The sequence below is a fragment of the Mobula hypostoma genome, chromosome 20, assembly GCF_963921235.1.
Source record: "Mobula hypostoma chromosome 20, sMobHyp1.1, whole genome shotgun sequence".
Lineage (NCBI taxonomy): Eukaryota > Metazoa > Chordata > Chondrichthyes > Myliobatiformes > Myliobatidae > Mobula > Mobula hypostoma.
The window spans coordinates 30,509,284-30,788,513 of record NC_086116.1 but is presented as its reverse complement, the minus strand read 5'-3'; the positions used below and the strand labels follow the sequence as shown (position 1 = coordinate 30,788,513).

Below are 279,230 nucleotides of genomic sequence, written 5' to 3'. Positions count from 1 at the left end.
TCTGTTCTATGTGTTCCTCCTAACGTTTTAGGAGCAACCACTGAGCACATCTGCATGAAATGCGGTCATAGGAAAGCAGCTTCCCCATTATCAGAGATCCTCGCCACCTTGACCATGCTCTTTCCTCACTACTGCCACCAAGTACAAGGTACAAAAGCCTCAGTACTTGATATCAATCACCAGGTTCAAGAACAGTTACTACCCCTCAATCATCAGGCTCTTGAACAAAGAGGTTAACTACACTCACTTGCCCATCCATTGAGATATTCCTAGAACAAATGACCTCACTTTAAGGACTCTTTGTCTCATTATCTCATGTTCCCATTATTTATTGCTATTTACTTATATTTGCATTTGCGCAGTTCATTGTCTTCTGCACTCTGGTTGATCCTTCATTGATCCTGTTATAGTTACTATTCTATAGATTTGCTGAGTATGCCCAAAGGAAAATCAATCTTAGGGTTGTATATGGTGACATGTATGTATTTTGAGAATAAAATCTACTTTGAACTTTAATGTTTCATAAACTTTTTTTCAGGTTTACCCTAACCTCCAATGTCCAGAGAAAACATTCTAAGTTATCCAACCTCTCCTGATAGCTAATACCGGCTAATCTGGGCAGCATCCTGGTAAACCTCTTCTGCATCCGTGCCAAAGCCTTCATGTCCTGCCTATGTAATAGAGCAAGCAGAACATTTGAGTGAACGTCTGGGTTTCAAAGAAGCTACCGTAAAAATATGAGTTGTCATTCTGCCTGATTGTGGGAGATAAAATCTGCTGCATCGCCAATTTTTATTACACTGCGCAGACCCAGCTTAACTTAGTGTTGCAATACGACAACCGGTGTTGAGCTGACTTTGCCATCATGGAATGTTGAAGTATCAACCCACATTTCCCGCACTCTAACCTTCTAAATTTGCACAGCTGCCGCATTTAATGATTTCAGCCTGACAGTTAACAAATTGAAAGACCAAAGGAGTATAACTATTTCTTGAAGAAGGGTCTTGGCCCAAAACGTCGACTGTTGGTATTTATAACTATTTCTTGTTGCTATGGATACCAACTTTTCATCAGGAGGAAAAACTGAACTTAAATAATGCTAATATATGACTAAGAAGGATTAGTTTCTCTGGGAAATTTCCACACTTGGTGAGAGGCACAGAGGCCAATGAGATAAATCGATTTACCTCTATTTGCACAGGATCTCAAAGGATTGGTAATGACCATTTGAGGCAGGAATATAACTGCACAGACAAATTGCTTACATTTTCTGTGCATCCTCTTAAATCCTTGCCGCCTTGCTTAAAGTGCAAGCTAAATTAAATAATTGCTTGGAAAAATTAAAAATGACAGAGAAGACCTCGAACTGGTGAAAATTGTAAGGTCTTCATCTTCATCATGGGCACTAGTCTCCCAAGCATCAAGGACACCTTCAAAATGCCAATGTCTCAAAAAGGCAGCGTCCATCATTAAGGACTCCCATCGTCTAGGACATGCCCCCTTCTCATTGTTAACATCAAAGAGGAGGTGCAGGAGCCTAAAAACACACACTCAACGTTTCAGGGACTGCTTTTTCCCCACCACCATCAGATTTCTGAATGAATATGTGAACACTACTTCACTATTTTTCCCCTCTCTTTTTGCACTGCTTACTTAATTTATTTTTTAATATATACTTCTTATTCTAATATATAGATTGTATTTTTATGGATTGCAGTGTACTGCTGCTGCAAAACAACAAATTTCACGACATATGCTAGTGATATTAAACCTTATTTCGAATTCTAAGGAGATCAAGTACTTACAGACTGAAAGCAACGATAGTTCTAATGAGAACTTTCAAGGGCAACACAGTAGTTTAGACTGCAAAGCTTCTATCTTACAGTGCCAGAGACCTGAGATCATTCATGACCCCTGGGAGCTGTCCTATGTGGAGTTTTCAGGTTTCTACATGTGACGGCATGTGTTTACGCTGGGTGCACCAGTTTTCTCCTGAGCAAAATTTTGACTGAATTGAAGCAGCAGGGCCCAGGTCCAAGAGTGAGGTATGAGCCAATGTTTGTCCGATTTAAGCACCGGACCAGATTGAAAAGGTCGGGGTGTCAGGGCCAGCGGCTGTTCACCTTGCTGCTCCGTGAGGTTTACTCGTCTCTACACAGAACTGAGGCTGTGGCCTGCAACTAGTGGGCTCCTAGACTGGCTGTAGCAATGAACTGGCTTCGAGGTTGTGGACTCACTTTCGTGAACTTTAGTTCAGAGTGTTACTTGTTTACTTTTTATTGTTTGCACGGTTTGTTCTTTGTTCACACATTAGGCGTTTGTCTTTGTTTAATGGGTTCTGTTGGGCTTTTTTTGTTTTTGTGGTTGCCTGTAAGAAGACAAACTTCGAGGTTGCAAATTGCATACATACATTGATAATTCATGTACTTGGAACATTAAACTTTGAGCCCAGATATCTGCAGGTTAGTAGGTTAGTTGGCCATTGTAAATGTGTAAGTGAATGGTGGACTCTGGGTGTAATTAATAAGAAAGTGAAGGGAATAAATTGGATGAAAGTAGGAATGGTGCAAGTGCTTGGTGGACATGGATGGGTTGCAATGAAGGGCCTATTTTCATGCTCTCCCTCTTAATGACTCTAAAACTCAAGTCAACTTCCCTATCAACAAGTTTAATGTCAAAGAACAAAACATCCCAATTGTTAGCTTTGCACGGAACTGTATTTGTCAACATGGAGTAGAGAGCGAGTTTGTAAATCTGGCGGGAGCAAAGAATATTGGGAATAGCGAGGGTGGAGTGCAGAGGGAGGGGTGTGGGACAGGTGGCAGAGAAGAGAGCAGGTGGCAGGGAGGGGCCCAGATGCAAACACACTCAGTCCTGAGACACCAGACAAGGTCATTTGATTCCAAACAATTGGTTTATTGTACATTACAAAATATCTCTCTGGTGCTTCCTGCTCCCTCTCCTCTCCCTTCCCCTTTTCCCAACCATGATTCCCCTCTCCCTGCTGCATTCCTCAATTTAGTCCACAATAGAGACCCATATCAGAATCAGGTTTATCATCTCTCACATATGTCATGATTTTTTTTGTGGCAGCAGTACGGTGTAATATATAAAATTACTACAGTGCTGTGCAAAAGTCTTAGGCGCCCTAGTTATATACACAGTATGTGCCTAAGACTTTTGTATATCTACTGTTTTCTTGGTAAATAGTGCATTAGCTAAGAGACTGCAAGTTCTACTCCTGCCAAACCTGGAGTGAAATCCTCATAAACACTGAAGAAATCTAATGAATTTTATAACAAGACCTTTCTAAAAGCCCATGAAAGTAATCCAATTGTTAATGATCAAGATGATATTATAGCAGTTTGAAATGGCATAAAAGACCCAAGGGATTTAATGCCCAAAGAGAATTTGAAGCAATGAATTATTTGATATTGTTTGACATTTTGCAATTCAAGCCCCAAGCCACATCAGGAAACAGAAATTCAACTGCAAAAACGATCGTGATTAGCAGATTCTCTGTATAAAATGGACGCTACAGTAGTGTAGTGGGTAGCGTGACACGATTAAAGCTTAGGGCATCAGAGTTCGGAGTTCAATTCCAACATCCTCTGTAAGGAGATTCTGTACGTCCTCCTTGTGGAATACATGGGTTTTCCCCGAGTGCTCCGGTTTCCTCACGCAGTCCAAAGAAGTACCAGGTTGGTTAATTAGTTATTGTAAATTGTCCCATGATTAGGTTTAGGTTAAATCAGGGTTGTCGGGTGTTGCTAGGGTAATAGGGCCTGAAGGTCCATAAGAGCCTACTCCACATTGTACGGCTAAATAAGTAAATATATGTGCAAAGAGAATAACATGTAAAAAATGATTGATATACAGAGGTTATCCACTTCAAAAGGCACAATAATATCCCAAGATAACTTACAGATAAAATAGATACATCATCATTATATGCTGTGTCATATGACGCACGCAATCATGGTCTTATTACCATGATTGTTCTGAGCAAATTTTTCTACAGAAGAGATTTGCCATTGCCTTCTTCTAATAAATAAATACGGCCCATTCATTAGACCAATCAGAACATCACAGTTAGTGTTGATGCCTCACAGCTGAATGGGCCAATGGGCCTGCTCCTGACCTCAGGTGCTGTCTTTATGTAGTTTACACATTTCTGCATGACTTGGTGGGCTTCTCCCAGATCCTCTGGCTTCCTCCCAATTCTTTCTTGTGGAATAATTGGATACTGTAAATTGTCAATTAATGTAGGTTAATGGAAAAAAAGTCAAGGGAGAGTTTAGGGGCATGTGTGAGAGCAAATAAGTTGCAGGAGTACATGGAGATAGGGGTGAATGTGATTAATGGGAGTGCTTACATGGAAGCGACTTTAATGCAATGGTTTGAGTAGCCTCCTTCTTGTATTATACATAATAAATAAGACGATCATGATCCATTCCTGAAAAGAGAATTTGTGATACAAATTATTTTTTGCACTACGTATTTAATTTAACTATTATATACCCTGTACTTACTGTAATTCATAGTTTTCTCTCTCTATTATTATATATTGTAATGTACTTTTGCCGCAGAGTTAACAAATTTCACAACATATGCCTATGATATTAAGCCAGATTCTGATTCTGGCAGGGAAGTTAGATTAGTTAAATAAGTATTAGAAGTAACAAATGCAAATTTAAAAATAGTGATTGACATATTATCTACAATAATTAATTAATAATTAGTATTATTACTATTTCTCTTATGTATTTGCAGAGTTTGTTGTTTTTTGAACGTTGGTTGTTTGTCCATCCTGTCGGGTGCCGTGTTTCATTCATTCTATCGTGTTTCTTAGATTTGCTGTGAATGCCCACAAGAAAATGAATCACAGGACTGTAAATGATGACATATATGTATTTTGATAATAAATTTACTTTGAACTTTGAAAACAACTGATTGCAATGAGCTTAGACACTTCAAATATCTGCTCTTCCACATGGCTGAAGTTTGGATATCAACGCTGATTTATTTATGATTCACTCAAGCAAGAATGTTTGTTGTGTTGGAAAATAATAATCTAGTGAAGTTAATTATAAGCCAAAACAAAGTTAAGCCATTACAGTCTTTGCAAAGTATGCCTTCCTTTAGAATCATGCAAGTAAATGCCAAGATTTACTTCAAAGCACAAATGGAGTTGAAAGAATGGCCTATTTTTGAAGTTACCTTTAGATAAGTGACCATTCTATAGGTAATATCATGTGCAAATTAATGCAATGACCATGGAGCACCACTGAGGATTACTATATCAAACCTAGCATAACCAATATTCCAAAACATGGCTGGAAAGATGTGAGATTTGTACTTTAAAATACTGGATATACACTCAGTAGCCACTTTATAAATGATCTTCTTTACTTAGTAAATTGGCTTTTGAATGTATGTTCATGGTCTTCTGCTGCTGTAGCCCATCCTCTTCAAGATTCAATGTGTTGTCCATTCAGTGATTCTCATCTGCATACCACAGTTGTAACATGTGTTTATTTGAGTTACTTTCCTGTCAGCTTGAACCAGTCTGGCCATTCTCCTCTAACTTCTCTCATGAACAAAGCATTTTCACCCACAGAACTGCCACCCAACTGAAGCTCTTGACCAGTAACATCATGAAGGGTCACACACACTCTGCTCGTGGACGGTTTGTTCCACTCCCATCAGGGAGAAGGCTACATATATCCACTGCAGGACCACCAGGGTCAAAAATAGTTACTTTCCCCAAGCAGTAAGGCTGATTGACACCTCCATCCACTAACCCACCCCTCCACACCCCCAACTACCTCTACTTTATCAACTCCTATCAGTCACCTTCTGTATAGACGCTCCTGTGCCAACATCACTTCATGTACATACAATCAATCTATGTGTATAACCTTTCTTATGTATTTATATTTATTGCATGCTTTTTTAAAAAATGTTATGGTATTCATTACCTTTTGCTTTTTTTGTGCTGCATCGGATTTGGAGTAACAATTATTTTGTTCCCCTTACACATATTCTGAAAATGACATTAAGCATTCTTGGATCAAGCGGTGGTAGATACATTGTTGGATATGCCTGCATCTTCTCCCCTTTCCACTAAATTGTAACCAATAAAAGGTCACACTTTGAAGTACACTGATGCACAAACTTTCAAAACTTTCTGAATGTTTTTTTTGGGGGGATACTGAATCAGATCTGGAGTAACAATTATTTGGTTCTCCTTTACACTTGTGTACAGAAAATGTCATTAAACAATCTTGAATCTTGAGCAAGTTTCCTTTCAAATCACTCGTTACCCCATCTTTGAAAAGACCATAAGACAAGACAAAGGAGCAGAAGCCGGCCATTCGGCCCATCGAGTCTGCTCCGCCATTTTATCATGAGCTGATCCATTCTCCCATTTAGTCCCACTCCCCCGCCTTCTCACCATAACCTTTGATGCGCTGGCTACTCAGATACCTATCAATCTCTGCCTTAAATGCACCCAATGACTTGGCCTCCACTGCCGCCCGTGGCAACAAATTCCACAGATTCACCACCCTCTGGCTAAAAAAATTTCTTCGCATCTCTGTTCTGAATGGGCATCCTTCAATCCTTAAGTCATGCCCTCTCGTACTAGACTCCCCCACCATGGGAAACAATTTTGCCACATCCACTCTGTCCATACCTTTCAATATTCGAAATATTTCTATGAGGTCCCCCCTCATTCTTCTAAACTCCAAGGAGTACAGTCCAAGAGAGGACAAACGTTCTACCTGTCATTCCCAGAATCATTCTAGTGAATCTTCTCTGAACCCTCTCCAACGTCAGCACATCCTTTCTTAAAATTAAGTAAGGAGCCCAAAACTGCCCATAGTACTCCAAGTGAAGACTTACCAGTGCCAGAAAGAACCTCAACATCACATCCCTGCTCCTATACTCTATTCCTCTAGAAATGAATGCCGACATTGCATTCACCTTCTTCACCACCGACTCAACCTGGAGGTTAACCTTAAGGGTATCCTGCACAAGGACTCCCAAGTTCTGTTGCAACTCAGAACTTTGAATTCTCTCCCCATTTAAATAATAGTCTGCCCATTTATTTCTTCAACCAAAGTGCATAACCATACACTTTCCAACATTGTATTTCATTTGCCACTCCTTTGCCCATTCTCCCAATCTATCCAAGTCTCTCTGCAGACTCTTTGTTTCCTCAGCCCCACTGGCCCATCCACCTATCTTTGTATCATCAGAAAACTTAGCCACAAAGCCATCTATTCCATAATCCACATCGTTGATATACAATGTAAATAGAAGCGGCCCCAACACAGACCCCTGTGGAACACCACTGGTAACCGGCAGCCATCCAGAATAGGATCCCTTCATTCCCACTCTCTGTTCCCTGTCAATCAACCAACGCTTTATCCACGTATGTAACTTTCCCGTAATTCCATGGGCTCTCATCTTGTTTAGCAGCCTCATGTGTGGCAGCTTGTCAAAGGCCTTTTGACAATCCAAATATACAACATCCACTGCATCTCCCTTGTCTAGCCTACTGGTAATTTCCTCAAAAAATTGCAATAAGTTTGTCAGGCAGGATTTTCCTTTAAGGAAACCATGCTGAGTTCTGCCTATCTTGTCATATGTCTCCAGGTACTCTGTAACCTCACCCTTGACAATCGACTCCAACAACTTCCCAACCACTGATGTCAAGCTAACAGGTCTATAATTTCCTTTTTGCTTTCTTGCCCCCTTCTTAAATAGCGGAGTGACATTTGCAACCTTCCAGTCCTCCAGAACCTATTGACTTTTGAAGGGTCATGGCTAGTGCCTCTGCAATCTCCACAGCCACTTCCTTCAGAACACAAGGGTGCATTCCATCTGATCCGGGAGATTTATCTACCCTTAGACTATTCAGCTTCCTGAGTACTTTCTCTGTTGTAATTGTGACTGCACACACTTCTCTTCCCTGACACCCTTGAGTGTCCCATATACTGCTGATGTCTTCCTCAGTGAAGACAGATGTAAAATACTCGTCCAGTTCCTCCACCATTTCCTTATCTCCCATTACAATTTCTCCAGCATCACTTTCTATCGGTCCTATATCTATTCCCACCTGTCTTTTACCCTTTATATACTTGAAAAAGCTTTTAGTATCCTATTTGATATTATTTGCTAGCTTCCTTTCATAGTTCATCTTTTTCCTCTCAATGACTTTCTTACTTTCCTTTTGTAAGCTTTTAAAAACTTCCCAATCCTCTGTCTTCCCACTAATTTTTGCTTCCTTGTATGCCCTCTCCTTAGCTTTAACTTTGGATTTGACTTCTCTTGCCAGCCACGGTTGCATCCTCTTTCCATTCGAAAATTTCTTCTTTTTTGGAATATATCTGTCTTGCACCTTCCTCACTTCTCGTATAAAATCCAGCCACTGCTGCTCTGCTGTCCTTCCCGCTAGTGTCCTTTTCCAGTCAACTTTGGCCAGATCCTCTCTCATGCCACTGTAATTTCCTTTACTCCATTGAAATACCGATACATCAGATTTCGGCTTCTCTTTTTCAAATTTCACAGTGAACTCAATCATGTTATGATCACTGTCTCCAAAGGGTTCCTTAACCTCAACCTCTCCAATCACCTCCGGTTCATCACACAATACCCAATCCAGTACAGCCGATCCCCTAGTGGTCTTAACAACAAGCTGTTTTAAAAAGCCATCTCGCAGACATTCTAAAAATTCTATCTCGAGATCCAGTGCTGACCTGATTTTCCCAGTGCACTCACATGTTAAAATCCCCCACAATTATCATAACACTGCCCTTCTGACAAGCCTTTTCTATTTCCTGTTGTAAATTGTAGTCCACATCACTGCAGCTGTTAGGAGACCTGTATATAACTGCCATCAGGGTCCTTTTACCCCTGCGATTTCTTAGCTCAACCCATAAAGATTCTGCACCTTCCTATCCTATGTCACCTCTTTCTAATAATTTAATATCATTTCTTACCAATAAAGCCACGCCTCCCCCTCTGCCTACCTTCCTATCCTTCCGATACACCGTGTATCCTTGGACATTCAACTCCCAGAGACATGCATCCTTTAGCCACGTCTCAGTGATGACCACAATATCATACCTGCCAATCTGTAGCTGTACAACAAGATCATCCACCTTATTCCTTATGCTGCATGCATTTAAATATAACACCTTAAGTCCAGTATTTGGTACTTTTTGCTTTGATTGCACTGTAACTGTATTGCACTGCAACTCATCCCAAAAGCTGCAAATTTGCCCCATCACCTGCCTGTCCTTCCTAACATCTTTACTGCTCACTATCATTGATTTATTTCTGTTTTCCCTCTCCTCTGCTCTATCATTCCGATTCCCATCCCCCTGTCAAATTAGTTTAAACCCTCCCTAACAGCTCTATTAAACCTTCCCGCTAGGATATTGGTCCCCTTCGGGTTCAGGTGTAACCCATCCTTTTTGAACAGGTCATACTTCCCTAAGAAGAGATCCCAATGATCCAAGAATCTGAAGCCCTGCCCCCTGCACCAGTCTCTCAGCCAGGCATTCATCTGCCTGATCCTACTATTCTTGCCCTCGCTAGCATGTGGCACAGGTAGCAATCCCGAGATTACTACCCTGGAGGTCCTGCTTCTCAGCTTCCTTCCTAACTCCCGGAAATCTCTCTTCAGGACCTCCTCCCTTTTCCTATCTATGTCATTGGTACCAACATGTACCAAGACAGCTGGCTGCTCGCCCTCTCCCTTCAGAATATTCTGGACCTGATCAGAGACATCCCGTACCCTGGCACCTGGGAGGCAACACACCATACGGGTATCTCTATCAGGCTCACAGAATCTCCTGTCTGTTCCCCTGACTATGGAATCCCCTATGACTACTGCATTCCTCTTCTCCCTCCTTCCCTCCTGCACAACAGTGCTAGGCTCAGTGCCAGAGACCTAGTCGCCGTGGCCGTCCCCTATCAGGTCATCCCCCTCAACAGCATCCAAAACGAGATACCTGTTGGTGAGGGGGGCAGCCACAGGGGTGTTCTCCGCTATCCAGGTATTTCCCTTCCCTCTCCTGACAGTCACCTAGTTTTCTGACTCCTGTAGCCTAGGGATGACTACCTCCCTGTAGCTCCTGTCTATCACCTCTTCACTTTCTCTAATAAGCAGTAGGCCATCAAGCTGCAGCTCCAGATCCCTAACACGGTCTCTGAGGAGCTGCATCTCGGTGCACCTGGCGCAGATGTGGTTGTCCCCATCATCATCGCATCAGAATCCTGGAACTTCCAGCTCATGCGTCATAAAAGAACCGGTGTTGTATGAACTTCTTAAAAGACAGTCAATGCTGGCCTTGCTCATATTCAAGGAATGACTAAAAGAGGATAGTTTATTAGTTCATTAATGGCTAAGTGGATCATAATCACTGCAAAGCTTTCCAAGCACTCATTAGTCAAAGGTTATCCCACCATAAGCTAATGCAACAAAATGTCTTCTATTCCTTCCTTGATTGCACCATATGTTCTTTTTTTAATGTGCTGTCTGTTATTCTAATAGTGGGGGGGAAATGATTACAACACAATTAAAAACTTGAGGAAAACAATTGATTTAGGAATAAAGCTGCAGCACCCAAACATGGCTTAAATACCAAATGATTATATCTAAGTAAATGAGTTGTAATGCAGTAGATTTTAAAAAAGTCTTTACCTTTAATGGAAACCAACTTTCATTTGTTTATTTGAGTATACAAGTTTACTCTTCATGAAACACTGCTGCAGGAAAGCAATGTCCATCACCCGGGATCCCCACCAGCCAGACCATGCCCTCTTCTCGCATCTGCCATCAGGTAGAGGGTACGGGAGCCTCAGGACTCGTGCCGTCAGGTTCAGGAACAGCTATCACCCCTCGACCATCAGGTTCTCGAACCAAAGGGGATAGCTTCACTCAACTTCACTCACCCCATCATTGAAATGTTCCCTCAACCATTGAACTCATTTTCAAGGAGTCTTCATCTCATGTTCTCGTTATTTATTGCCATTTATTGATATTTGCATTTACACAGATTTCTGTCTTCTGCACTCTGGTTGAACACCCCAGCTGGGTGCTCTTTTACTGATCTTGTTTTAGCTATTATTATGTAGTTAACCACACATTGCTCTGCTACGACACCGGTGCCAAGCTGTATCGGCCCTAGTGCCCTTCCCTTGGACAACATCGGTAGCGTTGAGAGGGGAGACTTGCAACATGGGCAACTGCTGGTCTTCCATACAACCTTGCCCAGGCCTACGCCCTGGAAACCTTCCAAGGCGCAAATCCATGGTCTCACAAGACTAATGGATGCCTATATTATATAGTAGAGTATGCCCACAAGAAAATGAATCTCAGGGTTGTATATGGTGATATATATATGTACTTTGATAATAAACTTACTTTGAACTTTGATCTTTCTAAGTTTAAATTACCTGATAATTCAAATAATAATCATGCAAAGCAATATTCTGAATCCAAATTAGGCTTATTATCACTATCCTGTATGATGTGAAATTTGTTGTTTTGTGACAGCAGTACAATTGTCCGTTTATTATGTGCCATGTCCTATGGTATGTGTCATCATGGTCTTTCCACGACCATGATCGTTCCAGGCAGATTTTTTTACAGACATAGTTTGCCATTGCCTTCTTCTGGGCAGTGTCTTTCCAAGATGGACGATCCCAGCTATTATCAATACTTATCAGAGTTTGTCTGCCTGGTGTCAGTGGTCACAATACCTAGACTCATGATATGCACCAGCTGCTCATACGACCATCTACCACCTGTTGCTACAGCTTTGCGTGACCCGAGTCGGAGGACTGAGCAGGTACTACGCCTTGTCCAAGGTGAGAGGAGGGAAGGAACAGCTTACACCTCAATGCCAGACAGAAAAATCACTAAATTACAAAATAAATAAATACATAATGAAATAAAGAGGTAATGTGTTCATGAACTGTTCAGAAATCTGATGGCAGAGGGGAAGATGCTGTTCCTAAATTGTGGAGTACGGGTCCACAAGCTCCTTACCTCTTCCCTTGCTAGTGACGAGAAGAGAGCATGTCTTGGATAGAGGGAGTCTTTAATGATGAATGCTGCCTTGCTGAGGTACCTCAGTGGTGGAGAGAGTTGTGCCCATAATGGAGCTGAGTGAATGTACAACCCTCTGCTGTCTCTCTCTATCCTGTGCATTGGAAACTCCCCATCAGGCGAAGATGGAACCAGTCAGAATGCTCTCCATCGTACATCTGTTGAAATTTGCAAGATTCTTTGGTGACCTACAACTAACTCCCCTGAGACAGGAATCACAGTGTCACTGGAGGTTGTGGGGATTTGCATAGGTGTTGTGTATTCTCCCTTTTGAAGCATGCTTAAAAAGCATTGAGTTCATCTGGGAGAGAGGCATCACTGCCATTTATACTGTTAGGTTTTTTTTCCATAAAGCAAGTATAGGCATGCAAACCCTGCCACAGCTGTCATACATCTGATTGTGCCTCTAATTTCACACAAAGTTGCTTTTACTCCCTCACTTTGGCCTTCTTGAGGTCGTACCTGGACCTTTAGTGGGATTCTGCATTGTTCACCTTGGACACCACAGATCTATCCCTTAGCATAGTAAGCGGACAGATCTCAGCCTCTCCTGGTTTATCCAGGGTTTCTGGTTTGGGAAAACTCCGTATGTTCTCAAAAGCTCAAACTCATTAACATGGGTATTGATGAAGTTTGTGAGTCATGGAATATTCATTCAGATGCAAGGAGGAATTCCACAGAGAATGCTGGGGGAACTCATCAGGTCAGGCAGCGTCTAGGGAAATGAATGAACAAATGACGTTTTGGGCCGAGACCCATCCCCAGGACCAGAAATGAAGGAGAAGGACACCAGGATGAAGGTGATTTGCGAAGCCGGGCGGGTAGGAAAAGTAAAGGGTTAACGAGACAGGAATCTGACAGGAGAGAAGAGTGGACCATAGGAGAAAGGGAAGATGGAAGGGACCCGGGGGAGGTGATCAGCAGGTGAGAAGAGGTAAGATGCCAGAATGGGGAATAGAAGAAGAGGCAAACGAGAGGGGCTTTTTTATATATAGGAAAGAGAAATCAATATTCACACCATCAGGTTGAGGCTACCCAGACGGAATATAAGGTGTTGCTCCTCCACCCTGAGGGTGGCTTCATCATGGCCATGAACTAACATGTGGGAACAGGAATGGAAATGGGAATTAAAATGTTTGGCCATTGGGAAGTTCCTCTTTAGATAGGTGGCATGGAGCTGCTCAAATTCCTGAATATGGTCCAGTCTGCCACTCCAAAGCACTCTTAGAAATGGTTCTCTCCTCCAGTACTGCTGTCTTCTGTCTCTGAATCAGTGCTACAGCCAGGTGATCAGACTTGCCAAAGTGTGGGCACAGGATGGCACAGTAAGCATTCTTGATGATACTGCAGCGGTGATTGAATGTGTTGGCTCTTCCGATACTATGTCGACATGTTGGTGCTAGTTTGTCAGAGACTTCTTCAAGCTAGTCTAGTTGAACTCCCCCACAATGAACGGGAAGGCATCAGGATGCAACGTCCTGTGACTGTTGATCATAGTGCTCAGCTCCTCATCTACCAAGAATGGCCTGTGTTCCAAAACTAGGATGATGGCAGGGAACCCCCTTGGCAGATCGAATGGATGACACTTGACTACCTGATGTTCTGTGCTGAGGGAACAGGACTGCAACAGAACCACTACGTCTATTCACCATGATGAGTTAATCGTGAAGTTATCACTACTCCCTCGCCTTTCCCCAGTGCTGTGATCCACTCCACACAGTGGATACTTGGGTTAATTGAACCCTTGAGGAATTCACTAGGTCAGGCAGCTACTATAAAGAGAAATGAACAGTCACCATTTTGGGCCAAGACCCTTTATCTCAGCTTGAAACTGGGACTGTTCACTTCCCTCCATAGATGCTGGCTGACCTGCTGAGTTCCTTCAGCATTTTGTGTGTGATTTCCAGTATCTGCAGAATCTCTTGTGTTTTCAGTTAATTGCACTGCCAGGTATAGTAATTCAAATTTTTCAAAGAATAACAACTCCCAACTAACTGAACCTGTATTTTTTAAAATTTTAAAAACCAGTGTTCCACTTATTGTTTTAAATTGGTAAAGCTTCAAGCCTTTTGTCAATAATACTGCTGTTGATGTCTTAAGTGTACTTCCTGCTTCTATTGAAATAAGGAAAATATAATACAAATGCCCAAAGTATTCATGTGGTAAGTGGTCTGTGTAGAGGCGGATCTGGTTTAGCAAATCAGGATGTTATCTGACCACTGGGCTTGAAAGACAGGATCTTAGAATCAGAAAAATGTTAGCATGTTAACTGCTCTCCATTGACTTCAAAGCACTCTGAGACATTCTGAGAAAGGAGGTGGGTGGTGGGAATGCAGCGGGAAAAACTAGATAACTATTTTTCGATCCTTCAACAAGAAGGCAGTGTTTTGGAATGGAGTCCATAATGATCAGTTACGGAAACAAACTGAAACCAGAATCAATTATCCATTGCAATAGGCAAGAACAAAAGAAAAGAGAACGTGGAGTTAGCACTAATGAATGGGATGAATACCTATTATTACACTGAATTGTGAGGAAATATAAAGGGCTTCCTGTACAGGGGAAAAGGCAAAGGACAAATTGCTGATGGCAACACCTGCAATCCTCTACTGTTTTCAAATATACAGGGGGGATGGGGGCGGTGTGAAGAAAATTCATAATTACTACTAGCAGTGAATTTACAGTTTAGCCACAACTGGGTTTTATGCTCTGTTTTCAAACCCAGGGTTAACAAAATTCAGTAATTATAAAATCATTAAGCACCCCCATCACTCAGGACATGCCCCTTTTTTTTACTACCATCAGGGAGGAGGTACAGAAGCCTGAAGGCACACACTCAGCGATTCAGGATTAGCTCCTTCCTCTCCACCATCAGATTTCTGAATGGACATTGAACCATGAACACTACGTCGCTACTTTTTTGCATTATGTATAGAGATAGATAGATATATACAGTTTTTTTTTCTATTATTATGTATTTCATTGTTCTGCTGCCACAAAAACAACTAATTTCACGACATATGCCAGTGATATTAAACCTGATTCTGATTCTGATTATTTAAGTTTTAATTGTTTCTTACTATTCTGGCTTGAGTTTAATTTATAAATAAAATATGATGAAATTAAACAGTGAGAATTCTGACTCCATCAACAACCTTACTTAAACCTCCCAAATGTTTAGCAGGAAAATGAATTCAAAAAAGAGCTGCAACCAACACATCATCATTGCTATCTTTAAGAAGGGTTCATTTCTTCAATTTGGATTGTAGAGATGACCCGTAACAAGTGTCAATCCATCCCAGGTATGAACTACTAACTCTCATGTCTGGAATCTTTTCTTTTCATCTATATGCAGACAATTACATCAGTTTTCACTATATTTGAAAATTTATTCCTATTGTTTTAATTTCTAAATATTAAATATTATTTGCTGTATAATATAATGTATTCAGCAACTATTGCTGATTTTTTTTTATCAAGCGCCTTCATCTTTCTGGTATGGAAAACAAAGGTCAGTGCTATTGCTTCAAATGTAGTACATTGCACGATTTAATAGAGACATACAAAATTATGAGTTGTGTAGGCAGGGCAAATGCAAGCAGGCTTTTTCCACTAAGATTGAGTGGGACTACAACCAGAACTCATGGGTTCAGGATGAAAAGTGAAATGTTTAAGGGGAACACGAGGGGAAATTTCTTCACTCAGAGGGTCGTTGGAGTGTCGAATGAGCTTTCAGCACAAGTGGTGCATGCGAACTCAATTTCAGTGTTCAAAAGAAGTTTGGATAGTCACATGGATGGTAGGGGTATGGAGGGCCATGGTCTAGGTGCAGGTCAGTGGGAGTAGGCTTTTACATTGCTTCCGCACAGACAAGATGGGCTGAAGGGCCTATTTTAGAGTTGTACTTTTCTATGATTTCATGACTAACATTAGATTTGTTAAGACAAACAACAAGAGGCATTTCTTCACCATTTATCATAAATTCCAGAGCACTACGTATTCCTTTTCTGAAAAAAATGCACAAAATGATTATACAGTTTGCTGCTAATTAACTCAAAATTTCAATACCTGTATCATAAGGATTCGATCACTATCAAGGATTCTTCATCTCATGCTCTCAATGCTGATTTCTCATTTATTTAGTTATTATTAATTTATTATTATTTCTTTTTCCCCTTTCTTTTTGCATTTCCAAAATTTGTTGTCATTTGCACACTGGTTGTTTGTCCCCACTATTGGTGTGGTTTTTCAATGACTCTGTTATGATTTTTGGATTTACTGAGGATCATCAGCATCATCACCATTATGTGCCATGGGCAATCATGGACTTTCCATGACTACAATCGTTCTTGGCAAATTTTTCTACAGAAGTGGCTGGCCATTGACTTCTTCAGGGCAGTGTCTTTACAAAACGGGTGACCACTTTTCAGATATTATCAATACTGTTCAGAGATTGTCTGCCTGGCATCAGTTGTTGCATAACCAGGACTTGAGATATGCTCCAGCTGCTCATACAACCATCCACTAGAGGTACCTGGTCCCATGGCTTCGTGTGTCCGTGATCTGGGGTGGGGGTACGGGGTGCAGCTAAGCAGGTGCTACACCTTGCCCAAAGGTGACCTTCAGACTAGCAGAGGAAAGGAGTGCCTTACACCTCCTTTGGTAGAGACTTAGCTCCACCTGGTCTCCCAATTACTGAATATGCCTGTAAAAAAAGGAATCTCAGGTTAGTATATGGTGCCATATATGTAGTTTGATAATAAATTTACTTTAAACTTTGAACTTTGATAAATACTGACTCTAAAACTACTTTAACGATCTACCCATCTACCCACTGAGTACACATTCTATCTATTGCTACGGGACTATTTTGCTGGAATCGTCATTATCATTAAAAATGAATTCTTATGAAGGGCAGCTCTATTCTCAGCAATAGTGCCTTCCAGAAAATATCTCCAGTTTAGTTTGGTGACTTGAGAGCAACAAACCCTCCTGTTTGCTCGGTCATAATTTGTAATGTTTCAAAGCAAACAGAGAACGCTGCTTGTATCAACCTGTGTAAAGAGAACCTATTAACTTTGGCTGGTCTGATAACAGAAAATGAACAACAATATATACATTGTTGGAATGTAATTCAAAAGCCAGTTTATGACTAGTTTCCAGAGAATCTTTTTTTTATTAAAGTTAATTGCAGAGTAACATAATCCTGGAGGGCAGGTGATGCACATAAGGATTACTCATACAGGGATAGTGCCAGAGGGCTTAACCTGTTGCTCACCTGTGCATGAACAGTGAAGAGAACCCCTTACAAGTGATGTGTGATATGATATCCATGTGCACTGCTGTCCTCCAGAAAGCATACATATGTTTTTTTAAGTAAATTGCTGATATTTTCTTAATTCAGAATTAAGAAGCCATACCTCTGCTATTGTTTTTACATCTCCCAGACGATATGAAGATTAAAACAGTGAATTCACTAAGCTGCCACCTGTGTGTATGTTTGTGGTCTCCTGCTACCAGAGCCCATCGTTTCAAGGTTCAACATGTTGAGTGCTCTGAGACGCTATCTGCACACGACTGTTGTAACGCGTGGTTATTTGAGTTACTGTCGCCTTGCTGTCAGTTTGAGCAAATCTGGCCACTCTCCTCTGACCTCTCTCATTAACAAGGCATTTTTACCCACAGAACTGCTGCTCACTAGATGTTTTTTTTTTACTTATACTATTCTCTGCTATTTTTAGAGACTGTTGTTTGTGAAAAACCCAGTTTCTGAAGTACTCAAGCTACCCCATCTGGCACTGACAGACATTCCACTGTCATAATCACCGATATACGTTTGAACAACAACTGTCCATCTTGACCAAGTTGGCATGCTTTTTATGCAATGCATTGCTGCCTCATGATTGGCTGATTAGATATTTGCCATAACAAGCGGGTGAACAGGTGTGCCTAATAAAGTGGACACTGAGTGTAATTTGCAGTTTTTGTCTGTAACCTTCAAATCAGAAGTTAGTTCATACTCAGAGATTTGAGTATTAAAATAAATCTAGGGTGACGTCCCAGTCAGCACCAAAAGAGAACTGTGTAGTCTGAGATGCAATTAAGCAAGATTCTGTATCTTCTCAGGTGGATATAAAAAATACCACCCTTCTTTTCAGAGTGTTATCCAGTCTGCCCAAGCCAAAAGATTATCCCTCAGTCAACATCACCACAAATTATCTGGTCATTATCGCATTACATTTGTTGCCTGTTTTCTATGATCTGGAGTGGCCCTTCTCATCATGGGATGAGGAGTCGGAGGTTTAGAGATAATTTATTACACAGCTGCTTTGGCTGAAACATGTTGCTTTGATGTCACACAATAGGAAAGAGCAAATTGGCTGTCTCTATTTCACTTGACACCTGAAGTATTTCACTAGCGTGAGTTACCTAGGAAATATGGAAAGAGACTTAAAAGATTCTGTAGAAGAGCAAGAGTTACAGGGCTGTGCAAATGTTTTCAGCACATACAGTGAATATAGTTAGGGTGCTTAAAGCTTTTGCGCAATACTGTCTTTGTCAACATGAAGTGAAGAGTAAGGTTGTAAACCTGGCAGGAGCAAAGGATGCTGGGAATAGCGAGGGTGGAGTGCCACGGGAGGTGCGCTGGCAGAGACGGAGTGTTGGGGTGGAGGTGCCGCGAGTGCATACACATCCAGTCCTGAGACACCAGGGAAGGTCATTTGATTCCAAACAATTTGTGTATTGATCACTATGGAATGACTCTCTGGTGCTTCCTGCTCCCTCCCCTCTCCCTTCCCCTTTTCCTAACCATGACTTCCCTCTCCCTGCCCCCTTCCCACTCTCAGTCCACAATAGAGACCCATATCAGAATCAGGTTTATCATCACTCACATATATCATGAAATTTGTTTGTTTTTTGTGGTAGTATTACATTACAGCGCAATACATAAAATTACGACTGTACTGTGCAAAAGTCAGGCACCTTTTAATAATTGAGACCCTTCATTGGTTGGGGTCGACCATAGATGTTCCATCCCAGTTGTTTACATGATATGCGAGCTAGGGCAGTACGATATGGAGTGCAAGCTATTGCCTATGTAGCAGGCTACCCCCCCCTCCACATAACTAATGAATCCAAAAGAACGGCAGAGACCGATACAGTTCAGCGCCAGTCGCATTGCAGGAGTTGTGTTGCCAGTCAGCATTGAACTCAGCGTAGGACTGTCTTAGGACTCCAGTGCCAGATTTTTCCCTCTGGGTTTACTCCTGAAGCCTTCTCCATGAGTGGATATAGCCACAAGGCATTAGAGATTTGAAATCAGAGTTTTCCTTCTCCTGGATGAGTTGCCAACTACAGCTGACAAGCCCCATCTACCTGAAGCAACTGGTTTTAAAGTGTCAGCTAATCATCCTTTGCCCCTTCTCCTACCATTAGAAAGAGTTCCTCCAAGTTTAATGTCTAAGCCACATGTGAAGACCAGAAGCTGCATTTTGTTGTCAGAAGCTATCTGGGGTGTGTGCCATTGGGAGTTCATCCCCACTACCACACCTGGCTATAACAACCTTAAGGAATCAGTTTTAATAATTATTCTTAAAGATTCTGCTGTGATATTATCTCATTTCAAACATAAGAATGAAAATTTTATAGTCCCCTAAAATGTATTACATCTGGATTAAACTGATCCATTTTAAGCACTTTTACATGAAAGCCCTACTTTGCTATATACAGATGGAAACAATGCAGTAGATTACAGTTTCTTATTGCAATTCCCTGATTTTCACAATTGCATCTTTTTGCATTCTTACAAATAAATAATTGCATCCAAACAGCCCATTGGGGACTTTGGTAGGGCCAGCCTAGCAGATTTTCTGCTGTTTTAAATATTACTTCTATTAACAACCAAACACACTTTTATTTCATTTATTTACGTGTTATACAGTGGTGCAATAAATTTCCCAGTTAAACTAGTGAGTTTAAAAGGAATGGGAAATATCCATGCACTCTGGATGCCAGGTGGAAATCTATAATTGCTCATGATCACTGATCTTCCTAACCCCAGGTATACTCAGTTCTGCCCCCTAAACACTCTCGAATTTCTGGCATACTGCTAATACCCTCCACAGTGAAGACTAAAGCAAAATATTTATTAAATTCGACTGCTATTTCTTTGTTCCCCATTACTACCCTTCCAGCATCCTTTTCCAGTGATATGATATCCACTCTCCCCTCTCTTTTACTCTTTATATATGTGAAGGAACTTTTGGTGTTTCCTTTTACGTTATTGGCTAGATTTCCTTCATATTTCATCTTTCTTTATGGCTTTTTAGTTGCCTTCTGTTGGTTCTTACAAGTTCCCTAATCCTCTAACTTCCCATTAATGTGCCATCTCTTTTGCTTTTATGCTGTCTTTGACTTCCTTTGGCAGCCACGGTTGCCTCTTCCTCCTTTTACAATACTTCCTCATCTTTGGGATGTATCTATCTTGTGCTTTCTGAATTGCCCCCAGAAGCTCCAACCATTGCTGTTCTGCTGTCATCCTCACTAGAGTTCCGTTCCAATCAACTTTAGCCAGCTCCTCTCTCATGCCTCTATAATTCCCTTTACTACACTGTGATATTGATGCATCTGACTTTAGCTTTTTCTTCTCAAACTGCAGGGTGAATTCTAAGATATTGTGATCACTGTCTCCTAAGGATTCCTTTACCTTGAGCTCCGTAATCAAATCTGGTTCATTACACAATATCCAATCCAAAATTGCTTTTCCCCTGTTGGACTTAACCACAAACTGCTGTAAAAAACCATCTCATGGATATCCTAAAAATTCTCTTGGGATCCAGCACCAACCTGATTTTCCCAATCTACCTGTATAATCACAATATTCTTGTATGGTTCCAGAGTACTAGAAATTTGCAAATGTCACTCCACTCTCTAAGAAGGGAGGGAGATAGAAGAAAGGAAATTGACGCCAGTTAGCTTGACTTCAGTGGTTGGGAAGATACTAGTCCATTATTAAAAGTGAGGTTTCAGGGTACTTTGAGGCACATGCCCAAAGTCAACATGGTTTCCTTAAGTGGAAATCTTGCCTGAAAAATCTGTTGAAATTTTTGAGGAAATAAAAGTCAGGATAGACAAAGGAGAGTCAGTGGATATTGTTTACTTAAATTTTCAGAAGGCCTTTAACAAAGTGCCACACATGAGACTGATTAACAACATTAGTGTCCATGGTATTACAGAAAAGATACTAGCATGGATAGAAGATTGACTGACTGGCAATAGCCAAAGAGTGGGAATAAAGGAGGCCTATCCTGGTCGGCTACCAGTGACTGGTGTTCTGCAAGGATTGGTATCGGGTCCACTTCTTTTCACAATTTCATCAATGATTTGGATAATGAAGTTGGTGGCCAAGTTTGTGGATGCTATGAATATGAGTGGAGGGGGCAGGTAGTGATGAGGAAGCAGAGACTACAGAAAGACTTACACAGACTATGAGAACAGGCAAGGAAATGGCAGATGGAATATAGGGTAGGGAAGTATATAGTGATGCACTTTGGTCAGAGAAATAAGGGTGCAGACTACATTCTAAATGTGGAGAAATTTTTTAAAATCTGATATACAAAGGGACTTGAGAGTCCTGGTGCAGGATTCCCAAAAGGCTAACTTGCAGGTTGAGTCGGTGGTAAGGAAGGCAAATGCTATGTTAGCATTCATTTCAAGAGAACTAGAGTACACAAGTAAGGTTGTATGGCATTGCGCAGACCTCACTTGGAGTATTGAAAGCAGATTTGGGCCCCTTATCTAAGAAAAGATATGCTGGCATTGGAGAGAGTCCAGAGGAGGTTCACAGGAATGATTCTGGAATAGAAAGAGTTAACATATGAGGAAAGTTTGATGACTCTGGGCCTATTCTTGCTGGAGTTTAGAAGAGTGAATCTAATTGAGTATTGAAAGACCTAGATAGAGTGGATGTGGGGGAGGATGTTTCCTCAAAGTTGTTGTGCAAGTTGATACTGTGGTTAAGAAGACTTTTGCTGTGTCAGCCTTCATTAGTTAGGGGACTGAGTTCAAGACAAGAGCCACAAAGTAATGTTACAACATGATAGAACTTTGCTTAGACCACACTTGGAGTACTGTGTTCAGTTCTGGTCGACCCATCATGGGAAGGATGTAGAAGCTGCAGAGATTGTGCAGAGAAGATTTACCAGATTGCCGTCTGGATTAGAGAACATGTCTTATGTAGAAAATTTGAGTGAGTTGGAGCTTTTCTCTTCAGAGTGACTTGATAGCATGTATAAGATAATGAAAGACATAAAGAAAGTGAACAGCTGGCACCATTTTCCTCAGGTGGCAATGGCCAACACCAGAGGATTTTTGTTTCAGGTGAATAGAGGAAAGTTTAGGACAGATTTTGTTTCAAAAAGAGAGGAATAGGAAAATTATATTTGAAGTTGGCATGGTATCAAAAGTTTTGAAAATGACCACAGTTGAACACTTGAGCTGAAGTGGGGGGGGGGGGAACGGATGGAAAGAGAGGACAAGCTAGAATTGATCATGCTTCAGGAAGGCGGGAAAAGGAAGAGAACAGAAGGTTCTCTTTACTTCTAAATCCACTGATGTCCCATATCTCATATAAAATGTTAGAATCAGAAGAAGCAGGTTTAATATCACTGGCATACTGTATGTTGTGAAACATGTTGTTTTGCGGCAGCATTACATTATGATACATGATGAAAAACTGAAAATTAAAGTAAGTTTATACAAAAAAGAAAATTAAATTAAGTAAGTAGTGCACAAAGAGAGGGGGATAATGAGTTAGTGCTCATGGATTCATTGTCTATTCAGAAATCTGATGGTGGAGGGAAAGAAGCTGTTCCTCAGTCATTGAGTGTGTGTCTTCAGGCTCCTGTCCCACCACCTTGATGGTAGCAATTAGAAGAGGGCATGTCCTGAATGATGGGGCTCCTTAATGATTGATACTGCCTTTTTGAGGCACCACCTTTTGAAGGTGTTCCGGATGCTGGGCTGGCTAGTGCCCATGACAGAGCCATAAAGTTTCTATTAGGTCACTTTTACCTCTTTCTGCTTTATCAACCAATCCTGTCTAAAATTCAAACATTTATATCCAAAAGAAAAGCTGATACAATTGATGACTTTTCTCCTCCAAAGTGTCACTACTGTAAATATTCAGTGGATGATTTTTCAGGACATCTCCACCTCTTTCTAAGCACTGATCCTACAATCATTCTAAGTATAATACTTACCACATTAACTTGAATCAACTAGATTTCAGAGTCAGAGGACAAAATATTTAATACAGCAGTCAAGATTGAATTTTAATTTAACTTAGTTTAGAGATACAGCACGGTAATAGGTCCTTCCGACCCAACGAGCCCTCACCACCCAAATGCACTCATGTGACCAATTAACCTTCTATCCGATATGTATTTCAAATGTGAGAGGAAACCAGAGCACATGGAGGAAACCCATACAGTCACGGGAAGAATGTGTATACTCCTTAAAGAACAGCAGTGGGAATTCCTCCGAGAGGACCTCAATTTTGTTGTGATTTGGAGGCTTGCATTCCTCAATGACCCAGAGACCTATGATGGCTGGAGTCACTGCTCTATGCTTTAGCTGTTGGTGGGTCAACCATGCCAAACTGGTAGAGGCCAGACTAAGAGTGGTCCACCGGTTCTCCAGTTATGGGGGTTCAGCTCCAGGCTAACAACACTGTTATGGAAACAACAATGAAAAATCCTTTATATCTAACTGCAATAGTATTCCTGAGAGTCTCCACCCGGAACTTGCATGACTGACAGCAGCGAAAACCGGAGGAAGCCATTGACACGATGAAGGAAGCTCTGAGCATCAATAGGAATGGAGAACCTTCATTGCTGCCCTAAATGCCAGCCGTGTAAAGGGCCGTCAGCAAGTAAGACAACAGTGGGAATTGAACCGGGGTCGCCAGCACTGTAATAGCATTACACTAACAGCCACGCTTCTCTGCCACCCATTTCTAGCCCATATTATCTAGCACATACAGTAGCAACGTTTTCCTTTCATAGCAACTAGCCTGCCCAATATAACAGAGGGACAATTGCATTAAAGTCATGTATGGCCATTATAGCAAATTGGCACCCATTGTTTGGCTGCTGTGGATTCAGGCTGTATAACTTAAAAAAAGGAAATGAACAAGTAAGAAATTAATTTCTGCAATAAAGAGTCAATTCTGGGCATACTGACAATGAGGCCTTGAATAACCTTCACTTATACAGAAATGAGGATGTAAAAGATTATTCCCTTCTTCAGGCATACTGAATAGAAAGGGAGAAGTACTTCATTCACCGTTTCTAAGAAACTGCTATTCTAAAAAAGTATAATTTCATTCACATTAATAGCCATGAGACAAAAATATAAAATTTATCTTGAACAGTAGGGAACTGACAGTCCCTTTTGTACTTCATTTGATTTTTCTTTTCATTACTTTCAAGGTGAATTTATGTTCAAGATTATCTTTGTTATTCTAAATTAATTTATTCTGCCTTGACTGACTCAGGAGTTTCATGTATTAAGAGCTAATTTATTAGTTAATTGACACCAAGTGGATCAATGCATTTGACTCCAATTATCATAACAGCTAATCTAAAACAGTGCACTTTAAAGCAAGCTAAAACTACGTTCTTTGTCTGGTGTGTATTTTTGTCTGAAGTGTATAAGGTGACTGGAAATAGGTATTTGAAATTATGAACAATATTACAATCAGAAAAAGATAATGTGAAAGATAGCAGAAATCTTTGAACTGATATTTGCAATATTTGCAGGGACTGGGACAAAAATATTACTTGGAGTCATAGAAAAGTTCAGCATAGAAACAGCCCCTTCATCCTATCAAGTCCTTACTGAACCATTTAAACTGCCTACTGCAGTGGTCCCCAACCTCCGGGCCGCAGACCGATACCAGGCCGTGAAGAATGCAGTGGTGCAGTGGTAGCCAGGACGCACCCAGCACATCTTTAAGAAAAAAGCCGAAATAAACAAGCTAATTAATTAGGTGCTGCCCAGCACATAAATGTCGGCCCAGGTCAGAGGCAATTGCCGATTTCACTTGCAGCAATCGCCTCTGATCTGGGCCGACATTTATATGCTGGGTGGCACCTAATTAATTAGCTTGTTTATTTCGGCTTTTTTCTGAAAGATGTGCTGGGTGCGTCCCGGTTACCCCTGCACTCCTGTCATGTTTCAAGGCCTGGAGGTTAGGGACCACTGACTTACTACCATCAACCTGCACTGGGACCATAGCCCTCCACATATGTATCCAAACTTCTCTTAAACGTTGAAATCGAGCTCACATGCACCACTTGTGTTGGCTGCTCATTCCACACTCTCACCACCCTCTGAGAGAAAAAGTTTCTCCTTATGTTCCCCTTAAACTTTTAACCTTTCATGAGCTCTGGTTGTAGTCCCACCTCAACCTCAGTGGAAAAAACTGGCTTGTTTTTTACCCTATCTATACCTCTCATAATTTTGTACACCTCTATCGAATCTTCTTTTTAAAACTGTGACCTAATAGGTTGCTTAAAATTTAAGCAGATGAACACTTACATATTCAGATGGGTCTTTTTTACGCCATCCTTAATTAACCATTTGAAGGAAAGTGATCTATTCAAAGTCAGGTAAAATTAATCGGTGCCCTTGAGAATCATCAGAGAAGTATGAAGATATTGAGAAGACTTTCAATGTTTGAAGGAGATTATGAGGTTGGTCCTAGGACATGCCCTCTTTTAATTGTTACCATTGGGAAGGAGATACAGAAGACTGAAGGAACATACTCAGCAATTCAAGAACAGCTTCTTCCTCTCTATTATCCGATCTCTAAATGGACATTGAACCCATGAACACCAACTCACATTTTTTTTTATTTCTGGTATTTTTTTGCCATACTTATTTTAACTTAACTATTTAACACATATATATACTGCAATTCTGTTTTTTTCTCTATATTTATTTATCATGTACTTCATTTTACTGCTGCCGTAAAGTTAACAAATTTCACAACATATGCCGGTGACATTAAACCTGATTCTGATTCTGAAGTTCAAATCTTGATCTTGGTTGAGGAGCTGAATTTCAATCAAGGACATCATATTCCTGGCCTCCTTAGACACGATTGTGGAGGAGACAGATGGGCCGAGGGTTTCAGGTACTTGTGTAATTGATCGCTCCATGTTAGAGGGTGCTCATGTGTAGATGTCGAGTAAGGGTAGAATCAAGCTTGTTATGAAGCTCATTTCCAGTGGTATGGCACTGCAGATGATCATGTGCAAAAGAGTATTTGGGAGGACTAGTGCTGAGCAATTAACTTAGATGAGGGGTTCCCAACCGTTTTTATGCCATGAACCAATACCAAAAAGCAAGGAGTCCATGGACCCCAGTTTGAGAACTCCTGAATGAAACTACACTCCAGAGGAGTTAAAGCTTTCTGGGCAAGATGTGAAACGAAAATAGCGAGAAATCAGAAAACAAATCTGCCATCAGTGTAACTCTTTTTCCTTGTTAATTTTACCACTGAAATTTGTTACTTTAAGATTTTGCTTATACAATGATAAAGACATATGATTCATCTTATTTTGCATTCAGCAATTACCAACAGCAATGCCCTAAATTAATTACAGTAAATTATAGACCTTTGGTTCAGACTTCCTGCTCAAACAGAATTTTTCAGTAAGCTCCTCATGGGTCATAAATGGGAAAAGTTTTGTGTAAATGCAAGACCTTCCAGATTATCATCAGCTATGGCCTCAGATATACTCCCCCACTTCATTTGCTATGGCCTTGGAAATACTCCCCCACTTCACTTGCCATGGCCTTGGATATAATCACCCACTGCATTTAATCTTCCTTGCAGACTCACTTCATGCCAATAGTACTTGGGTCAAACTTTTGCTGTAAACTCACATCCACTAATTTGTCTGACTCAAGGTAATTGCCACATTGAATTCTTATAAATTTGGTAGCAAGAAGATTCCTTCATCCATAAATGTGAGCTGAACTGAATCCCAGGTGAAGGTAGAGCATTTAAACCCATCTTGGATAAATAAAATTTACGTTGAATTTTAATATAGCCTCTGACTCACACTTCCAATGGCCAATGTTCACTTCTAACATGGGACACACGATCTCCCAGAGGCAGGATGATGAGCTTCTGTTGTAAATAACAAATACTGGGGGCGGGGGGGGGGGGTGTTGATATGAATGTGGGGGGAATAACAAGTGGGGTTAGTTAAATTGAGCCCTTGGTCAGCACAAGCACAAGAGGTCAAAGCATTGCTTCCCATCTGCTACTAATGCAAGTTCGAGCCAAAAAAGGTTGGTGCAGAGAGAAGCATGGGACAGAATTCACAAACTTTTGAGCTTCAAGATAACAAATCATAATTTTAACAAATGGTATAGCAGTCCAAGGGGTATAGTTATGTCTTTAGGTTCCTTGAGGTTGTCATAGCCAGGGGGGGTAGTGGGGATAAGCTCCCATTATGTATTAAATGTTCCCAATGGCATCCATCTCAAAAGCCTCAGACAACCTAGTTCAGTTCCTGCCCTTCATGTGTGGCTTCACTACTAAACTTGGCAGAATAGTTTCTACTGACAGAAGAAGGGGAAAATGTGGGCTTCTGGTGCCTTAAGACTAGTTATTTTGGGCAAATGAGGCTCATTAGCCATGGTTGGCAGCTCACCCAGGAGAAGGAAATCTCTGATCTCAAACCTCTGCTGGCTTGCTGCCATACCCACGCACAGAGAAGGCTTCGGGAGTAAACCGCAAGAAAAAATCCACATCTGAAGTCCCTAAGGCAGTCTTATGTTGATATCAATGCTGACTGGCAACTTCTGCAATGTCTCTCGTGCCAAACTGTATCGGTGTCTGCCGTTCCTTTGGATTCATCAGCTGTATGGAGAGGGGGAACCTGCTGCATGGGCAACACTTTGCTCTCCATATCGTACTGCCCTGGCTTATGATGCGATATCCATGATTGACCTCTTCCAACAGAGGGCCTTCCCACAGTTCCTTTAGTACACTGTATACATGAAGCCACTTGCAATTTCAAAAATCTTGCACTCAGGTTTTTGGGATCAATACCACAATTACTTCAAGTTTCAGACTCAGAAGTTATTGGACTGTGATACAACGGTGGGGGTGCCACAGTAGCTTCGCGCTTTGTACAATGCTATTGCAGTTCAGGGCATCAGACTTCAGAGTTCAATTCTGGCGTCCTCTGTAAGCAAGTTTGAATGTTCCTCCCCCTGTGAACATGGATTTCCTCCTGGTGCTATGGTTTCCTCCCATAATCCTAAAACAAGTGGTTAGTGGGTTAATTGGTCATTGAAATTTGTCCTGTGATTATGCGAGAGTTATATTGATGGGTTGCTGGGCAGCACAGCTCGAAGGGCCAGAAGGGCCTATTCCGTGCTGTATCTTTCTCAAAAATAGTCAAACTACCCAACTAGTTTGACTTGCTGGACTGCAGGAACATCTGGATCTTTCCACACAAGGGTCACCTTCAGGTGAGAATTCAGCCGCCCTTTCCCTCACCACTTCCTGCCTTTTCTGAAAACTTTGTCTTCAAAAATTTAACAGCGCCAGTCTTGGAAATTTAAACTCCAGCTCACTACTCCTGAACACAGCCTACATAATCCACCACAATCTTTAAAGGCTCAAAAGAAATCTTTAGTGGATAAACCCAAATTTATTCAATCTTGGTGTACATAGTTGCCCATTTACTGGAAGCAGAACCACAGATAAACTGATCAATCAAGTAATTAACCTGTTACTGAGAGACATCAGCTCAAAGCTAACTTATCTCAAATGTTTCAAATTGGTTCTGGCACAGAGCAGTTAAATTAAGCAAATTAAAAGAAAAATTGGCATAGAATGAACAAATCTTCCCTGATACTTGAAGCACTTGCAAATTGGAGAGATTTTTAAGGAAGTTTTACATTCATATAGTATCTTTCTTGGCCCTGAGGAATTTCAAATATTTTACAGTCACTTTTTCAAGTGTTTTTGAAATATAGACATTGTTGTAATAGATGGTCAATAATTGGTGTATGAACCACCCCCTCACACAAAGAGCTCAAATGTTTTTTTAAAAACTTTGCAGTGTCACAAAACAGCACAGGTTTTTAACCAGTGCTCTACCATCCAGGATGAAATATGTGACCCTGCTTTGAGTGCAGTAATTCAAATACTGGATTTGTAAATTCAGATGCCTAGATGATCCAAGTCCTGAGTTTAAAGCTGTTGTTCAAAGTTCAAGGTAAATTTATTATTGATGTATATATATGTCACCATATACAACACTGAGATTCATTTTTTGCAGGCGTGCTCAATAATTCCATAACAGAATCCATGAAAGACTGCACCAACTTGGATGTTCAATCAGTGTGCAAAAGGCAAAAAACTGTGCAAATACAAAAATAAAGAAATAATAATAATAAATAAATAAGCAATAAATATCGAGAACGTGAGCTGAAGTCCTTGAAAGTGAGTCTACTGGTTGTGGGGACGTTTCAATGATAGATCAAGTGAAGTTGAGTGAAGTTGAGTGAAGTTATTTCTTTGGTTCAAGAGGTTGATGGTTGAGGGGTAGTAACTGTTCCTGAACCTGGTGGTGTGAGTCCTGAGACTCCTGTACTGAGAAGAGAGCATATCCTGGGTGGTGGAGGTCTCTGGTAATAAATGCTGTTTTCCTTCGACAGCATTTTGTGTAGATGGGCTCAATGGTTCAGAGGGCTTAGCCCATGATATATTGGGCCACATCCAGTATTTTTTTTTGTTGGATTTTCTGTTCAAGCGCATTGGTGTTTCCATACCAGGCTACGATGCAGCCAGTCAATATACTCTCCACTAAAAGTTTTAGTTGTCATGCGGAATCTTCGCAAACTTCTAAGGAAGTAGAGGCTCTGTCATGCTTTCTTTGGAACTGCACTTTCATGCTGGGTCTTAAAAAGTTAGTATTCTGGATTGCTTATTGAAATCTAATTATCAGTTAATCATAATTGCGAAAATGACCAGATTGTCCCTTGAAGCTCATTTGCTTTCCTAAGTGAGGAAATCCCACAATCTCAGTCGGGTCTGTTTGCGTCTCCAGAATGCTACAATGTGGTTCATTCTGAAATGACGCAGAAAACCCCAAGCAGTATCACAACCACTAAAGAATAAAAACAGACAAATCAGGGATTCTACTGCCTGTAATGCCACTGGCGTTTAGAGCAGCAAAGAAGGTCCTCTATCTCTGGCAGTGTTCAGGGCCTCTTTGTGTCTGTAGCTCGGTTTTCACTATGGTCAATCATGCAAGTCCTGGGTGGAGACTCAGGAATACCATCGCACACAGATGTGGAAGGATTCTCCATTGTTGCTTTTGGTAACAATTTTGTTTTACCAGTCAGGGTTGTTAGCCCTGAGCTGACCCCTGAACCTTGAGGACCTGTGGACCACCCTTAGACTAGCCTCTACCCTTTGACTTGTTTAGCATGGGTGACCCTACCAAGAACCAAAACTCAAAGCCCTGACTCCAGCCAACATAGCTCTCTGGGCATTGATGCACACAAGCCTCCAAACCAGTTATGGTCTTCTTGGAGGAAATTAGGCTCTGGATTACAGCTTTTTTCCTCCTAGCTCTGTCAATTTTGTATGTTCCTACTCATTAGTGTTGGGGAAACAGGTAGTAAATAGTGAACACTGCCTCACAGCATGGTTGAGCTTTCAGAATAATTTAACCCAATGGGTTTGACTTCTCCATCACACTGCCCCAATACACTGTATCCCACTACCAGTCAGTGTGGAAGTAAACAACATTCCAAGGTTATTTTATTCCCATTCGCGTTCCAACATGTCAGTCCATGGCCTCTTCTTGTGCCATGACGAGGCCATCTTCAGGGTGGAGGAGCAACAGCTTATGTTCCATCTGGGTAGCCTGCAACCTAATGGCATGAACATTGATTTCTCCTTTTGAGGAAAAAAATTCTCTACTCCTCCACTCATCTTCTATTCCCCACTCTGGCCTCCTAGCTCCGCTCACCTGCCTATGACTTTCCCTTGGTGCCTCTGCTCTTTCCCTTTCTCCCATGGTCCTCTCTCCCCTTTTATCAGATTCCTTCCTCTCCAGCCCTTTACCTTTCCCACCCAGCTGGCTTCACCTATCACCTTCCAGCTCATCCTCCTTCCCCCTGCCTATCTTTTTAATCTGACATCCTCCCTCTTCCTCTCCAGTCCAAAAGAAGGGTCTCAGCCCGAAACGTTGACTGTTTATTCATTTCCATGGGTGCTGCCTGATCTGCTGAGTTCCTCCAGCATTTTGTGAGTGTTACTGTTGGCAAATGAAAGTTTGTCTTTAATAGGGTTAGTAACAGCAGAAATGTTCTTCTGGGTCTCTCATTAAGTGCCAGGTATCTACTGTTTCAGGCCTTCTGCACTGTCTCCTCCATTGCACCACAGTACAGCTGGAGGTCTTTAGAAATATTAACCCCTGACTTGCCTTTCCTTTCTCTTGTTGCTGACTCCCTGATCTGCACGGGCCACACGCAGCAGAGCTGCCACGTTTTCCCAACATTGATGTCAAATCTGCTAGACCTCAAATGTATACTTCTGTGAGAGGATGATGGCTGCCCCTGATATGAGATAAAGTCATCCGTTAAGTATGATCTGTTGACACTGTTACAGGATGTGAAGTCTAATTCTTGACAGGGGAAGAAACAATTCTAGATCTAATCCAAAATCTGATTTGCTGGAGAGAATTGTGGTAAAATATTAAATGTTAAGCAGTGGATATATCTCCAGAATAAATTATTTATACTAGAGGATTAAGTCAACGAATAACACTTTCAATACATTTTAACTGTAGCTCTAATTTTACTGGTCCTGGCAAGTTGCACTTCCATCTGGTATGGGGGCAGCCGAGCATTGGACCAGAAGTCCCTACGATGGACTATGAGAACAGCTGAGAGGTTCATAGGGGTCTCCCTACCATCCTTCAGGAGCGCTGCATATGGAGGGCTCTTGGTATAACAAGGATCCAACCAAATCATCCAGCATCCTCTTTGACTTTCTACCACCAGGCAAGAATCTCTGATGCATGAAAACAAGGATAGTTAAGATGGGAAAAACGTTTCATCCCTCGGACCATATGCTTCTGAGCTCCCTGCCACATCACATTCAAAGTGTCGGTTAATCTGTTCTGTACCTTACAATATATAATTTGTGCACTTAAGTTTGTTTATTTATGTGTAATCCATCTGTAGGTTTTATCCTTACTTTCATAACTTATTATGTGTTACAGGTACTATGTGTACTATAGTGCTTTACACTCTGGTTCAGAAAAACATTGTCTCATTTGACAGTATGCATGTATATAGTCAAATGATATTAAACTTGATTTGACTTACACTAGACAACAATTTTTTTCAAAAATGTTGCTTCTTCTGAATTTTTTTGGTCTGTTTATGATAGACCGCTTGAAGCTGAACACAAATATAATGTCAGACTATTTGTATCATGTAGGAAGTTGGAGAAACAGGAAATTAACTTTCATTGAATATAATGTATTTAATTGTGTAACAGTGCTAAACTTTGCAACATTTCAACTAAACTGGAAATGTTTTGTTGATGATTTTCATTTGTACTCAGTGTCTGAGGCTTCTCACTTGAGTGTCCAACAATAATCAGCCAGCATTGATGGATTCCAGTTACCCTGATACCATTTCTCCATGACCCCCCTGTCTTGGTGAAAACTTTCACCATGCTCATCACTAACAGCACCAAGATTTGCAGGGAAGAAGTCTAAATGGGAATGCAGAAAATGAATCTTTAGTGACATATTTTGGGGATGATGGTGGTAAAATGAACTGTCCACCAGGTATCCCCAGATTAAAGTCATTTCTTTCAATGATTAAGCCAGAGAAAAAATGTTTCCAAATACTGAATCATCATCATCATTATGTGCCGTGTCATATGATATAGCCAATTATGGTCTTGATCATGATTGTTCTGGCAAATTTTTCCACGGAAGTAGTTTACCATTACCTTATTCTGGGCAGTCTCTTTACAAGACAGGTGACCCCAAAAGTTATCAATACTCTTCAGAGATTGTCTGCCTGGCGTCAGTGGGCACATAACCAGGACTTGTGATATGCACCATCCATCACTTGCTCCCATGGCTTCACATGACCCTGATCGGGAAGGCTAAGCAAGTGCTACACCTTACCCAAGGGTGACCTGCAGGCTAGCGCCTTACACCTCCTTTGGTAGAGGCGTTTCTCCACCCCACCAACCAAATACTGAATACTTGCCAGCAATTAAACTGCTGCAAGAACTCAGTGAGTCAAGCAGTATCTGCGTAGGCAAAAGGAATGTGTTGATGTTTTAGACTGAGGTGTTGCATCAATACTGGAAACTCTTTGGTTTAGAACATTGAACAAATCTCTGTTGTTCAAGGAAGATGAGAAAAGAAAACAGAAGCTGTTTATTCTCATGCACTTGGTCAGGTTATTACTGGAATTGATGGGGAAATATAGGCTGGTTATTATAGTGAACATCTTCATGTAATCATAGGAAAATGACATAGAGTGTAAGGAGCAGGTCTTATGTAATCAAATACTATTTGAAAGTTTGACTTGCATAGTGGATATGGGGGATATCTGTGGATGTTATTTATATTGTCCTTGATAGGCAGGAGGGTTGGAGGAGGGGGTGAGGTATAGAGGGCAGTGGAGGAGAAGGACGTGGAGGGGATGGAGGGGGATGGAGAGACGCTGAGGGACAGGGGATGAGGAGAATGAAGAGATGGTGAAGGAGGTGATAGGATGGAAGGGGAGGGGGGAGATGGGGGGAAGATGGAGAGAAGGAGTGGAAGGTCAAAGAGGAAGAGAAAGGGAATGGAGAGGGGGGAGAGAGGGAGAGAACAGGGAGGGGAGGGGCAGAACAGTGGAAGGGAGTGGGGTGAGCAGGTTGGGCACACCATCAAAATGATGAGGCAGAAGGGAAAGATCTAACTTGTTCAGTTCTGTAACTCCAAAACATAAAAACTAATTGAAAGGAATACAAAAAGCAGGGGGTCTAACATTGTTTTAAGCAAGCTGCGCACATATCACCCAGACCTAGGCATGATAACGTATGCCATTTATACACTTTTACATATAACTTCCAAAGCATTCTGTAAACAACAAAGAATGCTTAATCAAATAATATATTTACAATACTACTCAAATATTACCGAAATATTAAACAACACTGCTCCCTGTTTAGCTATAAACTCAAAGTCAGTATAGAATGTATGTCAACTATATACACAGTCATTCACAGCACAGAAGAATTTAAATTATCCCATTCAGGCCTCAAGATTTAATTGCTGTGAAGGATTTCTTACTCTTGTGGGATAACATCTTTCCTGACAAGAGGGGTTACTCTGCCTGGCAGGAGAGACTTGTGGCTGTGAAACAATTTCAGGTATATGGGCCTACTCCATGGTGGTTGAAGGAAATGGCTCTGTGACTGCAGGAAGTAGTTCTGACAGCTCCGGACAACTTTCTCTCCAACATTTGACTCTGTTCTCCTCAACTGATCGATGTGTCATCTCCAGATGATATCAGATGCAATCTCCACTGTGTAGGAATGTGAGTCTAACTTCACTTTTCACTTCAAAAAATGAGGCCCACATGTATCATGTGGTGGCATGATGATATATGCCATTTACGTACTCTTACATAGAAACAGCAATGCATTATGTAAACAGCAAAGAATTCTTAATTAAACAATATATTCACAATATTGGTCAATTTTTTTAGATTAAATTATGAGAACACTCAGTCCTCTTTTATTGTCATTTAGAAATGCATACATGCATTAAGAAATGATACAATGTTCCTCCAGAGTGATACCACAGAAAACAGGACAAACCAAAGACTAACACTGACAGAACCACATAATTATAACATATAGTTACAGCAGTGCAAAACAATACCATAATTTGATAAAGAACAGACCATGGGCACGGTAAAAAAAAGTCTCAAGTCACAATCGACTCCCGAGTCCCCGATAGCAGGAGGCAAAAGGGAGAAACTCCCTGCCATAAACCTCCAGGCACCATCAACTGCCGATGCCTTGGAAGCAGCTGACCACAGCAGACACCGAGCCCGTCCATCCAAAAACTTCCAGTCTCCGACCAGCTCCTCCAATACAGCCTCTTGAGTGCCATCCTCTGCCGAGCGCCTACGACCTAGCCCCAGCCGCCGAAACAAGCAAAGCCGAGGATTCAGCCCCTCTGCTCCGGAGATTCTGGATCACACAGTAGCAGCAGCAGCGAAGCGGGCAATTCAGAAGTTTCTCCAGATGTTCCTCCGTACTCTCACGTCTGTCTCCATCAAATCTGAATTATTCACGGTACCCTACTTGACAGATTACAGATATCATTCACCGGAGCGGCAGCTGCAAGCTGCGTCACGCCGCCATCTTCTCCTCCTCCTTTCAATTATTATTGAAATATTAAATACACAACACAAGTACCTCCACTTACCCTTCGGAGGATGCCAAGAGAGGGTAGCAGTAAGCCTGGAGGGAGTAGTATTGAAGGACTAGGAAAAACATTTGAAGAAGTAGAGGATATGAGAGGAAGCATTTTATTGTGAGAAAGTAATCGGGGTAAGGTAAAGTGAAAAGAATCGTAAAATATGAAAGACCTATTGACTTATCTCACTTTGGATATATGGTATTAGCACTTATTTTAGTCTTACTGACTTCAGATGAATTTAAATTTTGACTGACTGAATTTTACTGTTGAAGTGTTCGTATTTTCCTTGTTCAGACTGCACTCTGAATTAATCCATGTGCAAATAGGTATTATCTGATTCATTTAGTTTATATCAATATTAGCACTCTGTTCCCTGTGATATTATGCAGAATATATTAATCCTGTTCCACCACAAGAATATCCATTGAATAATTCTTACCTTGCAGACTTCAAATGAAGACCATATTCGCAGCAGCCGTGCACTTGTTTTCTGCCTGTATTGTATTCTGTGTGGTTCATTGATTAAAAGTTCAAAGTTCAAACTTCAAAATACATTTACTATCAAAGTACGTTCATATTATACAACTTTGAGATTTGTCCCCCAACAGGCAGCCACGAAACAAAGTAACCCAAAAGAACCCATAAAAAAAGACCATCAAACACCTAGAGTGCAGAGACAAAAAAAACAAATAATGCAAACAATAACTGCAAACAAATAGTCATCTGAGATTCTCTTTGGTAACGAGGTGAGTGGGAGCATGGTAAAAGCAAGGGGAATAAGTAATGTATTTGTGCTTTGTTCTGGGCAGTTTAGTTTTATTTTGGGAACCGCCATGTGTCAATCTTTTATTGATCGCTTAGTTATGCTTAATTATGCTTAAGTTTCATCGGTTCAAGATTGTATGTTTTGCTAGTTGCTAATAAAAGATCGAATTCAGTTCTTCAACTTTTGGAACATCATTACTGGAGTGATTGGAGGGCATGTCAACCAAGGGTAACAACCTGTGCTAGATCGCCAGCAGCGGTATTGGTTTATTAGAATTATTTTTAGGCATCCGTTAGTCTCATGAGACCATGGACTTGCACCTTGGAAAGTTTCCAGGGCGCAGGCAAGGGCAAGGTTGTACGGAAGACTGGCAGTTGCCCATGCTGCAAGTCTCCCCCTCCACGCCACCGATGTTGTCCAAGGGCCCATACAGCTTGGCACCGGTGTCATCGCAGAGCAATGTGTGGTTAAGTGCCTTGCTCAAGGACACACATGCTGACTCAGCCAAGGCTCGAACTAACGACCTTCAGATCACTAGACGAACACCTTAACCACTTAGCCATGCACCAACACACCTGCTACAAGTATGTTTCCCTGTACTGAGTTAGTTTAAGACTAGTAATACATTTTCCTACAGACTTTGAAATACATTTTACTCATGTGGCTGTGACCCAGGGTCAGCACTTTCTCCTGCCTAAACTCATCACTGTCTTACCAGTTACTGTGCAGACCATTTCCAGTTCACCTACCACTCATACTGGTCCATTAATGATGCCATAGCCTCAGCCCTCCAGTCCATCCTGTCTCTCCTAGAAGATGATGCCTCGTATACCAGGATATTGATCATTGACTTGAGCTTGGCCTTCAACATGATCATCACTCAGAGGTTGATTGCTAAATTGTCCACATTGGGACTCAACACCCCTCTCTGTAAATGGATCTTGGACTTCTTGACGAAAAGACCCTTTGGTCTAAGTTGGCAGCAATATCTCAAGCTCCATCATGCTGAGCATTGATTCCCATCATCCCCTCCCCCAGGGGTTGTGTGCTCAGTTTGCTGCTGACTCACGACTGCACTGCCAGATCCAGCTCAAACCGCATCATCAGGTTCGCTGATGATCCTACAGCAGTTGGATCTCATCAGCAACAATGATGAGTTGGCATACAGAGAAGAGATAGGGAGGCCTGTCAAATGGTGTGAGAACAATAGCCTGAGTTTCAACACGCACAAGACAAAAGAGATGATTGTTGACTTCAGGAAGGCAGAGGTTGACCATTCTCCATTGCACATCAATGGATCTGCTGTGGAGAGAGTGAAGAGCACAAAATTCCTTGGTGTGCACATAACTGATGATCTAACATGGGACCACAACGCCTGCTCACTAGTGAAGAAGGCACAACATCCTCTACACCTTCTGTGGAGACTGAGACGTGTAAGGATCCCTGCCACCATTCTAACAGCTTTCTTCAAGAGCACCATCAAGAATGTCCTGTCAGCCTGCACCATTGTGTGGTACGGAAGCAGCAGAGCATCAGACTGCAAGATCCTACAGAGGACAGTTAAAAACCACCAAGAGAATCATTGTGTCTCCCTCTCCCCTATTTGTGGCATTTACGGGGAGTGTTGCAGACAAACGGCCTGAATTATTGTTGATGATTCCCTATCGCCCATCACAACAATCTCTTTGACCTACTACCATCAGGAAGAAGGTAAAGAAACGTCTGGTCTAGGACGGCCAGACTGGGTCACAGCTTCTTTCAAGCTGTGAGACGAATGAATACCCTGCCACCATCAAGGTCGCCTCACTATAGGAAGAATGTGGAAGCATTGGAAAGGGTACAGAGGAGATTTACCAGGATGCTGCCTGGTTTAGAAAGTATGCATTATGATCAGAGATTAAGGGAGCTAGGGCTTTACTCTTTGGAGAGAAGGAGGATGAGAGGAGACATGATAGAGGTGTACAAGATAATAAGAGGAATAGATAGAGTGGATAGCCAGTGCCTCTTCCCCAGGGCACCACTGCTCAATACAAGCGGACATGGCTTCAAGGTAAGGGGTGGGCAGTTCAAGGGGGATATTAGAGGAAGGTTTTTTACTCAGAGAGTGGTTGGTGCGTGGAATGCACTGCCTGGGAGGCAGATACACTAGTGAAATTTAAGAGACTACTAGACAGGTATATGGAGGAATTTAAGGTGGGGGCTTATATGGGAGGCAGGGTTTGAAGGTCAGCACAACATTGTGGGCCGAAGGGCCTGTACTGTGCTGTACTATTCTATGTTCTATGTTCTATGTACATCACTAGGACAGCGAGCTGATTACTGTTTACCTGTGCTGTGTTTTACTACATGCAACTTGAATTATATTTTATTAACTTATTTATAGTATAATATTTTGGTTTATGTGCTGTGTGTGATATAAGGTGTACTGTGGTCCGGAGGAACAGTTATTATCTAAGTGAGTATGCAGTATACAACCCTGACATTTGTCTTCCCCCGAGTCACGAAACAAGGAACAACTATGGAACCAACCCGTTCAAAAAACAGCAAGTAGTAAACACCCCTCCGCCCATGCACAAAAAAGTCACACAAACAACAACAAAAAAATAGCAAAAACACAGGATATAAAGCATAATATCAATAGGCATATTTCAGTTCAGCTCAGTGTTCATTATCTGCAGGCCACCCTAATTCAAAGGTCACCCAAAAGCAGTAACAAAAAAACAACCACAAACAGAAGAAAATCTGCAGATGCTGAAAATCTGCAGTCAACACACACAAAATGGTGGAGGAATTCAGCAGGCCAGGCAGCATCCGCGGAAAGGAGTTCCCGATGAAGCGTCTCGGCCCAAAATGTCGACTGTTAACTCTTTTCCATAGATGGCTGCCTGGACTGCTGAATTCCTCCAGCAGTTTGTGTGTGTGTGTTGCAACAAAAAAGAGCGACCATAACTAGAAGAATTAGAACACATCATAAACTTGATTTAGAGTCCAAATCTATAGTCTGGGTTGATTAAAGCTTGCTCCAGCACCACCCACCGACAGCACCAAGGGAGAGGATAACAGGAAACCTTCAGACTCATTATGAAATTAGAGACATTGTCCGGAGATGCAAGTAACTAGAATAAGACTGCTCATACAGGAAATGGATTTTAAATCTATATCTGTAATTGGCCTTTTACTGATTGCTCTTCCAAAACATTTCAAGTTTGCTTTTCCTAAGCTTTTGAGTAGCTCTATTAGCACAGGCCACATGAAATGCTATTTCCACTCACTACAGCCACAAGAAAACACAGAATGTGGGTGTGAAACAGACCAAAATAGAAGTAGGCTCCAGTTGTAAATTCAGTTTGTTTTCATTGGGAAATGATAGTTGTACGTTACATTTTTAGCATAGCTGTGGGAGACAGATGTTTTTGTTACACAAATTCAATATTACATATAATTAAATAGACCTTTAAAGCATAAAACTGGGCTGTTCAATGTAATTGATCTGTAGACCATTTTCTCCCCTTCTCTCTATTAATATCCCTCCACTCTTATCTTGCTCAACTTGCTCATATGTTTAGTAGACTTTGCTTAATGCTTAAATACTGCTTACCTCAATGACTCCCAAATGTAGAAAATTTCCACATTTTCACCAATCTTTGAACAAAAAAATTTCTCAATGTCTGAAGGGTCCTGCTGAAAGGTCTCAGCCCAAAATGTCGACTGTACTCTTTTCCATAGATGCTGCCTAGCCTGCTGAGTTCCTCCAGCATTTAGTGTGTGTTGTCACAATGTCAGAGTTGGAATGCTAAGTACGTCACTATTTCCTCAGTATCGACAAAGTAAGGAAAGAAGTAAATGGTTAGATCTCAATTTTTACGGGTTAGTTTAGTGGTTCTCCTGACACAACTTAGTCATTGGAAACCCATAGCAACACAATCGATGTTACCGGCTGAGACAATTCTTCAGGACTGAGACTGAAGGGGTAAGATGCTAGAATAAAAAGATGGGGGGAGGGAAAGGAGGATAGCTGGAAGGTAATAGGTGAAGCCATGTGGGTGGGAAAGGTAAAGGGCTGGAGAGAAAGGAATCTGATAGGACAGGAATCCAGGAGGAAGTGATAAGCAGGTGAGAAGGGTTAAAAGGTCAGAGTGGGGTATAGAGGAAAAGGGAGGGAAATATTTTTTTTCCTGGAATGAGAAATTGATATTCATGCAATCAAGTTGGAGGCTACCCAGATGGAATATAATGTGTTGGCCTTATCTTGGCACAAGAGGACTCCATGGACCAACATGTTGGAATGGAAATGGAAATGAGAATAAAAACATTGGGCCATCAGGAAGTTCTGCTTGTGGAGGATGGAGCAGAGAGGCTGGATGAAGTGGTCCCCCAATTTATGACCCTGTTTTCTTTCATTAATGGCTTTCCACAGATGGAGTTGGGTTTGAGTCATCTTATATTGTCTAATATAGAGTCTTCATAAGTCTTCAGAATGTGGGAATAATGCAGAGGACTCAGAGGAAAGGTACACTTCATAGACAACATGCATACTCCACATAAACAGTACTTTTGGTTAGTATTGAATCCTTTAGTTGTGAGGCAGCAGTTCTACTAAAGCAGGAGAAGATGGCACCAGCTAACAACATGACCAAGGGTGACATCCTGCAGATGGATCATGAAACTACCTATATCACTTCTGTTACATCTTCTTTTTCTCTCAAATTTGTTTCCGCTGCTGTTGGAGCCTGTGATTTACATTTTTGGTCATGTGTTTTCAGGCCAATTGAGCAATATGGCACTTTGCTGCCTGTGAGGATGTTCTGGAAAGTGTGTGGCCTCAAGGTCAAGAACCCTGGAGATGAAGCATGAGTCCATGATGGATTAAAGCTCTGAGAAGGATTGAAGTCATCGAGACGAAAGCAGAAGGCAAGGGAGTTTAGGTGCCATCTACCAGCCTCTCACTTGCTGCTGCTGAAAGAAGGTCCCTACATTCAGATGGTCTCTTTCTCCCTCGGTGCTGCCAGAGGATGGTGCCAGAGTTGTGTGTCCAAGGTTTAATCAATACAGTGTGTGGATTGGAATCTGTAGTTCACGTTATGGTGTGTTTCTGGTTTCTGGTCACTCCTTTTTTGCTGCTATTTTGTGTAATTTTGAGCAGCAGATAGTGAATGACAGAACACTAAATTGAATTGAGCTGCACTGAATATGCTGAACTCTTTTGATTTTGTGTTTAATATTCTGTGTTTTTTTCACTCGTGCTTTTTGCCATTTGTATGATTTGTTTTTTTTTGGATCTGGGGGGTATATTTCTTTGAACAAGTTCCATGGTGTTGCTTTGTTTCATGGCTGTCTGTGAGGAAGATGAATCTCAGGGTTGTATACTAGATACATACTTTGATAATAAATCTTTTAATCTTTGAATCAACACTAGCCATCCTTGGCCTGTACTCTATCTGTGATATATTTTGCTATCTTCCTTACCTTAGAGTTAGCTGGTGCTACAATAATTACCTTTCACAAGTGCATGTTTGATCACTGAAGGATAGTCTAATAACCTCGGCCTAGATATTTTCATCCTTTTCTATTTTAACACAGTAGTAATTGTAACCAGGCAGTGGAATTATTTTTCATAGACAGCAGTGATCAGAAGGGTAAAAGATTTCCATGTTTACATTCATTAGATTCAAGATTCCAGACGCAATACTCAAGTTAATTTATCCCAGTGTAAAGAAATGTGCAAAAATCTGAGGCACATGTAAAACAATTCTGTAAAGCAAAGATGCTTTCAAAAATAATGAAATAAAAAGTTTCTAAATGTCAAAAAAAATTACCATAAAGAGCAGTAAACAGTATAAAACAAAATCTAATTGACATTTAGTGTGACCACCCTTTGCCTTTAAAATTGCATCAGTTCTCTAAGGTACACTGTCATGCAGTTTTATAAGAAAAACAGCTGGTAGGATGTTCCAAGCATCTTGGCAAACTTGCCGCAGTTCTTCTTCAAACTTTGGCTGTCTCATTTGCTTCGGTCTCTCCAGGTAATCCCAGACAGCCTCAATGCTGTTAAGATCAGGGCTCTGTAGAGCCCATACCATCTAAAACAATATTAAAAAAATCGAGGGTCACTAAGACTTTTGCACAGTGCTATAAATTGAAACATACAATGAAATGTGTCATTTACATTGCTAACCAACACACCCAAAGGTGTGCTGGGGAGAAGCCTGCAAGAATCGTCACACATTCCTGTATCAACATAACCTACCCACAATGCTCAGCAGAACAACGCGGAACACAACAAAACTCAACAAGCAACAAAGCAACAACAGCAAAACAATACAGTTCCTATTTCATACCATTCTTGGTTAAAACGGTTTTTAAATATATAAGAACATAGAACATAGAGCATAGAATAGTACAGCACAGTACAGGCCCTTCGGCCCACAATATTGTGCCGACCCTCAAACACTGCCTCCCATATAAGCCCCCACCTTAAATTCCTCCATATACCTGTCTAGTAGTCTCTCAAACTTCACTAGTGTATCTGCCTCCACCACTGACTCAGGCAGTGTATTCCACGCACCAACCACTCTCTGAGTAAAAAAACTTCCTCTAATATCCCCCTTGAACTGCCCACCCCTTACCTTAGAGCCATGTCCTCTTGTACTGAGCAGTGGTGCCCTGGGGAAGAGGCGCTGGCTATCCACTCTATCTATTCCTTTTATTATCTTGTACACCTCTATCATGTCTCTTCTCATCCTCCTTCTCTCCAAAGAGTAAAGCCCTAGCTCCCTTAATCTCTGATCATAATGCATACTTTCTAAACCAGGCAGCATCCTGGTAAATCTCCTCTGTACCCTTTCCAATGTTTCCACATCCTTCCTATAGTGAGGTGACCAGAACTGGACACAGTACTCCAAGTGTGGCCTAACCAGAGTTTTATAGAGCTGCATCATTACGTCGCTACTCTCAAACTCTATCCCTCGACTTATGAAAACTAACACCCTTTAAGCTTTCTTAACTGCCCTATCCACCTGTGAGGCAACTTTCAGGGATCTGTGGACATGTACCCAGAGATCCCTCTGCTCCTCCATACTACCAAGTATCCTGCCATTTACTTTGTACTCTGTCTCGGAGTTTGTCCTTCCAAAGTGTACCACCTCACACTTCTCCAGGTTGAACTCCATCTGCCACTTCTCAGCCCACTTCTGCATCCTATCAACGTCTCTCTGCAATCTTTGACAATCCTCTACACTATCTACAACATCACCAACCTTTGTGTTGTCTGCAAACTTGCCAACCCACCCTTCTACCCCCACATCCAGGTCATTAATAAAAATCATGAAAAGTAGAGGTCCCAGAACAGATCCTTGTGGGACACCACTAGTCACAATCCTCCAATCTGAATGTACTCCCTCCACCACCACCCTCTGCCTTCTGCAGGCAAGCCAATTTTGAATCCACCTAGCCAAACTTCCCTGGATCCCATGCCTTCTAACTTTTTGAATAAGCCTACCGTGTGGAACCTTGTCAAATGCCTTACTAAAATCCATATAGATCACATCCACAGCACTACCCTCATCTATATGCCTGGCCACCTCCTCAAAGAACTCTATCAGGCTTGTTAGACACGATCTGCCCTTCATAAAGCCATGCTGACTGTCCTTGATCAGCCCATGATTCTCTAAATGCCTATAGATCCTATCTCTAAGAATCTTTTCCAACAGCTTTCCCACCACAGACGTAAGGCTCACTGGTCTATAATTACCCGGACTATCCCTGCTATCTTTTTTGAACAAGGGGACAACATTCGCCTCCCTCCAATCCTCCAGTACCATTCCCGTGGACAACGAGGACATAAAGATCCTGGCCAGAGGCTCAGCAAATCTCTTCTCTCACTTCGTGGAGCAGCCTGGGGAATATTCCATCAGGCCCCGGGGACTTATCTGTCCTAATGTATTTTAACAACTCCAACACCTCCTCTCTCTTAATATCAACATGCTCTAGAACATCAACCTCACTCATATTGTCCTCACCATCATCAAGTTCCCTCTCATCGGTGAATACCGAAGAGAAGTATTCGTTGAGGACCTCGCTCACTTCCACAGCCTCCAGGCACATCTTCCCACCTTTATCTCTAATCGGTCCTACCTTCACTCCTGTCATCCTTTTTTGCTTCACATAATTGAATACCTTGGGGTTTTCCTTTACCCTACTCGCCAAGGCCTTCTCATGCCCCCTTCTTGCTCTTCTCAGCCCCTTCTTAAGCTCCTTTCTTGCTTCCCTATATTCCTCAATAGACCCATCTGATCCTTGCTTCCTAAACCTCATGTATGCTGCCTTCTTCCACCTGACTAGATTTTCCACCTCACTTGTCACCCATGGTTCCATCACCCTACCATTCTTTATCTTCCTCACCGGGATAAATTTATCCCTAACATCCCGCAAGAGATCTCTAAACATCGACCACATGTCCATAGTACATTTCCCTGCAAAAACATCAACCCAATTCACACCCACAAGTTCTAGCCTTATAGGCTCATAATTTGCCTTTCCGCAATTAAAAATTTTCCTGTCCTCTCTGATTCTATCCTTTTCCATGATAATGCTAAAGGCCAGGGAGCAGTGGTCACTATCCCCCAGATGCTCACTCACTGAGAGATCTGTGACCTGACCCAGTTCATTACTAGTACTAGATCTAGTATGGCATTCCCCCTGGTCGGCCTGTCCACATACTGTGACAGGAATCCGTCCTGGACACACTTAACAAACTCTGCCCCGTCCAAACCCTTGGAACTAATCAGGTGCCAATCAATATTAGGGAAGTTAAAGTCACCCATGATAACAACCCTGTTATTTTTGCACCTTTCCAAAATCTGCCTCCCAATCTGCTCCTCTGTATCTCTGCTGCTACCAGGGGGCCTATGGAATACCCCCAGTAGAGTAACTGCTCCCTTCCTGTTCCTGACTTCCACCCATATTGACTCAAAAAAGGATCCTGCTACATTACCCACCCTTTCTGTAGCTGTAATAGTATCCCTGACTAGTAATGCCACCCCTCCTCCCCTTTTTCCGCCCTCTCTATCCCTTTTAAAGCACTGAAATCCAGGAATATTGAGAATCCATCCCTGCCCTTGTGCCAGCCAAGTCTCTGTAATGGCCACTACATCATAATTCCATGTATGTATCCAAGCTCTCAGTTCATTACCTTTGTTCCTGATGCTTCTTGCATTGAAGTACACACATTTCAGCCCTTCTACCTTACTGTCTTTACACCGTTTATTCTGCTTCTCTTTCCTCAAAGCCTCTCTGTATGTTAGATCTGGTTTTACTCCATGCACTTCTTTCACTGCTCTGGGTCCCATCCCCCTTGCAAATTAGTTTAAACCTTCCCGAACCATGCTAGCAAACCTACCTGCAAGGATATTGCTCCCCCTCGAGTTCAGGTGCAACCCATCCAATCTGTACAGGTCCCACCTTCCCCAGAAAAAATCCCAATGATCCAAAAATCTAAAACCCTGCTCCCTGCACCAACTCCTCAGCCATGCATTCAACTGACATCTCCTCCAATTCTTACCATCACTGTCACGTAGCACTGGCAGCAATCCTGAGAACGTCACCCTTGAGGTCCTGTTCTTCAGCCTTCTGCCTAGTTCCCGAAACTCACACTTCAGAACCTCATCCCTCTTCCTGCCTATATCGTTGGTCCCAACATGTATCACGACTTCTGGTTGCTTTCCCTCTCGTACCAGGATGTCGTGCACCCGGTCAGAGACATCCCGGACCCTGGCACCCGGGAGGAAACAAACCATGCGGGTGTCTTTCCCACGTCCACAAAATCTCCTGTCTGCTCCCCTGACTATAGAGTCTCCAATGACAACAGCTCTCCTCTTCTCCGTCCCACCCTTCTGCACCACAGGGTCAGACTCAGTGCCAGAAGCCCTGCCACCGTGGCTCACACCTGGTCGGTCGTCCCCACCAACAGTATCCAGGACGGTAAACTTATTATTCAGGGGAATGGCTACAGGGGTGCTCTGCACTACCTGTCTGCTCACCTTCGCTTTCCCCCCTCTGACTGTCACCCAGCGACCTGCTTCTGGCAGCCTAGGTGTGACTACCTCCCTGTAGCTCTCCTATGACTGCCTCATTCTCCCTTATGAGTCGAAGGTTATCCAGCTGCTGCTCCAGATTCCTTACACGGTCTTCTAGATTGCCCAGCCATATGCACTTCTGGCAGATGTGACTCTGCGGGAGAGGGGAGTTCCCCCAAGACTGCCACATCACACATGAGAGGCACATCACCATCTCAGGAGACATTGTAAAAACTAATTGCGAGCTAACTTTTCCTCCACCTCTTCTTGTCGAAGCCTCTCGAGTCAAAGCCTCAAAGCTCCACTCCTTCACTGGCCCATTCAGTATGAGGAAGAAAGAATCAGCAATGTCTACTCCTTCTCCTGATCTACTTTCCTGCTTGAAGTACACATTCAACTGTACTTCCACCAAACCAGAAAGCTCATAGCCTTTGTCAAAACTGGAGACCAACCACTGCCTCAGCCCAGATCACCAGCACACTTGCTCGTTAACGGTGTTTCACCGACAACTGACAGTCAATCTTGGCAAGCAATTACAGTTCCCTGACTTCATTGCATCATCACCACTGAGGCCTGATATGGTCATTCTGTCAGAAACCTCGAAGCAGGTGGTCAATGCAGGACTAACAATTCCTTGGGAAGATCGAATTGAGGAGGCATTTGAGCATAAGGAAGACAAGTAGCAGGAGATGGTAGAGCAGTACCAGAGACAGGGATGGAGGGTCATCAGGATCGTCACAGAGGCTCCTGAGCAAGCCTCCAGCTAGCTATGGATCAAGAGGTCTGACCCATGGACCAGTGCTGCAGGGACACAAGCCAGGGTCTGATCAACCCCGGCTGGGTCAAAAGACCTGAAGCACCGATGACCCCAGTTTACATCACTGATGATGTGCCCCAGTGCATCCTAGGATGTATCTCAACATCATAACATTCAAATATGCATTCCAATAACATTTTATTCTGCTGCTTATCATTAGCACAAAAGCAAGTGGTAATTTACCACTTCGACTAATAGCATTTAATTCCAGCACAATGTTTGCAACAGATGTGAAAGGCTTCACAACCATTTCTTTCTTTCTTCTTTTTAAATCTTTTTATTAATTTTCCAAAATTGTAAACAGAATAACAATATTGATACAGAGAGATTGGAATAATCTTATTGTTGATAAATATGTACAAAAAAATTTCAAATAATACAGGTGTAATAGACTTCCAAACTCTTAATACAGTTAATCATAAAGAAAAAAGAAATAAAAAGAAAAAAATACAAAGACCGCCCCCAAAAAAAACTAAATACTAAACCCAAAAAAAAAGCAAATGGAACAAAACAAGGCTGGACCAATATCTTAAATCGAATACGTTCAATAATGTCATCAACTCCGCTTCTCTATTCATATATTTTAAGTTAATAAGAAGGATTCGGAAAGGTCAAATTACATCATATGAAAATGTTGAATAAATGGTTTCCAAGTCTCTTCAACAATATCACTTCTGATTTTTTCTAAATTTAAACATGATATAGTTTGGAAAAACCATTGAAATGTGGTAGGAGGGTTGGTCTCCTTCCAGTTCAATAAAATGGATCTTCTGGCCATTAAAGTAACAAATGCAATCATCCGACAGGCTGAAGAGGATAAAAATCTATGTTCTGTCATTGGCAAACCAAACATTGCCATAATAGGATGGGGTTGTAAGTCAAAACGCAAAACTGTTGAGATAATAACAAAAATATCTTTCCATAATTTTTCCAAAAGAGGGCAAGACCAAAACATATGAGTTAAGGAAGCCACCTCAGAGTGACATCTGTCACAAATAGGGTTTATATGGGAATAAAAACGGGCTAATTTATCTTTAGACATATAACCATTTCTGTTCCTTGTCTTCTCTGTCTCATTCATGCTTCTGTTGCAGGCTAATGAATACATTTTATTTCCTCTGTAGGCTGAAGGATAGTGTGGGAAATTGTAATAGATCTGTTGTTCAGGCTGGCAAGCTTGGTAGAAACTAGAACTCAGACTTGATGCTTTCTTATTCTCCAGGCATTATTCTAACAGTGGATAATCTATTTTCTCCAAAAATTGTTATGGAGCTCTCCAAATTCCAGTTTTTCAATTGGACAATCCTTCAGAGAGTTAACCTTGAAAATTAAACGGGCAAACAGCTCGGGGCATTGGAGTTCAGAATTCACTCCTGGCGTCCTCTGTAAGGACTCTCTGTCACGCTACTACAGCTCAGGCTTCAGAGTTCAGAGGTCAATCCCACCGTCTGCATGTCCTCCCCGTATAGGGAGTGGGTTTCCCCTGGGTGCTCCAGTTTCCCCCCACAGTCCAAAGACAAGGGTAGGTTAATTGTTCAGAGTAAGTTGTCCCATGATTAGGTTAGGATTAATCAGGGTTATCAGGGGTTGTTGTGGCCCACAGGGCCAGAGGGCCAACTCTGCGCTGTGTCTCTAAATAAGTTTATAAATCATAATCCTGCAACTCTTCTGTTAAAATAGAAGCCAAGCATTTTCATCTTGTTCCTATATCTTGTGTTCTGAAGAATATACATAATAACATGATAGATTTTCATTCTTGAAAGCAAACATCAGAAGCTGGGAGAGGATTCCATCATTGCCCTTGTCTATCCTGCCTCTAGTCTATGCACCACTGATTTAAGTGAACTGATCAAAACTATCATTACCTTATGCGTTTGAAAAGAATGAGTTATTAAGTACATTTCGGTCGTGAATTCAATTTGAAAAAAATGAGATGGAACACGATCTCATGCATAAGTCATTATATATAAATCTATGCATGTGCACATTTAATTCAAATCTTAGAGCAGTTCGCAGGTTTCCACATCAGTGTAATACTACCTCCCCTGGCCTCAAGGAATAACAGGTGATTTTTAATGGTGACCACAAATGACTGCCTTCTTCAAATGGTTTAACTTGAACTCTCGCTGAGTGACAAATTTATGTGAAATTATACGGTGCAGTTTTTTTTCAGTGCAATGTTTAGTACAAATTTGCCCAGTATGAAAGATCATAAAAAGGGATCCTGAAGCACATCAAGAATGATTTGCTATTATTGCATGTAATTCTTTCCAGTCATTAACCATTGTCTTTTAAGCCTGGGAATTTATTCAGAAAGCCTTTATTACTGTTGGTTTAACGAAGAAGAATTTTGGGCTCAAAGAACATCTTATTAGCCACAGTGAAATGTATTACATTCATGATACCAAGATACATCCTAATATGCACTGGGACACATCAACAGTGATGTAACTTGGGGTCCATGGGTGTTTCGGGTCTTTCAACACCAGACACTCTCGCCTAGGCGACCCAGCCAGGGATTGATCAGGCCCTGGCTTGTGTCCCAGCAGAATTAATCCACGGGTCACAGCTCTTGATCCATAGCCATCTGGAGGCTCGCTCAGTAGCCTCTGCGATGGCCCTGATGGTTCTTTTCTTTGCAGCCTCTGTAGTGTCAAGGAGAGAGTAGGTTTTACACAGCAAGCAGCCAGCAAAACCTCTACACTCCATCTACGAAGGCTCCTATTGTGCCCTCCACCCATGTCTCTGGCACTGCTGTACCAGCTCCTGATATTTGGCTTTCTTACAATCAAATGCTTCCTCAATCTAGTCTTCCCAAGGAACTGTCAATGTTACCACAACCAGCTCCTTCAAGGTTTCTGACAGAATGACCATGTCAGGCCTCAGGGATGATGATGCGATGAAGTCAGGGAACTTTGGTTGGTTGCTAAGATCGATTTTCGGTTGCCAATCAGACACTTTAGTGAGCAAGCCTACTGGTGACCTGGGCTGAGTCTGTGGTTGGACTCTAGCTTTGACGAAAGTTGTGGACTGTCTGGATTGGTGGAGCTGCCATGATCACAGTGAAAAGGATGATTATTTAGACCTCAACACGAAGTAGACCCATCCAGCCCTTCAAACCACTCCACCCCAGCAACCCCCAACAACCCTATTTAACTCTAACCCAATTTACCATGACCAATTAGCCTACCCGGTACATCTTTGGACTATGGGAGGAAACTAGAGCCCCTGGGGAAAGCCCACATATTCCATAGGGAGGGCGTACAGACTCCTTTCAGAGGACACTGGGTTTGAACTCTGAACTCTGAAACCTCGAGCTGCAATTGTGTCGCTCTAACTGTTACATTACTGTGGCAGATGATTCTTTTAATTCCATCTTAAATGTGTGATTGATTTGGTTTCAATAACCTCTGACTGAAAACAATCCATATTCTGATATATCTTTGCATGAACATTTTCTCAGTGCTTCTGCTACTAATTGCAAATATACACTCACTGGCCACTTTATTAGTTACCTTCTAGACCTGATAAAGTGGCCAATGAGTGTATGTTCAGGGCCTTCTACTGCTGTAGCCTATCTACTTCAAGGTTCAATATGTTGTGCATTCAGAGATGCTCTTCTGCACACCACTTATAATCTTATAATGCATGGTTACTTGAGTCACCATCACTTTCCCATCAGCTTGAACCATTCTGGCCATTCTCCTCTGACCTCTCTCTTTAACAAGGCACTTTCACCCACCGAATTGCTACCTACTGATTGCTTTTCATTTTTCTCACCATTCCTTGTAAACCCTAGAGACTGTTGTGCATGAAAGTCCCAGGAATTCAGCAGTTTCTGAGATACTCAAACCACCCCGTCTGGCACCAACAATCATTTCATGGTCAATGACACCAAGTCACATTTCTTCTCCATTCTGATGTTTAGTCTGAACAACAACTGAACCTCTTGACCGTGTCTGCATGCTTTTATGCATTATGTTGCTGCTACATGATTGGCTGATTAGACATTTGCATTACAAGCAGGTGTGCAGGTGTATCTAATAAAATGCCTGCTGAGTGTATATGGGGTGGGGATCAGGTGGCGTAGACTAGGGATTGGTTACACAACAGAATTAAAGATGATGTGAAGCACATTTTGCCTTATGCTGTTACCAAACCTGAATAGATCAAATCAAATTAAGATCCAAAGTGAGAGGAGAATGACTTGCCATTTTACAGAAATCTCCAAAGTGGAGCCTGGCTATGTCATTTACACAATAACTACATGGTCTATGTGAAGTTAAGCCACTAAATGCTTATTGCTACAACTATATCTAACCTATTGCAGCGTCCCAAATGTTATTGAATATTGTAGCTCTAACAGAGCTGAAATTGTTTCCCACCAAAGTTGTGCACACCCTTTTTCTTTTGTACCCAATGCCCCGTATAATTTTAATTAATTCACAATTGGTGGGTGTTGATGCCAAGGCTAGCAGTTAAAATCCTGAAGCCTATCGGATCATATTATAGAATAGAATGGTATTCATAAAGCTCTGTACACTATATCCTGAGACTTTTTCCTCCACTGTAGTGAGAATTTCACCGTCCAGGTTATGTTTTCATTGTTGAATCTATTACTCAAAAATGTAAGGTATCAGCGGTGGATAGTGTGGTTGTTCAAAGTTCCTTATTGGCCTAGTAGCATGAACAGGGAGAACTCGTTCCAGGGTCGAGCCTATACGTTTTAGGAAGTTAAGCACGTATGTGCCAAAAATTGTGACTACCGTGTTGTTTCTGCATATTTTGTTTTATTTATTTTCATAGTGCATACATAACTAGTTGATACACACTAAACTGAGATTATAACAGCAGGAACTGTGCTTTTTTATATTGATTTTGTTGTTTTTATTTTGATACCCTCTTTCTGCTTTAAAACATCTAAAAAAGATAAAGGGATTAAAGACCCAAAGAAGTACTTGTTGTCCTGAGTGTGTATTTTTCCCAGGCTACAAAATTTATTATCAAAGTATGTATGCAGTTTCTAATCTCGAGATTCGTCTTCCCACAGACAACCACGAGACAAAGAAATCCGGGGAACCGTTCAAAGAAGCACCCACACCCCACCCCCCCACCCCCCCGCCACCATGCGCAAAAAAAATCACACAAGCAGCAAAAAAAAACCATGAGCAAAAAATACAGAATATAAAACACAAAACCGAAAGAGTCCAGGCATATTCAGTTCAATTCACTTCAGTTCAATCTAGCACTATTTCGTTCGTTATCTGCTGGCTGCCCCGATCAAAGTCACACAAAACAGCAACAAAAATAGGAGCAATCAGAAACCAGAAACACATCATAATGTGAACTACAGAGTCCAATTCACAAACCTTGCCCAAGAGCCAGGACTCTGGTACCATCCTCTGACAACATCAAGGAAGAGGGAGAGAGAGACCATTCGAACGTAGGAACATTTCTCCTGGAGCAGTGAGTGAAAGGGAGACAGCTACATGCACGCACCTTCCTCCGGCAGCTGTGAGTGAGAGGCTGGTAGATGGCACTGAAGACCTGCTCACTTGTCGACACACCACGATATTACTCTTCTATCCAGATCATGTGCAAGAACGTAGAATGAGATTTTCCCCTCAAATTCCTGAATCTCTACCCTGTTGTGTAAGGGCAGGCAAGTATGGAATCACAAATGGTCTAGGGGGTTAGAACACATGAGATCCAGGGCCAATTGGATCAAAGTTGGTTCGGTGGCAGGAGGCAGGGGAAGGTAGTGGAGATTTGCATCTCAGGTTGAAGGCCTGTGAGCAGAAGTGAGCCACAGGAGTCAGTACTGGATCCTCTACGGTTTGTCATACATATTAATGAGTTTGATGATAAAGCAGGTAGCAAGATGAGTATGCTTACATAATTAGACCATAAGATATAGGAGCAGAATTAGGCCATCTCATTATGGCTGATCTATTATTCTTCTCCACCCCAGTCTTCAGCATTCTTCCCCGTATCCCTTCATGTCCTGACCAATCAAGAATCTAGTGATCTCTGCCTTAAATATACGTAAAGAATTGGGCTCCACAGCTGCCTGTGGCTCCATATTTCAACAGTCGAAGGAAGGGTAAAAGGCATTGATCTCATCTGGGAGCAAAAAGCTTTCGAGCATCTTTCAGTGACTCAGACTTGGTCTGGAATTGCCACCTTGCACATAAGATGGCTTTCTGGAGACCGTACCTGGTCCTCTGGTATTTTACTCGGTCACCAGTCCTGAACGCCACTCATATCATGGTTCATTGAGGGCTTCTGGTTGGGGAAGACTATGATTTTGTGAGGACACTCATCTATGACTGTTTTCATAAAGTCTGTGACAACCTCTGTGTATTCAGTCAGATCCTCTGATGAATCCTCGAATATGGCTCAGTCCACTGACTCAAAGCAATCCTGTAGCCATTCTTCTGCCTCCTGCGACCACCTCTTTGTTATCCTTATCTCTGGAGCTTTAGCCTCTGCCTGTACGCAGGTGTGAGAAGGTCAGCACAAGTCATCAGATTTCCTGAAACACTGCCTAGTCAAGGAACTGTAAGCTTTCCTAAACGTGAGGTAACAGTGGTCAAGTGTGTGACCCCTGGTGCTGCAGGTGATACGTTAATGATCATTGGGCAAAGGTTTCTTCAAACAAGCCTGAGTGAAGTCCCTGACTATGATTTGTTACAGAACCAGTCATTTTTTATTTTATCATTTTCTGATGAGCAATGTAAAGTCTTAAACAGATCTTAAAAAGCCAGGTTTAAGTAATAAGAATGGAGACAGTTGCTGGTTTCTGTTCAGAGTAAGGCTGCCCTAGACTGCAAATTATCACCACACTTAAGACAATAATTTCAAGGACATCCAAAAGGACCCAGCTGAAGCATGCTCCCGAATACATCAAATGGTTTTTAAATGAAGAAATAGAAAGTTTGATGCTTATCAGCAGATAGGCAATGGCACTCCATCTCTGGGGGTTACAAGGAAATACATCAAGGGCTTGAGCAGATGCCATAAACCGTGAGTGTGAGGCTAGAGTATTCATTACTGCCTCTTTTCAGGATGCCTACTTTAAAGTGATCTTTCCATACAAAGTGAAAAAAATCTGACAATTATAATTTAGAGCCATCATTTTTTTTATCTGATTCCCCTGGATTGGCAAGGTTGGAAGAGGGGTGGGCTGGATGGTTAGGGCATGTATTTAAAGAAATACTTAGAGAGCACGATCATCAGAACTCATGCTGCATTGTCTTTAGTGATATTCTTAATAAAATTATGAATCACTGAATCACAAAAACAAAGAAACTTTTACAATCCAAGAAGCCATTAAGACTAGTGTGCCTGTGCCAGTCAGGAAAGAGTTAACCAAGCTCATCCATCTTTCTTGTTCTTAGTCTATAGTCCGGCAGCCCAATGCTCTCTAAGTGCATATTCAAGCACTATTTAAATATGGTGAGGATTTTTGCCTCTAACACTTCGGGAAGTGAACTGAACACTCCTAACAATGCTTGAAAACATTTTTTCCAGATCTTTCCTCTCATCATTTCCCCAATTTATTTAAATACACGCCCCTGATTTCTGACCTAATAGTTGAGGGAAACAGATCCTTCCTATTTACTCATTGGAGTTTTGTAGAATTTTGTGCACCTACATTAAATCTCAAATCATCTTCCTCTGCTTCAACAACAGTTTATCCAGTTCTTCCTCATAACTGGCATTTGTCAGTCTTGTTAAACTCTGTATAAATCTTCCTCGTGATCTCTCCAGTGGAATCTTCTGTACAGCACCTAATAAATTACCTCGCATTTCTGTTCATTGGATTCCAGTTGTCATTTGTCTACCCAAAAGATCAGCTAATTTTTACCTCATAGACCTATAAATATCATTTACCTCACCATCAGCCATACAATATTCCTTCTTCCTTGGACCTCATTCAAACAATAATACAACATTTGTAATCCTCCATTCCTTTGCCACCACTTCTGTTATCAAAGGGTCTGCCATTTCTTCTCAGAATCTGTTCTTGTGACGTATTTCCATTTACAAAAATGATAAACTCCTTTTTACTCTTCAAAATTTATCCCATCCAATATATCACATATATATGTCTCAACTGCAACATCGGCATCATCGCTGTCTTTCATGAAGCCAGACACAATGTCATGAGTACTGCGAACCTCTGTGGCTTACTGTAGAGTGTTGGGCTCCAGGGTTTCTCGAGCACCTGTATTTACTAATTGTTAGAGCCGTTATGCCCTGGTGTTTACTGTTTAATCTTCTGAAGGTAATTGTGGGCAGCATGTGTGTCCTGCATCCTATGGGACTCTGCGTTTTCAGAGTTGCTTGGTTGTGCCTCTGGTGTTCTGTTGGTATTCCTATGTGTAATCTCTTGGTTCCATCTCTTCATGGGGAGCCTGACATTCCGACACTCCTAGGTCAAGACATTGCCAGCATCCACCTTGACTGAGTCCGAGTCTCCGCGCCTGAGCTGAATCATTGCCAACGTTCTCCGTGACAGAGTCTGCCATTCCTGTCAGCAGCCACCATGACACACAAATATCATAAATAGTCTTCAAGCAAAATTCAAGAGTTTTTTTAATGTCATTTCCAGTACTCAAGTGTAAAGGAGATTGTTACTCTCTATCCAATGCAGCACAAAAAACATAAGATATTAAGGACAAGAGTAATAAAAAAACACAATAAATATAAATACATAGATTGATTGTATGTCCATAAGGTGATACTAGGCAGAGCACTGTCTGTACATAAGTTGATTTTGACAGCTAATGATAAAGTAGAGGTGTTTGAGGGTTTGGAGGGGCGGGTTAGTGAATGTAGGTGTTAATCCGCCATACTACTTGGAGAAGGTAACTGTTTTTGAGTCTGTTGGCCCTGGTCTAGATGCTATGTAGCCTCCTCCCTGATGGGAGTGGGACAATTAGTATATGAGCAGGGTGTGTGAGATCCTTCATGATGCTACTGACCCTTTTCTGGCACCTTTCTGTATACATGTCCTTGATGGTGGGTAGGCTGGTGCCAGTGCTATATTGATAGCGCTAGTCACATCCTTTCACTATCTATTGTGGAGCCTTCCTGTCTACTGCTGTGCAGTTTCTATATCAAGCACTTGTTCGGATGCTCTCTACAGCACAACAGTTGAATGATGTGAATATAGACATGCATAGTCCAATTCTCTTCAGACTCCTCAGAAAGTAGAGATGTCCTTGAGCTTTCCTGATAGGGTATAATATGGTCTGGGACCATGAGAGGATCTGTGAGATATGCATTCTCAGGTGAGCTGCTGAAATAAAGAGGGGTATGATTGGTACGAGTTGTCCTGCAGTCAAGAACCATCTCCTCTGTCTTGGTGACACTGAGAAAAGGTTATTTTCCTGTCATATCATTTGTGCACCTTCCCTTCCCAGAACTCTAGATGTGCCAGTTCTACCAGCTATCACTGAACCTCTTATGTCTTCCTCTACAACAACTCCTCTTGCTTTATGACTGACTTACTTTCGAATAGCTCTTTCCAGTCCACTTTTACAAAATCATTTTCAATCTAGCAAGAGAGGATTTACCACAATTTAAGACCTTTCACCCTATATTTTTCTTTGTCCTCTTCTGTAGGTTGTCCATTAATTTCGACAACAATGATGGAACCTGTACAAGACAGCTTTTAAACCTTCGCTCTCTGCAGAATGTGGCAAAGCTGTCTTCCTGGCCATTAGATCTCGCTGTTGATCTCATTTGTCTAGACCACCAGAATTGATAGGATAAGCATATCCCTACCTCACCGACGAACCCTCAGCTGGTTCAGTCTGCCCGTCGAAGTGCCGTACTGGGGTGTGTCCTCTGTTGCATGCAAATAACTACTTGGAGCCACAGGTGAGAAGTGAATGTCCTCTGGTGACCAAAGAAGGATGAGCTGTTCTGAGGGGCGACAAGCTCTTTACCCAGAAGCTCTACCCCTTCCTGGACTCCCAATTCACCCCATCCTCTTCTATATCCAAGCTAGGTCACCCTCTAATGCTCCTATTATCGTCCTGCTCAGCTCCCTAAAATGAAATGCAGAGTTGCCCACCCCAATCTCACCTCTACATACTGGCAACAAAGAATATATGTCCTGAGTACAATTGAGAATTTTGTGCCCTCTATACCTGACTGCTACTGACTGTCTCCCAGATAAATTAAAGCCATTGAAATATCTTTTACTTCCCTAATGTTCTTGCATTTGTCTTTAGTCTACTGATAGTACTGCCTTGGACTTTTGCACAATACTGTATTTGTCAATGTGGAGCGGAGAGCGAGTTTGTAAATCTGGCAGAGCAAAGGATGATGTTGGGAATGGTGAGGGTGGAGTGCCATGGAAGGGATGTGAGTCAGGTAGCAGAGAAGACGTGTCAGGGATGGGGTGGTGGCGCAGTTGCGGACACACCCAGCCCTGAGACACCAGGCAAGGTCATTTGATTCCAAACAATTGGTTTATTGATCATTACAGAATGTCTCTCCGGTGTTTTCCGCTCCCTTCCCCTCTTCCCAAACATTATTGTGTTGATTGTTTAAATTAATTGAAAAAAAATACACTGAAGCTTGAAATAAGTGTAATTGATAAATAATTTTTAAGAATTGTGAAAATTTGCGGAGTATCGTATTACTGGAATAGTTGTATCTTTATTTTTTGGGCATTAGGTGTTTTCTGGTAGTTGAATCAAAAGGAAAATGTGGCAGTTAACTTCACACAACTGACCCATTTTGCTTTTATTGAAGATAAATGGATAGCAGGCCCATTGGTTCAGCCAAGTTTATATGATCCCTTATACCTTTCTGTGGGAAAAGTTGTGCCCCCTTCTCTGCACTATCACAAAACTGGAAACAAATTTATAAAAAACAGATCCAATATTTTACAGTTTATTTCATTTACCAACTGAAGCTTTGATTTTGAAATTATTCCAATTCCAGCATAATATCTTTAATGTCATCACTATGGTAACATCAAAGGGCCATGCTGTTCCAAGATGGTACCATGATTGCATTTTTTTAAGATCAGATTGTGCCTCTGTTTTCAATAAGAAATCATCCAAATAAGTATGAATTAACTCATTATCACTGAATTCCATGGCAATTTATTATCAGCATTTTGAAGTGCTACAGGGTTGTCAGGAAAGAAGTAACCTTTCACAGAATATCCAAAATCCAGAGGCTTGTTCTTTCAAACTAACGTTTTAAATGTTGCTGATGTATGGTTGTATTTAAGACACTTAAAATTGCTTTAAGTATTTAAAAACAAAAGCAATCAATTTATTAATATAAAACATTCCAAATCACTGATAAATAATTTGAAACATTTAAAAAAAAGAAAAATTAGTAAAACTCAAGTAATATTTGTTTTCTTTCTAATCTCCATGTTGGGAATACATACATGGGTAAATGGTTCTAATTGACATGAGTTCAGAGAGGTGGTTTTCCCAGCTTATTAAAGGATATCCCAGGGAATCGTGTTTCTGAGCACCTGTCATGTAATTTACCTGGACTACCAATGGAGCTGTGTATACTGTGTATCCTGGACATACTTAGATCTTGTAACATCAAACCTTTGTCAGTTCCATGGTCAATTCATTACACCCCAAGGTCAATATGCATCATCATTTAACCTGATAGAAATTAAATCTAGAATAGAATATAAAATAATCTGATAATTCTTGTAACACATCATTAATCAGCTAGTATATCCAACTGAGTGCCATGCAAATCTATGAGTATATGACTGGGGCAGCAATAGAAGTCAGCATTATTATTAAGGAGGCAAATGCTCTGCAAATATTGAGAGGAATTTTCATGATTAGGGTGGGAGCTTAAAAATAAATGCCTGGAAATTGTATCATCTTCACATAAATATATTATTACGTCAATAGATTTGGTACACTGCTGTATTCATCTATAACATATAAAGACTCTACAAAGAGATCTACAGTATTATGCAAAGTCTTAGACATATACATGTCGTTAGGGTGTCCAAAACCTTTGCACAGTATTGTAGTAGCTTTATGTATTGCGCTGTATTGCTGTCACAAAAAAAAACAAATTTGTAACATATGTGAGTGCGACAAACTTGATTCTGGTATAGGTCTCTATTGTGGACTGAGAGTGGGAAGGGGGCAGGGAGAGGGGAATCATGGATAAGAAAAGGGGAAGGGAGAGGGGAGTGAGCAGAAAGCACCAGAGGGATATCCTATGATGATCAAGATGTAAATAAAATAACCAATTACTGTTTTTGGAATCAAATGTTCTTGCCTGGTGTCTCAGGGCTGTGTGTGTCTGTACCCACACCACCTGCCACTTCCGGCACTCCTTCTCTGCGACCTGTCCCACACCCCTTCAGTAGCACTCCACCCTCACCATTCCCAATAACCATCGCTTCTGCCAGATTTACCAACTCGCTCTCCGTTCCATGTTGCGATATATAGTACTGAGCATTGATTTTTTAAAATTTCAAAAATAGACTTTATTCATGATAAAATACTGTACTGTGCAAAAGCCTCCATTATACAGTATGATGTACTCAAGATTTCTGCACAGTACTGCAGATTGATGAAAAGATCTGGTAAATGTGTAAAGGAGTGTGAAAGATGAAAGTTGCCCTTAGGATACAAGTTACTCTCCTGCACCTGTGTGCAGTAAGATACTGATCTTCTTATTCCTGGAAGGATGTAAATGTGATATAAGCAGTTCAGAGAAAATTTACTGGTACAATCAGATGGGAAATTGGCTTATGGTTGTATCGCCTAAAGTTTAGAAGAGCAAGAGGTAACTTTGATGAAACGTATAAAGTCCAGAGTGGAAACGCAAGAAACTGCCAAAAGCTAGAATCTGGAATCCCAATGTTGGGAATGAATCTGAAAATTCAACTACAGGTATCCTGTGCATCCAAATGTGTTGCTTGACTTGCTGAGAAGCTTACTTTTTGTTGAAGATCCTGAGTGGTTTTGATAGTGTGGATGTGAAGAGTCTGTTTCAAGATGTGGCAGTATCTGGAACCATGGTGATAAAACTCAGAGTTTTAAACACTACTTGTTTAAAATAGAGTTGAGGCAGAATTTCTGTCTTAGAGTTGAGAGCCTTGGAACTCATCCTCTAAGGTCAGCAGATTCAGAGCCTTTGAATATTTTTAAAGTAGAAATAGATGGTTTTGTAATAAGCAGGGGAGTGGGAAAAGACCACAGACAGATAGGAATATGGAGTTCAAAGGTCAAAGTTCAAGTTACATTTATCATCAAAATATGTAACTTGATACAAGCTTGAGATTCATCTCCTTACAGGCAGCCACAAAACAAAGAAAGCAAATAGAACCCATTAAAATAAGAAGACCGTCAAACACCCAATGTGCAGAGAGCGAAAAAAAAACAAATTGTGCAAACAATAAAAGTAAGCAAATAGAATTCAGAATTGGAGTTCATGAAAGCGAGTCACAGACATCAAGCCGGGCATCACTGAAGCCAATTCGGGAGGCCGTTAGTTGCAGGCCACAGCCTCATCTCAGCACAGAGGTGAGTAAATCTCACGGAGCAACAAGCTGAACCAGCCCATCACTTGCCTCTCGCCCTGACACCCTGACCTTTTAACATTACACTCAAGTCTGTCATGATCTTTGAGAGAGCAAATTTGAAAGGATGAGCATCCTAATTTATACTGTATGTTTGTATATATAAATGTTCATGTGTAGTTGATACAAGCAAAAATATTTGTGGGTGCTGTGCTGGTGGTGAGTGGGGGAAGAGGGCGACAAGAAGACATCAGGAATACAACACCATTATTCTGCCTCAACATTTACTGAGAGTGCTTCATTGAGTAAAAACAATACTTTTTTTTAACAAGAGTATGATAGTTTATACTTAGATATAGATGTGGTAGGGGTTAGAGTTGAAAGCACCTGTTCAACAATCTTGGAAGGAATATTTGTGGGAGCTCGAGTGGACCAAGGTCTGGTGGATGGGGTCAACTACTCAGATTCACCACTGCATAATCCGTATAATTCTTTGTGATGTCATGGCTTGGTTGCTTGATCTGAATTTAGCATCTTTGATAGAAATTGGATGGAAAGTGGCAACAACAGGGAACCCTGAGGTGCTTCCTGAACCTTAGATGCCACTGTCCATCGACCATTCATTTCTGGGTTTCACAAAGAGGAAATGTTAGACTGAGACTCCGTGAATAGCCAATCAAACAGACCATTATGGGATATTTCAAAAGGTTACAATATCTCACCATACCGTAAATATTATTCAAGTAAGACCCCCACAGCATGCACTGTTCCTCCAGTGCAGAGTCCAAGGGATCTCAAGGTCCTTAAACCATCCTGAAACATTTTCCCTCACTACATTTAGTCCAAGTGTGTCTCTGAAGGCTACATACATTATAACGCAGCATGAAAATTACTCCTAAACAATATCTGAGTATTAAATCTATAGGTGTCAGCTCCAGCTTCTCCAAGCAATCTGAAAATACTTCTTCAATGATTATGAACAAATCTGTGCACAAGATCCATATTGTCAAAGAGACTGTTCTTATTGGGTTACTTATCCACTCGGTTCCTGTTCTTACTCTTAAGATAAATCCCTGTGCATCCTTGCTGAGTAATGTCAAAGTTATTGGGATGTTGAGAGAGAGAGGAAGATTATAAAAGCTGTCCACAACAGATTAAGGGGTGGCATTAAAAATAAAATCATTTAATTTTCCTGCCATCACCTGCCATGAGTCATTCTAAGGTTAGTTGGATGATGTTTTGTGTCCTGTTCTCAAAGACTAGAACAATTTGTTGTAATACATCAGGCTCCTGTGGTACAGTTCAAATTTACATTAGGACTGGTTTGACTGGTTCGCCAAGTATGTGAATGGAGACTGATCCTACTTTATTGAGCTGTGTTATAATGTCAGGTATACAGTACTTTGCAAAATATACATAGCTAGGGTGCCTAAGACTTTTACACAGTATTTGTATTTGTCATCGTGGAGTGGAGAGCAAGTTTGTATTTCTGGTGGGTGTATTGGGAATGGATGCTGGGAATGGCGAGGGTGGGAGGAATGTGGGACAGGTGGCAGAGAAGAAGTGCCAGGGGCGTGTGGTGGTGTACGTGCTGGCACACCCAGCCCTGAGACACCAGGCAAGGTCATTTGATCCCAGACAACTGCAGAATGTCTCTCGGGTGTTTCCCAGTTCTTCCCCTCTCCTTTCGCCTTTTCCCAACCATGATTCCCCTCTCCCTGCTCCCTTCCCACTCTCAGTCCACAATAGAGACCCATATCAGAACAGGTTTATCATCACTCACATATATCATGAAGTTCATTTTTCTTTACAGAAGCAGTACAGTGCAATACATAAAAAGACTACAGTACTGTACAAAAGTCTTAGGCCCCCAAGCTATATGTATGTGCCTAACACTTTTGCACAGAACTGTACTTCTCGCCATTTCCTCAAAGAAATCTTCAGGTCTGATAGATAAAACACCCATACCTCCCTGCCTCCCTGTCTCCTGACCCCCACTTCCACCTCAAATTATTACCATTAGTTCAATATTTGATGATCTCAGCCGGCAGCCTTCTTCTGCTGGCTTGCCTTCAACTATCACAGGTGGAAAATAGAAAAAAAGTGAAAATAACTGGAATAAATGGAGCAGAAACTCCAGATTCCCTGTATTTGACAGTCCTCCTGCCCAACACCACTTCTATTTCTCCTAATTCAAGCCACTTAAAACATAATGTTCTGTTCGTTGTTCTTCCTTCACTTAATAACGAATATAGCCTCAGGGATGCGTTTTTCACTGGAGGCCAATAATGATGACAAAATTCTCTTCCACTGGCACATCTTTTGGCCAATTGAGGAAAAGAGTATTCAACGGCAAGGAAATTAATCCCAAAAATAAGCTGCTGGTCTATTATCAGCAGTGTACCCCAAAATTCCTTCAAAATGCTGGAGGAACTCAGCAGGCCTGGCAGATTCTATGGAAAAGAGTAAATGTCAACTGTTTACTCTTTTCCATAGACACTGCCTGGCCTGCAGAGTTCCTCTTGCACTTTGTTTGTGTTGCTTAGATTTCCAGAATCTGCAGATTTTCTTGTCTTTGCTCAAACCCTCCTGTATGTTTCAAAATCAAGGACAGCCTAAAGTTCAAGTTCAGTTGTCATTCAACTGTATATAAATACCCATGAATACAGCCAAATGAAACAGTGTTCTTCCAAGGTCAAAGTGCAAAACACAGAACCCGTAGTCGTACACAGCACAAGGCACATTCGGCACATATAAAACAGCAGTAAAGCACAGTCACACACAAAAAAGTATGTAGTCCAATCCCTGAGTCCATGAATTTTGCAGCAGTCTGCAATCAGACAGAAAACATCTTGTCTTTTGCTGAGCAAACACTGCGGCACCAACTCCACCATGGATGCAGTGCCACATCGCCTCTGACACTCTGGTGGAGCGCCCGACACTGATACCACCCCCTGGGTGGCTTCAAACAAGCAACACCGTGGCCTGAGGCCTAGTTCTTGATATGACTGAGGACATGCAGCTTCCCCTCCATTGGCCAATAAACCAATAAATTGGAACGTTTCACACCGCCAATGTCCAACAGGGTCTTACGATCACAAGAAAAGTGACTAAGATGAGCACTCACTGTTAGACTGCACAGCAACTTTGCACACCAATGCCTCTCTCAGGCAACAGCATGATCCAATTCCAGCTCCTTCAGTATCTCCGCCAATGAACAACTCACTGATGGGGTAGACCTGCAGTACTTTAAGTTCTTAATGTCCAGCAGGGTCTTGCAATTGTCTCAATATGTTTTAAAAGCACAATAATACCCTAGCAGCCCCTGTGTCCGAGCACGCTGCTACTTTACAGGAACCATTGTACCCACCACTGGAAAGAACTACAAACACACTCTCTGCTAGATCCTCCAAACAAACTGGCAGCATTTGTGTTTGACCGTGAGTGATGTCTCCCAGGCCAGCATCCCCAGCACCAAAGCTCTAATGTTACACTAACCCCACTCAGCATCATTCACATATCTAATCTCAGAACCCTGAAACAGCTCTACTCCAATCTATGTTGGGACAAGGGATTACTAGAAAGATAGAGGAAATATTTCACTGACATGCTTAAAGCATCCTCTAGAAAGTGCAACACCTCCACTGACCTGTGAGAATCAATGCTAGGATGTTTCACAATGGAAACGGAATTTTAAGGAAGATACTGAGAACATTAAGCGACTTCATCAGGAGCATACACATGAAGCCTCGTGAGAATCATACATTTGCTAAACTGCCTTCTAATCAGCTTTAGCAAGTTCCTCGACACCAGGGCTTTCCAACCTGAGGTTCATGGACCCCTCAGTTAATGGTAGCGGTCCTTGGCATAAAAAAAGTTGGAACTCCTGCTCTAGACTTACCCGTGGAATATCTGAGGATTGCCAATTTGCTTCATACACCACCTTAGAACCACAGAAATGGAATGGAAACAATAGACTATAGGTGCAGGAGTAGGCCATTCAGCCCTTCGAGCCAGCACCACCATTCACTGTGATCATGGCTGATCATCCACAATCAGTACCCTTTTCCTGCCTTCTCCCCATATCCCTTCACTCTGCTATCTTTAAGAGCTCTATCTAACTCTTTCTTGAAAGAATCCAGAGAATTGGCCTCCACTGCCTTCTGAGGCAGAGCATTCCACAGATCTACAACTCTCTGTGTGAAGAAGTTTTTCCTCAACTCCGTTCTAAATTGTCTACCCCTTATTCTTAAACTGTGGCCTCTGGTTCTGGACTCCCCCAACATCGGGAACATGTTTCCCGCTTCTAGCGTGCCCAATTCCTTAATAATCTTATATGTTTCAATCAGATCCACTCTCATCCTTCTAAATTCCAGTGTATACAACCCCAGTTGCTCCAATCTTTCAACATATGACAGTCCCGCCATCCTGGGAATTAACCTTGTGAATCTACACTGCACTCCGTCAATAGCTAGAATGTCCTTCCTCAAATTTGGAGACCAAAACTGTACACAATATTCCAGGTGTGGTCTCACCAGGGCCCTGTACAACTATAGAAGGACCTCTTTGCTGCTATATTCAATTCCCTTTGTTATGAAGGCCAGCATGCCATTAGCTTTCTTCACTGCCTGCTGTACCTGCATGCTTACTTTCAGTGACTGATGAACAAGGACACCTAAATCTCGTTGTACTTCCCCTTTTCCTAACTTGACACCATTCAGATAGTAATCTGCCTTCCTGTTCTTGCCACCAAAGTGAATAACCTCACATTTATCCATATTAAACTGCATCTGCCATGCATCTGCCCACTCACCCAATCTGTCCAAGTCACCCTGCATTCTCATAACATCCTCCTCACATTTCACACTGCCACCCAACTTTGTGTCATCTGCAAATTTGCTAATATTACTTTTAATCCCTTCATCGAAATCATAAATGTATTTTGTAAATAGCTGCGGTCCCAGCACCGAGCCTTGCGGTACCCCACTAGTCACTGCCTGCCATTCTGAAAAGGGCCCATTAATCCCTACTCTTTGTTTCCTGTCTGCCAACCAGTTTTCTATCCATGTCAGTACCCTACCCCCAATACCATTTGCTCTAATTTTGCACACTAACCTCCTATGTGGGACCTCATTAAAGGCTTTTTGAAAGTCCAGGTACACTACATCCACTGGCTTTCCCATGTCCATTTTCATAGTCACATTCTCAAAAAATTCCAGAAGGTTAGTCAAGCATGACTTCCCCTGCGTAAATCCATGCTGACTCGGACCGATCCTGTTACTGCTATCCAAATATGCCGCTATTCCATCTTTTATAATTGATTCTAGCATCTTCCCCACCACTGATGTCAGACTAACTAGTCTATAATTGCCTGTTTTCTCTCTCCCTCCTTTCTTAAATAGTGGGATAACATTAGCTACCCTCCAATCCTCAGGAACTGATCCTGAATCTATAGAACATGGGAAAATGATTACCAATACATCCACGATTTCTAGAGCCACCTCCGTAAGTACCCTGGGATGCAGACCATCAGGCCCTGGGGATTGATCAACCTTCAGTCCCATCAGTTTACCCAACACCATTTTATGCCTGATGCGAATTTCCTTCAGTTCCACTGTTCCCCTAGGTCCTCTGGCCACTATTACATCTGGGATATTGTTTGTGTCTTCCCTAGTGAAGACAGATCCAAAGTACCTGTTCAGCTTGTCTGCCATTTCCTTGTTCCCCATAATAATTTCACCCTTTTCTGTCTTCATGGGCCCAAATTTGGTCTTAACTAACTTTTTCCTCTTCATATACCTGAAGAAGCTTTTACTATCTTCCTTTATATTTTTGGCTAGCTTACCTTCGTACCTCATCTTTTCCCTCTGTATTGCCTTTTTAATTATCTTCTGTTGCTCCTTAAAAGTCTCCCAATCCTCTGGCTTCCCACAGATCCTTGCTATTTTATACTTCCTCTCTTTTATTTTTATACTGTCCTTAACTTCCCTTGTCATCCACAGTCACGCCTTACTCCCCTTAGAACCTTTCTTCCTCTTTGGAATGAACTGATCCTGCGCCTTCTGTATTATTCCCAGAAATACCTGCCATTGTTGTTCCACTGTCATCCCTGCTAGGGTATCTTTCTAATCAACTTTTGCCAGCTTCTCCCTCATGGGTCCATAGTCCCCTTTGTTCAACTGTAATATTGACACTTCCAATCTTCCCTTCTCCCTCTCAAATTGTAGATTAAAACTTATCATATTATGGTTACTACCTCCTAATGGCTCCTTTACCTCGAGTTCCCTTATCAAATCTGGCTCATTACACAACACTAAATCCAGAATTGCCTTCTCCCTGGTAGGCTCCAGTACAAGCTGCTCTAAGAATCCATCTCTGAGGCATTCCACAAACTCCCTTTCTTGGGGTCCAGTACCAACCTGATTTTCCCATTCCACCTGCATGTTAAAATCCCCCATAACAACCGTAGAATTACCTTTGTGACATGCCAATTTTAACTCTTGATTTAACATGCACCCTATATCTAGGCTACTGTTTGGGGGCCTGTAGATAACTCCCAGCAGGGTCTTTTTGCCCTTGCAGTTTCTCAGTTCTATCCATACTGACTCTACATCTCCTGATTCTATGCCCCCCCTCGCAAGTGACTGAATTTCATTCCTCACCAACAGAGCCACCCCACCCCCTCTGCCAACCTGTCTGTCCTTTCGATAGGATGTATACCCTGAATATTCATTTCCCAGCCCTGGTCCTCTTGCAGCCATATCTTTGTTATTCCCACAACATCATACTTGCCAATTTCCAAATGAGCCTCAAACTCATCCACTTTATTTCTTATACTCCATGTATTCATATATAATACTTTTAATCCTTTGAAAGTAACACCTTTACTCCCCTCACCTTTCACATCGATTCTTATTGCACTTGCCCATACTCTCCGATCCCTTCCTGATGTTTCTGCCCCTTTAATTCTGTTGTCTTTCTTAACTTTTCTTATTCCCTTTAACTCCATTCTTATATTTCCAGTTCGTTTCCTCCCCCCCACTACTTAGTTTAAACACACCCGTGTAGCAGTGGACAAACCAGCCTGCCAGAACGCTGGTCCCCCATCTGTTAAGGTGCAACCCGTCCCTTCTGTACAATTAATCCTTACCCCAAAACAATTCCCAGTGGTCCAAGAATCTAAATCCCTGCTCCCCGCACCAGCTCCTCAGCCACACATTCAGATCCCTTATCTCCCTGCTCATGTCCTCTCCAGCACAAGGAACTGGAAGCAAACCCGAGATAACCACCCTTGAGGTCCTGCTTTTCAGCCTTCTTCCGAGTTCTCTGAAATCACTCTGCAAAATGTCTCTCATCTTCTTCCCGACGTCATTTGTGCCGACATGCATCACCACCTCCGGCTGATCACCTTCTCCCTTGAGGATGCCCTGCATCCTGGCACCAGGGAGACAACACACCGTCCTTAAATCTCGCCTGTTGCCGCAGAAACCCTTATCTGTACCTCTCACTATGGAGTCCCCTACCACCACGGCTCTGCCTGACGTCTGTCTCCTCGGCTTTGCTTCTGCGCCAATTTTCGACTCGCAGACCCGTCCGCCTCTCAGACTGGCATTGTCTTCTGTCCCAACAGCTTCCAAGAGGGTGAACCTGTTTTCGAGAGGCACATCTCCCGTGGTCTCCTGTACTCCAAGCATCCATCCCTTCCTCATTGTCACCCCCCTTCTCGTTTCCGGTATCTTCGATGTAACGATCTCCGTTTCCTGGAAGAACCTGAGGTCATCCAGTTGCCTCTCCAGTGCCTCAACACAGGCCTTCAGGAGCTGAACCTGGACACACTTTCCACAGTTGTTGCAGCCAGAGGCACTATCAATGTCCCTGACCTCCCACATCATGCAAGCAGCACACTGAATCAGTTGAAACAAGTCTTCTGTAACTCTGAGTGACTCCCTGTGTTAACTAGAGACTGTATAATGAACTTTTAATTCCAAGAGTCACTAGTGGGAGTTCCTCGAAAGTATTAATATGCACATTTAAAATTCACTGTATTAAGAACAGGGCTTTCCTAAAATGTTGATATACCCTTGGTTTAATTGCTGAATATGTCTATTTCAAAATAAATGATGTCTTCATTCAACATTATTACTTCCAGATAATGCCTTGCCGATAACTTGAAGCTATTGGGAAAGAATATTTTTGACTTTTAATAAATGAAAATGAGACCTACATTAATCAAATCTGAAATTAGCTGCTTGCTAGAATGGAAAATCCTGAAACTATACTGAGAGTGCCCTTGACGTTCATGAATTTTAGCCAGCTCCTGATCAACATTTTTCCACTTTAAGTTAATGGACTGGAGATATCTTTCTTGATCTCCATTATTTATTTAGTTCACCATTTAGGCTTATTGAAACATAAAGGTGCCAGGGTGGAGATGCGCCTCTTCCAAAGAAGATGTAACATGCTCTTTCCCTCCGCTAGCCTGCAGGTCATCCTTGAACAATTCTAGCACCCTCAATCAAGGTCACATGAAGCCATGGAAGCAGGTGATGGATGGTCGTATGAACAGCTGGTGCACAAGTCCTGGTTATGTGACCACTGACATCAGGCAGACGATCTCTGAAGAGTATTGATAATGGCTGGGGTCACCCATCTTGTAAGGACACTTCCCAGAAGAAAACAATGGCAAACCACTTTTGTAGAGAAATTTGCCAAGAGCAATCATGCTCAAGACCATGATCGTTCATGTCATACAAAATGGCACATAATGTTGTTGAAGATGGAACATGAGAAATGGAAATTAACACGTTTGACCTCCGAACACATCCCACTAATTTCAGAAACTGATTTGGAAATGGTCACAAACGCCTTGTTTCAAAATTAAAAATTTGTCTGCATTAATTTTGGACACCACAGGCAGACATTTCAGACTGCCTACTTAGTGAGACTCATCATAAAAAGTAGAGACTGAACAAAGTGGCACTCTGAAGCAGACAATTGCAGTTAAATTTATCATCGGCAAGGCATTATCTGGAAGTAATGATGTTGAATGTAGACATAATTTCTTTTGGAACAGACATATACTTCAATTACATCAAGGATACATCAACATTTTAGGAGAGTTCTGTTCATAATACAGTGAGTTCTTTGTTATACCCTCATTTTAGATTATTGTCAACCAACCAAATTTGGTCAAAACGAGGTTCTTCCTGTCCTAAACAATAATATAATTTAGTATTCCTTAATAGTCTATTTCCCAAAGCAACTACATCAACGCAGCATGTAATCGCCTCCGAAGTTTCCATTATAATGATTGCAAGCCCCAGTTGCAGATTGTGGCATCACGTTGGATGAGACACAAATTTCATATCTTAATGTTGCTAAATTTTCAGCTAAAAGCTCTGCCATCTCGTACTTTTATTCACTGACAATCACAGTTAGCTAACCTGTAATCGTGGCTAATATCAGACTCAATGGCTCAATGAGAATCTGTTCTCTCAGCAGGATTAAGATTAATTTCATTGACTCCCTTTGTCTGTCTCCCTGGCTTCCTGTCTTTGGCATGTTATCTCCAGATAACTGATCCTGTCAATTCCCATTTACTTTCCAGTCATTTATGTTCTCCACATATTCCTGAATTTTTAATAATAGGATGTTCGGTGAGTATGCCATTTTAAACTACAAAAATAGGAGGGTTGATAAAGAGGGTTTCATAAAGCAACACTCACCTTCCTTCTCAACTTCACAATGAAAGGAAATGCTGCTTTCTCACTCCACGTGAGTGTCACGGTATTAATGAAGGGCCTGTTCTAAAAAAAAAATTAAATTAAAAATAAAAATAATTATTCATTCATTCATTATGTGCCTTGCTATATGACATGAGCGATCTTGGTCTTTCCATGACCATGATTGTTCTTGGCAAATTTTTCTATGGAAGTGGCTTGCCATTGCCTTCTTCTGGGCATCATCTTTACAAGATGGGTGACCCCAGCCATTATCAATACTCTTAAATTCATCAGTTGCTTGATTTCTTTGTTAGTACCTCCAGTGGAACTCTGTCTTTTTGTGTGTTTCCCCCTAGCTGTCAGTCTGTGGTTTTGTATTGCCATGTGCTCCCGTCCCCGCTCCTGCTCTACTCCGGCCCCTGTATTACTGAGCACCCCAACTCTCATCTACTTCTCATTATTACCTGTATTGCTGCCCCCTGTGTCTCATTGTGCTCCACCTCTCTGTTTATTGCTCAGTGTATTTCAGTCCTGTGTTTTCACCTGTTTGTTGCCAGATTGTGCCAGTGAATTTTCCTGAGGGGTGCATGTATGTATGTATGTATGTATGTATGTATGTATGTATGTATGTATGTATGTGTCTCTATCAACTCTACCTGTTTCCCAATTCTGGTTTTTGGAATTCTCTGGATGTTTTCATCTCTGCTTGCACTTTGACGCAGACTTTGTTTGCACCTTGGGATTTGTTACTCAATTAATATCATTGTGTGCATAGTACTGGGTCTGTGATCGGATCCCTGCTCCAGCATCCTGACATACTTCTCTTGTTTGTGGTATCATTCAGTCATTCTGTGCTGTGCTGTCTGATGTAGGTGATCATGGCCTTTCTCTGACCATGACTATTCCTGGCAAATTTTGCAGAGATTATCTGCCTGGTGTCAGTGGTTGCCTAGCCAGGATTTGTGATGCGCATCCGCTGCTGATATGATCATCTTCCTTCTGCTCCCATGGCTTCATGTGACCCTGACTGTAGGAGGGGGGAGCTAAGCAGGTACTACACCTTGCCCAAGGAAGAGTTGCAAGCTAAAGGAGGGAATGAGCACCTTGAATCTCCCGTGTCTCCACCCAGCCACCCTGTATAAATAAAAATAAAACCTTCTCATTGGTTATTATACTATGACATTGTTCACTCATATGGAGCCATAAATATATCAACCCATTACAGGCTCCTGTTCATCTAATTTATTTTCCCTTACATGCTGTGGACTTGGTTTTAATGAAAGCAGTTTGATATAAGCATTTACCCCTTAGTAATAATGATCAGAGAGAATCTGTATTTACCAGGTACTTTTATTGGCTCAGTTCAGAAACATGTGAATTTACACAACCAAGACTCTGACTCTCCATGAACAGCCGAAGAATAGAAAAGGTAATACCCGGGAAAGGAGTTTATGTCAGTCAGGAGTTCTTCAGGGTCCTGATCTAACTTCCACGTGTCCATGGAGGAACTCCACATCCACGATGCTTGACCTCTGGAGAGATATTGCTGCCTTGTATTCAAAGCTCCTTACAGTTCAAATCAACTCCATCTCATTGGCTCAAGGTCGCCTGACCCATCTTGGTCACCTTTTGATTGGCTTTAGTCCAGGGCTACCACCTGTGTTGTTCTATGACCTTTGCTCTCGGCCTCATACCTTTTGTTCCTTTCAACCCTGACTGGTTCAAACCAGGTGACCCAGACATGAGCCTCCTCCTGCACCTTCTGCAAGCCGACCACTTTACAAAATAAAGAAGAACTTGTCTGATAATAGACTCAGCTTTAGCAGGCCATAAACAGAAAACTCCTTGGGTCCACATTGATTAAATTATCCCCAGAGCAAGAAATCAGTTCAAACAGATCACAAAATGGGGGCTTCAAGGACAGTCTCACAAAATGGCTGCATCCATTCCTGTTTACTGATTGTCATTCTTTCCGGCCAACAAGTTGCTTTAAGGTTCCACAGGTAAAATACTTGCATTAACCTCTTCAAGTCCTTTTAATATAAAATAAATCTGAATTCATGAAGTAATAGTAGTGCATTTTGCAACTATCTATGTTCATGAGCAAGTTTCTTGTCACAGGTAAACATTGCCATGTATAAATGCCATGAATATCATTTGCGCCAGAGGTTAGTGGACCTGGGCAACTTCTTTGAGTTCATTCATGAAACAGTTAAATCTCCTGTTCTCATATCTGGTCTTTCTCTTTCAGAGTGGCTGGGGTGGGGTCCTGTCAGAGTCTATGACCTGCAGGTGCACTCAAACTGCATTCTTCACAGGTGGTGGATTCTAGTTCTTTGGAACTCGCCGAGTAGACTGAGTTTCCGGATCTCTAGGAGCTGCTTGTAAGACATGCGGTGCGGACCTGTGGACAACACGATTCCTCACAGGTGTTGCCACCTGAAGAGTGGTGGGAGATCAGAACATCGAGACAGCAGTATATACACTGCTGCCAAAATAAGCGGTGCTGAAGATTCTAACATCAAAACAGCGAGCTGTTGACCTCCCTCTCACGGTGGCTGGAGCAATACCTCTCTCTCACTTGCTAGTGATAGAGAGAGCCTGTGGAATGTCGAAGTGTTGGAGTGGATAGTGTTTTCTTTAGACCAAGGTCTCTTTGGGGGCTTTGTTAATGCTTGCATGGTGGGTGGTTGGTGGGGGGCAGAGTGGCTGATGTTTTTGCTAAGGCAGCTGTGGGGAGAGGGCTTTGGGGTTCTAAAGTTATTCCATTCTTTGTTTTTTTTTCTTCTGTTTCGTGGATGCCTGCAAACAGTAAGGATTACAGATTGCACTCCAAATACATTCTCTGATATTACTTTAAAACATTGAACCATTGATTATATGGAGGCCATGCAAAAGGAGGTCATAACCCGACATGGAGCAAGGTGAAAGTTAACCTTTCTACAGAAGGGTCATTGAACTGAATGATTAACTCTTGTTTCTCTTTTCACAGTTGTTTCCTGGCCTGCTAAGTATTTCCAAGCAACACACAAAAATGCTGGAGGAACTCAGCAAGCCAGGCAGCATCTATGGAAAAGAGTACAGTCAACATTTCAGGCCGAGACCCTTCATCGAGAGTATCTCCATGGCAACCACTGATGCCAGGCAGACGATCTCTGAAGAATATTGTTAATGGCTGGGGTCACCCGTCTTGGAAAAGACACTGCCCAGATGAAGGCAATGGCTAATCAATTCTTTAGATCTTTATTTTGATTTCAGATCCCACACAGATGGAGTGGAAGGAGGTCATCTTCAACCTTGAGAGAGGCACCATGATGATGTCAATGCATACACTAATTCTTTTAGAACTTGGCTACTTCAAATGAGAGCAAGCAGTCATTCCAAATATTCAATTCTAATTGGATGGTGGGGTGGAGATACGTCTCTCTCAAAGGAGGTGTAAAGCACTCCTTCCCTCCACTAACCTGCAGGCCACCCTTGGGCAAGGTGTAGCACCTGCTTAGCCCCCCCCCCCACCTCCCCCCACCCCTGATCAGGGTCACGTGAAGCCATGGGAGCAGGTGGTGAATGGTATTATAAACAAATGATGCATGTCACGCATCCTGGTTATTCAACCTCTGATGCCAGGCAGACGATCTCTGAAGAATATTGATAATGGCTGGGATCACCGGTCTTGGAAAGACACTGCACAATGGCAAACCACTTCTGTAGAAAAACTTGCTCAAGAATAATCACGGTCATGGAATGGAAGACCATGATCACCATATAATATATATAACATATAACCATATAAGAACTACAGCATGGAAACAGGCCATCTCGGCCCTTCTAGTCCGTGCCGAACTCTTACTCATTTGATATGACATGGCGCATAATGATGGTAATGAATCTAGATGAAGGGTCTCAACCCAAACACCAACTGTCTATTCCCATTCATAGATGCTGCCTGACCTGCTGAGTTCCTGCAGTATCTTTTGTGTGACTCCAGATTCCAGTATCTGCATTGACTAATCGTGTTTGGGAAGGTACCATAAAAGTTTATTGATGAAATTGGGAATATGTGGAAGGAGGAGCAAAAAGCATGTTGCCCAGTTTCAGAAAATAAAAAACCAAATTAAAAAATGGAATGTAAAGGACATGGCAGTGCAACCATTAGTACTGCTAGCTCATAGCTCCAGTGACCTGCACTCCATCCTGACCTTGCTTGCCACCTGTGTGGTCTCTCATCCTCTCTGTAGAAGTTACCTCTGGGTGCTCTGGTTTCTTCACATATCTCTAAGATGTGTCAGTAGGTGAACCAGCTACTGTAAAGTGTAGGTTAATGAGGGAAGAAGTCAAAAGGAGGTTAAAGCATCACACACAAAATGCTGGAGGAACTCTGCAGGTCAGGCAGCATCTATGGAAATGAATGAACAGTTGTCGTTTCAGGCCAAGATCCTTCTTCAGGACTGGGAAAGAAGGTGGAAGACACCAGAATAAAGATGTAGGTGGAGAGGAAGGAGGCTGGCTGGAAGGTGATAGGTGAAGTAGAAAAGGCCAAGGTGGGTAGGGAAGGTCATGGACTGGAGAAGAAGGAAGCTGGTAGGAGAGGAGAGTGGACATGGCTGCTGTAGCAGGTCTGGGTGAGTACATGCTCAAGGAGTCAGGGACAACAGAGATGACAGGGGGTAAGCAGCAAGAGAGGGTCTCATTGAACTCCCGTCGAAGAGAAGATTTAAACTTCAGGGGAGACATCCCTTGCAGAGACTTTGCAGTGGAGCAGCAAATCATAAACATGAAAAAGTCAATGTGTCTGTGAAGAGAAGAAATTGAGGGGTTACTGGGAAATTAAAGGGGAGGGGGAATGAGAATAATACAATTGTTCTGCTGTGAAATTGGCTGAATCATCTTCTTCCTTATCATAATGAGTAAGTTAAGACACAGAAGAAACTGCCCTTTCCCCCTGCCTCCTTCAGTAACCATCATTTCTGTTACGACAAGATTTTTTTTTCTGTCTGTTGATACACTGACAGAATAACTATTTAAGTGGTTTTGGTAAAGAAACCTCACGGAAGTAAATTTTTTTTAATTAGACTAGGTTATTTTGCCAAAGATTATTTTCAGACAAATGGCTGTCATATTTGACCTCCGTGCAGTCTGTGTCACCAACAGCAGCTTGGCTGCACATTCTCTCCTTTTCACCTTGATCTTTATCATAATTGTTATTTCTGTCACTCTACGATTCAGCAACTTCTATTACAAGACAAATGCTTTGCACGAGTCTGATTTATCAGAAGTCACCATTAGCCCTTTTCATCAACCAAATAAAATTCTTCTTATTAAAGCTGGACATAACACTTTAAGGTGTAAGTATGTCACTTCTTTAAACAGAATTATTTTTAAACTGCTCTATTACTAGATTTAAATTATCATGATTACTAATTTCAAATCCATTTAATTATTTATTGCCTCCTGCCTAGAGGTTACAGCATTTCATTCTATTGCCCTGCCTGTCATTTGCACATATTTAAAAACTCATCCCACCAGCTCCCTGATCTTTTGATTGCACAATTAGGTTCTTCTTTGAAGTAGCTATTCTTGCTCTGAGTAGAGTTGCAAGCCATTTAAATGCATCATGGCTAATGAAATATTCAAAGTGCTGGAGTTGGATTTGTACACTGTCCTTTAATCTCTGGGACAGCAGTTCAAATTCAGTGCATGTTCTGGGATGAAAGTCTTTGACTCTTAAGAGCTTTATGTGAAATACAAGTACTCACATTCTGTTCCTGTTATAAAGTTAGGTCAGATCAGTCATGGTCTCGATTAACGGTGTAAGTAGACTCAAGGGGATCATTTCCCTACTCCTGTTTCTATGTTCCTGAAGCTGAGCTCAAACTGGACCCTAATTGAGCACTAATTTAGCACTAAATTAGCAATTTCACTCAGAGGCCACGAGGATAGCAAGCAGGGAAATGAAACCATCTGCTTCTTTGGAGCCTGAACCTCAGACTAATAAAGTTTACATTCAATCTGCCTTTCTGGGAGGGGGGGTGGGTGTAAATTATATAGTGGCATATGATGCATTCCAGCAACTGATGTGTGGAATAAGATGTCTCTGGAACAATCACTTGTCTCGCTCTAATCTGGCCTGCTATTAGGAAGAAAGAAACTACACTCTGATTCATAGGAGTCTGCTAACAAGGTGGCTGGTAACTCGAAACAATAACCTGTTCAGCTTTAAATAAAACAAATCCCACGATCTCCATGTGTTGCCAACCCTCATGACCCCTGGCCTGAAATTCTGCCAAGCTCAGGAAATGTCAATACCTCATTATTACTCAATCTCAGGATCTCTGCAACTCTGCAAAATCCCTGCACTCCTTCCCCATGCTGTGTCACTATGCCCTATTTTGCAAACTTGAAAGGACCCACTTTCCAACAAAGCAACACACACACACACACCATAAAATGGAAGAACTCAGCAGATCAGGCAGCATCTATGGAGCTGAATAAAACAGTCGACATTTCAGGCCAAGAACCCTTCTTCAGGATTGGGAAGGAAGCGGGAAGATGCCAGAATAAAAAGGTTGTGAAGTGGAAGGAGGTTAACTAGGAAGTGATAGGCCAAGCCAGGTGAGTGGGAAAGGTAAAGGGCTGGAGAAGAAGGAATGTGATAGGAAAGGAGAGTGGACCTTAGGAAAAAGGGAAGGAGGAGAGGACCCTAGGGGAGGTGATAGGCATTATATCCACTAGTTCTCACAAACTCCGGCACAACTTCTGGTACTAAACCCCAGAAAATATCATAAAAATCATTTACTACAATAAAGGCACTTCCGCCCACTCTCTATACTAGCTGTCAAGTACACATCTGTGAGTACTGAAGAAGGGTCTCGACCCGAAGCATCGGCTATTTATTTACTTCCGTGGATGCTGCCCGACGTACTGAGTTCCTCCAGCATTTGTGTGTGTTGCTCCGGATTTCCAGCACCTGCCGAGTCTTTTGTGTTTAAGTACCCATCTATACCACTCTCATCTCCAAGCCTTAGTCCATAATATTCAGTGCCTTGATGATTTAAGTGCTCATACAGATACTTCTGAAATGTTGTGAGTCTCTCCAATGCCTTCTCAGGCATGTATTCCAGACTCCAGTTTCAATGCACCACCTGAGAGGGCAATGCAGAGAAAAAAAATGTTAAAAGTAAGCTTTTACTCCATAGCTTTAACAAACAGTATGTCCACTGGCTGGACACCACTACCAGGAGGACACCTTTATTACTGTTTACTATATTAGATTATAAAGACATGTAGTCCTCTTTTATTGTCATTTAGTAATGCATGCATTAAGAAATGATACAATATTTCCTCCAGTGTGATATCACAAAATACAGGACAGACCAAGACTGAAAAAAACTGACAAAACCACATAATTATAACATATAGTTACAACAGTGCAACAATACCATAACTTGATGAAGAAGTCCATGAGCACAGTAAAGTTCAAAGTCTCTCAAATGTCCCACATCTCACGCAGACGGGAGAAGGAAGAAAAACTCTCCCTGCCATGCCGACCACAATCCGACTCTGAGTCGTCCGAAAACTTCGAGCTCCGATCAGCTCTCCGACACCGAGTACTGAGCGCCATCTCTGTCCGAACGATTTGACCTCCTTCTCAGTCGCCAAAAGCAGGCAAGGCCGGGGATTTTGAGGCCTACCTTCCGAAAGATTCCCTATCACGCAGTAACGACAGCAGCGAACGAGCGTTTCAGAAATTTCTCCAGATGTTCCTCTGTGCTTTCACATCCATTCTCCATCAAATCAGAATTGTCCACGGCCCCTATTTAACAGATACAATATCATTTTTCACCAGAGGGCTGCGCATGCGCAGGCACGCCGCCATCTTCTCCTCCTGCCGTCTACAATATGCCCTACATAAATGTATATTCCTCAATCAAATACTCCTCAGTCTTCTCAGTTCTATGAAAACAACCTACTCTATCTAGTCTTCTCATAATGCAGACAATGGAGTAAGGGAAAATCTTACAAAAAGAAGTGGAGTCAGCCCAGTCCATCATGGGTAAAGCCCTCCCCACCAGTGAGCACATCTAAATGGTGCACTTTCGCAGGAAAGCTGCATTATTATCAACAAGGACCGCCACCACTCAGGCCATGCCCTCTTTTCACAGCTGCCATCAGGAAGATGATACGGGAGCCTCAGGACTCACACCAGCAGGTTCAGGAACAGTTATTACCCCTCAACTATCAGGCTTCTGAAACAGAGGGGATAATTTCACTCAACTTCATTTGCCCCACCACTGAACTGTTCCCACAGCCTTCTCAACTTCCTTCCTGACTCCCCGTAACAGCCTTTCAATGACTCTTCATCTCATATTCCTATATTTATTGTTTATTTATTTATTATTATTATTTTTCTCTTTTGTATTTGCAGTTTGTTAGCTTCTGTACATTGGTTGTTTGTTCGTCCTGTTGGGTGCAGTCTTTCATTAGTTCTGTTCTGTTTCTTGGATTTACTGTGTATGCCCACAAGGAAACAAATCTCTCGGTTGTGTATAGTGACATATATGCACTTTAATAAATTTATTTGAAGTTTGAACTTTGATAAAAAAAAGAATATATACACAAAGGAAGAAACAATACAAATCAAAACCTTAAATTTCATGGTTCTTACAGTCAGTAGTGTAAACTTAAAACACAAACACATGGCTCCATTTAATTATTTGAGGGGTTTCCCCACACAATTCTGTCCCTCCAGGCACAGTACCAGAAGGAGCCAATACTGTGATCCTTCCCTGCCATTCTTCAGTACATCCTTAGCATGTACACCTGCAGCCTGCACTTTGCCTGTCTGTAGCATTCCCATACAGACATCTAACTGTCCGGGAAGAGCAATAAGTTTCGGGCAGACCAAAGGGTGTCCGTCACCGAGTTGGTGACCTTCCAGCAGCCCTTGATGTTTGTCTCGGCGTGTGACCCTGACAACAGCCTGGAGATCAGAGAGTCCTGAGTTATGCAGCTGCTGGGGACGAACCAGGACACAGACACTTTCATCTATTTCCACACCATATTCTGCAAAGAGGTGGGTATCCATATCTTCCCCGACTTGAGGGCAGCGTGCAGTGCTTTCAGAATGGTTTGTTGGCTGTACAGGAAGACTTTCACTGGCCTGCACCTCGCACCACCAGCCAAGCGAGGTCTTACTGTTTGTTAGTCAAATCTTTCAATGAGACGTTAAGGCATTCTACCGTACTGTTAGCTCAGGGAACAAACATACAGAATCTATAGTTTCTCTATCCCACAGTGTCTGCAGTACAATCCACGCTGACCACTGACAGATGGACTTGTGGTCAAGCTGTATTGTGCTCGACTGCAAATTTCAGTGGCATTCATGGGCTCGTGGTCTGGACTATATACAGTATTGTTTTTACGTGGCTGAATTTCAGAATCAGGTTTAAAGGGGGAGGAGAAGATGGTAATGTGATGCAGCGCGCGCAGCCACTCTGAAATGATATCGTATGTGTTAACTAGGGTCCGAGCACAATCCTGATTTGATGGAGACAGACATGAGAAGCACGGAGGAACACCTGGAGAAACTTCTGAAATGCCTGCTTAGCTGCCACTGCTACTGTGCGATCGAGAATCTCCGGAGGGGAAGGCCACAAATCCTCGGCTTTGTCTATTGCCTGTTGCTGAGGCCAGGGTCGAAGCGCTTGGCAGAGATGGTGCTCGGTGCTTGGTGTTGGAGGGCTGGTCGGAGGCTCAAAGTTTTTGGATGGACTCAAGAGTCGGCTGTGGTCGGGTGCTTCCAGGATGCTGCATCAGCAAGTTTGCGGCGCTGAAAGCTCATGGCATGGAGAGTTTTTTTTCTTCCTTCTACCATCTGCGTGAGATGATGGGACATTCGAGAGACTTTGAGACTTTTTTTTAACCGTGCCCATGGTCTGTTCTTCATCAAATTACGGTATTGCTTTGCACTGTTGTAACTATATTTTATAATTATGTGGTTTTTGTCAGTTTTTCAGTCGGTTTGTCTTGTGTTTCTGTGATACCATTCTGGAGAAATATTGTATCATTTCTTAATGCATGCATTACTAAATGACAATAAAAGAGGACTGCATGTCCTCATAATCTAATCTAAAATATCACCAGCATGTGTCATGAAATTTGTTAACTTTACGGCAGCAGTACAATGCAATACATAATAGAGAAAAATACTGAGTTACAGTAAATATATATATATATTTAAATTAAGTAAGTAGTTCAAAAAATAGGAATAAGAAAGTAGTGAGGTAGTATCACGGATTCAATGTCCATTCAGAAATTGGATGGCAGAGGGGAAGAAGCTGTCCCTGAATCATTGAGCGCGTACCTTTAGGCTTCTGTACCTCCCCCCTGATGGCAGCAATGTGAAGAGGGTGATGGGAGCCCTTATTGACAGATACCTCCTTCTTGAGGCACTACTCCTTGAAGGTGTATGTCCAAGATATTCCACAGGCTAGTGCTCATGGTGGAGCTGACTAACTTTACTGATATCTTGCATGTGCTTGCTATCTTGTATGTGCTACTTGTGCTTTGTGCTGTGTATGACTGTTGCTTTTGCACCATGGCTCCAGAGTAACGCTGTCTCATTTGTCTGTATTCATGTCTGGCTGAATGACAATTAAACTTGAACTGAAAGGTGTTTACAAAGATATCCACAGAGGGCAGGTAGTGCAGCAACTTTGAGTTGGTAGGGACATTGCACAGTAATGGAGCCTGGCCTATCTTCCAAGACACCAGGGACAGTTAGAACTTCAGACACAGTAGCTCGCCATTGTGCAAGGATGCTGAGAAAGCTCTGAAATAAAAGAGAGATGCTGCCTAGCGAGCGGTCTTCGAAGGAACGGTCATCAGAGTCGTGTAAGTCAGAGTAGTAGGGCTTCGGTGAGGACGGGCCTAGGCGAGGTAGGTTACTTTTCTCCCCCACCTCTAACAAGCATAGGGTATATGACTGAGAGGCCAGTTTTCTGTTCTGGGTGTCAGATGTGAGATGTGCAGGAGACTTCTAGCCTCCCTGACAGCCACATCTGTGCCAAGTGCATTAAGGTGCAGCTTCTTAGAGACCGAGTTAGGGAACTGGAGCTACAGCTCGATGACTTTCAGCTTGTTAGGGAAAGTGAGGAGGTGATAGACAGGAGCTACATTCAGGTAGTCGCCACGGGGTCACAGGAGACGGATAAGTGGGTGACCGTCCGGAGAGGGAAGGGATGGTGTCAGGTAGTGGAGAGCACCCCAGTGGCTGTCCCCCTGAACAATAAGTACTCCATTTTGAGTGCCGTTGGAGGGGGGATGACTTACCTGGGGGAAGCAACGGTGGACATACCTCTGGCACTGTGTCTGGACCTGTGGCTCAGAAGGGTAGGGAACGGAAGGGGATGGCAGCAGTAATAGAGGAGTCTATAGAAAGGGGGACAGATAGATGAGTCTGTGGGCGTGAAAAAGAAACAAGGATGGTAGTTTGTGTCCCAGGTACCAGAGTTCATTATGTTTCTGAGCGCGTCCACAATATCCTGAAATAGGAGGATGAGCAGCCAGAGGTCCGGTACATATTGGTACCAATGGCATAGATAGAAAAAGGGTGGAAGTCCTGAAAGCAGAACACGGGGAGTTAGGAAGGAAGTTGAGAAGCAGGATCTCAAAGGTAGTAATCTCAGAATTGTTGCCTGTGCCACGCGACGGTGAGTATAGGAATGGAATGAGGTGGAGGATAAATAAGTGGCTGAAGGATTGGAGCAGGAGGCAGGGATTCAGATTTCTGGATCATTAGGACCTCTTCTAGGACAGATGTGACTTGTACAAAAAGGATGGGTTGCACTTGAATCTGAGGGAGAACAATATCCTAGCAGAGAGGTTTGCTAATGCCATTGGGGAGGGTTTAAACTACATTTGAAGTAGGGTGGGAACCAAAGTGAAGAGGCAGAGGATGGGGAGGTTCAAGCACAAATAGAGACAGCTTGTAGGGAGTTTGTGAGAAAGGATAAGCAGATGATGGAGCAAAGATGCACTTAGCCTGTTGGTTTGAGATGCGTCTATTTTAATGCAAGGAATAACATAAACAAGGTGGATGAACTTAGAGCATGGATCAATGGGGGGAACTATGACATTGTGGCCATTACAGAGTGAAGTATGATGGCAGGGACCTGGGAGCATAAATTGGGAGAAGATGTTCTCAGGGAAATGCACAGCAGAAATGTGGCAAAAGTTCAGGGAACATTTGCATGGAGTTCTTTATAGGTATGTTCCATTGAGGAAGGGAACAGATGGTAGGATTAAATAATCATGGAGTACAAAGGATGTAGAAAGTCTGGTTAAGAAGAAAAGAAAAGCTTGCGAAAGGTTCAAGAAACTAGGTAATGATAGAGATCTAGAAAATTATAAGGCTAGCAGGAAGGAGTTTAAGAATGGAATTAGGAGAGCCAGAAGGAGCCATGTGAAGGGCGTGGTGAGCAGGATTATGGAAAACCCCAAGGCATTCTACAAACATGTGAAGAACAAGAGGATGAGTTGTGTGAGAATAGGACCAATCAGGTGCAATAGTGGAAACGTGTGCATGGAGTCAGAGGAGGTCGCAGAGGTACTTAATGAATTCTTTGCTTCAGTATTCACCAGGGAAAGAAGACCTCGGCAATTGTGGGGATGACTTACAGCAGACTGAAACTCTTCAGCATATAGACATTAAGAAAGAGGATGTTCTGGAGCTTTGGAAAACCATTCAGTTGGATAAGTCACCGGGAGCAGATGAGATATATCCCAGGCTACTGTGGAAAGCAAGGGAGGAGATTGCTAAGCCTCTTGCGATGATCTTTGCGTCATCAATAGGGATGGAAGAAGTACTGGAGGATTGGGGTCGCAAACATTGTTCCCTTATTCAAGAAAGGGTGTAGAGATAACCCTGGAAATTATAGACCAGTGAGTTTGACTTCAGTGGTGGGCAAGTTGTTGGAGAAAATCCTGAGAGGCAGGATGCATGAGCATTTGGAGAGACATAATCTGATTGGGGATAGTCAGCATGGCTTTGTCAAGGTCAGGTCATGTCTTACGATCCTGATTGAATTCTTTGAGGAAGTAACAAAACACATTGATGAAGGTAGAGCAGTGGATGTCGTGAATGTGGATTACAGTAAGATATTTGATAAGGTTCCCCATGCAAGGCTCCTTCAGAAGGTAAAGAGACATGGGATCCAAGGAGACCTTGCTTTGTGGATCCAGAATTAGCTTGCCCACAGAAGGCAAAGGGTGGTTGTTGATGGTTCGGATTCTGCATGGAGGTCGATGACCAGTTGTGTTCCACAGGGATCTACTCTGGGACCCCACCCCTTTGTGATTTTTATAAATGACCTAGATGAAGAAGTAGAGATGTTTGTTAGTAAGTTTGCTGATGACACAAAGGTTGGGGGTGTTGTGGATAGTCTGGAGGGTTGTCAGAGATTACAACGGGACATGGGAACTAGGCATTCTGAAAATTCTAGGCAGTTTTTACAGTAGGTTAAATGGTCGGCACAACATTGTGGGCCGAAGGGCCTGTAATGTGCTGTAGATTTCTATGTCTATGTCTATATCATCTCATGTCCCTTGGTGCCCACGTACTTTGGATCCACACATCAACTTATACAGCCACACATAAAATTAGTCATTCAGATGAGAGCAGCAATTGGCACAATTGCAATTGGCCCCAATCTTAAGGGACCTGTACATCGTGATCTGTTGGACTTCCACCATTATGAACTTCTAGATAAACTGGAAGACATCCCAGGTGATTATCAAGGCAGAGAAATTATGAACAGCCCACACCTGTGTCAAGTGTAGGTGCCCTGAGATCACATCATACCTGATGACTAAGTTCTTCCCAGTCACTGACAACCAGTTTTGCTCTACATTCCTAATCTGGTCCAGCCAATTTTTGTTACACACCTCAGCCCCTCTGAACTGGATTCCCAGCACCTTTAGGTGGTCAGGTCTGACGGTGAAGTGGTTATTGAATCAGTCGGGCCAGTAACCGAAGAGCATTGCCTCATTTTTACTGCAATTGACACTGGCCAAGGATGCCAACTCAGATTGGTTAAATCTTTCACAGGAAATTCCTGGTAAATCTCCTCTTGAACCTTTCCACAGCAATCATGATGATATTCCGTAGGAGGTATGATAAATTTCTTATCTCAAGCTCTGCCGCTCCCAAACATAGTCGAACATTAACTACAGAAGGACCAATAGGAGAACTATAATGATTGATAACCCATCTCCACTGCTTTCCCTTTCGCTTTCAAATTCCAACAAAAAGGAGTGGATACCGCAGAGTCCATCACATGTAAAGCCCTCCGCACTACTAAGCACAACTACATGAAATCGCTGTCACAGGAGAGTAGCATCCATCATCAGGGACCCCCCACCGCCCAGGACATGATTTCTTCTTGGTGCTGCCATTAGGAAGCAAATACAAGAGCTCCAGGACACACTCCACCAGATTTAGGAACAGTTGCCGCCCCCCAACCATTAAATTCTTGAACCAAAGGGGATAACTTCACTCAACTTCATGAACCCCATCAATGCCATGTTCCCACAACCTTTGGACTCATTTTCAAGGACTCTTCATCTCATGTTCTCGATATTTATTGCTCATTCATTGATTATTTATTTATTTTTGTATTTGTACAGCTTGTTATCTTCTTCACACATGTTGATATGGTCTTTCACTGATTCCATTATGGTTATTATTCTACAGGTTTATTGAATATGTCCACAGGCCAGTGATTCTCAGGGTTTTATATGGTAACATATTTGTACTTTGATAATAAATTTACTTTGAACTTCTGTCTGCTTATTGAATTCACTTCTCTGCCAGGTACATTAATCACTGACACTTCCCTCTAAAATGATAAAAGTCAAAGCATTGGTAAAAGGTCCTGAATAAGAACAGGGGGAGAAAGGAAAAGAGACTTGGCAAACCAAACATAGCAAAGCAGAAAAAAAGCATTAAAAGTAGAAACAGGTAAACATCACAATAATCATAAAAGCTCTTTATCACATATACACTATACAAGCGAAAGTATACTTTACCAATTGCATGGTATTAATTTTGATACATTGTTTTATGAAACACCACCGGTAGCTGAGAGTTTCATCATCATTATATGCCATGTCATATGATGCTGGCAATCATGGTCTTCTACCTATACAGTACCGTGATTGTTCTAAGCAAATCTTTCTGCAGATGTGGCTTGCCATTGCGGCCTTCTAGGCAGTGTCTTTACAAGACGGGTGACACTAGTCAGTATCAATACACTTCAGGGATTGTTTGCCAGGCGTCAGTGGTCGCATAGCCAGGACCTGTGACATGCACCAACTGCTCATACGACCATCCACCACGTGACCCTGATCGGGGGCGGGGGGGCTAAGCAGGTGCTACACCTTTCCTAAGGATGGCCCGCAGGCTAGTGGAGGGAAGGAGCTGCTGACACTTCCTTTGGTAGAGACGTATCTCCACCCTACCACTCAGCTAACAGCTTACCGCGGTGAATACCCTCCAGCCCTGTCAATTTCAATAGTAAACAGCAGATATAAGACTGAAACACAAAAGGCACAAAGAGACAGAGACAGAGAAGGAGAGAGATACTGAGAGCGAGAGAAAGACAGAGAGAATGAAATATGAGTTGCAGGTAATTTTAACTTAGTTGAGGAAATGTCAATGTCAATGCAACCGTCCATTGCATCTCTCCAGCTTTCTTTTTCTGTTAATTTCAACATGCAGGTGAACTCTTATTCCCCATTTTATGTGATTGGCTAATATCAAAATTACCCTAATGAGTGATAGGCAAAGATGCAGAAAGTAGGAAAGAATATCAAGCAATTAAATAGAGTCCAAATGTCTCTTTGTGTTTAGCCAGAGGCAATATGCAAGACATTAAACATATTACATAATAATACTTTACTAATTATCTCTATTTTCATTAAACAGGCTATTGGTATAATCTCAAAATATTTAATAATTTTAAGATAATTATTTTTAAATACACAAAACTGACTGGAAATGTATTGGCTTTCAGAAAGAGCTGATATCCTAAGCACTGAACTGACATTCAAGGTAGTTTTTTGCAAAGCGAGAGATAGAATACCTAAGAGGGAAGCTCAGATTTCTGTGGCTCAGGGCCAAACCTACACCTCTTTTTTCATCTGGAGTTCTTAGAAGTGCATTGGACTTCAGTAAATGGCTTGCAATAAACAATTCCGAGTAGCAAGTCATAAATACAACAGGCTCTGAAGATGTTGGAGTTTTTGAGCAACGCCCACAAAATGCTGGAGGAACTCAACAATTCAGCAGCATCTGTGGGGTGGAGGAATAAGCAGTCAACATTTCAGGTCAAAGCAATTCATTTGGGGCAATTTGGAGTGGTGCTTTATATCCAAGTGAAGACCTCAGTATATTTTGTATACAGTCTCAAAGGGGTTACTAAATACTCATTGCTACCATCAGGGAGGAGGTACAAGAGCCTGAATGCGCACACTCAATGATTCAGGGACAGCTTCTTCCCGTCTGCCATCAGATTTCTGAATGGACATTAAACCCATGAACACTACCTGCGTTGTAGTGTATTAAAGTTTGTAAAATATCTGAACAATTCCAAGTGATACTTTAGCTTTTTGTGAGCTCATAGCATGTAAGGTATCTAGACAAGTTAAACACTGTAGGTATGTGAAATGTTTATAATAGCAGCTGTATTCTCACACTATAAATTCGCAAAATATTTGCTAATTGCCTCTGGCAACAAACATCAAAGTTGCTGGTGAACGCAGCAGGCCAGGCAGCGTCTCTGGGAAGAGGTACAGTCGACGTTTCAGGCCGAGACCCTTCGTCAAGCCTCATCAGTCCTGACGAAGGGTCTCGGCCTGAAACGTCGACTGTACCTCTTCCCAGAGATGCTGCCTGGCCTGCTGCATTCACCAGCAACTTTGATGTGTGTTGCTTGAATTTATAGCGTCTGCAGAATTTCTCGTAATTGCCTCCGGATTCTTTCTTAACCTCAGGCACTAGTGGCATGAGAACAAAAGATCAGAGAATGTTTTGGATTGAACCTCTGTTTATTGACCCACTTTTCACTCAGTTCTTGAGGTTTCACCTCGACCAAGGGTTAAAATCGATCGGTGCCTTGGATGAACTCAGGGTGAGTCCATGAGTTGGAATTTGGAGTACTCCCAACAGCAGCGACAATCAAGTGGTGTCTAAGAATCATGAGTCCTGAAATCTTTGTGGAAATCTTGCTATTTAGCATTTAGTATGATTTATTTGTGTATTCTGTTTTATGATAATAAATTATGCTTAAGTTACTTTGCTGAGCATTTACGCTTATTACATTTCCTAGACACTCAAATTGGTTTGAGTCTTTGAGGTCTGATCAACTCAGCCCGTTACACAACATCAGTGCTTTCCCCCTTTCTTTCTGCACTACTTAACTTAATTTTATGTATATATAATTGTAATTTATTGTCTTTATTATTATTATGTGTCGCATTGTACTGCTGCCACAAACACCAAATTTCATGACATATACCAATGATATTAAATCTGATTCTGAATACTAAGCATTTTATCTGGCTTTGTGTCAGCTTTTACATTATTTATGTGATTTATACCACTGTGTCATTACAAGTGAATGTAAGAACATATTTTATGTTAAAGAGAGTAAATGATGACGAGGCATCTGCCCTTTAGTGACTTCTGTGCTACAAAATGTTACAGAATTAAATACTTGTGGAAAAATGTGATGAGTAAGCTACTGGTTCACAAAGTTCTTGTGTGGTACAAATCTGTATTCACAATGTTTCTGTGAAGGTATTTGCTCCCAAATTGTGTCCAATCCAAACTAGGCTTTGCTGAAGCACATGGAGTTTAATTTATCATCTTCTGTGCATCCAGGACTCAGTTTGGCAGACTGAAACATTCAGTTCAATGAGCGGCTCCAGTAGCAAGTTATTTTGGTTTGGGGAAGGTGCCACTGCCTTGTTAGATGCACAGTTATAATATTTATATCTTTTTCCTGACTTACTGCTTCTATATTTTGATGTCAGTGACTAGCTAATCTTTATTTTAACAATTTTGGACCCTACCTGAAAGTATTGTGCTCAAGGCTTAGATTACATCAATAAGAGCCTGGTGGAATTCCATCACGTGTACTCATGCCTGAAGAATGACATAAGGAAGCAAAGATTTCACCTTTTCCCCCCAGACAAAATCTGAAACCCATTCAAATGTCAGCCTGCTTCATTCCAGTCTGGATCCAACTGTACAAACGAAACCATATCTCAAAAAAAGTTCACGTTGACCCAGAGATGGTGACTGATTTACACAGTTCGTTCTGACTCCAACGTCACTTTAACCTGACTGATTTTCTCTTTCAAAGTAAAAATAAAGAAAGACAAGAGAAGATCTGCAGATGCTGGAAATCCTAGCAACACACACACACATAATGCTGGAGGAAGTCAATCGGCCAGGCAGCATCTATGGAAAAAAGTACAGTCAACATTTCAGGCTACACCCCTTTATCAGGACTCCTAATAAAGAAAGACATAACAGTTTGCATTATTTGTCACATGTACATTGAAAAATGTACATGAAATGTGGTCTGTCGATGACCAACACAGTCTGATGATGTGCTGGGGACAAGCCACAAGTGCTGCCAGGATTTCAGCATATTTATGTTGATTTCTACTCTTGGCTCCTGGCAAGCAGGTCTCAGCATGACTGAATACAAAGCAGAGTAGATCTTTTCACACACTGCCTGGTCGCATTCCTGAAGTCACATTGTCACTAGCAGTGATCTTATGATGCAGCATGTGGAGCTTAAACCATCTAATGTCAACGTTTGCCTGCAATGTTTTCATTTTCTATCGAATGTGACCGGCAGATAATTTCAGAGTTCACAAACGAACTCTGCCTCTTAAAGCTGGATCTCAATTCAAAATTAGTTACTTTTAATCTATTTAAAAACTTAACAGGGATATTTTTAAGAAACCACAAATGCAAAATGAACCTTATCTCTTTTTAAGAAAGTTACACAGAAATAAAGCTTGCTTCTAAAAGAAACCTCATTTGTGGAGATCTACACTTCCAGAACTGGCATTGAAATTTCTTCTATAAAGACTGCTGCTTTGAGTAGGACACAGTTGTGGCTTCATTATTAAAGCAAAAAATGAAGTGTCTGAAGTTAGAGCAATTGCTCATTAATGGCTTTCCTTCAAAACAAGGAAGCCTCATGGAATGTTCACATATGAATGTGTTATGTTCCTGTAACAGGTGGTGGGGTGGAGATACTTCTCTACCAAAGGAGGTGTAAGGCCCTCCTACCCTGCAGGTCACCCTTAGGCAAGGAGTAGCACCTGCTTAACCCCTCAATCGGGGTCACGTGAAGCCATGGGAGCAGGTGGTGGATGCTCATATGAGCAGCTGGTTCTGCAACCATGGATGCCAGGCAGACAAACTTTAATCAAAGTTGATAATGGCTGAGGTCACCCATCTTGTAATGACACTATCCAGAAGAAGTCAATAAGCAAAACACTTCTACAAAAAAAAGCCAAGAACTATCATGGTCATTGAATGACCACGATCACCCATGTCATAAGACACGGCACATCACGAACAAATTCTGTAACACGTTGATTGTAATTGCTCCTACCTCAGTAAAATAAAACATTTCACTGTTTTAGCAATACAAGGACGGCAGAGCAGAGTAAAGGGCACAGTAATGATTCTGAATATAGAGGGAGACTTACACATGCACGCAACAAGATATATGTTTGCTCTTTTTTTTTGCACAATTGAAAGATGAATCTTGAAGTAATTTTGAACCCTGTTCCACAATTCAAAACACAATACACAACATAAAGAAACAAGGAACCATGAAGCCAAGAAACAACGTGAAACATAATCTTAATTTGTCTGGTGAAAGCTGATTTTATATTGTATGTGTGGATGACTCTGAAGGTTTATTACCAATTATCTTTGGGATGAGAATGGATATTTGCCTTCTTGAACCAGGTTAGAACAAATAAAGAAGGTGGAGACATAGTACTGTTAAGGAGATCTGGATTCTTACCCAATCACAAAACCAGAACGGTGAGGTATATATATATTTTTTGTTCCATGTATCTACTCATCATCATCATCACTGGATACGCAGTCCATCATGTGCAAAGCCCTCCCACCGTTGAACACACCTACATGAAATGCTATGGCAGGAAAACAGTGTTCATCATTAAGAGCTCCACCACCAAGGCCACACTCTCTTCTCACTGCTGCCATCAGGAAGGTATAGGACCCTCAGGATCTGCACCACCTGGTTCAGGAACATTTATTACCCCTGAGCCATCAGGCTGCTGAACCAGAAGGGATAACTTCACTCAATTTCACTTGCCCCTTCACTGAACTGCTCCCACAACCTATAAACTCACTTTCAAGGACTCTTCTCTCATGTTCTCGATATTCATTGTTTATTCATTTATTATTATTATTATTATTATTTCTTTTTTCTCTCTTTCTTTTTATACATGCATAGTTTGTTTGTTTTTTTGCACATTAGTTGTTATCTGTCCTGCTGGGTATGGTCTCTCATTGATTCTATTATGTTTCTTTATTTACTCTGTATGCCTGCAAGGAAATGAATCTCAGGGTTGTATATGGTGATGTATATGTCCTTCGATAAAAATTTACTTTGAACTTTAAACTTATCCACATGCTTGTTCTCTCATTCAGCTTCACAAATGTATCCTTCAGGATGCTATTAGCTCAGAGTTTTGGCAGAGTTACTCAGTCACTCTTGTTGACATTGAAGACCCTCATACAGAGTAAATTTTGGTCTATTTCTCTCAGTGGTTCTTCCATGTGCTGTCCATCCTTTCGTGGGCGGCCATTCAGTGATTCTATAGCATTTCTTGTATTTACTGTGTATGCCCACAAGAAAATGAATTTCAGGGTTGTATATGGTGACATATATGTACTTTGTGTGGGCATGTGGCCAGGTGGTTAAGGCACCTGAAGGTCGTGAGTTTGAGCCCCAGCCGAGGCAACATATTGTGTCCTTGAGCAAGGCACTTAATTGCACATTGCTCTGCAATGACACTGGTGCCAAGCTGTATGGGTCCTAATGCCCTTCCCTTGGACAACATTGGTGTCATGGAGAGGGGAGACTTGCAGCATGGGCAATTGCTGGTGAAGAATTTCCAGGCGCAGATCCATGGTCTCACAAGACTAACGGATGCCTTTTTTTAAATATGTACTTTGATAATACATTTACTTTGAACTTTGAACATAGCTGAACCATTAGTCAGCAGCTGAGACAGGTGGTATGTGGCAATAAGCAGGGGGGTCATTACCAATGTTGGCTTGATGTGGCAATATATCATGAAGTCTTAAACAAGAGAAAATCTGCAGATGCTGGAAATCCAAAGCAAATACAAATTGCGGGAGGAACTCAGCAGGTCAGTCAGCATCTATGGAAATGAATAAACAGTCGACATTATGGGCCAAGACCTTTCATCAGGACTCAGTCTGAAGTGAATGTTGAGGACCTTCGTGGAAATCCCTTGTTTCATAATGTTCCTCTACCTCTCAGGGGATTGTTTTACAGGTTGGATAGGATTTATCTATGGGTTTAGAGTGAAAGGAGCAATATTTAGGGGGGATCTGAGGGGGACCTACTTCAGTCAGAAGGTTGTACAAGTGTGAAATGAGGTGCCAACAGAAGTGGGAGATGTGTGTTCAGTGGTAAGACTTAAAAGAAGTTTAGATAGGTACATGGATGAGAGAGGTATGGAGGGCTATGGTCCAGGTCCAGCTAGGAGGGACTAGGCGGAAAATCATGGATTAGACGAGCTGAAGGACCTGTTCCTGTGCTCTTTGTTTTGGAAGTACTTGGGGCAACCTTATGTTGTTACATCAGTCCATGTTTGACCACCCCTTTGGACCCCAGGCATAGTTCCAGAAATTAATACTGAGTATTTTGATGGGTAGATCTGGAAGAAGATTGCACCAGCGAAGTACGTTAGCACGGGGACACCCTCAAGATGATCCATGAAACATCTTCTTTCACTTGTTTTACGTCTTCTTTTTTCTTTCAAATGTGCTTCTGGTACTGTCGGAGCCCGTGATCTACAGTCTAATGGTGCTTTCGGGCCGATTGAGTGATCTGCTGCTTTGCTGTCTTTGAGGGGGTTCTGGAAGCCAAGCAGCCATGATCGACTCCATGTCTCACCAATCTTACTGATTAAAGCATTGAAGAAGATTGAAATCATCCAGGTGAACGCGAAGGCGAGTGAGTGTTCAGCGCTGTCGACCAGCCTCTGGCTGGCTACTGCCAGGAAAGGTGTCTGTGTATGATGATCTCTCTCGCTCTCTCTCTCCCCTTCTCTTTCTTTGTTTCTTGGCTGTCTGTGAGGAGGCAGATCTCAGGGTTGTATACTGCATACATACTTTGATAAAAATATACTTTGAATCCTTTAGATTCAATCTTGCATCTATGTGACTCGTTTTGCCTCTATAGCAATCCTAAATGTTTTCCAGGATTTACTGCTAAGAGGGTGTATTACCAGAGGTTAGATAAATCCAGAATTGATCATACTCATGATGCACCACATGGTTCATTAGTTAATTGATGCTTTATGTCACACCAAGACAATAAGTATGGACCTTTGACATTTAGAACTATTATGAGTACGATTAATGCTCAATTTGACTCAAAACCTTAATTAATGTTAATTCAAATGGCTATCGAATAAAACAATTAAAGACAATTATTTAACAATCAATCACAGAATTTATACAGTGAAAGTAGGATCTGCGTAATTTGAATATCAGCGATCTGCGTAAGTAAAACGGGCAATAAGATGCTGCTGTGGGAACTTTCAGCTGCGGCACTGTTTAACCAACGATCTAATTAAAGTTCAGCAGATACACAAATGTCAAAGCAGCAAAAGAATCTGAATCAGGTTTAATATCACTGGCATATGTCATGAAACTTGTTAACTTTGTGGCAGCAGCACAATGCAATACATAATAATATAGAAAAAAACTGTATTACAGTAAATATATATATATATGTATATCAAACACAGAAATAACAAAGTAGTGAGGCAGTGCTCATGGGTTCAATGTCCGTTCAGAAATTGTATGGCAGAGGGGAAGAATTGCTGACTGAATCGCTGACTGTGTGCCTCCTTCCGGATTATAACAGTGACAAGAGGGCATGTCCTGGGGGATCCTAAATGATGTATGCTGCTTTTTGAGGCACTGCTCCTTCAAGATGTCTTGGAGACTATGGAGGCTAGTACTCATGATGGTACTAACTCATTTTACCACTCTCTGCAGCTTAATTTGATCCTGTGCAGTAGCACCCCTATACCAGACAGTCATGCAACAGGTTCTGATCCCAGAGACAAAAGAGGTTTTGATGAGCTTCGTCTGTCTTGTATTGAATGCACTTGTAAATTGAAATTGCCTGATAAAAATCAGAATGTGCAATTAAAGGTAACTAATTGTATTTACACAAACAGCAGAACACAGCAGAGGGATGGGGCTATTAGAATTGTTACAGCTGGTTTACTTGATCAAATGAATGTTTTTAATGGAGGGTGTTTCTTTCCTGTGTAAATCAAACCTCAATTATTATTGAGCTCACAGAAGAAAGCTGCAAGAAAGCAGACTGGCAATCAATGGAAAGGCTCTGACCTTCTCCTGTCAAATTAACGTACATTTCAGTAACATTATCTGCAAAGGTTGGTGCAGGAGGAAAATTGTTCCAGGGAGTTCATTGAGTGTAAGGTACTTAGCCCTTGAAGGGTTCCATCTGTTTATTTTTAAATACCATTTGTACTTAAATGGAGGTTTTCAGGATCATCTGTTCATGCACCCCTATACTTAAATGAGTCTTTTACCTGAAGCTATCTAAACTTTCTTCCTAGCTTTGACATTAAGGCCATTTTCTTCATGTTGGTTAATGTTTTTTTTAAATACTCAACAACTCCTGACTTTTCTTCTGATTGATCAAAATGTTAGATATTATCCAAAGAATGAGCCATTGTTTGCCCAATCCCTTGGTCTCCAGAACCAATATCTTCGGTGCAGAACCAGCAGGCGAGGTAGCCTTGTTGTGTGAAACCAAGTAACAGAGTTGTTGACAGGGTGGATGAGAAAAGCTAATAGTAGATACTCTACGTATCTAAACAATGTGAAGATGATCTTCTGTTTCTCAAGCTAAATTTGATAAGACAATGAACAATGATGGTAGGATATTCTGACCCTGGAAGTTCATCCCTTTCTGGTAACAATGGAAGTGTAATATATTCACATTAGTTTATATATTCTGCTCCCAAGATTCACACCATTGATCTCAATGAAATTTCACATTTGTGCAGTATGCCGACTTGAATATAGGTCACATTTAATTCTACTACCATGGAATAAATTTCTCCCCAAGTTTCTGTTTTCAGGAGGTTGCTACGTTGCTGACCCCAGACTAAAACTAGTGACAGCCCAAGTTAGACTCTCACTGTTCAAACAAGTTTACTGACTGAATCTCTACATACATTTCATTTTTTGAATATATCAAAGTCTGAGGATCTTGTAATCTTCCACACATCATTCCGTGACCATGGAATAGCTACAAAATGCTGGAGAAACTCAGCAGTTCAGGAAGAATCTGTGGAAATGAAGAAAGAGTTGACGTTTCAGGCTGAGACCCTATTTCAGGACTGAAGAAGGGTCTCGGCAAGAAGCGTCAACTTGTTTATTTATTTCCATAGATGCTGCCTGAGCTGCTGAGTTCCTCCAGCATTTTATGTGTGTTGTTTTGATTTTCTAGCATCTTCAGACTTCCTTGTGTTTATAGAATATCTATCAGCATTTAAACTGACTTTATTACTTATATCCTTCATATACATGAGGAGTCAAAATCTTTATGTCATGTCCCCGTCTAAATGTGCAATGTGCAACTTATAGTAATTTATAACAAATAGCCTGTACAACAGGACAGTCAATATAACATAGAAATACAATTGTATCAGCATGAATTAATCAGTCTAATGACCTGGTGGAAGAAGCTGTCCCGGAGCCTATTAGTCCTGGCTTTTATGCTGTGGTACTGTTTCCCTGATGGTAGCAGCTGAAACAATTTGTGGATGGGGTGACTCTGGTCACCAGTGATCAGGGCCGGATTTAGTGGGGCCTGGGCCTCTGGGCTGGAGGCCCTGATGGGCCCCTGCCGACACCGTAAAATGCTGCTGTACCAAGAAAAAAAAGGCAAGAACAAGAGCAAAGGTCGTACTGGTCTAAATATCAAAGCTGTGGACCAAGACATTGGTTTAGTACAATACGTAGGCTATAAACTTACAGGCCTTAAGAGGGAGGACAAAAAGTAATGCAGATTCTTAGTTTGAAGGACAGCATCTAAAGCACTCAGGAACTGACCTAGGCTTAGTTGGCTTAGTAAAGTTATGAGGGAGATGAAGTATGATGTACCCAATCTTAAATCTTTATTTAGCTGTTGCTGCACCTACCATAGGCCTTATTTTCTCAAACAATGCCAAAGTATTTTTATCTCGGTATTTTTCTCAACCGTGTGTTCTGAGAAAGTAAAATAGAAATGACAGACAAAAAGGCCAAGAGAGATGGCACTGTGGCAAACTAGGAAACTTGACAATACTCCAACAATCTTTTTGAAAAATGAGATCTGGCACATACTAACCTATTGCTGTACTGTGTGGCCTGCAGGGTAAGGACCACTTATTACTTACTAGGTTTGTAAACAATCAACTATTAGCCCATTGCCACAAAAACAGGAACAGCACTGACACACAAGCCTGGATATTTACAAATTCAGATGCTTGTTTTTCAAAATTAAAGCCTAGTTCTTCTGGATTTCTTTGCAGCAAAGTCCTTGATCAGATCGCTAAAATCCAGTTTCCGAACAAGATCACTTTCAAGTGACATCAGAGTAAGATGACTCAGCCTGTCCTGTCCCATTGTGGATCTGAGCTTATGTAGTTGCCGTTATCAGGCCTGCCAAATATGTCACTGGAGCCTCGGATAGCCAGTCCCCTCTCGACCAACAACCTCACAACCACCAACGCTCTTCTCAATACATTGGTCCAGTTGACACACTCTGATTCGAACTGTTTTTGCAGTTCTGTATCTATTCTTCCGCTGTCAGACACTAGTGTAACGTAAGTCAGTATTATTTTCCTGTGGTGTTCGCTATTTTCATGCTCTCCTATGTGCTCAGCGGCATGTTTCCAGTCGCTAAAGCCTGTTTCGAAGATGGACTGACAGTTACCATCACTAAAGATGCGGCATGCAAAGCAAAACACACAACTGTTGGAAGGGGTCTATAAGAGCCATTGCCTTGATATGTACTCACCATTTACGAGCTTGCATTTGAAGTGAAATTTGGAGAAAAAATGTCTCTGCTGTTTGTATACTCATTCCGAAGCTTTGATATCCACATCCTTATTCTGGCAGGACTCCGGCCCTTTCTTAGCCCAGTACACTCAGACTGAATCATCTAACGTTTCCTTTCCCCAGTGAGCAGGATCAGTGCTGTAAGGATCCTCAGCAGTGGTAACGTTAACATTAATGGCGGCCCGACTTGGTTGTTCGGAGGCCTCTGTGGTCGGGAATTCCAAAGTCATGCTCTCTGCCTCTTCAACGTTAGCTGCTGACTGTGGCAAGGACGGTGGTCCTGTTCTAATGCTGTTGCTAGCACTAGCTGTTGAACAAATCTCCATTTGTCCATCGGTCTCAGACTGTGACAACTTAGTGATGGTACTGCGGCATCATTGAGAACAGGTTTAAAAAATTCTGTCAATTTCAATGTCTTTTTCAATGCTCCTTTCTCACGATCCTCTTTTTCTTGTTTCTTTTTTCTTTCCTGTGCTCCACTCTCGTATTTTTTTGGTCCGCCATGATGATAGCTACCTATTTTGGGCCCCTCTGCAGCTCGAGCCCCTGGGCTGCAGCCCAGCCTAGCCCTGCCTAAAGTCCGGCCCTGCCAATGATCCTTCAGGCCCTTTTTACACACCTGTTTTTGTAAATGCCCTGAATAGTGGGGAGTTCGCTTCTACAGATGCACTGGGCTGTCAGCACCACCCTCCGCAGAGTCCCATGATTGAGGGAAGTACAGTTCCCATACCAGGCAGTGATGCAGCCAGTCAGTATGCTCTCAATTGTGCCCCTGTGGAAAGTTCTTAAGATTTGGGGGCCCATATCAAACTTCTTCAACCATCTGAGGTGAAAGCGACGCTCTTGTACCCTTTGCACCACACAGCTGGTATGCACAAACCATGTGAGATCTTTGGTGATGTTTATGCTGAGGAAATTAAAGCTGTTCACCCTCTCAACCCCAGATGTCATTAGGGGTTAGCCTGTCTCTATTCCTCCTGTAATTCACAACCAGCTCCTTTGTTTCTGCAACATTGAGGGACAGGTTGTTTTCTTGACACCACTGTGTTAGAGAGATGACTTTTTCTCTACGGGCTACCTCATTATTATTTCAGATTGGGCCAATCAGTGTAGTGTTGTCAGCAAATTTAATTAGCAGCTTGGAGCTGTGGGTGGCGACGTAGTCATGGGTATACAGAGAGTAAAGGAGGGGGCTTAGAACATAGCCCTGAGGGGCATCTGTATTGAGGGTTAGAGGGGCAGAGGTGAGGGAGCCCACTCTTACCACCTGCCGGCGATCTGACAGGAAGTCCAGAATCTTGCTACACAAGGCAGGGTGAAGGCCGAGGGCTGGAGGGAATTCTGGTGTTGAATGTTGAACTGTCGTCCAAGAACAGCATTCTCACGTAAGCATCCTTCTTCTCTCATCTAGGGAGTTGAATATAGAATTCAGAGGTTCATGAGTCAGTGCTCATTAGAGTATCAGAGGTGGAGAGGGTTAACAACTTTCCTAAGTGTTATTATTTTGGAGGATCAATCGTGGGCCAAGCATATAAATGCAATTACAAAGAGAGCACAGCAGTGCCTCTGCTTCCTTGAGAGTTTGAGGAGATTCAGCATGACCTCCAAAACCTTGATAAACTTCTATGGATGTGTAGTGGAGAGTATATTGACTGGCTGCATCACGGCCTGATATGGAAACAACAAAGCCCTCGAACAAAATATCCTACAAAAAGTTGGTGATACAACTCAGTCCATCATGGGTGAAGCCCTCCCATCCATTCACCACATCTACATGAAACGTTATTTCAAGAAAGCGGCATCCATCATCAGGGATCCCCACCACCCAGGATACGCTCTCTTCTCACTGTTGCCATCAGAAAGAAAGTACAGGAACCTCAGGACTCACACCACGATTCGGGAACAGTTACCACCCCTCAACCATCAGGCCCTTGAAACAAAGGGGATAACTTCACTCACCTTCACTTGCTCCATCAGTGAAATGTTCCTACTACCAATGGACTTACTGCCAAGGACTCATTTTCTGATGTTCTCAATATTTATTACTTATTTATTATTATTATTCCTTCTTTTTGCACTTGCACAATCTGTTGTCTTCTGCACTCTTGTTGAATGACTTGTTAGACAGTCTTTCAATGATTCCATTATGGTTATTATTCTATCGGTTTATTGAGTATGCCCACAAGAAATTGAATCTTAGGACTGTGTATGATGACACATATAATATGTACTTTGATAATAAATTTACTATAAACTTTAGCAACTCTGCTGGTCTCACACAACCTTATCTTGCCAGCCAGTTCTGTGCCAAAGATCTTGGTTTTGGCGACAAAGAGACTTGACATACAATGACTCATTCTTTGAATAATATCTAACATTTTGATCAATCAGTGAATATTGAGGAATTTTAAGTGCAGTAAAAATAACTTTAAAAATACTATTGGCATTATTCTTTAAGGTTTATCACAGGTAATAATTTTACGTAAACCAGCAAACACTGCCAAAGTATTTGGTTTAAGATTTTTTAGCCTGAATTGTGAGTGCTAGCAACTGTGGAAGGCAGTAGCTGAATCTAATTTTATTTTCAACCAATACACAACCACATACATTTCCAACATAGAGCACGTGACACTGGTCTTGAACAGTAATTAATTATTATTTTTTTTAATTCATTGAGATACCACGTGCAACAGCCCTTTCCGGGCCTTCGAGGCATGCCGCCCAGCAATCCCATATTTAACCTGAGTGCAGTCATGGGACAATTTGCAATGATCAGTTAACCTATCAACTTTGCCTTTTGGACTATGGGAGAAACCAGAGTACCAGGAGGAAACCCACGCAGTCACGGGGAGAATGTAAAGACTTCTTCCAGGCAGTATCAGGAATTGAACCCGGGGCACCTGTATGGTAAAGCATTGTGCTAACCACTACACTAGCCTTAAGGCAGGTTCTTTTACATAGAACAGTACAGCACAGGAACAGGCCCTGTTGTCGTTGTTCGTACATCGTACGTCGATGAGGACCTTGACACCATTACTGATGGTGTCGAGGCTAGCGCGTGACTTGGATTTAAGTGAGGGAGAGTTGCTCAGCGTCAGTCTCACTCTCTGTTCCCAATTCCCATCTGGATCCAGTGGCAAGACAGAGTCGAGACGGCTGGAGATGGGACTAGGCGCAGTGGATGACCAGGACGTCTTCTGTGTCTTGTCCTGCTCTACACGTTCCACGACGCTTGCAAGAGACCGCCTTCTTGACCGTTGGACCTTCCATTGGTCTCGTCCGCTCAATCCACCGGAGTCTGTCTTCACATGCTGGGATAGACAACTCCCTATCTCACCCAGGGTTTGAGACCCGTCAGCTACCCTCACCTGGTTTAGCCGGCTTGTCGAAGCCGTTGCCCGGGGTGTGGCCGCTGTCACGTGCAAACAGCTACGGGGAGCCACAGGTGAGAGCTGAGTGCCAGGTGGGGACCAAAGGTGGACTAACCACCTTGAAAAGGAAGCGACATGTTCCCCCACCAGAGGTGCTACCCCTCCCTGACATCCCCCAAGCCCACAATGTTGTGCTGAACCAGCGAAGAAGTAAATCAAAACTCCCCCCAAAATCTGATCCCTCTTACGTAGATAATGTTTGTATCCCTCCAAATTCTCTCTGGAGTCTGGGACTTTAGATTTAATGTACTCATTACTGAAGCCAAGAATGCAATCAACGGCTTCAACACAAACCAACATCAAACGTGGTCCTAATGCAATGCACATAGTGGTGAATCGTCAGCCATCTTGTCAGTCATTTCCTCAGTTCATTTTCTATCACATTATCCTTTTGTTCTGATTTATGAAAGTTAACATAATAGAAGCCCTCAACACATCCGAAAGTCTTGAGAGAGTAACAACAATAGTGTTCCAGATCAATAATCTTTTAAATGAAATTATTCTTAATATAACACAAATTTCTCATGTTTATGTTTCAATTTATTATTGCAGTGAAAAGAACTACTCTTTCCTGGATGTCTGTTGCTGTCAGCCATCAGTTGGATGGGATTCCTTGTGTCCACGAGCTAACAACAACCGAATAGCTATCAGGTACGGACGAGCTACCGCACAGGATCGAAATAAGTTGCAGCAAGTTGTAAACATAGTCAGCTCCATCATGTGCACTAGCCTCCATAGTATCCAGGACATCTTCAAGGAACGATGCCTCAAATAGGCAGCGTCCCTCATTCAGGATCCTACCATCCAGGACATCCCCACTTCTCATTGCTACCATGAGGGAGGAGGTACAGGAACCTGAAGGTACATGTTCAACGATTCAGGAACAGCTTCTTCCCCTGCCATCAGATTTCTGAATGGATATTGAACCCATGAACACTACCTCATTACATTGTTAATTTTCATTTTTGCACTATGTATTTAATTTAACAATTATATATACTTACTGTAATTTAATTTTTTTTCTTATTATGAATTGCATTGTACTGCTGCCGCATATCAGCAAATTTCACGTCATATGCTGGTGATATTAAACCTGATTCTGATTCTGAACCATTGTCACAGATAAACAAACTAGGAACAAAAAAAAATACAATTTTTAATCATCTTTTTAAATTCATTTGTAAGGCACAGAAACAAGCCCTTTGGCTCAACTCTTCCATGCTCAGAAAAATCAATTCTTGTTGATTTGATTTGATGCAAATAACTTATTGCACTGTATGTTTCAATATTTCAATGTTGGTATAACAAATAAAGTTCATCTAATCGAATATAATGTCCATCAAAGATAGTCCTATTTGCCTCCATTTGGCCAAAATCCCTCTAAACACGTTCTATTGTTTAAACGTTGTAATTGTTCCTACCTGTACCATTTCCTCTGGCAGTTTGCTCCACATACCCACCAATTTCTGTGTTCAAAACTTGCTCTTCTCCTTTAAATCTTTCAAAGTCCAAAGTATATATCAAACTACATACACATAATACAACTTTGAGATTTATCTCCTTACAGGCAGCCACAAAGCAAGAAATCCAAAAGAACTTAAAAAAAACAAACACCCAATGGGCAGAGAGAGAGCGAGAGAGAGAGATAGGGGAAAAAAGACCATCAAACACCCAATGTGCAGAGAGAAATAATAAATCAAATCGTACAAACAATAAAAGTAAGCAAAAAGCATTCAGCTGGAGCAGAACACAGCCCTATTTCAGCGCAGAACCGAGTAAATATCACAGAGCAGCGAGCGGAACTGGCCTATCCTTGCATCTGGATCTGATGCCCTGACTTTTCAATCAGGTCCAGCACTTAAATTGTCCAAACATCGGGTTGGGTCTCGCTTTAGGACCCAGGCTCTGTCACTCAGCTACGCTCTGGGCCTGAACACCGCCAACACAGTTTGGCCTGTGTCTGACCTTTGCCTGGTGCTAACATCAATCAAACCTCAGGTCGTTCCTCGCTCTCAGTTTGGTGGATGGGTGTTGCACCTGCTCGCCTTGACTCTCCACTCTACCTCACCTCTGCTCACCTCTCCATGGTCTGCAGTGATCGTTTACCAGAAAAAGTGTTATCAATGAAATATTTAGTTGTATTCTTTGTTTGTTTGCCACCAATGTGTAGTCGCTGGGCTTCACCAGCATCATATTTACCCGGAATGTTAAAATAACTCAAAACCGTTCACGTTGCATCCATGTCATCAGTCCGATATTTTTTCAATGACTTGACAATGAACAATAGGTGCAGGAGTAGGCCAATCAGCCCTTCGAGCCAGCACCAACATTCACTGTGATCATGGCTGATCATCCACAGTCAGAACCCTTTTCCTGCCTTCTCCCCATATCCCTTGACTCCGCTATCTTTAAGAGCTCTATCTAACTCTTTCTTGAAAGAATCCAGAGAATTGGCCTTCACTGCCTTCTGAGGCAGAGCATTTCACAGAACCACAACCCTCTGTGTGAAAAAGGTTTTTCCTCAACTGCATTCTAAATTGTCTACCCCTTATTCTTAAACTGTGGCCTCTGGTTCTGGACTCCCCCAACATCGGGGAACATATTTCCTGCCTCTCACGTGTCCAATCCCTTAATAATCTTATATGTTTCAATCAGATCCCCTCTCATCCTTCTAAATTCCAGTGTATACAAGCCCAGTCGCTCCAATCTTTCAAGTTATGACAGTCCTGCCATCCCAGGAATTAACATCGTGAACTTATGCTGCGCTCCCTCAATAGTTAGAATGCCCTTCCTCAAATTTGGAGACCAAAACTGTACACAATACTCCAGGTCTGGTCTCACCAGGGCCTTGTACAACTGCAGAAGGACCTCTTTGCTCCTATACTCAACTCCCCTTGTTATGAAGGCCAACATGCCATTAGCTTTCTTCACTGCATGCTTACTTTCAGTGACTGATGAACAAGGACACCTAGATCTAGTTGTACTTCCCCTTTTCCAAACTTGACACCATTCAGATAGTAATCCAAATATCCAAATATTGACCTGTGAACATTGTGAGCACCTGCTGATAATTAAAATTTTATACTAATTAAGTGTTACACAACATCAGCTGCACTACTATGATCCCACTTACAATAAGGCTCTTGAAGTGTTCAATAATTTTTCCAAGAATTAAGTCTATGCTGAATATAACATAAATAATTCACTGCATTCCAAAACAACTAGTATCTTCTGTAAAATATTGCTTTATCATAATAATAGGTACATCTGTTTCGAAAACTTTTAATGGAATCTTACAAGATTTCTACAGATCAAAAACAAATATCAGCTGATTTTAACTTCAGATTAATAGCAATTTTTGGCTGAATCTGTTTATGACCTCGAACTTCACCACCTTGAATGACTAAACAAGAGAGTGCATTCAGCTGCCAAGGAGCTGTGCAGGAGGGATTGGATTCAGAAGTTTCTCTTTGATCATTTTAACAATTGCTCGGCTACTTCAATTATTACCTTATTCTGAAATTTTCTCTTTAACTTTACATCACTAATACGGCATTCTTCTTTTCCAGCTCGTCATTTGATCACTAGCAATAATTAATACCGCCTCTTAATGGCTGCCAATGCTTTCTCTGCTTTGAGCAGCTATAAGCATCTGAAACATGATCTGAAATAGAAGTAATAATGATCATTTGGAAGACTGATGTTAAGACTCTCCCCTTTTAATCTTTGCACATGTTCCCATTAATTATAGGGTAGGTTTTCAGGATTTTTTTTAATATACTTGCATTCCGGCACTGTTAGCTGTGCTTTTTCAGGAAACAATCCCATGGAAATACAACTCTCCTTCCTTAATAATCTTCTTACAAGATATTTACCCCAATGATATGAATGTTTAAAATTGCATGTTCAGAATCAGAATCAGGTTTAATATTACTGGCAATTTTGAAATTTGTTGACTTTACAGCAGCAGTAAATACATTGCATAATAATTGACAGAAAACTGAATTTCAGTATGCATATCTATACATATATAAAATGTAGAATTTTATATTACTTAACTATTTTATATATATATGTGTGTATATATATATATATATATATATACAGTTGAATTAAATAAGTTGTCAAAAATAGAAATTTTAAAAAAGTAGTGAGGTAGTGTTCATGGGTTCAATGTCCGTTCAGAAATCTGATAGCAGAGGGGAGGAAGCTGTTCCTGAAACATTGAGAGTGTGCCTTTATGCTTCTCTACCTTCTCCCTGAGCGTAGCAACGAGAACAAGGCAAGACCTGGGTGATGGGAGTCCGTAATGTTGGATCCCGCCTTTTTGAGGCACCGCGCCTTGAAGATGACCTGGGCACTACAGAGGACTAGTGCCCACGATGGAGCTGACTAAGTTTACTGCTTTCTGCAGCTTATTTCGATCCTCTGCAGTGGCACCTCCATACCAAATGGTGATGCGGCTGGTTAAAATATCCTTCATGGCACACCTGTAGAAATTTTTGAGTCTTTTTGGAGACATACTGAATCTTCTCAAACTCCTTTCTGTTGCTTTCTGTCTTCTGAACTTTTGTTCAGCCGTAAAAAAATTTGCTGCCTTGACATTGTTAAGTTCTGTATAGGGGCAGCGCAGTAGCGTAGTGGTTAGCACACGGTTTTACAGTACATGCAACCCAAGCTCAAAACCCGCCACTGTATTGTATGCTCTCCCCATGACAGTGTGGATTTCCTCCGCGTGCTCTGGCTTCCCCCCAGAGTCCAACAACGTTCCAGTTGGTAGGTTAATTGGTCATTGTAAATTGTCCTGTGATTAGACTAGTGTTAAATGGGTGGATGCTGGGCAGCATAGCTCGAAGGGCCAGAAGAGCCTACTCTGCACTGTATCTCAATAAATAAATAAATATATAAATAAATAAAATTAACAACTAGCAAATGAAGATGATGGGTTGTGAGATGAACAAATACAAGGATAAGAAAAAGGAGGATGAAGGTGAGGAACATGGTCTGGTTTGAGTGACGGGGCGGAGATGCGACCTTACCAAAGGAGGTGTAAGGTGCTCCTTCCCTCTGCTAGTCTGCAGGCCACCCTTTGGCAAGGTGTAGTACCTGCTTATTCCCTCGATAAGGGTCACATGAAGCCATGGGAGTGGGTGATGAATGGACGTATGAGTAACTGCTGCATATCACATCCTGATTATGAGACCACTGATGCCAGGCAGACAATCTCTGAAGAATATTGATAATGGCTGGGGCCACCCATCCTGTAAAGACACTGCCCAAAAGAAGCCAATGGCAAACCATTTCTGCAGAAAAATTTGCCAAGAGCGATCATGGTCATGGAAAGACCATGATCACCTACGTCATATAACATGACACATGATGATGATGATAAAGATTCCATTGATTATATAATGATACCTATCATTGTTTTCAAATTTTGCCTAGCATTAGAGGTTCGTGTGCTTAATTACACAAAAAAAATCAATTGCTTGAAAGGCAGAACAAGCATGAATTACCAATATACACAAATCATCTTTCTATTTGCTGCATATTGAAAGTGAAGACAGTCATCGCCAAACAATGAGGAAACACAACTATGTAGATAATTGAGTTCTATCCCAGAAGAAGATCAATGTAAGTATTTCTTGGAAACACAAAACATCCAGGAAATTGTGAATGAAAAAATAATTTTTTGAGCTATTGATTTCCTTGAACTGTACAATAAATAAGTGATACTTCAGGGAAGAACTAATCACAGTTGTAAATGTGCATTTCACACACATGAAAAATAATATTGCCCCATATGTTCTTGTTAAGGAGCAACACATAATATTTTGGCCTGGAAAAGCAATAAACCTGAAGACTGGAAATGGTTTTGAACTCAGGAAAGGAGGATAGAGGGTCAATTTAAAGGGGGGGGGGGGAATACAATATTAGTGTACAATTACAGGGAACTTTGACTGTAAAGGCTTCTGTTATTATGTGAAGAGATAAAGATGAAGAGAAAGCAAATATAGGCAGCTTATACTCAAAGGATTTTTAATGGGGTTATTAGATACATGGGTCATGATCAAGAAAAATGGCTGGAGTCGCTAAGCACTTTAGTGCAGGGGTGTTCATTAGATGCAACAAAATTCAAACTAACAACAATTAACAAAACAAGTTAAAAGAAAACTGCCAATACTTATAATAAATATTTAACAGAAAACACAATAACAGCTCCGTACTTTGCCCATTGTGAACGCCTGGCAACCCCTATCCTTCCCTCACTGATGGCAAAGAGCTCCTTTTTATTCAACACTAGGACATACCATCTTCACCAACAAAGTTCACTTAAAACTACTCCTGAGTTGGAATATGATGCACATCTCAACGTAGTTATAATCGTATTATCAAAATAAACAGAAGTATCTATCTTTAATAAAGTATACAAACAATATATACCTATTTACATATCCCCATTACTGAAGAAATGGAATATTCCACCATGTTTGCCTGGAAAAGCACGATAAAGCCAACCCAAGCACATCATCTCAGTTCAAGACATTATGAAAATATACAGAGGGGAAGACAATGAAGCACATACACTCAGCGCAACGACAACAGAATGGCAAGGCAATGTTTGTGTGTGAGTAAACGCTGTGTGTAAGAAGTGCATTTACTGAGTGCTCTCTGTCACAGGTTTACAAAGAAAAGAGAGAACAACTGATTAAGTCTCAAATATAGTTTTGTCGCTACAGTCTATTGAGAGTGACGGACAGAAGGATGTCAATATTAGTATCAGTATTAAATGGAGTTCCAAAAATTGATGAGATTGAAGTCTAATAAGACCCCAGAGCCAAAAACCATCCCGGAGCCCTTAAAGAAGAGGCTCTAGAAATAGTCTATATTGGTGGTCACTTTCCAACATTGTTTGGACGCTAGGTCAGTTCCTCAGGATTGGAAGGTAAATTAGATTAGCGTACTACTTAAATAAGAAATGAAATAGTGTGAAGAAAGTTGATGAGATTGAAAACTGATAAATCTCCAGGCCCATAGTCTGCATCTATGCAGAAACACTGTAAGAATGTTCAGAGCTTACCCAGGTGTGGAGAAACAGAGACACTGAAGCCGGTCGACAGATCACTGACTTTAACGAGAACTGTTGCAGAATTTAAAGGAAAAGAAAAACAATAAACACTAGACAACAGGGCTATTAACTAAGACTCTCAAACTGAAAGTTAAGGCCAACACTGAAGCTGGAAACAATAACTAATACTAAATGAGTACTGGCCTTAACAGTAGCTGTTGAAACATTAGTCCTCTTTCTTCGTCAAGGATGAGGGTAAGCAGGGAGTGTAAATGTTGCTGTGCTTTTGGTCAAGTCTTGACAATGAAAAGTAGGAAGTTAAATACCACCATAATGAAAGAGTAATTAGCTGGAACGTGCACACTCATGAACGAGCTTGTTGAATCTGCTGCAAAGCCTTCCTGCGTAGACGCGTAAACCCTGTAGCAATGTTTCTGATTGTGACACACTGACCTTGAGGAATATGCCTCATCTGTCACCAGTTACATCTGTACATGTGAAGACAATGTTGATACCTCAAAACAGTCATCTCACGACCCAACCTGAAGCCTTGGTTGAATGAACAGTTGAGTTCCCTATTAAAAGCCAAGGATACTGCCTTCAAATTTGGAGACAGAACAGCTCTCAGGACAGGCAGGAGAAACCTCATCTCAGGCATCAAGTTGGCAAAGACCATCTATGCACAAAAAATTGAGGAACACCTGACTGATAACAATCTCCAGCATATGTATATGACCTCAAGGGCATTACTAACTACATAAGGAAAAACAATATCGACTGTATCAGTGACACCTCACTCCTTGATGCTCTAAACCTTTATGCACGTTTCGAGGCATGGAATACAACATCAGCCATGAAAGCTACTCCCCCATCCCAGGGGAGAAGCCTCTGTCTGTAACAGCAGCAAACATGAGAAGGACTCTGTAGAGAGCTGACCTCATAGGGCAGTTAGGCCAGGCCAAGTACTCAGAGAGTATGCACACTAGCTCTCTGACATCTTTACGGATGTCTTCAACACCACTCATCCAGGCTGCCGTCCCCACATGCTTCACATCAACCGTCAACATCCCTGTACCTAAGAACTCTATACCATCAGAACTGAATGACGACCGCACATTAGCACTGACGCCAATCATCATGAAGTGATATGAATGGCTATAATGGCACATATCAAAACTCCATTCCTGCCACACTGGACACTCACTGGTATACTTACGGACAGCAGAACAGCTCCACAGTAGATCCATAACACCTGTCATGCACCTGGCCTTGACACACCTAGACAACAAGGACTCTTATGTCAGAATGCTATTTCTGGATTTCAGTTCAGTATTCATACCATTATCCCACAGACCCTAGGGAACAAACTCCCACTTCTCGGTTGAAATACATCGCTGCGCAACTGGGTGTTAGTCTCCCTAACTAACAGACCTCAGATAGTCAGGGTGCACAACCGTTCCTCCATCCCCATCATTCTCAATATGGCTGCCCTCCAGGGCTATGCGCTGAGCCACTGCTGTACATTCTTTTCACAAGCGATTGGTTGGCCAAATACCTGAGTAATCACGGTTGTCAATTTCGCTGGTGACACGACAGCGGTGGGGCTCATCACTGGTGATGACATGACGGTCTGCAGACAGGATGCAGAAGAGCTCGAGGCCTGGTGCAAGGAAAATATCCTCTTCATCAATGTCAACAAGTCAAAGGAGATGGTTATTGACTTCAGGAGAACTCGCACCACTTACACCCCTCTTTACATTGGAAACAGAGCAGCAGAAACTGCGAGCAGTTTTAAATTCCTGGGAGTACACATTTCACACATACACTCATGGTCCCAGAACACATTCTATAGAATTAAGAAAGCTCGCAATGCATCTACTTCCTGAGGAGGCTGAAGGGAGCTGGACTTTGCAATCTTTGCTCATGTCCTCCTCCTACAGATGTGAAGTAGACAGCATCCTAACAAGCTGCGTCACTACATTGAACAGAAACTGCACTGCATCACCAGCACCAGCCTACCTGGTATCAAGGACATAGATATAGAAACCTGCTGGAAAAAGGCCAGTAACATCAGAAACAATCCCACCTACCCTGCTGATAGCCTACATGTCCCAGTCCCATCAGGAAGAAGGCTCCATAGCATCCATGCCAGGACCACCAGCCTCAAAATCAGTGACTTTCCCAAAGAAGTAAGGCTGATCAACACCTCTACCCACAAACCCACCCCTCCACAACCCCAACCACCACTACTTGATCATTTCCTGTCTGAGCCTCCTTGCCAGAGACATGACAAAGGACCTGGCCTGAAATGTGGACTGTTTATTCATTTCCATAAATCCGGCTTGACCTGCTGAGTTCCTGTAGCACTTGTGTATGTTTCTCTGAAGCTCCAGCACCTGTAGGTTCCCTTGTGTTTAAGAGTCACCTTGGGGCTTGTCAGCCTTGGTTGGCAGCTCATCTAGGAGAAGGAAAACTCTGATCTCAAACCTCTGCTTCCTTGTGGTTATACCTACTCAAGGGAAAGGCTTCAGGTGTAGGCCCTGAGGGAAAATCAGCATCTGGACACCCCAAGGCGGTCTTACATTGAGATCAACAATGACTGGCAACTCCTGTGATGCGGCTGGTGCCAAACTGTATTGGTCTCTGCTGTTCCTTTGGATTCATCAACTGTGTGGAGAGGGGGAGCATGTTGCACGGGGAACAGCCTGCTCTCCATATTGTACAGCTCCAGCCTACGTATTGGCTTATGGATCAAAACATGGACAGCTCGGATGTAACATCCATGGTCGACCTGAGCAGTGGAGGGCCTCCGATGTTCTTTATCTTATTGTGTTTCTTTTTGTGCTGCATCAAATCGGGAGTAACAACTATTTCATTCTCCTTTACTCAAGTGTACTGGAAATGACGTTAAAACATCCTGAATCTTAAAAGGAGAAATAAAAGTAGCTTCCTCTCCGTTTTCACTACTGTCAGTCATGCAAGTCCCGGGTGGAGACTCAGGAATATCGTCGTACTCAGATGTAGGAGGATTCTTCATTGCTGTTTCCATAACAATTTTGTTCTGTCCTCTATCCTTTGACCTGTTTGGCATGGGGACCCTAGCAAGAACCAAAGCATAAAGCTCTGACTTCAACCAGCGTAATTCTCTGGGTTGTTGAGGCACGCCAGCCTGCAGACCACAACAAGGTTGTGGTCCTCTTGGAGGACATTCAGTAAAGAGTAAAATGTAATTCTAAACGCCAAAGGTATCATGGGCTATGAGGAGAAAGCAGAACCAGGTCCATGATTGACATCAGATGATCAACAATGATCATATTGTGTGGTGCAGCAGAGAAGGAGCTGGGTGGCCTATTCTTACTTCTATCATTTACATTTCTAAGTCTAATGCAAAACTTCACTGGAAATTGTCAATTATTTGTTCTTTCCCAGAGTGAAGTATCTGCCATGCCTGATGAAGTACTGGAGAATGCAGTTACATAGTTTTCGTCTCGTGCATTCAGCTTGCTGCCGATTTCTGCCTGGCTTGTCTCCGTTTTAAACTCTGTGACTTTTCTTTTCAAAGCTTTAATAGACATTCCACTGTTCAACATTTCTCACATTTCCCGTGCTTCATACACTCGCAGCCTGGGAACGTAATAACATTTACCAGTTACCATGGCAAGATAAATGCATACTATAATTTACAGGGGCTAAAGGTGATAATCTGTCACAGCAAGCTGAACTAACCCTGAGGACTCTGATAGACATTAGACTAGATATTCAACATGCTGAGGCCTATAACAATGGAGTGGTGGGGAAGGACTGACTGGAAAGGTAATGCTCTTTCTGTTTCCTATTCTCCACTCATTCAAGATGTAACATGTCATGACGTGGGTGATCATGGTCCCGTGACCATGATCGTTCTTGGCAAATTTTTCTACAGAAGTGGTTCGCCATTGCCTTCTTCTGCGCAGTGTCTTTACAAGACGTGTGACCCCAGCCATCATCAATACTCTTCTGAGATTGTCTGCCTGGCGTCAGTGGTCGCATAACCAGGACCTGTGACATTCACCAGCTGCTCATATGACCACCCACCACCTGCTCCCGTGGCTTCACGTGACCCTGATCAGGGTGGCGGGTGGGGATAAGCAGGTGCTACACTTTGCCCAAGGGAGACCTGCAGGCTAGCGGAGGGAAGGAGCGCCTTACACCTTCTTATCTAGGGACAGATCTCCATCCCCATATTCTCCACTAAGTGTCCCAGTTACCTATCTCAGATATCTGAATGCTGATCTGGCATTCCTACATAGCAATAAGGACAAGAGTGCAGGAAATGTGTCTTTTGGCTAAGAAATGCAGACTATTTGTCTTATATTGTTGTATATAATAATAAATGGTCAGCAATAATTGTGCAACATCCTTTCAAGTCTGCAAGATTTCTGTAACACTCACATAGCTATTGCATTGCTAACTATGATGAGATAGTCTCTTTCAGGGGTTTCTCAGTTAATGGTAAGGGTCCATGGCATAAAAAACGATTGGGAACCACTAATCTATTTGAAGAATATCAATATTAAGAAATTAATAAGCCAATGAGTTGGACACAATAATAATAATTTTATTAATCTCTTCAAATACACACGATGCAGCTTAAAGTGCTTTACAATGAAGTAAAAGTACAAACACGAAATAAAAATAAAAATACTAACCATGAAAATAAAAGACAAAACAATGTTAGTTAAATGCAACATTCAATAAATTGGTTTTGAGCTGACATTCAGAAGTGTCAACTGAGCCTGCATCCCTCATAGTTTTAGATATTGAATTCCACAGTTCAGGAGCGTCATTCAAAAATGCTGACCTGCCGATTGTCTTCTGAGGGAGATTGTTTAAATTTAAGAGACTACTGGAAGGAAACCCAAAAATGATTCTGGTAGTGTACTTTGGTCCCTGACTATTAAGAGCTTTAAAAACAAGTAAGAGAACTTTGCATAACACAAAGGATGAAATCTTGCATTATTAAATTAAATCAGAATCTACTATTTTGAAATTATATCACAAATATGGTGATAATTATACCCATTATTGGAGGATAGCTTCCACTTAAAGCTGTAATTATGGCTTTCACTTAGTGATCGGCATTTTCCCAGTAAACAGGTCTTTTATTCAAACCACTGTTGGAGAATACGGTGGCACCATCATATTAAGAGCATAAGACCATAAGATATAGGAGCAGAATTAGGCCATTTGGCCCATTGAGTCGGCTCTGTCATTTCATCATGGCTCATCTATTTTTCCTCTTATTCCCAATTTCCTGCCTTCTATCCTTATCCCTTAATCCCCTGACTAATCAAGAATTTATCATCCTCTGCCTTAAATATTCCCGATGACTTGACCTCCAATGCTGCCTGTGGCAACGAATTCCACAGATTCATCACTGTCTGGTTGAAGAAATTCTTGCTCATCTCCATTCTAAAAGGATGCCCCACTATTCTGAGGCTGCGTCCTCTGGTCCTAGACTCTCCCACCATAGGAAACAACCTCTCCGCACCTATTCTATCAAGGCCTATCACCATTTGATAGTTTTCAACTAGGTTAACCCTCATTCTTCTGAATTCCAGTGAATACTGGCCCAGAGCCATCAATCACTCTTCATAGACACCTTTGTCTATGAGAACCCTACATCATGCTGTAATATTGCTGTAGCAATTAAGTTGAGTTACAATGTCTTATATAGTCAAATCTGAGTTTATTGTCATATGTACAAGTACATGTACGTACAGATAGTATGAAAAAGTTACTTGTGTCAGAATCAGATGCACATATATCATAAGCGGCATTCACATGAAAAACATAAATATATAGTACTGTGCAAAAGTCTCATGCACATATATATAGCAAGGGTGTCTAAAAGTTTTGCATGGTACTGTAGTAATTTTATGCATTGCATTGTACTGCAGCCGCAAAAAAAAACAAAATTTCATGACATATGTGAGCGATGACAAACCTGATTCTGATATGGGTCTCTTTTGTGGACTGAGAGTGGGAAGGGGGCAGGGACAGGGGAATCATGGTTGGGAAAAGGGGAAGGGAGAGGGGATGGAGTAGGAAGCACCAGAGAGACATTCTGTAGTGATCAATACACCAATTATTTAGAATCAAATGACCTTGCCTGGTGTCTCAGGACTAGTTGTGTCTGCACCTGTGCCACCACACCCCTTGCCCCTGGCATTTCTTCGCAGCCACCTGTCCCACAACCCTCAGCTGGTACTCCACCCTTGCCACTCCCCAGCATCATTCGTTCCTGCCAAGTTTACAAACTCACTCACTGCACCACATTGACAAATAGTCTTGGGCATACTACCCAGATGTACGTGCCTAAGGCTTAAACACAATACTGTAAATTATAAGCAATTTTTACCAGAAACAAATCATCATCATCATTATTATGTGCCGTGTCACTATAAACACAAGTGGAGTTATAAAAAGGTCAATTTTAATGCAAGTTGGTCAATGTGGTTATAGCATTGTTGAACTGTGCTGATTAGGGTTTTGTCCGTTGCTTCAGGAGCCAAATAGTTGAAAGGAAATAGTTGTTCTTGAACTTGCTGACGTGGGATTTCAGGCTTCTGTTTCTCCTGGTCAATGAGTAATTGCAAAGAGCACTTGAGCAATGTCAAATGACTGCTACAAGTTTAGTAAGGTTTGAAAATGACAGGCAAACCACCTTCAATCACCCCTACAGACTGCAACAAGGCAAATAGCTGATACTGAGCTTGCGCATGTAATATTCAAATTGTAATTATCCTCCCTGTGTTACACAGGTTGAAGAAATATCCCTGCTGTGCTTAGGAGGGGCTGGTGTGGTTTTATGAAAATTTGCGACTCATGCTTTGCTGCCAGTTCAGTGGCAGATGCAGTATTATCAATCATTCACTCCATTACACAAAAGAGCAAAATCAAATAGATCCTTTAAACTAAAATCAAACTGAAATCAAATTCTTTATCCTAATGCAAAAGCTTTGGGATGATAGAAACCTGAATTTTTTAAAAAAAGATCGATTACTCAGCAAGACACACAGAACATGTAGAGAAGAAGATTTAAGATTTCCAGTCAATGACCTTTCAATTGAACCGAATATTTGAAATTCAACAGGCTCCTTCTTTTCCATGCAGTTGATGAATCCAAAGAGATGGCAAAGAACGACACAGTTTGTTACCAGCGGCATTGCAGTCAGTGTTGTTTTCAACGTAGGATTGCCTTAAGGACTCCATCTTCAGATTTTTCCTGGGGGCTTACTCCCTAGGTCTTCCCCATGAGAGAGTATAGCCACAAGGCAGCAGAGGTTTGAGATCAGAGTTTCTCCTTCCCTTAGATGAGCTGCCAGCCGCGGCTGCTGGGCCTCATCTACCCAAAACGACTGGTTTTAAGGTGCCAGGTAACCTGCTTTTGCCCCTTCCCCCGTCAGTAGAAACTGTTCCACCAGCTTAGTAGCTAAGCCACACGTGAAGGCCAGGAGCTGGACTTGGTTGTCAGAGGCTATTTGAGACATTTGCCATTGGGAGCATTTAATAGGCAGTGGGAGCGTATCCGCAACCCCCCCCCCCCGCCCCGCCCCGCACTACCAACTGCAGTATAACAAACTTAAAGAACCTGATGTAGATTGGCAATGGAATATATGACATGTTTATGCGCATTAGTTTGAGTCAGATATTTGTGTTAACACCTTTGGATAGACTGAAGACATTAAAAGCAACACTCACAAACTTGTGGAGGAATCAGCAGTCCTGGCAGAATCCGAGGAAAAGAATAACCAGTCAATATTTCAGGCCGAGACCCTTCTTCAGGAATGAGGAAAGGGGTGAGATGCCTGAAATAAAAGGTGGTGGGAGGGGAAAGAGGCTAGCTGGAAGGTGATAGGTAAAGGCTGGTGGGTGGGAAAGGTCAAGGGATGGAGAAGGAAGTATCTGATAGGTGGGGAGAGTGGACAATAGGAGAGATGGAAGAGGGAGGGGACCCAGGAGGAAGTAATGGGCAGGTGAGAAGTAAAAGGTTAGTGGGGAATGGGGGTTGGGGGAATTTTTGTTCACCGGAAGGAGAAATCGACATTCATGCCATCAGGTTGGAGGTACCCAGATGGAATATAGGTGTTGCTCCTCCACCCTGAGGGTGGCCTCATCTTGGCACAACAGGAAGCCACGGTTCAGCATTTCGGAACAGGAATGGGAATGAGAATTAAAATGTTTGGCCTCCAGGAAGTTCCATTTCTGGAAGATGGTGCAAAGGTGCTCGACAAAGCACCTTTACTAATTAAAGCTCACCTCCTGGTGTCTCTCTTCCAGTCATCCAAGATCTTTGTCAGGAACACTGTGTATACAGGGCCCTTAGCATTGTTAAGGATCCTTCCCATCCTTCCCACCATCTCTTTGGCCCCCTGCCATCAAGTAGGAGACACAGTGGCATTAGGACAAGGACTGTTAGGATGGGAAACCATTTCCTGCCCCAGTCATAAGACAACTGAACTCCCTGTCACCACCCAAGTCTTCTAATCTATGAAGCACAGGAGCATTATATCGTCTACTTTTTAACTTGTGCTGTAAGTGTCCCTTATGCTAAATATCAATTTTCTGGAATGTATTTTATTATTTGTTAATTAATTTGTGGCAAAATTACTTGATGTGTTGTGTGTGAGTTATACGTACTATGTTGTACACCTTGGTCCAGAGGGAATTGTTTTGTTTGGCAGGATACTTATATACAGTTGAATGACATTAAACTTGAACTTGAGTGAAGGAAAGTCACCTTCTTCTAGTGCCGCTTCTGTTAAAACCAGAAATTTCCAGGTTTGAAGCTGGGTGGGGGTGTTAGATTCAAGTTTGAAAGTTGTAACGTTTTTAAAAAAAACAACTGACCCTACTCCATCTGTTTCTGGGAGGATAAAACTCCCTCCATTCTCACAAACATTGCCTAATGCCATTACCACTAAGCACCGTGTCATCACTTTGAACAATACCACGAGCAAATCTTTGGCACAGGGTTGCAATTATTTTGCACACCCCATGTTGTGTCACCATAGAGATAATCTTGTACCAGATTTTTGATAAAAGGCTAACCCGCATTTTCCACTTCATCCCTGCAATGTTTCTCTGTTACAAGTTGTTTGTTCACTTTTGTTGATACAGCGACTGCTGACGGCCTTTCTTCTGTGTGTGCTGCCGCAGGTCGACAATCCTAGACATATTACATTCCCTGTTCCTTAGCCAGAATCTTGTTTATGTTCGTATAGCTGTATTGGTTTCACCACAAATGCCAGTGATATTAAATCTGATTCTGATTCTTCTTCTTTGTGAACAGCGTCTTCCAAATTGCTCTCTCTCTTTGTAGGTTAATATCTTCCCATCCTGATCATTCTAGCCTTGCCACCTTCTGTTCTGAGCAATGCTTTAAAATCCATGCAACTTTTCCTTCTCCTTTCTCCAGTGAGAAAAAATCAGCCCGACTTCTAGTGTATGAATCAGAATCAGGTTTAATATCCACCGCATACGTTGTGAAATCTGTTGTCTTTGAGGCAGTAGTACATTGCAATACAGAACAATAAAAATGTAGATTATAGTAAGTATATATATTAAATAGTAGTGCAAACAGAGAAAAAAAGTAATGAGGTAGTGTTCACGGGTTCAATGTCCATTCAGAAATCAGATGGCAGAGGGGAAGAAGCTGTTTATGAATAATTGAGTGTGTTCCTTCAGGGTCCTGTACTTCCCGACTGATGGTAACAATGAGTAGAGGACATGCCCTGGGTGGTGGGGGTCCTTAATGATGAATGCTGCTTTTTTGAGGTACCACTCCTTGAGGATGTCTTGGATACTACAAAGGCTAGTTCCCATGACAGAGCTGACTAATTTTCCAAATCTCTGCAGTTTACTTCGATCCTGTGCAGCAGCCCGCCCCCCCCAAAAAAGATGGCGATGCACCCAGTCAAAATGCTCTCCACAGTACATCTGTACAAATTTGTGAGTGTTTAAAGTGGCACACCAAAATATTCTCAAATTCCAAATGAAATATATACCTGCTATCTTGCCTTCTTTATAGCTGCATCAATATGTTGGGACCAGGTTAGGTCCTCAGAGATGTTAACACTCAGGAACTTGAAATTGCTTACTCTCTCTACTTCCGATCCCTCTTTGAGGACTGGTGTGTGTTCCCTTATCTTACCCTTTCTGAAGTATAGCTGATCCTGAATCTTGCTGTTTAAAGACACTCTCTACTCACATTTGTCGTCAACTTCATCAAGAGCTGTGCAGAAGAGTGTGTGCCTTTGAGAACATACCAGACATACCCAAACGAAAAACCAGGAGAATTGCAGTCTAGTTCTTTGGCATTCAAAAACAGTAATCCAGAACTATGTATGAAGTCCAGTTATGACCTATGGAAGGCTATTTTCAGAGTGAGATTGAAGTTAGACATGGAATCAATAGACAATAGACAATAGGTGCAGGAGTAGGCCATTCAGCCCTTCGAGCCAGCACCACCATTCACTGTGATCGTGGTTGATCATCCACAATCAGTACCCTTTTCCTGCCTTCTCCCCATATCCCTTCACTCCACTATCTTTAAGAGCTCTATCTAACTCTTTTTTGAAAGAATCCAGAAAATTGGCCTCCACTGCCTTCTGAGGCAGAGCATTCCACAGAACCACAACCCTCTGTGTGAAAAAGTTTTTCCTCAACTCCATTCTAAATTGTCTACCCCTTACTCTTAAACTGTGGCCTCTGGTTCTGAACTCCCCCAACATCGAGAACACGTTTCCTGCCTCTAGCGTGTCCAATCCCTTAATAATCTTATATGTTTCAATCAGATCCCCCCTCATCCTTCTAAATTCCAGAGTATACAAGCCCAGTCGCTCCAATCTTTCAACATATGACAGTCCTGCCAACCCGGGAATTAACCTCATGAACCTATGCTACACTCCCTCAATAGCTAAAACGTCCTTCCTCAAATTTGGAGACCAAAACTGTACGCAATACTCCAGGTGTGGTCTCACCAGATTCATGGCAGCTCTGGCAGGTTTATCAGCTCAACACCTTTATGTATGCTTTGAAAGGGAGAATAAAACTACAACTGTGCAAATCCCTTAGTATTTGGTGACCCTGTGACCTCTGCCTCAAAGGCCAAAGTCAGAGCTTCTTTCAAGGTTAACCCTTGCAAAGTGAAGGCCCCGGTGGTGTAGCTGGTAGGTCACTGAACACCTGTACCATTCAACTGGCAGGAACCCATGTACACCACCTCACTATTTTCTTTTTAATGTTTTGCTTTCTTTTTGCACTACTTATTGATATATTTATATTGAGATTTATGGTTTTTATTACGCATTGCACTGTATTGCTGTTGCAATACAACTAATTTTATGACATATGTAAATGATATCAAAGCTAATTCTGGTTCTGAATCGACTTCAGGAGAACTTGCAGCACCAACTCCGCTCTTTACATCGGTGGCACAGTAGTGGAACCTGTGAGCAGTTTCAAACTCCCGGGAGTGCACACCTCTTACAAACTCTCATGTCCCAGAACACATTATATACAATCAAGAAAACTCATCAATGCCTCTTCTTTCTGAGGAGGCCGTAGAACCCAGCCTAGGCCCGGAGTGCTTTTGAAAAATATTGGTAGAATTGTCTTGCTTTTATTTATTTTTTCCTTTGTTATTAAAACCAAGGAATTTATGTGGTTTGTTTATATCTTTCTAGACTTTCTCCTTGTTGTGGTCATTATTGAGGGAGAGTGCAGAGCACACCAGGATGCTTAACTGAACTTTATTGATAATCCAGTATTGTACAGTATGTGAACTCCTCTCATGTGGGATTGGCTAAACGAGCAGCATAGGAATAACACTATTAACTACCACGACACTGCTCTCTTCACTATATCTGAAACAAGGAAGCAATTATATGAAACTGCAGGAAGATATCTGGAAGAAAGAAATATCAGCAGGACCTTAAAGTTCAATTAAGATTATGCTATTGAATACATAAGATGTTCCTGCAGAAGCTGGAGCACCACAGTAGCATAACAGTCAGTGCGATGCTATTACAGCTCAGTGTGGTTGGAGTTCAGAGTTCAGTCCTGACACCATCTATACATCCTCTCCCTGGAACGCATGGGTTTCCTCCAGGTGCTCCAGTTTCATCTCACAGTCCAAAGATTTATTGGTTACTAGTTTAATTGGTCATTGCAAATTGTCCCCTGATTAGGCGAGGGTTAAATCGGGGTTGCTTGCCAGTGTGACTCGAAGGGCCAGAAGGGCCTATTCTGTGCTGCATCCCTAAATAAAATAAATACATGAAAATAAAATAAGCTACCTTCAAGGAGAACAATTCTCCTTCATTGTCACGAGCTCCTTTTCTTTCAGCCTGAAGGAAAACCCCAGAAAGGTGAGGTTGCACCCAATTGTCTGCAGAGACGTGAACTTTTCAGGATCAGAATCAGCTCCATTATCACCGTCATATGTCATGAAAATTGTAACACAGCAGAGTACATTGCAATGCATAATAATAAAAACTGTAAATTACAGTAAGTTTATATATGTATGAAAAAAGTCAAATACATAGAGAGAAGAATGTAGTGAATAGTGTTCATGGGCTCAACATCCATTCAGAAAGCTGACGGCAGAGAGGAAGAAGTTATAGCAACATACAGAAAATGCTGGAGGAACTCAGCAGGTCAGACAGCGTCTGTGGAAATGATTAAACTGTTGCTGTTTCGGACCGAGACCCTTCTTCAGGACTGAAAAGGAAGGGGGAAGATGCCAGAATGAAAATGTGGGGGTAAGGGAAGGAGAATAGTTGGACGGTGATAGGTGAAACCAGGTGGGTGGGGAAGGTGAAGAGCTGGAGAATAAAGATTCTGATAGGAGAGGAGAGTAAACCGTAGGAGAAATGGGAGGAGGTGGGAACAGGGGGAGTAATAGGTAGGTGAGAAGAAGTAAAATGGCAGAGTGGAGAAGAGAGGAAGAGAGAGGTGGAACTTGTTTACTGGAAGGAGGGGAAGAAGTTTTTCCTGAAACATTGTACATGTTGAGGATGGTTGCGAATATTGGTAGCTTGGATTGAGGTGTTTGATATTGCTGTGCTCGCTGACCTTGGCAATTAGCTTGCTTTCATCACCAATCGAGATTACATCCTCAGCGAGCAGTTGTCGGTGTTTCTCTCTGGGAGTACTCGCATTTATATAGGACCCCGTTCACTTGCATCAGTCCTGGTAGGCTACCCCCTTCAGTTGACCTTTGAATTCTATTGGCTCGTACTTCTTTGACTCTTAGGGGTTTGTAGATGGCGTCTATTTTGATATGGAGTTATGATGTGCTTGCTTCCAGCCAGAAGAAGTGGGATCTCTGAGTGGCCACCCATTTTAATTCCACTTCCCACTCCCATTCCAATGAGTCAATCCATGGCCTTCTCTACTATCGCAATGAGGCCACATTCAGGTTGGAGGAACAACACCTTATATTCCGCCTGGGTAGCCTCCAACCTGATGGTATGAACATCAATTTCTCAAACATTCAATAATGACCACCTCCCCACCCCCTTTCACCATTACCCATCCCCTTTTCCCTTCTCACCTTATCTCCTTGCCTGGCCATTGCCTCCCTCTGGTGCTCCTCCCCCCTTTTCTTTCTTCCACGGCCTTCTGTTCCCTCCTATCAGACTCCCACTTCTCCAGCCCCGTACCCTTATCACTAATCAACTTCCCAGCCATTTACTTCACCTCTCCCTCCCTGTTTCACCCATCACCTTGTGTTTCTCCCTCCCCTCCCTCCACCTTTTAAATCTACTCCTCATCTTTTTTTCTCCAGTCCTGCTGAAGGGTCTCAGCCCGAAATGTTGACTGTACTCTTTTCCATAGATGCTGCCTGGCCTGCTGAGTTCCTCCAGCATTTTGTGTATGTTTATTGGGACAGAGCAACTTCTTTAAACTCTGTTCTACATGATAGACTTATATCTGATTTGAATGACAAGCAGAATCAGTCAAAACTGTTCAGTACACAGAAACATATCTTAGATCTGGTTTCAAAGGAAAGAGCATCAAAAATTTACCAAGGAATTTTGTCTATTATCAGACACAACTATGATTATAGAGTTCTTCTTGTAATCCAGAAGCAATGCGACAGCTTGATTCCCAAAACAACATGCATGTGGAAGAGACATAAATTCTTACTTCATGAACTGGTAACCATTCACTGCACAGTTATTCATTTCATGTAACAAAAAAGAAATAAGAATTGAGGGTGAATAATCCAAACCCAAAACAATTAACAAGTACAGTGCCAGCAATATGATCTCTTCAGAGAAAAGTTTTGCCCAGCAGGAAAATATATAACATCAAAATTAACTCAGTTGGAATAAAACCAAACCTATATATCATCAGTGTGATCTGTAGAAAGGACAATAAATGGCAACTTCTCAAGATCAATGCAGACAAAGAGCCATTCTATATTGGTAAATAAAGTAAATTATTCATGTAATGTATGGAATTATCTACCTTAGCACTGTTGTCTACACATGTGCATTATTCTCTCTCTTTCTCCCTCACTGCAATGCGAGTACACCAGTTAAAGCCATCTCCCACATGTGTGCTTTTATTTAACAGATATGTAGTTGCACAGACACAACAAGTTGGCGACGAATACGAAGCAGATCACAAAATCATATGGATCACAACAGATGTGTCTGGTGTAAAATTGAAAATGGAGCTAGATACACAGTCAGCTTTGGCTATAATGTCAGAGGCTGACTACAACAGATTTTTTTCGAAGCTACTATTAGAGAATAGCTCAGTGATGCTAAAGACCTACACCAGCGAAAAAGTGTCTCCCAAAGGCAAGCTGAAAGTAAATGTGACATACAGAGGCCAAACACAGCCGTTAAAGCTTTATGTGTTGAAAAGTGGAGGGTCAGCACTCTTCAGATGTGAATGGTTGAAAAAATCCAACCAGACCGGCACACAATCAAAGCTTTCAATGTGTCATCAACAGGCAACTGCAGCCCAAACGGGAGCACTAACCAGAGACTGACATAGCTGGAAACGCTAATGAGAAGGTGTTTGAGAAGGATATTGATAAGCTCAAAGGCATGAAGGCCTGAACTGAACTGCATGAAGCACCAAGATTCCTTAAAGCATATCCAGTACCTTATGCACTATGTCCTAAAGGTGATAGTCATAGTCATAGTCATAATCATACTTTATTGATCCTGGGGGAAATTGGTTTTCATTACAGTTCCACCATAAATAATAAATAGTAATAAAACCATAAATAGTTAAATAGTAATATGTAAATTATGCCAGTAAATTATGAAATAAGTCCAGGACCAGCCTGGACTTCAGAGTTTGGAGGCATCTGGAATTCTGTCCAAGGTTGAGTGAAATGCTTGGGCCATGCGCATTGTCCCGCTGATCAAGAAGGAGAAGACCGGAGCAGTTTGCAAATGTGAGGGTTTCAAAGTGAGCATCAGTTCTGCGCTATGCACTGTGCAGTATCCCCTGCCATGAATAGATCAGATTAGATTCAACTTTATTGTCATTGTGCCGAGTACAGATACAAAGCCAATGAAATGCAATTCGCATCTGACCAAAAGTGCAAAAGAATAGTATTATTTACAAAATAACTGCGAATAAAAAGTAAGTGCTACAGCACACAAATATAAAAGTAGTGAGACAGTCTAATATGGGTGCAATACTGCTTAGTGCTGTGATGTGAGGTTCAGCAGGGTCACAGCCTCAGGGAAGAAGCTTTTCCTATGCCTGCTGGTGCGGGAGCAGAGGCTCCTGTAGCACCTACCAGATGGGAGAAGAGTAAAAAGTCCATGATTAGGGTGAGATGCATCCTTGATAATGCTTTTCGCCCTGCCCAGGCAGCGTTTATGGTAGATGTTCTCAATGGTGGGCAATTGGGTGCTGATAATCTGCTGGGCAGTTTTCACCACACGCTGGAGTGCTTTGCGGTCCGATACGGGACAATTGTCATACCACACTGAGATGCAGTTGGTGAGTATGCTCTCAATGGTACAGCGGTAAAAGTCCATCAGTGTCCTGGGACAGAGGTGAGCTTTCTTGATGCTCCGCAGGAAATAAAGGCACTGTTGTGCCTTTTTGATCAGGATGGAGGAGTTCAGGGACCAGGTGAGATCATCGGAAATGTGGACACCAAGGAATTTGAAGCTTGATACACGCTCCACTACAGCTCCATTGATGTAGCTGGGGACATGAGTGTGGCTCCTAGCATGCCTGAAGTCCACAATAATCTCCTTGGTCTTCTGGGTGTTAAGGGCCAGGTTGTTATCGGCACGCCATGTGACCAGGTGCTGGACATTGTCCCTGTAGGCCGTCTCATCATCCCCTCTGATCAGGCCAACAACCGTGGCGTCATCTGCAAACTTGATTATGGAGTTAGAACCATGTACAGGAACGCAGTCATAGGTGAAAAGGGAGTACAGAAGAGGGCTCAGCACACAGCCTTGAGGCATGCCGGCATTCAGGGTGAGAGTGGAAGAGGAGAGGTTGTCTAACTTAACAGATTGGGGTCTGTTAGTCAGAAAGTCCAAGGTCCAATTGCAGAGGGATGAGCTGATACCAAGCTGGTGAAGTTTGGCGATCAGCTTGGACGGGATCACAGTATTGAATGCTGAACTAAAGTCAATGAACAGCATTCTGACGTAAGAGTTGAGGCTGTCCAGGTGGGTCAGGGCAGAATGAAGTTCCGTGGAGATGGTGTCCTCTGTAGACCTATTGGTGCGATAGGCAAATTGATGGGGGTCCAGGGGTAGTGGGCGGACAGGATTTCAGATGTGATAGAACCAGTCTCTCAAAGCACTTTGCAATGATGGGGGTGAGTGCAACTGGGCGGAAGTCATTCAGGCCCGTGGCAGTGGAATGCTTCAGCACTGGCACGATGGTGGTGATCTTGAAGCATGTGGGGACAACTGCCTGGCCAGGGACAGATTGAAAATGCCCATGAAGACCCTGGCCAACTGCCCTGCAGAATGTGAGCACACGGCCAGGTATTCCACCCAGACCTGCTGCCTTCCATACATTCACCCTGCTCATGGTAGTGCAAACATTGGAGGTGGAAAGTGAGAGAGGCAGTTCACCAGGTGGGAGATCCACTTTGAGGGTGACCTCCTTGTTCTCTCGGTCAATGTGAGTGTAGAAGTAATATAGCTCATCAGGTAGGGAAGCAGAGCTGGAAAGGGGCACAGTACTAGGTGGTTTGAAATCTGTAATGACCTGTATGCCATGCCACATGCACCGGGGGTCCGAGACTTTGAAATGCTCTTCGATCCTCTGTTTGTATGTGTGTTTAGCCTGACAGATTCCCCTCCTCAGGTTGGCCCCAGCTGAGCTGTAAACCTTCCAGTCTCCAGACCTGAAGGCTGAATCTCTGGCTTTGAGCAGAAGGTGAACCTCTCTGTTCGTCCATGGTTTCTGATTGGGGAAAACTTCTATTTGTTTTTGTGATGTCACTCTATCTGCACACTTGTTGATATGCTCAAGGACGGAGCTGGTGTATAAATCAATGTTAATCTGAGAGTCTGTGGTGGTATGGGCAGCAAACGTGCTCCAGTCTGTGTGCTGGAATTGGTGCTGAAGAGCAGAGTCAGCACCCTCCAGCCAGATCTTCATAGTCTTCATTGTGGTTTCACACGTTAATGACCGGGCTATACTTGGGAAACAGAAACAATGAAAGATGGTCGGACTGTCCCAGCTGGGAGAAAGTAATGGCTTTGTAAGCATCAGCCACATTTGCGTAGACATGATCTAAGGTTTTATTTCCCCTTGTGGTGCATGATACATTTTGGTAAAATCTTGGAAGCATGGTACGTAGGTTACAATGATTAAAGTCCCCAGCGATAATAAAGGCTCCGTCTGGATGCAATGTCTGCAGCTCGCTAATAGCGGCACTGAGGTCTTCCATGGCTACTTTAGCATTAGCATCCGGAGGTACATAAACTGTGACGGCAATGATGCTTGTAAACTCTCGTGGTCGATAAAAAGGTCTGCTCTTAATAATCAGGTATTCCAGATCAGCAGAGCAATAAGTTTCAGCAGTGGTAGAGTTAGTACACCATAATCGATTCACATAGATACATAAACCACCTCCCCTACTTTTACCTGTCGCTGTTGTAGCTCTGTCAGCCCTGAAGAACGTGCGCCCTTCCAGTTCCACCGCACAGTCTGGGACATCACTGTTTAACCACATCTCCGTAAAAAACATGACGTTGCAATCCATAAGCCTTCTTTGTGTGAGAGTCCAAGTCCTGAGTTCGTCCAACTTGTTTGTCAGAGACTGAACATTGGCGAAGAAGATGCTAGGTAGTGCCAGCCGGTGTGGATTTAGCATATAAATAGAAGACGTATTTGGATCTTTGGCAGACAGGGAGAGGTTTTCAAAGATTGACTTGCCACAAGCCTATCTGCAACGGAGATTGAGGAGTCAAGCAGGAATTTCTTCACAATCAGCACTCACGCGGACCTGTTCCAGTATAATCGTCTTGTCTTTGGTGTTGTATCAGCTCTAGCAATTCGACAAAGAGCAATAGACCAAGTGCTCCTAGATATCCCAGGAACACAATGTTACTTGGATGACATCATCCTGACTGGCAAAACCATGAAGAAAACCTCCAGAACCTTGGTAAAGTGCTTACCAGACTGAGTGAGTATGGTCTGTGTACAAAGAGAGAGAAATGTGAGTTTTTCAAGAATAAAATCTCATATTTTGGACATATCATTGACAAGCAAGGTCTACATCAGTCACAAGAGAAGAACGAAGCAGTACTACAGGCACGCAAACTGGAAAGTGTGTCACATCTCAGCTTTTACTTGGGCATTGTAAACTACTACCATTGGTTTCTCCCAAACATTGCGACGGTACTGCACCAATTGAACACACTGTTAGAGACAGGAACAAAGTGGGAATGGTCAGGAAGATGTGAAAGAGCATTCAAGGAAAACAAAGAGACTAATAACATCTGATGAGCTGCTCACCTATTATGACCCATCGCTGTCCATCAGACTGGTGTGCAATGCATCCTCATTGGATCCATTTTGTCACACACTATGAAAGGTGTATCTGAACATTTGATTGTGTTTGTTCGACGATCACTGATGAGCGCAGAACATAATTGCGTACAGATCGACCAAGAGGCCCTTCGTCCAGTATGGGGAATAGAGACATTCCACCACTACCTCTGCGGACAAAAGTTTTCACTTGTGACAGATCACCAGCCCCTTGTGTCCATCTTCAATCCCAGGAAGGGAATTTCAGTGATGTCCGCTACCCGGTTACAACATTGGGCACTATTCCTAGGAACCCACTCTTATGACATAGAGTTCAAGGGTACCAAACAACACAGCAATGCTGATGGCCTGTCATGTCTTCCACTGTTGGCAACTGAGAAAGTAAAGTCTTCATTCTGTAACCCAGCAGAAACATTCTACACAGCATCGGTGGACAAGTTGCCAGTAACAAATTCTGAAATACGAAGAAAAACAAGGAATGGCCTGACATTGTCAAAAGTCTATGACATCACCACACAAGGACGGCCAGCTCAGGGTAATCCCATGTTTTTACAGTTCTCAGTGATACAAGACCAACTGTCGATATGCCAAAGAACGCTGATGTGTGGATCTTGTGTTGTGGTTCCCTCTAAACTGCATATCAGAGTGTTAGAAAATCTGCATGAAGGACACTTGGGTACAGTCAAGATGAAAAATCTCACCTGGAGCTACATGTGGTGGCCAGAAATACAAACCCTATTTCCTGAAAAGTTGGGATATTTTCCAAAATGCAATAAAAACAAAAATCTGTGATATGTTAATTCACGTGAACGTTTATTTAACTGACAAAAGTACAAAGAAAAGATTTTCAATAGTTTTACTGACCAACTTAATTGTATTTTGTAAACATACACAAATTTAGAATTTGATGGCTGCAGCACACTCAACAAAAGTTGCGACAGTTAAAATAAGATTGAAAATTGCACAGAATATTCAAGTATCAGTTCAAAAGGAACATTTCTCAACGCAAGATTGCAGAGAATTTAGGTCTTTCAACATCTACTGTACATAATATTGTGAAAAGATTCAGAGAATTCAGAGACATCTCAGTGCGTAAAGGACAAGGTCGGAAACCGCTGTTGAATGCGCGTGATCTTCGAGCCCTCAGGCGGCACTGCCTAAGAAACCGTCATGCTACTGTGACAATTATAGCCACCTGGGCTCGGAAGTACTTCGGAAAACCATTGTCACTCAACACAGTCCGTCGCTGCATCCAGAAATGCAACTTGAAACTGTATTACGCAAGGAGGAAGCCATACATTAACTCTATGCAGAAATGCCGGCGAGTTCTGTGGGCCTGAGCTCACCTCAGATGGACCAAAAGACTGTGGAACCGTGTGCTGTTGTCAGATGAGTCCACATTTCAGCTAGTTTTTGGAAAAAATGGGCGTCGAGTTCTCCGTGCCAAAGATGAAAACGACCATCCAAATTGTTATCAGCGAAAGGTGCAAAAGCCAGCATCTGTGATGGTATGGGGGTGCATCAGTGTCCACGGCATGGGTGAGTTGCATGCATGTGAATGTACCATTGACTCTGGGGCGTATATTAGGATTTTAGAGAGACATATGTTGCCATCAAGGCGACGTCTCTTCCCGGGACGTCCATGCTTATTTCAGCAGGACAATGCCAGACCACGTTCTGCACAGGCTACAACAGCGTGGCTTTGTAGACACAGAGTGCATGTGCTTGACTGGCCTGCTGCCAGTCCAGATCTATCTCCTATTGAAAATGTATGGCGCATCATGAAGAGGAGAATCAGACAACGGAGACCACGGACTGTTGAGCAGCTGAAGTCTTATATCAAGCAAGAATGGACAAAATTTCCAATTGAAAATCTACTACAATTAGTATCCTCAGTTCCAAAACAATTAAAAAGTGTTATTAAAAGGAAAGGTGATGTAACACAGTGGTAAACATGCCTCTGTCCCAACTTTTGTTGAGTGTGTTGCAGCCATCAAATTCTAAGTTTGTGTACTTTTACAAAATACAATTAAGTTGGTCAGTAAAACTATTGAAAATCTTTTCTTTGTACCTTTGTCAGTTAAATAAAGGTTCACGTGAATTAACATATCACAGATTTTTGTTTTTATTGCATTTTGGAAAATATCCCAACTTTTCTGGAAATGGGGTTTGTCGATAAACAGATTGAAGACTTGACCAAAAGCTGTTTGGAATGCCAAAAAGTTCAAAATGCATCCCCACAGGCACTGTTACACCCATGGGAGTAGCTGTTGTCATGATGGCAAAGAGTATATGTTGGCTTTGCTGGGCCGTTCACGGACTCCATGTTTCAGATTGCTCTAGATGCTCATTCAAAGTGGCTAGAGGTCATACCAATGAAGTCAACCACATCAAAAAAGACTGTTTCTGCTCTAAGGACTATGTTCACCAGAAATGGCTTACCTGCACATGTTGTGAGTGTCAACGGAGCACAATACACATCAGAAAAGTTCAGACAGTTCATGATTAAAATGGCATCAAACATTTCAAGTCAGCTCCTCACCACCCAGCAATGAATGGGTTAGCAGAAAGGTTTATCCAAACCTTCAAGAAGTCCATTAAAGCGATGGACAAAGAGGACGTTTCTCTACGGCACAAGGTTATCAACTTCCTCTTTGTGTATCAGAACTCTGTTCATGTGACAACAAATCAAACACCTGTAATACTGTTCATAAACAGAAACCTGAGATCTCGTGTAGACCTCCTGAAACGAGACCTATGGAGGGAAGTGTGGAATAACCAGTTCAACCAGTTGCCAAGTGAATCAGCAAGGAGCTTAGAGGTTGGCCAGGAAGTCTAGCATGTGATTACCAAGAAGTCAAGTGGATACCCAGTAAGATATCTACAAAAACTGGAGATCATGCATGGAGACGTCATGTGGACCAGATTCTAGATGCTCAATCAAAGAACACACCTGAGTCAATTGCATTCAACAAGATGGACACATTACAGCCACTGGACTTACCTCTCAGTGATGATCATGTCACTGACAGCAACATGACGCCGGCAACCAAGAACATTGTCTTAGAAAAGACACCTAACAAACTTAATGCCACACCACGGGTCCAGAGGCACTATCCTGAAAGAAACAGCACTACGCAAAAGACTGAAGTTAGTTATGGACTATTATTGTGAAAGCATGTTTATTTGGAATATGGCTTATGAAAGGGAAATTGAATGTTTTGTACATATAGTATTATGTTGAGCTAATCTAAAGGGGGAGGAAGTGTAATGTATGGATCTATTTCTTTTAGAGCAATGACTCCCCTTAGTAATATGTATTGACCGTTGTCTATGCATGCACATTGTTTACTCTCTCTCTCTCTCTCTCTCTCTCGCTGCAAAGTAAATACATCAGTTAAATCCATCTCCCGCATACGTGCTTTTATTTAATGGATATGTAGTTGCACAGGCATAACAATTCAGTCATGGGTAAAGATACCCACAGAAGCATATTCATCCATCTGCCTTTGGCAAAACATACATTGAAGCCAAAGGCACTGAAGCGACAGGATCAAATATAATGCCTAATTTTAAACACAAAAAAATTCTGCAGATGCTGGAAGTGCAAAGCAACACATACAAGATGCTGGAGGAACTAAGCAGGTCAGGCAGTATCTATGGAAATAAATGAACAGTTGACGTTTTGGGCTGAGACTCTTCTTCAGGTCCTGGCTTTATAAGGCACTGGTTGAGGATTCAGTTGGAGTATTGTGAGCAGTTTTGGGCCCCTTAGCTAAGAAGAGATGTGCTGACATTAGAGAGGGTTCACAAAAATAACTTTGATTGAAAGGCTTGTCATATGAGGAGCATTTGATGGCTCTGGGCCTCTACTCATTAGAATTCAGAAAAATGAGGGGTGACCTCATTGAGACCTATTGAAGTTGAAAGGCCTCAGTAGAGTAGATGCGGAGAGGATGTTTCCAATTGTGGGGGAGTTTAAGACCAGAGGGCTCAGCCTCAGACTAATGGGGCATCATTTTAGAATGGAGATGAGCAAGAATTTCTTTAGCCAGAGAGTGGTGAATCTGCGGAACTCATTTCCACAGGCAGCTGTGGAGGCCAAGTCATCAGGTATATTTAAGACAGAGGTTGATACATTCTTGATTGGTCAGGCACGAAAGAACACGGGGAGAAGGCAGAAGATTGGGGGTGAGAGGAAAACATGGATCAGCCATGATGAAATGGCAGAGCAGACTCGATGGGCCAAATAGCCTAATTCTCTACCTACATTTTATGGCCTTATAGTCATATTTCTATAGATGCTGCCTGATCTGCTGAGCTCCAACAGCATTTTGTGTGCCATGCCTAATTTTGTTACAATCACACATGATTAGAGTCACTGATAGTTTATATTATTTCAATCGCTGATAGCCACAGATGACTGCATAAAGCAACTGGCATTACTACAAGTGAATTGTATAAAAAAAATTAAAGTCTAATTTTAGAGAAACTTTTATTGTCCATATGGGTCCTATGAATTCACACATGGAAATAGTATTGTGCTAACATAGAAGTCTTTAAATACACTTACTGGCAACGTTGGTCACCCAGGCACACATCCGCATCAATACTAATGCCAAGCCGCTCTATGGTAAAGTCTGATCAAGGGAACATTCACTCAAAAGTCAGGTCAAAGAAGAACTGGACAAGTTGGAGAAGAACAGAATCTTAGAAAAATTACTCAGACAGAGTAGGCAACCCCCTGCTAATGCAGTGTTTAAGGCAGACAACATAGTTCGATTAAAACTGACTATAAAATTTCCTGCAATGTACTTGCAAGGCTTTCACAAAGAATTAACGAGAACCATTCTCATCACAAAGTTTAATTTACATCTGTAGATGAAGAAAATCAATTTTGCTTCCCATAAATGTGCATAATAGCTTGTACTCGTACTTAGACTTCTCATATGAAGTTAACAACCCATTGAAAATCTTTCAGTTGACAATGGATAGGATTCTTCACTACATAGACTATGGTCTATATACAGTGGCATGCAAAAGTTTGAGCACCCATGGTCAAAATTTCTGTTACTGTGAATAGCTAAGTGTGTAAAAGATTAACTGATTTCCAAAAGGCATAACGTTAAAGATGACACAGTTCTTTAATATTTTAAGCAAGAAAACATTTTTATTTCCATCCTTTACAGTTTCAAAATAACAAAAAAGGAAAAGTTTGGGCACCCTGCATGGTAGTACTTAGTAACACCCCGCTTGGCAAGTATCACAGCTTGTAAACGCTTTTTATAGCCAGCTAAGAGACTTTCAATTCTTGTTTGGGGGATTTTTGCCCATTCTTCCTTGCGATAGGCTTCTCGTTTAGTGAGATTCTTGGACCGTCTTGCATGCACTGCTCTTTTGAGGTCTATCCATAGATTCTCAATGATGTTTAGGTCAGGGGAACGTGAGGGCCATGGCAAAACCTTCAGCTTGCGCCTCTTGAGGTAGTCCATTGTGGATTTTGAGGTGTGTTTCGGCTCATTATCCTGTTGTAGAAGCCATCCTCTTTTCACCTTCGGCTTTTTTACCGACGGTGTGATGTTTGCTTCCAGAATTTGCTGGTATTTAATTGAATTCATTCTTCCCTCTACCAGTAAATATTCCCCGTGCCACTGGCTGCAAACACAAGCCCAAAGCATGGTCGATCCACCCCCGTGCTTAACAGTTCGAGAGGGGTTCTTTTCATGAAATTCTGCACCCTTTTTTCTCCAAACACACCTTTGCTCAATGTGACCGAAAAGTTCTACTTTAACTTCATCAGTCCACAGGACTTGTTTCAAAAATGCATCAGGCTTTTGAAAGTTTTGAATAGAACTTTTTGGTTACAGGATGTTATGGCATGCCTAAATTTAGAAAAGATTTGTTGTTCAATTTCTGAATCTAACCAAGATTTTCAAAATTTGTGTGGGCCGTTTTTAAATTATTTTCATAATCTTTGACTTCTTTTTAAAGTACAGAAGTTGGTTAATAGCATATTTTATTGTCTGATAAATTCTTTTTTTCTTTTTTTTCCCAAACAGCTTTGACTTTGGTCATGGGTGCAGATGTTTTTTTTAATAAAATTGTTTATATTCTAATACATGAATTAATCTAATCTATATGAATATAGAGTAAGGAGTTCATTAATGTGATTCAATATTCTGTATCTGGTATTATATTTTTTCTTTTGTTTTATAGTATGTGTTCTCCTGGACTCTGTATTCTTCTATATAGAAATCAATAAAAGATATTGGAAAAAGGAAAAAAAGAACCCTGTCCAACTGTTAAGCACGGGAGTGGATCGATCATGCTTTGGGCTTGTGCTGCAGTCAGTGGCATGGGGGACTTTTACTGGTAGAGGGAGGAATGAATTCAATTAAATACCAGCAAATTCTGGAAGCAAACATCACACCGTCGGTAAAAAAGTCAAAGATAAAAAGAGGATGGCTTCTACAACAGGATAATGAACCTAAGCACACCTCAAAATCCACAATGGACTACCTCAAGAGGCGCAAGCTGAAGGCACCTCACAGTCCCCTGACCTAAACATCATCGAGAATCTGTGGATAGACCTCAAAAGAGCAGTGCATGCAAGACAGCCCAAGGATCTCACAGAACTAGAAGCCTTTTGCAAGGAAGGATGAGCAAAAATCCCCCAAACAAGAATTGAGAGACTCTTAGCTGGCTACAAAAAGTGTTTACAAGCTGTGATACTTGCCAAAGGGGGTGTTACTAAGTACTGACCATGCAGGGTGCCCAAACTTTTGCTTCAGGCGCCCAAACTTTTCCTTTTTTGTTATTTTGAAACTGTAAAAGATGGAAATAAAGAAGTTTTCTTGCTTAAAATATTAAAGAAATGTGTCATCTTTAACATTATGCCTTTTGGAAATCAGTTCATCTTTTAAACACTTAGCTATTCACAGTAACAGAAATTTTGACCAGTGGTGCCCAAACCTTTGCAAGCCACTGTAACTACGACAATTTTCTCACTGCTACTGGATGTTTACTTCCCAGTCACAGCTACAGAAGTAAAACAATGCAGAAAAATGCTCTTCTGAAACAACTTTGTGACCATGGTTGGGCCAATTCAGCTAATTGTTCAAATGTAGACATGCAAGCATTTTCAAAGAGAAGGCTTGAGTTGTCCACTAATTAAGGGGAAGGTAGGAAAGATTTTCTAACTGACTAGAGGAAATGAAGCTGAATTAAATTCCACGCAGAACATATGGCATTTTAAGCATGAAGGTTGTTGCCAGAGGTTTCAATTAAGAAGGAGATGTAGAAGATTTAGTACTAGTGCACGCAATCTGCTAAAGGACAGAATTAGAATGATTACGACACTATGCAAAAGTAAAGCTAATGAACAGAAACATTTCAGACAGTCCACATCCATTTTTGACAGAAAGACAATGATAAATTCTTAGTCCTTAATGATGTCCATTCTAAATAGACTGAAGGTCAACATGTGATCAAATAGGATAGATTTTATACAATCATATGGTTGAGATTGATTTTCACACTCCATGTTGTACCTGAAGAATTTGTGTCAGAGAAGAATCCTCAATCCAGGTTATATCTACTTGAATACTCCAGAAGGAAAAGCAGCATTGAAATACAATAATTCCCACATCATCTAGCTTCTAAATGTGCAGATGAAATATCTCTATGCATTCTCAGGGAAGCTCATCTCGGAGAAGCAAGGCTCTGATCTCAAATCTCCACTGTCTTGTGGTTATACCCACACATGGAAAAATCTTTGGGAATAAACCCCAGGGTTGAAACTCCGGAGCTGGACCCCCTAAGGCAGCCCCACATTGAGTTCAACACTGTATTGGTCTCTGCCGTTTACTTGTGTGAATCAGATGTATGGAGAGAGGGACCCTGCTACATACATACTAGGACACAACGTCCATGGCCGACCCTGACCAACAAATGCATCAGAGCCACTAACTGTTATATAGCTAGCTTCCAATTCAAGTATTACACATAATCAGGTTCATTCCAGTGGAGTGTTGATGCATGCAAGCTCAGAACGTATTTGAACTTATTTGCCATAACCTAGCTCAGAGGAGAGAATAGAGGAACGACAATTACAATGAAAAGAAGCTTAGGATTCACAATGAGGGAAGGAGAAGTGAGAATACAAAGACCAACTAACAGGCATGGGACACGGAAGGGAAATGATGGTGAAATAAGACATGCTTGCAGCACTAAATGTTTTCACCTTCAAACTGGAGGAAGTCAGAAATACCCATCATGATCAAAGAATTACAGTGAGAAATATAACAGAAATAAGAAACAAATAAGACTTATTTATTCCAAAAATCGACATGGAATGAACCACTGAAGAGAAAACTCAGTATATATCTTGACTGAGAGAGGACATAACATCTCGACTCAACTTCAGTTTGATTCAGATGTTACACCTTCTCTGGATCAAGACATAACTGTGACCCTGGAATTAATTAAGATGATTCTGACATATGAACAAGGTGTATGGGCTATCTAGGGAGAGCTGGCACCTCTGGTGAAGGGGTTTATTATGTCCATCCCGGGGCAATTCACTCACCTTTGGTCCCCACCAGACACTCAGCTCTGACTTGTGTCTCCAAGTAGCTGGTTGCGTACGACAGTGGCCGCACCCCAGAACACTGCTTCAACAGGTGGGATAAACCAGGTGTGGGCAGCCAGCAGGCCTCATACACCGGTGAGATAGGGACACGCCTGTTCTAACATGTGAAGTCAGCTCCGGCGGACTGGGTGGACGGGATCTACCGTGAGATCCAATTGCCAAGAGGGTGGTGCTGCAACACTCCATGGAGAGCAAAGAGCATGACAAGGCACAGAAGATGTACAGGTCATCCACTGCAACCAAGGAAGATCCCAGTTTGTGACGCTTGGTTGTACCACTGGACTCAGACCTCTGAGGTAGAGAATAGATCTGCCCCAGTGCAGTAGCATTTCCACTTTAAAATCTCTCCCACACGGGTTTTCCATTATCGTTGGACATGATGAACAACCAGCACATTGTATTAAAAAATCAGTTAACTGGACACATCTGTAAACCCTATATCTATGTATGTATGGGGAGCAGTCTTCTGAAGTTGGGGAAGTAATATGCTCGATATGAATGTGAAAATGCAAATGAGTCGTGTGTAAATATGATATAATGATATATGTACTATTAGTACACAAAGTAGTTAGAGTCATAGAGAAGTACAGCATGGAAACAGGACCTTCGGCCCATCTAGTCCATGTTGAAACCATTTAAATTACCTACTCCCTTCAACCTGCTCCGATACCATAGCCCTCCATATCCCTACTATCCATGTACCTAATCAAACTTCTCTCAAACATTGAAATTTAGCTCGCATCCACCACTTGTGCTGGCAGTTTGTTTCATGTGCTCACGATCCTCTAAGTGAAGAAGATTCCCCTCATGTTCCCCTTAAACTTCTCACCTTTCACCTTTAACCCATCACCTCTGGCTGTCGTCCCACCCAACCGCAACTGGAAAAGCCCGTTTGCATTTACCCAATGTTCTGAAGCTCCTAATGTCTCCTGGAGCTCATTTAGTTCGATACTCACTAGTTCTACAATAGCTACATGCAAAACTACCTCCTGCTACACCACATTTTGTAATTCTTTGATGCTTTCCCTGAACTTTAGGATGTCCTTCACTTTATGGCCAGTGACATCTCTTTGAAATTAGGCACTGCTGTAGGGAAACCAGAAAACCAAAGGTGGATACGAACTTCATCAACAACCATGAACAAGAACTGAACTGGCAGGAAATTGGCAGGCATTTTAGCTCCTTAAGCATGAAACTAATTGTAAGCCATGAACAGAATAAACAAAACCTTTCCTCCCTGTCAGTTTGATTAATTTAAATGTCGAGCCCCTGCTGTTTCCACACTGGCAATCTTTCTGACGATATTCATAGAGGTACAAATTACATGGCCAGATTCACCATGCCTGCCTCCTGCCACCCCAGCTCTGCCTCACAGTATTTTTACCATCACTCAGCCAGGTTACTATTTATAACTATCTATTGAATATGTTGCTTAAACTGAGGCAGAGAAGTGCAGTGTGTGACCTAACACATCATTATATTTATGTACACCATGTGGATAGATCCGCCCTCTCGGGCAGAGATGGCAGCACAGCTGTGAAAAAAAGCAGAAACTTTGTGGGAAGGTGGGAGGTCAGCTTAACATTTATTATCGAGCTGGAGGTGACAATTCTTTTCTTAGATTCACACCGTTCGGAAAAAACGGAACTTCCCCTACAACGGGATGAGTGTATAAAACTATTTTGATACTGGGTAAGTTTGCTGAAAAGTCCATGGCTCATTCTTGTGCCAACGGAAAGATGTTCACCATGGACAAACTAAAGCAAACTCCTTTGATTTATTGCATAATATTATCATAAGTATGGATGTTGTGGACCATTACGATACTGTAATGGACTGGGCTGATCAGACCAAGAAGACCCAAACCAATTCAAGTGTCCAGGAAATGTGGTAATGGGTGTACAAGCACAACAAAGTAACTTATGCCTAATTTATTGTCATAAAACAGAAAGCACAAATAAACCATATTACATAGTAAATCACAAAGATTTCCACAAAGAGTTCAGGGCTCATGATTCTCGGCTACCACTTGATTGTCACTGTTGTCAGGGGAACACCAAATTCCAACTCATGAAATCACCCTGGGCTTGTCCTAGGCATCGATTGATTGCAATCCTCAGTCTAGGTGAAGTCCCAAAAACCGAGAAGAAGGTGCCTTTATAAATAAGGGTTCAATCCCTTATAATAAAGGTGCCTTTATAAATAAGGGTTCAATAGGGGAGGAGAAGATGGCGTCACGACGCAGTGTGCGCGGCCGGTCCGAATTGATATCGTATTTGTGAAGTGGAATGCCGTACACAATCCTGATTTGATGGAGACAGCCATGAGAAGCATAGAGGAACATCTGGAGAAACTTCTGAAATGCCTGCTTCGCTGCTGCTGTTACTGTGCGATCGAGAATCTCCGGAGGGGAAGGCCCCAAATCCTTGGCTTTGCCTATGGCCTGTTGCCGGGCCGGGGTTGAAGCGCTCGGCAGAGATGGTGCTGGGTGCTCGGTGTCAGAGAGCTGGTCGGAGGCTCGATGTTTTCGGACGGATTCGTAGTCGGACTGTGGTCAGGTGCTTCCAGGATGCTGCATCGGCAAGTTTGCGGCGTTGGAAGCTCATGGCAGGAAGAGTTTTCTTCCTTCAACCATCTGCGTGAGATGATGGGACTTTTGAGAGACTTTGAGGTTTTTTTTACCATGCCCATGGTCTGTTCTTCTATCAAGTTACAGTATTGCTTGCACTGTTGTAACTATATGTTATAATTACGTGTTTTTTGTCAGTTTTTTTTTGTCTTGGTTTGTCCTGTGTTTCTGTGATATCATTCTGGAGGAACAAGTTGTATCATTTCTTAATGCATTCATTACTAAATGACAATAAAAGAGGACTGTGTGTCCTCATACTCTAATCTAATCCACAAGCATTGAGAGACACACCAAGACAGATAAACTTCTTGATCTTTTGTTCTCATACCACTAGTGCCTGAGGCTGAGAAAGAATCTAGAGGCTATTAGCAAACATTTAACAAACCTACGGTGTTTAACTTGTATAGACACCTCACATGCCAAATGCTTACAAAGACCTGAGATGTCACCTGGAATTATTTAGCTGTTCAACTCATAGTTTTACAAAAGTTAATACACCACAACGTAACAACATCAAGGTCGATCACTTCATCATTGACTATAAAACCCAAACTACTGAATCATTGAAATTTATCATATGGAAGATGATCAAATGGATCACTCTTCTATCCTATAGATAACATCCTCCTTATGTCTCTGACTTCATTGTCGATGCATCACAGCATTAAAGTCAGAGACAAGCTGGAGGTTAGATACCAGGTTTCAAAGTTCAAAAGTTCAAAGTAAACTTATAATTAAAGTACATAAGTACTTTAATTAATGTACTTATTAAGTACTCAATTTGTACTCCAGGGAGCACGAAGAGCAGAATCAAATATCGCTGTGATGATTGTACGCTCTAGTATCAATTGTTTGACAACAATAAAGTATAAAGTATATGTCACCATGTGCAACCCTGAGTTTCACTTTCTTGTAGGGATACTCAATAGACAGTAGAACAGTTGTTAGCACAGCAATTTACAATACCAGCAAGCCGGGTTAAATTCCCGCCGCTGCCTCTGAAGGGTTTGTACATTGTCCCCATGAGTCGGTGGATTCCCTCCCACAGACCAAAGACCTACCAGTTGGTAGGTTAATTGGTCATTGTAAAATTGCCCCATGATTAGGCTAGCATTAAGTTGGGGGGGTTGTTAGGTGGCATAGCTTGAAGGGCCAGAAGGGCGTATTCCACATTGTATCTCAATAAATAAATAATATAATTAATAATGGAATAAAATGCTTAATAAAATCAGTGAAAGACTACACCAATTAGGTGTTCAGCCAGTGTGCAAAAGGCAATAAACTGTGCAAATACAAAAAGGAAAGAAATAATAATAAATAAATAAGCAATAAATATTAATAACATGAGTTGAAGAGTTCTTGAAAGTGAGCCCATAGATTGTGGGAACATTTCAGTGATGAGGCAAGTGAAGTTGAGTGAAGTTCATCCCCTTTGGTTCAAGACCCTGATGATTGAGGGGTTATAAATGTTCCTGAAGATTTTGGTATGAGTCCCAAGGCTCCTGAACCTTCTTCCTGATGGCAACAGGGTGAAGAGAGACCAGACCTAATTTGTTCCTGAACCTTAGCTTTCATGCCAGGGATGGCTAGGCTAAACAGAATGAATAATTTTAATTGAATGGGATTGCCTGAGCAATATGGGAACAGTGGGTTGCTGATCTTCCCTCGTTATTGCAAGAGTGCCCTCTCTCTCCCTCTCACTGGAGAGAGCCGGCCTGTCCCAGATACCGAAGTGCTGGTATGTGAACTGTAGTTTGATGGACCTTGCATCAATGGACTCTTCGGTGTTTCTGTTGTTGCTTTCATGGTGGGGGGTGTAGGGGAGCAGTCAATACTTTTTGCTGCTGCTTGAGCGAAGGGGGAGCTTTGGAACTTCGATGGAACCCCATATCATTGTATGAGGTTTCATTGTTTTGTCGATGTCTGTGAAGAGGGTGAATTTCAGGTTGTGTAATGGATACGAACTGTGATATTAAATGTACTTTGGACCTTTGAAAAAGACAACAGAGGTAACTGGCTTTATTTATTTATTTTCATTCATTTGACTATATCTTAATGTTATTAATTAATGCCTAGAACCTTCTTCTTCTTAGGTCTTTAGCTCCCAGTGGAGCATAGGCCTTCAATGACCACCTGTTGGAGTTTATCAACGCTTCTGCAATAAATTTTATCCACTGTACAGGGTATTGGTCTAATCAGCTTCACCAGAACCCTGTTGGCCAGACTTATCCATTTCCACCTTCTACTTTCCTACTTAAAGAGTTTTAAATGTCTGATTATAACATTCAAGCTAGTTCAAGGACCATCCCATTTGAGGACAATTGCCACACAAGGCCCATTTTACTTTCCAGGAGGGTGAGCTCAGAGTTCCCTCTGTATTCATGAAAGGTAGTTCACCACAAGTAGTTAATTTGTTCAGTGAGATACCATAGATATGGTATAATTCTTCCTATTGGCAGATAATCTACTTTATTAGCCTGAATATCGATTTCTCCTTCCAGTAAACAATATCCCCCTTCCTCTATTCCCTACTTTGACATTTTACTTCTTCTCACCTGCCTAATACTTCTCCCTGGGTCCCCTATTCCGTCCCTTTCTCCTATGGTGCGCCCTCTTCTCCTATCAGATTCTTTCTTTTCCAGCCCTCTACCTTTCCTACCCGCCTGACTTCACCTATCGCCTGCTAGCTAGTCTCTTTTCCCTCCCCCACCTTTTTATTCTGGCATTTTCCACCTTCTTTCTCAGTCCTGAAGAAGGATCTCAGCCCAATATATCGATTATCCATTCACTTCCGTAGACCTGCTGAGTTCCTACGGCATTTTGTGTGTGCTGCAATGTATTACATTTCATCTAAATTCATATCACGCCAAGACCACCATGGAATAATAACTGAAAGAGCCTTGACCAAAGTAATCTGTTTCCTCCCAATGGGACATTTGGATTTAATTAGCCACTTTCCTTGAAAAATCATGGAATTTGTCACTGATTTTGTTGAAATCCACACAAACTCCATCAAACCCATTTCTCTCATAAACCTCTCATATTACTTTCTAAACAAAAGTCAGTCAAGTTTCAAAGGTATATCTTTACCCAATTAAATCCAAGTTGGCTGTCCTTGCCTCCAAGAGGACCACAGCTTGTCTTTGGGTTTGGAGGCTCGCATGCCTCAATGACCTGCAGAGCTATGTTGGCTGGAGTCAGGAGATTACGCTTTGGCTTTTGGTAGGGTCTTCCATGCCAAACAGGTAAGAGGGTAGAGGCCATAATAAGTGTGGTCAACCGGTCCTCCAGGTTCGGGGGTTCACCTCAGAGCTAAGAGCCCTGACTGGTAAAACAAAACTGTTACGGAAACAGCAATGAAGAATCTTTCTACATTTGAATATGATGATATTCCTGAGTCTCTAATCAGGACTTGCATGATTGATAATAGTGATAACTGAGAGAAAGGTACTGACCTGGTAAACGAAGCCCTGAACACTGCCAGAAATGGAGGACTTTCATTTCTGCCCTAAGTGACAGTGGCATAAAAGGTAGTCTATCTATCTACGGTTGTCCTTGTTTAACTCATGTTCTTCTGAATGATGGGTATTACTGGTCTGCTGTCAGATTCTAGTAAGTATCCTGTTTGGCACCACACAGACAGTGGATGGACCCTCTTTATGGATTTCAGTTCAGAACATCCTTTGCTTGGGTTTACTGTTTGCATGATTTGTCTTTGTTTTTTGTCTGCTCATTGGGTATTTGATTTTTTAAATGGGTTCTTTTGATTTTCTTTGCTTTGTGGATGCCTGTTAGGAAACGAATCACAAGATTGTATAACGTATACATACTTTGATAATAATTGAACTTTGAACATCTGTAGCCAGAGTGCATTAAGCAATGGAGATCAGAGTTTGCACTCTCCATTTATCCAATTTTCTTATCAGGCTAGGACTCATTTCGTCTGGGCCAGATGAGTTACATTCATCAATCAACTTATATATTTAATTTCTTGTTATATTTATATCATCCAGTGATTCACACTTTTCCTTAATTACACTTTTTGCTTAATATCTGTCTACAGTGAAAACAAACACAAAGTATTCACTGATAGATACACTGTCATCACAGGTTCGGATATGGCCCAAGTGTGGAGTGAGAGACACTGAAGCAGGTCAATAGTTCACAGATTTTAATGTGAACAATGTTAAAAGGAAAAGGAAACTATAAACGTGAGGCCAAACAGGGCCATTGACTAAAACATCAAATGGAAAACGAAACCTACACTGCAGCTGAAAAGAAAAACTAAGAATAAAACGAATACCGCTAGTCTCCAGAGTCAGTTGACCCGACAGTCCAATTTCTCAGGGAAGACGGAATGCAGCCAGCGAAGTGTTGCTGTGTCCAAGTCTCGACAAGCACTACAATGACAAGTATGGAGTTAAACACTATCACAATTAAATAATAATTAGTTGACGCGTGCATGTTCTCAAGCGCAATTGGCCTATCTACTGCAATGCCGAATCTGTGGTTGTGACATATACAATGCCTTTCACCTCTTTAATGGGGTCAGTTCGTTTTAGCTCATTCTCGTGCCAATAGAAACATTCACCACAGTCAACTGAATCAATCTCCTTTGACTAATAGCATAACATTAGGATTAAGTATGGATGCTGCAGACCATTATGATTCTCGATTGATAACTTCAAAGTCAATCGCTTCATCACTGTCCATTTTGTGCATTACATAATTGTTATGCATCTTTGAATTTTCTGTATTATATCAGCAGCAAAAACATAAAATCTAACAAACTCTGTGGATTCAGAATTGGCTTACCCACAGAAGGCACAGGGCGGTGGAAGATGGAGCATATTCTGCCTGGAAGTCCGTGACCAGTGATGTTCTGCAGGGATCTGTTCTAGGAACCCTGCTCTTTGTGTTTTTTATGAATAACTTGGATGAGGAAGTGGAAGGCAGGTTTCTAAGATTGCAGATAACAGGAAGGTCAGTGGTGTCTTGGATAGCAAAGAAGGTTCTCATAGGTTACAATGGGACATTGATAGGACGCAGAGCTGGGCTGAGAAGTGGCAGATGGAGTTCAATCCGGAAAAGTGTGAAGTGATTCACTTTGGAAGGTGGAACTTGAAGGCATGATACAGGGTTAATGGCAGGATTATTAACAGTGTGGAGAAACAGAGAGAACTTACAGTTCATATCCAAAGATCCCTCAATGTTGTAGTGCAAGTTGATTGGGTGGTTAAGAAGGTATATGGTGTGTTGACCTTCATTAGTCAGGGGATTGAGTTCAAGTGCCACAGGATAATGTTGCAGCTCTATAGAATTCTGGTTACACCAGTGTGCGTTGATGTTCCTCCATCATTTTGTGTCTGTTGCTTTGGATTTCCAGCATCTTCAGATTTTCTCATGTTTCTGGTTACACCAGACTGTCCTGAAGAAGGAACTCTGCCTGAACACTAGTTGTTTATTCATTTCTATTGAAGCTGCCTGACCTGCTGAGTTCCTCCAGCATTTTGAATGTGTTGCTTTGGTCATCCAGCTTCTGCAGACTTTCCCTTTTTTAAGACTTGGAGTATTGTGTTCATTTCTGTTAGGCCCATTATAGACAGGATGTGGAAGCTTCTAGAGGATGTAGAAGATGTTTGCCAGGATGCTACCTGGATTAGAAAGCACATCTTATAAGGAGAGGTTGAGCAAGCTAAGTCTTTTCCCTTTGGCAAGAAGGAACGTGAGAGGTGCCTTCACAGAGATGCAGAAGATGATAAGAGGCAAAGATAAAGTGGGCAGTCAGAGACTCTTTCCCAGGATTGAAATGGCTAACATGATTTAAAGGCAATTGGAGAAAAATATAGAGAGGACGTCAGAGGTAGTTTTTATTATGGAACACATTGCTGTTGGTGATGGTCGAGAGGCAGATACATTAGGGACATTTAAGAGACACTGAGATAAACACGTGAATTATATACAAATGGAGGGATGTTGTAATGGGCTGAGTTGATCAGACCCAAAAGACCCAAGCCAATTCGAGTGTCCTGGAGATGTAATAAGTGTACAAGCTCAGCAAAGTAATTTAAGCCTAATTCATTATCATAAAGCAGAAAGCACATATAAACCACACTAAGTACTACATAGTAAGTTCATGATTCTTAGTCTGCACTTGTTTGTTGCTATTATTGGGGGAACTCCAAATTCCAACTCGTGAAATCACCCTGAGTCCATCCTTGGCACTGATCGATTGCGATCCCTAGGTGAAGTCCCAAGAACTGAACAAAACTTGTCTCAATAAATAGGGGGTCAATGCACAAGCATTGAGACAGATAAACTCTTTGGTCTTTTGACTGTGAGAACAGCTGAGAGGATCATAGGGTTCTCCCTCCCATCCATCGTGGTCATTTATCAGGAGCGCTGTGTACGCAGGGACCTTCATATTATTAAGGATCCCACCCATCCATCCAGCATCCTCTCTGACTTTCTAGCAGTAGGCAGGAGACTCCAATGCATAAAAACAAGAATGTTCAGGATGGGAAACAGATTCATCCTTCAGGACATTAGGCTTCTGAACTCCCAGCCATATCATGTTCACAGTGTCACTGATTAATCTGTTCCGTACCTTAGATTATTTAATTTATGCACTTTAGTTTGTTATTTATGTGTAATTCATCTGTAGATTTAATCTTTACCTTCATAAATTATTGTGAGCAATGTGTATTATGTATACTACCATGCTTTACATACTGGTTCGGAGAAACATTTCCTCGTTTCTATATATATTATATAGTTATATATGTTATAGACATGTATATAGTTAAATGACAATAAACTTGACTTGACTTCACTCATACCACTGGTGCTTTGAGGCCAAGAAAAAATCCAGCCACTGTTAGCAAACATTTAACATACCTACAGTATTTAACTTGTACAGACACCTTCCACACTGTGAGCTCACAAAGAGCTAAAGTGACACCTGGAATTGTTCAGACTTTCATATAATATTTTTACAAATTGTAATACACCACAACACAGATATGTGGGAAGGAAGGGTCAGATTGACCTTGGAGTAGGTTAAGATGTCAACACAACATTGTGCGCCGAAGCCTTGTAGCTTGCTTTGCTGTTCTATATTCTATGTTCTAAAGAAAGAAATTTTAAATACATAATAAATAAGAAATTGATTCATTTTCTTTTCTGGATTTTAAAGTCTCCATCTTTAGCCAGAGAGCAGTGGTGAATCTGTGCAATTTGTTGCCACAGGTGATGTGGAGGCCAAATCATTGGGTATATTTAAGGAAAAGGTTGATAGATTCTTCATTGGTTAGGGCATGAAGGCACACAGGGAGAAGGCTGGAGATTGGGGCTGAGAGGGAAAATGGATCAGCCATGATGAAATGGCAGAGCAGACTCGATGGGCCAAATGGCCTAATTCTGCTCCTACATCTTATGGTCTTTACCAAAAGCTGACCTTTCATTATTTTACGAATGACTGAAGAAACAAAATAGGCATGAAAGATTTTTCACCACACTGTGGTAATGGGAGGAGCTAGTTCCTATGCAGTTTAGCATCTTTGCTGATCAAAAGAAAAATGTTTGTTCCCCAGAAATCATTAGTTAATGTAATTATAGTTTGACTTTTAGAAAATTCTAGCCTCAGAGCAATAAAAATTACATTCCTATTAGAAGGATGGCTCAAGCCTTTACAACTTTTTCAAAGAACAAATTTGATTAATTTCATCCACACAGTCATTTCATTCTGGTTTTCAAAGAAATAATGATAGTTTTTTTTTGTCTCATTTCAGTTTAGTACTGCCTTGCAAACATTCCATGGTTGCTTTGTCAAGGGTTATCCATTATATTGCTGGAAAAATGACTAGTATTTTGTCTTGCTTGTAATTAGGTTAAAAAGAAGAAAAGGATCTTCGAGATCCACACTGATAACTGTTATTACTGTTCATCTAGACGAGGAACACAGGTTTCAATGCTCCACTCGATTTTCACAGACATTGGTTTAGAAATTCAGTCATGTAATGTATTTCTAAACAAAAACTTCAAAGTAAACTTCTTATCAAAGTACATACAGTATATCATCAACATGAGAAAGTCTGCAGATGCTGGAAATCCAAAACGACACACAATAAATGCAGGAGGAACTCAGCAGGCTAGGCAGGGTTGTCTATGTCACCCGAGATTCACTTTCTTATGGGCATTCACAGTAAATATCAGAATCGGAAATAAGTTTAATATCACCTGTATATGTCATGAAGCTTGCAGCAGCAGTATAGTGCAGTACATAATAATAGAAAAGAAAAAAAAGGGAAAAAACTGTAAATTGCAGGAAGTATATATATTAAATAGTAAAATTAAATAAGTAGTGCAAAAAATAGGAAATAAAAAAGTAGTGAGGTAGTGTTTATGGGTTCAATATCTGATAGCAGAGGGGAAGAAGCCGTTTCTAAATTGTTGACTGTGTACCTTCAGGCTTCTGTACTTCCTCCCTGATGGCAGCATTGAGAAGACGGCATGTCCTGAGGGATGGGGGTCCTTAATGATGGATACTACCATTCTGAGGCACCACTCCTCAAGATTAGATTAGATTAGATTATGAGGACACTCAGTTCTCATTTATTGTCATTTAGAAATGCATGCATTAGGAAATGATACAATGTTCCTCCAGTATGATATCACAGAAACACAGGACAGACCAAGACTAAAACTGACAAAAACCACATAATTATAACATATAGTTACAACAGTGCAAAGCAATACCGTAATTTGATAAAGAGCAGACCATGGGCACGGTAAAAAAAGTCTCAAAGTCCCAGTAGACTCATCACCTCACACAGACAATAGAAGGGAGAAACTCTTCCTGCCGTGAACCTCCAGTGCCACAAGCTTGCCGATGCAGCACCCTGGAAGCACCCGACCACAGCCGACTCCGAGTCCATCCGAAAACTTCAAGCTTACGACCAGCCCTCTGACACCGAGCACCGAGCACCATCTCTGCCGAGCGCTTCGACCCCGCCCTGCCGCCGAGTAACAAGCAAAGCCGAGGACTCGGGGCCTTCCCCTCTGGAGATGCTGAATCACACAGCAGCAGCGGCAGCGACACAGGCATTTCAGAAGTTTCACCAGATGTTCCTCCGTGCTTCTCACGTCTGTCTCCATCAAATCAGGATTATGCACAGCACTCTACTTGACAGATAACAGATATTCATCACCGGAGTGGCCACTGTGCACTGCGTCGCGTCGCCATCTTCTCCTCTCTGATGTCCTGGATACTATGGAGGCTAGTCCCCATGATGGGACTGACTAAGTTTATGCTCTCTGCAGCTTACTATGAAGAAACACAATAGAATCAATGAAAACACACACAACAAAGATGGACAAACAGCCTGTGTGCAATAGACAACTAACCACGCAAATAAAAAAGAGAAAAAAGTAATAATATCACTAAATAAATAAACAATCAATATCAAGAACATTAGTTGTAGAGTCCTTAAAAGTGATTTCATAGATTATGGAACCTGTTCAGTGCTGAAGTGAGTATAGTTATCGCCTCTGGTTCGAGATCCTGATGATTGAAGGTAATAATTATTGCTGAACCTGTGGTGTGGGACTTCAAAGTTCTAAGTACACTTATTATCAATGTATGCATACTACATTCAATCGTAGGATCTGTTTTCTTGCAGGCAGCCACAAAACAAAGAAACACAACAGAACCCATTTAAAAAAAACCCACACAGCAATGTCTGTCAAACAGCAAGTGTGTGAGGAACAAGAACGTGTCGAGCAAGCAACAAAATGTGAGGAAACAGCACACAGAACATAAACAGCAAAATTCCCAAGTGTGAATCCACAGCCAAGGAGCCAGTTCAGAGCTGAGGCAAATGAAGTCGATCCAGAAGTCCGATAGATGCAGGCCAGAGCAATGGAGCCAATTTAACATTGTAAGCCACAGCTGCAGAGTCAGTTCAGTGCTGAAGGTGAATAAATCTCATGGAGTACTGAGCTAAACACCAGTTCATCCTTTGCCTTTCGCCTTGATGCCTTGATCTTTTTAATCTGGCTTGGCACTTCTATCAGCCAAAGTCAGTTCATTTTCCTCTCTTGCCCCGGTCCAGCCACTTCAGTCCTTGGTGAAACTTAGGTACCTCCTTCCTGATGGCAGTGGTGTAAAAAAGAGTACGGTTTGGATGGTGGGGGTCCTTGATGATGAACGCTGCTTTTCTGCAACAACATTCATTATAGATGTGCTCAGTTGAGGGGAGAGTTTCATCTGTGATGGACTGGGCTGTATTCACTACTTTTGGAGGCTTTTCCATTCAAGGATATTGGTATTCCCACACCAGATTATGATGCAACCAGTCAGTATACTCACCACCATGCATCTATAGTACTCTGTCAAAGTTTTAGATGACATGACAAACTTGTGAAAACTAAGAAAATGGAGGTGCTCCTGTGCTTTCTTCATAATTACACTTCCATGCAGGACCCAGGACAGATCCTCTGAAATGATAACACTGCTGATTCCCTCCACCTCTGATCCCCGATGAGAACTGGCTCATGGACCTCTGGCTTCATCCTCCTGTAGTCAATAATCAACTCTTTGGTTTTGCTGACATTGAGTGAGATGTTGTTTTAATCTCATTCCTGCATGCTGATTCATCACCATCTTTGAATCGTGCAACAACAGTGGAGTCATGGGCAAACTTAAGTATGGCAATGGAGCTGTACCTGGCCACACAGTCATAAGTGTAAAGCAAGAAGAGCAGGGGTTAAACACACAGCCTTGTGGTGCATCTACAGTTTGCTAGTGAAGATCGTGGAGGCGATGTTGTTGCAATTCCAAAATGACTAGTGTCTGCAAGTGAGGAAATCGAATATCCATTTGCATGAGGCCAAGATCTTGAAGCTTATTGATTAGTTTTGAGGCGATGATAGTATTGAATACAGTGCTGCAATCAATGAAGGGCATCATGATGTATGGGTTTTCACAGTCCAGTTGTTCCAGAGTTGAATAAGGAGACAACAAAATGACATCTGCTGTGGACCTGTTCCTCCAGTAGGAAAATTGCAGCTGATCCAAGTCGCTTCTCAAGCAGGAGTTAATATGTTTCATAACCACCTTCTCAAAACAGTTTATCACAGTGGATGTAAGTACCACCGGATGATAATCATCATTGAGGCACATCACCATCTTCTTCTTGGACACCGGTATAAATGAAGCCTGCTTGAAGCAGGTGGGTGCCTCTGACTGTCAAAGCGAGAGGTTAAAGTTCTCAGTGGACATCTGAATGGCACAGGTCTTCTGTACTCAACCAGGTACTTCGTCTGGGCAAGATGCTTTCCATGGGTTCAGCCTCCCAAAGGATGCTCTCACGTCAGCCTCAAATACTGAAATCACAGGACCGCTGAGTGCTGTGTGAGTTTGTTATGGTGCCTCCATGTTTTGTCAGTCAAAATGAGTGTGAAAGGCATTGAGCTCATTCGAGAGAAAAGCCTCGTTTTCACATACTGTATGTCACTTGGTTCCACTTTGTAGGAAATGATTGCATTCAAGCCCTGCCACAGCTGTCGAGTATCCTTCTGTGATTCCACTTGATCACCGGACCTGAACACCACCCATCTGGCCCTCAGCAGATTGCAGATATCTTGTTCATCCAGAGCTACTAGTTATGGTAGACTCTGAATCATTTTTTAGGGACACACTCATCCACGACTGTCTTCATAAAGTCCATGACAAACATGGTGTATTTGTTCAGATCCTCTGATGACTCCTTGAATATCCCCCAGTCAACCAACGAGACAATCCCGTAACCATTCCTCTGCCTCCCGAGATGACATCTTGTTATCTTTACCTTTGGAACTTGGCTCTTCAGCCTTGGCCTGAATGCTAGTAGGAGGAGGACAGCCAGATGATCAAATATCCCAAAATTCAGTCTAGCGATGGAATAGTAGGCATTCCTTACTGTAGTATAGCAGTAGTTAAGTGTATTGGGACCCCTGGTGCTGCAGATGATATGTTGATGGTAATGGAGCAGAGATTTCTTCAAGCATGCCTGACTGAAGTCCCTGGCAATGATTTGAAATGCATCAGGATAGGCTGTTTCTTGTTTGCTATTCGTGGAACTCAAAATATCGAGTGCTTGGGCAACATCAGTGTTTGGCAGCATATAAACAGTGGTCAGGATTATGGGAGAGTTCCTATTATGATCCACGTAACAGAATTCTCTAAATGGTACTTGGCACGACCCATGCTTCCAGTATGCTCCCTGGGAAATTCACAAGACCACATTCACCTTTTGTAGAACATGAGATCCTTTACCCAGACTGCCCTGATAGCCATGACAGCTCGTGCTAATCAGATATGTTCAAAAACATATATTTTCATTAAATTAAAAATTAAATATTAGAACATTAAACAATAGAAGAGGCGGAGCAGAGTAACAATGGCGTTAAATGGCAACTCCTTTGTTTGCATCTTCGGAAACAACTCTGTTTCCATCTTTAATATCTTTACTTTTCCCTTTCAGGGTTCTTAGCAAGACCCTGACCAATAGTTACACGCTGACTTCGGTTCTTTGCGGGAATGGGACCCGCTCTCGGGTTTCATAACCAGCCATTGTTGTTTGGCATGCCAAGGGCTCGGCCTAAGAGTCCAGCTCGGATTTGGAAGCCTAGGATCTTGGGATTCTGGAGACGGGTGGATTGAGGGTCGATATCATGGCAGGAGACCCGTGTGTCATCAGGGGAGTCGGGATATCTGCTGTGTGCCCGAAGATCCGAGATCTTTGAGATCTTCTGGCACAGAGCTTGAAAAAAGCGACATAATGGACTTTTAACATCGTAAACCAACAAGTTGTTTGTTATGCCTCCCCGCTGGCTGGGGAAATAGAGACACCTCCTTCTTGCTTATTAGGGAGAGAGAGAGAGCCTGTGGTATGTCGTATACTGGGTGAAACATGAAGTATTTGGGGTAACTACAAGCCTGTGTCTTTGCTATTGCTTGCTCATGTTTGAGTGCCCGATGGTGGGTGCTGTTGCTTTTTTTTGCCAGTGGGGGGAAGGGAGATTGTTGCTTTGCTGCTGCTTACGCGCAGGAGGGAGGGGAGCTAGGGGGGGACTTTGGGGTTCTAACGTTTAACTTGTTTATCCTTTGGGGCACTCCTCTATTTTCGTGGATAGTTGCGAAGAAAAAGCATTTCAGGATGTATATTTTATACATTTCTCTGACATCAAATTGGACCTTTGGACCTTTGAACTGTTGAACCTTAAAAAATTATGTTTTAATTTCTCTGAACAAAAGCAAATAAACAAACAAGTGCTATACCTGCCCCTACACCTCCCCCAATACCTCCCCCCTCATGGGCCCCAAACAGTCCTTCCTGGCAAGGCAACACTTCACCTGTGAGTCTGTGGGGGTCCAGTATACCCGATGTGGCCTCCTGTGTATCGGTGAGACCCAACATAGATTGGAAGACCACTTCACCAAGCACTTATGCTCCATCTGCCAGAAAAAGCGGGCTCTCCTGGTGGCCACCCATTTCAATTCTACTTCCCATTCTCATTCTAACATGCCAGTCAATGGCTTCCTCTACTGCCACGATGAGATCACACTTAGGTTGGAGGAGCAACACCTTATGTTCCATCTGGGTAGTCTCCAATCTGATGGCATGAACATAGAGTTCTTGAACTTCTGGTAACTGCCCCCCTTCTTCACCATTTCCTCATTCCTGTCTCCCTCTCTTACTTTATTTCCTTACCTGCCCATCACCTCCACCTAGTGCTCCACTCCCTTCCCTTTCTTCCATGGTTTTCTACACTCTCCTATCAGATTCCCCCTTCTCCAGCCCTTTATCTGTCACTACGTTCGGATATGGCCAAAGTACAGAGCGAGAGCCACTGAAGCGGGTTGATAGTTCACAGACTTTAATGCAAACAGTTTTGAGGGAAAAGAAAACAATAAACACTAGGCCAAACAGGGCTGTTAACTAATACTCTCAAATGGAAAATGAAGCCTACACTGTGGCTGAAAGGAATAATTAATTATAAAGGGAATACCGCTGTCTTCAGAGTCAGTTGACTTGACAGTCCAGTTTCTCAGGCAAGGCCAAATGCAAACAGGCAGTGAAACATTACTGTGCTTTGCTGAAGTCTCGACAAGCGCTATGACAAAAAGAATGGAGTTAAATACCATCACAATGAAATATAATTAGTTGACACATGTATATTCACAAAGACAATTGCCGTATCTGCTGCGCTGCTGAATCCATGGTTGTAATGTTATCCCTTTCACCAATCAAATTACCAGCTCTTTACCTCACCCCTCACCCTCTCCCGGTTTCATCTATCACCTACTACCTTGAACTTATTCCTCCCCTCCCCCCTCCTTCTTGCTCTGACTTCTCATCTTTTTATTCCAGTCCTGATGAAGGGGCTCAGCCCGAAATGTCGACTGTTTGCTCTTTTTCATAGACGCTGCCTGCCCTGCTGAGTTCCTCCAGCATTTTGTGTGTGTTGCTTGGACTTCGGGCATCTACAGATTTTCTAGTGTCGAAACACAAAATGTAAACTTACCATTTTAGTGAGGTTAAAGCGATGAAGATGATAACAGGAAAATAATTTTCTCCGTACTGGAAGAAGGTTGAGGGGACAGGTGCAAAGCACATTTATATTCTCCATCCAGGTCGCTGAAATCCACCGCTGTACTTAGTGATGCATTCAATACAGGGTGAGAATTTAGCTACACTGTTTTGAATTCGCAATCTGCTCTATAGGTCAAAATTGCTACCTAGATATGCGGAGACATAAACATTTTGATCTGTAAGAACTGCTTGACCAGCAGTTCCCCAAACTACTGGCAAAAGGTTAAGTACAATGCAAGTTGTAATAAATAGTGTTCCTTTATTGACTGTGAAGATGGTAGACAAGGGAATATTACGAATAGACAAGAATCCATAGAAGTCATCTGTGAAACCAAAATACTACAGATGTTAAGTAGCTGAAATAAAGAAAGCAAACCATGCTGGAAATATTCAGAATCAGAATCAAATTTAATATCACCGGCATATGTCATGAAATTTGTTGTCTTTGCGGCAGCAGTACATTGCAATACATAATAATAGAGAGAAAATTGTGAATTACAGTAAGAATATATGTACACTGTATTATGTAGTTGAATTAAGTAAGTAGTGGGAAATAAAAATAATAAAATCTAGTGAGGTAGTGTTCATGGGTTCAACGTCCGTTCAGTAATCAGATGGCAGAGGGGAAGAAGGTGCTCCTGAATCGTTCAGTCTGTGCCACAGACATGTAGCCTCTAAGAAGAGAGAGGCAAAGTTACCTTTGCAGCTTGATGACCTTTCATCCGAGGTGGACCCTAATAATCAGTAATGTGAGTGAAGTGAAGGATCACGTCTTTTGTACATAAAATGCTAACAGACGTAGCATTACCCTGAGTAGCCAAGCTTTGTGCATGGACGGATAAAACGTCACTGAAAGCTAAAGCTTCTATACTGAAGTAGTCTAAATGTGTAGTTTGGCATTGTTTCTCACGCTTAATTGATGCACTAAGTCATTAGTTCGAGTAGCAAAATGCTATTGGAATAATTCTTCAGACATTAGCAAAGAGTTTTACTGTGGACATAATGATCCAACTCAAAAATGCATTATTGCTACAACTAAATAAACTGAATAAAACATGAGCTCTATGACAGCAAATTGAAACCAAATATTCCAGACACATCAAGAAACTGGAGAATTTGACATTTAAATAATTTAACCAGGCATTAATCTATTCCCCTATTACCAAACTGAATATGTTGCATTTTTATTTATGTTTACCTATTCATCTGTCTTTTACTAAACTGTGATGACAGTTAATTAACTTGCCACAATGCAGAACAAGCCCATTTCAAGGTCTTTGTTCCTAAAATTTTGGAAATGTAATATATATTCATTAGCTGCCTGTTCTGTTTAGGATTTTGTGATGATTGTTACACCTCATAAGACATCAAGCAGATGAGTGGAAGTGTGTCAGTAATCCACAGCCATAATCATAGAGACTTTACTACAGATCTGAAAACCAGAAGTAAAAGTGAAACTGAGAGTCAGAGAAGGAGTTAACAATGAAGTCCAAGGAAATACATGGCTAACCAGGGCAAACTAGCCTGTGCAATCTCTGTTACATTCCCCTTTACTCCTGTCCTGTTTTCTTCCATCGCCAAATATTATCTGTCAGGTTCCATAACTCCTTTCGAGAATCAGTGAGCTGTTGGTGGTGACTAGTCCTCAAGACTGTTGGGACTTCTCCTCTATCTTGAAGGTCATTCAAGAGCTCACAGCTCATTTATTTTTATTTATTGAGGTAAAACACGGAGCAGGCTCTTTCAGTCCTTAGTGCTGCACTGCCCAGCAATACCCCGATTTAATCTTAGCCTGATTACAGGACAATTTCCGACAACCACTTAACCTACCAAATGGTATGCCTTTGGACTATGGGAGGAAACTGGAGCAACCAGAGGAAACCCACGCAGTCGCAGGGAGAATGTGCAAACTCCTTACTGGCAGCTGCGTGAATTGAACGCAGGTCGCTGGAAGTGTGTGCAAGCCATTATGTTACCAGGCCACCCCAACAGTCAAAGGTGAATTGACAAATTGTCAATAGTTCTTTAATGTCTCCTAATAAATACTAATAACCGTCATGTAAAATCGCTTAAGCAACAAAAATTAAAAGCACACGGAACTTAGAGCATAGACAGGCCCTTAGGTCTGTGAAGATGTTCAAATCTGTTAACCTACTCTAAGATCAATCTAGCCCTTCCCTTCCAAATGACACTCAGTTTTTCTTTTATCCATGTGCCATGTATCTACCCCTACCACATTCCTGGCAGTACATTCCACCAGTCTCAGTTCAAAAACTTACCTCTGACATTGCATCTAATTACTTACCTACTGCCCTTTATGCCACTGGTGTTTAGGTTAGCAATGAATGACTTCCCTCTGTCTGTCCTTGGCTATCTTCTCTATTGTGCCAAGCTGAGTACAGGGTCCCCCATTTCTGCCTCTACAGTACGGGGCCAAGTTGTCTTTGATCTCCCATGCTGCCTCCACCCCTCAGGGGTCCAACGAAGTGCTGTCTTGATGATGGAGCTGCCTCTCTTCTCACCACGTGCCCAATCCATTAACTTTGTTTCCTCACGATGATCATGGCCGTGTCCTCTGGATGACATGGAAGGTGAAGGTTCGCGGATGGAGGTATTTCCTTTTTATCCCCACCTATACTTTTGTCCAATTACCAAAAAATTATGCCCCCTTGTGAAAGCCATTTCCACCCTGGGAAAATGCCTCTGGAAATCCATTCTCTCTATGCCTCTTGTCATCTTACACACCACTGTCAGGTCACCTCGCTTCCATCTTATCTTCAAAGAGAAATGCCTAAACTCAATCAATCTATAATACATACACTCTAATCTAGGCAGCAACCTGGTAAATCTCCTCTGCACCCTCTCTAAAACTTCCACATCCTTTCGATAATGAAGTGAGCAGACCTGAACACAATATTCCAAGTATGGTCTAATTTTTTTCTAATTTAAAATAGCGCTACTGAAGACATGCAACAGCTTACTGGTTGTTGAAAGGCAAAAGAATTCAATTAAAAATATTGCTAACAACACTTTTTTTGAAGTAAGTTGTGGTAAACTATCACCGCAAACAGTGAAAAGGCAAGAGAAGGCAAAGAAAAAATTTACAGGATGTGCCCCGCTGGTGCACTGCAAAATCAACGCCCCCGGCGTTGAAGCTGTGCTGGCTGGAGTGAATGATTCAGAGAGGAGAAGATGAGATAGAGGAGTTCCGATACCCATCCAACTAACCCGGTGCGAGGGTGATTCACTCTAAGTGCTGAGCCAATTTGCAAAGGTCAAGGATTCCTTCTTTGGCAGCGAAATCCAGGCCTGAATCGAATCACTGGGTGGTGTGTTCTAGACCTGGAGCAATTTGCCACATAGACTGGAAAAGCAGGTTCAGGCAAGGTTGAATCACTCTGTATGCCAAGCCGATTTGGAGAGGTCAAGAACGATTTCTTTGGTAGTGAAATCTAGGCCTAGAGCAATTTGTAGGGTGGCTTCTTCTAGGCCTGGAGCAATTCACTGAGCAGCATATTCTAGGCCTGGAGTGATTCGCTGCGGCCTAATGCAAGGTACAATCGGCTGTTCAGATAATTTAAACACCAGGCCAGGGGCTTCCCTCTCCATGACACTAAGGCTGTGAGACTGCTGTGCTTCATGTCTGCTAACTTTGCAGCAATTTGCCTCGCGATTATGATAAACTGAATATTGAGGCTTTGGGTCGACTCCAGGTTGCTCCAGGGTTTTGGATATAAGGAATCAATTTGGTTCAGAAAGCTGTCATTGTTGCTCATTTCTATCGTTTGCATGATTTGTTTTTTTTTTCTCTTTCTCAGTATGCATTGGGGGGTTGGTCTTTGACTAGACATGACTTATCGTGCCTAACGCCATGTTGATTATCCCTAATCGGTCCCTGTATCCAAATACTTATATATCTGGTCCCTTAGAATACCTTCCAATAACTTTACCACTACTGATAACAGGCTCACCGGTCTATGATCTCCTGACTTATTCTTAGGGCCTTCTTTGAACAACAGATGCACTTTAGCCATCCTCCAATCCTCCAGCACCTCACCTGTGGTTAAGGATGTTTTAAATATCTTTGCAAGGACCCTGAAATTTCTGCACTAGCCTCCCACAGGATCCGAGAGAACACCTTGTCAGGCTCTGGGGATTTATCCACCCTAATTTGCATCAAGACAGCAAACACCTCCTCCTCTGTAATCTGTGTAGGGTCCATAACCTTGCTGCTGCTTTGCTTCACTTCTATAGACTCTGTGACCATCTCCTGAGTAAATACGGGTACAAAAACTCAATTTAAAATCTCCCCTATCTCTTTCGGCTCCATACATAGGTTACCACTTTGACCTTCCAGAGGACCAATTTTGTTCCTTGCTGTCCTTTGGCTCTTAATAATATCTGTAGAAGCCTTTAAGGAGTATAGGCAATCTCATGTCCTCTTTAGCCTTCTGAAGTGTTCTCTTGCATTTCTTATACTCCTTAAGCACTTCATTTTTTCCTGCCTGCCTATACCTTCTATGGATCTCCTTCTTTTTCTTGACCAGGGCTTCAAAATCTCTTGAAAACCAAGATTCCCTAAACCTGTCATCCTTGCCTTTTATTCTGACAAGAATATACAGACTTCATACTCTCAAAATTTCACTTTTGAAGGCCTCCCACTTACCAAGTATATCTTTCCCAGAAAACAACCTTTCCCAATACACACTTGCCTGACCCTTTCTGATACCATCAAAATTGGCCTTCCTCCAATTTAGAATCTCAACCCAAAGACCAGACCTATCCTTTTCCATAATTTCCTTCAGACTAATGACATTATGATTACTTAATGCAAAGTGCTCCCCTACATAAACTTCTGTCAGTTGCTTTGTCTCATTCCCTAATGGGAGATCTAGTGTCGCACTCTCTCTAATTGAGACTTTTATGTACTGATTGTGGAAACTTTGCTGAGCACATTTGTCAAACTCTTTCTCATCCAGCCCTTTTACAGTATGGGAGTCCCAGTCAATATGTGGAAAGTTAAAATTACTTATTATTACAACCTTGTGTTTCTTGCAACAATCTGCGACCCTGCTACAAATTTGTTCCGTTAAGTTCCGTGGACGCATGGTGGTTTGTAACACAGCCCCAGTATCATGGTTATACCTTTCTTATTTTATTTATTTTTCTTTTACTTAGAGATACAACGCAGAATGGACACTTCCAGGCCTTCAACCCACAACGCCCAGCAACCCCGTTTTAACTCTAGCATTAAACACAGGACAATTTACCATGACTAATTAACCTACTAACCGGTATGCCTTTGGACCATGAGAAGAAACCGGAGCACGCAGAGAAGCACAGCCATTCCCTGGCGAGGACGTTAGGACTCTTTACAGAAAACGTTGGAATTGAACTGAAAACTCCAACACCCCGAGCTGTAATTGTACTGCGCTAACTGCCATGCGACCATAACACCCATGTTTCTCAGTTCAACCCATAAAGCTTCAATAGACAAGCTCTCAAGTCTGACTTTACTGAGCACTGCGTGACATTTTCCCTGACTAGTAATACCACCCGCTCTATCACATCTAAAGCTGGAACGTTGAGCTGCCGGTCCTGCCCTTCTACAACTACACCTCACTGATGGTAACAATGTTATAATTTCACATTCTGACTCATGCCCTTGGCTCATCCACCTTTCCTATGATTCTACTCACGTTGAAATATATGCAGCTCAGAACATTAGTCCCACCATGCTTGACCTTTCGATTCCAAACTTTTTAAGTAGGTTTAACAATAAATTTCTCCACAACCACTCCTCTGTCTACTCTGGCGCTCTGGTTCCCATACCTCTGCAACTCTAATTTAGACAATGCTTATTTCTTAGGAACTAAAGAAGATTATTTGATCATTTTTGCACTGCTATTTGTGCGTGCTGCTTTCCTGTGTCTTTTACAGAATAAATGTCAATGGCTGAAGATCACGTTGAATATTTTATCACAATGGAATTGAAGACTTATTACAGAAAGAAAAAGATGGTGAAAACTTTAGAGACTGTGAAAAGTACTACATAAATGCAAGTCTTTTCATTCAGAGTATATTATTTGGAATATTATGAGAGCTTTAGGCCACTACTCTAAGAAAGGGTGAGCTAGCATTAAAGGTCACAAGAATGACCCTAAGAATGAAAGGGTTAACATATGAGGGACCATAATGGCTCTGGGCCTATGCTCACTGGAATTTAGAAGAATGAGTGGGAATCTCATTTAAACCTATCGAATATTGAAACACCTCGATAGAGTGGATGTGGAGAGGATTTTTCCTATAGTGGGAGAGACTAGGACCGGAGGGCACAGCCTCCGAATAGAAGGATATACCTTTGGAATAGAGGTGAGGAGGTATTTATTTAGCCAGACGATGGTGAATTAATGGAATTCCTTGCCACAGGTGGCTGTGGAGGTCAAGTCATTGGGTATATTTAAAGCAGAGGTTGGATGGTTCTTGATTAGTCAGGGAGGAGGGCGGGGGGATGGGGCTAAAAAGGATAATGAAACAGCCATGATGGAATGACAGTCAGACCTAAGGAGCCAAATGGCCTAATTCTACTGTTATGCCTTTTAGTCTTTTGCTCTTATATGCCTCTATGCATCTGCCTGCATCATGCTTATTAATATAGGCTATAATAATGACAAAGCTAACGGTGGTGTAGTGGCATTCTCATTGGTAAGTGATCCCTGGTTTGAATACAGCCAGGTCCTTGCACATTTCCCATTCGTGCTGGGTCAAGCTAGCAACTCGGCCTTGTAAAATACAGACAAGTGCTAAAGAAATGGCAAGGTTTCCGCCAGTGAAGCACAAGGCACGGTGAGGAACTCAACGGCGTAATAGTGACAAGTGAATGGAGTTCACGCTTTTTTCCCTTTATATTGTGGAATTTTGGATGAGGTTAATGGAAAGGGATGAAATAGATTTTCAGATTTCACACAGAGATATAAAATACAAATACTCTGCTGAAGTATATCTTCATAAAAATACTCCATTGTATAATTTTATGTGATATTATCAGTTTGTACATTGGTATGAAACGCTACCCAAGCAAGAATATTAAAAGAAACATTAAGCATAATGGAATCAAATCAGGAAACATTTTTATGGAGACAGGCTGAGATGGGGATGGAAAATAACCAATTACGTTGATAGCTGATCAAATGAAGGCCTTGCGAGTCTGTCTAATCATACTTTCTTACTTGGGCTCTTAGCTCCTCAGTGGAACATAGGCCATCGATGACCTCACAAGTCCGTTGTCCTCTGAAGTCGGTGGCTTGGCTGGAGCTTATCAATGCTTCTGCAATCCATTGCATCCACTGTACAGGGGATTGGCCTATACAGCTTCACCAGAGCCTGTTCGCCGGCCTTACCTGTTTCCACCTCTCAGAACAGGGACGTAGGGTTGGACATTGGGAGGCGTCTAATAATACAAGTGAATATATTTTATTAGAATGGCATGGAAGGAGTATAATAAAAAGAAAATTGCTTGCTTAAGCTTCAAAGAGTTGAAGGAAAAGACAAATTTATTTATTACCTGTTACGCCACTAGCGTTTAAGCAGCAATAAATGTCCTCCATCGCTAGCGGTATTCAGGACTTCCTTCATCATTTCAGTAGCTTTCTCTAGGCTTTCACTCCTGTCAACCATGCAAATCCCGAGTGGAGAATCAGGAATAGCTTCACACCCAGATGTAGAAGGATTCTTCATTGCTATTTCCGAAACAATCCTGTTTTACCTGTCAGTGTCATTAGCCCTGAGCTGAATCCCCAAACCTGGAGGACCAGTAGACAACTCTTGGGTCTGCCTCTGCCCTTTGACTTGTTTGGTATTGATGACTCTACCGACAGCCAAAGCATAAAACTCTGACTCCAACCAACATCGCTCCTCAGGTCATTAAGACACACAAGCCTCCAAAGCACGACAAGGTTGTGGTCTTCTTGCAAGAAAAGGCAAAATGTTGTCCGTATAATAACACACTTAGAAAATAATATAAAAGGCCTAAATGGCAATTCATTATATGGCAAGATAGGTCAGAATGACAAATCCACAAAGTAAACCATGTTCAAAAGCAAAATTATTCACTGCATGTCATTGAAAGGGTGCTACAGAATGTTTTTCAATCAAAGTGGCAGATTTGGTTTTTATATTAACTGCGCTGTCTGCTTTGCCTGGGAGTGGACAGCCACTCTCAAAGCTGTGTTCAAATCAAGTGGATACTGCTGATATGGCACAACCTGCAGTGCAGCTCCAGCAGACACAGTCAGCATAAAGTATGACAGGATGAGCAGCCTGTGAACCTCTAGGTTTTTCAGAGCAGATTCCAACCTGTGCTCTACAGAATTGCTGATGCCAGCCTTTTAGCATAATTGTGCGGCAATAAATTGTTTCGTTCTTTGTTTCTTTAAAAATGATGACGATTTAACGAGAGGTTCTGTGGGGGGCAGGGGTAGATGGTGCTGATGAAATTGAAGTTATTTTGTTATTATAAATGAATAATGAATCTAATGCTAATAAGACAGCTGAATGGAACTAATATCTTTGTGGAATGCTCATAATTAGTAAAAGTTTCTCTACAAAATTAGAGCGGTTATGTTAATATTCATCTTGCAATAATTAAACCTAATTTCCCTACTGCAAAAATAGTACATATTTCTTGACTTTAATAGCTACTCAAAGAAGATGAAAACTACTCTAAAATGAATACAGCATTTATAGATTCCAAAATAAGAGCTTCCTGTTTTCACTGGAAATTTCAAACCTTTACTAAAATCCTTTGCGAAGGGATTTTACAACAACCTGGTATAACTAAGTGAGAAGTTTCATTAATCAGGTGTGGTGAAGAGGCAGTAGTAAATGATCCTTGAACTGATTAGATGCTGGGTTGCAGTTTGAGTATTTAATGAAAGTCCAAAAGCCTTTTAAGTTCTGATATCCATTACAAATGTGATTGGACGTAGGGTTGATCAGTTGTTTGGCTCATTAAAACGATCTGATTACACCTAGAGGGGGTTGATAAGCCTCACTATATTGCAGTCTACATCTATTCTGAATACTGGCAGAGTAATATTTTTCCTCGCTTAATTTGCCTGATCTAATGTGACCAAGCCAAATCTTGTAGTAGGTTGGCTGTGGTTGGGAAATGGCAGAAATTGTGGGATAGGAATGCGACAGGGAAGTAGCATTATAATTTGGTTCCATCCATTCAGGGGAGGTGCTTTTTGGGAAGAAATAGAAGGCAAGATGTGTTGTCAGCACGGCTGGGGTTTACACTCCACTTTGGCACTTAAGGGGAAGTGTGATTTTGTGAGGTCCCAGAGACAATATGTCACTTGTGATCATGGTGTGCCACAGATATTTGTTAGAATGTAGAAAGACATTTAGGCAATTATTGGGTAGATCTGGGGTGCCAAGGTTGCAGGATATTCTGGCACCTGAGGCAGGGGTGGTCACGTAGTCACGTAGTCACGTAGGGTTCTGGTGAACTTTTAAATTAAAACCGGATTGGGAGGATCTGATTGGTGGCATAACTCCTGTCAGGTTGCATTACAGTAGGTGGAGGTGATGCACCTTCTCGATGGGGGCGAGTTGCCATTAACACAGAAGAAGAAAGTCTAATGTAACCAACTGTTAAACCAATAGTCCAGTCAAGATGGCACCTGTTTACAACACTCATTTAGTTGACATCTTCTGGATGGATAATGAAGCCATCTTTTTCACTTCTTTTGTGTCTTTTATGTTTGTTTCTCATTTTCAATGTGATTCTGAACTTTTAGAGTCTGTGTTTTGCTGGTTGGAGATCGTTTGAGTGTTTCAATGCTCTGCATTCTCCAAGAGGCTTCTGAAAGGCTGAGACAGTGTAAGCGAACCTCATGGTGAGAAGGCAGGATGGCATGCGAGCTGATGATTGACCCCCATTCCACCGATTATAGCTCCCCTTCTTTGCTGCTTAAAGCAGCGAGGGCAAATGTGGAAGTTTGGAGATCGTTTGGGTTTTCCAGCACTCTGCAGTCTCCAAGAGGATTCTGGGAGGCAGAGGCAGTGTGTGCAAACCCCGTAGTGGGCAGGCTGATATTTCACCCCATTTCACTCATTATAGTTTCCATTGTTCACTGTTTAAAGCAGGGAATCAGAATGAAGCATCGAAGCCAGTGCAGACGGTGAGCAATGGCTGCTTGCTTTTTTGATCAGTTGCTCTGTACCAGAGAGGAGAGAGCTTGCTGCTATGCCCAGAGAGTGTTGCCCAGGTTTTTTTCGGTGTGTTTTGGATGTTGACTTGGACTCTTTTTTTTTCATTTTTATAGTTTTTATGTTCTGTGTTTTTTTTTTAACCCAATCTTCTCATTTTTTGTTTGAGTGGAGAGGGGGATATGGGGGGAGGGGTGGGGGTCAATGTGCCTGATCTGTTTTGCTCAGTTTTTGTGCAGGAGGAAGGATTTAGGAGTCAATGTGCCTGATCCGTTCTGCTTGGTTTTTGTGCAGGAGGAGGGATTTGGGGGTCGATGTGCTTGTTCTGTTTTCTTCATTTTTTTGTGTGGGGAAGGGGTATTTGGGGTTTGATGATCATTCTGCCAGGTATGATTTGCGGAGGGCTATTTCAAGGGTGAAGAGACAACTTTGAACGAGGTTGGAGGCAATATCAGATGTACGACAACTCTCGCAGGGTTTGCAAGATATTGCTTCCTACAAAGTGAAACCCAACAGCATGAATGGCAGCGATGCTTCACTACCAGATGAACTGAATGCCTTCTATGCACACTTTGAAAGGGAGAATACCACTACAGCTGTGAAGATCATTGCTGCACCTGATGACCCTGTGATCTCTGTCCCAGAGGCCGATGATAGGCTGTCTTTAAAGAGAGTGAATCCACACAAGGTGGAAGGTCCTGATGGAGTACCTGGTGAGGCTCTGAAAACCTGTGCCAACCAACTGGCGGGAGTATTCAAGGACATTTTCAACCTTTCACTACTCTGGGTGGAAGTTCCCACTTGCTTCATAAAGGCAACAATTATACCAGTGCCTAAGAAGAATAATGTGAGCTGCCTTAATGATTATCGCCTGTTAGCACTCACATCGACAGTGATGAAATGCTTTGCGAGATTGGTCATGACTAGACTGAACTCCTTCCTCAGCAAGAACCTGGACCCATTACAATTTGCCTATCGCCACAGTAGGTCAATGGCAGATACAATCTCAATGGCTCTTCACATGGCTTTAGACCACGTGGACAACACAAACACCTATGTCAGGATGCTGTCATCGACTCTAGCTCAGCATTTAATACCATCATTCCCACAATCCTGATTGAGAAGTTGCAGAACCTGAGCCTCTGTAACTCCGTCTGCAATTGGATCCTTGACTTCCTAGCCAGAAGACCACAATCTGTGCGGATTGATGACAACATCTCCTCGCTGATGATCAACGCTAGTGCACCTCAGGGGTATGTGCTTAGCCCACTGCTTTACTCTCTTTATACTCATGAATGTGTTGTTAGTTATACCACAAATACCATCTATAAATTTGCTGATGATACAACCATCGGTAGAATCTCAGATGGAGATGAGAGGGTGTACAGGAGTGAGATATACCAACTAATGCAGTCGTGTCACAGCAACAACCTGGCACTCAACATCAGTAAGATGAAAGAGCTGATTGTGGACTTCAGGAAGGGTAAGATGAAGGAACACATATCAATCCTCATGGAGGGATCAGAAGTGGAGAGAGTCAGCAGTTTCAAGTTCCTGGGTGTCAAGATCTCTGAGGATCTAACCTGGTCCCAACATATCGATGGAGTTATAAAGAAGGCAAGACAGTGGCTATGCTTCATTAGGAGTTTGAAGAGATTTGGTATGTCAACAAGCACACTCAAAAACTTCTATAGATGTACCATGAAGAGCATTCTGATAGGCTGCATCACTGTCTGCTATGGAGGGGGACCTATTGCACAGGACCAAAAGAAGCTGCAGAGGGTTATAAATTTAGTCGGCTCCATCCCTTGGGTACTAGCCTACAAAGTACTCAGGACATCTTCAAGGAGTGGTGCCTCAGAAAGGTAGCGTCCATTATTAAGGAACCTGCCGCACCCAGGGCATGCCCTTTTCTCACTGTTACCATCAGATAGCAGGTACAGAAGCCTGAAGGTACACACTCAGCGATTCAGGAACAGCTTGTTCCCCTCTGCCATCCCATTTCTAAATGGACATTGAACCTTTAAACACTACCTCACTTTTTAAATTTATATTATTTCTGTTTTTTTGCATGATCTTTAATCTATTCAATATATGTATACTGTAATTGGTTTACTTACTTATTATTTTATTTTATTTTTCTTTCCTTCTATATTATGTATTGCATTGAACTGCTGCTGCTAAGTTAACAAGTTTCACGACACATGCCAATGATAATAAACCTGATTCTGATTTTCTTTCTTGACTTGGTGGCTACCCAGAGAATTGAAGAAATGCGGAATTGCATACTTTGATAATAAATGAACATTGAATTAAAGTTACCTTTAAAACATCATGTTTTAAAACCTGCAGAAGCATAATAATATGATAATGTTGCGCCCCAGTGGAGGTGGGGGTGTTGACAGCCTGCCCCAGCCTTCCTAATGACCAGCACTATTTATTGTTCTTGTTTTAAAATGCTCACATGGGATTATAGTGGGATGTTCAAGTTCATTTATTGTTACGTTTCAGGTTGAGTTATACAGTTATTCACACGTGTGTTTGTGCGTCACCCTGACTGTAACTGGGGTGTGTAGTAATCACTGTACGTGACTGAGTGGGTTTTCTTCCTGGGTCATAGCACCCGGTCTGTTTTCGTACTTGTCGCATTAAAACCATCAGTTGAGTTAAACGAGCTTCTCTCGTCTGCCATCTTGGACTGAATGCTCGCCACATTGGTGTCAGGAGTGGGATTAGAAATTGACAGGAAGATTGAACAGCTACAATATCAGATGGAGCACCTTAAGCCCTGGGGAATAAATCAAGGCACCAAGCACTATGCCTCCCCCATATCCTTGGGCTGGGCACCTGAAGATGGGACGCCGACCCAAAGGGAGGACCTGGGTACCCAGCTTTGTGCCTTCCCAGGGAACCCCGATGGGGCAAGCATACCCAGGCTCCCCAACTCGGGGGACAGAGTGGAGTGCATCACACACCTCCCTCATGACCCATGCTGGAGAACCCAAGACTCCACAGCTATGGGAGGACGGGCAACAGGACAGGCACCACCGATGCTGCCGGAGAACGAGGAAGACCAACAGGTCTCAGCAACTCACTCCACAAGGTCCATCCTGAAACTTCCCAGATACAATGGTACCAGCCACCTAGAGCCTCACCTGGGGCAAGTCAAACTTACCACATGGCACAATGGACCTTGCTCTGGCACTGGAGGGGGATGCTCTGCAGGCCCTCCTCGACCTAACTCCAGCTGGGCAGCGTGACTACAAGAGCCTTCATAGTGGCGGTTCAGGCAGAGGCCATTGGAAAAAGGAATGAGGAAAGAACTGTGCAGCAGATAGCTCCATATGGAAGAAAGCCTGATCACGCTTGCAACAAATCTCCACCAGTGTGTTCAGCGTGGTTACCCCAGGCACTTCCTGTGGCCCAGGGAGAGCTTGCCCTCCACACCTTAGTAAAAACAATGACGCCGGAGTGCCTTCGGCAGCACTTTTGCTTGGCATCACCAACATTGCTGGCAGAGAAGCAATTTTAGCCCCCCAAGGTGTTCCAGTGTTGCCCTGCAAGCCCCAAGCCCAGGTTTATGTAACCGAGGCAGAGGAGGAAACTGACGAGGAGGAGCCCGTGAAACAGGTCCAATCAGTGCCTTGCTGACCCCCACCACATGCCATAAAGCGATCTCTGCTACCAGTGTGGCGAGGCAGGCCATCTGGCCTGGGACTGTCCCGTACCAGCACCACGCCACAGCTTAGCACAGCTATCAGGAAATGCTGAGAGGCAGCGCTGCCCGAGACCTCCAGCAGAATACCTCTGTTGTCGCCTCTTAGGGTGGGCCGTTTGGCTGAAGAGCGAAGCTTATACGTGGACTCTGTTGTGGAGGGCATCAGATGCTGTGCGTTGATGGACACAGGGTCAACCACCACCATCGTCCATCCAGGTGTCCTCCCCAACATGGACCAGCCATCCCCACCTGGGTGGACAACCACGGCAGTACAGCTATCCACGGTCACCAGTGATTGTGCGGTGACGTGAGGGAAGAGGTGGCTGCGCATCGCAGTGGGGAAAAACATGGTGGAGCAGGAGGTGTGTCTAGCCAACATCCAGAAGTCCTGCGTCTTTGGCCTGGACCTGCTGTCTCTCTGGGGGTCCCGTGTGGATGTGTCGGGGCAACACTCTATCCCTGCACTCAAGCGTGATGCTCTCCGGCAAAGCAACCTCCAGAAAGTGGACCCAGCAGGGGCAGCAACAACCACCACAGGTCTCGTAACAGCCCGCGACAGGGCAGCACCCCACACAGCAGCCCAGCACAGCATAGCGGAACCAAGCGCAAGCGGTGATGGCAGCTAGCGGCGAGGTAGACCTGCGGACCAATGGCCAGCAGCTGTGCAGTGAGCAGGTGAGCCGTCCCGTGCTGGTCCGGGTGATGGGATGGCTGAGTGTGGTCAGTAGACAGAGTGGGCAGGGGTCTCCGCGCTGAATCCAGAGACCAAAGCCTCGTACTCTCAGTGGGGCACGCTGGACGTGCTCGATGGGTTGCTGTTCCAGTGATGGCAGTTCTCTGATGGCGACAGATATCTCGTGTAGCTGGTGGTCCCCCAGGGGCTCCACACCATGGTGCTGGAGTCGGTGCTCGGGCTGGTGGGGGTCAGCCATTTTGGGGTTGTGAAGATGCTGGGTAAGCTGGGCAAATGCTTCTATTGGTCTGGGAACAGGCAGGACACGGAGCTGTTCATGCACTGCGGTGACATCTGCATGTTCCAGAAGGGGTCGGGCCGTCAGTCTAGTGTACCAATGCAGCAGTACCTGGAAGGGGCCCCAGTATGGGTCTACTACCCCACCCAGAAGAAAGGATTATCCCCCAAGCTTGGAAGCCATTGGAAGGGGCTGGGAGAGGTGCTTGACTGCATTTCCAATATGGTATACAGGGTGCATTTGCCTGAGCAGCAGAAGGCAGTCATGCTGCTCCAGGACTGGCGAGGCTGAAGGATGGAGGTGATACTCTGGGTGCCCTGTCTCTTGCCTCACCAAACAGTGCCTCCCGTAGGGGGGCTACAGAAACTCCACAGTGTCAACCACCACCAGGACTCTTGGAGTTTTTTTGTGGGCTCTGGTGTTGCTAGGGAAGGCTGACCCCTCAGGTGTGGGCAGTGTGGCACTCCAGGGGTGGAGGCTGGACATGAATCACCTCAAATTTCATAATAGATTGATAGAATGAATCACAACCTGTAATCCACATTTTTTTCTATTATTATGCATTGTACTGCCACTACAAAGTCAGCAAATTTCACATTAAACTTGATTCTGATTCTGATGTGTAAAAGCATAATCTTGCTTATCCATGAAGGGTGGTATAGTAGTATAGCAGTTAGTGTATCACTATTATTGCACAAGAGATCCCGGTTCAATTTCCACGCTGTCTGTAAGGAGTTTTTACATTCTCCCCGTGACTGAGGATTTCTTCCGGGTGTTCCAGTTCCCACACATGTTCCAAAGGAGTTCAGGTTAGTGTTGGTCACATGGGTGTAGTCGGGTGGTGCAGACACATGGGATCTTAAATAAAAAGTAATCAAGTCCTAGAAATCCCAATCAGAGCAAACCCTTATTTAAAATAAAACAATGTACATGCAATTTATGGTGACTGGGAGAAGATTCTGAAATACTGGGTCTAATGCCTTCTAACTGGGAAAAATGAGGGGAAATTTGGCAGGCTATTAAAATTATGAATAAGTTTGACAATGAATTGTAAATCATCATATCTGCTTATTGGAGATTCAATGATGAATGGAGCAGGAGCTCAGAAGAGTCATAGAGAAGTAAAAGAATTTGATCCCAAGTGTAGAGTGCTTCAGCGAAGAATGGTCCTGCTGCCTACGTTAGCTAGCAGTGTGGTGCTCAAATGAACTGAACTGAATGCTACTAGAGTCCTGGTTTGATGTTTGGTATTCTACATGTTGTTCGCTCACTTTTTTGCCATTTGCAAAATTTTTTCACAGTTGGACGTTTGATGTTTTCTTGAATGGGTTCCATGGCATTTCTTTCTTTCGTGGCTATTTGGAGAAGACAAATCTCAGAGTTGTACTCAGTGTACATACTTTGATAATAAATCTACTTTGAACCTTTGAATTGCCTCAAATTTCATAAAATGGGAAATTCAGAAGTCAAAATAAAAATTATCTTTTTTTTGGCATGTGCCTGCGCATCTGTGCGTCCGTGATGATGTCTTTTTTTTATGGCTTTTACAAGGCGCGGAGCGAGAGAGAGACTGTGTGGTGAGCCACTCCTCACACAGACATTTCCACGGTATTTTCTCTTTATTTTACGAGGTCGAGTTGTGATCTCGACACTCAACCCGGCACAGATGGAAAGCGTACGCAGAGGCGGACCCGATAGTTTCGAACTCGGGAACCTCCGCTCCCAGGTCCAGCGCTGATGTCGTTGCACCACCAGCCGGCCTCCAAAATAAAAATTATTAATGCAATTTAATAGATCTCTAGGTACAGAAATATACACAACATTTTACCAACCAAACATGAGAAAGTCTGTGGACGTTCGTAATCCAAAGCAACACACAAAATGCTGGAAGAACTCAGCAGGCCAGGCTGCATCTATGGAAATGAACAAACTGTTGACGTTTTGGGCCGAGACCCTTCATCATCAAAGAATTCTATACGTTTTCTGAAACTAAAGGGAGAAACTATAAATGAGATTTTTCCAACCTATTTACTGTCATTTCATTTGGGCATTGTTGGATCACCCAAGAAATGAACAACTGGGTAAAATTATCTTTGCTCTCATATTTTAGGCATGGTAGCAGATAGGTGCGCACAATGCTTAAAAATACAGGAACCCAGGTTCAATTACCCCCATGTCACTAGAAATTCAAAAGATTCAAAACAGTCTGAGGGGAGAATTTTTTTTTTGCCTTAAATAGGTGATCTTATTCTAGACCTATGACCCAGCCAATGTACGTAAGAATACCTTCAAGAACATGAGTGTACCACATGATAATTTCATATACTAGGCATTGCTATTCAGTTTGGAAATAGGTGCCCACAGTTAGAGATATTTAGTTGTTAGCTCTGGCTAACCTGAGTGATGGTGCAAGTAGTAACAACAGAAAACCCGGGTACCACAATGACAGTGACTGTAAGATAGCAGTGAGGGGAGGCAAGGAAGCAGTGTTGTGAAACCTGAGAGCCTGGATCTTCTGAACACGAGCACAAGAGTTGGGGATGGCAGGAAACAGATGTATGAGATGCATTGAGAAATTCACATACTCAATGGTATTTATTTGCTCAGTTTAAAAATGGGGATAAAAATTATTGATGTGAGACAACGCACACAAAGTGCTGGAGGAGCTCAGCAGGTCAGGTAGCATCTATAGAAATGAATAAGCAGTCGATGTTTTGGGCCAAGGCCCTTCTTCAGGACTGAGAAGGAAGGGGAAAGATGCCAGAATAAAATGGTGGGGGGAGGGAGGGAAAGGAGGTTAGCTGAAAGGTGATGCGTGAAGCCAGGTGAGTGGGAAAGGTAATGGGCAGGAGGAGAAGGAATCTGATAGGAGAGGAAGATGGGATCCAGAGGGGAAAGAAACAGGCTGGTGAAAAGAGGTAAAAAGTCCAAATGGGAGATACAGAAAGGGGTTAGAGGTGGTGATTTTTTTTCTTAACTAGAAGGAGAAATTGATATTCATGCCATCAGGTTGGAGACTACCCAAACAGAATATAAGGGGTTGCTCCTCCACCCTGAAGATGGCCTCATCCTGGCACAAGAGGAGATCATGGACTGACATGTCAGAACAGGAATGGGAATCAGAATTAAATTTTGACCGTTGGGAAGTCCTGCTTCCAGCAGATGGTGTGAAGATGTAAGGGACATTATTGATTTGCGTAATATACAGCATGTGTGTGTGTAGATATCATGCAGGTCTCTGTGTGATAGGAACAAAAAAGTGGAATTTTGAAATATTTCCACTACCTTCCACCAAAGTGAGCCAAATAATGCCCCACATAGGTTCAGGAGTATCCATTGGTGTTATAGATGAGATTGATTGTGAGGTATCTGGGATATTTAGGTCTAGTTGCCTATCATAGATATGACAATAATTCTGCTTCTATGTCTTATGGACTTATGGTCTGAATAAGCACAAACCAATGATCCTCGAGGAGGAGTTGTTTTTTTTTTAGAGTGGGGCGGACAGTTTAGGGTCCTGATGGTGAGAGAGGAGGAGTAGGGGTAAGAGTAACACTCAGCCCAGTTGCAGAGTCAAGGGCCTTGGGGCTTTCCTGATGGAGAAGGAAGTATACAGGGACACAAGGCTCTCAAGAGTCAGGAAACTGAAAGTTATTAAAGGGATGAAGAGCAAATGTAGGTGGGAAGGTTCTAAACCAATGAGGACAAAATCGAGTAGAAGGAATGGAGTATTATACTAAACTCTAATGGGTATAGAAGTGACCTGCTAAATCATTCCTCATCAGTCATTGAGCAACTTTGCTCCATCCACAACAGACAGGATTTCCCGGTGGTCCCTCCATTTTAATTTTGCTTTTCATTCCCATTCCCATTCTACCATGTTAGGCCATGGCCTCTTCTGCTTCCATGATAAGGCCACTCTCTAATTCTCCTGGGTGGCCCCCAACATGACAGCATGAAGATCTATTTCTCTAACTTTGGTAATTTCTCCCAAATCTTCTTATCCTCTTTTCTTTTTCCATTCCCCACTCTGGCTCCCATCTTACTTCTTTGCTTCTGCTCACCTACGTATCACTTCCCTCTGGTGCCCCACCTAACTTCACCTTTCACCTGCCAGCATATACTCCTTTCACTCCCCCACCCCCCTACATTTTATTCTGGATTTCTCCCCCTTCTGTTCCAGTCCTTATGAAGGATATTGGCCTGAAACATCAACTGTTTATTCTTCTCTATAGATGCTGCTTGAGCTGCTGAGTTCCTCCAGCATTTTGTGTGTGGTACTCTGGATTTACAGCATCTGCAGAATCTCTGGAGTTAGTGTTTTCCTCATAAATCATTTTCTCATCCCCGGTGAAACATTAGTATGTCTCTTCTGAACTGCCTAAATAAGAAACTAATTTGCTCTCAGCAGTATGTTAGGTGTCTCACCATCTCCTTGTATGGTTGACGCAGACTTCCCTAGATTTCAACACCCTTCCTCTTCCAATAAAAGCCAGCACTTAATTTGGCTTTGGAAGCACTTATAGTTCTTGTGTGCTTCTGTGTTTCATGTGCAAGGGTGTGCAGATCCCTTTGTACATCTCTCCGAACATCATTGCTAGTCTCAATCCATTTAAATGGGTGTATTACATTCACGAACAACTGTTGGACCAACATTTCCATCAAGCTGATGTCAAACAGCATCTTTTGATTATGAATAATCATATTAATCAGTGTAAATTCTATCTCTCTCCGATCTCTGCCATCTGATTTCTGAATGAACATTGAACCTATGAACACTACCTCGTTACTTTTTTATTTTTGTTTTTGCACTACTTATTTAATGTTACTATTAATATATATGCTTACTGTAATTCATGTTTTTTTCTATTATTATGTTTTGCATTGTACTGTGCCACAAAGTCAACAAATTTCATGACATATGCAGGTGATATTAAACCTGATTCTGATTCTGAAATGTCAGTGGTAATGTATGAGGAGTACGTGATGGCTCTGGCCCTATACTCGCTAGAGTTTAGATGAATGAGGAGGAATCTAATTGAAATCTATTGAGTATTAAAAGGCCTAAATAGAGTGGATTTGGAGAGGATGTTTCCAATAGTGGAGGAGTCTAGGACCAGAGGGCACAGCCTCAGATTAAAGGCTGATCCTTTGAAATAGAGATGAGGAAGAATTTCTTCAGCCAGAGGGTGGTGAATCTGTGGAATTCATGGCCCCAGAGGGCTGAGGAGGCCAAGTCATTGGGTATATTCAAAGCGGAGGTTGATAGGTTCTTGATTAGTCAGGGTGGCAAATGTTATGGGGAGAAGGCAGGAGAATATTAATCAGTCATGATGGAATGGTGAAACAAACTCAATTGGCCAAATAGCCTAATTCTGCTCCTATGTCCTATGTCGTAAATGAACCATGATTCTCTTTTGGCAGAAATCAATCCATGCTAGCACTTAGCAAATGTTATCATTGTCATTTCTGGCAAATTAGACCAGTAATGATATGCTATAATTATGGAGCCAATTGCCTGAAGATGTATTGCAGGAAGGAAACTGTAATTTTCAGATAAATGAAGTACATTTTGAAGAGTCAGCATGCACATTGAACTGAATGTCACATTAACTTTGCATTTTAATACTAGCAATACGTATGCTTTATTAGCGGCAGTCTTTGATCTTCTCTTTCTTGATACTATTCTGTGTCTTTAAAGATGGTATCTGCTGTGTACCTGCGGAATCCTGTCGAAACACAAGAGAATACGGATGATGGGATTTACTCAAGATGCTGGAGGAACATAGTGGGTCAAGCAGCACCTATGGAGGGAAATGTACAGTCTACGTTCCAGGCTGAGACTCTCCAATCAGGATCTCCACCTGGAATGACTCTTAAACCAGAGGGGCTAACTTCATTCAGCTTCACTTACCCCAACTTTTCCTACAAATTATCCACTTTCAAGGATTCTTCATCTCATGTTCTCGATATTTATTGCTATTTATTTTTTTTCTCTCAGCTCAAGCTGGTAAAACCTGAAGTATAAGCATAGCCAAGCATGCTCATTTCTCAATTGCTGGGAACTTTCGAACTATTCTAGCGATGTTTAGTATTGTGACTTTTCGAAGATTTACATAAATATTGCTGTGTAGCCATAATTGTTTAATGCTATTGTGTAGTGGATGATACCAGTTGTAGATATAAATATTGAGGACAATCTATACCCTGTTCATGTTCCATTTTTAATTCAGCATATGTTCAATTTCCCCTTTTAATACAGCATATTTCTGGTGATTTTTACATTGATTTCTGTATGTTACGTGTGTTTGGAATGGCTATATCTATTAAGTAAGTTGTTTTTGCTTGATTATCCTGTATTATTATATTTGGAAGGTTATTATAGATTGTTCTTTCTATAATTGATCAGTCATAACATAATTTGTGGTATTCTGACTCTAAAACTGATCAGGTTTGTATTCATGTAAGGTGTAATTTCTTTTATGAGTTTGTATTTTAAAGCAAGATTTTGGTGAATGATGTTTGCCACTTGATGATGCTGGTGTAAGTAACCAGATTGCATTAAACTGCTGCAGGATCATGTAATATGTTGGATTGTTTCTGTTTTTTCTTGGCATTTCCTGCATTTATCATCCTAAATTTGTTGATGTGTAGGTCTAATTGTTTAATGTTATTGTGTAGTGACCGACACAGAAGAGTCATTTTCTGCTGATCAGTGTCAAAAAAGCTAAATTAATTCACTGTGATTTAATGGTGTAAAAAAAAACATGAAATCTTTTAAAGGGGGTGAATACTTTTTATAAGCATTGTATCTTGACTATACCTCTTACACCCTCTACACCCTGTCTCCTATAAAAATGCTATTCACTTTTCTCACTTCCTTAATCTCTGTCACATCTGTTCCCAGGATGAGGCTTTCCGGACATCAGGGAATGGGGTTTCCCTTCCTCCATCATTGATGCAGCCCTCACCACATCTCCTCCATTTCCCAAACATCTGCACTCACCCCACCTTCCCACACCTTAACAGTTATAGAGTTCTTCTTGCTCTTATCTACCACCTCAAGAACCTCTGCATCCAGCACATCTTTCTCCACAACCTCCACTACCTCCAAAGGGATCCTAGCACTAAACACATTTTAACATCCCCCCCCCCCAACTCTCTGCTTTCCACAGGATCATTCCTTCCATGATTCCCTTGTCCATTCATCCCTTCTCACTGATCTCCCTCCCAACACTTACCCCTGCAAGCAGCCAAAGTTCTACACCTGTCCAATTGCCTCCTCCCTTACCTTCATTCAGGGCCCCAAACGGTCCTTCCAGGTGAGGTAACACTTCACCTGTGAACCTGCTGAGGTCACCTATTGTGTCCGGTGCTCCCGATGCAGCTTCATCTACATTGGTGAGACCTGTTGTTAACTGGGGGACTGCTTCGGCGGGTACCACCGCTCCATCTGTCTAAAGTGGAACTTGCAGACATTTTAATTCTGATTCCCATTCTGACATTGTGGTAAACCATATATATATGTTGTAACTGGGTTACCTGTCTGGACACACCCCTCTGCTGACTGCTCCTGTGGCTGCTCCCACAGACCCCTGAATAAAGGCGATTGTGCCATTGCTCCTCCTCTCAGTCCAGGGGCAGATACTCAGCAAGGTGGAGGTCACATTTTACTGCTAATAAAAGCCTTTCAGTAGTTCCAGTCTTTTAAAGTTATTGATGGTGCATCAGACATGTTCGTCCATGGCCTCCTCTTGTGCCACAGTGAGTCCACAGCTCTTTACAGATGGTGCCGGAATGCTCCGAGCTGTAATAGCATCAAGCTAACCACGACTCTACCTGGTGCCCCAAAGAACAGTTTGTTCCTAAAGTTTTGGCACACCTCTACCAAAGCCACCAACCACAGATCAATTGGTCATTTATTGTGTGCCAGATTACACCAAAGTCAAAGTACACTTATCATCCAAGTAAGTAGGTAGAATACAACCCTGACATTCGTCTTCCATACAGTAACTAACTAATATATTGGTCTGCAAAACTGAGCTAACCTATGAGAGCAATTCAATTCCATTAAAATTGCTGAAGGTGTATTAAGGATGTGAAAAAACATTGAGATATGTTTGAATAAAGGTGAAGAATTGAATGACAGACTGTCAGTCACAAGCCCATCACCCCTACTGGGGCATAGGCTGCTGACTGGAAAAGAACGGGGAAGTCACCAGAATGGAGGGAGGGGAAGGAGGATAGCTAGAGGCTGACAGGTGAAGTCGTCAAGTCAGGTTTACTGTCATTTAACTACATACATGTGGTGATGGCTGGTTCTTCGCATGTGAAGATCAGGAGGGAAGGAGAATCCTCAGGAGCTTCGGCACAGTTGTTGGTGACTGTCGAAGCCAATTCCAGACCTGCAGACTCTGGATCAGCAGGGACATGGGGACAGCTGGGATACAGGCACTTGGGTCGTAGGATCCTTCCTGTGTCTCCTCTTCTCTTCAGCAGTTGCTCTTCTAGATTCCTCAAAATTTTTTGCTGATCCTTGGATCGCTGATATATGTACATATATAACATATATAACCATATAATGTATATAGAAACAAACCAATGTTTCCCCGAACCAGGGAGTAAAGCACAGTTATACACATAACACATGATAACTTATGAAGGTAAGGATAAAATCTACAGATGAATCACATGTAAATAGTAAACTGAAGTGCATCAATATTCAATATTGTAAGGCATGGAAACGATTATCCGGTGACACTTCAAATGCGATGCAGCAGGGAGTTCAAAAGCCTAACAGTCTGAGGGAAGAAGCTGTTTCCCATCTTGATCGTTCTTGTTTTTATGCATCGGAGTCTCCTGCCTGATAGTAGAAAGAGGATGCTGGATGGATGGGTGGGATTATTAATAATTCTAAGGGCGTGCATACGCAGGGCTCCTGATAACTGTCCCCAGTGGATGGTCAGGAGACCCCTATGATCCTCTCTACTGTTCTCACAATCCTTTGTAAGGACTTCTGGTCCGATAATTGACCACACCCATTCCAGATGGAGATACAACATGTCAGGATGCTCTCAATGGTGCTCCTGTAAAACACAGTTAAGATGGGAGTAGGGAGAGCCTTGCTTGCCTCAATTTTCTTAGGAAGTAGAGGTGCTGTTGTGCCTTCTTTTTAAGGGAGATAGGTGGGTAGGATATGTAAAGGGCTAGAGAAGAAGGAATGCTTCTTCTCCCAGGGATGATGCCTTTGGATCTTCTGTTGGCATGTCCGTAGCACTGGGATTTTTACAGGATGGGGCTGCTAAACCCTTGCCCAACCCTCCTCCTTATACAGCTGGGATTGGTAGATGCAAGAAAATGCAAGAATTAACTAACATGGGTGACTGGTTCTTTGGTCATGTCTTGGTAAAGCTCTTCATAATTCCTTTGAGAAGCAATCTACTATTCCAAAATTAATCTAAATGACATATCATCATTTGCAGCTGGTAATAGGCAAGAGAAAACAATATTTTTATGCCCTTTCATCAGAGAAATCATATTTTGTTTCATTTGATTTTTTTGTCTTTCAAAGAGTAAGTCTGTGTCACCTTAACATACAGTTAAAACAAAAATGTGAAGTAACATGAATTGCTTTCATGAAGTTGATGACTGGCTATGAAAGGTTTACAACTCACTCCCACTCTCATTTACTCAATGCACGATGTGTAAACACTGAATGAAATTAGATTTTTTGTTCCGATGGAACCGTTCCAAGCAGCTATTGAGCAATCAACAAACCTTTTGATCATTTCCACCAGCAAAATTTCCAACTGGCCGACCATTTTAATTTCTATCCCCATTCCCGTTCTGACACGTCGGTCCATGGCCTCCCCTTTTGGCACAATGAGACCACTCTCAGGGTGGAGGATCAACATATTTATTTTGATACAGCACGGTAAAGACCCTTCCGGCACTTTGAACCACCCTGCCCAGCAATCCTCGATTTAACATTAGCCTAATCACAGGACAATTTACTATGACTACTTAATCTACTAATCAGTACATCTTTGGACTGTGGGAGGAAACCAGGGCAACTGGAGGAGACCCATGCAGTCACACAGAAAGAATGTATAAATTCCTTACAGGCAGCGCTGGGAATTGAACTCAGTTGCCTGCACTGCACCTTGTATTCCAACTAGATAGCTTCTGATAGCATAAACATTGAATTCTCCTTCTCGTAATTTCTTTTCCTCCCCCTCCACTCTACTTCTATTCCCCTCTTTGGCCTCCTATACTTCTCCTCACCTGCCTATCAACTCCCCTTTGCAGCTCCTCCTCTTTTCCTTTCTCCTATGGTCCACTCTCCTCTCCTATCAGATTCCTTCCTCTCCGTCCACCCACCTGGCTTCACCTATCGTCTTCTAGCTATCTTTCTTCCCCTCCCCCCACATTTTTATTCTGATGGCCTCCCTCTTCCTTCCCAGTCTTGAAGAAGGGTCTCGGCCTAAAACATCGACTGTTTATTCATTTCCGTAAATGCTGCCTGGCCAGCTCAATTCCTCCAGCATTTTGTGTGTGTGCTCTGCATTAAAATCTAGTAGTCTGGAAGCATTAAGTAAAGCATACAACAGGTGGATGCCAATAAGCTGATCTCTCTTGTTCTCATGTATTAATTTCTACGACTAATATCCAAAAAATATTCTTTTATCAGGTAATTTTATTTGCAATACTGTGCAAAAGTATCAGGTATATATATATATATATATATATATATATATAGAGAGAGAGAGAGAGAGAGAGAGAGAGAGAGAGAGAGAGAGAGAGAGAGCTAGGGTGCCTAAGACTTTTGAAAAGCACACTATTAATTTTATGTATTGCACTGTATTGCTACGAAAAGAAAAACAGATTTCATGACGTATGTAAGGGATGATAAATTTGATTCTGATATGGGTCTCTATTGTGAAATGAGAATGGGAAGGGACAGGGAGAGGGGAATCATGGTTGGGAAAAAGGGAAGGGAGAGGGAAGGGAGTGGGAAGCACCAGGGGGACATTCTGTAATGATCAATCAGTCAATTGTCTGGAATCAAATGACCTTGCCTGGTGTCTCAGGGCTGGGTGCATCTGCCGGTCCTTCTCCTGCCACGTGTCCTACACCCCTCCCACGGCACTCCACCCTCACCATTCCCAACATCCTTTGTTCCTGCCAGATTTACAAACTCGCTCTCCGCTCCAAGTTGAGAAACACAGCACTGTGCCCCTAGTCTTAGGCACCCTAGTTATGTATACTGTTCATGCCTGAGACTTTTGCATAGTACTGTATATTCATTGAATTCTTCAAAAGGACATTTAAATTCCTTATTAGGAAATATGATGATACAACAACCTCAGCACGTCCCCCCACACAACACACAAAACACACAGAAGATACACACATCCATGCCCATACTGTCGCTCACATATTCACTCGTAATGGCAGTGCTGGCTCGAAGGGCGGAATGGCCTACTCCTACACCTATTGTCTATTGTCTATTGTCTATTATCGTAATGCACACCCACAACACCCAAAGAATATACATAACACCCATACTTAATTCAACACAGGTGCGCACACACACACACGCACACACACACACAAACACACACGCGCGCGCGCACACACACACACACACACACATTCAGCGGCTTGTGAAGTGGGCTACTGTAGAAAAGAAATGCAGAAGCATTGACGTGTCTGCTTGCCAATGAGTGGTAATTGCCTTTCAGACCACCCAGGCTATAGAGGAGTGAAGTGAATACTATTGATATTAGCATGCAGAATCCTTAAGGCTAATGCAGCTGTGCACCTGCCTGCTGGCCTTGGCATGCCAGACCATATCTGGAGAGTCATTGACAGATTGTATATCTCCGTTTACGTGGGGTTGGGAAGGTAGCAGCAGATGAGTGCAGCTTGCCTCTGGTAATGCTTGACCTTCCTCACATCTGCCGATGAAATTTAGTTAAGTCTCCACCGCAACTAAATACACTAACCAGTATTGGTAGAAATGTGTCAACAAGTTACATACCGAACATTTTTGTTGTACTAACATATTTATTGGGAATGTCCAATTGGATACTCTGCAGGAAAACCACAAAATGGGCTAAATTCCAGTTTGCAATGGTGTTAGGGTGGTTTATATCTGGAAACAAGTGATGTGATGAGATCTGGACAATTTCCAATGAGACCTTGAACAATAATTCAGAGCTTTCAGCACTTTGCTGTGCAGTATTCAGGTAAATTGCATTCCCATGTCTTCTAGACAGTAGGAACCCTAACTCTGATATTGTTTAAAGTTCAAAGTAAATTTTATTTTCAAAGTACATACTGTATATGTCACCATATACAATCCTAAAGTTCATTTTCCTGCAGGCATACTCAGCAATTCTATAGCATAGTAACTACCACATGATCAATGAAAGATTGAGTGCAGAAGACAACAAACTGTGCAATGCAAGTATATATAACTGGCAATAAAACAAATAACATGAAATAACAAGATAAATGGTGCTTAAAGTGAGATCATTGGTTGTGGGAACATCTCAATGGATGGGCAAATCCCTTTTATCCAAGAGCCTGATAGCTGAAGGGTACTAACTGTTCTTGAACCTGGTGGTGTGGATACTGAGGCTCTTGTATCATCTACCTGATGGCAGCAGTGAGAAAAGGACTGGGTGGTGAGGATCTCTGATGATGGATGCTGCTTTCCTACAACAGCACTTTCTGAAGGTGTGTGCAATGGTTGGATGGGCTTTGCCCGTGATGTACTGGGCTGAATCCACTACTTCTTGTAGGATTTTCCATTCAAAACGTTGGTGTTTCCATACGACACCATGATGCAGCCAGCATTGGGCTATCGGTATTGGTATTGGTTTATTCTTCTCACATGTACCAGGATACAGTGAAAAGCTTGTCTTGCATATTGTTCATACAGGTCAGATCATTACACTGTGCATTGAGGTAGATCAAGGAAAAACAATAACAGCAGAAAATTGAGTATAAAAGCTACAGAGAAAGTGCAATGCGGTAAAAAAATAATGTGGAGGATCATAATGAGGCAGATTGTGAGTCCAAGAGCCCATCTTATCATATTCATTCATGAGTCTGATAACAGTGCAATAGAAACTGTCCTTAAGTCTGCTGGTATGAGCTTTCAGGCTTTTCCATCTTGTAGCTAGCATTACCATTTCAGAGTGTCTGTCCTGGTTCAAGCATGTAGGTACCTTTACAAAGAAGGCATGGCAGCACCTCTGCTTTCTTATAAGTTTGCTAAGATTCAGCATGTCACCTAAAACTTTGGCAAACTTTTATAGATATGTGCTGGAGAGTATATTGACTGGTTGCATTCTGGCCTGGTACAGAAACACCTGTGCCCTTGAACAGAAAAGCCTACAGAAGTTAGTGGATACAACGCAGTGCATCACAAATCAAGCTCTCCCCATCACTAAGCGTATCTGCATGGAGCGTTGATGCAGGAAAGCAGCATCCAAGATCAAGGACCCCAGCCATCCAGGTCATGCTTTCTTCTCACTGCTGCCATTCAGATGGAGGTACAAGAGCCTCAGGTCCCATACCACCAGATTTGTGAATAATTATTAACACCCAATCATCAAGCTCGTGAGCCAGAAGAAATAACTTCACTAAACTTCACTCATTCCAACAGTTAACTGTTCCCACAACTTATGGACTGACTTTCAAGGACTCAACTCATTCACTCAATATTTATTCCTTATTTATTTATTATTATTATTTTTTTTTCCTAGCTCAAGCTGAGGTAAGGGCATTGCCAAGTACACATATTTCTCAATTTTCAAGAACTTTCAGACTATTCTAATGGTGTTTAATATTGTGGTGTTCCGGATGTTTACATGCAGGAAATATTGCTGTGTAGGCCTAAATGTTTAATGCTATTGTGTAGTGACACTGGGATGATACCAGTTATAGATATTACTATTGGGACAAGGTATACCTTATTCATGTTCCAAAGTCTTTCAATTTCCTCTTTATTTCAGCATATTTCTGGTGTTATTCACTTATTGATTTCTGTATGTTGTGTGTGTTTGGAATGGCGACATCTATTAAGTAAGTTGTTCATGCTTGTTATTCCTGTAATTTTATATCTGGATGGTTATTGTGGATTGTCCTATCTGTAATAATAGATTGGTCATAATATAATTTGCTGGACCCTGGCTCTAAAATTGGATCAGGCTTGTATTTATAGTAATCCATTGTATCCTTAATGAGTCTGTATTTTAAAACAATACCTTTGGTGAATGATGTTTGACACCTGATTGTGCCTGTGTGTGAGTTAAACTGCTTCAGAATCATGTAAAGTTGGATTGTTTCTGGTTTCTCTTGGCATTTTCTTTATTTATCCTCTTGAACTTGTTGCATTTATCTTAGATAAGTTTTCTGTGTTAACCACCTGGTCCTGTCTTACCACAAGGAGCCCCTGTTTCTGGGAAGAGGTCTCCAACTCTGAACCAAGCACGCAAAGCTTCCTTGTCGACATCTTGTTTGCTCAGATCATGGGGATGTCTTCCATGAACGGTTATGCTCTTCCATTGGTTAACTTTTTTTCCTGTAGTGATAGTATCATTTTTCTGGGCTGTGCTTTCATTTAAGTCTAGCAATGTGTATTTCTTATCAGAATTGCATATGCTCACGTGGAGTACTAAATCCTGTTTTCATTGATGAAAATAATATCCTTCGAAGTTTTACCTGACTGTTGCGTAATTTTTTTGTACTTGTTCTTCCTCTTCCTCCTTCTGTCCTAAGTAGTGTTAATCTAAGTTTGCTTGAGTGTACATGGTGTTTTCTAAAATTTATTATTTCAGTTCTTATTTTTCTTTGTAACTTTTCCAGATTGGTTTCAGACCAAGATATTATGTCAAAAGAATACGTTAATATGAGTATAGTAAAAATGTTTATTCCCTTTGTTATATTTTTACTACAGAGCTCGGTTTGGCAGATTTCCTTAGTCTTTGAAGTAAATTCTGATGAAAGTTTTCCCTTTATCGAACTATGATCTATTTTCTTTGCTTGTTGATATCCTAAATTCTTAAATGTTTCATGTTCATACATCTGTTGTAATGTATCCTGCTGCTCTGTTTTGAATTCTATTACCTCTATTGCACCTTTCTTTATTCTTAATGTTCTGCAGTTATCCAGTCTAAAAATTCATGCTTATATCTTTAGTAAATAGTTTGACTATTTGAATTAATTATATTAGCTTTATTGGTGAAAGAGCATATAATTTCAAATCATCCATTTATAGAAGGGTCGAGACCCTTCATCAGAATTGGCCTAAGTTTAGGAAAGCATTGCATAAACCATATTAAATACAGAAACTTCTGGAAGAAGCTGGTGCCAGCGAACAACACGATCAAAGGCGCCATCCTTCTGACGGTTCACAAAGCTACCTATTTCACTTCTTCTTCTTCTACTTCTTTTAGTTCATTGTCTTTCAAAAGTGGTTCTGCTACTGCTGGAGCCTGTGACCTACATTTTGGTGGTGTGTTTTCAGGCCGATTGAGCGATTTGCACTTTGCTGTCTCAGAGTGGGATGTGGGATCAGTGAATTTTCGAGCCAAGTGTGTGGCCTGGATCACAATTACTGTGTGGCCTGGATCACAATTATCACAAAAGCATGGATGAAATCGATGAGAAATAGATTTGATTGTGGACTCGCAACTTCACTAAACTTCACTCATTGGACTCCTTTTCAAGGACTCAAATCATGCTCTCAATATCTATTCCTTATTTATTTATTATTATTATATTTTTCCCAGCTCAAGCTGAGGGAAGGGCACTGCCAAGTACACTTATTTTTCAATTGCCAGGAACTTTCAGACTATTTTAATGGTGTTTAGTATTGTGGTTTTCTGGATGTTTACATGCAGGAAATATTGCTGTGTGGGCCTAATTGTTTAATGCTATTGTGTAGCAACATTGGGACGATACCAGTTGTAGATATTACTGTTGAGACAATGTATACCTTGTTCATGTTCCAAAGTCTTTCAATTTCCTCTTTATTTCAGCATATTTCTGGTGTTATTCACTTATTGATTTCATTGATTAAAGGGTTGAGGAAGACTGATATCAGCAAGTACGGGAGCGAAATATGAGCTGGTGTTCAACACCATCTACCTGTGTATAACCGGTCTCTCCCTCGCTCTTGTCTGCTGCTCTCGGAAAAAGGTCCATGCATTTGACTGGTGTGTCTCTCTTCCTCTCAGTTGATGCTGTTGGAGGATAGTGCCGGTGTTCTGGAACTTGGACAAAGTTTAATCGACGCCATTCGTGGATTGGACTCTGCAGTTCACATCATGATGTGCTTCTGCTTCTGCTAGCTCCTTTTTTGTTGCTATTTTGTATGATTTTGATCGGAGTGAACAGTCTGTGGCCTGCAGTTAACGAACGACACAGCACTAGATGGAAGTGGACTGAGCTAAACTGAATATGCCTGGACTGTTTTGATGTCTTTGTGCTGTTTTATATTCTGTGATTTTCAGTCTTTTGTTTTGCTGTTTGCAAGATTTGTTCTTTGTTTATGCGCTGTGGGTTTGATATTTTCTTTGAACAGGTTCCATGGTTTTCTTTGTTCTGTGGCAATCTGTGCGAAAACGAATCTCAGGGTTGTATACTACAAACATACTTTGATAATAAATCTACTTAGAATCTTGAATCTTTTCAATCTTAGAATTAAAAAAAATTCAAGCAGCTGTTTGCATTTATTTTAATATTATGTACTTCAGCACCATTCGACACCACCACAATAATTTCAGAAATAGTAGGTATATTTCCTAAATACAGAAGAATTCCTCTGTCCCAGGGTCATCTCACAGCACCTTTCCCAGAACACTATCTCACAGTCTACTCCTAAAGGACTACAACCTTGTAGTAGGGTTTGGAAGCTTGCCTGCTTCAATGACTCAGAGAGCTACGCCCGCTGGAGTCAGGGCTTTATGCTTTGGCTCTTGGTAGAGTCACCCATGCCAAATAGGTGAAAGGGTAGAGGCCAGACTAAGAGTGGTCCACCGGTCCTCCAGGTTCAGGGGTTCAGCTCAAGGCCAACAACTCCGACAGGTCAAGCAAAACTGTTACAGTGACAGCAATAAAGAATCATTTTACTGTACACCTGAGTGATTGCCAAAGGCAGACAGTGTTGGAAGACCTTCATTAATTCCCTAAGTGCCAATGGGTAATAAGTAAGTATCCCACAGTTTGGGCTGCCAGCTGACTCTCTTGTATCTTTTGGTTGGTGTCGGACATGTCAATAAAGATTGAGACAAAGCTCTGTATACAATTAAAGTTCCAGAATGGAAGGAGATCATTGATGCAGTGAGTCCATGCCAGTACCACTTAGATCAATCTAGCTGACCTCAATCCACATTTCCCAATAGCCCTGCAATAGTCCTGGGTTTATTGTCATCCTTAATGATGGATCCCGCCTCTTTGAGGCATCGTTCCTTGAAGATGTCCTGGATACTGGGGAGGCGAGTTCCCATGATGGAGCTGACTGAGTTTACAACTTTCTGCAGCTTATTTCGATCCTGTGCGGTGCCCACCCCCACCAGACGGTGATGCGGCCAGTTAGAGTGCTCTCCACAGTACATCTGTAGAAATTTCTGAGAGTCTGTCTCAGTAAGGCCAAAGGGAGAGAGATTTAATAGGAACCCGAGGAGTAACTTTTTCACCCAGCATGTGAAAAATTTATGGAATAAGCTGCCAGATGAAGTGGTTAAGGCAAGCACATTAACAAGATATTAAAAGTTACTTGACAGGTTCATTGATAGGAAATCTTCAGAGGGATATAGGCCAAACGGGATTATTTTTGATGGGAATCTGGAGTGGCATGTACCATTTGGGCTGAAGAGCCTGTTTGAGAGCTGTATGATGGCATTCTGGGCCGTCCCTTCTCTGTACTTCAGGCAGGTTCATGTGGGAGACTCAGTTTCACTCACTGAATTAACAAGCTCACAATTTTTACCACAAATTAGTTCAGTAAATATTTTGAGATGATTTTGTTATTGTAAAAGGTAAAAGGCTGAGACATCCACATATATAAATTGAACTTTCCACATTACCTTTTGACTGGCACATGTTCCTAAATTTCAATAGCCAAGGTCGCTCGATGTGAGAGAGGATAAAACTCTCAAATTGAGCCACTTATTTATTTGTCTAAAAAGATCTACTCACTTAACAAGCATACAAAAGCCATATCCTGCTTACCAAATTCCACGTACCTCACAATTGATCTTGAAAGTCATTTAATACTGTATTCTAACTCCATGTAATATCGAATTGTCATCACCTCTTCACAAAACATTAATTTTTTTCCAATTTAATTAACTACAAACTCCAATTTTCCAGAAAAAGGTCACTGTGGACGTAAAGATTTGGGCCTTGTCTGACATTTTGTGACTGAGTCATGTTGTTTCCAACGTTTTGTGCACAACAATCAGCAGTGATCTGCGCCAGTGGCATCCGCAGCGGACTTCGGAGCGAGAGGTCACGGGTTCGAATCCAGACAGCTCCTGTGAGTCCACCACCCAGGACATGCCCCCTTCTCACTGCTACCATCAGGGTGGAGGTACAGGAGCCTAAGACACAAACTCAACAAGGAACAGCTTTGTCCCCTCCACCATCAGATTCCTGAATGTTCATTGAACCCATGAACACTGCTTTTGAATTGAACTTCCACCCATGCTAGGTTGAGCATTGAGCTAGGTTGCAACTTGGCCTCGTGAAACAGACAAACATTAAAGAAGCGGAAAACTTGCCACCCGATGCACCAAATGAGGTGTGAGAGGAATTTTACTTTCTTTTCAGTCAGCAGTAGATCGGACATTCGCTACACATGCATCTGATGTTCCCACCCGATGATGTTGCAGGCAGGTTCACATTGGTTTTGTGACCATGATCACAGTAAAAATAATGCCCATGTTTTGTTTCAATGTTTGATTTTGATTTGAGGTCAATGCTTGAATTGAACATCAAAAGCTATGTTTGATGTTCAAAATATTTTACCTATAGTACTGTTCAAAAGTTTTAGGTGTATATATATCTAGGGTGCCTAAGATTTTTGCACAGTACTGTATTTGTCAATGTGGAATGTGGAGTGGAGAGTGAGTTTATGAATCTGGTGGGAGCAAAGAATGTTGTGACTGGTGAGGGTGGAGTGCCATGGGAAGGGTGTGGGACAGGTGGCAGAGGTGAGTGCTTGAGGGGTGTGGCATGGGTGCAGAATCACCCAGTAATGAGACAAATCAACAATTTATTTGATTCCAAACAATTAGTTTATTGATCATTACAGAATGTTTCTCTGATGCTTCCCACTGCCTTCCCTCTCCCTGACCCCTTCCTACTCTCAGTCCACAATACAGAGCCATATCAGAATCAGGTTTATCATCACCCACATATGTCATGAAATTTGTTTTCTCTTTGTGGCAACAGTACGGTGAAATACATAAAATTACTACAGTACCGTGCAAAAGTCTTAAACACATTATGTGCCTAAGACTTTTTCACAGTCCTATATTTAACCCTTTTCAGAAATAAGGTAACAAGAATGTGCTTTAACACAAATTAAAGACCATTCAATGCAGTTGAAACATAAATCAGCAGATTCCATTCATACTGAGTCAGAAGCTGTCAACATTACTTTTCATCCAGCCCTTTACCTATGGTCACATTCAAGAATGTTTCATTTTATGTTCTCCATATTTATTGCCTATTTATTTATTTATGATTATAATTTCCTTTATTTCTTTTTGTACTTGCACAATTTGTTGTCTTTTGCACGTTGGTTTTTTTGTCTGTCCTGTTGGGTGCCGTCTTTCGTTGATACTATTACATTTCTTGGATTTACTGAGTATGCACTCAAGAAAACGAATCTCAGGGTTGTATATGGTGACATATATGTACCTTGATAATAAATCTACTTTTGAAAATTTGAACATTACTTTTCCCACCCACTTGGCTTCACCTTTCACATTCTAGCTATCCTCCTTCCCCTCTCCACCACTTTTTTATTCTGCTGTCGTCCCCCCTTCCTTCTCAGTCCTGACGAACAGTCTTGGCCCAAAATGTCGACTCTTTGTTCATTTTCATCAATGCTGTCGGACCTGCTGAGCTCCTCTTGCATTTTGAACATGTTGCTTGAAATATTTCCTCATGCAGCGTGGAGAGTTCATCATGAACGTGACAGAGATTCAGACATCCTTTGCTGATTTTGTTAAGCAAATAGAATCTCATTGCAATGACTATAAAAGCACAGATTTTATTGAAAAGCTAAAAAGGCACTGAAGCTAATCATCCATTCAGTTTCTCCCGGACCTCAATCTCAAGAGTTCAGGAAGGAAGCAAAGTATCAAATGATCTCTTTCATCAATGTTGATGAAAAAAATCATATATCGCTTGCATTATGAGAACAAATCTAATTTAGTTCCATTGTGAAAATGGGAAGTTTTGCTCCTGTTACTAATAGGTTACCGTCAAATAAACACAATAATGTTTGTTGCAGTTTTTCATAGGCTAAGTAACACAAGAATCCTGGTCCCCAGTAAACTATATGTTTTCTAAATACTGTGAGCAGTATGGGAAAAAGTCATAGAGTTAAAGAACACTACAGCACAAGAACAGTCTCTTTGGCCCATCTAGTCCCTGCTGAACCATTATTCTGCCTAGTCCTATCAACCTACACCTAGACCATAGGCCTCCATATCCCTCCCATCCATGTACCTATCCAAAATGTTGAAATCGACCCGTCATCCACCACCTGCGCTGGCAGCTTATTCCACACTATCACCACCCTCTGAGTGAAGAAGTTCCTCCTCATGTTTCCTATGAACATTTCACCTTTCACCCTTAACTGGAACATTAAGCTGCCAATCCAGCCCCTCCTGCAGCCAAGTCTCACTAATGGCTACAGTATCATAATTCCACGTGCTGATCCATGCACTAATCTCATCCACCTTTCCTACAATGCCTCCTGCTTTGAAGTAAATGCATCTCAAAACGCTAGTCCTGCCATCCTTGTCTTTTTGATTCCTGACTTTGTGTATAGGCTTAACAACATCTTTCTCCATAACCACTTCACTATCTGTTCTGATGCTTCAGTTCCCTGTCCTTAAATTTAGCATGTAACTCCCAAACAAAGTAAACTCACTTTGCAGAACCTCATCACTCTTCCTACCTATGTCATTGGTACCTACATGGACTACAGCCTCTGGCTATTCACCATTCCATTTAAGAATCCAAGATGTCTCTGACCCTGGTACCCTAGAGGCAACATACTATCCAGGAATCTTGTTCTCATCCACTGAACCTCCTTTCTGTTCCCCTAACTAATGAATTCTCTATCTATATAGCTCACCACTTCTCCCCACTTCCCTTCTGAGTCACAGAGCCAGACTTAGTGCCAGAGATCTGACTGCTGTGATTGTCCTCTGCTATGTCATTCCCCCCAATAGTACCCAAAGTGTTATAACTGTTCCTGAAGGGAACATCCACAGAGGATCTCTGCACTGGCTGCCTGTCCCCTTTCCCCCTCCTGATGGTCACCCCGTTACCCATGTCCTGCACCTTGGATGTAAGTACCTCCCTATATGTCATGTCCATCAACCGCTTGGCTTCCCAAATGATCTGGAATTTATCCATTTCCAGTTCCAACTCCTTACTGTAGTCTGTCAGAAGCTGCAGCAGGACGCACTTCTTGCAGGTGTAATTGTCAGGGACCCTGGAGATTTCTTTGCCTTCCCACATCCTGCAAAAGGAACAGTCCACTATCCTGCTTCGATTCCCCTCTACTCTAAATGTGCAATAAGAATAATAAAGTAAAAATAACAGAAAAAAAACCAAAAAAATCTACCTATAGCCTACATCTCTCCTTGCTGAAGCCTCGATGAGATAAAACCTCAACTCCCCACTCTAGCACTGGCCCATTCACACAATGGCCACTCCCGCAAAGTGCACTCTGCTTAAACCTAACCTCATTTTATTAGTTCTGGCCAAGTGTTTAATTATGTGCAATCCAATGTCTCCTCGGGAACTATGGTGTGCAAAATGTGCCGACTGCCCTGCTCGCTTCTTTTAAACTCTTGCTCCTTCTATGCAATCTCATGTCTCCTGATGAAAGACATCAATATAACAATTACTTCCCTTGCTCTTCGTTGGTTGGGCATTGAAGTTGGGCTATCAAATGTCAGTGATTTAACAGGAGTGGGTTTACAGGGAATTCAACGTTTTTGATCTATGAGTTCCATTGCAGAGAGACCCAAGTGTAGTAGTGAGGGTGAAAATATAGCGAAGTGCTTTCCCATGTTACTTGTTGTCAAAAACAGCAGTGATAAGGTCTCTGGCTTTAAATTTCTTTTGAAGTATAAAAGTTCTACGCTGTTTTGATCCTCTGAAATGAAAGAGGTCAGACCTAAGGTTTTCTAATATCTTCATGAAACTCCTATAGGGTAACCTACCCTGTGGTCAGAAAAGAAATAATGCTGAGCACCTTGTTAGAGTTCTGTTACTTTACACTGATGCCTGTTGTTTTCAGCCACTCTGTGAATATGTTATCCTTTACTTGCCCCTAAAGCACCAGATGACATACTTTAGTAATGTAAAATGGACTGAATACTGCTACTAAGCACAAGAGATTGTGCATATGCTGGAAATCTTGAACAACAAGTACATCCTGCTGGAGGAATTCAGCAGGTCAGGCAGCATCCAGGGAGGGAAGTAAATAGGGTACCGATACTGTTTTCTTTTCCTCTCCCTCCCCTCTTCTTCTATTCTCCACTCTCCTCTCCTATCAGATTCCTTCCACTGCAGCCCTTTACCTTTCCTGCCCATCTGGCTTCACCTATCCCCCCCTAGTTATCCTCCTTCCCCTCTCCCCACCTTTTTATTCGTGGGGCTTTCTTGCCACTTCCTTTCCAAGCCTGATGAAGGCTCGTGGCTGTTTATTCATTCCCATAGATGCTGCCTGACCTGCTGAGCTCCTCCAGCATTTTGTGTGAGTTTCTCTGGGTTTTGGCTTCTGCAGACTTTCTTTTGTTTATAAGTTACTGATACAGTACTGTTAAACTTGTAGCCTTCTGTAATAGGACATATTTACTGGAGACACGCGTTTTTCAGCTTGCTGGGAGTAACCAAAGCCTCTTTACCACAAAATCCTTTGAGGCTTTTGTTGGGGTATCAGTCACATCTCTCACTGTGCAGTAAACAGTAGTACTAAGTATGTCCCAATACCTGATTTGACCATGCTCAACAATACAGCACATTTACCATTGATTTGGATGGCCAATATGTGCAATGGTGACTGGTTTCTTTCATGCCAATGTGATCTCACTGGATACCCATTTCTATCAGGGCATCAGATGACCAGATGAAAACCTTCATTAGAAAGGAAAATGGGAGGAAGCCCAAGATTTTTAATTCTAATCCCTGTTCCCGTTTTGACATGTCAGTCCATGACCTCCTCTTGTACCATGATAAGCCCCCCTCAGGGTGGAGGAGCAACAGCATATATTCCTTCTGTATAGCCTGCAACCGGTTGGCATGAATATTGGTCTCTCCTTTCAGTAAGAAAAAAAAATGCCTCCCTCTCCCCTCTTCTATTTTCCACTCTGGCCTCTTAATCTTCTCTACCTACCTATCACATCCACCTAGTGCCCATTCTCCTATGGTCCACCCTCCGCTCCTATCAGATTCCTTCCTCTCCTGCCCTTTACCTTTCCCTCCCACCTGGCTTCACCTATCCTCCTTCCCTACCCCACCTTTTGTTTCTGACAAATCCCCCCTTCCTTTTCAGTCCTGAAGAAGGGTCTTGGCCCAAAATGTCAACTGTTTATTCATTTCCATAGATGCTGCCTGACCTATTGAGTTCCTTCAGCATTTTGTGTCTTTTGCTTTGGATTTCCAACATCGGCAGAATTTCTTCTGTTTATTATTAGCATAAATGGGTGTTTCTTATTCTGTGCACTCTTGATGGGCTGAAGGGCTCAATTTTGTGTTTTGAGATACTGTGACTGTTAGACTCCCATTCAAGAAAGACCCTCCAGTGGTAACGTGACTAGAAATGCTTCAAGATATCCCGGGTCACTACATTAACCAATAATTTGCTAAGGTTACGTCTGCTCAGAAAGGTTTGTTGAGATAAAGCATAGTTTCTTGATTACTTTCCCTGGCATTGTGGTCACAGATATTGGATACACCCAAGTGTTTTTAAACACTCTTCCTCAATCATCCTTTTGTGCTGAAAATTCTAGACCCTGCTATTTCTCAAATGCTCTCTAATGTCTCAAACAGTTACCAAAAATGTAACACCAACACTTTTTAAATACTCAGATAATTTAGTAAGAGTAAATCTGAGCAGGTATCACCTTTGACTGTGCACCTCGCAATCATTTGCCTCGACCAGTCACCCTGCACCCACCCCCACAGCATTACCTCTCAATTCCCAATTGTCTAATCACTAGTTTTTTTTATTGCACTGCTTTAATACCAAATTATGTTCATAAATTATTTCTTTAATTCTCTCTGACAACTTCACTTGAAGCAATATAGCAACTCCAGCAGAACTACTGGGAATGAGCAAAGGTCTGCACGTCAACACAACCTTGGTAGCTGGGAAGGCACAAAAGAGATTATAGCTCTTGAAATGCTAAAGGAGAGCTAACTTACCTCAAAAATTGCTGGCCAACATTACTGATGTGTAATAGAGAGCATATTGACAACACTGACACAGAATGGTACTCTAGCTGGGCAAGACAGATTACAAAGCACTCCAATGGGTGATTAGGATGGCTCAGCATTTCATTTGGACGTGGAGACAATCTACAACCCTCGATGCCTATGAAGCACTGGTAACATCATTAAAGACCCAATCCCATCGCAGATACTGTCTGTTCAATCTCCGGCCTTCTGGTAGGAGATACAGAAACATCTCGGCCAAGACAATAAGGCTGAAAAACAGCTTTTTCCTGAGGGCTATTGTGTAGCTACATTCTGGCTTGCCAATGGCGTCTGAGTGTTATGGACTATTGAAGTCATGGGCTGCAAGTAAATATGAGATATTTTAAAAATTAAACCGTACCGCATGCTTTGTAAATGCAACACACACAAAATGCTGGAGGAACACAGAAAGCCAGGCAGCATATATGGAAATGAATAAACAGTCTACATTTCGGGCCGAGATCCTTCATCAGGACTCTGCATTGTAAATATCTGTTTTACACGGTCTGGAGCACCACCGCAATCTGCTTGCCTTGAGCAATGACGATAAAGTTCTATTCTATTCCGTTCTAATGAGTGTGTTTGCACAGAAGGAGTCTAATCCTACTTTGTAGAAAAGCTCTTTGCAGGAATGGACAGTCATGTAATATTTGTCCAAGAGCAGAGAACACTCAGTACTCTGTATTCTCTCACCCACTGCAGACACTTCCTGTTCTTATGAAGTTAAAGAAGAAGGCGTCACTATAGTGGTCTTCCATGCCATGTGTGCACCGCATGCAGTAGCAGGTACAAAGTACTGAATCAAAATGCTCTTGCTTCCTACCTGTATGCCTCCAGGTTTCACATGGCAGTGTTGTGATCACCTCGTGGTCCTGGACTGTTATCCTGTATCCACGTCTGCAGGATTTCAGCAGTCCAAGGTCCCTATCATTTACATTTGCATTTGACTTTAGGCCAGCACTGATTAAATCAGCCCACAGGGTTCAGAGATCAGTTAACTTGAACAAGTGTAAGCCTGAGCAAGAGTGTTCTGATAACCATGTCAGATAATCACAAGAATGAAATGAGATTAGATGTATTGCCATGGGGTGCCACCGTAGCCCAGCAGTTAGCAGGGTGTTGTGGAGTTTGGAGTTCGTTTCTGACACCGTCTGTATGTCCCCCCTGTAAACGCTAAATTTTCCTCCCACATTCCAAAGGCGTACCAGTTAATTGGTTAATTGGTCATTGTAAATTGTCCTCTAATTAGGCTATGGTTAAATAGGTGGGTGGCTGGGTAGGGCAGCTTGTTGGACCAGAAGGGTCTTCTTCCACACTCTATTTATAAATAAGTAAATGGATAAATAGATAGATAGATAAATAAATAAGCAAAAAGAAAATATATTAATTTTGTTTTCATTACTAAAATGAGGCATCACTGACCAGTCCAGCATTTATTGCTAATCCTTAATTTCCCTTGGGGAGGTGATGGTCAGCTGTCTTTTTAAACCTGGGTGCCCCCTCACCTTTGGGCACCATGGTAGCACAGGGGTTACCATGACACTAATACAGCTCGGGTCATCAGAGTTCAGAGTTCACTCCCAGCGTTCTCTGAAAGGAGTTTGCATGTCTTTCCATGGAATGTGTGGGTTTCCTCCGGTGCTCCGGTTTCCTCCTACAGTTCAAAGACACACCGGTTAGTAGGTTAATTGGACATTGATTAGGCTAGGAGTTAAGTTGATGGGTTGCTGGTAGTGTGGCCAAAAAGAAGAGCTGGAAAGGCCTGTTCTGCACTATACCTCTAATTGAATAAAAAAGTAAAATAATATAACCTTTGTAGTCAAGTTGAAGTTGAAGTTCAAGTTTATTGCCAACTGACTATACATATATGCAACAAATGAAACAACATTCCTCTGGACCACTATGCACCCACAAAACATATATCGCACACAATGAATATATCACAAACATCACATAAAACAAAATATTACCTCAAATAAGTTGTTAAAATATAATTCAAAACGGCTGTAATGCACAGCGCAGGTAATTAATAAACAGCTCACTGTCCCAGTGATGAGACCTCCATGGTGGTAGGGCATTCATTGGTCTGAGAGCCTGAGGGAAGAAGCTGTTACCCAGTCTGGCAGTCCTAGTCCTGATGCTCCTGTACCTCCTTCCTGTAGGTAGTTGGTCAAAGACATTGTTGGGATGGGTGGTAGGGATCCTTCAGGTCCTCCATACACAATGCTTCTGGAAAATGTCACAAATAGATGGGAGGAAGACCCCAGTGATCCTCTCGGCAGTTTTTACTATCCTCTGCAGGCTCCAGTGATGCTTTGCAGCTTCTGTACGACACATTATGTAGCCAGACAGGATACTGGATTGTGAAAGACATTTGGAGAGAGGTGAGAAATTCCAGCATATTGACCCTGCAACTCAGAAGAGGTGCCATTAGGTGTCCAATTAGATATGTGACTAATATTCTATTCAATTCAACTCAAGTTGAATTGTCATTCAACCATATATGAATACAGCCAAGCCAGACAGGGATACTCAAGGGCCAAGATACAAAACACAGTACCAACAGTCATACACAGCACAAGGCACACATAGCACATAGAAGACAACAAGCACATAAAGATATCAGTAGGATACAGCCACACAAAAATAAAGTCCCAATCCAAGCCTTGAATGCCACAGAAAGCTGCAGTCGACCACAATACAGTTCGTTTTCTGCCGAGCAAACATTGGGAAGGCGTCACCAACTCTAGCCTGGACAGCATGCTACAGCACCTCGGAGGAGCACACCTGCTCTGGCACCTCCCTCCTGGGGGCTATAAACAGGCCACACAGCAGCTTGAGGCCTAGTCTTCACACATATAAGTTATCAGTAAAATACAACTACACAGTATATATAAATATAAATATATATATATATATATATATATCTTCTCCGTGGATTGTCACCTTGTCATGGTGGAGAGGCTTGTGTGGTCCTGTGATCCCGAGAGCAATGCCGTCTGGAGCTATGCTCCTGGTAGGGTCACCCATGGCAGTAAGGTCGAGGGTGAGGTCCCTGACAAAGAACAATCCAACCAAGACCTCAACGGTGGAACAGGCGGATGAAGTTACTTCGAACTCAACGGCTGTGAAGGCGAATGAAGGCTGCAACAAATCCATTAGCTCCAATCATCATGGTTTCCATGCCATTGGAATCAGTTGGTTGATTTGTGAAGTATCGTGTGCTTCTTGGAGTGCAACATCAAGTACACATTAAACAAATACACGCACAGGCGTCTTTGCTCTGTGGGCCACTTCTTCAGAACGAAGGCCATCATCCTGGACCTCGAAGGATAGCCACGATGATGACACACTGCTCACTTCTGCCTCCTACCCAAGATCCACAAACCTGACTGTCCAGGCCAGACCATTCTCTCCACCTGCTTCTGCCTCACTGAACTTGTGTCCTCATACCACCCACCATGGTTCAGTCCCTTCCCGCCCACTTCCTCAACACTTCTCATGCTCTCGACCCCCTCACTAACTTTTCAATTCCCTGGCCCAGCCCACCTCATTTTCACCATGGATGTCCAATCGATATACACTTCTATCCCCCATGAAGAAGGCCTTCAAGCTTGCTGCTTCTTTGACAATAAAAGTCCTAACTAATTCCCCTCCACCACCACTCTCCTCTGTCAAGCAAAACTGGTCCTCACCATCAACAATTTCTCCTTTGGCTCTTCTCACTTTCTCTGGCCTCAAGGGATAGCCATTAGAACCAGAATGGGCCCTAGCTATGCCAGCCTTTTAATTGACTGTAGAATAGTCCATATTCCAGGCCGTCCCCAGTGATACTCCCCAACTCTTCCTGCACTACACTGATGACTGCACTGGTGCTGCTTCATGCACCCATGCTGGACTTGTCCATTTCATCAACTTTACCTCTAACTTCCACCCTGCACTTAAGTTCACTTGCTCCATTTCTGACACCTCTCTCCTCTTTCTTGATCTCTCTGTGTCCATCTCCAGAGACAAACTTTCAACTGACATCTTTTATAAACCTACCTATTCCCACACTATCTTGACTATACCTATTCCCACCCTGTCTACTGTAAAAATGCTATTCCCTTTTGTCACTTCTTCGTCTTTGCTGCATCTGTTCCAAAGTTGAGGCTTTCCTTTCAAGGACTTCACAGATAACCTTCTTCTTCAAAGAATGAGGTTCCTTTTTATCCTTCATTGATGCTGCCCTCTCCCACATCTCCTCTGTTTCCCAGACATCTGCAGTCACCTCATCTTTCTGCCGCCTTAACAGTGACTGAGTTCTCTTCTTCTTTCCTGCCACCTCATGTGCCTTTGCATCCAACACATTCAAAGGAATCCTATCTTTATTTGCCCCCTTCTCTCTGCTTCCATAGGAATCACTCCCTCCATGATTCCTTCTCCATTTGTCACTCCTAGCCTGCAAGCAGCTGAAGTGCCACTCCTGCCCAGTTACCTCCTCCATAATCTCTATTCAGGGTCCCAAACAGTCCTTCCAGGTAAGGCAACACTTTGCCTGCAAAGCTGCCGAGGTCGTCTATTGTATCTGGTGCTCCCAATGCGACCTCCTCTACATTGGTGAGACCGTCGTAAGTTGGAGGACCACTTTCTCAAACACATCCACTCCATTCACCAAAAGATAAACCTTCCCAGTGGCCAAACATTTTAATTCCCATTCCCTTTCCCATTCCGACAATGTCAGTTCATGGCCTCCTCCTGAGCCACAATAAGGCCACACTGCAGAGTGGATGAGCAATACCCTATACCATCCAACCTGATGGCACGAATATCAATTTCTCCTTCCAGTGAAGAAAAAATTCCCTTCCCCTCCCCTCTTCTTCTCTTCCCCACCCTGGCTCTCTTACCTCTTCTCACCTACATATCACCTCCACCTGGGACCCCTCCTCCTTCCTTTTCTCCTATGGTACACTCTCCTATCTATCAGATTCCCTCCTCTCCACCGCATTATCACCTGGCTTCACCTATCACCTTCCAGCCAGCCTCCTTCCTCTTCCACCACCTTTTTATTCTGGCATCTTCCTCTCTTGTTTTCCAGTCCTGATGAAGGGTCTCAGCCTGAAATATCAATTGTTTGTTTATTTCCAGAGATGTTGCCTGACTCACTGAGTTCCTCCAGCATTTTGTACGTGTTGCTGTAACTGGGAACTATTCATACTTCATTCACACAGTAATCATTCGGGGAGAGAGAGTCTCACAAAGATACCAATAAATGATTAACTACAGTTTCAATTGCTATAATCAGCTACCTACTTTTAACATTTTGAATATATGCCAGGATTGATCGGTGAGACTGTGGACTCATTTTGAGGAACTTTGAGGTCATGTTGTACAGTACGTCTTCCTAGATTCTGGTTATTCTTTTTCTTTTGCTGTTTTTGTGCGGTTTGATCAGGGCGATGGATGCAGACTGGGGCACTTCGACAAAAAATGGCCTTGCAGCCTGCATTGGCTGGACTGAACTCCAGCCTCAGCAAGGACCTGGATCTGTTGCAATTTACCTATCGCCACAATAGTCGACAGCAGATGCAATCTCAATGGCTCTCCACGTGGCTTTAGACCACCTAGACAACACAAACACCAATGTCAGAATGCTGTTCATTGACAATAGTTCAGCATTTGATACGATCATTCCCACAATCCTGATTGAGAATTTGTAGAACTTGGGCCTTTATACCTCGGTCCGTAATTGGATCCTCGACTTCACAACCGGAAGACCACAATCTGTGCAGATTGGTGATAACAGCTCCTCCTCGCTGACGATCAACACTGGTGCACCTCAGGGGTGTGTGTCTAGCTCACTGCTCCACTCTCTCTATACTCATGACTGTGTGGCTAGGCATAGCTTAAATACCATCTATAAATTTGCTGATGATACAACCATTGTTGGTAGAATCTCAGGTGGTGACGAAAGGACGTACAGGACTGAAATATGCCAACTAGTGGAGTGATGCCGCAGCAACAACCTGGCACTCAACATCAATAAGACGAAAGAGCTAATTGTGGACTTCCGGAAGGGTAAAACAAAGGAACACATACAAATCCTCATAGAGGGATCAGAAGTGGAGAGAGTGAGCAGTTTCAAATTCCTTGGTGTCAAGATCTCTGAGGATCTAACCTGGTCCAAACATATCAATGTAGTTATAAAGAAGGCAAAACAGCGGCTGTACTTTATTCAGAGTCTGAAGAGATTTGGCATGTCAACAAATACACTCAAAAGCTTCTATAGATGTACTGCGGAGAGCATTCTGACAGGCTTCATCACTGTCTTATATGTGAGGGGGTGGTCTACTGCACAGGGCCAAAAGAAGCTGCAGAAGGTTGTAAATCTAGTCAGCTCCTTCTGGGATACTAGCCTACAAAGTACCCAGGACATCTTCAAGGAGCGGTGTCTCAGAAAGGCAGCGTCCATTATTAAGGACCTCCAGCACCCTTTTCTCACTGTTACCATCAGGTAGGAGGTACAGAAGCCTGAAGGCACACACTCAGCGATTCAGGAACAGCTTCTTCCCCTCTGCCATCTGATTCCTAAATGGGCATGGAACCCTTGGACACTACCTCACTTTTTTTTAATATATAGTATTTCTGTTTTTTGCACAATTTTAATCTATTCAATACACGTATACTGTATAAAGTATACTGAATAAGATTTACTTGTTTATCTATTATTATTTTTTTCCTTCTATATTATGTATTGCATTGAACTGCTGCTACTAAGTTAACAAATTTCACGTCACGTGCTGGTGATAATAAACCTGATTCTGATTCTGACTAGTGGCTGAACTGACCTAAAGTGTAGACGAGATGAGACGAGAAAATCTGGGGATGCTGGAAATCCAAAGCAACACACACAAGACCTTGGAGGAACTCAGCAGGCCAAGCAGCATCTATAGAAAAGAGTGAACAATTGATGTTTCGAGCCAAAACCCTGCAGTCTGCAGCCCTGATGAAGGGTCTTGGCTTGAAACGTCGACTCTTTACTCTACTCTTTCCATCAATGCTGCCTGGCTTGCTGATCTCCTTCAGCATTTTGTGTGTGAACTAAACTTAGTACTACTGGTTTGATGTTTGATATTCTATGTGTTGCTCGCTCGGATTTTGCATGATTTGTTCATTTTTTTTGCGTATTGTGTATGTGATGTTTCCTTGAAGGGTTCCATTGTGTTTCTTTGTTTCGTGGCTGCCTTCAGGAGGGTGGATCTCAGAGTTGTATCCTGTATACATACTTCTATATTAAAAGTACTTTGAATCTTTGAATATTCAGGTAAATCTACAGAATTACATATTTGCAATGGTAACACAACCCAACTAGCAGATTACCTTGATGATTCAATAGTGGTGTCTGTTCCAAAATAGGTGGCTCTATAAATTTACAGTTAACCAGAGGATTAAGGGACAAAACAGATTTGTCCTGTGCTATCCATGAAGTGGCAGGGCAACCTTTAACAATGTGCTAATAACAGGAGCATTCATCTGTCCTCTTCTGCTATGCACATACTTTCAATGGGACAGAATCAGAATGCCCCCTTGCATTATGTACTGGTTTTGTTTTTTATTTCACCCTCAGGGTGGAGGAGCAACACCTTATATTCCATCTGTGTGGCCTTCAACCTGATGGTATGAATATCGATTTCTCTTTCTAATAAACAAATTCCTCCCCCCAAACCCCTGACTCTTCCTATATTCCCTACTGACACTTTACCTCTTCTCACCTGCCTATTACCTCCCCTTCGGTCCCCTCCTCCTTCCCTTTCTCTAACGATAACTTTACTCTCCCATCAGATTCCTTCCTCTCCACCCCTTTAGCTTTCCCACCCACCTGGCTTCACCTATCATTTTCCAGTTCGCCTTCTCCCCTCCTCCCATCTTTTATTTCTGGCATCTCGCCCCTTCCTTTCCGGTCCTGATGAAGGGTCTTGGCCCGAAACGCTGACTGTTTTATTCCTTTCCATAGTTGCTGCCTGACCTGCTGAGTTCCTCCAGCATTTTGTGTGTGTTGCTTTGGATTTCCAGCATCTCGTGTTTATGATTATATTTCTGAATACTGGTTCTCATTTGAGTTAATACAAAATTATTCATAATATCATAACGCCAGATGACCCCTAACACAAGTCATTAACTCTTGCATCTTGGAATGTGGGAGCAAACCAGAGAGCCAGGAGAAAATTCACACGGTTACAGAGAACACAAATTTCCTTACAGGTAGCGGTGGGAATTGAACCCCAATACTGTATTACAACTGACATTGTAAGGTGTTGCATTGACTGCTATGCCAGGGATTGAGGTCACCAAGCAGGTCTGCAATATATCAGTCAGTTGGTGTACAACCAACAACGACCAGTGTCCTGGTCAGCAATCACTTTGGCAAAATTAGTTAAAATTCTAATATTTTGTGATGGTTCCTTAAGTTTGTCGCAGTTGGGGTTGGGTACGCAGGAGAGTAGTGGGGACAAGTTCCCACCACCTATTGAATACTCCCAGTGGGTGCGCCTCATATATCCTCCAACAACCAAGCTCAGCTCCTGGCCTTCACGTGTGGTTTAGCTATTAAGCCCAGCGGAACCATTTCTACTAACAGGAGCAGGGGCAAAGGCAGGTTACTGGTGCCTTAAAACTAGTCATCAACTGTGGTTGGCAGCCCACCTAGGAGAAGGAAAACTCTGATCTCAAACCTTTGCTGCCTTGTGGCTATACCCAGTCATGGGGAAGGCTTTAAGAGAAAACCGTGAGGGATAAGTCTGGAGCTGGAGACCCTAAGGCAGTCCTGCATTGAGTTCAATGCCGACTGGCAACTCCTGCGATGCTGCTGGTGCCAAACTCTATCGGGTCTTTGCCATTTGTTTGGATTCATCAGCTGCGTGGAGAGCAGGAGCCTGCTGCACGGGCATTAGCTTGCTCTCCATATTGAATTGTCCAGGCATGCATATCTAGATAGCTAGGATGCAACACACATGGTCAGCCATGACCAACAGAGGCCTGCTAAATTTTGTATGGCAGATTTTATTTGGAAAACAAAGCAATTTTTAAAGTTGAGGCAGATGGAATCTTGGTAGACAAGAGGTAAAATATGCAGCTGAGGTTACAATCAAATCGCCCGCGTTTCCACTGAAAGGCAGAGCAGGGTCAAAGATCCTGATTGTTCACGCTCCATATTTTTATATAATAATTTCCTATTTATTGTAGGTTCTTCAGGAAGTCACCTGCAGGCAAGCACCACTGATATTCAGTGGAAATGACCTTAATCCCAGGTTTGAGATCCGTCAGCTAAAGGCAGTTCTGGGTCTCCAGAAGCAACGTTTGGAATTCAGCGTTAAACTGTACTTTCTCAGAGACATGTCATGATTTCTAGGATATGATTTCTATTAGGGCATATTCTGGAGAGATGCCATATAGCAAATATTAATTTCAACAGCAACCAGTCTTCAGTTCTGAATGTGGATTGTAGATTGAATTTAAAACACAGCTCAGAACAATGGTCTTCCTGAAGCTACATTTTAGAGTAAATTGCAGACCAGGAAACACCCAACTGAATTGAGATGTCTGCATATGCATGAATGCAATCAACACCCCATTTACCTGAGATGTCTGCATAGACATGAATATGATTCAGAACAACAGTTATTATCACCTGGCAGATGCAATTTAATGTGGATAAATGTGAAGTTATCCACTTTGGTGGCAAAAATAGGAAAACAGATTATTATCTGAATGGTGGCCGATTAGGAAAAGGGGAGGTGCAACAAGACCTGAGTGTCATTATACACCAGTCATTGAAAGTGGGCATGCAGGTACAGCAGGCGGTGAAAAAGGCGAATGGTATGCTGGCATTTATAGCGAGAGGATTCGAGTACAGGAGCAGGGAGGTACTACTGCAGTTGTACAGGGCCTTGGTGAGACCACACCTGGAGTATTGTGTGCAGTTTTGGTCCCCTAATCTGAGGAAAGACATCTTTGCCATAGAGGGAGTACAAAGAAGGTTCACCAGATTGATTCCTGGGATGGCAGGACTTTCATATGAAGAAAGACTGGATGAACTGGGCTTGTACTCATTGGAATTTAGAAGATTGAGGGGGGATCTGATTGAAACGTATAAGATCCTAAAGGGATTGAACAGGCTAGATGCAGGAAGATTGTTCCCGATGTTGGGGAAGTCCAGAACGAGGGGTCACAGTTTGAGGATAGAGGGGAAGCCTTTTAGGACCGAGATTAGGAAAAACTTCTTCACACAGAGAGTGGTGAATCTGTGGAATTCTCTGCCACAGGAAACTGTTGAGGCCAGTTCATTGGCTATGTTTAAGAGGGAGTTAGATATGGCCCTTGTGCCTACAGGGGTCAGGGAGTATGGAGGGAAGGCTGGGGCGGGGTTCTGAGTTGGATGATCAACCATGATCATAATAAATGGCGGTGTAGGCTCGAAGGGCCGAATGGCCTACACCTGCACCTATTTTCTATGTTTCTATGTTTCTATGTTAAAACTCGTTAGATTCTGGACTAGTTCCTGAGGATTGGAGGGTGGCTAATGTAACCCCACTTTTTAAAAAAGGAGGGAGAGAGAAACTGGGGAATTATAGACCGGTTAGCCTAACGTCGGTGGTGGGGAAACTGCTGGAGTCAGTTATCAAAGATGTGATAACAGCACATTTGGAAAGCAGTGAAATCATCGGACAAAGTCAGCATGGATTTGTGAAAGGAAAATCATGTCTGACAAATCTCATAGAATTTTTTGAGGATGTAACTAGTCGAGTAGATAGGGGAGAACCAGTGGATGTGGTATATTTGGATTTTCAAAAGGCTTTTGACAAGGTCCCACACAGGAGATTAGTGTGCAAACTTAAAGCACACGGTATTGGGGGTAAGGTATTGATGTGGATGGAGAATAGGTTAGCAGACAGGAAGCAAAGAGTGAGAATAAACGGGACCTTTTCAGAATGGCAGGCGGTGACTAGTGGGGTACCGCAAAGCTCAGTGCTGGGACCCCAGTTGTTTACAATATAAATTAATGACTTGGATGAGGGAATTAAATGCAGCATCTCTAAGTTTGCGGATGACACGAAGCTGGGTGGCAGTGTTAACTGTGAGGAGGATGCTAAGAGGATGCAGAGTGACTTGGATAGGTTAGGTGAGTGGGCAAATTCATGGCAGATGCAATTTAATGTGGATAAATGTGAAGTTATCCACTTTGGTGGCAAAAATAGGAAAACAGATTATTATCTGAATGGTGGCCAATTAGGAAAAGGGGAGGTGCAACGAGACCTGGGTGTCATTATACACCAGTCATTGAAAGTGGGCATGCAGGTACAGCAGGCGGTGAAAAAGGCGAATGATATGCTGGCATTTATAGCGAGAGGATTCGAATACAGGAGCAGGGAGGTACTACTGCAGTTGTACAAGGCCTTGGTGAGACCACACCTGGAGTATTGTGTGCAGTTTTGGTCCCCTAATCTGAGGAAAGACATCTTTGCCATAGAGGGAGTACAAAGAAGGTTCACCAGATTGATTCCTGGGATGGCAGGACTTTCATATGAAGAAAGACTGGATGTACTGGGCTTGTACTCGTTGGAATTTAGAAGATTGAGGGGGGATCTGATTGAAACGTATAAGATCCTAAAGGGATTGGACAGGCTAGATGCAGGAAGATTGTTCCCGATGTTGGGGAAGTCCAGAACGAGGGGTCACAGTTTGTGGATAAAGGGGAAGCCTTTTAGGACCGAGATGAGGAAAAACTTCTTCACACAGAGAGTGGTGAATCTGTAGAATTCTCTGCCACAGGAAACTGTTGAGGCCAGTTCATTGGCTATGTTTAAGAGGGAGTTAGATATGGCCCTTGTGGCTACGGGGGTCAGGGGGTATGGAGGGAAGGCTGGGGTGGGGTTCTGAGTTGGATGATCAGCCATGATCATAATAAATGGCGGTGCAGGCTCGAAGGGCCGAATGGCCTACTCCTGCACCTATTTTCTATGTTTCTATGTTTCTATTTTGGGTGTATTGGCGGAAGCCCCAGGTATCTGAAAAATTTCATGTAGCTGAAAAAGAAGCATTATCAAGACATTGTAAATATAGAAATTGTCCTGTTACCTTTGTTCTTTAGTATGTAAAAATCTGCTGTCATGTTGGTTGGGGAGCCTCTCTCTCCATCTCTAGTGACTCCAAAGGCTGTCAGCTCATGTGTTCCTGAATAAAGATGTTCATATCTACTAGCTGAATATTTCTGGTGTCTTCATAAACAGTCATGACATGTTCTATGAACAATAGACAATAGGTGCAGGAGTAGGCTATTCGGCCCTTCGAGCCAGCACCGCCATTCACTGTGATCATGGTTGATCATCCACAATCAGTACCAGTTCCTGCCTTCTCCCCATATCCCTTGACTTCACTATCTTTAAGAGCTCCATCTAACTCTTTCTTGAGAGCATCCAGAGAATTGGCCTCCACTGCCTTCTGAGGCAGAGCATTCCACAGAACCACAACCCTCTGTGTGAAAAAATTTTTCCTCAACTCCGTTCTAAATGGTCTACCCTTTATTCTTAAACTGTGGCCTCTGGTTCTGGACTCCCCCAACATCAGGAACATGTTTCCTGCCTCTAGCACGTCCAATCCCTTAATAATCTTATATGTTTCAATCAGATCCCCTCTCATCCTTCTAAATTCCAGTGTATACAAGCCCAGTCGCTCCAATCTTTCAACCTATGACAGTCCCGCCACCCCGGGAATTAACCTCGTGAACCTACGCTTCACTCCCTCAATAGCTAGAATGTCCTTCCTCAAATTTGGAGACCAAAACTGCACACAGTACTCCAGGTGTGGTCTCACTAGTGCCCTGTACAACTGCAGAAGGACCTCTTTGCTCCTATACTCAACTCCCCTTGTTATGAAGGTCAACATGCCATTAGCTTTCTTCACTGCCTGCTGTACCTGCATGCTTATTTTCAGTGACTGATGAACAAGGACACCTAGATCTCGTTGTACTTCCCCTTTTCCAAATTTGACACCATTCAGATAGTAATCTGCCTTCCTGTTCTTGCCACCAAAGTGAATAACCTCACATTTATCCACATTAAACTGCATCTGTCCACTCACCCAACCTGTCCAAGTCACCCTGCATTCTCATAACATCCTGCTCACATTTCACACTGCCACTCAGCTTTGTGTCATCTGCAAATTTGCTAATGGTACTTTTAATCCCTCTCCGGTGAATGATATCTGTTATTTGTCAAGTAGGGTGCCATACACAATCCTGATTTGATGGAGACAGATGTGAGAGCACGGAGGAACATCTGGAGAAACTTCTGAAATCCCTGCTTCACTGCCGCTGCACGATCCAGAATCTCCAGAGGAGAAGGCCCCGAGTCCTTGGCTTTGCTTGTTGCTCGGTGGAGGATGGTGCTCGGGAGGCTGTATCGGAGGGGCTGGTCGGGGGTTCGAAGTTTTCGGACGAGCTCAGAGTCGGCTGTGGTCGGGTGCTTCTGATGCATCGGCAAGTTGTCGGCGCCTGGAGGTTTATGACAGGGAGAGTTTCCCCCTTTGCTGCCTGCTATCGGGACTATCAGGAATCGAACGGAACTTTGAGACTTTTTTTTTACAGTGTCCATGGTCTGCTCTTTATGAAATTATGGTATTGCTTTGCACTGCTGTAACTATATGCTATAATTATGTGGTTTTGTCAGTGTTAGTCTTTGGTTTGTCCTGTTTTTTTCTGTGATATCATTCTGGAGGAACATTGTATCATTTCTTAATGCACGCATTTCTAAATGACAATAAACGAGGACTGAGCGTCCTCATAATCTAATCTAATCTAAATCATTAATGTATATTGTAAATAGCTGCGGTCCGAGCACCGAGCCTTGCAGTACCCCACTGGTCACTACTTGCCATTCTGAAAGGGACCCGTTAATCCCTACTCTTGGTTTCCTGTCTGCCAGCCAATTTTCTATCCATGTCAGTACCCTACCTCCAATACCATGTGCTCCAATTTTGCCCACTAATCTCCTATGAGGGTCCTTATCAAAGGCTTTCTGAAAGTCCAGGTACACTACATCCACTGGTTCTCCCTTGTCCATTTTCATAGTTACATCCTCAAAAAATTCCAGAAGATTAGTCAAGCACGATTTCCCCTTTGTAAATCCATGCTGACTCAGACCAATCCTGTTACTGCTATCCAAATATGCCGCTATTTCATCCTTTATAATTGACTCCAGCATCTTCTCCACCTCTGATGTCAGGCTAAATGATCTATAATTCCCTGTTTTCTCTCTCCTTCCTTTCTTAAAAAGTGGGATAACATTAGCTACCCTTCAATCCACAGGAACTGATCCTAAATCTATAGAACATTGGAAAATGATTACCAATGTGTCCACGATTTCTAGAGCCACCTCCTTAAGTACCCTGGGATTCAGACAATCAGGCCCTGGGGATTTATCAGCCTTCAGTCCCACCAGTCTATCTTTCTGCCTAAAGTGAATTTCCTTCAGTTCCTCCATTACCCTAGGTCCGCTGGCCACTATTACATCTGGGAGATTGTTTGTGTCTTCCCTCGTGAAGACAGATCCAAAGTAACTGTTCAGCTCGTCTGCCATTTCCTTGTTCTCCACAATAATTTCACCCGTTTCTGTCTTCAAGGGCCCAACTAATTTTTTCCTCTTCACATACTTAAAGAAGCTTTTACTATCCTCCTTTATATTCTTGACTAGCTGCCACCATACCTCATATTTTCTCCCCATATTGCCTTTTTAGTTATTTTCTGTTGCTCTTTAAAAGTGTCCCAATCCTCTGGCTTCCTGTTCATCTTTGCGATGTTATACCTCTTCTCTTTTCTTTTTATACTGTCCTTGACTTCCCTTGTCAGCCATGGTCACCGTTTACTCCCCTTAGAATCTTTCTTCCTCGTTGGAATGAACGGATCCTGCACCTTCTGTATTATTCCCAGAAATACCTGCCATCATTGTTCCACTGTCATCCCTGCTAGGGTATCTTTCCAGTCAACTTTGGCCAGCTCCTCCCTCATGGCTCCATAGTCCCCTTTGTTCCACTGTAATACTGACACTTCTGATTTTCCCTTCTCCCTCTCAGATTGTAGATTAAAAACTTATCATATTATGTTCACTACCTCCTAATGGCTCCTTTACCTCGAGTTCCCCTATCAAATCTGGCTCATTACACAACACTAAATCCAGAATTGCCTTCTCCCTGGTAGGCTCCAGTACAAGCTGCTCTAAGAATCCAACTCGGAGGCATTCCACAAACTCCCTTTTTTCGGGTCCAGTACCAACCTGATTTTCCCAGTCTACCTGCATGTTGAAATCCCCCATAACAACCGTAGCATTACTTTGCGACTTGCCAATTTTAACCAGAATCTGGAAATTTGGAAATTTATGCTTTTCAGATTTCTATTGTCAAGCAGCAGCATTCTGTGATGGGGTTTACTTCAAAGTCCAAAGTAAAGTTATTATTAAGGTACCTAAATGTCACCATACACTCCCTTGAGTTCATTTACTAGTAGGCATTCACAGTAAAACAGAGAAATGCAGATGGAAAGCTTCGTACAAAGACTGACCAATGTGCAGACACATAAAAACAGGGAAAGTGAGTTGTAGAGTCCTCAAAAGTGAGCCCCTAGGTTGTGGAATCAGTTCAGCATTGAGATGTGTGAATTTATCCAAGCTGGCTCAGGAGCCTGATGAACCTGGTGGTGTGACACTCCTTCTCAGTGGCAGCAGCGAGAAGAGATCGTGGGTGGGCGTTGGGGATCCTTGATGATGGCTGCTGCAGTATTCATTGTAATTGTGCACAATGGTGGAGAGGGCACTGTGGTATACAGCCCATCCCCTTCAACGTTTCAGTGAAGGAATCACTGATGACTTATAGCTGAACCTTCAAATTCTCACATACTCAGTTATCAACAACCAATTAGCACCAATTCAAATGTTAATTAGTGCAATGTTCACCGACTGAATTTAATCGAAACAATCCTGTCAGGAGAATTCCTGGTCAATCAAAATTCCTTGGTCATAACACTCACTTTACATTTTCAAATGGTTTGATAACAACTTAAGTATTAAAGCAATGGCCAAGAATGTTAATCTTGTTCAGCACAGTAGAAAAACAGTGTAAAAAAAGTCACTGAAATTTCATCAGTTCATTAACCTGAAATAACACACACTAAATGATGGAGGAACTCAGCAGATCAGGAAGCATCTATGGCAAAGAGTAAACAGTTAACATTTTGGACTGGGACGCTTCTTCAAGATGAAGAGGGAAGGGGTGGGTGGAGATGCTTGAACTAACAGGATGGGGGGAGAGGAAAGAGACAAGATGGAAAGTGATAGGTGAAGCACATGACAGCAGAGATTACAGAGGGGGAGCAGTGAAAGAAGGTTTTGCTGAACTTTTTCCCCTCCCCCCACTTTCAATTCATGTATCTCCACTCTCCCCCACCTTCCTTCTCAGTCCTAAAGAAGGGCCTCTGCCTAAAAAGTCAACTGTTTACTCTTTTCCGTAGATGTTGCCAGACCTGATGAGTTCCTCCAGCATTTTGTATGAGTTGCTTTGAGGATTTCCGGCATCTGCGGGTTTTCTTGTGTTTGTAATTAACCTGAAATGTCAACTCCATATCTTTCTCCACAGATATTTTAGAGCTGTGAAATATTTCCATCATTTTATGTGGTTTCGGTATTTTATAATCAACAGCTGAAGAAATAGTGCACAATATTTCTAAAGTGACTTCATAATTAAGCCTCCAAGCCATTGAGAGTTAAATACCTTCTTTGAACTTGCAATCAAACACAATTGAGATGGTTTCCCTGGCTAAACACAACTTCATATTGAATAGATAATCATATAGATGATACCGAATACAGCTTAAAGCACTGATCAGTATTCCCAAAATTTTCAATTCTTAATCTATAAAATCCTTCCTTCTGCCATTTGATTGGTTGCAAGCAATCACTTCCTATGGTGTATTTTCTGAGGCTAGAATGTTGGTGGTTAGAACAGGTCAGTATTTTGTATTCCCTGATTACATACCCCCGCTTTTGAAATGTGCTGTGTTCGATGACTTGCCTTTGCATTGGTTAAACAAAATCGGCAGAGTGTGGCCTCATTTCCTTTGATTAAGGCAGCTCTGAACTCTGGTATCAGGTGAGAGCCAACCCACGAATGTGCACCTCACTGCACATTACCAGCAGCTGAGCTTCTTTTAGTTTGGAATGTTTCGGGAAACAGGATTTGCTGTTGTTTCACACCAATGCACGCAGGCATCCTGATACTCTTGTCTCACACCTCCAAATGGTTCTTCTTTCGCAGCCTTAAATGCACACACCCCCTTGGAAGTCTCACCTCACATGTTGTTGTCACATTTCAGTACTTGTCATCACTGTTTGATGCTCAGCTTTCTGACACCTGAGTTGTAGTGCTTCTACTGCCAAACACAGGCCTTTTAAACAATTTCTATTCAACGTACAGGATAAAATAAAAGCATAAGACATTGGAGCAGACTTAGGCCATTCAGCCCATCGAGTCTGCTCCACCATTTGATCATGGCCAATCCATTTCCTTTTCAACCCCATTCTCCTGCCTTCTCTCCATAACCTTTCACGCCCTGACTAATTATGAATCTATCAAACGCTGCTTTAATTACACTCATATGCCCAATGATACTAACTATAGTGCTAAGTAATGAAAGGGGGGAGTTCAAAGTAGATTTATTATCAGAGTCTGTCTGTCTAGGTACCATATCCCAGTGGTCCCCAACCACCGGGCCGCGGACCAGTACTGGGCCGCAAAGCATGTGTTACCAGGCCGTGAGGAAATGATATGAGTCAGCTGCACCTTTCCTCATTCCCTGTCATGCACTGTTGAACTTGAACATACGGTTGCCCACTGTCCCGTATTTGCCAGGATGTCCCGTATATTGGGCTAAATTAGTTCGTCCCATACAGGACCGCCCTTGTCCCGTATTTCCCCTGCTAAGGTAAAGTGTTCCAATGAAACCGTTCGTGCTGAACTGGCGTAAAGCGAAGAAGCAATTACCGTTAATTTATAGGGGAAAAATTTTTGAGCGTTCCCAGATCCAAAAAATAACCTAACAAATCATACCAAATAACACATAAAACCGAAAATAAATAACACTAACATATAGTAAAAGCAGGAATTATATGATAAATACACAGCCTATATAAAGTAGAAATAATGTATGTACAGTGTAGTTGGGAAGATGAAAGCCAAACCGATTTGCAGGGAGAAAAATCGGCACGTACGCGTATGCACACATCACATGTGCAGTCACGCATGCGCACACAGGTGCCCACGCAAAGCTTCATGGTCATGGTAGTCTTTCCTGGGGTAAAGTGTCCCGGGATTTGACTGCTACTTTTGTCCCTTATTTGGGAGTGAGAAATTTGGCAACCCTAACTGTAAAAGACATGTTGAGGTGAGTTTGACCCTACTTGAACACCCTACCCCACCGTTCGGCCGGTCCGCAAGAATATTGTCAATATAAACCGGTTCTCGGTGCAAAAAAGGTTGGGGACCCCTGCCATATCCGATGCGGACCTTGGGGACCATGGTTTTCCATATAGATCTATCCTTCATTTTTTGGATGACTTCCACTTCCTCGATGTGTAACCACCTGGCTATGCTTTTGATGTACATAAGCCGAGGTCTTCCTCTAGGTTTGCTCCCCTCAATCTTTCCAGAGAGTTTGAGTCTTTCTAGTTCATCTTTCCGCATGATGTGTCCTAGGAATCTGAGTTGTCTTTCTCTTATTGTTGGTATGAGTGATCGAACTGCTTGGTCTCTTCTGAGAACTTCTTCATTTGATGTGTGTACAGAGTACGTATACTATATACAACCTTAAGATTCACCTCCTTACAGGCAGCTAAAATCAAAGAAACCCAATGGAACCCATTAAAAAGAGACCACCAAACAACAAATATGCAGAGAAAGAAAACAAATTGTGCAAACAATAAAAGCAAGCAAATAGCATTCAGAACTGAAGTCCATGAAAGAGAGTCTGTCCACAGACATGAAGCCCCAGTGTTCAGCACTGAGCCAAATAAATGTCACAGAGCAGCAAACTGAACCGGCCCATCTCTTGCCCCCGGCTCTGACACCCTGAGCTTTTCAATTTGGCCTGGCATTTAGGTTATTGTCCAAATCAGGTTCAGTTTCAGCAGTACGCTCTGGGGCCCAGACCCCGCTGCCTCGATTCGGCTTGTACCCAACCTTTCTAATTTGGCCCGGTGCTTAAATTGTCGTCCAACCATCGGGTTTTGTCGCTTTGAAACGCTCTGGAGTGGGAACAGTGAAAATGCAACAAATTTCAGGCCTCCGACACTCTGCATAGAGAGCACTTTCAAAACTAGGTGCACAAGATTCTGCAGATGCTGGAAATCTTGAGAAACACACACAAATGCTAAAGGAACTCAGCAGATCAGGCCTCATCTATAGAGGGAAGTGAATAGTTGACATTTTAGGCTGAGACCTTTCATCAGTCATGATGTTGAGTCTCAACCTGAAATGCCAACAGCTCATTTCCCTCCAGAGATCAGAATCAGGTTGAGTATCACTGTAATATGTCAGAAATTGGATGGCAGAGGGGAAGAAGCTGTTCCTGAATCGCTGAGTGTGTGCCTTTAGGCTTCTGTACCTCCTTCCCGATGGTAGCAATGAGAAGAGGGCATATCCTGGGTGTTGGGGGTTCTGAATGATGAACACCACCTTTTTGCAGTGACCACTCCCTCCCAACTCCAATACCAGATGTGATGCAGCCTGTCAGAATACTCTCCAGACCTGCTAATATTGCCTGGTCTGCTAAGATCCTCCAGCATTTTGTGGGTGTAGCTTCCTAACCTGCAAGGAGAAACAAGAACAGAAAAAAAAAGTCAGTGAAGAAGAAGGAACAAAGAGCGCATATTGTAGTTCTGTCTCACCTCACGAGTCTATGGCCAGATTTACTGTAAATAACCTAATGAGGTTAAATAGTAATATGTAAATTATGCCAGGAAATAAGTCCAGGACCGGCCTATTGGTTCAGGGTGTCTGGCCCTCCAAGGGAGGAGTTGTAAAGTTTGATGGACACAGGCAGGAATGACTTCCTATGACGCTCTGTGTTGCATCTCGGTGGAATGAGTCTCTGGCTGAATGTACTCCTGTGCCTAACCAGTCCATTATGTAGTGGATGGGAGACATTGTCCAAGACGGCATGCAACTTGGACAGCATCCTCTTTTCAGACACCACCATCAGAGAGTTGGTACAAATAAATAAGTAAATAATTAGTGCAAATAGTGAGCAAAATAGTGACATCGTATTCATGGGTTCATTGGCTGTTCCTAAAATGTTGTGTCTGTCTTCAGGCTCCTGTATTTTAATGGTAGCAATGAGAAGAGCACATATTCTGGGTGATGGGAGTCCTTAATGATAGATGCCACCTTTTGAAGATGTTCTTGATGCTGGGGAGGCTCATGCCCAAGATGGAACTTGGCCGAGTTTAGAGCACTTTGTGGCTTTTTCCAAACCTGTGCATTAGCACATTCATACCAGACGGTGATATGACCAGGTAGAGTGCTCTCCATGGTACTTCTATAGGAATTTGTTCGTGTCTTTGGTGACATATCAGGTCCCACAAACTCCTAATGAAATATAGCTGCTGGTGCACCTTCTTTGCAACTGCATCAATATGTTCAGCCCAGGAGAGATCTTCAGAGATGTTGGCACTCAGGAACTCGAACCAGCTCACTTTCCACTGCTGACCCCTTGATGAGACTGCTGAAGCCCACAATCATTTCCTTGGACTTACTGATGTTGGATGCAATGCTGTTACTGCGACATCAATCGAACAGCTGATCTATCTCACTCTGTACACCAGCGGTCCCCAGCTACCGGGCCGCAAAGCATGCGCTACCGGGCCGCGAGGAAACAATATGATTTGGCGATATGAGTCAGCTGCACCTTCCCTCATTTCCTGTCACGCCCACAGTTGAGCTTGAACGCACGCGAGTTCATTACTCATGCGTCATCCATGTCAGCGCGGGAAGGAGATCAACTCCTCGAGCTTGCAAATGATGGTGGGCTGAAAAGTATGTTTGACATAACATCTCTGCTGGCATTCTGGATCAAAGGCAAGACTAAATATCCTGAGATAGCCATGAAAGCACTGAAAACGTTGCTTCCATTTCCAACATATCTCTGCAATGAATGCAACGAAAACTAAATTGCGGAATGGACTGGACATAAGGAACCCCCTTCGAGTATCGCTGTCTCCCACCAACCTTCGATGGAACCGTCTTGTTGCAGGGAAACAAGCCCAGGGCTCCCACTGATTCAGCGATATTGGTGTGTTGCAATGATTTTATATGTTCATATGGGGAAAATATGTGCCGTGTGTTTAATATGCAAACGTTACTTAAAATGTTATGATGCTATTGACTTGTAAGTGACTTATATAACCATATATAATACAGCACGGAAACAAGCGATCTCTGCCCTTCTAGTCTGTGCCGAACGCTACTCTCACCTAGTCCCACCGACCTGTACTCAGCCCATAACCTTCCAATCCTTTCCTGTCCATATACATATCCAATTTTTCTTTAAATGATAATATCGAACCTGCCTCTACCACTTCTACTGGAAGTTCGTTCAACACTTACTTCAAGCTCCCCTGTCCTCCCCTGATAATTGACTAATCACTATATTCATGCGAGGAAAATATGCGCTGTGTGTTTAGTATTAAATTTGTTAGATAAACCCTTTTAGAAATGAAATTGAGTGTATTAGCCACTTATCATCGATATTCCGGTCGTGACTAACACCCTCCACCCCCGGAACAGAATCGCCAGAAACAACTTGTGTGGGGAGGGATCGCCAATACACGCATGCGCACTGGTGCCCGTGCAAGGCTTCATGGTCTTTATAGTCTTTCTCGGGGTAAACCCAACAAATTTGACTGTTACTTTTGTCCGTTGGCAACCCTACCCCCCCCCCGCCCCCGTCGGCCGGTCCGCAAGAAATATTGTCAATATTAAACCGCTCCACAATGCAAAAAAGGTCGGGGACCCCTGCTGTACACCTCCTCATAAACTATCTGGGATTCTGTCAACAGTAGATATGTCACCACCAATTTTATAGATGGCATTTGAGCTGCACCTAACCATGCTCTCATTAGTGTAAGGAGAATAACATGCATCACAGAGATGTGCCCGTGTTGATTGCCAGCCAGGAAGAGATGCTATTCCAATCCGCACTGATTATGGCCTTCTTGAAGTCAAGGATCCAGTTACAGAGGCTTAGGTTCTGAAGCTTGTTGATTAGCACTGAAGGGATTATGGGTAAGTGCTGGGTGCCCCAGGGTAGCACAGCTGTCAATGCGATGCTATTTACAGCTCAGGACATTGGCATTCAGAGTTCAATTCCAATGTCATCTGTAAAGAGTTTGTATGTCTTCCCCGTGGAATCCTTGGGTTTCCTTCGGGTGCTCTGGTTTCCCTGCACAATCCAAAGAAATACCAGTTGGTAGGCTGATTGGTTATCGCAAATTGTCCAATGATTAGGATTGTCATTCACTGGGGGACACAGCTTGAAGGGCCTATTCCACGTTGTCTCAATAAATAAATACATTCAGTAAATAAATAAAAATATTATTCTCTTTATACTGACTTTGATAAGCAAAATTACTTCTAGACACAGCTATAACATCCAGACGTTTCCATTGAACTCAATACCAAAATTATATTTTACAGATTTCCCGAACAGAAATTGGAATTCCATTAGCTGAAGTTGGTTATGATGAATTTTCTCCTTTTTGAGAATACTTCTATCAGTTTATTGACTATTTTAACTTGAAATCTGTACCACGGATGCAGGGTGGCAGGATGTAGATTCATCTCTACCAAAGGAGGTGTAAGGTGCTCCTTCCCTCCGCTAACTTGAAGGTCACCCTCAGGCAAGGTGTAGCATCTGCTTTGCCCCCCGATCAGGGTCACATGAAGCCATGGGAGCAGGTGGTGGATGGTCATATGAGCATCTGGTGCATATCACAAGTTCTGGTTATGAGACAACTAACACCAGGCAGACAATCTCTGAAGAGTATCGGTAATGGCTGTGGTCACCCCTCTTACGAAGACATTGCCCAGAAGAAGGCAATGCAAACCACCTCAGCAGAAAAGATTGCCAAGAACAATCGTGATCATGGAAAGACCATGATCACCTACGTCATACAACACAACACATAATGATGATGATGTACTAAAGGTATATTTTATCATCTTACTGAATTTTTGTTTCATTTTATGCTGATGTCCTGAAATTATTAAAAGTTCTGGTAAGACTTCATTTGCTTAATTCACTATATTGATTCCAGGACCATTCCCCCTAGGAGGGATTGGCCTTCACTCAAAGGAGATCAGAAGAATAAGAAGTGATTTCACTGTGATTTAGAAGATTCTGAAAGGTTTTGACAGGGAAGATGGAAAGAAGCTGTTTCCTCCTGCAGGAGACATCGGAACAAGGCAACATATTGTTCGGATGAAAGGCCATTGATACAGAGATGAGGGAAAATTTATTTACATGGAGTTTAAAATTATCCACTTCAGAAGGCTACTGTGATTCATAGTCATTAAAATACAGGGGGTTAGTGAATGTGAAGATACTTACTTGGAGTATTGCGAGCAGTTTATGGCTCCTTATTTTTTAAAAAATGTGCTGTCATTGGCGGGGAGGGGTTCAGAGGGGGTTCACAAGTATGATTCTAGGAATGAAAGGGTCACCATATGAGGACTGATTGATGGCTCTGGGCCTGTACACAGAAGACTGAGGGGGACCTCAATGAAACCTACCAAATGTTGAAAGGCCTCAATAGAGTCAATATTTCCTGTGTTGGGGAGTCAAGGACCAGAAGGCACAGACTCAGAATAGAGGGATGTCAGTACGGAGCTGAGGGAGAATTTCTTTAGCTAGGGAGTGGTGAATCTGTGCAAATTCGTTGCCACAGGTGGTTCAGGAGGCCAAGTCATTGAGTATGTGTAAGGTAGAGGTTGATAGGTTCTTGATTAGTCAGAGTATGAAGGGTTGCTGGGAGATTGGGGCTGAGAGTAAATGGATCAGCCAATGTGAACTAGCAGGGCAGACTCGATGGGCCAAATGGCCTAATTCTGCTTCTATATCTTATGATTTGATGATCTAAGATTAGGTTTGGAAAGTGGATGGAAGGTATAGAGTCAGTCCTGACCAGGTTAAATGGTGGAACATGTGTGAAGGATTTTATGGCCTGCTCCAGTATCTATTTCTTTCATTTGCATGCGCTTTTCTAATTATCTAAAAATAGCAGAAACATGAGATCATATTGCACTTAAAATGCAATCAAAGGTCACATGACACCTATAGAGAGTTTATCAACCCAACTTTCATAACTAACTTAGAGTCAAAAACGTGGAGAAAAGGAGGGTCCTCGAGAAGGGTTTCCTGACTTTAACACCTTGCAAATTGAAATTACAGCTGACAATAGTGAATTAAAGTTAGGAATATATTTGATGCCAGCACTGAAACTGTGCAGAATTCCTGTAAGAAAGAGACAGAGTACAATTCCCTATCTATCTATCTCTCTTTCTCTGTAAGCAATAAAACGCTTACGGCACTAAACTTAGGTTCTAGTGGGCAAGAGTCAGTGCATATAGTTGTTTTTGTTTGACTCTGAATGTATTCCCTTTAATGCTTATTGGCTTCAGTATTATGAGGGCCATTCAACATTGCACTCAGTCAAATGCTGCTGTTGGATCTCTGTTTAATTTCTGATCCTTAAGGTTCTTCCGAGAGTCAAAAATGGTCAGCAGTCTTAATTCTGAGGTTTTGGTTTATTTTAGAGTGCAAACAAATATACAAATACTTAGCAAACTAAGTAAAAGGCTGAGAAATGGTGCTAAGAGGGCAATTGATACTAAGGGGTGTAAGACAAAGGAATAAAAAGAAACAAAAGATGGTGCTCCTGAAAAATCTTATCACTTTTAACAATAAGATAAAGAAAATTCCTCAGATAGTGATAAATTAGTTAATAGGTTCTATAATTAAAACAAATTACGTCATGTGGTGATGTGCAAATACTTGGCCATTGAACAATCAGGAAGATGATAAACTGTTTAGCTGCTATACCACTATCTGCCAGACACAAGTTTGTTAAAAAGTACAAATCTTATAAAAAGTATTATTTTAAAAAAAGCGATTTCCAATACTATCTTGATGTTGAAAGTAGTTCCGTTCACTTTATCTCCAGAATTCTGCTCTTTGCTCGTTCCTTGGGATCATTGGTGATCACACTTAGAGAATACACAAGTATCACCCACAAAATGCTGGAGGAGTTCAGCAGGCCAGGCAGCATATAGGAAAGGAGCACAATTGACTGTAACTCCTGTACTGTACTCTCTTCCTAGTTGCTGCCTGGCCTGCTGAGATCCTCCAGCATTTTGTGTGTGTGGCTCAAATTTTCAGCATCTGCAGATTTTCTCTTGTTTGTGAATACACAAGAATAATTAGTATGAGCAGTAAGCGCTCTTCAGGGTCAGTGCTTAGAGCCTTTGCTGAGAAAGATGCATTAGTAAAAACCAAGAGCATCACTGGGGTCTTCCTTCCCCCTATTTGTGACAGTTACTGGGGGCATTGTAGATGAAGCATTGTTGAAAATCCCTACCACCCATCCCACAATCTCCTTGTCCCACTACTGTCAGGAGCATCAGGACTAGGACTGTCAGATGGGGTAACAGCTTCTTCCCTCAGCCTGTGAGACTATGAATACCCTGCCACCATTGAGGTCTTGTCACTAGGAGAGTGAACTATTAACTGTTTACGTGTGCTGCACACTACATGCACTTTGAGTTATATTTTATTGATTTATTTGCACGGCGTCTTCGGGCAAGATGAGGGGAGGTGGTGTCTGCCTACTGATCAACACTGCGTGGTGCTTGGACACAGTGGCACTGACAAGCTCCTGCAGCCCGGACCTGGAACACCTGTCGGTGAGGTGTCATCCCTACTATCTGCCACGGGAATTCACCTCGGTCATACTGACGACAGTCTACGTTCCCCCCCACCCCCCAGGCGGACGTGAAGTGTGCTCTGAACATACTGTATGCTAACATCAGTGAACTTGAGACCTGGTATCTGGAGGCTTTGCTCATTACAGCTGGGGACATTAACCAGGCCAATCTCAGAAAGGCGCTGCCAAAGTTACACCAACATGTCTTCCTGCCCCGCCAAATATACTTGACCACTGCTACACAGCAGTCAAGGATGCCTACCACTCCGTCCCATGACCTCACTTCGGAAAATCAGACCATCAGGCCGTACTCCTCCTCCTGGCTTACAAACAGAAACTGAAGCGCAAGGTCATGGTGTCAAAATTAGTGTCGCGTTGGATGGAGGAAACGGATGAGGTCCTCTGTGACTGCTTTGAATCGGTGGCCTGGTTAGTATTCAAGGACTCGGCAGCTAACCTCGATGAGTATGCCTCAGCTGTCACTGACTTTATTTGGAAATGCATGGAGGACTGTGTGTCTCGCAAGACGATCCGGGTAATCCCTAACCAGAAACCTTGGATGAATTATGAGGTCATGCCCTTTTTAAAGGCTAGAGCTCCGGCTTTTAGGTCTGGGGATACCAGTTGCTACACGGAATCCAGGCGTGAACTCCAGAAAGTCATTAAGGGCGCCAAGAGACAATATCGAGCCAAGTTGGAAGCCCAGGCTAACCACAGGAATGCCAGTAGACTTTGGCAGGGTCTAAATGAGATCACTGGGTGCAAAGAAAAGGCTGGGAATATCAATAACTGTGGCACTTCTCTTCCTGACAAACTTAACGTATTCTACGCAAGATTCGAACAGAAGAGGAGCGTCCCGCTGCCTCCGGATGTACTGGACCTGGTGGCATCGAGATTCATTGTCACCGAGGAGGATGTTAGAAGGGCCTTCCTGAAGATAAATCCAAGAAAGGCGACTGGCCCAGATAGCATCCCAGGACGGGTTTTCTGGGCCTGTGCAAGCAAGCTAGCTGGAGTGTTTGCTGACATCTTCAATTGCTCCTTGCTTCAGTCTAAGATCCCCTCGTGTTTTAAGAAGGCAACGATAATCCCAGTGCCAAAGAAGAGCAAGGTGGCATGCCTGAATGACTATCGACCTGTGGCTCTGACATCAATTGCTATGAAGTGCTTCGAGAGATTGGTTATGGCACACATCAACCACAACCTACCGGTCAACCTCGATGCTTTGCAATTCACCTATCGGAGCAACAGGTCAATGGCAGATGCCATCTCTCTGGCCCTACGTTCCTCCTTAGAACACCTGGAGAATAAAGGCGCATACATAATGCTCCTTTTCATTGATTAAAGCTCTGCCTTTAATATCATTGTTCCAAATAAACTGATTCCTAAGCTCCAGAACCTGGGTCTTAGCACTCAAATCTGCAGCTGGATCTTCAACTTCCTCACAGACAGGACCCAGGCTGTAAAAATAGGGGACAAGCTCTCCTCTACAATCACTCTGAGCACCGGTGCCCCACAAGGCTGTGTACTCAGCCCCCTACTGTACTCACTGTACACCCATGATTATGTAGCCAAGTTTCCATCAAACTCAATATGTAAGTTTGCTGATGACACAACAATTGTAGGCCGTATCTCAGGTAATGATGAGTTTGAGTACAGAGAAGGAAATTAAGAACCTGGTGGCATGGTGCAAAGTCAATAACCTATCCCTCAATGTCAGCAAGACGATGGAATTGGTTGTTGACTTCAGAAGGAGTAGCAGACCGCATGACCCAACTTACATCAGTGGTGCGCAAGTGAAACAGGTCAAAAGCTTTAAGTTCCTCAGGGTCAATATCACAAACGACCTGACTTGGTCCAACCAAGCAGAGTCCACTTCCAAGAAGGCCCACCAGCGCCTTTACTTCCTGAGAAAATGAAAGAAATTAGGCCTGTCCCCTAAAACCCTCACTAATTTTTATAGATGCACCGTAGAAAGCATTCTTCTAGGGTGCATCACAACCTGGTATGGAAGTTGTCCTGTCCAAGACCGAAAGAAGCTGCAGAAGATCGTGAACATGGCGCAGCACATCACACAAACCAATCTTCCATCCGTGGACTCACTTTACACCGCACGCTGTCGGAGCAGTGCTGCCAGGATAATCAAGGACATGACCCACCCAGCCAACACATTTTTCATCCCTCTTCCCGCCGGGAGAAGGTACAGGAGCTTGAAGACTCGTACGGCCAGATTTGGGAACAGCTTCTTTCCAACTGTGATAAGACTGCTGAACGGATCCTGACCCAGATCTGGGCCGTACCCTCCAAATATCCGGACCTGCCTCTCGGTTTTTTTTTTGCACTACCTTACTTTCCATTTTTCTATTTTCTATTTATGATTTATAATTTAAATTTTTAATATTTACTAATTTTAACTATTTTAAATATCTTTAATATTTAATATTTGTAATCCAGGGAGTGTGAAGCGCAGAATCAAATATCGCTGTGATGATTGTACGTTCTAGTACCAATTGTTCGGTGACAATAAAGTATGAAGTATAATATTTTGTTTTATATGTTCTGTGTAATATATGTTTTGTTGATGCACAGTGGTCTGAAGGATCGTTGTTTCATTTGGTTGTATATAAGCACAGTCAGATGACTTTTTAATTTCAAAATATATTTTATTTTAAATAAAATTATATACAATAAACCACTCAATGACTCTCAATCCTTTACATACGTTTCTGTTATGGTCTCTACATATCCATACTTTTGGCCACCCACGTGGCACTCTGTTGGTTCACCTTACCACACCATTGTTGTGGGGTATCTTCCCGCCACCCGACCCCTCCCACTCCCGCGGGAGAAGAACCCTAAACTGTGGTCCTCCCCCACTGGGCCCTTGCGGTGGCTGCACCGAGTTTCAGTGCGTCCCTCAGCACGTACTCCTGCAGCCGAGGATGTGCCAGTCGGCAGCATTCTCCCATGGACATCTCCATGTGCTGGAAGATCATCAAGTTTCGGGCCGACCAAAGAGCGTCATTCACTGAGTTGATGATCTGCCAGCAGCACTGGATGTTGGTCTCCGTGTGCGTCCCCGGGAACAATTAACATGAGCTGTTTACTTCCAGCATTGACCAGGCCTGCAGTGAAATTGCTTAGCACTATCATGCTCACCAAAGCTGGCATCCTCTTTCTTGATAGATCCAATGTAAAATTATTATTCTCAGTCTTTAAATTCATTCTTTGATTTCTTATCCCCATCTCCAAAATATCCTCAAGTTTTGAAATAACCTGGGTTGATTACTAGGTTGAAGGAATTAATGGATGCAAACAGCTTGAGTGAGCTGGGCCTTTTTAGAAGAAACAGAGATGATTTTACTGAAATATGCTGTATTTCATAGTAAGCTAGTAAGCTCTTCTTCCAGTTAGTCCTGACGAAGGGTCTCGGCCTGAAACGTCAACTGTACCTCTTCCTAGAGATGCTGCCTGGCCTGCTGCGTTCACCAGCAACCTTTATGTGTGTTGCTTGAAATTCCAGCATCTGCAGATTTCCTCGAGTTTGCGTGGATATATTCAAGATGGAATTTAACAGATATCTAAAGATAAATAGATTTAGTGGTATGGACAGTGAACAGGAATGTAACATTGAAACCATGTTTGCCTCATTGAATGTTAAATACTGGCGATCAATGAATTATTACAAAGTAGTGTATTTTGAACCATGGACTGATCTGTTCCTGCTATTGAATTTTGTGATGATTAAAAATTAAAGTCTGTACCGAGGCTAGCATCAGGCCGGTGCTTATGCCGGTTTCCGTGGCATGAAGCGACTGAGAGTACAAGACTCCTGCGCGCCCCCCCTCCCCCACCGGATAGGACGCCAGTCTATCGCGAGGTTAGCACCCAGCATTTTGCCGGTACCCATTTTCAGCTGGGTGGATGGAGCAGTGTGTGGTTAAGTGCCTTGCTCAAGGACACAACACACTGCCTCGGCTGGGCCTCCAACTCACGACCTTTGGATCACTAGTCCAATGCCTTGACCACTTGGCCACGTGCCACACAATTTTGTGATGATGGGAGTACAGAAATCTCTATTTCTTTGACCAGGTTATTACCTAATTCACATTGTCTTCTTACCTGGACACTATTCTTGAGAATTTCCTTCCTGAATCTCTATTTTTCACCTGTCTTCTCCTTAAATCCCACCGCTTTAACCAAGCTTTCAATCACCTCTCCTACCCAGACTCAACGATTCCTTTGGTATGATCACACCTTCTAGTGGATAATCTCTTACATTAAAACAGAATATCAGTGCACACAGTTACCCAGTGTTTAATGATGTCATACTGCAGATGTACTGTAAGCGTAAATTCAGCAGATCCCTTCATGTGTCTGGTTTACCTTCTTATCTTTTATTTATTTATTGAGGTACAGTGCTGGATAAGCCCTTCTGATCCTTCAAACTGTGCCACCCAACAGCCCCTGAGTTAATCCTAGCCTAATCGAGGGAGAACTTACAATGACTAATTAACCTACCAACCAGTAGGCCATTGGAAGCTGGAGCACCCAGAAGAAACCTGTACAATCACAGGGAGAACATACAAACTCCTTACAGGCAGTGGCGAGAATTGAACCTGGGTCACCCCTGCACTGTAAAGCATTGTGCTAACCACTACGCTACCAGGCCACCCTCAGGGATTTGATATTTACATTTATTATTTGTGATTATTTTGTCATTTACACAAAAGGCACTTGTCAGTTCAGTGGACGACTAAACTCAGTCTTAAAGAGTAATTTCTGATTTGTCATGTTTTAATAGTGAAGCTGCTGCATTTGAGAATCTTCGGCAATTTCAGCGAATTTTGTGCTGCATTATTGTGTGACACTTAATTTAATGAGGTGGCACGGTAGCGTCATGGTTAGCAAAACACTTTACAGTACCAGTGACATGGGTTCAATTCCCACTGCTGCCTGTAATGAGTTTGTACACTCTCCCCAGTGACTGCGTGGGTTTCCTCCAGGTGCTCTGGTTTCCTCCCACAGTCCAAAGAGATACCAGTTGGTCATTATAAATAGTTCCATAATTAGGCTTGGATTAAATCGGAGGGTTGCTGGGTGGTGTGGCTTGAATGGTCAGAATGGTATATTCTGTGCTGTATCTCAATATATAAATAAATTACTCAGCAACCAGTAAAGATTGTAATTTATCACAGATATTCTAATATTCCAGTTATAAGTTTTTCATTATTGTTTTATGCTTAATATGTTACTGATGTCATCAGTGTAAAGAAGGGTCTGGAGGATCTGAGTTATAAGGAAAGAATGAACAGGTTAATTCTTTATTTCTTAGAACGTAGGAGATTGAGAGGAGATTTGCTAGAAGTATACAAAATTATGAGGGGGATAGATAGGGTAAACGCAAATAAGCATTTTCCACAAAGATTGGGTAGGACTACATCCAGAGGTCATGGGGTTAAAGGTGAAACGTGAAAAGTTTAAGCAGAACATGAGGGGAAACCTGTTCACTCAGAGGGTCGTGGGAGTACAGGCTGAGCAAGTGGTGCACGCAAGCTCAATTTCAATGTTTAAAAGATGTTTGGATAGGCACATAGATGGGAGGGGTATGATGACCTGGATGCAGGTCGATGAGAGTAGCAGTTTAAATGGTTTTGGCATGGACTAGATGGGCCAAACAATCTGTTTCTGTGCTATGCTATAACTCTATAATTATAAGGGTACATTTAGAATAATAGTTTCTGTTTAACATTTGCAGTGGAGGGATTTTATGTTTTCTTCACTCACAGTTCCTGTAGTAACGAATACTCACATACAGTATATATAACATTTCCTAATTTCAGACCAACTTTTGGTATCCTGGTACACGTATCAGCTGCAGGCACTCAGTGAGAACCACGGTTTGGGTTGAACCTGCCAACTCCCAATTCCCCTCTGAGGAGAACATTTTCATAATTGATCAGCACTGATCTAAGACCAGGAGCTCATTAAGTTCATTACACTTCATTTGCACTACACTGAAAAGACTTTGGAATTGTGCCTCATGTTAGGACTTATTCTGGAGTTAGGGTGTATAGCAAATATTAATTTCACCAGCCACCAGTCTTCAGATTTGAATTTAAAATGCAGCTCTGAACGAAAGCCTCCCTGGAGCTGTGGACTGGGGTCTAATACAAACCAGGAAACACCCATCCACTTGATGTCTCCACGTACATGAATCCAGAGGGAGCGTTAGTGGGGATTAACATTCATATATTGTGTCTGGAGTGTGGATGTGAAGTAGAATGTATTTGAAATCTGTATGTAATACAAAGGAAGCATTGTAAATACGTTGTAACTATAGAATTGTCCTGCTGTTAACTTTGATCTTCAGCATATAAAAATGTCATGCAATACTGGGTCAAGTGGACATCTTCTTACAAGAGTGTCTCAATATGATGCCTGTTTTTTGTTATTGTTGACTACGACATTTCTATATCCAGTAGCTTCAGTGTCTCTCCGGTGACTTTGTCCACATCACGACATCTCACATAACATTGGAGATAGCAATATAACATCTATTGCATTATATTGTTTATATTGCATTATGTACAATTTCAATTCACCACTGTTTCACTATTGGTCCTAAAAGTATGAAACAACATCAGATTAATCTTGGCGTGTCATAACTAATACCTGCTGAGGTAGGAAATCCCACTGCTTCCCCTTTTACAATACGAGTTATATAACCCTATAAAATCACATGATGCTATCATGAGTTAATATAATAAGGCTACTAAAATAAGGTAAACATTGAGAAGCTAAAAAAAAAAGTCCTTGAAAGTGAGTCCATAGGTTATTGGAACAGTTCAGTGTTGGCACGACTGGAAAAGAGTGAAATTATCTCCTTTGGTTCAAGAGCCTGATGGTTGGGCGGTAATAACTGTTCCTGATGGTGTGAGTCCTGAGGCACTCTATACCTTCTTCCTGATGGCAGCAGAAAGACAGCATGACCTGGGTGGTGGAAGTCCTGATTATGGATGCCTCTTTCCTGCGACAGCACTTCATGCAGATGTGTATAATAGTTGGGAGGGCTTTACCCGTTTTGTACTGGACCCAATCCAGTACCTTTCGTAGAATTTTCCATTCAAGGGCATTGGTCTTTCCATACCAAGCTGTGATGCAGCCAGTTAATATACTTTCCACCGCACATCTATACAGGTTTGTTAAAATTTTTGGTGTCGTGCCCAGTGTATGCAAACTTCTAAGGAAGTAGAGGTACTGCCGTGTTCTTAGAAATCCTATTCTTAGAAACATCCAAAGTGTAATCAAATTCTTAATCTTGCTTTAGCAATCTATCTACCTTTATTATTGAGTTCAAAAGCAAAGCTACTGAACCCTGTCTCCTGAATCAAATATGTACTATAATGCAATACACACTGCACTATAAAGCAGCCCATAGGTAACAAGGCAGCTGTCTGTCGATAAAATGAGCTAACTAAAAATGCATTCAATACTTTAATTTTTATTTTACAGATTTCTGAAGAAAACTTGTTCAGCATTAATAGTGAATTCTACTGAGTAAAAACAATCTGTGTGTAAATAATTTTTCTTTATATCCATTAATCATTAATGCCGCATTTTACACTGTTGTTTCATTACAGACTAATGTCATTTCCTGTGCACTTTTATTGTCAGATCAGGCATTAAGATTATGAAGGAACACTTTCCCTTGGGTTTTAGCAACAGGAATAAATGGACATTACTGGTTGCTGGAGGTGCAAAAATTCCGAAAAATCATCTGAGTCCCCTGATGTACATATAATTTTCACAAAACACATGGGGAATAAAATACTTCAAATTTATAATGGAAAAAAACGTTATAACGTGTATTCAGCCACTGAATTATTTCTAGTTCATTATAAGGTTAAATAACTACTGAATTATTGAATAATAAGCAATGCCAACCTCTTGCTCTCACTGTCGTTCATTAATAAAACAAAGTTAAAATCAATGACGAAGCATAAATGTAAACGTGGCTCTGCAGTGCAGGGCAGTGGCTGTCCTGATTCAAAGATCTCTTTCTCAGAGTTCAAGAGACTTCCCTTTTACCCAGTTCTTTCCCTCAGTCTCCAACTCCTTCATACCTCAGCTTGTCACCATTGTGTCACGGGTGTCGTAGTCATCATGATCATTACGAGCCGTGTCGTATGATGTGGGCGATCATTGTCTTCCACCTGTCTTTCATCTGACCATTGCCTGTGGGAAGATCCCCTTCTCACTGTTGCTCTTATTCTTTTCTCTATCCACACAGCTAAACAAAACATCTTTCCTCTAGGATCAAGGTGCAAAACACACAGTACATACAGCTGCACACGCTGCATATATTTACGATCCAGCACATACAGTCACCAAATAATATTAGCACAAGTCCCTGAGTGACAAGGCCTGAAGTTTGGCAGGTTGACATCAAGTGCATGGTGCATGCTTATGTAAGACAGTATAATGTTAGCCGTGATTTTTTTTAACTCAATACATCATCATCATTATATGCCATGTCATATAACATGGGCAATCATGGTCTATGACCATAAATGACCTTGGCAATTTTTTCTACAGAAGTGGTTTGCTATTACCTCCTCCTGCTCAGTGTCTTTACAAGATGGGTGACCCCAACCATTATCAATACTCTTCAGAGATTTTCCGCTTGGCATCTGTGGCTGCATAACCAACACTTGTGACATACACTAGCTGCTCATACAATCGTCCACCATCTGCTCCCATGGCTTCACATGACCCTGATTGGGATGACGGGGAGGTGGCTGAGCAGGTATTACACTTTGCCCAAGGGTGACCTGCAGGCCAGTGGAAGGAAGCAACACCTTACACCTCCTTTGGTAGAGATGTATCTCAACCCTGCTACCCAGTAGTCCAGACACTAATGGGTTACTAATATTGAGGCTTGCACTAACAATCCATAGATTTTAGTTCTAATCTCGAATTTAGCTTCAATTCTTAACTTCTTTGTTTCTAATTGTTAATAGCAACCATCACCTCAGTTGTACTGTATTGTCCTAAAAATCCAGTCAGTTCACTTATGCCAACCCAACTGATCTAGGCTGAATGTGTTCCAGACCCACAATCTTGTAAACCTCTATCAGATCTTCCCTCAGCCTCCAGCACTCCAAAGAAAACAACCTGAGTTTATACAGCCCCTCATGATAGCACATGACCTCTAAACCAGGCAGTATCTGGGTAAACCTATTCTTCACCTCTTCAAAGCCTCAACATCCTTCCTGTAGTGCGGCAGCCAGAGCTGTATGCAATACTCTAGATGTGGCCTAACCAGAGTTTTATAAAGTTCCAACATAACTTCTTGACTTTTGAACTCAAAAAGACAAATCAATAGAAAGATAGTGATAAATAAAAGAATAAAATATATAATTTTATAGAACCAAAATCAGGATTAATAATGCCAGCATATGTTGAAAAGTTTGTTGTTATGTGGCAGCAGTACATTGCAATACATAATAATAAAAACTGAATTATAGCGAGAAGTGTGCGTGTGCTGGCCAGTGGTGTCATGGCATCAGCAGTGGACTTCAAGGCAGGTGATTCTGATTTCGAATCCAGCCGGGTCCCAACCTGGGCAGCTGCAGAATCTGCGTGGAAGAAAGGCCTGGTAATCTCCTTCCGTGTCTTATCATGACAACCCTATGGACAACTACACTACCCATAGAGTTCATCATGAGTCAATGACAACTCAACAGCACTCAATAACAACAACTATATATATACTTGTATATTAGGCAAAAAAAAGTATGTAAGTGTCTGTTTGATATTCTTCCAGACTGTTTTATACAGCAACTCATTAAAGATACAAATATAAACACTAAGCTTATAGTTTTATACTAACAGGAAAACATTTTGTGACTTGTAAACTGGAACATTGATCTTTTTTGTAATACGTATTTCAATGGAAAACTGGGATCCCAGTATTTTAGTTTAGGTATTCAGTAATTAGGAGATGCAAATGCAAGATTCACCTGGCAAAGCTTTGCAGAGCAACACTCACAACACGCTGGAGGAACTCAGCAGGTCGGGCAGCATCCGTGGAAATGATCAGTCAACGTTTCGGGCCGGAACCTTTCTTCAGGACTGTAGAGGGAAGGGGCAGAGGCCCTATAAAGAAGGTGGGGGGAGGGGGGGGAGGAGAAGGCTGGTAGGTTCCAGGTGAAAAACCAGTAAGGGGAAAGATAAAGGGGTGGGGAAGGGAAAGCAGGGAGGTGATAGGCAGGAAAGGTGAAGAAGGAATAGGGAAAAACACAATGTGTAGTAGAAGGAGGCGGAACCATAAGGGAGGTGATAGGCAGCTGGGGGAGGGGGCAGAGTGACACAGGGATAGGGGAAGGGAGGGGGAGGGAATTATCAGAAGTTGGAGAATTCTATGTTCATACCAAGGGGCTGGAGACTACCTAGACGGTATATGAGGTGTTACTCCTCCAACCTGAGTTTAGCCTCATCATGGCAGTAGCTTTGCAGAAGCTGCAGACATTTTTATTATTCTGCTTAGTTATAATACTGTGGGAAATCCGATGGGGCTGAATAAATGCTAACTGACAGCTTACTGATTTGGCTGGTGGGGGGCAATAACAGGAGAGAGTCCTCAGTGGAATCAAGAAAAAAATGGTACTTAAAGAGCCAAAACTGATGCAGCGATTAGCAACAGATCCATATCACTCAGGAGGAGAATTGAGGCTTATATTTTATGCTCTATGAACATAAGGGCATCATTGATTGGAGACTTTTTTAAGCAGGGTCATCAACATCATTATGTTCAAGTTGAAAGTACTTTTATTAAAGTATGTATAGATTATACAATCTTGACATTCATCTCCTTACATGCAGCCGCAAAACAAAGAAACCCAAACAACCCATAAAAAAAAGACTGTAAAATACCCAGCGTGTGAAGAGAGAAAAAAGACTTGTGCAAACAATAAAAGTAAGCAAATAGCGTTCAGAACAAAAGTGAGTCCACACACACGAAGCCTACAACAGCTGGAGTAGGCTGTGCTACGTCATACTAAGATAGTAATCATGGTCTTATCCGTGATTGTGCTTGGCAAATTTTTCTACTGAAGTGGTTTGCCGTTGTTTTTTTCTGGGCAGTGTCTTTACAAGCCGGGTGACCCCAGCCATTATCAATGCTCTTCAGAGATCATCTGCCTGGTGTCAGTGGTTACGTAACCAGGACTTGTGTTACGCACCAACTCCTCATCTGACCATCCACCACTCGCTCCCATGGCTTCATGTGACCGTGATTGGGGTGGTGGAGGACTAAGCAGGTGCTACAGCTTGCCCAAGGATGACCTGCAGGGTAGCGGAGGGAAGGAACGTCTCCATTGGTAAAGACATATCTCTACCCTGCCACGCTGGATAGGTGTGGTATAATGGCGTAATTTTTACATTACTGAAGAGCAGTCACCTGTACCATTGTTGCAGAGACATGCATCAAAATCCCACCATAGATAAAATTGGTGGACAATGAGTAATGAATTTATTTCGACTAATGCATATAGATTTCTCAATTCTGAGCCTAAAAGTAGAACGTTTAAATCCTGCTCTGGATGTTCATGGTGAATAGAGACTGGAGCAACTGCTCTGATTTCTATGTTGGTCTTGAGCATATTTATGTAGCTCTTCTGCTGTATTGGCTCTAGGTGGCCATTAAATCTATTCACAAGGATCCACGAACATCTGTTGGTTGTAAAATGGCATGACAACTCTACCTGGTGTCACCTATGATCATGGTGAAAAAAAAAGGTACAGTTCCTCTCCACGCCTTCTTTGATGTGGCAGGCGACAACCTTGCCATTTCTTTAGCATTTGTTTATTTCACAAGGCTGAGTTGCTAAATCGATGCTCAACCCAGCATGGATGGAAAGTTGCGCAAGAAGCCAACCATATTTGAACCCAGAACCTCTTGTTTTGAAGTCCAGATGTGAATACCACTACACCACCAGTACAGAAGGTTGGGGTAATGTCTTCAAAGCAAGACATGAAAATGGACCAGGAGCATAAATTGGACTGTGCATAAGTGAAAGTCATGGCTCAGGCAAACATGCAGCATGCAAGAGAATTCCCAGAAGCATGGTTCAGGAACCCACCAGATTCAGGAACAGTTATTACCATTCAACCATCAGGTTCTTAAACCAAAGTTCACTCAACTTCATTTGCTCCATCATTGAAATGTTTCCACAGCCTATGGACTCTTAATCTCCTGCTCTGGATATTATAGAAATTTATTTTTCCTCAACTCAAGCTTGTAAAACCTGACATACAAGCATAGCCAAGCACGCTCATTTCTCAATTGCTAGGGACTTTTGCATTATTCTAGTGGTATCTAGTTATGTGGCTTTCTGAAGATTTACATAGATATAGCTGTGTAGCGCTAGCTGTTTAATGCTGTTGCGTGGTGACTTTGGGATGGCACCTGTCATAGATATCAGGGCAATGTATACTCTGTTCATGTTCCAAAGTCTTTCAATTTCCTCTTTTAATTCAGCATATTTCTGGTGTTTTTCACTTACTGATTTCTGTATGTTGTGTGTGTGTTTGGAATGGCTATATCTATTAAATAAGTTGTTCTTGCTTGTTTATCCTGTATTATTATATCCGGATGATTATTATGGATTGTCCTATCTGAAACAATGGATCACTCATAATATAATTTGTGAGATTCTGACTTTAAAACTGGATCAGGCTTCTATTTATTGCAAGGTATGATTTCTTTGATTTCTTTGATGAGTTTGTATTTTAAAGCAAGATCTTGGTGAATGATGTTTGCCATTTGATTGTACTTGTGTAAATAATCAGATTGAGTTAAACTGCTGTAGGATCCTGTAATGTACTGGATTGTTTCTGGTCTTTCTTGGCGTTTTCTACATTTATTGCCTTGAATTTGTTGGTCGCTTATTATGTTTTACTGGAATGTGGGGAGTAGCTCCTTAGCTATTGAAAGGATGAAAGTAGAGCACAGAACAAACATTACAGCACAGGCCCTTCAGCCCATGATTTAATGCTATCCTTTTAACCTACTCCATGATCAATCTAACCATTCCCTCCTACAGATTACATCTACATTTTTTTTCACTCATGTGCCTATCTAAGAGTCTCTTAAATGTTCATAATATTAGCCTCTACCATCACCACCAGGCACAGCACACTCTGTGTAAAGAAAAACTACCTGTGACATCTTTGTCAGCTCCGCACCTGTGGCATCCGTTAGTCTCGCAAGACCATGGATCTGCGCCTGGAAAGTCTTGCTTCAGTCTGTGTTAGAGCAGTACCTGTTGTGGCCCACACGGGAGTGACAGTCTCGGCTGCATCGACTGCACTTGAAGGCGCTGTCCTCCAGTCTTGTCTTGGTGCTGTTTTTCCGACAAGAGCACTTTTCTTCAGCAGCAAGCCTCAGCTTCTCTTCTCCTCTTTTTAGACCTCTGTGTATTTCCAGCCTCCAGTGAGAGCGATCGCTTGCGATGTCCTCCCAACTCTCGACGTTTATTTTCAGTGGCTTCATGACTCTCTTGCAAACATCTTTGAAACGAAGATGGGGCCGCCCTTGTGCTCTCTTGCCGGAGGCCAGTTCCCCATACAGCAGGTCTTTTGGGATCCTCCAGTCTGACATGCGGTGTACGTGGCCCAGCCAGCAGAGACGGTGTTGTTGGAGCAGGGTGAAGAGGCTGGGTATCTGGGCATGGGCCAGTACCTCATTGTTGGTGACTCGGTCAGTCCACATGATGTCCAGGATGCGTCTCGGGCTGCGAAGGTGGAAGGCATTGAGACGCCGCTCTTGTCTGTAGTAGAGGCTCCAGGTCTCACTGTCGTAAAGCAGTGTGCTGAGGACGCAGGCCCTGTAGACTGCAACTTTGGTGTGCGTCATCAGCTTTCAGTTCTCCCAGACTCTCTTTGTCAGCCTGGCGAATATTGAGGCTGCTCGTCCGATCTGTCTGTTGATCTCGGGGACTAGGGAGAGGCTTTCCGTGATGGTGAAGTCAAGGTATGTAAACTCGTGAACCATCTCCAGCTCGTAGTTGTTGATGGTAATGGCAGGGGGGTGCTCAACGCCTTGGCCCAACACGTTGGTCTTCTTCAGGCTGATGGTCAAGCTGAAGTCCTGGCAGGCTCTTGAGAAGCTGTCCATGAGGCGTTGCAGTTGCTCTTCAGAGTGTGTTGCCAGTGCCGCGCCGTCTGCAGACAACATGTCCCTGATGAGTACTTCACGAACCTTGGTTTTTGCCCTCAGCCGGGACAGACTGAACAGCCTCCCGTCTGATCTGGTGTGGAGGTAGACACCATCAGTTGATGTTCCAAAGTCATGCTTCAGCATGACTGCGAAGAAGATGCCAAACAGGGTGGGGGCAAGCACACAGCCCTGCTTCACACCGCTGCGGATGTTGAAGGCCTCCGAAGAAGAGCCGTCAAACTGAACGACGCCCTTCATGTCTGTGTGGAATGACTGAACTATCCTGAAGAGCCTCGGGGGACAACCAATCCTGGCGAGGATTTTGAACAGGCCATCTCTGCTCACAAGGTCGAAGGCCTTCGTAAGGTCAATGAAAGCAATGTAGAGTGGTTGTCTTTGCTCTCTGCATTTCTCTTGTAGCTGTCGAAGGGAGAAGATCATGTTGATTATGGGGCGTTCTGACCTGAAACCGCACTGAGACTCGGGATATACCCTTTCAGCTATTTTCTGCAGTCTGTTCAGGACCACGTGGGCAAAGACCTTCCCAACGATGCTCAGCAAGGAGATTCCCCTGTAGTTGTTATAGTCGCTTCTGTCCCTTTTGTTCTTATATATGGTGACAATGTTGCAGTCTCTCATGTCTTGCGGCACTGCCCCCTCTATCGAGCACTGGCACAGTAGTTCGTGCAAGTGGTTTAGCAGGACACCCTTTGTGCATTGGATGGCCTCTGGTGGAATGCCATCCAATCCTGGTGCCTTCCCAGTGGGCAGGCTGTCAATGGCTTTACTCAGCTCTTTGGCAGTCGGCAATGCATCAAGTTCCTCCATGACAGGCAGGCATTCCCCGGCGTTTAGCGCGCTGTCTGAGATGCTGTTTTCTCTGGAGAAGAGTTCAGAGTAATGCTCCACCCATCTCTCCATCTGCTTGCCTTTGTCATCGATGGTCTCACATGTTACGGTTTTCAATGGTGCTGTCTTGCTGTGGGTTGGCCCGATGTCTTTCTTGATCCCCTCGTACACTCCACGGATGTTGCCTGTGTCAAATGATGACTGAATGCTTTCGCCTTGTTGTAGCCAGTAGTCATTTGCACAGCATCTGGCTGTTTCCTGGGCCTTGCTTCTTGCTGTCCTTAGCGCTTAGCGCTTACAGTGTTGCCTGGGTGGGGTGGTGTTTGTGCTCTAGTAGTGCAACACGCTTCACCTCGATGACAGCGGTGAGATTACTTGAGCTCACTTCAAACCAGTCCTGTGTCTTGCCCCATTTCTTCCCGAAGGCCTTAAGTGCAGTGCTGTGGATAGTGTCCCTGAGAGAGTCCCATCTCTGCTGAGCATCCCCTTCTGGTGGGTCTGCAAGGAGAGCATCCTCCAGTGACTTGATGAACTGTGCAGCTTTGTCTGGGTGTTGTGTCTTACTGGCATCGATGCGCTACTTGCCTGGAGGCTTGGCGCAGTACGTCTTCTTCGGCCGAAGTCTGATCTTGCAGCAAACCAGAGGGTGATCTGTGTCACAGTCGACACTCTGAAAGGAACGAGTCATGAGCTCGTTTCTCAGGTGACGGCGTCTTGTGATTATCAGGTCTAGCCGGTGCCAGTGTTTGGAGCGGGGATGCTGCCAAGACACTTTGTGCTGAGCTTTGGCCTGGAAGTAGTACTCACGGGAATTCAGAAGAATGTTGGGTGGGGGGGTGGAATCCCATTGAAACCTATCGAATGTTGAAAGACCTCAATAGATTGGATGTGGCAAGGGTGTTTCCTATGGTGGAGGGCTCCCCGAGGACACAGTCTCCGAATAGAAGGGTGTCCGTTTAGATTGGAGGTGAGGAAGAATTACTTTTGCCAGGGAGTGGTGGATCTGTGGAATTTGTTGCTACAAGTGGCCGTGGAGTCCAAGTATTTGGGTATATTTAAGGCAGAGGTTGATAGATTTTTAATTATTCTGGGCATGAAGGGATATGGGGAGAAGGCAGGAGTTTGGGGTTGAGAATGAAATGGATCAGCCATGATGAAATGGCGGAGCAGACTTGATGGGCCAAATAGCTTAATTTTGTTCTTATATCTTATGGTCTTAGCTTATCTCCCAAAAATGTTCTCAGGCACTAGCTATTGCTGCTCTGGGAAAAAGGTGCTTGGCCACCACACTGTCTATGCCACTCATAACCTTATACACCTCTATCACTTCTCATTCTCCTTCACTCCTAAGAGAAAAGCCCTAGCTCGCATAACTTTACTCATACAACATGTTCTCTACTCCAGGCAGTATCCTGGTAAACTTCCCTTGGATCTTCTTTAAAGTTTCCACATCCTTCCTATAATAACGTGACCAGAACTGAACACAATCGTCCAAGTGTGTTCTAAGCACAATTTTATAGAGCTGCAACATTACCTTGCGCTCTTGAACTCAGTCCCCCAACTGATGACAGCCAACATACAATGAATCTTTCTTAACCATCCTATTGACTTGTGCAGCAAATTTGAGGGATCTATGGACTTGGACCCCAAGACTCATCTTTTCCTCCACACTGCTGAGAATCCTGCCTTAACCTTGTACTCTGCAGCGCCAAATGACAACGCTCTCCCCTGTAGCTGGCGGCAGGGACAGCCCTCAATATTTACACCAGTCAACGTTGTCTTTTCTTCTTGAAGCTGATCAAAATGATGACATTTCCCCAGGTCTTAGCGTGAGGAACAATCCGAAGTTTGGACGATCTAACTGCTGAGCTAGATGGATTAAAAAGGCAGGGTGTTGTGACCAGAGGCGAGGGTTGGGTCTGTCCTGCTCGCAGCTCTGAGTCACTTACTCTGCTCCGCATTGCACTGATGTTGAGACTGTGGCCTGCTCAGGCTGCTCCAGGCTTCACGTCTGCGGGCCCCGCTACACTTACGGTACTGTGTGTGTACTGAACTGAGGCTGAGACTGTGGGCCTGCCCCAGCTGCTCTCGGCTTCTTATCTGAGGATTCACTTTCATACTAAATGCTACTTGCATTATTTTATTGTTTGCTAAGTTTGTTTTTTTCTCTCTCTCTGCAAATCATGCGCTTGTCGGTCTTTTTTAAAGGGTTCTTTTTGATTTCTTTATTATGTGACTGTCTGTAAGGAGGTGAAACTCAAGGTTGTATAATGTATAAATACTTCGATAATAAATGTACTTTGAACTATTTTCCGAAATCACTCTGTATATATATCTGCAGTTCTATGTTAAATTCTTGCCTCCTTAATTAAGGAAGGATGTCAATATATTAAAAGTAGTTCAATGAAGGCTTCCTAGCCTAGTATCTGAAATTGTTTGGTGGTCTCGTACGAGGAAAGTAAGAGTGTAGACAGGAAGTTTCCACTTGTGGGTGAATCAAAAACTGAGGATAGACAAGATAGATAAACAAGAGAGATTAGATGAATTAATTTTCTCTCTCGTCCAGCAAGTCATGAGTCTTTGGACAGTCTTATGCAAAGAGTGGTTAAGCAACCTTTGAATATTTTTATGATAAGGTAGATAAGTAAAGAGGTGGAAAGTTACTGGATGTGAACACAGGTACAGCGATGAGATCACAATCAGATCAGCCATTAAATGGCAGAGAGTTTGAAGAACCCAGTTTTTTATTCCTGCCACACTTACAGTACTGTGCACACATCTTGGGCACATGTTTGTAGCCAGCATGCAGACGACTTTTGCACAGTACTGTATTTGTCAACGTGGAGTGGAAAGCAAGTTTGGAAATCTGGTGGGAACAAAGAATGTTGGGAATGGTGAGGGTGGAGTGCTGCGGGATGGTGTGAGACGGTGTGGGACAGTCAGCACAGAATGAGTGTCGGGGCATGGGGTCATTTGATTCCAAACAATTGGTTTATTGATCATTACGGAATGTCCCTCTGGTGCTTCCCGCTCCCTCCCCTCTCCCTAACCTTCTTCCCAACCATGATTCCCTCTCCCCGCCCCTGTTCACTCTCAGCCCACAATAAAGACCCATATCAGAATCAGCTTTATCATTGCTCAAATATGTCAAGAAGTTTGTTTTTTTTTGTGGCAGCAGTACAGTGGAATACATAAAATTACAACTTTGCTGTACAAAAGTCTTAGGCACACTAGCTATGTATGTGTGTGCCTAAGAGTTTTGCGCAGACTGGAGGTATCAACAAATTGATTTTGTTTATGTTCAAAAATACACCAAAAAATCACTTTCACATTTGCAAAAAAAAGATAACAAATGAGACAAAAGAAAAACAAGTTGAGAAAAAGAGTAACCTAGATCTGAAGTTCATAGAAAAAGATCTACGTACATATATTAGATTTTTAAATTTAGTCATATTTTGGGAGTTCATTCGTGTGTAGGAATGTCCATAAGTTGGACATCCTGGTACAATGCCTTCACAACACCGCGTGGAGCTGTACCAGAAGATAGGAAGCTCACAGCCCTTTCTCAAGAGCAAGGAGAGTCAAATTGTGTGTGATTGCATTCCTCAACAACCACCAAAAATTCTGCACCATTCTTCCATAGGCATCAGTTTGAATCCCATCAGACTAGCTCAAAAATATAAATTCTGTTAATTAAGTTTTTAAAAAAATTAAGACGCAGGAGTCTGCATATGCTGAAGTCTGAAGCAACAATTAAAGTACTGGAGGATCAGTCAGCATCTATGGAGGGAAAAGGACAGTGGATGTTTTGGGTCGAGATACTTCATGTGAAAAAGAAATTACTGTCCTAGCAATAAATACAGAATTGTTTTATAACCTTCTATTTCTGTGATGTCCCTTCCTTACCTCATCTGTTGGGTTTGTGACTTCAGACTCTTCAGTTGCTCAATTAAGTTACGATGAACAAGGGCTGACATTGCTAGTGATGTTCTCATCCAATAAATGTTGGCTCCAATGAACCACCTAGCTATCAAAAGTTGATCACTTGGTTTCCAGAATGTTGTCAAACTGTAGAGAAAGAACGTTATTTACCAATATGGAAGGCCACAGTGGAAAGGAATGGAATGCTTTGCCAGTGTGGAGACCAAGTCAGTAGGTATATTTAAAGCAGGAATTGGTAGGTTATTGATTAGTAAGATGTTAAAGGTTATGGGAAAAGGCAGGAGAATGGAATTCAGAAGAATAATAAATCAGCCATGACGGAATGGAGGAGCAGATTTGATGGACCGAATGGCCTAATTTTGCACCTATATCTTGTGGTCTAAGGCAGCAATTTAGATTCAGTCTCAAAGCTGATCAAATTTGAATTGGTGCAGATTTAACAGTTATTAGCAAATTTAATAAAACCAAGAACTCATGCCAAAGTGTCAGTGCAGAGCAGGCTGCTTATACTTCAATCAATGGCAAAGTGTTCACCTCTGCAGCATAGCTTGGCTCAGGTCAATGTGTCCTTTCAGTGTCATGGTGAAAAACACAACAAATATATTGTGCAGCCAATTAAACAGTGGGTTGAATGTATTTATAGAAAGTGGCATTGGCCTCGAGTTATTTTGCTATGTCAGATTCTTCAACCATTGTCTTCTTGCTGGTCACATATGTCGTGACATGCACATGGCCCCGATGGACAAGATACAGCACAGTTGGAAGGAACAGTGAAGTGATTGAAGGGGTTTGGGAGAATTATTTCACAAGGTACAAAAATATGCTGGAGGAACTCTGCAGGTCAAAAGTCATCTGCTAGTTAAAAAGGAATTTTAGGTCAAAACCCTGCATCAGGACTGAGAATGGAGAAGGGAGGTGATCAGAATAGTGTGAATGGGAGTGATGAGATAGGAGTTCAAAGTAACTGGTGGATTGAAGAGGGATGTAAGTTGGCAGGTAGTTTATGTCAAGATTGTGTGTGGAGGATGGGAGGTGGACATGGAAGAATGACAGGTGGATAATAGGAGGAGGCAGGCAAAGAGATAAGAGAGGGGGAGAAAGGGAAAAGTGGAGAGAGGTTGGGTGAAGGTTGGAGACGGCTGCTGGAGGGAGATCGGAAGGACACAAAGGACTATGAGTGTTGGAATCTGACAAGAAGGTGACACTGGTAACCACTAGGAGATAGATGAATGGAAAATGGAACCAGAACCATAACAAAATATAAGGTGCTGTTCCTCCATTTTGCACTGGGCCTTATCCAAAAGGCTGGACTAAACTGGTGCCACAGTAGCACGCCACTATGACAGCTTGAGGTGTTCTGAAGTTTAGAGTTCAATTCTGTAAGGAGTCTCTGTACGTCTTCCCTGTGGAATGCGTGGGTTTTCTCTGGGTGCTCTGGCTCCCCCCCCCCCCCACCCAGTCCAAAGAGGTATCAAATAGGTTAATTGGTCATTGTAAATTGTCCCATGATTATGCTAGGGTTAATCGGGACTATCAGAGGTTGCTGAGGAAGCATGGCTCGAAGGCACAGAAGGGCCTACTCCACGCTGTATCACTAAATAAACAAATAATTATTGCACAGAGAATACAGCAGAACAAGAGGCTATTCCGTCAAACAAATCCTTGTCATTGCTTTATGTTCCAAACAGCCATCCTCTTCTCTTAAAACTTATAACTCCAGTAGTGAAATTGACCCTCTCAGAATTGGCATCCCAGACTATGAAGCAAACCTGGGCATCATATTATCGCGACTCTTTTCCAGCTCAGGCTGTCGGAGTTCAGAGTTCAATTCTGGCATCATCTCTAAGGAGTCTGTACGTTCCTCCATGGAATGTGTAGTTTTTCTCTTGAGTGCTCCAATTTGTTCCCACAGTCCATTGATGTACCGATTAGTAGGTTAATTGTTCATTATAAATTGTCCCGTGATTAGCCGAGGGTTAAATCGTGAGTTGTTGGGCAGCATGCCTCGAAGGGCTGGAAGGGTGCTGTATCTCAATAAAGAAATAAATCAATACTGAGAAAGAACAATCTCTTGTACATGGACTGCATAAATCTTGCATGCACCTAATACTGAATGATGTAGCATTCAATATGCTCAACAGTGCTAATGTTGAAATAGATTACAGATATTCAACTATATATAACTTCCACTGATACAAAGGTCCTGGTCATGGTCGAGCCTTTGTATAGTGTTCGAGACATGGTCTGTGAAGATCTCTAACAAGATAGCATGAAGTGCTTCTACTGATCGTGAGATCGATCGTTAATGCAGCATCTATCGGAATCATAAAAGTTATGATATTGACCTCCTTTTATACATGCTGCCAAAGGAACCAAGTCCATGGTGAAGTGTAACAGGGATGTGGGCCTCCACCCCCAATAACCATTAAGCATAGTGATGACGTGTGTGTGCATAAAATGTTCCTCAAAAGGTGTCATTCTTAAATTCGTGCACACTCCCTTGCATGTTCCATGGAAAACTACCTAGAAGGATTCCATAATCTCTTAATAAAAAGATAAAGCAGATTTTGGGAATCTGAAACAAAAACAGAAGATTCAGGTAAGTACTCAGCAGATCAGGCAACACAGATAGAGAAACAGCGTCAACATTTTCAATCAAAGACCAGAAGAATTCTTTCTTTTTCTTAGATGCTGCCTTACAGTATTTTCTGCATTTTGTTCCAAAATCTCTTTGCTCTCTGTGCACCATCTCATCTCTTACAGAAGGAGCACGGGATCCTCAAAATTCATGGCATAAAATGAAGTCAAAGAAGATCAATCCAACCTAATTGTTCTCAGGGTGGAGGAGCACCAACTCATATTCTTTCCAGGTAAGCTCCAGCCTGATGGCATGAACATTGATTTCTCCTTCTGGTATTTTTTTTTCCTCCCCATCCCTCTTCTTCTATTCCTCACTCTGGCCTCTTACATCTTCTCTTGACCTGCCTATCACTCTGGTGTCCCTCTTTCTTTCCTTTCTCCCATGATTCATGCTCTTCTTCTATTAGATTCCTTCCTCTCCAGCCCTTTATGTTTGCTGTTGTGTGCTGGGGCAGCAGGCTAAGGGTAGCAGACACCAGCAGAATCAACAAACTCATTTGTAAGGCCAGTGATGTTGTGGGGATGGAACTGCACTCTCTGACGGTGGTGTCTGAAAAGAGGACACTGTCCAATTTGCATGCCATCTTGGAAATTGTCTCCCATCCACTACACAATGTACTGGCTGGGCATAGGAGTACATTCAGCCAGAGACTCATTCCACCGACATGCAACACAGAGGTCATAGGAAGTCATTCCTGCCTGTGGCCATCAAACTTTACAACTCCTCCCTTGGAGGGTCAGACACCCTGAGCCAATAGGCTGGTCCTGGACTTAATTACTGGCATAATTTACATATTACTAGTTAACTATTTATGGTTTTATTACTATTTATCATTTATGGTGCAACTGTAAAGAAAACCAATTTCCCCCAGGATCAATAAAGTATGACTATGACTATGAGTAACTTTCCTACCTACCTGGCTTCACCTGTCACCTCCTAGCTATCCCCCTTCCCCTCCTGCCACCTTTTTATTCTGGCATCTTCCCCCTTCCTCTTCAGTCCCGAAGAAGGATCTAAGCCCGAAGTGTTGACTGTTTGTAAATTTACATAGATGTTTCCTGACCTGCTGAGTTCCTCCAGCATTTTGTGTGTGTTCCTTTGGATTTCCAGCATTGCTTAATAACATCTTTGGACTGTGGGTGGAAGTCGGAGCACCTGGAGAAAACCCACGCATTCCAATGGGGGAATGTAGAAATTTCTAACAGAGGACGCCAAGCCTGAACTCTAAACTCTGATGCCCCGGGCTATAATAGCGTAGCTACACTACTGTGGCACCCAGGAACAAGGAACTTTAATATAAAAGGCTAGCTAGTTTACAGTAACAAGTCTAATGTCAGAAGGAGAACCAGCAATTGAATACTCAGCTGCTTTCCTATGATTGGAAATCACCTTAGAGTTATCAAGGTGTAATCCAATCAAAGCATTTAAATGACATCATGAGCTCATCACAAATTGTTAGTAAACATGACCTGACCACTGAGATTAGATTAATACCTTGTATTTACTCCTTGGTATTAAAGCGTGGATGTCTATGCAATTTGATCATCTGTGCCATTTTTAAAGAACGTTATTTAGAGTTGCCAAGTGTACTCTTCATTCTTAACGTGTGACAAATTATACTTGCAAACTGATTGCCTTGTGACGTCAGTAAAGGAGTATTAACAGGATTTACTGGATGGTGGTTTAGCAGGATTTAGTACTCTCCATTTGAATCAAATTTGTGCTTCAGGCTGCACATACCTGTATTTGCACATGTGTTTTGGCAATATAGAGAGTAAAGCAGTCTCTTTCAAAGAAAAGTGACGTCATTGGAGCGCCACGGTAGCGTGGCGGTTAGCATGAAGCCATTACAGCTCAGAGCGCTGGAGTTCAGAGTTCAATTCCAACGTCCTCTGTAGGAAAGTTCGTACATTCCCTTCCTGTGTGCATGCAGGTTTCCACCTGGTGCTCCGGTTTCCTGCCACATTCCAACGACATACCTGCATAGGTTAATTGATCATTGTAAATTGTCCTGTGATTAGCTGGAGATTAAGTCGGTAGGTTGTTGGGTGGCGTGACTCGATGGCTACTTAAATGTTTTAATTGTAGCTGATAATGTGCAACTCTGTATGCATCAGTTAATTGATTGCAAATACTGTGGCATTTCTTAGAAGTTGATCCAACAATATTTGTCCACATCTGTGGTTAAAGGGAAAGGCAAGTATTTCCAAGAAATTTGAAGATAGATGCAGATATTAAATAATATTATTTCACCCAGAAGCATGTTTGCATATAATTAGTGTTTTCCTTTTTGGTTTGTTTCAAAAGTTGCTTCATAGAGTCAGAGTTGCACATCACAGAAACAGTCCACCACATCAATGCTGATCATTTGGACCACCTGCACTAATTTTACTTTCCTGCAATAGATTTCTCTCCTCCTGATGCCTTAACTTCTTGATGGAATTGGTGGGGTACTCCGAAAACTGGCACAGGCTCAATGAGTCAAATGGTCTTCCATGTTATGCAAAAATCTAGCAAAAAACAGATCCAACAGGTTTCCACGTATGCTTCTTCGCACAATAGTTTAGACTACCCTATCAACATATCCTGCTGCTCCTCCTGGAAGCAAGTGTTTTCCTAGCTGAACTTTAAATCCAGTTATTCTTAGTTGTCCACAATCCATAAATTATTTGTATATACAGTCATACAGGCCTGTGCAAAAGTCTTAGGCACCTATATATGTATATATATATACACGCATATGTGTGTGTGTGTGTGTGTGTGTGAGAGAGACTAGGGTGTCTAAAGGCTGATTTATACTTCTGGGTCAACTCCATGCCGTAGGTACAGCGTCGCCACGAACCCTACACAGAGCCTACGCGGATCCCTACACCGTAGCCTGACGCATACCTCTCCCAAAATGTAACTACGCGTCGCGGCAACACAGACCGCAACAACTGTGATTGGTCCGCTTGGTAGCATCGCATTTCCTCCTACGCTGCAATAGCTTCCCATTGGGTAACTGAAGGGCAGGGAAGCTTTACAGACCTCCAAAATTATGGAGGGGACATTTCGCTTCTACGAAAAAAGACGCTTGCTTTAAACTTGTTTACCCCGAGAAAGACTACCATGACCATGAAGCCTTGCGCGGGCAGGTGTGTGCGCATGTGTGACGTGCCCGAATTGCAGAGCGACGCAGACACACCAACGCACAAGTATAAATGCTCACAACGCACGTAGGCCACTTGCGTAGGTTACGGCGTCCATTTAATGCACAAGTATAAATCAACCTTAAGACTTTATCACAGTACTGTATTTGTCAACGTGGGGCAGATAATTAGTTTGTAAGTCTGGCCTAGGTGTTTGGGGTCCTGAGGCTTCTGTACCTTCATCCTGATAGCAGCAGCAAGAAGAGAACATGACCTTGTTGGTGGGGGCTCCTGAGGCCCCTGCACCTTCTTCCTGATGGCAGAAGTGAGAAGAGAGCTTGACCCTGGTGGTGAGTGTTCCTACTGATGGATATTGTCTGCCTTGCTGCAGTTGTTTATATCCCATGACTGAGGGAAGACAGGCTTGGCAGGGAATGTTTATGGCTGATCAATAACTTAAGAATTTTCTACATTTCTAAGCCTACTGCCAGTGGTAATCACATGACTGAATGAATCGATCGTGAGATAGATGAAATTGGCCACAATTCAAGTCCAATTTGTTATCTGGTGATCCCAGTTGGAAGGGTGTGTGTACGTAGGTGTTCGGTGAAGATAGGATCACACTTGACAATGAAACCTCCAGTGATATATTTCAAAGTCTATTTACTTTCTTTAGCAGAAACATGAAGAATCAACTATTTAGATAAGTTATCGGTGTTGCTTCTTGGAGTGTTTGATGCACTCTCTAACAAGCAGTCTCCATTAATTTCTATCAACGAAGAATTAGCCATGTACTTTGAGAACATTATAGAGACTCCAACAAAGCACTTAACATACTGTTGTAATGATAAACATGAGAAATTCTGTAGATGCTGGAAATCCAAAGCAACACACGCAAACTGCTGGAGGAACTTAGCAGATCAGGTGGCATTTATGTAAATGAATGAAGAATCGATGTTTCAGGCCAAGACGCTTCTTCAGGGTTGTAAAGGAAGGGGGAAGATATCAGGATCCGTTCCATCATTTCCACAGACACTGCCTGATCTGCTGAGTTTCTCCAGTATTTTGTGAGTTTTACTGTTGAAGTACCTGGTTGAAAGCTGGCATAAATGTAATAACGGGAATTCAGGTGGAATAGAATGTATACCAGGAGAAGAAAAAAAAACACCATCTCCATTTGCCCAGAAGAGGTCTACAGAAAGTGGCTCAAATCTTTCAACAACTAATGAGGAGGAGATTGAAGCAACTCGTGGTGTTGTTTTTATTGTGTAATTTTTTGTTCTAGTTTTAATCAGTTTGTAAAACATTCTGCCTGCAAAGGTAATGGTCGAGAAATTATTTCTAACAAGAGAAAATCTGCAGATGCTGGAAATCCAAGCAACACACGCAAATGCTGGAGGAACTCAGCTGGCCAGGCAGCGTCTATGGAGAAAAGCACAGTTGACATTTCGGGCCGAGACCCTTCACTAGGATCAAGAAATTACTTCTTTTGTGATACTGAGGAAAACAATGATGCTCAATTGACAATGGTAAAAATATGCAAAAAAAAAACCATTCCAGATCTTTTTCTGTAATGATACAAAAGGAGTCTATTCAGCCCATCAAATTCATGTCAGTGCCCAGGAAGCCATACAACTACTGTAATCCCAATTTTTGTCTTATTTCTGCACCCCAATGCATACTGATCTAATTCACTTTGATTCGTCCTTTGCCAATAACCTACACAGAGAAATAATTTGAAAGCACATCTCCCAACACCTGAGCAAATTGGACCATTCAGAGAAAACTCATGTGGTCATGGTGAAAATGTAATAATGTTCCACAGGCAGCACCGTATGTCAGCATTGAAACTATGACCCAAGAGCAGTGAAGCATCAGCACTAGCTAGTGTGGAACAATGTTTATCTACAGTACTGTGTAATAATCGAAAGCACATAGACAGTATGTAGGTAGAGAGCCTAAGACTTTTGCACAGTACTGTAGCAATTTCATGAATTGCACTGTACTGCTGCCCCCCAAAAAAACACAAATGACGATAAACCTGATTCTGATATGGGTCTATTGTAGACTGAGAGTAGGAAGGGGACAGGGAGAGGGGAATCATGGCTGGGAAAAGGGTAAGGGAGAGAGGAGGGAGCAGGGAGCACCAGAGAGACATCCTGTAATGTTTAATAAACCAATTATTTTTGGAATCAAGTGACCTTGCCTGGTGTCTCAGGGCTGAGTGTGTCTGCAACCACCCACCCCTGCCTCTGATACCTTCACTGGCACCTATCCCACACCCTTCCTGCAGCGTTCTACCCTTGCCATTCTCAACGTCCTTTACTCCCGCCAGATTTACAAACTCGCTGTCTGCTCCACGTTGATAAATACAGTACTGTGCAAAAGTCTTGGGCACCCTTGCTATACGTACACATGTGCTTAAGACTTTTGCACAGTACTGTATTTAATACTACAAAGGCTAATGACATGAAGGTGGAAAGAAATTGTTCTAAATAAGGCATGAGCCAAGAGCCATTGTCGTGTAGCAGTTAGCGCGGTGCTGTTACCGCTCGGTACATTCTAGAATTCAGAGTTCATTTCCAGCACTGTTCTGTATGACCTCCCTGTGGAACTCATGGTTTCCATCCCACAGTCCGAAGATGTACCGGATAGGTTAATTGGTCGCTGTAAATTGCCCCGTGATTAGGTTAGGGTTCCTTGGGGTTGAAGGGTAGCTCAAAGGATCAGAAGGGCCTACTCCATGCTGTATCACTAAGATAAATAAAAATAAAAAGAACATCCAATGAAAATGATTGGCAAAAAAAAAATGACATATCAGTGCAAATAAAAATCAGTGGTGGGTGCGTGGAATACACTGCCAGCGACGGTGGTAGAGGCAGATACAATAGGGTCTTTTAAGAGACTCTTAGATAGGTAACACACATCAAAGTTGCTGGTGAACACAGCAGGTCAGGCAGCATCTCTAGGAAGAGGTACAGTCGACGTTTCGGGCCGAGACCCTTCATCAGGACTAACTGAAGGAAGAGCTAGTAAGAGATTTGAAAGTGGGAGGGGGAGGGGGAGATCCGAAATGATAGGAGAAGACAGGAGGGGGAGGGATGGAGCCAAGAACTGGACAGGTGATTGGCAAAAGGGATATGAGAGGATCATGGGACAGGAGGTCCAGGGAGAAGGAAGAGAGGGGGGGGAACCCAGAGGATGGGCAAGGGGTATAGTCATAGGGACAGAGGGAAAAAAAAGGAGAGAGAGAGAGAAAGGATGTGTGTATATAAATAAATAATGGATGGGGTATGAGGGGAAGATGGGGCATTAGCAGAAGTTAGAGAGGTCAATGTTCATGTCTTCAGGCTGGAGGCTACCCAGACGGAATATAAGGTGTTGTTCCTCCAACCTGAGTGTGGCTTCACCTGTCCAGTTCTTGGCTCCATCCCTCCCCCTCCTGTCTTCTCCTATCATTTTGGATATCCCCCTCTCCCTCCCACTTCCAAATCTCTTACTAACTCTTCCTTCAGTTAGTCCTGACGAAGGGTCTCGGCCTGAAATGTCGACTGTACCTCTTCCTAGAGATATTGCCTGGCCTGCTGCGTTCACCAGCAACTTAGATGTGTGTTGCTTGAATTTCCAGCATCTGCAGAATTCCTCATGTTTACGTTCTTAGATAGGTACATGGCGCTTAGAAAGATAGAGGGCTATGCGGTAGGGGAACTCTAGGCAGTTTCTGGAGTAGGTTACATGGTTGGCAGAACATCGTGGGCCGAAGGGCTTGTAATGTGCTGTAGATTTCTATGTTCTATGTTCTATAACACAAAGGAAGTCTTTTTAATGATGGGGTCTTAAGTACACTGACAGGGGAGTCAGATTCTGTTGTAGAATTTAAAGGGGAGCTGAATACGTACCTGAAAGGAAAGAATTTGCAAGGCAATGAGGAGAAGGTGGGGGAATGCACTGATATGCATTGCTTTTACGTTGAAACTTCACTTGTGTGACAGGCAAATGACCTAACTAATACACAAAACTCAAGAGGAACTGAGCAGGTCGGGCAGCATCTATGGAGGAAGTTGAGCAGCCAGCATCTCAGAACGAGGTCTTTTATCAGGACACAAAAGATTTTAATTTATTTTATTTTATTTAGAGTTGCAGTGTGGAATAGGAGCTTCCGGCCTTTTCAGCTGCACCTCCCAGCAACCCCAAGTCTAATCATGGGACAAGTTACAATGACCAATTAACCAGCTAACCAGTATGTCTTGGACTCTCAGAGGAAATTATGGGACCTAGAGAAAACCCACAGCAAGGACGTATAGACTTCTTACAGAGGACGTCGGAATTGAACTCTGTACTCCAACTCTCCCAGCTGTAATAGCGTCGCACTAACAACTACACTACTATGGCCATCAGAATCCAGAATTAAAGTGGGGGTAAGAGGGGGGAAGCGGGAGCCGCTGGGTGATAGGTGAACCCGGGTGAGGGGGAAGATAGATAGGAGAGGAAGGGTAAGAGAATAATGTAAGAAGCTGGTAGAGGTAAAGGGTGGAAGAAGGAGCCTGATAGAAGAGGACACTAGATCATGGAATAAAGGGAAGAAGGTGGGCAGCCAGAAGAAGGTGAAGGTGATGGGTGGGTCTCATGAGTGTCGGGGAGCGGAAAGAGAAGGGGTTTGGATGTGGGGAGGATGCTTCCTGTGCTGAGGGAGTCTAAGATCAGAGGATACAGCCTCAGAATAGAGGGGTGTCCTTTTAGACAGAGATGAGGTGGAGTTTCTTTAGCCAAAGAGTGGTGAAACTTTGGAATTACTTGCCACAGGCAGCTGGGCAGACAAAGTCTTTATGTATATTTAAGGCAGAGGTTGATAGATCCTTGATTGTTCAGGGCATGAAGTAATACAGGGAGAAGGCAGGAGAGGGAAAATGGATCAGCCATGATGAAATGGTGGAGCAGACTCGATAGGCCAAATGGCCTAATTCTGCTCCTATATCTTATGGTCTCATGGTTTAAAGGAGGCAGTGAGATAAGGGAAAAACAAAGTGGTGGTGGACTGAGGGGAGTGCTTACCAGAAGTTAGAGATTGATATTGTCGCCTTCTGGAAAAAGAGGACATCTTTGATGTGCTCAAAAGGAAAGCCTCATCATGAGACTGAATGTGGAGGAACCATGAGAAAGTAGTAGCATTCCTGCAAATGGCAGGGAGAGAAGAGATTTGCTCAAGGGAACTGTGGGAGTCAGTGGATTTGTTAAAGTTGTTGGTGGAAAATCTGTCTGCAGAGATGGAGAGATCAGGAAAGGGTAAAGAGGTGTTGGAGTTGGACCAAATAGATATGAGGGTGGGGTAGAATGGCCTTCTGTACTATTATTCATTCGTTATATGCCACGACGTAAGATGTTGACGATCATGGCCCCATGACCATGATTGCTCTTGGCAAAATTTCTACAGAAGTGGATTGCCATTGCCTTCTTCTGGGCAGTGTCTTTACAAGATGGATGACCCCAGCCATTGTCAATTCTCTTCAGAGATTGTCTGCCTGGTGTCAGTGGTCAAATAACCAGGACTTGGGATATGCATCGGCTGTTCACACAACCATCTACCACCTGTTCTCATGGCTTCACGTGACTGATCGGGTGGGGGGTTGCTAAGAAGGTGCTACAGCTTGTCCAAGGGTGATCTGCAGGCTAGTGGAGTGAAGGAGCACCTTACACATCCATCGGTAGAGAAGAATCTCCACTCCACCACCCCGTATGTGCTTTCAGGATTCTGAAATTCCATATAAAGGGTAATGGGAAACCTTGTCAATGGTAAATGTGAGAATTGACTCAGAACTAGCCCTGCAAACCCTATGCACCATGAAAGCAGCAATAACAGAATACAGATATTCCTCAATTTAGAAATATTCACCTTATATTTTGTTGCATTTCTGTTGATTCTTCGAGGTGTGCAGCTTCATTTTACAAAGCTTTCTTTCCAAAATGGACACCGCACTCCGTACGTAAAAAATGTTTCCAACATTCCCAAAATGCATTTGGCTCAGCCTTTATGATTTATTAAGCGACTTCCTGGAACATATCACCTTCATAAATAATGGAGTGGTAATGTAAAAATGGCCAAAGTCATTTGGAATTGGATTTGGTTTACTATTGTCACATGCACTGAGCATAAGAAATCCAAGCAGAGCAGTGCCAGAGAGGGTTGGAGGGCACTACGTGAGCCTATCGAGGTGGAGTACAGAGGTTATTTTCCCGGCTGCTCGCTCTGTAGAGCCTCTCTCCTTGGTATTACAGGAGCTGCAAAGAAAAGAGCCGTCGGCACCATCACAGCTGCTGCTGAGCGAGTCTTCAGGTGGTTGTTGAACAGGAGGGGTCACCCGTGAACCAGTGCTGCTGGGACACAAGTTGGGGCCTGATCAGCCCTGGGTGGGTCAACTGGACGAGAGTGTCTGATGTTGAAAGACCTGAAAAACCCCAAGTTACATCACTAATGATGTGCCCCAGCGTATCCTAAGATGTATTTCTACATCAAATGCAGTGAAAGTCTTCTCTTGAAAACTGTCCATACTGATTGTCATTACACAGTGCTATGAGGGAGTGTGAGGTAAAACAATAACAGAATGCAAAATAAAGTATCACCAAAAGAGTGACTGTACCATGGGACATTTAAATGTGTTTAACAGGAAATGGTTGTTAATTTTTCCCAGTAGTGTGTCTGTGCCAAAAGCACCCTTATTGTTTTCGAGGAAACAAGAATAATCATGGCATCAATTAATAAATAACAGATTTTAATCCATAAAACTATAAGATATAGGAGCAGAATTAGGCCATCGAGTCTGCTCCACCATTTCATCATGCCTGATCCAATTCCCCTTCAACCCCATTCTTCTGCCTTCTCCTCATAACCTTTCACACCCTAACTTATCAAGAATCGATCAGCATCCACTGTAAATACACTCAGTGACCTGGTCTCCACAACTGCCTGAGGCAATGACATCCACAAATTCATCACTCTCTGGCTAAAGAAATTTCTCCACATCTCTGTTCTAAATGGATGTCCCTCTATTCTGAGGTTGTGCCCTCTGGTCCTAGACTCCCCCACTATAAGAAGCATCCCCTATCCAGGCCTTTCAATATCCAATAGGTTTCTCTATTTCTTGTCATTAAAAATTCTACTGAATGATGATTACACAGAAAGATGTGTGAATCACTGCTAGGATTAGTGATAGGATAATCATTTTACCCACCCTCTAGATTGAGGCAAGAATAGGTAATTGAACCAGGGAAAGTTATTTTTGTGCTTTAGTATTAAACAAAAGAGACTATGTGGATGCCTGAAATCTTGAGAAATACTTACAAGAAATTGTAGGAACTCAAATAGTCAGGCAGCATCTACAGGGGGAAATAAACATTCGATGTTTCGGACTGAGACCTTTCATCAGGACTGGAAACAAAGAGGGCATGCAAGTATTTCATTAAAGGTTTGAGGAGGATTGGTGTGTTTCCAAAGACTAGCAAATTTCTACTGACGTTTTGTGGAGAGGTTTCTGACCAGTTGCATCACTGTCTGTTATGGAGGTGTGAATGCACAGGATCATTAAAAAACTGCAAAGGTTTGTAAACTCAGCCAGCTCCATCATGGACACAAGCTCCCCCACTATTAAGGACGACTTCAAAAGGCAATATGTCAAGAAGGTGGCACCCATCACTGAGGTCTCTCACCATTCAGGACATGCCCTCTTCTCATTGCTACCGTCAGCGAGGAGGTACAGCAGACTGACGACACACACTCGGCACTTTAGGAATCTCTACCACCTCTTCTGGCAGTTGATCACAATCAGATCTTCACACCTGTCATTCCTTAGGCCACTTTCCCAGATGAGTTAGATCCTGTTGTAACTGTAGACAATCTTCTTCATTATCCACCACACCACAGATTTTGATGTTATCTTCACACTTATCCAAATTGTTAATAGATGCACAAAAATAGCAATGGGCCCTCTTTGATTCTAGCAGTGCACTGCTGGTCATAGACCTCCAATATTGAAAACAACCTTTCACTACCACCTTATGACGCCTTCCACCAGTAATTTGCTATCTAATTGGCTAGGTTACCCTATTACCCTGTTTACCCTGTGATCTGACCTATCCAACCAGCCTACCATACAGGATCTTGTCAAAGGCCTAAATAAAATCATGTAGATAATAACTACCACCCTGCCTTTGAACAAGAGAAAATCTACAGATGCTGGAAATGCCATCAACACATTCTAAATGCTGGAGGAACTCAGCAGGCCAAGCAGCATCTATGGCAAAAGTACAGTTGACATTTCAGGCTGAAACTCTTCAGCAGGACTGGAGAAAAAAAGCTGAGGAGTAGATTTAAAATGTGGGGTAGGGGCGGGGGCAGAGAGAAGCACTAGGTGATAGGTGAAACCTGGAGGGGGAGGGATGAAGTAAAGAGCTGGGAAGTTGATTGGTGAGATGAGGTGAGAGAGGGAAAAGGGAACGGGAAATGGAGAAGGGGTGGGAGGGTGGTTGGGGGACATTACTGGAAGTTTGAGAAATCGATTTTCATGCCATCAGGTTGGAGGTTAATCAAACAAAGTATAAAGAGTTGCTCCTCCAACCTAAATGTGACCTCATCACAACAGTGGAGGAAGCCGTGGATGGACATATCAGAATGGGAATGGGAAGCAGAATTAAAATGGGTGGCCACTGGGAGATTTCACTTGTTCTGGCAGATGGAGCATAGATGCTTGGTGAAGCAGTCTCCCAATCTACGTTGGGTCTCACTGATGTACAGGAGGCCATACCGGGAGCACCAAACACAGTAAATGACCCCAACAGACTCACAGATGAAGTGTCGCCTTACCTGGAAGGACTGCCTAGGGCCCTGGATGGTAGTGAGGGAGGAGGTGTAGGGGCAGGTGTAGCAACAGATTCCAACATACTCACAGGTAAACCCCTCCCAACCACTGAGCACACCTACATGAACATTGTCACAGGAAAGCAGCATCCATCATCAGGAACTCCCTCCACCCAGGACATGTGCAATGATCTGGAGGTGATAAGAGAATTTGTTGCCACGAGTGGCTGTGGAGGCCAGGTCTTTGGGTGCATTTAAGGCAGAGATAGATAGGTTCTTGATTATCCAGGGCATCAAAGGGTATGGGGAGAAGGCAGGGGGGTGTGGATGACTGGAGGATTTGGATCAGCCCATGATTGAATGGTGGAGCAGACTCGATGAGCTGAATGGCCTACTTCTGCTCCTATATCTTTTGGTTTTATGCTCTCTTCTCAATGCTGCCATCAGGAAAGATGTACAAGAGTCTCAGGACTCGCACCACCAGGTTCAGGAACAGTTACTACCCCTCAAGCATCAGGCTCTAGAACCAAAGGGGATAACGCAACTTCACTTGACTCATCATCGAAATGTTCACACAACCAATGGACTCACTTTCAAGAACTCATGAAATAAATTGCGTATTGCATATTTAGATGGAAGTGTAACATAAAGATTTTTACTCCTCATGTATATGAAGGATGTAAGTAATAAAATTCAATTCTTCATCTCATGTTTTTGGTATTTATTCCTTATTTATTATTATTATTGTTTATTTCTGTACTTGCAGATTGTTGTCTTCTGAACTCTAGTTGGGCGCTCTTTCATTGATTCCGCTATAGTTATTGTTCTATTGATTTGTTGAGTATGCCCACAAGAAAATGAATCTCCGGGTTGTATTTGGTGACATATATGTACTTCATTAATAACATTTACTTTGAACTTTTGAGTATCTACAGTTGTCATTCACCTTGTGTTGTTTGGAGTGCAGCCTGAATAGAAACTGCTCCCCCCCATCCCAACTCAGATTCGGGAATAACCTATCAAATGATTTTAGTGCAAACAACCAAACAACATTAAGTCAGCTGGATGAGCTGCCAGTCTTCCAAACAGAGATGTTGGTGGGTGCTGACATTATAGCTGCCCTGCTTTCTTTGTGAATCTTTAAACATTTCAGAGCTTTGACAATCAGAATTCTCCTGCAGCCAGTAATGACAACAGCTGCAATGCCATGATTAGAAAATTAATGTTAAGGAACTAAAGAATCAAAAAAAAAAGTAATTGAGATCATAAAGCTTGTCTTGTGGCAATCCATACCTGTGTGATACAAGCTAAGGTTTTAAGATTTGATGTTGGTTGTAAATGCTTTACTAAACTCCATGGCTATTGTAGTAATGGAGACTTTTCCTCCCCATCTTTCCACCTCGCACCCAAACATTCACTCTGAAATTTTAGACCTATCGCCAATTTGGAGAGTGAAATAAGGGAGGATATCACTCCGTTGCTTTGACGCTGTAGATCAGTGGTTCCCAAACTTTTTGGGTTTCTGTCCCCATCGCTCATCACATCCCAGTGCACCCCCCCCCCGCACTGTTTCTGGCCATTATGTAAGAACTAAAACAATTTTGATTTATGATGTGCCGTGAAAGAAAATAGAACTGCAAAGTCAAAGCAGTGGCAAAAATTATTCAAATCCCTTTGAAGCTATCAATAAAATTATTTCTTTATATAATTACAGTAAAACTATTTTCATCAACAATTCTAGAGTGCACATTAGTAGTCCAACTGTTCACTACTTCATGGCTTTTTCACCTTTCAATGAGATGGATGGGCTTGGTGCAGTGATATCAGCTTCTCGATATCAGGCTGAATGTCACTTAGAACGAGTTTCAGATCCCCACATTCGGTAATTTAGAGTCTGTTTCGTTGTTTTGAAAGAAGTTGTGCAACTGTACTGAAACTGCATTCCTCTAAATATGATGTTGGAAAGGCAATAAAGAACATCTTGACCTTTTTTCCACAATGCAGGATAGCGTTCAGAGGTTTCTTTCTGCAACCAAATATCTTGATATGAATTTTTTGAAGCTCAGCCTTCTGCTCAAAGTCATTTTGTAGCAAGAGCAGTTCTTCCTCCATTCTTCCTGTTAATTCCTCATTGCAAGTGTTCAGGAATGGATTTATTACCCAATCTGGAATTTGGATCAAGAGAAGATCCTGAAATATCTAGCAACATACATAAAAGTTGCTGGTGAATGCAGCATCTCTAGGAAGAGGTACAGTCAACGTTTCGGGTCGAGACCCTTCATCAGGACTAACTGAAAGAAGAGCTAGTAAGATATTTGAACATGGGAGGGGGAGGGGGAGATCCAAAATGATAGGAGAAGACAGGAGGGGGAGGGATGGAGCCAAATATCTGTCATGTTTTTATGTAGCTCACCCAGGTGGGCACTGTATACTTGAAGATTATCATCTGGTATTCTTTCTTTCTCTTCCAAACCAGAGAGGCTTGGAAATGGGAGAAGTTTGCAGCAGCCAATGTTGCATTTAAATAGAGATAACTTGGACAGAAATGCAGAGACAACTGATTTCACTAGCTCAGTACCAACTAAAATCAAGGTACATAGTAAATTTATTATCAATGTACATATATGTTACGATATATTACCTTGAGATTCACCTTTTTCCAGACATTTATGGGGAAAAATATAAATATAATCAGATTTATGAAAATCCATACATTAACAAAGACTGACAAACAACCAATGTGCAACAGAAGACAAACTATGCAAATAAAAGAATACTGAGAACACGAGTTGTAAAGCGTCCTTGGAAATAAGTCTGTAGATTCTTGAATCATGTCAGAGTTGACATGAGTGAAGTAATCCACGCTGGTTCAGGAACCTGATGGTTGTCGACTAGTAACTGTTCCTGAACCTGATGGTGTGGTACCTAAGGCTTCTGTACCTCCTGTATGATGGTAGTAGTGAGAGGTGAGGGTCTTTGATGATGGATGTTGCTTTCTTATGGCAGCACTCTATGTAAATGAACTGAATGGTGGGGAGGTTTTGCCTCTGTTGCCTGTGATGGACTGAGCTATATCCATCGCACTCTGCAGCCTTTTTTATCCCAGGGCATTGGTGTTTGCGACCAGTTAGGATACTCTCCACAGTACAACTACAGAAGTTTGTCAACTTTTTTGGTAACATGTCGAATCAATGCAAACTTCAAAGAAAGCTGCTGTTGTGCCCCTTTTACGATGATCTTTACGTGCTGGTCCCAAGACAGATACTCTGGTATACTAACATTATGGAATTGCAGAATCAGAATCAGGTTTACTATCACTGGCATATGTTCTGAAATTTGTTGTTATGTGGCAGCAGTAAATTGCAATGCATAATAGTAAAAACTATGAATCACAGTAAGTATATATATTTAAAAAGTTAAATTAAATAAATACTGAAAAAAGAGGAAAAAAGTAGTGAGGTTTTGTTAATGGGTTCAATGTCCAATCAGAAATCAAATGGCAGAGGGGAAGAAGCTGTTCCTGAATCATTGAGTGAGTACCTGGGTGATGGGGGTCCTTAATAATAGAACTCATCGCTCTGAGGCATTGTCCTGGATGCTGGAATTTAGAGGAACTGAGCCTCTCCACTTTTGACCCCTCATGAGAACTGGCACATGCAGGTCCAGTTTCTTCTTCCTGCAGTTAATAATCAGCTCTTTGGTTATGCTGATGTTGAATGAGAGGCTGAGATAACACTCAGACAGATTTGCAGTCTCCCTCCTATATGCTGATTCATTACGACCTTTGTTTTGGCCAACAATGGCACTGTCATCAGCAAACTTAAATACGGCATTGGAACTATACTTAGCCACACAATCATAGATATAAAGTACAGTAGTCTCAACATGAACACTAATAGCACCAAACGGTATCTCGTTCTACCACTGCACTGACTTCAAATTATCTTTACCGGTACTTACTTGTTGTCTATTATGCTGCTAATGTTTGTGGCAGCAATAAAGGTCCTCTATCTCTGCCTGTCCATATCATCACACACAGATAAAGAAGCATTCTTCAGTGCTGTTTCTACAACGGTTTTGTTTTACCAGTCAGGATTGTTAGACTTGAGCTGAACCTCTGAACCTGGAGGACTGGTGGACCACTTTTGGTCTGTCTTCTACTCTTTGACCTGTTTGGCATGGGTGACCCTATCAAGAACCAAAGCACAAAGCCCTGGCTCCTGCCAACACCACTCTCTGGGTCACTGAGGCATGCAAGCCTCCAAACCCTACAGCAAGGTTGTAGTTTTCTTGGAGGATCTTTACCAGTGTTAACACATAATTTTGAGTTCCTATTGAATGCGTAGCCATGATTGGTGCTGACTGCTTGCAGAAATGATTAAACTGAGAGACTGCACTATTGCCTTCTACCTACAAAGCAGTTAATGGATGTAAGTTAATCATACACTGTGATCTGTTATCCCGCTTTTTTGCAAACTATTCAATATACTATTCAATCATTTTAATATTTTCCCCTTTAAATAATAAATTACGACTTATTAAATATAAAGATGGTGACATATCTTCACTTAAAACAAAATTAACACTACAGGTATTAATTATATTTGCAGAGGGCAATTGTCAAAAAATCTGCTGATAGTTCAAACGTTGCACAATATGTTCCTGTAATAAAGAAGCAAAGTCAATGCAAAATTATAATTATAGTGTAATACAGTGACAATACATCCATGTCTGATGGCGCAGAACCTTTATTTGACTCGTCTAGACTATCTTGGCATAATATTGATTTCTCAGACAAGGAATGAGTGGTCATGCAATTTGTTGATTAAACATAATGCAAAATACTGCACTTGCTGGAAATCTAAAATAGAGACAGAAAATGTTGGAAGTTCTCAGCAAGTAGCACAATATTGTGGTGGGAATAAGCACAATATTTAGGATTTCAGAGCAGTGGTGAAAATTTGTGGGATCATGCTCTTTATCACACAGATGCTTGACTTACTGTGTATTTTTTGACAAACATCATGACATATGCAGTAATATTAAACCTAATTCTGATTTTCAGCACTTTCCGTGCCTGAGTTACACAACATTTTATACAAGGAGTTTTCCATCTACACTCTGCAGAACATCACTAAGTATTTATACCTTCCAAAATAAACACTGGGAAGTCTGAAGCTATTGTCTTGCTTCAATTATACAGTATCTTGGTGAGACTACTCCAAGACTATTATGTGCAGTTTTGGTCTACTCACCTACAGAAAGATATATTTTCTGATAGGAAGAATAGTGAGAATTCACTGGGCAGGTTAACGGATGGCTGGTCAGTCACCCGAGGGGAGTTTGGGTAGGATAACTCTATTCATTACAGTTCAGAAGAATGAGAAATCACGTGACTGAAATAAACAAAACCAATGGAAAGTTTGACAGGGTAGACAAGGTAGACATGGGAGGATGCTTTGTCTGAGTTAAGAGTTTAGAAATAAGGATTACAATCTCAGGACAAGAGACGTTATTTAGAATTGAAATGAACAGGAATTCCTTTGGTCCAGCATCCTTGTAGTGCAGCCTTCTGAATTCGAAGGCTATGGAGACTCAGTCATGGATTATGCTCAAAACTAAGCTTGATAGACTTTAGGATATTTGAGAATCAACATACATGAGTTATGTTATTCCTCTCCTTGTGCCACATCGGATGGCAACCTTGCCATTTCTTTAGCATTTTGTCTGTTTTCTTTTCCAAGCTGAGTCGCTGGCTCAATGCTCAACCCAGCATGGTTTGAAAGCGTGGAAGGAGACAGCCAGATCCGAACCCTGGGACCACTGGCCTTGAAGTCCGGTGATGACGCCACTACACCACTGGCTAGCTAACTATGAGAAGAGGGTTGGAAAATGATGTCGAAGTACAGAAATTTGCCTTGATCGTATTGAATGGAAGAGCAGGCTTGAGGAGACAAATGGTCTAACCTTGCCCCTATTATTCCTTATGTTCCCTGCATTTCCCTCCACAAACAGCATTCCATTACTATTGATGCCAGGAATTTTCCTGACAACTTTCTGGGACTGAAAACTTTGAACCTCTCATCTGCCTCCAATCTTCACCTTCACTGCTTGACTCTGCCTCACTGTAAAGCTGATGCAAAGCTCTGCCGCCTTAGATAACTCAGACCAGGTCATTTCCATCCATCAACTATGTGTCTGCCATTTTACCCAACACCTCAATTTTAACATTCTCCTTTTTGTTCTCGCTATGTAATGGCCTTGGTTACCTTTCTGGTGTCCTCAATCTAAACTAGGAATTCCCAGCTTTTTCATGCCATGGACCAATATCATTAAGCAGGGAGCCCTTGGACTCCAGGTTGGGAACTCCTGATCTGAACAAACATGTGAGCTCTCTATACTCCAATCTGGTTCCTTGACCCTCCTGAATATACAGTAAATACATCACTAACGGTGACCATGCCTTTAGCAATGAAAGCCCGAAGTCTAAGAATTCTTTCCCAAGCTTCATCTTACTTTTTCTTTTAAGACGTACAGTAATTTAAAATTTCTTCTCAATATCCCAAGTTGCCAAATTTTGTTTGATAATATATTCTGGCATATGATTTGAAATATTTTCCTGGGCTAACAGTCCAATATAAATGAGAGTTTTTCTATTCAGCAAGGCTGCTTTGTATTGATAACATAATCAAAGTTCGACTTTCAAACTCTGTGAACAGGTTGAGTCCAGGTCTTACTTATTCTATTGATTCTCAGAAGGATGATACATAAGCTCGATCTCTCATACATGTAATAAGTAAATGGGCAGATGTGCAATTCAAACACAGTGGAAGTCTATAAAATATTGATGCATAATAACTTTAAGAGGAGGGAGAAACTGCCCTAAGTTAATTTGTAGAAGAACAAGATCCACAGTAATACCATACAATGTTTCTTTTTGCTTAACATAATAGTGAATAACAATGGTAAAAATCCCTAGTAATGGCAGGGTGAAGGTGTAAGGCACTCCTTCCCTCTGCTAGCGTGCAGATTACCCTTGGGTAAGGTGTAGCACCTGCTTACCCTCCTGATGAAGGTCAATTTAAGCCATGGGAGCAGATGGTAGATGGTCATATGGTCATATCACAAGTCCTGCCTATGCAATCACTGACACCAGGCAGACAATCTCCAAAGAATATTGATAATAGTTGGGGTCACCCGCCTTGTAAAGACTCTCCTCAGAAGAAATCAATGGCAAGCCATTTCTGTAGAAACATTTGCCAAGAACAATCATAGTCATGGAAAGACCATGATCACCCACATCATACGACAAGGCACATAATGGTGACGATGATGATGAAGAGCAACAAACACAGAAAGTAAAATAAATAATAGAGTAATGTTTCAATGTCAAGTAAAGTTGGCATCTTCTCTACTTACCCTCCAGAAATCAATTAGATTGAAATATCTTTATATCCCAATAACTTTTTATGTGAAAGACAATCCCATGCACTCATTTACATAGCTGAGTTGAAAATTGATATACAGCTTTTTAGACAGAAGTTTATGGTTAGGAATCCTTAATATCAAACCTATTATTTCTTCCTCTGAGCTGCAAAGGCATTGTAAGTCCTCTATCAAGATGAGCTACCTTTGAAGGTATGTCAGCTTGGATTAGGAAAATGACAGCACGCTCTTATTATACATATTTTTGAAATGACAATTTTGGAGGGATGTCAACTTTCAGAAAAGAAAGTAAACCAGTTTTCTTTTGCAGTATCACTATGCAAATTCAAACACAAGTGACCCATCACTTACTATACTGTATGTGGAGTGTCTTCAAGTATCAATTTGTACCCAACGGTATGGTTTTGGATGCATTGTTATACCTAGATACTGAGGCTTAGTGAGAGTTACTGCCTTCAAAATATTCAATTGAAAAACAACATGCTGGGAATAGCAGAATGTGCAGCATTGATGAAGACAGAACCTCCAAAAGGACCACAACCTCATGATCGCTGGTAAACTTGTGTCTCTCAATGACCCAGAGAGTTATGTTGGCTGGAGTCAGGGCTTTATGTAAGGGCCCTTAGTAGGGTCCCCCATGCCAAACAGGTCAAAGAGTAGATGTCAGACTAAGAGCGGTCCACCAGGTTCGGGAGTTCAGCTCAGGGCTAACAACCCTGACTGGTAAAACAAAACTGTTACAGAAACAGCAATGAAGAATCCTTCTATATCTGAGTGCGATGGTATTCCTGAGTCTCCACATGGCACGTGCATGGCTGACAGTGGTGAAAACTGAGAGGAAGCTACTGGCACGATGAACAAAGCCCTGAACACCACCAGAGATGGAGGACCTTCATTGCTGCCCTAAATGCCAGTGGCATAACGGGCAAGTAGGTAAGTAAGCAACAGAGACAAAATGTGGAGGAACCCGGCAGGTCAATCAGCATCTATGGAAATGGATAAACAGTCGACGATTTGGGTCATGATCCTTTTTCAGGACTGAGAAGCAAGGGGAAGATGCCAGGATAAAAACGTAGGGGAAAGGGAGGAGGCCAGCTGGAAGGTGATAGGTGAAGCCAGGTGGGTGAGAGAGGTAAAGGACTGGAGAACAAGGAATCTGATAGGAGAGGAGAGTGGGTCAAAAGAGAAAGGGAAAGAGGAGGGGACCTAGGAGGAAGTGATAGGCAGGTGAAAAGAGATAAGAGGCTAGAGTGAGGAATAGAAGAAGAGGGGAGGGGTGAGAATTATTCTTACTGGAAGGAGAAATCGATATTCATACCATCAGGTTGGAGGCTACTCAGATGGAATATAAGGTGTTGCTCCTCCACCCTGAGGGTTGCCTCGTCTTGGCACAATGGGAAGCCACGGACCGAAACGCCAGAATGGGAATGGAATCGTAATTAAAACGTTTGGCCACCGGGAAGTCCCGCTTGTGGCGGATGATACAGAGGTGCACGACAAAGCGACCCCCAATTTACCACAGGTCTCACCAATGTACAGGAGGCCGCATTGGGAGTAACGGACACAACAGGTTCTGGATTGGACCTAGCATCAAAGGTTATGGGGAGAAGGCCTGGAACTGGGGTTGAGCAGGAGAAAATAAAAGGATTAGCCATGATTGAATGGCGGAGCAGATTCGACAAGCCTATTGGCCTAATTCTGCTCCTATGTCCTATGGTGTTATGGTCTAACAGACGGCCCTAGGAGATTCGCAGATGAAGTGTTACCTCACCTAGAAGGACTGCCTGGAACCCTGAAAGGAGGTGGAGAGAAAAAAAATTGTTAATTCATCGAATTTGTCACCTTTCATTTCTCTTTGGACCTCTACCTTTGGATATTTGCCTCTGCAAGCAGGAAGACAAAGAAACTTATAAATGTTAATCTTGCATCAGAAATTCACAAAAGTGTTTGCACTTTGATGACTGTTCAGTGAGGCACTGACTGAGACACATGTCTTAACAGCAATCGTCTAGTCTGCAATACAGATAGCTGCAGAGTAGAAGTGGATTCAGAGCAATAATAGGCAGCAACCAGTCAAAGATATGCATCTAAAAAGCTGTCATTCAAGTTTGTACTCCAGCTACGTAAACAAGTGGATGGAAATGTCTTTCACAACAAAGTTACTAGGATATAAAGATACATCAATCTGATTGATTTCTGGAGGGAAAATTGAGAGGATGCTTTTATTTCAGTGACCACTCCCATCCTTAAAGAAAACAATTACGCTATGAAAACACTTTCCTCCCGGTCTTGGCTAATAAAACCTTCAAGAACGATGGGAAAGCTGCATCTGGACTGGAAAAATGACTGACAATTAGCCAAAAAAGGCATATAGGTCAGTGTTAGTTGTGGCATAGTTGTTGGTCAAATTTCACATCACATGTTGGTGATAGTAAACCTGATTCTGATTCTGGGACAATACCTTTGAATCAGAGAATTGTGCATTTAAGCCCCTCAGAGTGTTGAGCACAAAGTCCAGTGCAGGACTGAAGGAGTGCGACATTATTGCAGGTGGTATCATTTAGTGTAAATGTGGCTGGTAAGCCTTCTGCCAAGCAAAGACCATCTTCAGCAAGACTCGCCAGACTGAATTTAACCATTCTCTGAGGCCCTCCTTCGGTCAGGGTCGAGCATGGATGTTGTGTGCCAGCTCTCTACATGATATGCATGCCAGCACGCAAGCAAGGCAGGGCAGTACGATATGGAGAGCAAGCTGTTGGCCAGGCAGGAGAGTCCCCTTTCTACGCAGCTGATGAACCTAAAGGAATAGCAGAGACCAACACAGTTTGACACCAGTGGCTTCTCAGTGTTGAACTCAGTGTAGGACTGCTTTAGGGATTCCAGCTCTGGATTTTTCCTTGGGATTTAATCCTGAAGCCTTCCCCATGAGTGGGTACAAGGCAGCGGAGGCTTGAGAGCAGTGTTTTCCTTCTCCTGGTTGAGCTGCCATCCGTGGCTGACCAGCGCTATCTACCCAAAACAACTGGTTTTAAAGCATCAGTAACCCACTTTTTCCCCTTCTCCTGTCAGTAGATATGGTTCCGCCGGGCTTAGTAGCTAAGCCATACGTGAAGGTCAGGAGTTGGACTTGGTCGTTCAAAAGAAAATGTTGAAAAGTTCATTTATTATCAAAGTATACAACTCTGAAATTCTTCTTCTCCAGATAGCCAAGAAACCAATAAAGAAAAGAATGGCAGTACAATTATCAAACCCAAAAACCACTCTCCCTATACAAAAAAACAAACAAAAACACATTGACCCCCCCCCCCCCAAACCCCTACCCCGCATACACAAAAAAATTAGAAAGATCGGGCAGAAAACACAGAATATAAAAAACTACAGGACTTAAAAAAAGTCCATTGTCCAAGTCCATATTATATTCGTATCCATAACCAAACTGCAGAAAACTTGGGTAACATTCTCCGGGCACAGCAGCGGCCTCTCCCATCTCCAGCAGCAGAGCGTTCCCACCAGCGATCAAAGAGCAGTTTCCATCTCTGATAGCGGGATGATCCCACCAGTGATCAAAGAGCAGGCCAGCGCTCACTTTCCGCAGTTGCCTTGATGGTTCACTCACCTTTGTCACTTTAACCAGCAAACAATGGAAGCTTTAATCGCGAAATGGAGTCGAACATCAGCTCACTCCTCGTCCTGCAGTCTACTCACCATGTGGTTCGCACATGCTGCCTCTGCCTCCCAGAGTCCTTTCGGAGACTGTAAAACACTGGAACACCCAAACAATCGCCAAACTTCTCAGAGGCTATTTGAGGCGCATGCCATTGGGAGCATGTAATATATAGCAGAACAGTAGCAGTAGATGTAGTCTATATGGATTTCAGCAAGACATTTGATAAGGTACCCCATGCAAGGCTTATTGAGAAAGTAAGGAGGCATGGGATCCAAGGGGACATTGCTTGGTGGATCCAGAACTGGCTTGCTCACAGAAGGCAAAGAGTGGTTATAGACAGGTCATATTCTGCATGGAGGTCGGTGACCAGTGGTGTGCCTCAGCTATTTGTTCTGGGACCCTTACTCTTCGTGATTTTTATAAATGACCTGGATGAGGAAGTGGAGGGATTGGTTAGTAAGTTTGCTGATGACACAAAGGTTGGAGGTATTGTGGATAGTGTGGAGGGCTGTCAGAGGTTACAGCGGGACATTGATAGGATGCAAAACTGGGCTGAGAAGTGGCAGATGGAGTCCAACCCAGGTAAGTGTGAAGTGGTTCATTTTGGCAGGTCAAATATGATGGTAGAATATCGTATTAATGGTAAGACTCTTGGTAGTGTGGAGGATCAGAGGGATCTTGGGCTCCGAGTCCATAGAACGCTCAAAGCAGCTGCACGGGTTGACTCTGTGGTTAAGAAGGCATACGGTGTATTGGCCTTTATCAATCATGGGATTGAGTTTAGGAGACGAGAGGTAATGTTGCAGCTATATAGGACCCTGGTCAGACCCCACTTGGAGTATTGTGCTCAGTTTGGTCACCTCACTACAGGAAGGATGTGGAAGCCATAGAAAGGGTGCAGAGGAGATTTACAAGAATGTTGCCTGGATCGGGGAGCATTCCTTATGAAAATAGGTTGAGTGAACTTGGCCTTTCCTCCTTGGAGAGACAAAGGATGAGAGGTGACCTGATAGAGGTGTACAAGATAATGAGAGGCATTGATCGTGTGAATAGACAGAGGCTTTTCCCCAGGGCTGAAATGGTTGCCACAAGAGGACACAGGTTTAAGGTGCTGGGGAATAGGTACAGAGGAGATGTCAGGGGTAAGTTTTTTGCTCAGAGAGGAGTGAGTGCATGGAATAGGCTGCCGGCAACGGTGGTGAGGGCGGATACGATAGAGTCTTTTAAGAGACTTTTGTATATTGTACATGGAGCTTAGAAAAATAGAGGGCTATGGGTAAGCCTAGTAATTTCTAAGGTAGGGACATGTTCAGCACAAATGTGGGCCGAAGGGCCTGTATTGTGCTGTAGGTTTTCTATGTTTCTATGTAGAAGCTTATTCCCATTACACCCTCCCCACCTCCTGGCTATGACAAACTTAAGGAACCATTAAGCTTTAACCCTTAACATTCAGACGTATTACCATTACTGAGTCCCACGCTATCAACGTAAAGCTGGTAAAGGAGAGGAGAAGATGGCAGTGCGACGCAGTGCACAGCAGCCACTCCGGTGATGAATATCTGTTATCTGTCAAGTAGGGTGCCGTGCATAATCCTGATTTGATGGAGACAGACGTGAGAGCACGGAGGAACATCTGGTGAAACATCTGAAGTGCCTGCTTCATTGCTGCTGCTACTGTGTGATCCTGAATCTCGGGAGGGGAAGGTGCCGAGTCCTCGGCTTTGCTTGTTGCTCGGCGGTTGGGGCGGGGTCGAAGCGCTCGGCAGAGATGGTGCTCGGTGTCGGAGGCTTGACGTTTTCGGAGGGACTCAGAGTCAGCTGTGATTGGGTGCTTCCAGGGTGGCGCTGGAGGTTCATGGCAGGGAGAGTTTCTCCCTTCTACCATCTGCGTGAGATGATGAGTCTATCGGGACTTTGAGACATTTTTTTACCGTGCCCATGGTCTGCTCTTTATCAAATTACTGTATTGCTTTGCACTGTTGTAACTATATGTAATAACTATGTGGATTTTTGTCAGTTTTAGTCTTGGCTTGTCCTGTGTTTCTGTGATATCATACTGGAGGAACATTGTATCATTTCTTAATGCATGCATTTCTAAATGACAATAAACGAGGACTGAGTGTCCTCATAACCTAAATCTAAAGTCACCATTGATCAGAAACCCATCTGGGTTAACCATATAAAGATTGCCTTCAGAGAATAAATCAGAGGTTGGGTTTCCTGCTGCTAACAACAAAATCCCTGATACCCCATTGCACATTCTACTATCGACAATGCACATCGGGATAGTGATAGAAAGCCACCATATTTACCTGACACAATCAAAAAACTCAAGACCGCCTTAGACCATGTATCCTGCTTGATCGGCACCCCAGCTGATCACTTCTATTACTGCTGTCACACCATGTGACATCTGAGAAACAGACCTCTGCTACCCTGCCCAATCATTCTGACACCACCAGGACAAAGGGCAGCGTGGGAACATTACCAACATATGGGGATACTGCTGAGTCAAGCACCTTCAGTCCATCCGCAAAAAGCAGGATTTCCTCATGGCCAACCATTTCAATTGCAATCCCAGCTCCCATTCCAGCAATGCAATCCATGGCTTCCTTTTCTGTCACGATGAGGCCACTCTCAGGATGGAGAAGCCGTCTTGGCAGCCTCCAGCCTGGTGGCATGAACATGGATTTCCCCAGCTTCAGGTAACTTTTCACCCTCCTCTTTCCCTCTTCTTCAGTTCCCCACTCTGCCCCCTGCCTTACCTCTTCTCCTCCTTTCCTGTCTATCACCTTTCGCTGGTACCCCTCCTCCTTCCATGGCCTACTCTCCCCTCCTATCAGATTCCTTCTTCTTCAACTCTTTACCTTTTCCTCCCATCAGCTCCCTGTTTCTTACTTCATCACCCCTCCCCCCCACCCACCTGGCTTCACCAATTACCTTCTAGCTTGTCCTCCTTACCTCCCCCCCACCCCACCTTCTTATTCTGGCCTCTACCCACTTCCTTTCTAGTCCTGAACAAATTGGCCCGAAATGTCAACTGCTTATTCATTTTCATAGATGCTGCCTGACCTGCTGAGGTCCTCCAGCATTTGTGTGTTGTTGCTCTGGATTTCCAGCACCTCTGAAATCTCTTGTGTTTATTTCCCATTCCTAGTTATTTTGCCTCTAAGTTATATGCTAACCTGACTCCCTAATTAGATGGTTAATGAGGCCAATGTAGGCAAGATTCTTATACAGATGGAATAGGCTGGACATAATCGAGAAAGCATGCCCCTTCCACTGCTTATTCAGGCCTTTTGTGCATTCCCAGACATGGATTCAACTTTCTTAATACTATCCCAAATACTCATTATCCACATTGATTAATCATGGACTAGAGATTCCAGGGAGCCATTCAGAGTATTACATGGGTGGGGAGCTTCCCTATACCTGCCTGATGATCTCTTCCCAAGACAGGGCTGGGAATAGAAGGTTAGGCTGGTTTGTAGGGAATGGGCATGCCGATGACCAGATCTAAATCACCAAGGATAGAAATGTTAGCCCCAGGTCTCAGAGACAGTGTAGATGGACAAGGGTAGCTTTTCCAGCCTACCGGGAGTTATCTACTCATTCTAAGGCCTCGATAGCGTGGATGTGGAGAGGGTGTTTCCTATGGTGAGGGCATCTAAGACCAGAGGACACAGCCTCAACGTAGAGGGACGTCCATTTAGAACGGAGATGAGGAGGAATTTTTTCTGGCAGAGAGTGGTGAATCTGTGGCAGCTGCGGAGGCCACGTCATTTGAGCATCAGCCATGGTGAAATGGCAGAGTAGACTCGATGGGCCAAATGGCCGAAATTTGCTCTAATGGTATTGTTTATTTATTTTTTATTGGGGTACAGTGTGGAATAGGCTCTGCCAGCCACTCCATCCACACCACCCAGCAATCCTGGCCTAATCACGGGACAATTTATAATGACCAATTAACCTACCGACCAGTACGTCTTTCGACTGTGGGAGGAAACCGGGGAAAACGTACAAAGTCCTTACAGATAGCGGCAGGACTGGGTGTTTGTCTGTCCTTTTTTAAACGGTTCTTCTTGGATTTCTTGTGTTATGGCTGCATGTAAGAAGACAAATCTCAAGGTTGTTATAATATGTACATACCTTGATAATAAATGTACTTTGAACATTGGTTATTCTAATAATTTTTGAAATGGACTTTTTGAAGACAAACAAAATGTGACCATGAGGGGAAACTCTTCTCTTGGCTTTAAATGCCGAACTGATAGATGATTACGGTAATTACACGATTAATCTTTAAAAATATATATATTTAAAAATTGTGGATACGGGTTAATCGCATGGCATCGGGTTCCACGGTGTAGCGAGCATCCTCTCAGAAATCTCAAACGAGAGATATTCTGCAGACGCGAGTGTGCGCGCTGCCTGTCTGAGATGCGCCGGGTTGCAGGGCGGCTCTCGCCGCTGTTTCGTTATACCGTGCGCCCTCTGGTGTCCCAGTTTAAGATGGAACCACCCGCTAACAGGAAAAAGCAGGTCAGACCGAACCGGGGGAGGGGAATCCGGGACAGCCACCATGTCTGCAGCGCTGCGTCAACCGCGCCGTTCTCCTTTCATGTTGCGCGGATCAAGGGGAAAGCAGCCATTTACAGCTAATTTCATGTCTTTAATTAGCTAAAAGTCAATTTTTTAAAAAAACACGTGTTCAAGTGGAAAAATAGAAATTCGCCCAGGGAGCGGTAGTTAATCTGCACACCGGTGACTCCTTTGCCACAGTAAAAACAACACGGGTTTGCAATTTGCGCGTTCCTCCAGCAATTTGTGTATATGTTGCAGTTTGCGAGTGTGTGCTTAGTGAACACATCATAAAACGCATTATTCTCCCTACTCGCAGGAAATAATATTCTGGATAATATTTACATAATACAAATCAAGGATTAGAAAAGCACCCACGCAACAACACAAATTAAATAAATAAAACAAGCCCCCTGGATTTCCCGCCAACAGCCGGATCTTTCTGGGTTCTGCTGCTTAGATGATTGACATCTACATCGTGCAGTTTCCATTGGTCGCATTCAAAGCCACCTTTTGGCTATTGGTTGGCTCCGCCAACAATGCAAGAAAGCTGGCCCGATCATTGGACGGAATCCCCACACTATGCAAATAAGCCGGCTTTTCATTTAAGCTTCTCCGCTGCGAGCAGCCGCGGCACGCTCCGTTCAGACACTGTAACCGTGCCTCGTCTCGTACTACGGAGAAATAGTGCGGTGTTGCTGGCTGGGGATCCGCCCAGCGACCCCGCCTCGAGTGCAACGAAGTAACAAGGGGCCGGGGTCTGTGTGTGCGCGCTTATGATTGTGATGTTTGGTTGTGCATTGCACAGTTTGCATCCTATACGTTTCCCAGAGTTGGTGATTATACAACTGAGGGTTTGTAATTAAGCGGATTGATTTCTCAGTGCCCAGCGATCCGCCCCTGCCGCTCTTCTCTATAGGAGTTGAGAAGTTGGTTTGTCCTCATTTAGATCAGCAACGCTGCGAGATACGCTTGCAGGGTTTTTGAGCTGCTGACACTTAGTCATTGCAACCAGGGGAGCGGCACTGTGTGCGGGAAGAATTGGAGAATATCAAAACACACCACGCATTTACTCCGGGATTTACTCGCCTGAAACGCAACGAGAAGCTTCGGAGGGAATTATTGAGCGTCTTCGATAGCGCAAATCTTTTTTTTTTGCGTTGCATCTTAATTTCTCTCGATCGGGGTTTAAACAGCAGCATTTCAGCACTTTGCGATGCTACTCTCCAAGAAGATCGGTTCATTTGCTCACATTTGCAGCCCGACCAGTATGGATTTGCCAGTAAAAATCCAGTTGCAGCAAGGTACAAGCTCTGTCCCCGGAATAGTCTTTTTTTTTAAAAAAAAGCAAGAATGTATACGGAGTGCGGATATTTTTAGCGCAATTGTTCTGGGAATGGTGTATTAGTCGTAGTGGCTCAATGTTTTGATGCGTTATGTAGTGTTTGGGGACTCACTGCGGTTTGTTATGCGTTGTGTCTAAATTGCACGAGTTAACACCTCACTGTTTGAGGTGAGGGGATTTAAAATAAACTTTTATGCGTCTTAAATAAAAATTGAAATTGCTTTTTTACAAGTAATAAAATGTATCGCTTTCCCCACTGTACAGTGAAGGAGCGGGAGCCTTTTGAGAAAGTCTATCAGATTGGGGCAGTCTTGGGCAGCGGTGGTTTCGGCACTGTCTACAGTGGTGTACGGCTGAGTGATGGGCTCCCGGTGAGTGCTTTCTCTACTCTGCCGCCAGACACGCTAAATTAAAACGCATTACCATTTTCCCTCCCGGCCCCTTCTTCATAAATAACTCATTTCGTTTTGCGCTTTTTTTCCCCCCCGTAGGTCGCTGTCAAACATGTGGCAAGAGAACGAGTGACCGAATGGGGCTCTCTGGTAAGTTGTAACGTTTTTTCCTCCTTTACCTTTTGGGTAATTAGTTATGATAACGGAGAGCGGTTCCTAAGGTACTTCGGGGATTTTTTTTCCCCATACGACACTTAGTTTAGTTCGCCTGCGTCCTATTCTGCAGACGTTGATGCTGGCATTTGAGTCAGTTAAAAGCGGCACATTGTAAATGTGACTTCGACAGCCCTAGTGGGAAAGGAAAATGGGAAATGCCATTAATTTTGATTTCGAAGGATATAGTTGTTGGCAGTTTCTGTAGATCAGAGGTAAACGTTGGAAATAGTTTTAAGGGGTGTTTTTGTTTTTTTTTGGGAACATTGACGCCTTTTCCTTGGACAAGGACACCTTTCGGTTTTAATGTGGCGGGCCAGTTTTTTTTCCTGTCTGCAGTTATACGAGCTCCAGTATTTACCTGCCCCTCTTCCTTTCGTGATTTTAGAATGGCAGCCTTGTGCCTCTGGAGATCGTGCTACTTAAGAAGGTGGCCGGAGGCTTTCGAGGGGTCATTAAAATGCTGGATTGGTACGAGCGAGGCGACAGCTTCTTGTTGATCATGGAGCGGCCGGAGTTGGTCAAGGACCTGTTTGATTTTATCACCGAGAAGGGTGCTCTGGAGGAAGAGCTGGCTCGCGTCTTCTTCAGACAGGTCCTGGAGGCAGTCCGGCACTGCTACAACTGCGGGGTGGTTCACCGGGACATCAAGGACGAAAATCTGCTGGTCGACTTGCGCTCCGGCGAGCTCAAGCTCATCGACTTCGGGTCGGGGGCGCTGCTCAAGGACACGGTCTACACGGATTTTGACGGTAATGCACCGTTTTGGGGCTTGGCAGTGTGTCTGACAGTGTACATATCGGATTTTCCGGAGATTTAGCGATGTGATTCAGCTTACGCTGATTTTTGTTAATGATCTGAATACCCTTCACTTTAGGGAGTGGAAGGGAAACTCTTCTCCATCCAGCTGGGTGAAGATGCAGACCCTGTCCAGCAGCCGATCTGCTCGGTTATATTTTGGTATATCAATCCTTTATTTTGAAGGGGCGCGGGGTGGGATCCTGATTAGAAAGTCCCTGAAGCGTATTCTTTTGACTTGAGCTACGCGATGCTTCCTCCTACCTTGTTGTGAAACTCGAGCCTCCTCAGGTTAACCCTTACAAGTCCACGCACTAGTTTGTGGTTCCAAGCTCCACCCTCCCCAGCCGGCGACACAATTCAGCGCTCAGCCCCGCGGCTTCGCAACCCAACAGCAGCCCGTGGCCACGCGTGCCCCCCCCCCCACTTTTGCTCTTTATTTTTTATCCATTTTCGACTTTATGTTGCCTCAATTTCTCGCCTCGTCGCTGCCTGCCAGTGGTGTGTGCATTCTCCCCGTGACCGGGTGGGTTTCCTCCGGGCGCACCGGTGTCCTCCCACAGGTTAATTCGGATTGTAAATTGTCCCGCGATTAGGTTCGGATTAAACGGGTGGGTTGCTGACGGTGTGGCTGGAAGAGCCGGAATGGTCTGTGACACGCTGTTTCTCAGCAAATAAACAAATTTCTCTTTTTGACTGGCTGTGGTTGGCCCTGTTTTTCCTGCTTCGTGGAATCCCACCATCTCAGGCTTTTCTTACGTTTGTAAACAAAGGAGTCAGCTGACTGGCTCACTGCGGGAGCTGATCCGCAGACTAACCAGTTTGCTTGCAGATTTCAGTAAGGATCCGGAATTCTATGAAGCAGGAGGTGGTCTCGGCCCATACTAGACTCCGCCACTCAGATACTGAAATGTAATTAGCTTTCGGAATCCCTCTGGGTTGAACGATTTATTTTCTTCACAGGCACAAGAGTCTACAGCCCTCCAGAGTGGATCCGTTACCATAGGTACCATGGAAGATCTGCGACTGTGTGGTCTTTGGGCGTGTTACTGTATGACATGGTGTGTGGGGATATCCCATTTGAACAAGATGAAGAAATCTTGCGTGGTCAAGTGTATTTCAGGAGAAGAATTTCTTCTGGTGAGTGGATTTCAAATAGTACTTCAGTGTATCTACTAGTTCAGCAATGTTATGTTCTGGGACGAGTATGCCTGCAGGAAAATTAATCTCCGGGTTGTATATAGTGACATATGTTTGATAGATTTGCATTGATTTTTGAGTTGAATATGATTTTTACACTTTTTTTCTCCCTCAAGAATGTCAGGATTTGATCAAGTGGTGCCTTGCACTGCGCCCTTCTGAGAGACCCATGCTGGAGCAGATTTTCGACCACGCTTGGATGCGGAAGGCTGAAGTAGTAAAAGCTGAAGACTGTGACATCAGACTGCGGAGCCTAGACCATGAGGCCTCCAGCACCAGCTCAAGCAAAGAAAGCCTCTGAAATCGTCGTTGCCTCGCAGGAGGGGAGTTTGACACTAAAGGACCCTGTGGTGGTGCCACCAGCTTGTTGTGGGAAGGGGAATAGTAGTTTATTTCAGATCCAGTTCTCTGGGTGGGGAGGGAGGGGAAAACATGAGGGTGGGTGGGGGAATGGGGGGAGAAATCTGATTGCTGGTTACTGCTCTGAATTGATTTTGTTTTCTTTTGGGAACATTGGAGTTTGAGATAAATAGGCCAGTACTTACTGACCTTTTATTTTTTAGCAAAAAGTGACCTCCAAACAATGCAAACTCTGCTCTCGGAGTCTGGACTAAATGTTCTTTGCTTTCTGAGTGCCTTTTGAAAGCTGCTTTAATTCACTGGTATTGGAATACTTGAACACACACTGTTCCCCTTCTGTCTGCTGCTCAGATTACTTTGGCCTGCACAAACATGTGTAGAGAGACATCAAACTTTGCCAGCAATGTTGGTTTTTCCTCTTTGTTTTTAATTAATTTTCCTTTCCCTGGCCATTGCAACCACTAGACAGATGCCCCCATTTATGTTCTCCCCACCCCCCCAAAAAAAACCATCAACCTGCAAATTTTTGTGGCCAAGGCATATCGGGGCATGGTTGTATGCACAATCAATGCAATTCAAGGACACTTTCAAGACTGTACATTGTATGTAATATAAATTGTTTCATTATGTATAATACTTGTTCTTATTTATTTGTATTCTTAAAAGTTAGACTGTCCACAAATTTCACGTGGCTATTTATTTGTTTAATTTATTTTAGAGAAAAATTCCAACACTGCTGTTCTGCCTTCAAGATGCTTGTTTGGCTAATCGAAGATATTTCTGCATTCCTATTTTTTCTGCATTTTAAAAAAAAAATCTACAATGCAGGTTTCAGTGCATTTGTCATGATTGTGGAAGGTGATTGGAAGCTTTGTGTCCAAAAGGTACCCTTTTAAAAAGGGTGACAGATGGATTTTATTTTCCTCTATCTTTTGAGGTGTTCAACCAAGGTTCTTCATGACTGTTTGTATTAGAAGTGTAAACTATACTGTTTGAAAGGTTTTAAATTATTGAAGTTGTACAGTCTCCATCATTGGCTTAGGACGGTAGAGTGGCAGTTGACCTTTTAATTTATTTCAATAGCTGTGTTTTGTGCACTAGATCTAGTTGCATTTATGCAGCTTGGATTTGGGATTTTTTTCCAGTTTAGCTGTGTGAAATAAATGATGGATGGAGAACATATTTTTTTATACAAGCATTTCAATTAAAGTTCACATTTTGTACAAACATTGTTTCCTGTCTTGAATAATATGGTGTGCACTACACTTGAAGGACAATCTATGGGAAGAAGGTAACTGTTATATTTTAACTTTCAAGAAGAGTTCCATGGCAACTATGGCAATTAAATTGTTAATATTTGAAGAAGAAAACCTGATTCACTGGTACTTTGTAGCCATTTTTCTAATGTTGATTAGTCACTGGGCTGACTTGCAAAAGCATTGAGTTGTTCATGACTGCTATTAAATCCTGGAGCTCCCGCCTCAACAGCATTGTAGAATTGTCAAAAAGTTCTCCTTGCTGCCTTCTCGTGCAAGGCCAGTATGTGTCAGTGGCATCTAGATGCTGAAAAATTGTCCATTGGAGGAACACCTGCCATCCACTCCGATGACTCCAAACCCACAATAATGTTTGACTCAGCACTTGTGCAATTACAAGGAAGTGTCTCATCATCCTTCTCAAGGGCAGTTGGAGATGGGTGATGCATTATGCAAGCCAGTGTCAACTGCCTCCCAAAATAAATCTTTTATCATGCTGGAAATGAACACCACCTGGAGGCAACTTTAATACGGGAGTTGCATTAGATAACCAACTGCACTAATTCCTCATTTAACTGCCGTGGCCAAATTACTTTTGGAATTCATGTAACAGTTACAATTGCCCACTTAGTAATGCAAGAATTAGATTATAAAGCCAATGTCATTTCAGTATTTGGCTGTTGAGTGGAGTGAAATTTCACCTGCTCTTAACCTCAAACCACCTATATTCAAGAAAATACAAACCTTGTTTGTGTAATTCCCTTTGTAATTTAAGTGTAAAGTAAGTATGGGGTTAATTTCTGTCGGGTTGATTCATCAATCTCCGAGGTCACTATTAACTGGGGTTACACACCAAAAAAATTGCTGGAGGAACTCAGCAAGCCTGGTAGCATCTATGGAAAAGAGTGAACAATTGATGTTTCAGGCTGAGACCCTTCGTCTTCCTGTCCAGTCTGAAACATCAACTTTTTAAATTTCCGTAGATGTAGCCTTGCCTGCTGTGTTCCAGAGCAACCCACAAAATGCTGGATTTTCAGCATTTGTAGAATCTCTTGTGTAGTTTTCAGAATCTAATGGCAAAGACTATAAATGATGAAGTCATATAAATTTAAAGTGCAGGATTTCACATTGTCACAGATTTCCCTAGTTCCTTATTTTCTGTTTTTGTCAAAATCGCTTACAATTCCTTTCAATACCACTGGTAACTTCAATCCGGTGGCTTTACACCATTTTAGCTGCTAAATATACTGAGAAGTTAAGGGTCAATACAGATTCATGTAGACACTACAAATTTCATCCTACCGAATGAACAAATGCCTGTTATCCTCTTCAGAGGACTTGATCAAATGCCTTATGGAAGTCCAAGCTAACAAAAATGTATCTATTGACTTTCTCCTGTCAACCCTTCAAACATGATCTTTGTTTCATGATCACATGCTAGCTGGTTGATCATTTAGAAATTCTATAGAACATTTGTTCTTAATTTCTCAACAAGTGCTTCGCTGATTTATAAAACCATAAAATGTCAGAGCAGGATTAGGCCATTTGTCCCATTGAGTGTAGTCATGGCTGATCCATTTTCTTCTCAGCCCCAGACTCCTGCCTTTTCTCTGTAACCTTTCACACCCTAACTAATCAAGAACCTAATTTAAGTCTACTGTTTCCCAGTCTCCCTCTTTTACTTAAACTGAGCAGTTTTCTAACACAAATGAACGACTTCTCTTTGAGCAATACACACAAAATGCTGAAGTCAGGCTGAGACTCATCTTCAGGACTAGAAAGGAAGGGTGAATATGCCAGAATAAAAAAAGGTGGGAATATGGGAAGGAGGATAGCTAGAGGGTGATAGGTGAAGCCATGTGAATGGGAAAGGTAAAGGGCTGGAGAAAAAAGAATCTGATAAGAGAGGAGAGTGGACTATAGGAGAAAGGGAAGGAGGAGATGATAGGCAGTTGAGAAGAGTTCCCCTTTAAATTAGTTAGGCCTTGCTAAAGTTTTCACTTTTTCCAACTCTAAGATGGAAACCATCTGGTATTTGGGGTTTATCAATCACTTCTGAAGTTATTTTCTTCATTACTGTTATTTTACTTGTTAAATTTGATGAGTTACTATCCTGATTCAACTTTGGTTTTCTAGTTGGATAACTTCCTCTGCAGTAAATATAGCCACAAATTACCCAATATACCTGCCCTTTGTTCCATTTACAATAATCATTATCGTTTTCAACAGTTCCACATTCCTTTCGACTACATTGTTCCTTCTAATATGAGTTTTGTAATTTCCTTGTAAAACTCCATCAGTGTAACTCCTGTTATTTATTTTGTCTCCCTGGGTCTTTTGCCTGTTGGTAGCGCAGTGGTTAGCACAATGCTATTGCAGCTTGTGGCTTCAGTGTTAGGAGTTCGATTCCAGCGTCCTCTGTCAGGAGTCTGTGTGTCCTCCCTGTGGAATATGTGCGTTTTCTCTGGTTTCTCCGGTTTCCTCCCACAGTCCAAAGACTAATTGGTCACTGTAAATTGTCTTATCATTAGGTTTGGGTTAAATCGGGAGTTGCTGGTGAAATCCTGCTGTATCTCTAAATAAGATAAAAATAAATTAAAAAATTAAAAGGGAGGTGTGTGATAGAATTGCTCCACTCAGTTCAAAGTACATATATGTCACCATATACAACCCTGGGATTCACTTACTTGCAGGCATACTCAATCAATCCATAATAGAATAATAACCATAATAGAATCAACGAAAGGTGGCACGGAAATTCAACCAGTGTGCAAAACACAACAAACTGTTCAAATACAAAAATAAAGAAATAATATAATAATAAATAACCAATAAATATCAAGAACATGGAATGAAGAGTCATTGAAAGCAAGTCCAAAGGATGTGGGGACGGTTAAGTGCTGGGGCACGTCAAGTTGAATTAAGTTATCCTCGCTGGTTCAAAAGCCTGATGGTTAGGGGCAATAACTGTTACTAAACCTGGTGGTGTGAAGGCTCCTGTGCCTTCTTCCTGATGGCAGCAGCCAGCAGAGAGCATGACCTGGGTGGTGGGGGTCCCTGAAGATGGATGCTGCTTTCCTACACCTATGACAGGGTTTTGTGTAGATGTGCACAGTGGTTGGGAGGGCTTTACCCTTGATGGACTGGACCATATCCACTACTTTCTGTAGAATTTTCTGTTTAAGGGCATTGGTGTTTCCATACCAGGCTGTGATGAAGCCAGTCAATACACTCTCCACTACATGTCTATAGAAGTTTGTCAAAGTTTTCGACATCATGCCAAATCTTCACCAACTCCTAAGTTTGCGCTTGCATTTATGTGTTTGGCCTCGAAAAGAATAACAGAAAGGAATTTAAAGTAGCAATGGACCGGATGGGCTGAACAGCTCATCCCAAGATGATTAAACAGCAGCAGCCAGGGTTTAAAAAAAAACATTTTTCTTTCAAGTTTGCATTGCTCTCCCTAACATTCAACATTTACTATGTTAGACATGAGGCTAGGTTTTGAAGAGATCTGAACAACGGATTCTCCCCATCTAAAAAGAGGTCCAGTGACAGAAGAAAATTACAAGAAAGATTTTGCACATTTAAATCAGATTTGGATTGTGTAGAAGTTGTCAACAGGTGCTGGTTCTTTCTGCTTCACCAAACTGCTGAGTAAAGTGTAGGATTCTGCAAATAATATGTTCAAAGGTCAAAGCTTGCCGTGATCAGCTGAAGGTAGTTTTGAGCTGTTATCACTCTGCAAACCCAGTGTATTGCACACCTGAGTTCCATAACTCTAACCAGCAATCATCAGAATTATGGAATTCAGGTGTGCCATAGGGGTTCTGTCTGCTTGTAATGGCCTTGGTGGCAACAACATTGTCTTGGCAGCACCTAGCATTGTAACCTTAAAATTAATTTTTATATGGAAGTCACCTTCAATATCAGATCCAGTATTGGTTTACAAAGTTGCAGATACATTTCGACATTCACATAATAATAGGCACTGAAGGTGCTGTATTAATGCATTCCAACTCTGAGAGATCTATACAGTACTTCATGGCGGTAGGCGTTGTAGCCGCTGCTGGGGGAGTAATAGGCGGCAAGCCTTTAAGTTTAAATGGGGCACCGCATTGGTTGCATTTTTCTGGGGTTCCCTCTACAAGAACATTGATCACCTTCATATCAGACTAATGTTCCATACGAAGATATAAATTGCGGCTAATTTTATCTTCACGCTTAACTAGTTTGTATTTGCCTATCTTTTTATTGTATTTAAATCCATTGCCACGCTGATTAATCATTGCCTGCACAAACGAGACCCACCTGCAATTATACTTTCATACTGTAGGTGGTGCTATTGTGGCCAATCAAAAGACGACAGTTTCTTAACAAAAAAACTTGTCCTTGAGAATTATTAAGCCGCATTGCAAAACTTGTGTGTCCATTTTGAAAAAAAATGCACAATATGGTTTATTTTAAGTTATTTCTTCTTTACATCTACCCTTAAAACACATTCATAGCTGGATGGTTAATAGAAAGCCCGTTCCCAGCCCTTTCCATCCATTCACCTAAAATTTTTCAAGGTCGGCTCTTCAGGCTTGTGATGATTGCTGCACTGGAATTTCACAGCGCCTGACCTAAACTGGGAACACATCAGCTGAATTTGATCAGGTGCCTGGACCTGAAGATTGAACAGGGTGACTTGTCTATTTCCACAGATGTCACCCACTTCCTTCAACTTGGATGGAACTCAACATAAGCCAGCGACAAGTCTGAGCCGTCCTGATCTGCATAACTGTATTTGTTCTCCTTCGAGTAAAGAAGGTTTAACAGCGGTGAACAGGATTATGGCTGGTTTAGATGGAGTAAAATGAATCGGAATCAGGTTTAATATCACTGGCACGTGTCATGAAATTTGTTAACTTAGCATCAGTAGTACAATGCAATACATGAAAATACAGAAAGAAAAAAATAAATGACTTAAGTATATCAATTATAGTAAGTATATAAATTTATAGATTAAAATCGTGCAAAAAGAGAGAAATTGTTCTGATTAGCAGGTATCAAGAATAGGTTCTTTAAAGTTGTTGCAGCTGAGTGTGGTACTGGGGATAAGCTCCCACTACCTATTAAATGCTCCTAATGGCGTTCATCTCAAATAGCCTCAACAACCAAATCCAGCTCCTGGCCTTCACGTGTGGCTTAGCTACTAAGTCCGCATAACTAACAGGAGAAGGGGCAAAGATGGCTTGCTGTCTCCTTAAAATGTGTCGCTTCAGACAGGTGGGGCTGGTCAGCCGTGGTTGGCAGCTCAGCTCGGAGAAAGAAAACTGACCTGAATCCTCTGCTGCCTTGTGGCTATACCCACTCATGTGGAAGGCTTCAGGAGTAGAGCCTGAGGAAAAATCCGGAGCTGGAGTCCCTAAGTCCCTTTGTTGAGTTCAACGCTGACTGGCAACTCCTGCGATACCGCTGGTTTCTAATTGTATCGTTCTCTGCTATTCCTTTGGTTTGTCAGTAGTGTGGAGAGGGGGAGCTTGCTACATAGGCACCAGCTTGCTCTCCATATTGTACTGCCCTGGCTTGCATGTCTAGATAGCCAGGATGCAACATCATGGTCGAATCTGACCGATGGAGGCCTGCAATTCAAGCACCAGGAGACACAGGTTTGAAGTTTAATGCTAAGGTAGAGAGTTGTTGTGGGGAATTGTGGAATTCCAAGCCATGAGGATGATGGGAACATTATCATTCAGTGTAACCTACATGAAATTGGTTAGACATCTGAGAAAGAATAACTTAGAGACTTACGAAAAAAGAGCAAGGGATAAGACATGTAGATTGTTTTATCTGGATGGGTAGACTAGTTGTTCTGAATTTCTATTCCCACACTCAGAAAAAGCTGGAGGAACTCAGCAGGTCAGTCACCATCTGTGGAAATGAATAAACCATGGATGTTTCAGGCCGAGACCCTTCTTCAGGACTGAAAAGGGAGGGGAGAAGATGCCACAATAAAAAGGTGGGAGGAGGGAAAAGAGGATAGCTAGGAGGTGATAGATGAAGCCAGGTGGGTAGGCAGGGTAAAGGGCTAGAGAGGAAGGAA

General features: G+C 42.5%; 1 protein-coding gene and 1 long non-coding RNA gene across 4 annotated transcripts; one reads left to right on the top strand and one right to left on the bottom strand.

Moving 5' to 3' along the window:
- Nucleotides 1-36,201: 36,201 nt before the first annotated feature.
- Nucleotides 36,202-193,118, bottom strand: LOC134359407 (uncharacterized). 3 transcript variants are annotated; one of them, XR_010021105.1, is made up of 5 exons: nt 193,022-193,098; nt 175,752-175,992; nt 142,212-142,308; nt 70,610-70,690; nt 36,202-42,528 (listed from the first exon to the last, which is right to left on the bottom strand). It is a non-coding gene; the product is annotated as an uncharacterized LOC134359407 (long non-coding RNA). The 3 variants fall into 3 exon arrangements; XR_010021106.1 differs by lacking the exon at nt 175,752-175,992 and having other exon boundaries at nt 193,022-193,118; XR_010021104.1 differs by lacking the exons at nt 36,202-42,528; nt 70,610-70,690; nt 142,212-142,308 and adding an exon at nt 171,747-173,177.
- Nucleotides 193,119-268,282: 75,164 nt separating this feature from the next.
- LOC134359406 (serine/threonine-protein kinase pim-3-like) lies at nt 268,283-271,935 on the top strand. The gene is made up of 6 exons (XM_063072589.1): nt 268,283-268,882; nt 269,188-269,294; nt 269,415-269,465; nt 269,917-270,280; nt 271,290-271,466; nt 271,643-271,935. The coding sequence occupies exons 1-6, from the start codon at nt 268,795-268,797 to the stop codon at nt 271,825-271,827; spliced, it is 972 nt and encodes a 323-aa protein (XP_062928659.1). The 5' UTR covers nt 268,283-268,794; the 3' UTR covers nt 271,828-271,935.
- Nucleotides 271,936-279,230: the final 7,295 nt, after the last annotated feature.

What these genes read in the sequence shown, in the direction of transcription:
- LOC134359406 (XM_063072589.1), top strand. Translation starts at nt 268,795, where the DNA reads ATGCTACTCTCCAAGAAGATCGGTTCATTTGCTCACATTTGCAGCCCG. An exon ending in GGCTGAGTGATGGGCTCCCG is followed by an intron (nt 269,295 to 269,414) that starts GTGAGTGCTTTC and finishes TCCCCCCCGTAG; the next exon opens with GTCGCTGTCAAACATGTGGC. An exon ending in CAGGAGAAGAATTTCTTCTG is followed by an intron (nt 271,467 to 271,642) that starts GTGAGTGGATTT and finishes TTCTCCCTCAAG; the next exon opens with AATGTCAGGATTTGATCAAG.